Raw genomic sequence first — 288,358 nt, 5'->3', positions numbered from 1 at the left:
CTTTGCTACTGCGGGCGACAAAACATTACTTCCCACCGGCTAACACTGAAATTACCAGTGGTGAAACACTGCACACATTTCCCTACCGGTGATTCAATGTTAGCTGGTGGGAAAGTATTTGCAGGAGATTAGTCTCCCTTGGTAGAAAAGGTTTAATGCGGGCAACTAATCTCCTAGTGTACTATGAGCCTAAAGGCTGTGTTACACCTAGGCAGCACTTAATATTGTGTGACATAGCACTTAAGGCAGAGATAATGTCTCTTTCATACATACATACATACATACATACATACATACATACATCAGATCATAAAGGACACTGATCCTCTAACAGCTGGAGGCCAAGATCCTGGATAGTGTGCTCTAAAAGCCCATTATGCCTACAGCCTGTTCAAGGTTTATACATTTTCTCTACCTTTTAAAAAGAACATTTAAATGTATTTTGCTTTTTATGGTTTCCATACATTTCTGTTAAAATTAGGATTTTTACATTTTATTTATGAATCATAGTTATTTATATAAGCTTCACTCCTTTCATTGTACAGTTGGTAGTGCTGTCCCATTTCACATCAAGGAACATACAAACAGAAATGTGTTCACTAAGGCCCAGGCTGTGATGGGTTCACCCAACCCTCTGGATTCCACTGCTCCTCGAGTCAAAAGGGGAAAAGAAAAGGAGGTCCCAAAATTAAAACGGCCCACAGCACTTAAAAAGGTAAAGTATTAAAATGGGTAATGGATTTTAACTGGCCAGAACATGTTCAGCCAGAAGTTTGCACATTCGCTTTTTGCAGACAATATACTTTAAAAGTGGTTCCCAGCAATTTTTATTGTAAAACAGATATCTATTTATTTATTAATTGTGTACAGCTATTTGTGGTAGACTTGCCAGTCACCAATGTATTGTCGGATCTTGTAATTTAATAGTATGAATTAAAGAGGGATTTCATTCCACATTTATTATTTTTATCGTACCCTCAGGGGAATGTTTGTGCTGACTGATCCACCAGCAGTTGAGATTTTTTTTTATCAGTAACCGAATGTGTTTAGCTACCGGCGATTCACTTCATGCTGGTGGGAAGGAAACTAGGGATGTTTTGATGCTTGCGGTAGTGCATATTTACTGCGGGTGATAAAACATCCCTTGTACCATTACCTTAAAGGTGGGTTTTTAAAAAAATTATTTATGTTAGTAGTTAGTGCCAGGAATATTATAAATAGTAAGAAAATGAAAAGTAACTTGATGTGCCTGACTGACCTGATTCAGAAGGCTAAATTATTCATTATTCTGTAGATCATTCTTAAAGAAAGAGAAGAAAAGAAAGGCCGATTACCTGTGGATCCAAGTGTCTTGGGATCAGAGGAACAAAAAGATGCTCTAAGTTTTGCAGATGATCAGTCAGAGGAGCTAGCATCACAAGAAGGTAAAACTCAAATATTGATATTTTTTTTCTTTCTTAAATGTGTATCTTACACCTTGTAACAAACAAGTTTGCCTATGTTGTGCAATGGTGAATTCTTCCCTCAAGTTTTTATAATACTGGTTATATTTCTTTTTAGAAGCAGGCCTGAGTGCTCCAAGTGATACCTCCCTATCTCCAGCAAGTCAAAACTCCCCCTACTGTATGACTCCGGTATCTCAAGGCTCACCAGCCAGTTCAGGCATAGGCAGCCCAATGGCAACTTCAACCTTAACCAAAATTCACAGCAAAAGATTCAGAGAGTAAGTATAGAACATGCCATATTTAAAAATAAATAAATAATTAACATTATTTCTTTTAATTTGTTTCATTCCAAAAGAAACATTTTTTTTCAGCTGGTATTCACTAGTTGCCAATGGCAAATATTAAAATATAAATGGGAATTGGCAATAATGCACTGTATGAATATGAACTCATCTTGAATATGTTCGCTGACTAGTTAATAAATAAAGATCAAGAAACTGGAGAACACATATTGAAAATAAATTAAAACATGGATGATATTGCTGATAAAGAAATGCTGTTCACAAAATAAAATGAAAACAAATCCTATTGAACTACATAGTTTTGAACTGATTTGATGCAACAGTGGGAAGGATAACCTATTTACATACAAATGTATGCTATTTCCTGCCCAGTTTTTATAATTAACCTTGATACCATGTATGACCTAAACCAGTGCTGTCCAACTTCTGCGGTGCCAAGGGCCGGAATTTCTCTCGCATACATGGTGGAGGGCCGCTAATGAAAGCCAGTTTTGGCCACTCCCCCATTTTAAACCACACCCACTTCAAACCACACCCAATTTATCACAATGGTCGCTGCAGGGATATCAACCATCGTTCATATGTTAAAGAATTATATTATGTCATATTAAGACACACCCTTAAATCCATATGCCTCCTCCCCTGTGGATAGCACAGCAACCCCCAGCATATAATTTCACACTTTAGGGACCATTTAATGGCTATTTCCAACTGCTAACAAACTCCCAGAACAAACCCCTGCCAGGTTCACCTCCCACAGGCAGCATAGGGCAGGCAGAGTATGGCACACACAGGCAGAACTCTGCCTGTCCTATGCTGCCTGTGTGTGCCATACTCTGCCTGTGTGTGCCAAAGTCTGCCTGTGTGTGCCATACTCTGCCTGCCATATTCTGCCTGTGTGTGCCATACACTGCCTGTCCTATGCTGCCCGTGTGTGCCATACTCTGCCTGCCCTACCCTGCCTGTGTGTGCCATACTCTGCCTGTCCTATTCTGCCTGTGTGTGCATACACTGCCTGCCCTATGCTGTCTGTGTGTGCCATACTCTGCCTGCCCTAGGCAGCATAGGCCAGGCAGTACATACAATGTCTGAGGTGTGAAGATGTGAACAATGTGGGTGATTACAGCCTGAGCCTGAGGTGTGAACACTGCAGGGGGTGAACAATGCAGAGATTAAAAGGTGTGAACAACACAGGGGATTACATTTTTAAACAATACAAAGGGATTATATCTTGAATCTGAGGTGAGAACCATTCAGGGGGCCAGTTAATCTCAGTACTGATACCATTTAAAGCTAACAAAAAGTTAAGTCATCAAAGCAGCCAGACAGGTGGGGGGCCACACAGAGGGGGGTCGAGGGCCGCATGCGGCCCGCGGGCCGCCAGTTGGACAGCACTGACCTAAACTATAGTTCAAGTACCGTGATTTAAATAGTGTAACCTTTATAATCTGAAAGAATACAACTGTTTGTAATTGAATAATATTGCTACGTTGTCTAGTGATGTATAAAGTATCTCTTCAGTTTTCACTTAATAGAGATTGGGGCATTCTGTTGTGTTTTAATCTTATTTCCATATTTACATTGTAATATGATTATTTAATATTAAAATATAAATTGTGAAATTCCTTATTGTTCATAGACTGAATGTATTTTATGCCCCCATTATCCATAAACACCTTCAGATTTACCACTTATCACTTAACCCACCTATCACTTACCACTTATCACTTTGGGAGGTTGAACCTTTTGTTTACTATTATATCTTATGGACCAAAGAAGTGCAAACCTGCTCCAAATTCACATAATTCAAAAAGATGTGATTGCATTGCTGGGATGTGAAAATCCAAGCTATTCCTTAATGCATTTTAAAATACAAACTATGTATATTTACAGATGTTATTATTTGTTAAATTTATTTCAGGTATTGCAATCAAGTTTTGAGTAAAGAAATAGATGAATGCGTGACAGTGTTATTGCAAGAACTTGTCAGCTTTCAAGAGCGTGTTTACCAAAAAGATCCTGTGAAAGCAAAGTCAAAGAGGCGACTTGTTATGGGTTTACGAGAGGTTACCAAACACATGAAGTTAAATAAGATAAAATGTGTGATTATTTCACCAAACTGTGAGAAAATTCAGTCTAAAGGTGAGTTTCTTCACTGAAATTACAGTCAAGCTATTAAAAGGCTATGATCTGACCAATACACCAATAGTCTAAAATAGGAGGAGCCAGGGCATTATTTAAAAATCAAAGAAATAAGCTTGGTTTCTTCCTTATTTCAGTTTTATGTTCCAACATGGGAGGCTAAAATTGGAGCCTTTGGTTCTTATTTTTCTTTTCCTTATTTTTAAGAGAGTAGCTGTGGAAAAGGAAGCAATTATAACCTTCTGATCTGTTACTGTCTTTTCAATTGCCTGAGCAACTGCTGAGGTTTCATTAACATTTTTTGAGGGTATATTGTATTGTGACTACTATAATGCTATTTTGAGAACTGCACTCAAAATCTCTAATCCTTCATGTAGCCACTTTGCATTTAAGTGACAGCAATGGTTCTCCTTTAGATAAACTTTAAAATGTATGTATGTATGTATATCTTTATTTATAAAGCGCTACTTATGTACGCAGCGCTGTACAGTAGAATTCATTAATACAGACAGGGGGTTAAAGATAATGGATAAATACAAAAGATAATGGATAAATACAAAGTACAACAATAAATACAAGGTGCAGTTGCAATAAGAGTCAGAAACACAAGATGAAGGAGGTCCCTGTCCCGTAGAGCTTACAATCTATATGGGAGGGGTAACTAACAGACACAAATGGGCAAATGTAAGTGCTATAGGTCACAGTGGGTGACATTACAGTATAAGTGCCAGTTTCCAGATCAGGTGCTGGGTGAGTGCTCCAAAAGGCAGTCTTTAAGTTTAGTTTTAAAAAGACTAAGGGAGGATTCTCTCCGGAGGACATCAGGGAGGGAATTCCAAATGTAAGGGGCAGCAAGGCAGAAGGGTTTAAGCGGGAAACAGCAATAGTAGTGGGGGGCACAACCAAACGGTTGCTCTGCGAGGAACGAAGGAGTCGGCCAGGAACGTACGGAGACACCAGGGAAGAGATGTAGTGAGGAGCAGAGGAATGGGGGGCTTTGAAGGTTAAGGAGTTTGTAAACTATTCTTTGTTTAATAGGAAGCCACGATAAGGCCTTTAGCAGGGGAAGGGCCTGAACTCTCCTGGATGAGAGGAGGAGAATTCTGGCAGCGGTGTTTAATATAGACCGTAGGGGGGAAAGATGGGAGTTAGGGAGGCCACATATGCCATTGTTTACTCAGTCTCTCTAGCATCTCTTACCAGTAAATTCTTTGTAGAGAGGCAGCTTCTCTTAAATTACATACCCTGCACTCCAACATGCTGTGAAAGGTGGAATCTACCTTACAAGCATGAACATTACTCTGGGTCCTATGTTTTGTTTGGAGGTCCTGGTAAATTGTCTAAATTTAGCAAAGTGGAATCTGTTGTGTGCTATCAGGATTGCCATACAGAATTGTCTCTCTGCACAGGTACACACAAAGCAGTCATAGAGGTATTTGCCCATAGATATTTCCAAGTGTTCAAATGTCATCTGGCAGCTGTTACCAATATGAGCAGAGAAGTGTGAATGTGTCTTCATTCAGATGTTAATGATTATATGTTTTTCATTTCAGGTGGACTGGACGAAGCACTGTATAATGTTATCGCTATGGCCAGGGAACAAGAAATTCCTTTTGTTTTTGCTCTTGGTAGAAAAGCATTAGGGCGCTGTGTAAACAAATTGGTTCCTGTTAGTGTTGTTGGAATCTTCAGTTATTCTGGTGCAGAGGTAAGATTTGTTAAAACAACAGGCCTACTAAATTCCAAAATGTAAATTCTGTGAGAAGGCATACCTGCCAATATTAGGAAGACCCTCCTTGATCAGTCTTTACCATGTCCCACTCTGCTCTAATCTCACCTATTTTATAAACCTTTTTCCACAGCAGATTCTATCGGGTGACACAGAGTTAGATAGTCCCATACAGGGACAAATAATATCCACCAAACTGCTCTCTAAGAAAGAAACCTAATATTTCTTTTTAGCTTATAGTTTTCTAAATGCCATAATGTGCTAGAATTTATTGGATACAGTCATGTAAAAGACTTTTGTAGATTTTGAATGAGCCTGGCCGAACTGAACCCTTAAAACCGCGTGACTTTTTGTCACATAAACACAAAAGTTAAACATTTTTGCTGCACGTTTGCAAATTAGGATTCGGTTTGATATTCGGGCGAATCATTTACAAAGGATTTGGGGTTCGGCCTAATCGGAAAATAATGGATTCAGTGCATCCCTACTCAATTTATCTCTAATTGGTTTTTTTTCTACACCTTTAACCTTTTTGATTCAAACACATTTTCCCATAATAGCATTTAACATGTAAGTGGTATTGTCTTGTTTCCATTGCAGAGCTTGTTTCATAATTTAGTGTCGCTGACGGAGGAAGCCAGGAAAGCATACAAGGATATGGTTTCTTCAATGGAACAAGAACAAGCAGAAGAAGCTTTGAAGAACATTAAAAAGGTTCCTCACATGGGTCATTCTCGTAATCCATCTGCAGCAAGTGCAATTTCCTTCTGCAGTGTGATCTCTGAGCCCATTTCAGAGGTGAACGAGAAGGATTATGGTAAGTTCATTCTTCAAAACTACTTGGGATAGGATATAAAGTGTGTTTTTTACAGCCCCCAGTGGCCTGATGACAGAAAACATATGAGAGATTATTGCATTTATAAATAGTAGCTTGTCATTTCTATCAGCTATTGTCCAACTGCCAGTACCCAACGCCCCTTAACAGCAATATTCAGTTATGTGTGCTGGAAATTGTTATTTTTTTATTATTTTATGCATATTTTTTATGAAAATGTTTGGAATTATGATACACTAGTGAAGGAAATGTTTCATGGCTATTTCTGCAGCTTTGATCAGTGTTTACAATCAGTACAGGTGTTGGGAGCATTAACACACATATTTTTTTTTGGTCACAGAAACAAACTGGCGAAATATGGTAGAAACATCCGATGGGCTTGAAACGTCCGAAAATGAAGAATGTTCAGTCACAACTACAGGGTCAGAACAAGCAGCCAGCGCACCATTGGTGCGAAACAACACACAAAAGCAAGAACCGAAAACTGCAAGCAGTACTACCTCATCAGCTACCCTTGAGAAACCAACTCCTGCTGACAAGGAAGAGGTAAAACAAGATGACAATCTTGAATGGGCCTCGCAGCAGAGCACTGAAACTGGATCATGGGATGGGAGTGGCAGAGATGTTCTCAATTCATCCATGACTAGCACAGCAAGTACATTGGTACCAGAAATGCTTGAGGAAGATGATGATGAAGAAGAGGATGATGATGAGTATCCCCAAGAACCTATTTCAGTGAGCAGAATAGAATCTTGGGTCTCGGAAACCCAGAGAACTATGGAATCCCTCCAGCTTGTAAACTCTAACAGCCCTGAGGAGGATAATATTGAACACAGTGAAGAGGATGAGGTAGGGCAATGTGAACAGTCAGAAGCTGCTGACTGCAAAGAAAGGACAGCAGAAATGCATGTCAGAAATGGATCACACACTCAGACTGGTCGAAAGTCTTCACTAAAAGAAAAAGTTAACTCCACTTTTATGTAGAGCAAAAAAAAAAAAAAAAAACTCAGGAACTTCTCCACTTGCAAAAAAAGCAAGCTGTTCTAGTGGGAAAGTTGCAGCCATTCCCATATAAGTTTCATCTCAATGTTTTGCACAGTTTAATATATATGTAATTCCAAGCAAACTACATCCGTTTTTCTATTAAATACTTGTTGACTCATTTATATACAAGCACTAAGGATTGTTTCAAATAACACCTGCTATTTAGCAAAACTGAGAGAACCTTTTTTTAACCTTCCATTGAGCCTTCAGTTTACTGTAGTTACTGTAGGTAATTGGTTTATTGGTAAATTGTGATTCTATCTCTCTCCTGCTTTGTTGTATTCATTTGACAAATAGACTTTTTCCAATTCCCAGTCTTAAAACAGACAATATGTTTACATTGAAACTTGATTCTGCATTCTAAAGAGTTTTTTTGTGAAGTATGATTTATGGTAGATTTTACATATTTCTAAGTATTTATTTAAAAAAAAAATCTGTTCATAAATCTGAAATCAAAAGCATAGGCAATAATGGGATTTATTGTCCATTTGTATATTCTTTACAATGCACAGTGTGTATGCTTGCTTAGATAGAGTAGTAAAAGCCTCTGTTTCTGTGTGAGGAGTGATTAATTTTTATGGGCCTCACATATGGCGTCATCATTTTTATAGAATCCAGTCTGGGAACATGTCGTTATAGTAATGGTTCCAATGCAACAACTCTGGTTTCAAATATAAATTAAGCTTTGCTGGAGTTGAGCTTATGACTTCCAAGTATTAATTATAGTAGAGAGACAATATTTTATGGATGCTAACATTTCAGAATTTCATTTCATGTTTTAATTCATCTATTTTTAGTAAATGTTAAACACAGATATATGGAAAGTGTTAAAAAACTTGGGCGCTTTTTGATAATCTTTCTTAACTCACTTTACTTGTGTATAGGATCAACACAACTCATTGACGTTGATGTCTGATTATTTGCCGGCCACATGATAACTTTGTCTTTGTTCTCTACAGCAGGTATGCTAAGGTTTGGGGAGAATCTATTTAAATGACGTGTAAATATTATAAAGCATTTAGTCCAGCAAGGCTTTTGGATACTGAATGATTAACCACATGTAATACTCAGTCTGAAAGGATGTCAAATAGAAGCCTTTTAGTGTAAAACAACTTAAATATAGGATAGTGTTAGAATATGACTGTTCCCTAGCTTATTCTAGGTACAGATTCATTTGCTTTCAGGTGCATGGGAGTATATTAACTGACATACAGCTCTGAATGCTACTGGTCTTCAAAGCGTATAAACCTAACCATTGTATTCATCAAAGAGAATCACATTAAGTAATGCACTCTGAAGGTTGGCTTTGTGCTACACTTTGTGTGTGTTGTACTCCCACTCTTTGTAAGATGTGTTGCCTCACACAGTATATGTTAAACAGTACAGAAATATATAACTAGCATTGTCTATATGCAATGATTTGCATTTTGTATATATATCTACTGATCCACCATAATCGGGAATGTAAAAGAGCTATTTCTAAATAGCTTCAGCATTGATTTTGGATGAATTTGTAAATATTGTTTGAAATTGTAGCAGTATGTAATTAAAAGGACTATTAAAGGTACATATCCATGGCAGTTTTGGTACCATTTGCACCTGTGGCTTCTGTGAGGGTAAATATATAGTTTACTGATCATTATGGCTGTGTACGCTTACGGGAGCACCCAAAACTACTTGTGTTTTCTATGTGCAACCTTCATTTGTCAAGAATACACAAATGCACAGCCATAGAAAGAGATCTCTATTTCCCATTGTGCTATCATCCATTGGGGTGGTTTACTTACCTCACTGCAGCTGTAGGAATACAAATGGCTACCAAATACAGTTATGTATGTGTCCAGAGAATGTAATATTTAACATGCTAGATAAGAGCAGTAAATGGAGAGCTGTAAAGCAATATTGGCATGTGATTACCTCTTAAGTTGGCCTTTAGTTTTTTTGTTTTTTTATGCTCACAGTATGCAGTGGTAAGGGCTAGTACCATCTCTGATATATAGAAGGTATAACTATGTGAACACAGTAATACTTTCTGTTGGTTAGATTTGAGCACTGCTGACAGGAAGCAAATAAGCCCCACCCCCTACTATATTGACATGTTAGAGAAGACAGAGCTGCAATTTGAAACATATGGACTACATAACCAAAGTGTATTTCTGTCCCCTGAGTTTAGTCCTCCTATTAACAAGTCTGTTTCATTATAAGTTTGTCTTTCTCACTATATACATATATATAGGAAAAATCAACATGAGGAATGTCGGCACTCACGACATGTGTGTCATTACTTCTGTAAGTGAATTCATATAGGATCACAAGTGATTGTAATTTCAAGTACACATCTCAAGGCTAAAAGGTGAAATAAACCTACTGCTTTAGGGCATCTCTCATATATTATGTTAAGATGGCCACACACATGGTGATTTTCAGGAATCGGTCTGAACAGAGCTGTTTTTAAACTTTGCTATAAATTTAAAACTTTCCATGTATTTAAAAAATAGTTTTACCTGGGTTAGGTTATAGATTGGCCAATGCATGGGGTAAGGAATGAAGTCTTACAATGATGAGAGTGCAGCGACAGACCTTACCCTTTGTATTTTGAGTGTTGTTGAGCAAAGAGATGTGACGGAATACTGAACCTATATAAGACCAACATTAAATTAAAAGGAAAAGGTCTCTGTTCTCTTTCTGTGGTTCAAATATTTCTTGATCTTGAAACAGGCAATATTTACCTAATTCATTCTGTATACATTTTTAACCTTTTTGACGTTAAGTGTTAAAAACCATTACAGTTAATGGGCTCTACTATGGAATCGGTAAAAGTCATCTTTTCTGGAAAAAGGACCCCTGCACCATTTGTAAAAACATTAAAGCCTGTTATGGTATTTGAAAACTTCAGATTGGTTACAAGTACATAACTTTACTACTGTTGTAATCTAACTTTGCCTGGAGCACAAATACAGCCAGTTTGTAGTATTTACCTTTATTTAATTTTTTTTTCATTGGGCCAGTGGCCTTTGAAAGTTCTTGCTAGCTGGTGGTTCTGAGATGGAAGACTATAAGATAGACCAGTCAGAACAGGAGATACTTGAGGCAGACTGTGTCCTGTGGGGTAAGCAACGTTTCCTCTGTACACAGGACTTCTAGGCAAGTCCTATTGTCAGACTGTTTGTACATATCAGAAAGCAGCTGATCAAAGATGAGTGAAAAATAGCAACAGCTTGCACTCTAATGACATCTGCTTGATATTCATAATGAGCGCAAAAATGTTCAATTTGGGCAGCTGGACTTTAGCTCTAGTGTGATTTTATACAAGTAATTGATACAGGTCTTTGAATGTTTCAAATATAATTTTTGAAATAGCAGCTTAAATTGGCTATTTTCTGATAACAGGAAATATCAGTATTAAGTACAGTGGGTAAGGCCAGTGCCATACAGGGCGGATTCTTGGCCTACAGTTTCTGCTGTGTGTGCCTGCACCTGGGCTGACACAGTGGCTCTAAGTACAGGCACAACTACAGTATTTAGGGACCATGTATGGTGTGTTTACTGCACATGGGATCAGAGCCATAGCCTGCTGCAGGGAATCTGTGCAAAATATTGCCCACCTTGTGATTTTGGCTATATGTGCTGGGGTCTGAACTAACTGAAAGCCAGATAGTCTTATAAAAATAATAGCACAGATCTAATAACCTTAAGTCAAGTGTATAAAACTCCACTCACCTTCTAATCTCTCCTGTTTTTGGCTGTGGGTCAGTCATTCAGATACTGATTTGTTTGTAGCTGCTGTTTGGGGCATCTTCAGACTGGAACCAAAGGTAAATGAGCATATGTTTATACAGATGCGGGGAAGGTTTACAAGGACCCCTATCATCGTGGAAGGCAGGCCCCCTGTAGATGCAGTGACATTTTTTCACCCAGCCGAAAACCTCAAGTATTGTCTGTTGTGGTTTTGTGAAGCTTAGAAAAATTGAGTGTTTCTTCTTAAGCAGTTATGTTTGGGGGGGGTATTCACAGTGCAGCTAAAATGACCAAATGAAGCATGGAATATTTTATAGTACATTTTGCCTTGCTTTGCATTACAGTTATGGGATTATGTGGAAAGCTCCAAATTATGTGAAGGTCATCTCCCATAGACTCCATTTTAATCAAATATTTCAAAATTTTCCCTTTTTTTAAAAAAAAACAAAACCACTACCATGTACTTGACCCTTCCTTAGATATAATTAATCTTTATTAGAGGGGAAACAATCCTATGTGGTTTATTTAATGTTTAAGTCATTTCTTGGATTTAATGGATTTGAAGTATGGAGATCCAAATTACAGAGAGACCCCTTATCTGAAACCCCAGGTCCCAAGCATTCTGGGTAACAGGTCCCATACCTGTATCATTATAGCCCATTTTTATCCTGCCTTTTTGACTTCCCCAAGTTCTTTTGATTAAAAATACTGAGCCAGTAATGTTTTATTGAATGCCCTTTCCCTTCTAATCCAAGGTCCCTTGGTGCTAATTGATCTTTACTGAGAAGACCTTTATTACAGTAAATAGTACTGTACCAGGATTGGAGGGGTCTCTGCTTTTTTTAGAGATTTGTAACACAGGGCAGATGAACGGAAGGAGCTAAACAAGCAAAGATATGAGATGCAAGCAGCTTACTGACACAGGCTATGTAGAATTGTTACATAATCTATCCCTTTAATGGCAAGCATATGGACCCACACTAATACTATGTTTACTGCAAAGGACCAGTAACACAAAAACAGTGAAACCTTTACACTTAAACAACTTATCAACATTTGTGAAATATCCTCATCTTTTACTTAAATAAACAGCAGTTTTATAAAGTTGTTAGGCCTGTTTGAACCAGGTCACAAATATATAGATATAGTTTCATTTTTGTTGTTACTGACCCTTTATTTGAATTTGTAAAAAGCAATTTCCATGGTTAATGTCTGATTTCTAGTGTTCTGTTAGCAGAATGAAACAACCATAATCCGTATGTGTAAATATTTAAATATTAAACGCTGTGTTTGGTCTTCCAGTTCTACCTTTTCATAAATAAAACTTATTTATGATGAGTAAAGTTTTACACAAATTTGTGTACCTTTTAGGGACCTTGCTTATAATGAAAAAGCATCTGTACAGTAAGGCTAAATGAGATGTGTGTAAATATGTATTTAACCTGCAGCACGTGCTGAGTGACATTTTGCAGAATGTAGACTAGACCAAGTCAGGCATTTTTCTGTTGTCCATTGAGCGTTACAACCCAGAGAATATTTGACATATTGCTAAGTATTCATACCCTTTTAAATCTTTGATGTTTACCCTCTCATTTATTCTACAGCGTATATAACTCATATCCACTCATGGCAGAAATGGGGAAATGTATCGTTACCTTCTCCATTTTAATGGTATTGGAACCTTTATTCCTTTGGAACATCTCCTTCCAGCATCAGTGTAGTTAATGTTTAATCCAAATGACACACTGCGTACACAAATGTTGTGAACTTGTGCTTGTTTCCTAATACCATGCTCATAATGAAGTTACCCTTGGTTGTTATTACGTTGTTGTGATTTATTCATAGGAACCAAATATTTAATGCCTAATACGACATGAAGGGTTTTTCTTGTATGAAGGATAATTCTATTTTTACTGTTCATTTTGGAGTAATAACTGCTTTTTGCACTATGTAAATACTAGTGAAATTTCTTTCTTCTCTAATAAATGAATGATTGTAGGTATGTTGTCTTTTCATTTTTTGTTAATTTTATTGCTATTCGTAATTGCTGTCTGACCAATCCCCTTTTGTTGGTGCATAGAGAAGTTCTTTCCTTCTTGCCCCCGCCCCCCCGCCCCCCCCCCCCCATTTTGCCTTTCATGGCTTCCTTTGCCTTCAATAGCTACAATGCAGAAGTGCATTGCCATTGAAACCACTGGAAGAGTAGTTCATAAGTACCATGGAATGGTGCAGTGCCATTGAAGGGGCAGGGCTGTGAATTTAGGGTTAAACTGATCCCACATTAAAGGAGAAAGTCATTTTGGCATTTTACTGCCAATAGATGAGCCACATTAGTGCCACCTAGAACACTATATTTATTCTGCAGGAAGCTTTACCATACCTGAGTAAAGAGCCCTAGATGCTCCCTCCATTTGTTTAAGATTGCAGCAGCCATTTCAGCTTGGTCTTCCTAGCTTCCTGCTGTAGTTTTAGCCCTTGGTAGCTCAGATCATATACTCCTAAGGGAGGGGGGGGGGGTGAATTTTTACAAATCTGCTTGTGCATGCGGAGTTGGAGGTAGCAGGAAATCAGCTTCAACTGCACATGCACAAGAAGGGTCCGTGTCGGCAGTGAGACCTAAAGAGTCTTCAGTTGGTAAGAAGATGTCAGCGAGGTACACTGCTGCACTACTCTGCATTTTTAGCTAGGTGTTAGTGATGGGGACAGTGTTTAAACTTAAAAACTATGCGATAAGGGAGAGGTGAGTGGGGTCTAGGCAGTAATAGTTAAGGGGGCTTTTAGCGCCTAGAGGTATAGTTCTCCTCTAAGGGAGTGGGAGCAGGAGAGAGCTGCACAGACTCCTGCCCCTGGAATGAAGAATTTTTCTGAGAGTGGAAGTCTGATACTGAAGAGCATGTTTACAAAAAAGGAGACAAGAAATCCTGTGTTTCTTTTGATAGAGGACTCAATGCAGCTTTAGGGCTCTGGCACACGGGGAGATTAGTTGCCCGCGGCGATTTACATTTTCGCCGGTGGGATGGCATATCAGGGAGATGTGCCAGAGCCCTTACTGTAAGTGCTGTGTTTACATAGACCTCTCTGATAAGCTTCTCATTTAAAGCTGAGATTCCCTAAGTACATGTTTGTTCTGTGCCACAATACCTGCTAAGTAGATCTACAAAACAATGGAATGGCAGAACCTGATTGGTCAGATTGAGGTAGGAGTATTACAGACAGCTATCACTTACTAGCTGTATTCCATAGACTGCTTTCAGTGTTGACATGACAGAAGGACTAAAACTACTACTTTGCACTATGTTGTTATAGCTAGTTGTAGCTGCAATAACCAGGCAGTTTTAGCTACTAACATCACATAAGGGTAAATGCTTCTCTCATTGTCATGTCATCCTTCATAATTTGTACAAAAAAAACCTAGAGCTCCCATAATGCAATGTGAGGCTTCAGCTAGAGGAGTTAGCTTTCAGGTTTTTACCTCAACATATGTTAAAATCAATTCCCAAAGTAATACCACACCATTTACAGAAGAGGGCACCCAGCTGCTTCAGCACCACAGTTAATCCTCAATTAACGCTTCATCTCACTAAGCCGTCCAACAAGAAAATCTAAGCACATTTATAACATTGGTTATAAGCTTCTATGAATAAAATACATTGCAGGCACAGACTTGGAAGAGCTGCGAAATGTGTTACTTGAAGCCTTCATACCCACTATACAAGGGAAGGGCAGGGTAGATTCCCTAGGGCGTGGAGAGTGGATTGGACATTTATACAGCACTTTACACAGGAATTTCACTAATATTTAAGTCCTTACAGTTGTGCATATTCTGTAGCCATTTAGCAGTGTAACAACTTACATCTCAAGAGACAACTCAAAGTTAATGTTTGTGTTTTTAGAAAATGATATGCCCAATGCAATTTCACACCATACCATAACGTACACACAGCTGCTTCACTGCAACTGCCAATAATCCAAACGCCTAATCAAATACTGAGCAATTAGCCCAAATATGATACAAGCTGAGTCTTTGTGTGATCTGTACCTATGTACCTGGGCTATTGGCCCAGTCTGCAGCTCCCATGGGTTTGGGGCCTAAATGTACTTGTATTTGCCAAAAATGAAACGATATTATACCAGGAAATGGATTGCAGAGAGAATAAGTGATAACAATGTTACAAATTATTTGTTTCAGCAACTGATTTGCACATTATATTACACATTGTTCTCTGTCTTCAGCTTCTGATACTAGAATCCCTGTACATGTACTGAAAGTACTCTCAATACAAATGTATTTTCAAGTATGAAGTTCCTCTACTTAATCCTCCCTATACTGTTTGTGAGTGGTGTAACTAGTGGGAGGAGAACCTGTTCCCCTTGACTCCCCCATGTATTCTGCAATTGCCTAAGGTGGCCAGGGCTGCCTGCCTGCAAATCTGGATGGCATGGATCCCATTGACCCATCACAGCTCTCTAAGGCCACCTCTCAGTGGGGGACATTTATCAAAGTGGGGCAAATTTGCACCTGGGCAGAAAACATTGGCAGCCAATCAAATTATTGCTTTAATTGTACTAGCTGCATCTGGCTAAAAAAAAAGAAAAGAAAATCTAACGACTTAAGGTTGCCATACACGTAGCAATTGATCGCAGGAAAGATTGTTTGCCCCCACAGACGTTCAGGGCTGAATTGTCAGATTTGGAGGTAGAAACAATAGGAATTCTACCTCTACCTGCCGATTCAGCTCTGAACACAGATTTTGTTTGGGCGCCTTCAATAGCTCCTGATGAAAATCTTTTAACCTGGCTGATCGACAAGACAGCCAATATTCACAGCCTTTGCGATATTGGTTGCCTCATCGATCCTCCATACGCGCACCGAATATCGTATGAAACAAGGTTTTGTAAGATATCATTGGTGCGTGTATGGCCAGCTTTACGGGTTGTCATATGTTACTGCAGGTTCAAATTTTCCCTGTGTTGTTGAATAAACCCCACTGAGTATAAAGTTGGCCATCTATGGGTAGAATTCAGCTGCTGATATGAGCCCTTTAGAACCGATTCAGCAGATTATCTGCCCATGTGTAGGGAGCCCGACAGCCCCCTACCCAAACAATATCTAGCCAGAAATCAGCCAGATGTTTGATTCTTTTTTTTAGTTGGATCAGGGAGCACATTGGCTCACGGATGCAGTCCTACCTCCGTCCTAGGGCCAAAGATTTACTAGATTGGTGACCTCCCCAAATGAGCGAATCCTACCTACCTTAATGTGCAAACACTTTTAGAAAAATCCCAAAGTTAGTGAATAACAATAGCTTTACAGTCGTCTCCCCAACAGAAAGGAAAGACAGGGAGCTACTGGGGGCACAAATATTCTAAAGGGTTATTGTGGCTTTGGGGGGGTGTATGCCCAGGTGTAGCATTTCTAGCTGCCACCAACATGGGCCACAATGTGTAAAAACAAAGGGAAAGAAAAACAGCTCTGTGCTTTTAAATTAAAAAAAACAAAACATTCCAAAGGAACAAATGACATTAGAGTTGTGCTGATGAAAACTGGTTTGCTTATCGCATTGTTTCTGTTTTGCAAGGGACTCAGGTAGGTAAGTGCAGCTCTGAAACCCTTTTTCCACAGGCCGGTGCAGGTCTCTTCTAACAGGAGCAGTGGAAACTTGCTCACTGGAATAAAGAATTGCACCTCTTCATCTGGCAGTTTGACCTGCGAGTCTGGGTTTGGCGGATGCCAGGACAACACAACCTGCCTGAATGTGTATAAAAACCACACACTCCTACCGACTACACTTGTCCTGATGTTGCTTCCAGACAGTTTGGAACTCAGTGCTGAGGATGTTATTTATACAGGGGAAGGCTCTTTCCTGTTTGTGCATAATAATTTCCCTCTGCATAAAGTGAGGTCTGTACAGAATATGTTTGAAGGCATCAGAGTGCAAGAACTAGACCTGCTTGCCAGACTTGACTCCAACCCAACACCTGTGGGATGAGCTGGAACTGTGAGCCAGGCCTGATTCCCAACCTCACTAATGCTCTGGTGGCTGAATAAAAGCAAATGCCACCAACAGTGTTCTACCATCTATCGGAAAGCCTGGATACCTTTGATCTTATACTGCATCTAACTAAATCTAATACCTAAAACACCATATAATACTATTTGTTTTTCCCTAGTTAGGAAATATTGCTGCTGCAGCATTGGGGGTTCTTTTCCCCACTTAATTAGCCCCAAAGAGACATAAAAAATCTATATAATACTAAGTAACAATGATCTATAATGTATCTGTAAATAAAATGTACCTATATCTAGTATTTCAGTTACACTTTCTGGCATTAATTTATCAAATACAAAATCCAACATATCTCAAAATTTGTTCAATAATTAACCTTTACGTTCACTAATATTTTTAGGGTGAATCTGACGGAAATGTAAAGACACATATGTGGTAATGAAAAGAACTATGTTTGCCCAGGAGCAGTAACCCATAGCAACCAATTAGCAGGGAGCATCATCTTATTGGTTGCTATAGGTTACTGCTCCTGGGCAAATTTTGTACCTTTTATTACTTATAGGGGCAAGCATTTTTTAACACATTGTTTGATGTTCTATCAATTTTGCTTTTTAGACTGACTATTACGCTCTGTGTATATTGGATATAACAAGTAAACCTGTCCTTTATGTTGTGTTGGCAGGGAATATACCCCTTCTATGAATTATTACCAAAGGGCAATACTTATTTACTTTGGATATTATTTGTAACTTTATGCTTTGTGCAACTGGGAATTGCAGAATATAGAACTGTCAAGCTTTAGTACTAGCAGCACCATAGCTATAAGTATAGCATGGGGTATTCACCTGTACTGTAACAGTTAGGAGACAAAATCCTTTTAACGCTCATATCAATTCATTCTCAGCTGGGAAAGCTAGAGTAGCATAACTGAAAGGAAGCAGAAAGGCAGATGAATTTCAAATATATTCTCCCATGTAACATTAAAAGTGACTGGGATATTTTCAAATTCAACTGCTTTAATAGTAGTAATAAATCTACACTGTCATCTGTCAAGGACCTGACCTCCGCCATATATTTTACATTTCTGGGTTACTCTTTGATTTAGGCAATGCTTCTTGTTGTCCGGCTTCACCCACAAGATCAAAGGCACCAGAAAGAAGAAGGCTAAACGGAACAAAAAGGAGTCTATTGATAAAGCTGTGGAGAAACGGCAAAAAGTGGTGTGAAATACAAGGCTCATATATTGTATAAAGCTGTGTTTTCTCCTTATGGGTGATTTTGCACTGTGCATTGTCCTTAACTCAGAACTAAAAGTGGTATTTATGAAGGATTTGTTAGAACTCTGTTTGGTTAATGATGTGGCTGTGATTATATAAAAGGGGTAGTTCTCCTTTAAGTTAACTATTTGTATGATATCAACAACACTTTTGATCAACAACGCTTTGTAATTGGTCTTCAGATTTATTTATTTATTTTTTGTTACTGTATATACTCGAGTATAAGCCGATCCGAATATAAGCCAAGGTACCTAATTTTACCTAAGGAAACTGGAAAAACATATTGACTCAAGTATAAGCCTAGTGTCAGGTGCAACCACAGGTGAGTGGCTGGCAGGTAGGAGCCTATGTGCTGATAACCCAGAACTCCCTTAAAAGGCCAGACAGCCAAGTTAGAAGAACAAAGGAGTTTTAATGAATATAAACAGAATGGAAATAAAAGTACAGTACAGGCCTGTGATAAATACAGAGTCCAGTAACAGGTGAATCCAAAGGCAGGCAGGGGTCAGTCCAGGCAGTGTTCTAGCAAGTCCATTAATCAGGCAAGGGTCGATTCAGGCAGAGTTCTAGCAAGATCCGTTAGTCAGGCAGGGGTCAGTCCAGGCAGAGTTCAAGCAATTCAGAAAGTCAGGCAGAAGTCAATATCGCAAAATCAAACAGGAACAAGGCAGGGAACACAGGAATCAGGAATCGGAGGTGGCAAGACCAGGCTCAGCGGGAACGATGATCGAGCCCTGTGTCTAGCCCGGAGAGGGTTTAAATAGTCTGGTGATTAACAAAGCAGCCACACATGTGATGACCAATATAGACAGTGAAACTGGTGGAAAGGCAGAAAGGACATTAGAGCAACTGATCGCATGTAGGTCAAAGAGCCCCCTGTGGCTCAGTAAGCATGTGCAGCCGGAGTTCTGCACAAAGTCCAGGGTTCGAATCTCAATAGTTCCTAACACCTAGGGGCTGATTTACTTACCCACGAACGGGTCGAATGGAGTCCGATTGCGTTTTTTTCGTAATGATCGGTACTTTGCGATTTTTTCGTATGTTTTGCGATTTTTTCGGATTCTTTACGAATTTTTCGGATCCAATACGATTTTTGCGTAAAAACGCGAGTTTTCCTATCCATTACGAAAGTTGCGTAAAAAGTTGCGCATTTTGCGTAGCGTTAAAACTTACGCGAAAAATCGCAAAACATACGAAAAAGTCGCAAAATATTCGTTTTCAAGTCGGAACTTTTCCAATTCGGGTCGGATTCGTGGGTTAGTAAATCAGCCCCTTAGGGTGGGAAATGCAGCAGCTACCGCTAAGTTTCAATAATCAAAATAAATACAAATAAATATATACCTAATACATATATAAATAAATATAAATAATAAATACCAATAAAATGACATTATTTGAGGCTCAGTACATGTCACCATAACTTTAAGCCTATATAGTAATAATAATTAAGCTGTCTTATTGTCAAACACACAAAAGGTCACTGATTAATTATTTTCATGCTAGCCATATGTCCCTTTATGTTTACTTTACTTTTTATATGCAGGTAATGGATAACATGATGGTTGCAGACAGAGTGCTTTGTTGGCTGCAGTTTCCCAAAAATACTTGTATCTGTACCTTGAAACTGCAGGGGCATAACTCCTGCCCTGGGGCACAAAAGAAGGCACTGTTAGTGGGGCTCGTGGGGCTGGTAAGGCTGGTGGGTTGGCAGGAATTGCTGGCCAGGTGGTCCCAGAAGATAAGCGGGCAAGAAGGGGGCGTGTGACGTCACTTCCGCCCAGGCGTGCAGAAGAGTGCACTATTAGGTAGCCTGGAGGGCCTGGCAGTGCTGGGGCTGCAATCGCTGGAAGGGGCTTGCGCAGGTCAGGCTGTTTTTAAAAAAAAATGGGTTAATTTTTCAGCACATTTCTGGTGCTGAAAAACTCGGCTTATACTATTTAGCTTTTTGTTCCGCAACTTTCCAGTATTTCATATCTGGCTGCTAGGGTCCTAAGCAGGTGCAAGTTTTTGAGGCAGGTGTAGCTTCACCCATTAAAAGTCTGCACCTACCTGTTCTACCCTGTAGCACATCTCTGCACCAATAATCTGGTTGTGTCAACCATTTCCCAAAAGACAAAAGTTGCAGCTTGCTAAGGAGCAATGAAAGCCCTGCACTTACCACTTTTCATAATTTGGATCACCATACCCTCATTCTATTCAAAAACATTTCAATACACCCAACAGGAGTCTTTTGCCACCAATGTGGGTTCATGCAGCTTAGTTACCATCAAGTACAAGCTGCTGTTTTATTATTGCAAAGAAAATTATTTATAAAAATGAGTATTTATGGGAGACGGCCATCCCAAAATTCTGAGGTTTCTGAATATTGGGTTCACAAATAAGAGGTCCCTTACCTGTATTATGTGTTTGTGCAAAGATACGTGGTGGATTCTGAATAAAGGTGTGATGCAGGTAACAATGGCAGTTAGTCATGGTAGGGCCACTGTGGGCTTTAGGTAAAGGCAATGCGTAAAGTCCTGAATGCTGACCTATTTCATCCTCTGTGTAGCTCACTCCCTATTCCGGAGAAAGCTGCTGTGTCTCCTCTCTTGTGGGTATAAATATAGATGTGAGTACGTAAGGTATAAACTCATGCATATATGTATATTGCTTACCAGCTGGGTGTCCTGAATCCTATTATAGATGTAGAATGTATCTGCCTTAGGAACGCTGACAATAATAGATTATCCTATTAATGTAAAGATTACAAATAGTGAGTTTTAGGGAACAAGGCCTGGGCTAGAAGGCTTACAATCAAACAGACACACAGTATATGAACCCACACTGTGCTGTTACAAGAAGCAAGCTGTAGCTAGCAGCTTAGTGTTATTGTGATGCATGAGTCACTCTGCTTCTCTCCTATTGGACGGCTGCAGAACACCCTGGGGATTGCGAGTCGATTACATCCATTCTCAGCTTCATTCACAGAATTTACAGCATGCAGACATAGGCAGCGATTCATTCAGAAGAGTTCATTCATGGAAAATTTGCAACGCCCCCAAAATCCTCAAGTACAGAATGCCCCCACTGTGCCCTGGCTCATTCAGAAGATGAAGGATGGCAGCCAGAGAGAGGATTCAGCTGTGGATTTTTGGATTCCTATGCTATATTTGAAGGAATACCCTGATACTTCTGCTGCTTTATATCTTTACTCATCAATCAAGCCTGGAATTTAAAGGGGGTTTCTCCCATTCATACAGCTGAATTTTCTGCAAGAAATATCGGAAGCTTTAAGGAATAAATGAAAACTTGCACATGACTAATAGCAACCAAAATACAGAGCTTTTTATCCTGCTATTACTATGCCATTGGATAAATATTAGTTAATGACTTGGTGTCAGCAATGATTGATTTTCAACAATACAAAGATTTTTTGGTAACATTATTTTAAAACAATAATTATATGCTTGCTATTATGGATGTCTTTCCTGGCAGTGCCATTAATCTTGTGTTCAACTATTTAACTTTTCAACTAGCCAGACCCACAGTGAAGGAGAACTGAACAAGGCCCTGGTTTTATATAGGCTATGAGAGAACATAGCAGACAGAAGGAACACAGTTTGCATGGAAAGCTTCTACGACACCCAGTAATGCTTCAGCGAACAAAATACAGTCGCTTCAGGGATGAGTCCTTAAGCACCACAGAAGAAAGTGCCCAGAGTGGGCATTTAAATGGCAAAGGCTCTACCAACTCCCCTGCAATGGCTACACCTTCCTTATCCATTGAAAATATTACCCTTGTGACACAAAACACTTCAAACACATTATGCTCTTTGATACCAAAAATGTCCCATTTCAAGCTATCTGGTGCAGGAAGCCTGCTTGGCTTAAAGCATTTCTCCCTGGGGACTAAAGAGGTGCCAAGAGTGAAACTGACAGAAAGCCACGTTGCTCCGAGCAGCCCACCTTCTGCAGAACTTACTTTCAACAGCTACTTATGTGCATCTCATCTAAAGCAGGATGCGGATGTGACTGCAAAGCCCCAAGATGAGTGCATTCAGTTAGACACCGAAAAGTCAGTGCTCAGTTCCTCTCCGCACATAAGTCCCAGCAGTGTGAGAATGGGCCCTTCTTACTGTGTCCGAGTGAGTACTCTCTATCATATACACTTTGCACCTCTCTTTCTATATTTGGCATTTATCAGTGTCTACTGCACTGACCTTATGTGAATTTGTGCACTAAAAATGTTCAGAGAGAAGTTGCCCTGTTTGTCCGTCTATGAGGTTAATCTTTCAGTTTCTTTCCTTTAGATAGACAATGCAGTGCTAGCTTATTAATGCACAGAATAGTCTGCCCATGCACAGTTTAACTTATATGTATAAATCAGCTATTACCTGACCCCTGATGCATTCCGTACAAAAAGAAGAGAACCTTTATAAAATTCTAGAAATGCCTCAGCTCAGCAGAAAGCAGTATGGTATCTTCCATACACTTGCTTACAGGCAGATTAGCAGAGAAGCACCTTATGGTCTCATTCTCTATTTTGATAGGACATAAATGAGGTACCATTTACATTTAAATTACACATTGTTTTCTGTAGCAACTGTATTTATACGAGTAAATAGCTCATAAATTGCTAAAGCAATGCCCTAAGTAAAATGGGCAATGGTACAGCCGGTACAGACTGACTTGATCTGCGATGTGTTGTGTACGTTCACATTATCTATCTATATAGCTATATATGCTGGCTGGTACCCTTGACCTAGAATTCCATATGATAGGAAATGCCCTAACAAGTGATGCTGATGCTGTAAATTGCTAAACACTCCGTGCATTGTGCCTTGAGCAGCTGCTTCTAAATGACCTTGAATGTTCCTTTGTGTTTATATTTCATTTACAGTATATACAGTGTGTATAATCTGTTTGCCTGTTTGCGCTACAAAGCATTAACTGACTTACGTAGAGGGCTGCAGTGAAATCAGGATTCAGTTCAAGGTTTGTCCAAATCTCATCACTTTCTCAGTGCCTGGCCAAACCTTATCTGAACCCCTAGTTTTATGTGACTTGGACAACTGAAGAATTTAGAGAATTGGACAACTGATTGTGAAAATATGATTTTTTGGGGGAATTTTGTACAAAGTTTAATATAAAAATAAAGATTTGGTTGTCAGCATTTGATATTCATCTGAATCCTAAAATTATGGAATTGGTCAGGGTGCATCCCTACTTATATATGGAGGAAAGTATTATTTTTATCTGAATATCTGAACCATCATTTCTGAGAAAAAAAAGGCCATAACATGCTTTATTATTATTATTATTAGGGATGCACCGAACCCAGGATTCGTCCTTTTTTGGCAGGGTTCGGATTTGGCCGAATCACTGGTCCTGGCTGAACCAAAACCCGAATCCTAATTATGATTTGGAAGGGCTAAATGTCACCGCATGAACACAGTGCGTGGCGACATTTGACCCTTCCTCCCTTAACCGAAAAAACTGGGTTTGTTGCATCCCTAATTATTATTATTATTATAAACAAGCCAACATATTTCACTGAGATTTATAATGGAAAGGTTTATACAAATACTGACTAAAAAAGCTGACATTTTTAACTCTATAGCCAACTGATGAATATTCAGTTCTACAATCCCAAGTCTTCCAACAGCTTCAGGATCCTGCTGTAAGTTGTAGTTAAACAGCACCTGGATCCCCTGCTTTTAGAGGCATTTCTGCCAGTTCTGCAATTAAAACGCTCTAAGGTTTTCCCTTCTATACTAGGCTTAGTTATGTCATTATTTTCACTATAAAATACAAATAAGGGGAAATAGCATTATATATTTCTAAGAGTCTTGAACTAACGGCTCCTGTTTTCTATAAATAAGCCCCACAGAAGGTTTATTTGGCATGTGCATGTTTTCTTGCCATAGATTTGCCAGGTTACTCAGTAATAATACATTTATAACTAACTACTTCTAATTTTAGAACGACCCACTTTATTGTACATGGCCTGTTCAGCTGAAAAAAAGGAAGCTCTTTAATGAAGTGTATTTCAGCAACACAGAAGCTTTCATGTAGCTATTACCCAGGAGTAGGGTTCCGTACATAAGGAAAATCAATATCAGTCCCTGTCTAATCCAATGCCTGTGCTAACAGTTATTAATAAGCACTACTGAGGGCTTTGTTATCTTAAAGGCCCAGGGGAAAGGTCAATTTTATAGGCAACTTTTGTTTTAAAAAAAAAAATGATTTATATAATACCCAGATGTCAACCTCAGTATTCAAGCACCACTGCCTTCCTTGCTCATAGTGGCCCCCATGTTTCAGTACAGGGCAGTCAGTTGCTTAATTGCTTTTATAATGATCTATGATAATATATAATAGGACAAAACCCTCAAACAGGCTTGTTAATTTTACTACATGAGTAACAATGGATCCCCATTTTGTTGTATATTCTGCTAATACTAAACAATATGACACATATAACCTGACATTCCCAGGACCCTCTGCAAAAAATATTTGGGTCCTGCCTTCTCTTGTTCTTAGGAGGCAGGATGTTGGTGGGATACAGGTTGTTACCCGGCCCCCTGTACCTGGCTCACAGAGTCTGCTGATAGGTAGTTAAGCCACTGCCATGGAATTTTTGCAGTAACGTCGGCAAAATGATGTCCATCTACAAACCTATAGCAACCAAACTTTTGCTGCTATTCCCTCATTACCTCCCGAGATTACGAGATATGGCTCCTTTTGGGTTTTTCATATATACAATATCAAGTAACTGCAGTCGATTGTTTAACTGCAATGAACATGTTTATCCTCACAAGGCGTTAAATAACAATAACTGCCTTTGGACCTGCACTTATGCTATATAAATATAATACCTGTTGTGCTTACATTGGTGTGGGTTATATCAGCTGGAAGGCCTTAGACATGGGTGGGACATTTTTTATTTACGTACAGTAATTGTTTTCTCTAGTTGGGACCAAAGCCTTTAGCCAATGGCCAAGAGACCCCTTTTCTTTGAATATTTCAGCTTTCAGCCAGCAGCAGGCCAGTGTACCTGATATGAAAGGAAAGACTGGGCTTAAAAATAGCCCTTATAAGAAGTGAGCAACAGCCCATGGCAAGGACATGCAGGCACAATTGTATGGTTTGATATTATAGAGGCTCACTAGCTTGCCAGTCAATTCATTTTCATAGAATGAACCTCTCAAAACAGAATCAAGCTAGAGTGACCTGTTTCTCAATCAATGACAAAGTGAATAAGGGTGTATAAATTATATATGATTGCAATACATGTACCTGTTTAGTCAAGTACAGTAGGTCTGCCATAGTTACATCTAGGGCCAACAAATGAGAGCACTCATTTACTATCATATGCTACAAAACACCGGTGCAGCTGCCAAGAAGAATCATGATCAGTCTAATACAAATTAGAAAATGAAAGCAGAGATCTGAATGGTTGCTACTTGTACATTTTTGTTAAGGGATAAAGTTTTGCAAGCAAAGCATAGTTTGTTTTCGGACGCATTTGCAGATAAGATGTTGTTTGAGCGGAAACAGTTACCTTTTGCCCTCGTAAATGATGCCCTTCCAGAGTAATATCCTGCTGTCTTCATAACAGCCATATCATAGGAGACAACAGCACAACTTCGTGTTCTGCAGATGCCTGCTTCTCAAAAACATTTCTTTCTCCTAAGGCTAGGGTTACACAGAGAAAATTTTATATGGTGAATATAAATGGCAAGAAAACTCATTGAAGTGTGACAAAATTCCTGGTCTGTATAAAGGCACTGGATGTCAGTTGTGATGGTCCCATATGAATCCTATAGAAATCTGACTGGATCTTGTTGAAGCCAGCGCAGTATGGATTTTAATTGTACCTTGCAAGTTACAGTAGTTAGGCACTCACCTAACAGTACACAGCGAGCAACAAATCTAGCTGTTTGTTTTTACTACAGCATTTTAGAATATTGGAAGCAAACTAATTACTTGCTGTTACATCTAGAAATCTGTGCAAATGATCACCAGATACAATACAGATACAATTCTTATATTTTGTCACTGAAATCATTGATATTTTACATATTACCTCTAACTACACAGATCCTATTTTCTACTGTACACAATTTACATTATGAGAAAATGATACTGACTAAATAATAAACCATTTGGGCACAGAATTGCAGCCAGAAGCAGTCATGGTGTAAGAGAGGGGAAAAGCCGGCTGAAACATTATAAACCAGAACAAAACTAGAGGTTAGCACTTTGCATAACCCATTATATCTAATATCTTGCGCTGTGTATTGCTATTGCTGACGGCCTGCAGGAAGGACGTTACAGTATTGACAAACAGTATATTCTGGAAATTGCCAGAGGGGCTGCTGTAAGATGCTATAGACAGTTGCTATTTAGTGGGCTGGTGGGAGATGTTTGAGACCTCTAAGTACAAACATGTATGTAGCAATGCCAGGGTCTATTTTGAATCCCTGTCACTCAAGACTGGAAGAGTCCTACCTCATTAAAGGCTGGATGAAGAATGGCACATTCTGCTTCAGAGCAGGATTCCAAGAAGACCCCAGATCACTCTAATGCAGATTTTCATCTGCTGATCTTGCCCTGACCACAGCTACATAGGTGCTACTGGTCATTACTTGACTTTTAGAGAGAATAAAATATCAGATTTTTTTACCATACAAATCTGGAAGGATGAACAAAAAGAAGAGGGGAACATACTGTATTATAAAAGTATAGGCATCATCCCCACATACATTCTATGATGGACTAATTACTTGTCCTAAATAATAAAATCATTTTAGGGTTCAATACATGTCTGTTATGTGTGATATCAATTTCCATGGAGGTCGGACCAAACATGAGTCATGAGGGAGTTGTGTGAATACAGATTTTTCTAGCGCTTAATCTATACCGCTGGCATAAAAAAAACAGACTCGTCTCAGAGGAAATGGATTTAACTTCAGTGAGTCATGTGTGGCCCAATCTCATCAGTGATTCAGACTTCCTGAAGTGCTTTGCCTTCAATAGGCGCAGAGGCGCTCCATGCAGTCCTTGCACTCCACAAATGTGATAAGTGAGTTAAATTGTTTAATCCATTTCCAAAACATATGATTAGAGGAACCATATAATGTAAGGTCGCTTGATGAAACTGCAGTGAATTTTTAAGGTACCAAGGAATACTAACTGGCAAGTGGGATGTACATTAGTGAGCCCGGAAGATCTTCACAAAGTAGAAGGGTCAGAAACATAAAAATAAAAAGGTTCCATGTGCATTTAGGTCAGTTTTGACAGCCTCTAACCCTTACTTTATCCTGGAAAATCTGTGGCATGCCTCCTTTACCCGAACCTATATCTCATTAATGTCCATCTACACCAGTATATAAAATCCAAACAATCGTGTTAAACTTTGGCTATTTCTGTACTTAAATTGTATAAATTTAAATTGGGTTTGACTTTAATGCAAGTCTATAGGGATGTATAAGGGTATAGCTTAGTAGCATCACTTAAGAACTGTAGTATTAGATTATTATTGGAGGATTTACTCAATTTATTGGGTGCAATGTAACATTTCAGGGTGGTCTACAGCCAATGATGAAGGCAACAGTCCACTATAAATGCATTGCACCCATCTGCTTATCCCAATAAACTGGGTAAACCCCCCACACAATACAGATATATTTACATGTCTTTGGTTTTATAGGAATTCAGGGCATGAACTGGAAGCCTAGTAAATTGAAGCTCCTGAATTGAATTGTGCTTAGGTACATTTATGTTGCTCTGTAATTCTTACTGAGGTTTTCTCAATAGATTGCAACAGGAAAGGCCCATTGTATATAACAATGATCTTTTTCTGTAAAGGTGACCATACACAGGCCTATTCTAGCTGCCAATACCAGTCCTTTGTATGGGCATGAACAACGGGCCTCCCCTACTGACATCTAGCCTGAAATCGGCAGGTTTGATTTTTCCATTGGATCAGGGACCTCATCTACTCAGCCAAATGACTGAATCAGACCGATATCGCCCTCCCATAGGTGAGGATATTGAATCTTACTGCGTATGGCCACCTTAAGCTGTACATGACCACTAGGGACAGTGTTTAACCTGAAAGCTCAGACTCAATGCACTGAGATGGCTGCCTACACACCAATATTACAACTTAAAAAATACATTTGTTGGTTGAAGAATAAAGTTTTTAATGGTAGAGTGAATTATTTGCTATGTAAACAGTATCATTTAGAAATAAAAAGTACACCATAAAAATCATGACAGAATCTCTTTAAGTTGATCTGTAACTGTCTGACAGTGGATAATGACTTAGTAATAACAATGGTGGGGGGAGGGGCATTGATTGCTTCCATTGCCTTGGGTAACAAAGCTCCCTGACCCAGCTCTGGATACCACCCTCTCTAGAAATGCAAATATGTGGAAAATAAATTGTTCTCAGAATAAATCAACCTACTTTACTATCTATTTTAACAGAGATGTAAACATAATGTAGCCATGCCATAATGGCTTCAAAACACTAATAAAAAGATGACATTTCAAGTTCAGCCTTAATGCGTATATATAACGCTAGTTGATCCAGAGGAAGGCAAAAAACCCCATCTGATCCCTCTCTAATTTGCCGCAGAGGGGAATATTTTTTTCCTGGCTCCAAGATGGCAATCCCACCAGTCCCTGGGGAGGACGTTGGGTGGGGGATGTGGCTGGGGGGGCACCTGCAGGGCCCCTGGGGTGGGAGTCCCGGTGGGCCCTGCACCCCCCAGTCTGACCCTGCATTTAGCTTCTCTACCTACTGTACTTCCCTCTTGTCACCACCCATCTTGTTAACTACAGATGGTAATGATCAGGCAATTAAGAGGCTTTATAAACTGGCTCCTTACAACACAGAGTGCTTGATCATTGTTGTTCCTGAGCCTGTTATCTGTGATTCCTGACCCCTGATTTCTGAGTGCCCTGCCTGGTTCTTTGCTCCATTTTTCAGTCCCCACCTGGTACCTGTATTCTGTAGATTCCCTGGTTTGACCTCTGGCCTGTTTATTCAACCTTTTTTGCCTGCTGCCTGCCACTGACCTCAGCCTGCCTTTCGGACCCTGCCAGTCTTCTGCCAGCACTGACCACCTTGCCTGTTTACGGACTCTGTTTACCTTTGCCTCATCACAGGCCTGTATCTTGACTCTTATTTTGTTCTGCTTTTAATCGGTTTTGTTACTTCCATCAAATCTGTTTGCTTCACCTCACTTTTCCTTCGCTTACTATCCAGCCATTAAAGGGTGTTTCTGGGGTTACTCGGCACAGGCTCCAACCTGCTGGTCACTCACCAGTGGCCAGTCCTGTCATTATATCTCAGGAAATCATGGAGCTGTTTGCTTCCTACACAAAGCTGCCTGAGTAAGATCACCCTGCTTCCCTGTTTGCTATGAGTGTGGCACAGCAACAGTTAAAAGGCGATGCAGTCAGGCCTGTCTTCACAAAAGGCTTGCGCTGTAAATAAAAGATAACTGCAACCCTATTCTCTTCTGGGTAATTCTGATATTGATTTTTTTTTTCATCTGGGTTGAGAGTAGCATCCCACGCACAGGCCAAAGATGCAAGTGAGCACTTAGTCATCATCATATGATTTCAGAGCATGACTCACCTACTCTTCTGAATATATCATTTTATCAATGACAGACCAGAGATCCTGGCTAAGAGCGGCTCTGCAGCTTACGTGCTGGGAATCCATAATGAACTGTAGTGCCGGCTGTGCTTCTCCTGCTTCCCCACACATTAGCACAGAATCGTAGATAAACCCCTTGGAATTTGTGGGACTTGCATGCAGCAGCAGCCTAACTAGGCCCAAAACAAAACCTTTCTACCTACCTGCACTAATGCAAATCTTAGTAAAGGTTATTTGGTATGAACACAGATTTTGAAAGTGAGCATCAATCAAAAACCACACAGGGGTCCACTAGGGCCCCCAAGCAAGCACCTACTGGGTTGTTTCCGTCACCCATTCCTGCACATAGAAATCTCAAGCAACACCAACCAGAACTGCCAGAAACCACTCTTGTTATTCTAAGAATATTACACCTCGGTGATTTAGGCATAATTCCCAAGTACTGCTTGTCAGAAAAAGTACTTTTTCACAAAAAATAACACTTAATATACATAAAGCAGTGGAAAGATATGTCTTTTAACACAATGGACATAAAGAAAAATCTTCAGCACACCACTTACATACATGTTCTCAAAGGGTGCTTAACTTCCACAGCCGCTCCCAAGCCTTTTTTCCATATATCTTTGCAAAGGGGAAGAAGCACTCCAGTGTGTCGGCAATTCCTTTAAATCATTTATTTGCAGAAATGAACAAACAGCACAAGCTTTCAGGGGGTGTCCCCTTCTTCAGGTGCAATACTATATCTTTTAACACAATGGGCCAGATTTAACTCAATGAGAAACATGTATCCCATGGTTTATCACATGAAAACTCTACGGACATTTATGGGAACATATGGAGATGAATAAGAAGAGACATTAAAGGAGAAGGAAAGGCTAATAAAGAGTTAATCTCAAGCTGCAGGCATACCTTCAGTTATCTCAATAGTGCCCTTAGGTCTCCCCATATTTCTCCTGTGATCAGAAGCCTCATAGGAAGTAAAAACACTGAGCTGTGTAAAGAAAGTTCCCATAATGCCTCGCTCCTGCACCAAGAGCAAGACCGTTGTACATGCTCAGTTTGTAAGACTTTGAGGAAGATTCCTGCTGATTGGCTCTGATCCACACTCCTAAGGAGGGAGAGTGAGTTCTTAGCATTCTTGAGGGAGGGGGGAGCAGGAAAGAGCAGAGAACAGAAAGCTGCGTGTCTCTGGCACAGGAATTACAGACACAAGAAATCTTTTGACAGAGAAGTCAGTGCAGCATTTCTGTGAGTGCTTATGGCTTATTTACATAGACCTTTCTGATAAAGCTTACTTAGTTTTTACCTTTCTTTCTCCTTTAATGAAAAAAAATGTGTTACATATATTTTAAATTGAAATGCAATAATGGTTTGAGCTCTGCATATTCTAATGATAATACTAGTGCATGCAGGGTAATCCACACTCACAGACCTATTGATAAAGGGCTGGAGTGAAGCCCAAAACGTTGCCTTTGGCACTTAGTAAAGATTCACATTTTTCAAAACAACCGGAGTGCTGCTGTTTTCTTCATTTTTCATTTTCCACACTCACAGACCTGTAACCCATAGCAGCCAATGAGCAGTCTTGTACAGAGCAGTGACATGGGCCAACAATCAGATCGGCCCAAACTGACCCCATGAGTGGCTAAATTGTGTGAATATCTGCTCGTTTGGTGAATTTGCCAAACAAGTGGATCAAGTATGACCTTTCTCAACATGTCTTTAGTAATGTAAATACATTGTACTTGAGAAGTGCTGTATAATGAGAGAACTTATTGTGGCTCATTTATCAACACTGGGCAAATTTGCCCATGAGCAATAACCCATAAGCAGGTATAACAATGAATGCAACAATTTGATTGGTTGCCATTGGTTACTGCCTACAGGAAAATTTGCCCAGTGTTGATAAGTGACCCCCATTGTCTTTGTGTGTATGCTTTTGCTGCTAAATGTACGGTATATTGTCTCTTTAAATGTCTTTCCCATAACTGTCCTTAAAAACACAACTAGAAAATGATTGTACATCTGTTAATTATAAAAAGAAGCTTGGCAGAAAAAAACATTTTCTGTTACTTCAAAACTTAACTTTTTGTGCAGTTCCATTAATATGTACAAATATCTGGAGAGGTTGTGGGGTTGTTGGCTTGTTTGGCACATACTGTAGCTGAGGTTGAAACCAGAGCACACAATAAAATGAGTTAATCTAATGGGAAGAGGAAGAGTCGCATGTTTGATCCTTTTGTACAATACATTGCTTTGTATACAGCATAAACACTTTTAGCTGACAGATAAAAGCACAGTTTGTAGTAACAGCTACAAACAGCTTGATTTGCTCCAACAGGTAGGTGCCTTTATTAGTATTTTTGTGACTTTTTACTTTCTCCATTACACAGTGGTGTTGCACAGCCCTTGCACCAATATCTAAACTGTATTTTATACACATACTCTAATGTTGACTCTGCACTGCTGATTAGTAGCATTCCCTGAACTGCTGTGCAGCATTTAATATTCTCTGCAAACAATAAGAAAACAATATGGCCGAGTTTTATGAATAAAATATCAGGGTATGGAATGTTTCTGTGCTAAATAACCTCTGTCCATTGGTTGTACACAGACTATAAAATGAAAACTAGAAGAGGAGTTTTTATTTTAATTTGCTGGTCTGTTAATATGAATTTGTAGGGCAAGGGCAGCGTCGGACTGGCTTGCCAGGATACCAGGATAACTCTGGCCCCTGACCATTTGGCCTGCTTCATGGTCATTGCCTATTTCTGAATGGGAACAAAGAGGAGAAATAGATGAAAGAATAGATGCTAGCATGTAATTAAACAGACTAGGAGAATAAAGAGGTTGGGTAAGGAAAGGAGGAAAAATAGTTTGGAGAGTGGGACTATGGTCTAAAGTTTTTGTGGTGGGCCCCTAGGGTCCCAGCCTGACCCTGGGCAAGGGCACTCTGACCCAATTCCCTTGTTATTTCTATTTGTCGCATTGCTTGTGTATGGAAGGGCTCTGGGTAAAACACTGTAACATAATAAACTATGATGCACCAAACAAGCCTTTGCTTCCCCTCTGCAGAATTGCAGATCTGTGGGGTCCCATAAAGAGTTGGACCGTAGGCAGCACCCATGCTTACACCACCCTAATGCCAGCCCTGTGACAGATGTATTGTAGTTCGGTATTAAAGGAGTCAAACGTGATAAAGATCAATCCTACTTATAAGTAGATATGTTTTAAAACTTTTATAATTTTTTAACCATTTAATAGGAAGGCATTAACAACTAAGCAATTTCATAATGAATATTGAAACCACATATCTGAACCCTTTATTGTTGTTTAGTGTTTGTGTGTGCAAGGCTGACCTACACACTGTACAGTAAGCATTAAGTATTTATCTGTAAATGTTCAGTACATAAGGGCAGAGGTTATTCTGCTCAGTGAAAATTCTGCATCATTTTGCTTGTTAAAGTGATACTGACACATCCCACATTTTTACAGGAATGAGTCAGTAACACAGTATGGCATTGAACAGCTTCCTGGCACTAATTGAATGTGTCTAAACTAACAGCTAGTCTGCCTTTAGTGCCACTATAAACTGTATATGCCAGTGACACTGCAATGGCAGGAGCACTTTAATAAAAAACCTGGGGTTCTTTAACTAATCCTCTGCCATCCTTGCCCCACAATACAACCAGCACACTTCACTCTGCCAATGATATTTTGTTGTATTTAGCAAAGCCACGCCAGGCCTTAGACAGTCTCCTAAAAGTGGTCTTCAAATCTGGTCAGTGCTCTGGACTAGGAACTTTACTAGTAAAATTTTCAACTTCCGTGTTTATGTGACAAAGTCACATGCTTTTTAGGAATCAGATTTGGTTGGCCAGGAGGGTGGATCCAGCTGAATCCAAATCCTGCCGAAAATGTTAGAATCTTGACTGAATCCTGGATTCGGTGCATTCCTACTCTGGACTTAACATTAATCATTCTAAATTGATTATTTTCCCTATTGACCCCCTCCCCCTGAGTACCGTCTGTCCCCCGGACTGTATATCATGACTACAGGTCATGTCTTCATTGGCATACCTTGGCATAACGGTCTATATGGATCCAGATAGATACTAACAAGCAAACTTTAACCCTGTGGTGCAGGCACTGACTAGTAAAATCTGTATATGGCGAGACCTATCCCTCCCTGGCAGAATTAATATTTTTAAAATGATTTTCCTTTCCAAGTTTCTATGTTTTACATAATTCTCCTATAATCCCCCAGGCTCAATGGTTCAGCGGGGTGGATAAAATAGTCAGGGGATTTTTGTGGGTGGGAGAGGCACCCACACCTGAACATTAAGATACTGCAAGCCCCTTTGTCCAGAGAGGGCCTAGCCCTACCCAAAATTAAACTTTACTTTTATGCTGCCCAGCTAGCATACGCTCACTGATAGCTGGTCTCTAATTCAGATCCCAGATAACAGAACCCAGCAGCAGTCCTAAAAGTTGCTACAGTGGGCTCCTTCAAAGCCCTGTCTAAACCTCCCTTCGAAGGAATCTCTTCTTGCTATCCTACCACACCTGCTATGGTCACAGTTGTACAGGCCTCCCATGTACAAACCTTTCAGAAGTCTCAGAGGTTGGCTTGTGGCCCCTCTTATGCAAAATAAAATCTTATAAAAAAAACAATGATGTTGGGGCATGTGTGGGGCAAAGACCCAACAGACAGGAAGACTAATATAAGCTACATGTGCAACAGAGACTGTTCTACTGAGCAAAGGATAACGCCACCTCTGCAGCTTAAACAGTTCAAATTCAGAGCTGTAGAGCTACAGTCAAAAGCAATTTTTGGTACCTGGAGTCAGAGTCAGCAAAAATGTACCAACACCAATTCAGAATCCTAATAAATTAAGTAATGTAAAAATTGTAATGTAAAAAAATACAATATATTACAATGTTACAGTTAATAGTAATAATAAAGTACTTCTTGTTGTAAGAGTAAAGCCCAGTGTGTATTGTTTCACTAGGGTGAAGTCTAACTGAGCTAGTTTCCATTCATATTGATCTTTATCCCAGCAGTTAGTTTATAGTGATGCACCAATCCCACTATTTTATGATCCAGCCCAATCCCGAATCCTTTGCAAAAGATTCAGCTGAATACCGAACCAAATCCGAATCCTAATTTGCATACACAGCGGCAAAGCGCACGGTGGAGGATTTTCAACTTCTGTGTTCTGTGATTTTCCTGCTGAAACAGTGCCGGACTGGCCCACCAGGATACCAGGAAAACTCCTGGTGGGCCCAGGTGTCAGTGGGCCCTCCTTCTGATCATTTGGCCTGTTTCATGGTCATTCCCTATTTCTGAATGGGAACAAAGAGGAGAAATTTATGAAAGAATAGATGCTAGCATGTAAACAAAAGAGACTAGGAGAATAAAGAGGTTGGGTGGGGAAAGGAGGAAAAATAGTTTGGAGAGTGGGACTATGATCTAAGGTTTTCTGGTGGGCCCCTGAGGGCACAGTCCGACACTGTGCTGAAAAAGGTAAAATCTTACCTGAATCCTGTAACCGAATCCTGGATTCATTTAGAGAGAGCCTCACGTTTTTTTTACACCAATAAGAGGGAGAGTTTCTTTCTATAGACTATGTTCAATAATATTCTCACATCACTAGACAAACTAACACAATACAAAGGCTTATTCTTTTATGTGTTTGTATGCAGTTTTGCAGATGTATTCCTGTGCATGGTTCTCAGTGATAGATCATTGTTTGTTAAGCATTCCTCTATGTCCAAAGCTGAAGCAAGTAGAGTGTTAAATGTGTTCAAACAAATCCAAAGCTTAAGTTGTCTGTAAATAATGATGCTATGAAGAAATGCTTCCTAATAAGTGTTGCACAAAAAATGGCATGCTACTTGGTATAGTGGCATCACCCCTGACCATGATACCACAATACCAAGATACCCACTAAAAATGTGCATTTTTTCCCCTTGAGCACTAGATTATTTAAGAAAAAACATGGACATAATAACCACAGCCATGATTTTTCATAGAAAACCCAGCACACACAAACCTATACTGACCTATCTATACACTCACATACATAAACCATATATACCAACTTCAATACAAAATGTAGATATTAGTATCACAATAGCCTTGGATACAATGCTTGTTCAAGAACTCATCCAGGCCCCACTTATCGGCATTAACAGAATCTGCCATTATAACATTGCTAGGAAGGGCATTCCCCAACCTCACTGCCCTCACCGTGAAAAACCACCTACGCTGCTTCAAATGGAAGCTCCGTTCTTCTAATCCAGGGATCCCCAACCTTTCTCACTAGTGAGCGACAGTCAAATGTAAAAAGACTTGGAAAGCAACACAAGCATCATTAAAGTTCATGGTGGCGCCAAATAAGGGCTAAGATTGGCTATTAGGCAGCCTCTATGCACCCTATCAGCTTACAGGGGACTTTATTTGGAGTAAATTTTGTTATTATTCAACCAAAACTTGCCCCCAAGTCAGGAATTCAAAAATAACTACCTGGTTTGGGGGCACTGAGAGCAACATCCAAGGGGTTGGTGAGCAACATGTTGCCCCTGAGCCACTGGTTGGGGATCACTGCTCTAAAATAAAGGGGTGGAAAAAAGAACATCCCCAGTTACGAATACATTAGTGGGCATAACAGACAGCTTATTTTTTTACACAGAATAGAAAGGACAAGTGTCCATCTGTTTAAGGAAGGGAATTTTTACCTAAAAATGACAGAGTGCTCTTTACTGGGAAAGTAACGAGGCTGTGAGATGCCCTGCCAGAAATAGTCAATCCCCATAATGACTTTAAAAGGGGATTGGATGTCTTCTAGACAAAACAAAATATCCAGGACTAATAATAATACAGCGGCTTATTTTTCCAACCCAAATTAACTTTATAACTATTAACCCCTTAGATTCTCCATGAAGCTGACAAAAAAATCGGTCGGTATCGTCCACCATTTGTATAAAAGAGAGACACAGAAACATGTTATTTGACAGCAGAAAAGGACCAGATGACCCATGACGTCTTTTCAGAATAATGCTCAGTTGTTTTCTGTAAAATTTTTTGAAGGGTGATTAAGGCAAGGAAATGTAATTGCCTTTGATGCTTTTACACACACCATTAGTTTAGTCAGCACTTTCAAAACATATTTAATAATGTCTTGAGCACAGCATATTTTCTTTAAAATATCTGAAAATGTGATATCTACATTTTCTGATTGGGCCTTTGGGTCAGGTCATGAATATGTATTTTTCATGGGTATAATAAACACAGCAGACGGGGGGGGGGGGGGGGGGGGGGGGTTGATTGAGCGATAGTTCTGAACACAGTACAGCTTAAAGCAAATTACAATATAAACAAAATTTCTTCTTCCAAAAATTTCTCAAAAACACACTTTATGTCTGTAGGATTAAAATAGTTGGGATTTTAAGAAAAATAAAGAATATTAATGTGCCAGTGCTATTGGCCCTTTAAAACAGTTTTTTGTATTTTGAGTCCTATTCATTTCTTACAATAGCAGTTCCCACCACGTACATTAGAATGTGTTTCTTCATCTCACCCTTTGGTGTCCCCTGGTTCTAGTCATTTTCCTGAAATATGCTTTGCACCTGAAGTAAATTGATTCCCATGAGCCGCATGTCATTTCACATATCTTCTTCATCTTTTTAAACAAATAATGTTTTGAGAAAACTTAATTATGCTTTCAGGCTATTTCGTCTTCAATTTTTCCCTCTCATATTAATAATAAAGGTTCATTCCATCATGGATTAAATAAGTAGCATATTGACTATGTTTTTATGGGTGTTGTTGGCTGAATGTCCTGCTTAGAGATGCACTAACATCATGTATATTCATTTGACAGTAGGAAGTGGCACAGATGGGCGGGACTAGTGGGGTTTTTGTAGAGATTTTTAATAAATCAACCCACAACACTACTATTTAAAGCACATTCCTTCTTTATTTAGCTGAGTACAATTCATTGACACAATATTGTTTCTCCTTTAAAGCAGTGAGTGAAGGCTTGATCTGAAGGACCAATAGGGGTGATTGTTTAATTTCTGCCATGGATACTTAGTGTAACACCTATTTGGCTATAATATGGCCAACCCAGGCTAGTAGCGTGCTGTAGAGCATGTGTTACATGCGACCTTAATGCACAGGAGTGGGCCTCCGCTACGTGGGAGGTATATAATGGAGCTGAGGGGTTGTTGAACTACAACTAGTTGAAGTAGTGTGGTGCAATAGAGATAAATGGACGCCAGAGGATTCTTATGAATGAACTGGATAATACTTTATTTGTCCAAGACAAAGGTAATCAGGGTATTTCAGTATACTCACTTAATAGATGTTATGCAGTATGCAGTTATACAGTTGATGTAAAATGGATTAATAGCAGAAGTATGATGCTCCCCTGTGTATCCCTTCTCATCAAGAGGTTGGGCAGGTAGAACAACAACAGCGTGATAGGTAGGAAAGCTCACCGGCATAGTCCCATGCTCTTTTGGAGGTTAGGGCAAGGCATATTTGCTAACCTATTTCCCTAGCACTTCTGTGTCCCTAATCTAAGGCCAGTAATGCCTGTTAGGAAGACTACTCCTTTGCTATTATCCTGGATGGAGCAAATGGCTGCTCTTTCTGTATAATTCTGTCTGAACTCACCACTTCTAGAGGGTGCTATAAAATATGCTGCTATACTGTCTTTTCCTCATTCACGGGGCCCTGAATGAGGATAGTGGCTTACTGGGCCGGATCTGAACCCAGGCTCGATGGAGCTCTGCTTCAGGTAGCAGATCAGCAGCCAAAGAGGAAAACACTTCCTTGTGCAAGACACTATATAGCCTGCCAAGGGGAGTGGTTAAATGAGCTAAACCTGTAAGGGATAGCTTACGAAACTGTAACCTGAGTATAGAGGGGTCTGCCCTATAACAGTACAGATAAGGAAAAGTAGGGAAGTAAAGCCATAGGGAGCTTAACCCTATGGGTCCCTACATTAGTAAAACTATTATAGGGAGACTGTTGCAATAATGTTTAGATAGTTGTGGATATTTTGCAACCATATTACATTGTATAACCTAAGGGCAGACTTAACAAATTGTAGACGACAAAAGGAGGGCTTTAACCCAAGGAGTTTGAGAAACCTCTGGTGATTAACTATTGGTTGCAGGGCCAGAGCTAGGAGTAGGCAAAAGAGGCACCTGCCTAGGATGCCACGGTGGGGAGGCGCTAGGCGCATACCTCTTCTTCTGCCTACCCTTAATCTGGGTTCTTGTCCTTCCACCAGTTCTTGTCAACAACACCCTCCATGTGATGCCAGGTGGCCGACTGGGTTGCCTAGGGCGCCCTCCTGGCTTGGCCTCTAGCCAAGTAGTTAAGCTGTCTGACCCTAGGTGAGGCATGTCTGAGAAAAATCTCTTCAAATAAATGCAATTATTTAAAAAGGAAAAAATAGCAAAAGGTATATAACTTCTATCAAGGCACTCAAAATTATGTAAAAATCCATCCTTCAAACTTGAAAAAAAAAAGATTTAATTGTAAACAAGTTAATGGAAAATATGCACTGACTATTAGATGCTGACGTAGTCATGAGAACATCATTTGATTTCTGTGTGTGCCAGAAATGGATTCAGTGCAGCACAACACAATCTTTTGCAAAGTTCTCCAACACTCTTAAAGTTAATGGCAGAATTTCTCGTGATCCAACTAGATTAAACTACTGTTTAACTCAATTTAAAGAAGGGAAATAAAATCACAGGATCATTTATTTTGGTACAATAATGGTGAAGGTATATAATAAATGAAATGGCTAATTTATTACTAAAGGAAAGTTGCAAAGTTTAACAAGCTTTGGTAACAAAGACAAATGTTGGCACCTAAAAGTTTGAGCAAGAATAAACCTGGCCCCTAGTGTAGTAAGCTGTACCCTCATGCAAAATATTAAATAATATATATTGGCATAAAGTTCATTTTAGTGATCATTACATACTATGTGTTTTATTAATGCTTAGTACAATTAAATACTGACAATAAAATGAACAAAATATAGTATTTATAGTGCAGTTGACTTTTTATTGTTCTACTTACATGTTTTGGAACCATCTCCCTTATCCAAGTGATTATGAATATAAATTACTCACAGCTTTAAATACACAACAGCCCTCAGGTGACCACTCTCTCCTTAGACCCCTGGTGTATAAATAAATGCATAATGTTTTGTGCCCATAAATATCCAGAAAGCGTATTTGCAATTTATATTATATTATATCCACAATGAAAATACCTTGTTAACGAAATTACAAATATTACAGTGAACAAATTATGAATATCTGCCTTACTTATGTGCTATTTCCATTTTATTATTATTATTATTATTAACAACCCATATTTTAAAGCGCTGTACAATAAGGGATATATTTATCATGCTGTGTAAAAAGTGGAGTGAACTGGTTCAGCAATTTCAATAGTTAGAAAATCAAAGCAAAGCATCTGATTGGCTGGTATAAACAATATCACCCGTGATGTTTTGCTCCACTTTTTACACAGCATGATAAATATACCCCTTCATGTATGTATACTGTGCATGAAAGGAGTTGTTCACCTTCAAATTAACTTTTAGTAGCTCTCTAGTTTGGAATTTCAGCAGCTGGGGTCTTGTTTACCTTAGCAACCAGGGATTAAGGGCCATGACACGGGGAGATTAGTCACGCTGCGACAAATCTCCCTTGTCACAGGCAACTAATCTCCCCAAAACGCCATATGCGGCACCGAAATCGCCAACGTTTCCTCTAAAGGCAACTTGGACGATTTCGGCAAATTGCCATGCCGTGTATGCCATCCCACCGACGATTTACATTCTAGCCGGAGGGATGGCATTTCGGGGAGATTAGTCGCCCGCCCGTCTGCCACGGCCCTAATGGGAGACTGGAATAGTAGGGGGACAGAAAAAAAAGAAAGATAATGAATTAACAATAATAATAAAATCATAAGCTCACAGAGCAAAAGTTTTTTGGCTGCTGGGAAAAGTGACCCCCATTTAAAAACTGGAAAACAAAGACCAATAGGATATTCTATAACATACTAAAAGTTAATCTAAAGGTGAATCACCCCTTAAAGAATAAGTAAACCTTTTTTCTCTTTTTCTCTAAATTACTCTAAATAGTCCCAGAATAACATACCTTTCTCCCTCCATTAAGTCTCATGCAGACTCTGTATCACAAACAGACATGTGCAGTAGGCACCTCTTCACCCATCTTTCCAGTCAGAGAGAGAAGGAGAGCTCAGCAAAGAAAAGGGGGTGGAGGTTCAGGCTAGATTAGCTGAAGTTGAATTGCTTGTGATACAGAATCTACATGAGGCTAAGTGCAGAAAGAAAGGTATGTTATTCTGGGGGCAAAACATAACTTATACAGGAGGCAGAGTGTTACCTTCCCAAAATATCTAAAGTGATTAAAGATAAAGATTTAAAGTGCACTGTGAATAGAAAGTGTATAAAACAGCAGCCAAAGCATACATATGCTATCACTACAAAATAGGACTGTACTAACTCACTCTGCTTCATGTTTTGCAGTATATGGGCTGTATTGAAGTGCTGCAGTCAATGAGATCCCTAGACTTTGGCACAAGAACACAAGTAACAAGGTAACATTTTCAAATGCATTGGGTTGAATTAAATGACCACCACTGCTTTTTGGTGCAATAAGATAAAATCAGTTACTTACTACTGATACATCTAAGTTGCAGTGAGAGCTGCACGCTGTATCACAGTGAACAATGAATATACTGTATGTTAGAAACTTGAGATGCGCAGTTAAAAAACTGGATAGAGAGTAGCCATTTGAATGCTATATTACTAGGGGTCATTTCATCAATATAATACTATGAGTTATGCCATGGCACCAACGACTGAAGTGAACTACTGTATATCGCCATGGGCAAAGGCAAATCGATTAGAACAATTGTGTTAATTATGTTTCAGTCCTGCCATGAAGATGGTTGTTTAAAGGCTAATTTTTTCATCCACCGATATTAATGCTATCCTTAAGCAGCCAATCAGATATTTTCTTTTAATATTCTATCTGCAGCAGAATGATTAACCAAGATAACTGCTGATAACTGCAAGATAACTGCTGTTTGGTTGCTATGGAAGCTTTAACTGTGTAGCTAATTTTGTTTCCACATTTAAAGTCATTTATTATTAATTATTAACATGTATTTATATCGCACCAACAGCACTGTACAATAAATAGGTTTATAAATTAAAGATGTTGCACTCAAAGTTCTATTTCAGGAAACTCATTTGTGACATAACTGTGTATATATATATAGGATACGGTAATCATTATTATACTTTATATATATAGTGACTAACGATTCTGCAGCACTTTACAGAGTTTATTCATCATTCACAACAGTGTTTACAGATACTGGTGATAAATATCCCCTGTGATGTTGCCCATAGCAACCAATCAGATCTTTGCTTTTGTTTTCTAAATTGTTAGTGACTGTTTGAATCTAATTTCTGATTGGTTGCTATGGGCAACAACACCAGTTATATCCAATGTCCCCTAAGGTCCCTATGATATTCATACACACTATCAGGGGCCTATTAACCCACCTGCACTTATGTTGGTAACAATGTTATTGACGGCAAGAAGAGAAAAAGTTACACACACACAAAGGGGCAGATTAATTATAGGAGCTGTTCACTTTTATTATACTACAGAATGTTGTATTCTTAGCAACTTTTTTGTATTTTTTCCACAGCTATAATATTGTGTTGTGTAGTTGCATTAAAAATGTTTTTAAGGTTTTAGGTGCCAAATAATTTTATATTTTGAAAAAAAATGCAGTTGCTGCATAAAATGCAATTGAAAAATTGCATATAATGATTCAAATGTTAACAACTCAGCCCTATATATACACACATAGGGACAAGCAGAGTATGGCACACACAGGCAGCATAGGGCAGGCAGAGTATGGCACACACAGGCAGCATAGGGCAGGTTGAGTATGGCACACACAGGCAGCACAGGGTAGCCTGGGTATGGCACACACAGGCAGAAAAGGGTAGGCAGAGTATGGCACACACAGGCAGGGTAGGGCAGGAAGAGTATGGCACACACAGGCAGCATAGGGCAGGCAGAGTATGGCACACACAGGCAGCATAGGACAGGCAGAGTATGGCACACACAGGCAGTATAGGGCAGGCAGAGTATGGCACACACAGGCAGCACAGGGTAGCCAGGGTATGGCACACACAGGCAGCATAGGGTAGGCAGAGTATGGCACACACTGGGGGTGCCTATTATTAGCCCCCACCCCCCAGTTATTTTAAATTGTTCTTTAATGGAGAAGGAAAGGTCTAATCACTGGGGGGTGCCAAAATGTAAGAAACGCCCAGTGATTGTAATCACTTACCTGATATCCTAGGCTGGTGCCTGGGGTACCTGTGACCAAGTGATCCTCTTCCTTCTTTTGACTTTGCGCCACTTGCACATGTGAAGTAGAGTGAAAAATCGAACATAAACAAGAAAGTCAGCTTTTCCACTCTACTGCGCATGCCCTCGGTTGCATAAACCCAGGGCTGGTGCAGTTTTCTGCTAACAACAGCACTGGCCCGGATTATAAGGTAAGTGATTACAATCACTAAGGAGTGCCTAACATTTGTTACCCTTATAAAAACAATCAGTGCAAAAGTCCAGTGGCATAACTAGGTCTTACAGCAAATTCAATTTAGGGCCCCAAAACTTTGGTAAGTTGACCTATTCTACCAAAATATCTTAAAATTGCTTATTAATTACCCCTGCAAAAGTCGATTACTCATATTAAGATTTCAGGAAATGAAATATCAGATTATTCAAAAATATACCCAAACATTTCATAAATCACATTTTGCATACTGACTTTTTGTAACAGCACACCTGCAAACACTGAGTTAAAAAGGAAACCATGTTTTATACATGACTGATCACACGTGCTATGGCTGAGAAATTGACACTTATTTTCTGGAGTGCACACTGTGTAAAAAGATCATTTCACTATACACATGGTTGTATTGAAAGGGACAGCGTGCTCTATATAACTGGGGTATATTATTATAGAATTATTATTATAGTTACTATAATAATATAAGGTGGCTTCTTTAAATAGCCAAACTTATCCCACTTGTTTAGGGATAAGAAACCGTTACCACCAAATAAACCTTCTTGCACCCCTGTCAGCTGATATACTGTGGCAATGTTGTGAGATGCAGTGACCTATGGGGGGGCGGGGACTCATTCTGCAACTGAGGATTTCACTGCAACTGTTTAACAATTTAAAAACAAAAACAAATTTGACCACTGTAAACCTATTTAGATGCCTTAGAAGTTAAAAGGAAATGTACTTTAAGCATTTAAACAACTTGTTTATCAAGTTTTTTATTTGAAATGTTTTTGTATGCTATTTCTTAACCCATTCAAGATTTTTCATAACTATAACAAGCACAAGAAAATCTCAGGAAATATGAAGTAACTGCATTATTTTCTTAAGATGTGTCATTAACATACCCCATGGAGTGTCAATTGCTGCTTAACCCTGTGCTGTGTTATAAAGTTTGTAACAGGAACTCAAACACAATGATAAAACATTCACTTTAACTTTTTTTACATTCTGTACCTGTGTTTTCTCAACTTAAGGATATATTGAGGGGTAACATGGTCTTTCTGGCTCTTCTGCACCACACTTGGGTCCACAATACCCCTACATTGGCATCACAGGTGCAGGAATCACAAGTAGTAAGTTAACTGATTTCTCAATCGGGTAGGCTGATTTCTCAATCGGCTACAGGCTCTTTGCCAGGGATGGGCTGCACCTCAATGATGATGGGGCAGCTGCTTTGGGGGAAAAGATGGCTAGAGGGTTGGAGGAGATTTTAAACTAGGAGTGGGGGGGGAGGGTGCAGCGGGAAATTCTGTGGTAGACAGGATAGATGAGGTAGTGGGCATAGTAAGGAAAATTGGGGGAGGAGACTTGCTTCGGGATACTGATAATGGCAGGGAGGCCCATAAGTTGTTTACACGTCATTCTCACGCCGGAACCAGTATTAAATGTATGTTTACCAATGCAAGGAGTCTGACTGGTAAAATGGGAGAGCTGGAGGTACTGGCGTTGGAGCGGAAATATGATGTGATTGGTGTTGCTGAAACTTGGTTGAATGAGTCTCATGACTGGGCTGTTAATATTGGGGGGTATACATTGTTTCGGAGGGACAGGGGCAATAGAAAAGGAGGAGGAGTGTGTCTGTTCATTAAGCACGACTTAAAAGCAAATATTAAGGAGGAAGTGATGGGGTTAACAGAGGGAGCTGAATCCTTATGGGTTGAGCTTCTCACAGATAGTAAAGAATCTACCAAGCTAATTGTAGGGGTATGCTATAGACCCCCTAATGTAAGCGAAGAGGAGGAGGCCCAGCTCCTGTTGCAAATAGAAAAGGCTGCTAGTTTGGGGCAAGTGATAATAATGGGGGATTTTAATTACCCTGATATTGACTGGGGCAATAGTACTGCCAGGACAGTAAATGGGAACAAGTTTATAAACTTGCTGCACGACAACTTTATGTCACAGGTTGTTGAGGAGCCAACCAGGAACAATGCTATACTAGATCTAGTGATCTCTAATGACCCAGAACGTATAGCAAATGTGCAAGTGGTTGAACCCCTGGGTAATAGTGACCATAATGTTATTTCATTTGATGTTTGGTGCAGGAAACAAATTTACACGGGGGCAACAAAGACACTGAATTTTAGGAAGGCAAATTTTAGCTCCTTAAGGGCAGCGCTTCAGGGCATAGATTGGGGCATTATGTTTTCTGATAAAAATACAGAGCAGAAATGGTTGTCATTTAAAATGATATTAAATCATTACTGTTCTCAATTCATTCCATTAATAAGAAAAAGTAGAAGTGTTAAGAATCACCCCATGTGGCTTAACTCTGAGGTAAAGAAGTTAATAGGGAAAAAAAGGAAAGCTTTTAAGAAATATAAGTCAGAGGGGACAGTAGCTGCGTTTAATGAATATAAACACTATAACAAGTGTTGTAAAACAGCAATCCGGAAGGCAAAGATAGAAAATGAGGAGCGCATCGCGGCCGAGGCCAAGACTAACCCCAAAAAGTTTTTTAAGTATATTAATAGTAAAAAGATGCAGGTTGAGGGTGTGGCCCCATTGAGTTATAATAACAATATGGTTACAGCGGATACAGAAAAGGCAGATGTGCTTAACCAGTTCTTTTCTTCTGTGTATACAGTAGAGGAGCCAGTGGGCCAAGTCTCACCCAATAGCTTCACTGTTGCCTCAGCTCCAACTACACAGTGGTTGGCACAGGATATGGTGCTTAAAGGGTTACACACGATAAATGTAAACAAGGCACCTGGGCCAGATGGAATACACCCTCGGGTACTGAGAGAGCTAGGGGCAGAATTGCAGTGGCCCTTGTTTCTGATATTCTCAGACTCTCTTTCATCAGGTATGGTACCTAGTGATTGGAAGAAGGCGAATGTCACTCCCATATTTAAAAAGGGAATAAGATCTCAGCCTGGCAATTATAGGCCTGTAAGTTTGACATCCGTGGTGGGCAAGTTATTTGAAGGCTTGTTAAGGGATCACATTCAAAATTATGTAGTGGAGAATGGCATTATGAGCAGTAATCAGCATGGCTTTATGAAGGACAGGTCATGTCAGACCAATTTAATTGCTTTTTATGATGAGGTAAGTAAGAAGCTGGACAGTGGGGATGCAGTAGATATAATCTATTTGGATTTTGCCAAAGCATTTGATACCGTTCCCCACAAACGACTGCTTTCTAAGCTAAGGTCTATTGGTCTTAGTGAAGTCGTTTGCACATGGATAGAAAACTGGCTACAGGATCGGGTACAGAGGGTGGTTGTTAATGGCACATTCTCTACTTGGAGTAAGGTTCTCAGTGGGGTCCCTCAGGGTTCTGTACTGGGTCCACTTTTGTTTAATTTGTTCATAAATGACTTAGGGGAGGGTATTATGAGTAATGTATCAGTGTTTGCAGATGACACAAAACTCTGCAGACCAGTCAATTCTATCCAGGATGTGACATCCCTGCAGCAGGATCTTGACCAACTGGCAATCTGGGCAGCTAAGTGGCAGATGAGATTTAATGTGGATAAATGTAAGGTCATGCACCTGGGATGTAAAAATATGCAAGCCCCGTATAACCTTAATGGGACTGCACTAGGCAAATCCATAATGGAGAAGGATCTTGGAGTCCTTGTAGATAATAAACTTGGCTGTAGCAAGCAATGCCAGGCAGCAGCTGCAAGGGCAAACAAGGTTCTGAGCTGTATTAAAAGGGGTATAGATTCACGGGAGGAGGGGGTTATTCTTCCCCTTTACAGAGCACTGGTAAGGCCCCATCTAGAATATGCTGTTCAGTTTTGGTCTCCAGTGCTCAAACGGGACATTATTGAGCTAGAGAGGGTCCAGAGAAGGGCAACTAAGCTGGTAAAGGGTATGGAAAGTCTCGGTTATGAAGAAAGACTGGCCCAGTTGGGTCTGTTTACACTGGAGAAGAGGCGCTTAAGAGGTGACATGATAACTATGTATAAATATATAAGGGGATCATATAATAACCTCTCTAATGTTTTATTTACCAGTAGGTCCTTCCAACGGACACGAGGGCACCCACTCCGTTTAGAAGAAGGGAGGTTCCATTTAAATATTCGGAAAGGATTTTTTACAGTGAGAGCTGTGAAGTTGTGGAATTCCCTCCCCGAATCAGTCGTACTGGCTGATACATTATATAGCTTTAAGAAGGGGCTGGATGGATTCTTAGCAAGTGAGGGAATACACGGTTATGGGAGATAGCTCTTAGTACAAGTTGATACAGGGACTGGTCCGATTGCCATCTTGGAGTCAGGAAGGAATTTTTTCCCCTCTGAGGCAAATTAGAGAGGCTTCAGATGGGGTTTTTTGCCTTCCTCTGGATCAACTTGTAGTTAGGCAGGTTAGGTATAGGCATTATGGTTGAACTTGATGGACGTATGTCTTTTTTCAACCCAACTTACTATGTTACTATGTTACTATGTAACTGGCAACTCCACTGAATGAAAGCAATTGTGTCTTCTGTGTGGGCAAACTGCACTAAAATCGAATCAACTATCACATGGGTTGACCCTCAAATGTTAATAAACTTCGTACTAGTTTGAGCAGCATGTCTATTATTTGCATACAAGGACAAGGGAAATGATTGGCAGTACTGTTTTAGCCAAAATATGTAAGCTGACATGCCGTATCCAAGTCCCTCATTATATATGTATCCCACAATGCCTTTTATTAATTAATAATTAAACGAAATGTGCTGTGAGATTATAATCAACTAACTTTAATATTTCTAAATATTTTTAGCTGAATAATAATTGTAAGGTCCTCCTTAGCCACAGCAGACATTATCGATCACTGCAGGGCTGAAGGCAAAGGTGTTCATTCCAAATGCAGAAGGATGTCTGCAATCAGAAACCACCCTACAATAGGGTGTTCGCTCTAGCTCTCTAATTATGAGACGCTCTGAAGGGACAGACCAATGTTGCCCAGGAGCAGAAACCCATAGCAACCAATAAACAGGTAGAATTTACTGGTCACCTGTTTCAAAGCAACATCTTATTGGTTTCTATGGTTTACTGCTCCTGGGCAAACGTAGTGCCTTTTTTACATACAGGGGTAGTCTCCCTCCTGCTACAGTATGTCCTTGTCATGTGTGTGTTTGTGATCTACTTCAAAGCAGCATTACAGTCTGGAAAGTTACTAGTAGTTTGGTGAATATTATAAACCCTTAAATACAGGTTCCCACTATAATAACTGTAAAGTGTTTCAATAATATATCAAAAGGAATGATTCGTCCAACATTCAGCAGATTGTTTAGAGTTTTGGTTTAAGACCTGCCCTTGCACGAAATGACCGGCAAAACCCATAAAGAAATGGGGCAATGTTCACACAGATACGTTTTACCCCATGCTCTTGCTCTCACACTAAACAATAACGTCTCTTTATACTGTATGCTGAATTTGATGTTGAATAGATATTTTTTGAATAAGTATCCTTGTTCAGAGCTGTTTCCAGTGTGTTCAGACAATGCTGCTTTCTGTTCCTTGGTGATGCAGAGCTTTTTTGTGCTTAAGAGCAATTTTCGATAACATTCTTTACTTCTTATATCATCTTTCTTTCCTCCAAAAGTTACAATGGACAAAGAGTGGGCTATTATCCTTATTGAGTGGGTAAAGAAGAGGACACAACATGGATTTAAAAAAAAAAACCCAGGAATATAAAGTTACACAATAAAATCTGAAATGAAGCCATTCAGCATCTTCCCATTATTAGAGAACAAGTGCTCTCTTAGTCATCCTTAAATTGCTTGGTCACCATTGAATTCTATCACTGGCATGTAGGAGAATGTAATACATAATAAATTAGCAACACTGTTTACCCTTGGGTAACTTGGATATGTTGTCAAGTAGTCTGAGACTGAAATTACCGAATATGAATGAAAACTATTTAAAAGACTGGAAGATATACAGTAAAATAAATGTTATTTAGGTTCATGCTGTAAATCCATTGTAGTTTTTTGTGTGTTAGATTGTTGTGGGCTCCAGAGAGAAAACATCACTTTCACTGTGCAAGAGAAAAGAAACTTCAAAAAAGCTAATGTGCCACTGTCTGATCTTATATTTATAAATGTGAATATATATATACATACATATAGATAGATGATAGACAGACAGACAGACAGACAGAAAGACAGACAGACAGATAGATAGATACATACATATAAAATCCACTGGAAAGGGCACTCAATTCAAAAATAAATAAATCGCCTGGGTGCAAATAACAGGAAACATAAAAATACAAGGTATGGCACTCAACAGGACTTGATATCAAATCAAAAAGCTTTTATTTTAAAGGACAAGGAAAGGCAAAGTCACTTGGGGGTGCCAAAATGTTAGGCACCCCCAAGTGACTTAAATCGCTTACCTTGTACCCCGGGCTGGTGCCCCTGTTAGGAGAAAACAGCACCAGCCCGGGGTACCTGGGGCAATGTGCTTCCTCCTTCCTGCTTCGTTAAGCTGTGACTGTGAGTCAGGCGCATGCGCAGTAGAGTGAAACGCCGACTTCTCTGTTAAAGTTCGGCTTTTCACTCTACTGCGCATGTGCGCGCGAGCGATAAAGGAAGGAGGAAGCGCTCGCTGCTACCCCAGGCTGGTGCTGTTCTCTCCGAACAGGGGCACCAGCCTGGGGTAAAAGGTAGGCGATTAAACATTTTGGCACCCCCAAGTGACTTTGCCTTTCCATTCCCTTCAAGCCCAACATTTTGGTCACTCAATGTGTCTTTTTCAAGGGGATTAAACAATGAAATGAAATGTTTCATTGTTTCCCTCAAAAAGGGCACACTGAGTGACTGAAACAAAAAAGGAACAGTTCAGTGTAAAAATTAAAATGAGCAAAATAAAAAATCTTTTCAATATAGTTAGCTGGGCAAAAATGTAATCTATAAAGGCTGGAGTGAGCAGTTGTTTAACATAATAGCCAGAACTCTACTTCCTCCTTTGTAGCTCTCTAAGCTGTTAGCAGTCCAGTAACCAATCAGAGACTTGAGGGGGGCCATATGGGACATAACTGTTCAGTTTGTTTGCATTTGAATCTGATCTGCGTGCTCACAAACTAACTGAACAGTTAAGTCCCATGTGGCCCCCCTAAAGTCACTGACTAACTAAGAGGTTAGAGAGCTAAAAGCAAGAAGTAGTGTTCTGGCTATTATGTTAGATATCTGCTCACTCCAGCCTTTATAGTTTACACTCCAGCATAACTATATTACAAATATTATCTATTTTGCGCAGTTTATCCATTTTACCCAGTTTTATTTTTACTCTGAACAGTTCCTTTAAATAAAAGTGTTTTAAAACTTTAAATCATTTTTTTTTATTTGATAGCAAGTCCTGTTGAGTGCAATACCTTATATCTTTACATCTGTATATATGTATATATATATATATGAACAGCTGCCAGAAGCACCCTTGTGCCAGCGCTCAGTCTAACCCACATTCTGGAGCTGACCAGCTGCTAGGAACAATAAAAAGCCAATATTAGTACACAAGAAAAATTGACAGCACTCAGTTTGCCTTTAAAAACTATTTTTTATTTTTTTTTTTACAAAAAATTAGATGTTAGTACCAAACTTTGGCCACTTTTGCAGAAATTAAAGTTCATTTCCATTGCTACTTTTTCTGTGGTTTTATAAATTTTATGAAAAATCTTAAATAGGTTAATCAATATCATGTAAGGCAGTAATCCCCAACCAGTGGCTCGTGAGTAACATGTTGCTCGTCAACCCCTTGGATGTTGCTCTCAGTGCCCCCAAACCAGGTAGTTATTTGTGAATTCCTGACTTGGTGGTAAGTTTTGGTTGAATAAAAACAAGATTTACTACCAAATAAAGCCTCCTGTAAGCTGATAGGGTGCATAGAGGCTGCCTAATAGCCAATCTTAGCCCTTATTTGGCTCCTCCATGAACTTGTATGATGCTTGTGTTGCTCTCCAAGTCTTTTTACATTTGACTGTGGCTCTTGAGTAGAAAGGTTGGGGATCCCTAATGTAGGTCACAGAAAAAACTGCACGAAAGGTTGTGAATTGCAGTTTTGATAGATATTGGCTATCGCATTATTGCACACTCCTATGGCATCTCGGCAGGTTTAAGCTGGTATAAGTTTATTTTTTTTTTAGCAGTTGTTGACATCTCATGCAAAATTACTGTATAATGGTTGCTAATTGAACAATTTCTGCAATTTTTCAATGTGAGCTCCTGTAAATTTTATAAAACATTTCATAATTGTTAAGTCATTGTTAAAAGTATTAATGCATGTGACATTGTTGCAAAGATTTATCATAGTTCGAAACAACGTGGACATCAATTAAAATGTTCTATTAATTCTGTTCCATCAGCACTGATCACAATCATTGTTTATCATTGTCCATAGACTACAGGGATTTGCTATTACAGATAACTTGTCTGATCCTATAGTAGGTATAGTAGCTTATTTATTCATTCAAAATTAATCTAATTCAAACAGATTAAAGTAGACCTCTGGCTTCCGGATCAAAATGTGTTAAAGAGCCCCACAAACACACAGAAACCCCTAATATACCTATCACTGTAATCTGTCCCTTCAAAAAGTATAAATACAAACAATTGTATATGCTGATATCCAACAGTTCTTCTCTTTCTGCATCATTTGAAATCCTGGCAGGGGAAGAGGGACTAAAACATCAATGTTACAAATGGTAACAACTTCTTCACAGCTTACAGACAGCATGCAGGAACTACATAACCCACAGCGCATTGCACTGTTCTCCTTTAACTCAGTTGTTGATAAATCCAAAAAATCTTTATGGATAGAATTGTTTAAATTGGATTTTTCTGGGTACAGGTCATGCAGACAAACAGTGAAGATGTGGGTAAGGGAGTGAATTTTATGGCTATATTAACCATTTCACCCTTTTTGTTTAAATTGCCTTATAAAACACCCTACAACTTCAGCATAAAGTCACTCTTTCTGTAAACCATTTTTTTTAACCCTGACAGAATTATTTAATAGGGCACATGTTTGTCCTCAAGTGCAGTTAGCAAACTGCAATATTGAGCACAATGGCATGTTTTTTTCTACAATGCAGCTTTTTTCCCAGAATTCTGCAATGGGCCAATGTTCTTGATGCAATTGTGCAGCGTCTACCAAAATCATATCCAGTTCAGCAAAATCACTGCAACTGCGTGCATTTTAAAGCAAATCAGAAATTCGTAATTTCACGGACATCTGCCTGGTGTCTTTTCCAGTTTTCACCTTGCAAGTGCTGCCTCTGTCCTATTTCTTGGGCGCAAGTGTGCTGCACTATTAATATTGGGTGTAAGGTCAATCCTGGAGCTACTGCCTGGTCAGGCAGTGGTGGTAACTCAAAGGTTATTGTGCATCAGTAGACACAGCATCGCAAGATCCAGAAAAAAAGTCTGGAAGGATGGAGGCACCCAGCAAAACTAGACGGAAGTGCAAGGAGCACATTTTGACTGTGGGGAAATTGCAGGCACTGCAACTGCACTTGTACATGAACCCTTATATGTAAAAAATAATTATATTTACTAGGTTGTTTGAATATACATATATGTATATTGTCCAAATAAAGAACCTTTTGTTCCACTGATTCCTGTGCCATGTGTGCTCTCTTTGGAGTTGATGCATTTTTTTGGGGGATCAGCACCTGGCCATTATTCATATGAGTGGTGAGTGCCGATATATGGAGGACCCTATGTATATGCCCATTTAAAAAAAAAATGGGCTATAGGCTATTGTGCCAGCTACCTAGTAAATATATTCAGCAAATAATGTCCCTGTTAGCAATGCTAAATCAATGTCACCATAAAGATAACTATCCAGGCTTAGTGACCTTTCTCTAGCGACAACGAATATTAACCTAATTTAATTAGCAGGCTGCATTTGATTTGGTGACAATAAATCCTCTGTCTTATGTTTTCAGAGAAGCATACAGTGTTCTTCTGTTTTTATTTTCTGCAGGGAAGCAATAAGTCGCCTTTGTGAAGCAGTGCCGGGTGCAAAAGGAGCCACAAAGAAAAGAAAGGTAACTGTCAAGATTTAAATGGTAACTAAAATAAAAATCTTTTTATGCTGTTTTCTTTTCAGAACAAGGATTTATCATTTATTAAGTATTGTTATTTTTATTCTTCCTTAAAATAAAATGTTTTGCCCTGCTGCAAACAACTCAGCAATGCTGTTTTTCAGCACAGAATTGCAAATTACTAACTCATGCTGGTATCAGCAGAGAGTAGGCGGCTCAAAGCATTTGTGCTTGCATTTGAAAAAATAAAAGCTTGTTTAAAGAACACACAGATAAACTATTAACTAGATAAACAACCACAATAAAAATAAATAGCAATAAACTAATACAGGTATGGGATCCATTATCCAGAATCCTGTGAAAGGTCTAAGGTCATTTCCAAGGAATGACAGAGCAGGAGATTTTAAAATGCTCACTCAGAAAAGGAAATTTATTGATGCGGTGCACCAAGCATAGAATAGCAGTACAACATTCATCAGCTTCTTACAAATTTGTGTGTCACCTACCCTGTGACATCATTTTTTATACCTTTGAATAAACATCATTAGCATAAGTAATTACGTATTATTACCTTTGTAATTTCATTGGTTAACACATTAATATACAGGATAAGACAATTATTTTATTGGATAAAGTAATTAAGCGTCACCTGTGAAACAGGACTATATCTTGGCCATTCTCACTTCCCTACCTACTGTACCTAAAGCCGTTGGACCACATCCTGACCATCAGGCATGATTTCCTGATGAGCAGAACATTTGCAGAACCATGTTCCAGACATGGAAGTCTGCCAGGCATATTATGTAGGTAAAAGGTTATCTGAGCCAATCTTCTGAGCAATGCAAGCTCAGGTCTAAGAAACGAAGCAAAAATCAGATCTAACACCTCTTATCCAGAAAGTTCCGAATTGGAAAGGCCATCTCCCATAGACTCAATTATAAGCAAATCATTATAATTTTTGAAAATAATTTCCTTTTTCTCTTTAATTATAAAACAGTACCCTGTACGATCCTAAGATAGAATTAATCCTTATTGGAGGCAAAACAATCCTATTGGGTTTATTCAATATTTAAATGATTTTTAGCAGACTTGAGAAATGGAGATCCAAATTACGGAAAGATTTCTTATTCAGAAAATCCCAGGTCCTGAGCATTCTGGATAAGAGGTTCCATAACCGTACAGAATAAAATAGTGCAATTGTGCTTAGATACAAAAAACCGTGCATACTAAAAAAATTAAAAAATAGTACTGTATTTTTTTTTACAAAAGAAATCTCTGTTGCTGAGGCAATAAATAAAAATACATTTGTGCCTTGTGCATACAATGTAAAAATACATATTAAATTTCCCACTGTGAAAACAAAAATTAACCACCACACAAAAAAACAATTCCACTGTACATGAATTTAAGTACCTGGTGCATATAATATACACAATGCTAAAGTGCAAAGTGCCATTATTAACAAAAACACAGCAACCAAAGGGTAGCATCAGAGATATAAATATTCATAGATTCATCAATATCCAGATATTTTAAAACTATTAAACATGCTAATAAAAAAGCTGTAGTAACATATCATGATTAAGAAACCCGTTGGTTAAAACTTCTCCTAAACCTCTCTGTTCTAGCCTTATGACTCCTAAAACGTTTTTCTGATTTCAATAAATCAAACAAGTAATTACAAGGATGAGTTCCATCTTTAATTATTCTAGATGCTTTAATGCTACATCTACTTATAAAAATATCTTGTAATGATAGAATTATCCCAGTGCAGTGTTCTGCCACAAGTATCACCCTATGTAGTTTATTAAGATAATGGGTATGCAGTGCCGGATTTGTAATCTGGGTGCCCCCCTACCCCCCCCCCGCGTAAGCGTGAATGTGCATGCGCAAACGTTTAAACTCCCATACAGAGAAGTGGGGAGAGGTCCCCATTGCTTCGTATGGAAACAAAATTTCTAAATTTTGCTGTGGCGGGGCGGCCACAGCTGCCCTAGGCCCAGGCCTATGTGGCCTCGCCACAAATCTGGGCCTTTGGGTATGGCAATTCCCAACCCATACGATAATATTATGTGTCAAAACACTCTCCACCTCGAAATACTTTAAACTACTTACCCTCTCTAATACAGCCCCACTGATAGTAAGGGTAGAGTAGGACCTCTGCTGTTTCCTAAGTTTACCACCAACTCCTTTATAACTGGCAAAAAACACATACCTCCTAATGTAATTTATAAGAATATTAGATGTCACCAAGGAGCTTCATAACCATATAAAATCATAAGGCCTCAATTACTTTTATAAAGGTCATAGATATTATTTTAATAATATCAGCACTGTTGCTTAGGTATATGGTGAGGGGGGGCGCTAGGTACCTCTTTTGTCACCTACCCCTAGTCCAGGCTCTTGTGACAGCTCTTGTTTGCGCTCTTGTTCTTTGGCGCACTGAACAAATGAGTGCAGCAGTGGCGCAGTTATTGGCTAGGTTTCCTAGGGCGCCTGGCACTGCTTTCACTTAAATATACTTTTGGAAGTAATACTTATTAGTAAGTTACTGCTATTTTTGCTGTTACAAGTATTGTACGTTTGTAGACTTTTCAGATAATTGTTGAATGATATTTACAGTAAAGACAAACTTTTTTTATTAATATAAGTAGCATCATTTTAAAAATATAAAAAAACAAAATGTTATTTTAATCCAAAATCTACAGCCATTTTGATTTATTCCAACAAAAGCCTGAAATGTACAAGTTTTGTTTTGGGGTATGGGGTAGTATCATTTTCCTTCTGGAGTTACATTCTCACAAAACATCAGTATATAAAAACCTACTTTTATTGCAGTTCCATAACAAAGAAGGGGGACGACAGAGGTCAATTCGCTCATATTTTCAGTTTCCAGAAAAATTAAACTTGATATTCTGTACATGTGATCTGTCAGCACTTTTGACAGGCTTCTTTGTTTTCTCTGATTAGACTGGAATTATCCTCCTAATGACAAAAATGAGGGAGGAAACATGACAGAAAACTACGCAGTCTTCTAATTGACAAATTGGCATATAAGCCATCATTCAAGCATGATGTCTGGTTCTCTAATCACACCAGCCACTGACTATTGTACATTTAGCAAATAAGAAATATGAAGTAAGCTAGAAGTGAAATATGCAAACCCAGAAGAATAACTGAAGGGGAGATTTGGTGGGAAATGTAACACTATGTTATAATATATAATAAATAAGCTTAGCAGGACACCTTTATCAAAAAGTCCTTTTATATTTATAGGCAACTTAAACCCTAATTATCAGTAGGTATGATCTGAAAATGACTGCATTGAAACAGAATGGGATTATATATATATATGAATATCACAAAAATAATAAATAGTTATTTTTGCTGTTACCGGTCCATGAAATGAATATGTATTTGCCCATTTTATTCATGTGTACAGAGGACTCTGTTTGCTGGGTTGAATATGGGGGGTAACAACTGACATGCCCTACTTCATATTTGGAGACAGATTTATTAATTTTCACGTTTAAGGAGAAAAACAGGATTGCCGGAAAAAACCCAGAGTCTTTTACTGTGTTTTTTTATTCTCAAGCACTAGCATATTTAAGAGAAAACAAAAAATCTCATGCAAACAAAAATGACATTGTTCCATTAATTCTTAATGAGGCTAAAAACCTTGACTATTTTAATAAACTGGGTAAAAAATAAATACAGGTATAGGACCCGTTATCCAGAATGCTCGGGACCAAGGTTATTCCGGATAAGGGGTCTTTCCATAATTTGGATCTCCATACCTTAAAGGAGAAGGAAAGGCAAAGTCACTTGGGGGTGCCAAAATGTTAGGCACCCCCAAGTGACTTGAATAGCCTACCTTTTACCCCGGGCTGGTGCCCCTCTTCAGAGAGAACAGCACCAGCCCGGGGTACCTGTAGCGAACGCTTCCTCCTTCCATCTTCACATGCGCGCGCGCATGCGCAGTAGAGTGGAAAGCGGAACTTTAACAGAGAAGTCGGCTTTTCACTCTACTGCGCATGCGCCTATTGTGTAGTCGCAGCGAAACGAAGCCGGAAGGAGGAAGCGCATCGCTCCAGGTACCCCGGGCTGTTGCTGTTTTCTCCTAACAGGGGCACCAGCCCGGGGTACAAGGTAAGCGATTCAAGTCACTTGGGGGTGCCTAACATTTTGGCACCCCCAAGTGACTTAGCCTTTCCTTCTCCTTTAAGTCTACTAAAAAAATCATTAACATAATGATTATTTATATCTTAGTTGGAATCAATTACAAGGAACTGTTTTATTATTACAGAGAAAAAGGAAATCAATTTTAAAAGTCTGAATTATTTAATTAAAATGGTGTCTATGGGAGGCGGGCTTTCCGTAATTTGGAGCTTTCTGGATAACGGGTTTCCGGATAAGGGATCCCATACCTGTACATTTAGTTGAAATCTGCAGAGACAGTTCCCATTGACTTCTAGAGAAACTAGCCAGATTTAACTTGCTGAGCTTGTTTTAATTGTCACAGTTTATTTCTTTAATAAATCAAGTATTTGAAATTTCAAACAAAATATTCCATTATATTGTTTTTTTCAAAAAAAGAAACAAAAAAAAACCCAGAGTTTCTGATACATCTGCCCCTGAATCACTGTTGTTTAACTGATAGCAGCAAGGCAGCAGCTCCCTAACACCTGTGGTAAATATCAGAATAGCACTCAATATTAAGAAATCCAAGTCTGGCTTGGGACTCCTACAGTTATATGGGTGTAGGAGAAACAATAGGTTATCTGAAAGCAATTCTAATGTGTAGCGCAGGCTCTTTCTAAAGCTCAGACTTAGGCACAATGCACTGCGATGGCACCTACATAACATTTTAAATAGTAGAGTGAATTATTTGCTATGTAAACAGTGTAATTTAGAAGTAAACCATAAAAATCATGACAGAATCCCTTTAACATAAGCAACACCCTCCATAGGTTGAATTAGTAGGAAGCCAAGGTAATCTCATAGGAAAAAAGGAAATGTCTTTTTTATTCATAAATGGCAATAGTACTGTGGTCCACACAATGATTCTCAGCAATCGGTTGCAGTCAGTATAATGAACACATTGCTAATGGCCCAGCACATGTGCACCTGGGCCCTCCAATTACTCTGGCAAGTTTCTAAACTTAAAATGATATACAGGATTTTTTTTGTGTAATTGCAAACATTAGTCCTCATCAAAATGCAATGGCAGCAAAAGGGATCACAGCCTAGTGTGCTACAGCTAATTATCTGTGGAATGAACTAGAGAAGACTTATTCTAGCAGCCTTTTTATATGACAAAAAGAAAAAATGCCTATTGACTTTAATGTATATGGAATAAGAAAGGTCCAGTTGCAGAAGTTACAACACAGAGGTAATTACTACTACAGGTCTAGGATCTCGTATGATGAAACCTGAAGCTCCGATTATGGGAAGGCCCAGGTCCCAAGCATTTTGAATAATAGGTCCCATACCTGTACATCTATCTCATACTCAAACTCATTATCAAACTACCAAACTGCACAGAAACCTCTTGCCTTAAAAGAATATCCCATTTCTGCGTAATTCTAAACAACTTTCTGTTATACACTAATTTAACATTTTCAGAGGTTTTAAAGTTATTTGTAAAAGTATCACTATTAAAAGTAGTATCTGTCTGACTGTTAGTTTTATAATGTGTAAAAGAAGTTTTTAGGTTGAGGGCATCTTTAATATCTGTCGTGGCTAATTGCTTTCTGTGGGATTGCACCTTCCTTCAGCTTTGGCTAGGCTTAGGATAACTAAAGAGGTATGTTGGTTCCACAATAGAGAGAAGCAGATACAGACTGGCTATCTGCACTTTGTAGTTCCCAATAGAAACAGATTATCTCAGTCTGATCCACTACCCTGAGTTGCATATTTCCCATTATACTCACTCAATATAGTGGATAGGGTGTGTGCTCATTCCAGCTATAGGTCTAGGGATGAAGCATCACACGTCAGATTTTGTGAGTGCATCCTGTATGAGTTCATAAAACTTATTTTTAAATACAGTTTAGAAAACTCATAGAAATGTTGTTTTTTTTCCAGCCTCCAGTTAAATTCTTGTCTTCCATTTTGGGGAAGAGCAACCTACAGTTTTCTGGCATGAATGTTCAGTTGTCCATATCAACAAACAGCCTCATTCTGACAAACAGTGATACCCAACAGGTAAGCACAATAAGTAAAGCTACAGCACTCATTCTGCAAGCGCAGTTGCTGTCCCCGCAATTTCCCTGCAGTCAGTTGCAAGTAAAACCACTTTCATTAACTCACATCAGAATGCAGTCCTTGCTCCGCTCTATAGTTGCACTTGGTGCCACTCAGTCCTTCCTGCCTTTTGTTCCAAATAAAAACCACTTTTATTAACTCATGTTAAGTTTGCTTCTTGCCCCTCTCCCTATAGTTGCACTTGACACCACTCTGCCCTTCCAGCCTTCAGTTCCAAATTGGGCACTGCTGTCCCACCTGACCAGGGAGTAGCTCCAGGGCACTTTCAGCGTCCTGCATCATTTACTGCAGTTGAGCTGCTCCAAAAGTAATGGGGACACGCGTTACTCGCATGCCAAACACTGAAAATTATACCAGCGAACACTGGAAATAACACCAGACAGACTTTGAAAATATGGCAATTTTTAAATTTCTTCCATTTGAGAAATCTCAGAAAGAAGTCTACTTTGATTTTTAGCAGCAATTTTTTTGCAAAAAACAAACTCATTTGTCATTTCATAATATTGTAGTAATCTGAAACTGCTACATTTTTACCAGCTGTGATGTTACCGCTCAAAGACATAACTAAGATTACTGCTTTTTGAGCAAGGTGTGAAATAAAATGCATTTTAAAAATGATTATTTTTGCCTATATTAGATTTGGCTGCGTAAAACTATTACACAGGAACATAAAGAGATGTACATGTATATCATATTTAAAAAAAAAACTGGATTTTCCCTGGATTTAGGGAAAAACTGGGGGTATGGTCAGGATTTAATGGGGTGTGGTTGGGGCATAATAGCGTGGTTTGGGCCTTCTGGGATGTGCGGCCAAAAACCACCCTGAAATTTTTTCTATGGGGCATGTTTGCATCTTTCACCCTGCGAAAAAATATGTTGTTATGGACATTTATTTGTTGCTAAATAATTATATATTTATACAGGTAGTTGCAAATCATCATATGCAGTCAATTTCATTTGCGTCTGGTGGAGATCCAGTAAGTAAATTGTTATAAATCGTTTTTAGTTTGTAATTTTGTATGTTGTAAATGGTCTTACTGTTGAGCATCGCAGTTTAACTGCTTGAATCCAAAACCATATTTAGATATTTGTGCCATGCTAAGGACAAAGAATGTGGTATTCACTGTCCAGGGGGTGCCAATTTGTTAGATACCCACCAGTTAATACTACCACTAACCGTGAACCCTCCTCTCACACTGGTCTGGGATAATTTTCTTGTAAGCATTTAATTCACTTCCCAGCAGTCCCATGCAGCAGTCCGGACTATGAGCATGCACATTATAGCTACATATACAAATTTACTATATTGAGTATACACCAAATTCCAGTAAAGCATTTCTGGACAGCCACAAAAGGGAGCACTGTGGAATGAATAGATAAGGCAGGGCAGAGTCACAGGACCAATACCCTGGGCTGATGATTTTGTGGTGAAGAGAATACTGGTGCTCCAAATTTAGCAATATTTATTCAATGTGTGGCACCTGACAGCAAATTTTACTTTCCCTGTTGTATAACACACATAATGCAATGTAGTAACATTGGCAATATGACTATAAAAACAAATTGCTTATAGTTACTATGGATTAGTGAAGTGGACTGAGCATGTACATAATTTAAAAGTGTAATATTACATTTTTATTAATTATTTATTTAATTGATTGTATTCTTATAGTAATGAGGGCCAAATGGTTTTTATTTCTTTTACTTCCATATCTCTAATAACTTCTTTTTATTCTCTTCAATATTTTCGGAAACTGCGCCCAGAATATCACAATATAAACAGCTATTTAATTTAATGTCCAACTAACAGAGCATCAATCTACTTAATGCACACATATGTCATTCAGTGCGCAACTCTGACGTGACACTAATTTACAAAAATCCTTTTTGTGTACAATTCTTACTGTTATGCGTAAACTCACTTTCATACTCTACATTCTTTTTTGATATTTTATCCAAGCACCTCTTGTGTTTATTATCTTAGCTCACACAATAAAAAAATCTCAATTCTTTCATATAACACTGGGTACCATATCTATATATTTTCTTTAAATTTTGCAAAGGTCAAATATATCATTCATTCTTATTGTTTACACAGAAACACATGCAATTCATCAAACCATTATTAAAACAGTCATTTACTTTGGTTAATAGTGTAAATATGTATATGTATATTTTATAAATTTCTGTTAAGTATTTTGCTTTATTTTTTTCTTAGGATACAACAGACTATGTTGCATATGTAGCCAAGGACCCAGTTAACCAAAGAGGTATGTTAGAATGAATAGTATGGGGCCCCATGATTTCTGATGGCAGCCCTTGCATCACTAGCTCTTTCATGTCTGAGTGGTGAAGTTTAAATGTATGGGATAATCAATAAATCTTACTGGCAATATAGCACATTTTAACACTGTTGTGGAATTTCTGGACCCTTTAAAATTAATTATATTTATTTATCAAGCCTTTACATTTAGTTTCAGTGATATATATCATCTTTGGTAACACTGTCCTAGCAAAACTGAACACATATTGCCATCTAATGGTGGGAGATGGATGAACTCACTTTATTATAGAAGTACAGGATATATTAATTGCTTTGCTGAAAGCTCTAAATACAGAAAGGCCATTTCCCATTTAAACAAAATGTTTTTCTTAAATATTTTTGTTTTGCAAAACACAAGATCATGCTTGCTGTCAGACATTTCCTAATCAGTTTAAAGCAGAAAATATATAATGGACTGTTTGAATAAATAAAAACTCTCCAGTCTATCAAATAAATAGTATTCTAATTCAAGTTGACTCCTTGTCTGTGAAAAATTCAGGTCTTAAGGGCCTTTACACATCACCAACCTGCTTCTTCCTACCAGTCTCATATTAAAAAAAGTGCTGCCAAATGCAGATGACTGCCAGACAGACATGACCAAATATGGGGGAGCAGGGGAGACCCTTGGACTTTTAGACACAGTCCAGAATGCGGCTGAGGGGGACTATTGGTTAAAAAGAGATGGTAGTGGGGGTTGTTGACCTTAAGGTAAATTATATATAAGAGGAGAAAATTATTGTGTATATGCTAGTAATCATAACCCTTTTCACCACTTTTTACCTGCGTAACAAATTTTTTTTGACGTGCGTCATTTTCGGTGTTTCACAATTTTTTTTGGCATTTCGCAAATGTTTGAAAATAATTTTTCAGTAAAACACAATGGGGCAGATTCACTCATCATTAAAAACGAATACAACAATTTAATTTTCGGCAGCATGGAATTTTTTTCTGAGAATGCACGCAGGAATGTTCTGTTATGTTTTTTTCTTTGCACAAGTTTTGTTGCAGTTATTTATTTTACATACCCTTTTTTTGTTATTTCTGCCCTGCTTTAGCATGTCACATAATGGAATGCACAAACAACTTGGCTCAAGATGTGATAAATGCTATTGGACAAGCTTTTGAACTACGTTTTAAGCAGTTTTTGAAAAGTCCATCTTTGATAGACACCAACGACAGGTAAGATGAGTTTAAAAGAAATCAAGTTAAAGGAACAGTAACACTAAAAAATGAAAGAGCTTTAAAGTAATAAAAATATAATGCACTGTTGCCCTGCACTGGTAAAACTGGTTTGCTACAGTAACACTACTATAATTTATATAATAAGCTGCTGTGTAGCCACGGGGGCAGCCATTCAAGCTGGAAAAAAGGAGAAAAGGCACAGGTTACATAGCAGATAACAGATAAGTTCTGTAGAATACAATAGTGTTTTATCTGTTATCTGCTATGTGCCTGTGCCTTTTCTCCTTTGAATGGCTGCCTCCATGGACACATAGCAGCTTATTTATATAAATTATAGTAGACTTTCTGAAGTAAACACACAACTTTTACCAGTGCAGGGCAGCAGCACATTATATTTTAGTTACTTTTATACACTTTCATTTTTTGGTGTTACTGTTCCTTAAATAGTCTGAAGGGACACCAAGGTGTGATTCCCACATAAACAATTGCATGGGCATTATTTGTGCTATCTGTATATCTAATATGAGTTGATGTGAGATGCTCGAGACTAGCTTCTGTGATTATAATTGCAACTTAATTCAGCATAAGAATAAATGTTTTCTTAAGTCCTAACATGCAATGATAAGGTGACAGATACTGTATATCAGCTGTGCCAAACACTTGGCCATTCAGTTGTTTTGAGTCACAATTCCAGGGACCCATTGATAACAATTAGATAACTAAGGATACTAATAACTGTAAGGCTTCTCAGTCTGTGGATGAATGCAGGCCTAGAATCCACCTCTACACTTCAATCAGTGCTCTTCTGTGTTTGCACCCAGAGCTGCTATGATGGCCTGGGTTTAGGTACATGGAGCGGATTTAGGCCACCAAAAACTGCAGACACAGAAGAGCACTGATTCAAGCAGAGGGGTGGATTCTGACACGTGTCACATAAACCTAATTTACAGCAGCATGAGGTTTGTGAGTTCTCATTTTGTTTAGCCAGCAGGAGCAGCACCTACCTGGGGGAACTTATAAATAACTTTAAAGTTAAAGCATTGGCTACTAAAACTTTGCAGTGCTCATTTTGATAATCTCCCCATATTAGTTGGCAGGTACACAGCCTTTCAGTTTGCATAATCTATAAAGCAGATAATACATCCAATATGTAATATATTTTGTCATGGAATATGGCTTTACCATGCGATGGTAAATCATCTGGTGTTCTGCAATTTTGTTGTCTCCTTTTTTTTCTTTTAAAAGAATAAAAGACAAATTATTCCACAAACCTTCTAAAAGCTATAAATGCAATTAATCATACATGGAATATCAGCGTATTTACAAATGTAAAACATCCACAAGTCAACAGAAAGGAAATATTTTTCTTCCATCGAAGTTATTGCAAATAAAATGCAGACTTTTCCAGGGGGTAATTCTTTAACAGAGTCAGTGTATTTGCCAATTAAAATAAACCACGTTTGTTTTATTGCTCAAAGAAAGACTTTATCTTGAAAGGATTCTAACAGACAAATGCAGAAATCCTAAGAGGACATGGATTGTTATAATTAAGAAAGATAAGAATTTTTACATGAAAACTTCCAGATGTGCAAGTTTCCACACACAAACAGCTTATGCACATACAATGACACTGACATTAACCAAGGAAGACACTGACAGATAAACCATGCAATCAAATGCTAAAATGGTAATTTCATCAATCTTGTACCTAATGCACAGTTGTACTGAAGCATCCGGGCCAAATATTTTACATAAATTAAATATCTATTTGTCACATATTTGCTTGAGGTAGCAGAATGCAGTTTCTGCGATTAACATGGTCAGGTAAACCAGGTAAACCTGAGATGTTTATATAAGTTTGGTAAAGTACACACAACATGGGGTAGATTTATCAAAATGTTAGAATGAGGGTGGTTTCAACACATAGGGGCAGATTTATCAAACAGTGAGATTAGCGCTCACTAAACAAATAAAATCACCCACTTTCTACTTATTCCCATGGGATTTTTTAATATATTTATCAAATTGTGAACTCCAGGGCCAGAACTAGGGGTGCAACAATGGTGGGGGGGCACCAGGCAGGTACCTCTCCTGCCTACCCCTAGTAAGTGCTCTCTCCCCAAGAGAGCAAACCTGCCCTCTTCCCCCGCACAACATCCCTGCACATGTGTGCGCTACTTCACGCGAGCACATGCATGTGGCATAGGGTGCAAGGGCAAGGTAGCTGACCAGGTTGCCTAGGTTGCCAGTCAGCTTGGCCTGCCCCATGCTAACTTTCACCTAAAATTACACTTCTAAAAATCCCATAGGAATTAACAGAAAGTGGGTGTACATGCAGAACTACAGAAATGATACAACTTACTGGTAGTAACATTTTTAACAACAACAACAACAACAACCAAAACTTGCTAATTTCTTTCTTTCTATTATATAGTGCAGAACTAGACATTAATATTTTAGCCCAGAAAAATGAAGACAAGGACTCCCACGAGTACTACAATGAGATACCTGGAAAAGGGCCTTCAGCTGATGAAGTGTTGGCCAATAGGATGAAAACAGAGCCCATGGAGTCAATATCTACTTATGATAAACATCATGCAATTGTAAGCAAATATTATCTACACTAACAAAGCAATTGTAAGCAAATATTATCTACACTAACGAAAATGTTACTTTTACTTAAACACAATTTACATATTTAAACACCACAAATATATTTAAGAGCAGGGCCCCGTAATTGTTAGACTGCATATAAGTGCTTATATGCAGGCTGGCGATCTGCCTCGTGGGCCCTTACGACACACATATTGATTTGCAGCATTTTGTCTTTGCTACCTGGTTAAAGAGTGGTTTTGAAATGCCACATCCCATCACCCATCGATTGAAGTTAAAGAACAAGAAAGGGTTAATCATTGGAGGCTGCCAATTTGTTAGGCATCTGCTAAGGATAATAATCCCTTACATCAGACACCTTGCCAGTGTTCCTGTACGATGAAAAACATGCCAGTAGTATTCCAGTGAGTGCCGCCATCTTCTTTCTTGTCTCTTGTCTTCTTGTTTTGCTGCAGCCAGACCAACCATAAGGAATCTATGAGAAATGCAAGAAGATGTCATATAATCAATCCCTTAAGTGATTAAACTGTTCCTTCTCCTTAAAGCATGTTTTTTAGATGAGAAAGGAGTAAAAACAATTTATCTCATTGACAACAGTGTATGCCATTTAGGTTGGATGTCTCCACATAAAATCCACATCCTGAAAGTAAGGCTTTAAACGGGTGCACATAGAGGTACTTTTCCACATGTTTGTTAACAAGCAGTGTCAGTGACCATCAGTGGTCAACAAACCAAAATAACATAAAGGAAGATTCCATGTACTTGGCACTACAGAAGACAAAAAGCTGCCTTTGGCAATTCTGGAAGGGTCATATTTATGTTGTTTTGCCACCGTTTATTGAGAGATCCATTTTATCCAACTACAAAGCCCCTTCCTTTGCCGCATTCTGTTTGGCAGGGACCAAGAAGCTATGAGCCTGGTTAATTGTCAGCTCTATTGAAAATGATGTCTTATCATTAAGATGGCTTCTCTTTAGGATTACGACTCCTGCCTAAGGGCACAGAGTCTTGATCTGCGGGTAAACACTTCAAAAACCTTATTGATGTGCCTACACTTGGAGCCATTCTGTCGGCCTGGGTGCAGGCAAATGAAGCTCATTTCAGCACGTAACTACATACTCAAGCAGTTACGTGCCAAAATCTGCTCCACGTGCCTGCACCCAGGCCAACGCAATGGCTCCTGGTGAAGGAACAACAACAAGATTTTTGTAGCACAGAGGCAGAATACACTTCAATGAGTTGAAATAAGGATGGCTACTTCTCTTCTAATGTCTACAATTTATCTAAAATTAGTTATATTTTTAACTTCTTCTTTGTAGATGGATTACCCAGAATGTTCCAACATTTATGAAAACTGTTTAGAGGATCACAAAACAATGGGTAAGATCTGTTTTTGTTGAGTTTCTATGTATATGTGGCTAAATATGTAAAAAGTATTTTCCTTTTTTAAAACTGGGGCAAGCTCCAGTTACAATGCTTAAAGTGTTAAGGTAAAGTTGTACTGACACATTCTTTATGCAAAATTATAGCACTATGTCAGTATTACTAAGAATGGATGACCACAAGATTCTCTTTCTAAAACAGGGACCCCCAAGGTGCACCTAAAGCTGGCCATACACGCACCGATGATATCGTACAAAACCTCGTTTTGTACGATATTCGATGCGTGTATGGCGACTTGGCGAGGCAACCGATACCGCAAAAGGCTGCGGATATCGGTTAACTCACCGATCAGGCAGGTTACAAGATTTTGATTGGGCACCATTAAAGGCACCTGAGCAAAATCTACCTTCATGGCTGAATCAGCAGAAGGATGTAGAAATCCTATTGTTTCTACCTCCATATCTGACGATTCAGCCCTGAATGTCTGTGGAGGGTGGGAACGATCGCCACGTATGTGGCCACCTTTAGTGTTACTAACAGTCACAGTTCTGATAGGGACAGAGATGTTTTATTAGGATTAATGCATTGTGATCTTTCCAAAAGTTCTCCAGCCTAAGAAGGATCACACTGACCCTAGCCCATTGCAATTGATAAGAATGGTTTACTCCCTTGAAATATAGCTATGTCACGGTGAAAGACTGTAGGAACTGCTAAGCTGGAGGTACTTAGGGAACCTTTGGAGGAAAAGAACCTTGTGACCATACATTCCTTGAGATACTGTCACATTCCTACTGATTTTGAGACCAACATATCAGTAACATTTTTATACTATTTTAATGCAAATGATTGTGACAACATGCAACAGTTTGAGTTTAGCAGGTGTAAGAAAAATGCAGTATATTAAGTTATCATGACAGCACCAGTGTAGCACACTCTCAAAAGAAAATGCCAGCAACAGAATAAGCGTGTACTATGCAGTACTGTAAAATACCCAATACACATAGCACACAGGACAACAGCCATACAATATAGCGTGGCAGACAATAAATTGGTTACTTCTTACCCTTTTCCTCCTGTATTTGTGTACATTGTTCTAGGCATGTTTCACTACCATATAATGCTTCTAGGACACTGTTCTGTGCCTAGTATCATGATAATAACTATATATTGTACGTTCAAATTATCCAAACTGTAATACAGTGCTTGCACAGTAAATGGAATTATAGGTTATAATAACTCGTCCTCAACTTTCCCTCCTATCCTAAAGTTTTTACAATACAAGATCCTCTACCCATTGCATTATATTGTCGGTGTAAATGAGTCAAGTTAAATGTAAAGATGAGCATAGCTGTGTGTCAAATTTTTAAAAAATAATGAAACACCAGCATGGAGGTCTAATTATATAGGTAGTGAAAATACTTCATCACTAATGATTACAAATATCAGTGTAATTTATGGGGTAAAGGCTCAGGGCAGGTGGGAGAGAGCAGGAGACAGAAGACTAACATAATGTTGGAGTCTCTTGCCTTGTTAACTGCTAAATTTAAAAGGATTAAAAGGATGTCTAATAAACACCTATCATTCTCTACAGATCACTCAGCTTCCAAAGTACTGAAACCACAAGTTGGCGGAATGTTTGATGACCCATGTTATATAAACACAGTGCCAAAACAAGACAACCCTAGCAAAAGTCAGATATCTGGAAAAAACAAAGAAAGTATGTTACAGATTTTCTACAAAGGCATTTAGTAATTTAATAAGGTTTTGGAAGCAGAAAAAAACTCTTTGCAAATGCTGAAGCCGGTTTAGAAATTTTTTTATCAGGTTCCTTTGTATCTTGGGATTGTGGGAATGAACAAATCTTTAGCGGTTTTAATATTTAAAGGGAAAGTTCTTTTTTAAATCAACTTTTAGTATGTTATCAAGCTACCTATTCTAAGATTATTTTCAACTGTTTTTTTTTCTATCATTATTTATGTTGCAGCCTTCTCCTTTAATTTTTATTAATCTGTGACTTGCTTGCCAGTAAAAAAATAAATAAAAAAGATTGGCTGTGAGACTTTAATTTTATTGCAATTTGTATGTGCTATAGCTTGTATTTCTATTCAAGCCATATAGGATAATTAATCTTTTGCAAACAGATACCAGTCTCTGCCCCTAAATTGAGAGCTGCAGGGAAAAAAAAATATAAACACGGGTATATATATATATATATATATAAATTTAAGACTGACTTCAAATTGTCTAAGAATACCATGGTTTACACTACTAGGTAATTTAAAGATGAACTACCAATTGCAATTGTGGCAATCCCCAAATAGTCACCTCTTCTACTGTAATGACATGGATTATGAGCCAATATTTAACTGTATCTTTCTGTTGTTCTGGTTATACATTTTTGGGGTAAAATATGTTTAGAAATAAATGTTGGGCTACTACATTGATATTTGCTATTTTAATTTGAGTAAATAAGGTTTCATTGTTCTAATAACCCATTAAAAATGTTTTCTGCACTTTTATTCTACCACAGAAATTCAAGAGCCCAAATTGCCTCTGTACAGCTCATTGCAGCATGAGGAGTGGTATCATGGTAAAATGAACAGAAAGGTTGCGGAAAGTCTCCTAGTTAATGATGGAGATTTCTTAATTCGGGAGAGCACAACATCTGCTTGTCAGTACGTATTAAGTGGACTTCAAGGTGGGCATCCAAAGCATCTGTTGCTTGTGGACCCAGACGGCAAGGTAATATGCAAACTGCTCAGGTCAATATATGTTTGTGACACTCACTCATTCTAGGTATTTACTGAAGCATGTCGCTATCACTTTAATATTACTACCTAGCATTTTAAGACATTTTCATTGCTGTACAAAAGTTATTCCACTTTATCTACTTCAGTCGAAACGCTAAAGGAAAGATTTTCTATATTAGAGGTAGCCTAAAAACCCTAATAAAATAAACTTATATGGGTGGGGCACTAGAAGCTAAAGAAAGGAATGGAATACGGATTTGGAAAAATGTAATTTGCATACAATTAATTTCTAGAAAGTATAACTTACTTGCATTCAGTTTGTGTTTACAAAGCAATCCATAATATTTGTACTTCCTTCTGCCACTGTTACTTATCTGCATTACTCTTTGACATCCCTTCAACCATCGCTGCTGAAGCTGTGACATTATTCTTATGGGTTGGGGCAAAGAATATGCAATAAGCTAAAGGGAAAATAAATCATTAAATATAGATGCTTGAGACAATTCCCACTTCAATAGAAACTTGCCAGTTTTTACTTGACAAGGTTTTTCTGGTGACTTTTCACAGTTTTTCTCTTTCATAAATCCTGACTATTTACAGTTTCAGAAAATACTCGTGTGTATATTCAAAATTTTTCACGTGTTTCCTTGAATCGAGAAAAACACCAACTCCATTTTTAATATGTCCCATAGTGTCTAGAGCAAGTATTTGCTATAGCATTACATGCCTCTTAAAGTAGAAGGAATTTGAAAGCATTTAAAAGTAGCTTTTATTTTTAAATACATATTTTCCCAAAATCATGCTAGCATAAGCCAGCCATTCCACTTCTATTTGGTTTTCTGCAGCTGCAGTTGTAAGAACTTTAGACTCTAGGATGCCAGTCAATAACCACCTGACTGAAACCAGGAGAAGATGTTGCTTTTGAACTACCCTGTGCAACTCTAGTTTTAAGCCACACACAGGAAAACTTTTGAATGGAATAGATGTAGGACAGTCCCTCTTTTGACAGCTCAACCCACAGTCCCAGATTCTTACTGAAAAGTCCCTCATTTCTCTTTGATCTCCAGTACTGAAGTTTAAAAGATACAAGTTTAATCAAAAAGTAGCTTTTGGCAGAGAGCCCAGAAAGTTAACAAGCTTCACCTGCACTGAGATACAATTGTAACTAATAAGCTAAACAGGTCTCTTGGGGGAACTGAGACTCGCAGCTTAAAGGGCAATTTCAGCTTTTTTGACAAAACTGTAAAATTTGTTAAAACAAATAAAAAAGACCCAAAAACCCCTCAGAAATGTGTTCAAACTTTAAATAACCTGCCAAATTTAGTCAAATGGTAGTGGTATTTAGGGTGTCTGGTTGCAAAAATGGGTGTGGTCAAAAACTTTACACATTTCTTTTTGTCACTCTTTCCATTTTCAAAATGTTGGGAGGTATACATTCTTTATTACTCAATAAGTACATATTATGGGGCATATTTATTAACATTGGAGACAAACATCACTGGTGATGTTGTACATACAGTAGATCTTTACTTTTGATTTCTAACTTGTAGGTTACTGTTCAAATCTAATTGCTGATTGGTTGCTATGGGTAACATGGGTGATGTTTGTCTTCAGTGTTAATAAATACTTGCTGGGGGGTGGCTGCCTGCAACATTCACTATTACATTTATTTTGTATCTGAAACATGTCAATATTGGTGCGTGGCATAAGTTACAGTGCGCCCTGTTTAGCATTTATGTAGACTTTCTTGTGACCTGGCTTAAAAACACATGATGAAAGGACGCACAAAAGCAAATTATAAGAAATAAGTGATATTTATTGTGTTATAGTGGAGCTGTCAGATTTGTAGGTATGTTTACATATGTGACTGGCCCAAAACCACTAGGAATTGGCACAAGAGGTGGTCCCAGAAAAAGGTCTGATCCATCTTTACATACTTCAATATTGCTTAATTATCTTTCAAGATTTCTTATTTAGAGAGGGTCTAGAAATGGAGACTTTGCAGGGTTAGGATGTATGTGCAAAAATACTTGGACAGCACACTACCCATGGGTTAGGGAGGTACACTGTATTTCAGCCCAGAATAACACAAGATATAAGTATACCCCTGTGGAGCACACCCACATTTTAGATCCAAGAAACAATTTATAAGGTTTATTGTTTCATTACTGAAACATTGGTTCACTGTACATTCAAAAAGATAAATATTTTTAAAATAATTATTTAATCTAAAACATGTGTGCTCCATGGGGGTTTATTTATAGCTTGTCACCCAGGCTTTTGGGTGGAGTTGCATTTTAAGAATGCTGGGTGGATGCCAGTAACTTAAGGTGTTGTCTTAGTTAAGTCGAGCAGTGTGCCACATACCACACAAATATATAAATGCAAATATGGAAACAGAGAATGTTCATTGCACACATTAAGCTATACATGTTCAAGTATGGCCCATTTTAAACATAATGATGCATTGTAGCAACAAAAACCTCTCAAACCATGTCGCTCTCGTAGATTTTTTGGGATAAAATATTACTCATAAGTGGGAGCTTTACATGCCACACATTTCATACCTGTACTTTCAACAAACGTTTTCTAACTTAGCATCTCTATTTTAAAAGTAATAATGAGTTAAGGTCCCCATACACGTTGAGATTCGCTCGCTTTGCGAGATTGGCAAGCGAGCGGATCTTCACCCGATATCCCCACCTACAGGTGGGCGATATCGGGGAGCGTGTAGGTAAAAAAAAAATGCCAAACGATCAAAATGCCAAACGATCAAATTATATTGGCGGCAATGGGGCAGTTGGTTCGGGGACCGCATCAACGAGCCAATGCGGTCCCCGATCCAACTGAATTTTCTAACCTGGCCAATTTTTAGGCCAGATATCGGTCGGGCAGGCCCCTCATTTCTGCCCCTACACAGGCCAATAAGCTGCCGAATCGGTCCAAGGGACCGATATCGGCAGCTACTACCGGCCCCTGTATGGGGACCTTTACCCAATTCTAGGATCAAAGTGGGCATTCCAATGCATCCTTCTACTAATTTAGTACTATTACTATTTATCTTATCTACTCAAATATTCCACAACTAAAACATTTGTATTTTGGCTCTATTAGGTGACATTTTGTCCAGTTATGTGTAAATAAACTATTTATACTCTTTTATTAGGTAAGGACTAAAGACCATGTTTTTGAAAGTGTGATCCATCTGATCAGTTATCACATGGAAAATGAATTGCCAATCATCTCTTCTGGAAGTGAACTGTATCTCAGGAAGCCAGTAAGAAAACAGCATTTTCCTGGAATCAGGGGTTAGACTGCAGGCTTTGCTTTCTCTATATGCTGAACAATTGCACCTATCCCAGATGTATTATTAACAAGCCTGATGGCATGACTGAAACATGGAGCTGCAAAAAGGAAAAGAGACATTTTTGATTATCAGTCCAGAACAAATATAAGCCACGCAGTAAATGTATAATCTAAAATCTTTGCATTTAGGAAATCTCAACAATATTTTTCTTCACCAGTGACACTATTAACATTCATACAAGAAAATAATACAAACACATTATACTTGAAAGCACAACCAACAACTTGTTACATAAATCACCTTGAATGAAAGCTACGTGCCTTGAATTCACCTCTCTTAGGAGTTAAATTATTGGGTTTAAGCTTGGTGTGTAATGGTACTATACATCACTGCTTCCTACATGAAACTTTACTAGACTTGCATGTTAAAGTATACACGGATATAAACTACTCTGAAATGCATTTAAAAGAGTGTGCTTAATTTCTGATGTTGTTTCTCTGTAACATTTACACAGAGGAATATTCCAAACTTGGGCAAAGTAATTCCAAAAAAAAGTTCTTCCTAATCTACAGAACCAAATCATGTAAGTGCAATAAAAATAGAAAGATAGACTACATAATTGTGTGTATTTAGCAAAAAGTTTAGTAGCTGAAATGTTTAACATTTTCATTATTCTTGGATACCCGAATACCTTTTGAGCCAATACTAATCCAAAAGGGCTGTAACAATGCAGGCAATTGCTGGACAGGAGAACTGTGTGTGTATCTATATATATAAAGGGCAATAATCCTTGTATAATAAAGCATAGTGCAAAAAGCAATTCCATGTTTTTCACCCACAATATAGTGTTTCTTCCCAGGATTCTAGCATAAAAGTGGGCACTGCCAACAAAGTAGCAACTATTGATGCAGCACCACTTCTGGGGCTGCTGCCACCTAAGGCACAAGTTGTGATACCTCTTTACCTGCTCTGTGCTTACCTCTTTGGTGACAAAGTGGGTCAAGGGCGGCCTAAATCACTAGTGCAGAGAGCACAATAGTGCTGTCTGCAATAGAAGAGCTAAATTTTCCTTTTAAAAATGGAAATTCAGCTCTAAAATTTACAAGGGGCGTTTGCTCCCCTGGTATTTGGCTCCTTATTACCCTGAGGCATGGTTTTCACCTTGCCTCATGGCAGGAGCGGCCCTTTATTGATATGTAACCCACTAGTGGAACCCTGGAATTCCAGAGTACCCCTAATTCAACAAGTGCACTTGCACATAATTACTCAGACCTAGCTGGGTGGGTGCATGTATGCTGGCATTCACTGTGCTATTCATTGGTGGCCATGACCTGAAGTTTGCTTGCCTTCCATACTTCATTCTATCATTAACTCCAGGTAGTGACTGGATACAGAAGTGAAGAGGGGCTGAGCATAAGAACTGTCCACCAGTAAAGGTTGTAGAGGAAGGATATATCTTATGTATACTATATATATATATATATATATATATATATATACACACACACACATGAACACAAAAGTATACATATTTGCACACAAACTTGTTGCCATAGCCTGAATCTGTTTTTTAAACCCATATTTTCTTTACTATCACAGCACTTTAAATGTACTGTACATTTTTAGACAGTATCAGATATTTTTTTTTTGTCAAAATGATAAACAGGATTCTTTAAAACATTCTGCTGATATCTTCATTAATTCACAATTCATGTCTTCATTTAGACTATAGTTAAATATATGCATGTGTAAAATGTTCTATTTTTTGCAAGGTTCATAAAGGGCAACTATTTTTAAATGTTTAGAGTATTTTTCATCTATCCCATTTGGTATGTTTATAAAATAACGGAAAATTAGAAAGATTATATATTTATGTCGTAGTCATCTATTATGTGCTTTGTCTGGAATGTACCGTCATTATTTTAAATAAATGTTGAATTTATATGTGTGAATGTACATGCTTATTATTGAGAAAAAAAGATTTTTATACCATAATTCACAAATGTTGTCATGGTGTTGAATTAAACATTTACAATAGAATTACCAGTGTGCTTAAAATCAAGAATCTATTTTTTGACAGGTTATTCATGATAAATCATGTAAATTATAAGGTACAATAAGGGGTAGCTTTGAATAAAGCAAGTTATATTTGACTATTTATTTTTGGAGTCCTATAATCAACAAGGGTCTCCTGATTCTTGCCTAATACTAGAAGATCTGGTATGAGTATCTTAAGTAGCACTCTTTAAAAGTATATTGCGTAAAGAAGCTCATAATTTAAAAAAAAAAAAAAAATATATATATATATATTTTCACAAAAAAATACCTTTTAGTACAGGTATCAGGCCCCTTATCCGCAAACCCATTATCCAGAAAGTTCCGAATTACGGAAAGGCCATCTCCCTTAGACTCCATTTTAATAAAATAATTTGCATTTCTAAAAATCATTTCCTTTTACTCTGTAATAATAATACAGTACCTTGTACTTGATCCCAACTAAGGTATAATTAATCCTTATTGGAGGCAAAACAATCCTATTGGGTTTAAGTAATGTTCTTAGCCGATTTAAGGTAGGAGATCTGAATTACGTAAAGACCCCTCATCCGGAAAACCCCAGGTCCCGAGCATTCTGGATAATGGGTCCCATACTTGTAGTTTGTACCATTGGGTAATCCTAAACTGAAATTTTAAGTACTGTAGTAAGGGCCAGACCCTGGGATCATAGGATTCACAGTGCACACAAACAAGCCAAGGCTCACATATACGTTAGGTCACATCAGCCAATTAATAGACAAAGTCCTATCTTTTACTCCCACACTTCTTCCTGTTACAGTTAGAATTCAATTACATCCTGTCAGTTCATCCCTGAGGGAGCACACAGACCACCACAAAATGATGGCTCAATGTAAAATATGAAAAAGGGCAATATATACTGATATTTATATATAAATATGCTAAGATTTATTAGTAGGCCACCTAATATGATATAAACTCTCTGCTGGTTCAGTATTCAGTATCGTTTTCCTTTAACTCACTGACAAGCACTACACTTATAAAAGGTTACTATTGTCCAAGTTTTTTTTTTTTTTAAGGTGTCACACAAACAGTCAGGGTACAAGCTGCACCTCTCTAATAAATACATCACTGTCTGCAATGGGCAACCTTGTATTCACAAGGAGTAGTAAATGCTTGTCATTTATTTTCATATATTGAATAGTTTCTTAGAACTGAGGCAAGATTTTTTGATGGAGTGTTTACAATGTCTTTAAAGGAGAAGGAAAGTCATTTTGGCATTTTACTGCCAACAAATTCACCACATTAGTGCCACCTAGAACGCTATATTTATTCTGCAGAAAGCATTACCATACCTGAGTAAAGAGCCCTTGAAGCGTTCTTTGTTTGCTTAAGACAGCAGCTACCATTTTAAATAGCTTCCAGTTTGCAGTCTAGCAGTTATAGCTCAGATCACGCATTTCTATGGGAGGGGGGAGGGAGTTCTTAGCATTCTTATGGGAGGGGGGAGCAGGAGAGAGGAGAGAACTGTGCAGACTCTAGCCACCGAAATGAAGGATTTTTCTGAGAGAGGAAGTCAGACACCAGAACAACATGTTTACAAAAAAAAAAATCCTGTTTCTTTTGATAGAGGACTCAGTGCAGTGTTTCTGTGAGAGCTTATGGCTGTATTTACATAGACCTTTCTGATAAAGCTTACTTAGGTTTTACCTTTCCTTCTCCTTTAATTATACCCCCTTTATTCTCCCATATCCAAATACCTGAAAGCTTAATTTTCTTGAAGGTCTGATTACTTATGCCCATGCGGCTCATTAAAATTCTACAATTTTGGACAGTCATGACTCACGACCATACACCCCGGCAGTTAATCTCACCTACAGCTGGCTAAGTGCCAAAAAAATTTCCTCTTTTGTTTTATGTAATTCTGTAATCCTCTAACATACTTAAAATGCTCCTGCCTTTTTTGGGCTTAAGCTACAAAATGACAACCACAGAAGTAGGGACATAGTAGATGCAGCCTGTGGAGCAATTATTTTCCACAGACTGCATCTACTATATCCCTACTTGTGTGGTTGTCATTTTGTAGCTTAGGCCCAAAAAGGAGGGAAAATTTTAGGTATTTGTTTCGAAGGAATCCCTCCGCCTTTCACAATCTCACTTATGCTGGAAATCAGCTAATAAAGGATTCTTTGATGCAAAACATGCTGTGTGCACAGTAAAAGTCAGCGAACCCCCGAATCCTCCGTAAAGGATTCAGCCTAATACCGAACCAAATCCTAATTAGCATAAATATAGTATAAATAGTTTATGTATGTGAGTGTATAGATAGGTAAGTATAGGTTTGCGGGTGCTGGGTTTACTTGGAAGGGTTAAACTTGATGGACTCAGGTCTTTTTTCAACCCTATGTAACTATGATCTACCACTCAGCGGCAAGTCAATGTATTCCAATAAATCTATTTCTGATGAAGTGTTGCCTCACAGGGCAGACGTATTTTCTTTAATCATGTAAAGATTATGGTTTAAAGATTAGATTATAGACCAGCAAATTTTACTGCCAGTCTTTGATCTTTATATTACATGGGGAGACCTATTTAACAAAATTAGAATTTGTGAATTTTAGAGATTTTTTAATTCTAATAAACTAGAAATGTTACCAAACTCAAATGTTTACTTATTTATTTAAAAATTTGATTAAAAAAACCTTGATTGAATAAACTCAGGAAAAATTTAAAATGCAGAGAATTTACATTCTACTCATCATTTACAACAGGTCTACAAACTCTCTTAAAAAACTCAAAGCAAACATTTATAAAAATCGCTTGCATTTTGCTGGGACAACTCCCATTGACTTCTTCATGAACTTGCATAGTTTTAGATGCCAAAGTTTTACATTAGAAGTTTTCAAAATGTTCGCACTTAATAAACTTTGAACATTTATGTTTTGGAAACTCTAATTTGAATGAGTAGGTTAGTGCAGAAAAAAATTTGCAGTAAAAATTTCAACTTTGATAAATCAGCCCCCAAGTATTAAAGTAGCAGTAGTACAAAAATTAGCATAGACTGCCATATTTCTTGTTTACATGTTCACAAACTTTTTGAGGATCCCATAGCATGCTAGCCAGATGGGATTCCATAAGCTGAGTGATTATTCCATTCATTTGTCTTGCACATAGCAAACTGGGAGTTTCAGACTCCCAATTTCAGGCATTCGTTCATGAGCAGGAGCTTGCTCATCCTAGATTCTAGTGCTCCTGGTGGGATATCTCTGCCCTGAAGCCTGGGCTGGATATGGAATCCCATAACACTGCTACACTACTATACATATTCAAGAGGTACAGGGGAATGGAACAGCCCTCTAGCTCTCAAGTATGAAAATGATGTATCTTAGAAGTTAAAACAGGGTAGTAGGGGGTGGGTTTATTCTTCTTTAAAGAGATACTGACATCAGAAAGTAAGCTTTTTTTTTTACATCTATCATAACATAGTCTTTACATGCTATTTATAATTTTGCCTTAAAAGTACTTTCCTAATGCTTTTACATTCCCTATCTGACCCCCCATGTTCCTCTATGAGGGGGCTGCCATATTTGTGCAGCAGGAGGCCGTTAGCATTAGAAGCTATACCTTACAGGCTGAGAAGGGACAGTCAGGTTGGCAAAACAGTCAGGTTTAGGAACTTCAAGTAACAATTACTCACAAAAGCAGCCCTATCTGTGAAAAGTTATAAACATGACCTATAGGTAACTTTTTATGTACATTCATATTTTGAAGAGTAGTTTTTTAGTGCCAGTATCACTTTAAGATCACCAGTGTTAATAAAATAAAAATGATAGGATCTTAACCTTTTAGGGCTCTGGCACACGGGGAGATTAGTCGCCCGCGACAAATCTCCCTGTTCGCGGGCGACTAATCTCCCAGAATTGCCATCCCACGGGCGAAAAAGTAAGTTGTCGGTGGGATGGCACACGCTGCGCAGGCGATTTCGGCAAATCGCCGAAGTTGCCTCGCGAGGCATTTTCGGTGATTTGCTGAAATCGCGCCGCCACGTGTGCCATCCCACCGGCGACTTACAGTTTCGCCGGTGGGATGGCAACTGATGGCAACTCGGGGAGATTAGTCGACCACAAACAGGGAGATTTGTCGTGGGCATTTCTAAAACTATATTTACAATGCCCCATTCTTGCAAATTGCAAAAAAAGGCTGCACTTTGAGGCATTGTGCAAATATCCGCAGGCCTTTACAGTCTGTTTCACAGCACAAAGACCTGCAGAGCTCCATTCTATAGGGGCAGGAGGGGGGCGATATGTGTTCCTCCTCCCAGTCCCGTACCTTGCACGTCATTCAGAGGTGTCCTAATGCTGCTCTCAGTACAGGGTGCAGGGCTCACGTGCTCACAGAATGAGCACTAGGGGGGTGTGCACTTGCTTTTTTGTATATTTGCCACCTGGTTGACAATTTAGGGGTGGTTCAACTTTATTTTAACTTTTAGCATGTTATTGAATGTCCTATGCCAAGCAACTTTGCAATTAATTTTCATTATTATCATTTTTGAATTATTTGCCTCTTCTACATCTGTCAAGCTTTCAAATGGGGGATCACTGACACCAGCAGCCAAAAAACATTTGCTCTGTTAGGCTACAATTTTATTCCTACTTTTTATGCTTATCTTTCTATTCAGTCCCTTCCCTGTTTATATTCGATTCAAACCATTGCCTAGTTTCTAAGGTAAGCAATCAGATATCTTCTGAAATTCCAAACAAAAGAGTTGTGGAACAAAAAGTTATATAATTGAAAAACTACAAAAAATTAAAAAAGATTTGTGGCAACCCTCGTTACACCACTTAGAAGCTTATTCATACATACCAGGCTAGCAGTGATGTGCGGGTCAGCCTGATACCCACGAGTCGTGTGGGTTCGGCCTGACGATGGCATCTCACTTGCAGGTGGTCTCGGGTTGAGCTCTTCCGCTCACCCTCCCCTGCCACCTCTGACGGCTTTCTTAGCAGGGGGCGGGGATGACGTCATGGGGTTTTCCTAATTTGGGAGACCGGGCAGGAGGTTTTGACACGGACAGCCCTTTCCGTAAACTGGGCTGTCTGGGTCAAAACCGGACAGGTGGCAACCCGAGACCTAACACTGCCAGCTACCTCTTCCAGCTTGTGAATTTATAGCGTGTGCCAGAAACGCCCCGCCCCTTTTGTGACATCATTGCAGGGCAGGCGGGTCTATAGAGAGGAGAAGCGGGGCAGGTTAGGGTTGAGAATTTCTCAACCCGCACATCGCTACAGGCTAGATTCTGACTGCCTATTCCCACTAGAATCTACTTTATTCTGTGTATATTGACTACATACTAAACTCTGAAGGTACACTGCCTTTAAAGTCACTTGGAACTAGGCCACAACCATGGGGGAAAAGGAAGTCCAGAGTTCTCGCAGCCAAGTCACTTTCATTTTAATCAATGCATCAATGCATCTGTCTGACAAAATTTGAGAGTTTCTGTGCATCTATATTCACATGATGTAGAATACAAACGTTGCAACGAAGCTGATATATTAAAGTCCGTTAGAAATTATTATTGCCAGTGTCACCAATAAGTAAGAGAGTTATTGGAATGCTTGCTTTACCTAGAAAAGGTAGCAACCATACACACAGTGGATATAAAAAGTGTACACACCCCTGGTAAAATGTCAGGTTCCTGTGATGTACAAAAATGAGACAAAGATAAATCATTTGAGAACTTTTTCCACCTTTAATGTTACCTATACACTGTACCACTCAATTGAAAAACAAACTGAAATCTTTTAGGTGGAGGGAAGAAAACCAAAAAAACTAAAATAATGTGGTTGCATAAGTGTGCACACCCTCTTCTAACTGGGGATTGTAGCTGTGTTCAGAATTAAGCAATCACATTCAAAATCATGTTAAATAGGAATCATCATACACCTGCCATCATTTAAAGTGCCTCTAATTAACCCCAAATAAAGTTCAGCTGCTCTAGTTGGTCTTTATTGACATTTTTTTAGTTGCATCCCACAGCAAAAGTCTTGGTCCCCAGAGAGCTTTCAAAGCATCAGAGGGATCTCATTGTTAAAAGATATCAGTCAGGAGAAGGGTACAAAAGAATTTCCAAGGCATTAGATATACCATGGAACACAGTGAAGACAGTCATCATCAAGTGGAGAAAATATGGCACAACAGTGACATTACCAAGAACTGGACGTCCCTCCAAAATTGATGAAAAGACGAGAAGAAAACTGGTCAGGGAGGCTACCAAGAGGCCTACAGCAACATTAAAGGAGCTGCAGGAATATCTGGCAAGTACTGGCTGTGTGGTACATGTGACAACAATCTCCCATATTCTTCATATGTCTGGGCTATGGGGTAGAGTGGCAAGAAGAAAGCCTTTTCTTACGAAGAAAAACATCCAAGCCAGGCTACATTTTGCAAAAACACATCTGAAGTCTCCCAAAAGCATGTGGGAAAAGGTGTTATGGTCTGATGAAACCAAGGTTGAACTTTTTGGCCATAATTCCAAAAAATATGTTTGGCACAAAAACAATACTGCACAGCACCAAAAGAACACCATACCCACAGTGAAGCATGGTGGTGGCAGCACCATGCTTTGGGGCTGTTTTTCTTCAGCTGGAACTGGGGCCTTAGTTAAGATAGAGGGAATTATGACCAGTTCCAAATACCAGTCAATATTGGCACAAAACCTTCAGGCTTCTGCTAGAAAGCTGAACATGAGGTGGAACTTCATCTTTCAGCATGACAATGACCCAAAGCATACATCCGAATGGCTTCACCGGAAGAAGATTATAGTTTTGGAATGGCACAGCCAGAGCCCAGACCTAAATCCGATTGAAATCTGTGGGGTGATCTGAAGAGGGCTGTGCACAGGAGATGCCCTCGCAATCTGACAGACTTGGAGTGTTTCTGCAAAGAAGAGTGGGCAAATCTTGCCAAGTCAAAATGTGCCATGCTGATAGACTCATACCCAAAAAGACTGAGTGCTGTAATAAAATCAAAAGGTGCTTCAACAAAGTATTAGTTTAAGGGTGTGCACACTTATGCACCCACATTATTTTAGTTTTTTTGTTTTTCTTCCCTCCACCTAAAAGATTTCAGTTTGTTTTTCAATTGAGTGGTACAGTTTATAGGTCACATTAAAGGTGGAAAAATGTCAATAAAGACCAACTAGAGCAGCTGAACTTTATTTGGGGTTAATCAAAGGCACTTTAAATGATGGCAGGTGTATGATGATTCCTATTTAACATGATTTTGAATGTGATTGCTTAATTCTGAACACAGCTACAATCCCCAGTTAGAAGAGGGTGTGCACACTTATGCAACCACATTATTTGTTTTTTTGGTTTTCTTCCCTCCACCTAAAAGATTTCAGTTTGTTTTTCAATTGAGTGGTACAGTGTATAGGTAACATTAAAGGTGGAAAAAGTTCTCAAATGATTTATCTTTGTCTCATTTTTGTACAGCACAGGAACCTGACATTTTACCCGGGGTGTGTAGACTTTTTATATCCACTGTATATAGTTACTGTTAGCAGGGAGTGCGTATGGCTAGTCAGAAGGCCAAAGAAAACAGGATAAAGCCCTTAGGACCAAAGAGCAAACTTAAAACTAGAACAATCGAGTCTTCATAAAAAAATTAAAAAGAGCTATTCAAAATATTAAATATATATATATACACACAGACTTCAACTTACACATTTTATACTCTCTGGGACTTATTCCTAGGCATGTATTTATACGTTGTTCCCCTTTATGAAATGGTACTGGAGAGAATGCATAATGTAGGGTACCATAGAATATGTATGTATCTATATTTCTTAATAACATGTTTTAAATAAACGTTTTCAGTTTTTTACGAAGAATTTCTGACTTACAGACTATGATGGTTCCAACCATAAACACAGTTTACTAACTAGATACACGCATATTCCCACACACCCTGCCCCGTAAGAATCTGTTGGTCCTACGTTTCCTGAACACCTGTATGGACAATCCGTGTTTTTTTTTTTTTTTTACCGTCTAACCGTATAAAACACTGTGGTTTTAGGGGAATCGCCGTTGCCATGGCTACCCAGCCGCGGCGTGCCCCATTAGCACACGTTCATATCGCTTTTTTTTTTTTTTTTTTTTTTTTTTTTTTTTAAAGACGGCAGCTACGTAAAAACAAAACTCCCGGTATGTACCCCTTGGTCCAACCATTATGATTCATTATGACCAATTAAACGAGTCTCTCCTTATGCCAACAGTTACTAGGAGTGCGGTAATCCCGCCTCATATTGCTTCTCAGCCAATGGAACTCGCACGCAGGATTCCCGCTACCTCTCGCGCCACTAGCTCGCTTTCGCTGTTACTGGGATTGGTCAATTGGCAGCACGGCGCAGCCTATCAGGTTCATTTGTACGGGGTAGTCATTCATGCCGGGGCGGGTCTTGAACATACCACCAACCAGAAAGGCCTAACGACAAAGAGCTAGGAATTTCGCGTATGTGATTGGATAAAGATAATATCAATCTATTGCTCAGGGGCGAATTGGGTTTTCTGTGTCCCATTTTGACTGTTGAGAGGGAAGTCTGTTTATGTCCGGGATTTTGTGAAGTTGTAGAGTTGCTGATACGGAATTGTTGTTCCTGGAGCTGATGAAGAAGCTGGTGGCTTTAGCTGCCGGGGTGTAGGTGACTTGTTCTGGTAAGTTTTCACGTATTTACCAAGATGGAAGTTAGCACAACTGGATAGTAAGATAGGCTTTCTGCGTACACAGCACCCAAGATTCCCTTTCACATTCACAGGGACAGGTAGCAGCTTTCCATCAGACGAATTGGGTGTAGCCTTCCTCATTTATAGCCGATGTGAACCTGAAAATAAAAATGAATTTGTAATTCTAAGCAATTTTCCAATATACATTCATTACACCTTTTCAGTGATTTCAAAATTGTGTGCAAATACAATCGCTGAATGCAGCATTCATCACTTTCTGCCCTAATGGTTATGACTTCTGAAACTATGTAGCACATAGGACTGACTTCTGCTACATTGTTTCAAGGGACAACCCATATTACAGAAAGGTATAGAAACAATTATGCTCGTTATTAAGCATACATCTGCCTGCCTTGCATCTCATCCCCACGCCAAGGGTATTAATATGAAGTTGTTCCTTCCTGTTCTACTATTACAAGCTTTGCATTTCTTGGAAGGACTTCATTGTATTACGACATTGTTCTTGGGATGTGCTTCTATTAAGTCACAAGCATTAGAGAACTTGCACGGTCAGTCTCTGCTTTTAATTTGTGTTCTCATTTGTCCACAGTTGTCTGTTTTGTTTGTTCAGGGCACTATGTTAAGCTGGCCATACCCTGTAAGATCCGCTTGTTTGGCGAGGCAGCCAAATGAGCAGATCTTCCGATATGCCCACCTAAAGTGGGCGATATCTGGCTAATTCTCGTTTGGCCCTAGATCATTGTTTGGTCAAACGATTATATTAAACCGGCAGGCTCAGACGCCGCCGGACTGAGGACAGCATCAATGATCCAATGTGGTCCCCGTTCTGACAGAAAATCCAACCTTCCAGATCGAGATCTGGACAATTTTAGGCCAGATCTCATTCGGGTAGGCCCGTTGGGGGTGCCTATACACAGGAAGATAAGCTGCTGAATCGGTCTAAAGGACCCAAGTTGGCAGCTAAAATCTGCCTGTGTATGGCCACCTTAAGTTAGTCAGGTTCTTCCACTCCTATTTGAAAAACTGAAAATCATATACTGAGATTTTAAATTCCTAGACTGAAACATGGCAGTTGGCACAGGTTTCATTAGTGTCCACTGCCATATGCAAGGCTTGCTATTTAATTAATGTATTCACTTTTTTTTTTTATAGATATTTTATACCCTGTAAGGGTTTTGTGCATGCTTGATAATGTCTATCGATTTTGATAGTGGAGCACTGCAGATTCAGCAAGAGGATGAAGAGTATGATAAAGAGGATTATGCCCGGGAGCAAGAGGTGAGAAAGTGGTTCAGAATTAATTATAGTGTCTGGTGCAAAAGTGTGGTAAAGGACAAGCCACCTGTTGCTAGCTTTTCATTATTCTTTGTCTCCACTGCTCTCACCTTTTGTGTAAAAGCCACAGCAGAGATTAATTTACTATAACCATCTGTTTTGAATATTCCCTTGTGTACTTTGAAGGTCTTGTCTGTATATAGTAAAACTAAAGTCTGTCTTGTGATGTAAGCAGTAGAATCTTACTTGTTTAAACTATTTTACATTCTTTGTTTAAAGGGATCTATTATATGTTGATTGTGTGCAAATATTTTTTCACCACACTTTATATCAAACTACATTTATTTTAGTAGAAATACATGAATCGGTTTATTGCTGTATGACTTAAAGAAGTAGTTCACCATAAAATTAACTTCTAGTATGGTATCTATAAAGAAGCATATAAGGCATTTTGGGAATCCGCTTCTTAGGGTTCCATTTGTTTTCATTGTGGGGAAAAAAGTTTTGTTTGTTTGAGACATTATACATGTCATTAATTAACCCCTTCTTCTTCATTATCATTAAAAAAACCAGTGTTAAAAATCCACGCTATGCAGTAGTATATAAATAGTAGTGTGCAGCTAAAGCAAAATTCCAGTCTGGTTCTTTGTCTCCCCATTTGTGCAAAGTCAATAATGCCATTGTCTGTTTTGATTTAAAGCTGCAACAGTTGTTAACAGATCTTCCCCATGACATGCTTGATGACAGCCTTTCCTCATCACCAGAACCAAGCTATAGTGATTGCAGCGGCCATGAAGTTTCAGAACAGTAAGTGACAGGAATCCTTACAGTTAGATGACCCTTTAGTTGCCTTATTGGACATTGATGTCAATGCTGCCATTTTTTTTATATGCATTGGGTCAGTTATTCTTGTACGACATGGAAGGAAAGAAATTATATCAAATTATATCAAATGATGTCTTGTGAAGGAGCCATAGAAATCCCTTGCAGGCAGGCAACAGTTTGACAGCCCTTATGTAGGACATACTTTTAAAGGAGACCTATAACATAAGTAATACCCCCTAATCTTGTAGGCAGTAAATAATAATAATAATATGGGCTAAAATTATCATTTTCTCTAAAAATGACCCCTTTTATTGAAGCCCTCTTATACTTCCCCCTGGTCCCTGTCCAAATTTAAATAAAGGGTGGGTGTGTTCTAACAGCCCCTGCCAGAAGTGCAGTAGGAGTTGGATAACCAATCACAGCCCTACAGTCCCACAAGCAAAGACAGGCTTCAGTTCCCTATCAGGTCAACTCACTGCTGATTGGTTCCTATTCTTCTGTGAGTTTGCTGAGTGCTACTGACACATGCACAGCCAGGAAAAGGAGGCAGGGGGAAGTGGAATAGGTGGGTGCTAGCAGGGAACTAGCAGGGTTTTTGGAGAAATTTTCAAAAAATCAGGTTTTAAGCAAATTCCTTTTATGTTCAAGTGTATTATGTACAGGCACATTCTTGTATTTTACACAATGTCTCCTTTAAGATACTTTTCAGTGGCATTAAATATACTGGGTCAAAATGTTTTGTAAAAGCAAGTCATTGGGATGAGTGTCTTCTGCCTTGTGCATGCTCTGTTTGCCACGTGATGTTTATCCTTCCTTTTTTAATTTTTGTCTTATCATTAATCTATTTATTTCACTATCTGTTCTCCATACTCAATCAGAATGCAACAGTGGGAACATGGAGCAAATTGGAATGACGATGAATTGCCAAACCATCAACAGGTGAGTCTGCTGGCTGGTAAACAGTTCTTTATCTCACAGTTCTCTTGAAGTTAAGATATTTTACCTTTTTTTTTTTTTATTCAGCCCTATAAAAATGGGTTTACAGAGAACCAGTATTGCATGGAATTTGTGGATAAACAAGATGAGAATCTTAGAAATCAAATGGGTGGTGATAAGATGTCCAATGGATGGAATGTGCTGCATGCTGATAATAAAGATAATATGTTTAATGGCAAATACCGCTACTCCAAAGATCATGCTTACAATAATGAATCAAATGGGGAAGCCTTTCACAGAGGAGATCATTACGATGTACCTGGTCATTGTTCTAGCAGTGAGTTGTATCATCTCCCAGATGACTTTCAACCCTATACAAACAGCCACCAACAGGTTGAAAATTTTCCAGATGCTAAACAAGAGCATTTTCAGGTTTGCAAAATTATATATTTATATTGCTATTTAATAATATATATATATATATATATATGTTTTATAGTGGGATTTTGGGATGTTAATGCTTTTGCATTATTTTGCAGGGTTTTGCTGTACAAGAAGAAACAAGTAAACAGTCTACAGAGCCTTATCAAGTAAAATACAATCCTTACCAAATAAATACTACACAAAAGGATGAGATGAACCAAGAAGTTGGAAGAAGAGATGGCAATTTTGATGACTTGCAGAGAGAGTTCTTAGATACTGGGGAAAGTATGTAATGCATATTTAGGAAAAAGCTTCCTAAAAAAATATGCACCAAAGTCTATGCAAAATTTCAAATGCACAAGAGCAAACATACACACATCTGATGAAGTCTGATGTACATGTGTAATGACTGAAACAAGTGGTTTTTCAGCCATAAAATAATTTGCTTGTAAGTTTTGGAACCAATAGTGTACCAAGAACTTGCGTCAACACTTAACTGCAAATGCATTTAAAGGAGAAGGAAAGGTCAATACTAAGTAAGCTTTATCAGAAGGATCTATGTACGTACAGCCATAAACAGTTACAGAACTGCTGCTCTGAGTCCTCAGTGAAAAGAAACGCCACATTTCATTCCTTTTATTATGTATACACAATCTTCCTGCACTCAGAATAATCCTTCAGGGCATGCTATGAGTTTGCTCAGTTTGTTCCTCTCTCCCCTCCCCTTTCTGCTGTAATCTGAGCTGCAGCACGGAAGTTACCAAGACCATGCTAAAATGGCAGTTGCTATCGTAAACAGAGGGAGCTTCAATTTACTCAGGTATGGTAGAACATCCTGCAGAATATAAATATAGCATTGTACCTTGCACTATTGTGACTAATCTGTCGGCAATAAAATGCCAAAATGCCTTTCCTTCTCCTTTAATAACCAATGTAATTTACCATCTAATACTATGCCTAACATGGAAAAATTTGTTCATTAGATTCTGCAGGCAACATGCAGTTTGTGCAGCTTCAGGTTTTGTACAAAGCAAGAGGAAGGCAGCTTGAAGAGCAAAACAACAACTTAGAAGAGTGTGAAAGGCAAATAAGATATCTTAACCACCAACTTGCAATAGTTAAAGGTAAAGAATTTTTATTCTTTCTGCATGGTCTTAAAGTGTATATGAACTTATTTTTCTATTTTAGTCATAAAAAAGCAGAGGATCTACTCAACAACAAAATAATAAAAGGACAAAAATTAAAATACTGTTCTGTTCATTACTCCATACAGTAGCCAATTCAATTCAATAAATTTAATCAAGAAAAATCTCCCAATTTTGTACAACGATCCAAAGTTGCGGCATGTTTTTGGGAGACGGATGTTAATTTATAAGTAGGCGAGCTCCCACTTTGGGCAATATTTTATCACCAAGTGAATTTAAAAGGGATAAATCAGACCGTAACTGGCTAAAAAAGAATGTATCAGTGCGGATCATCAAGATGTATCACTTGCTCGAGAGTATATGTATCAAAATATCAAGCACAGGGAAGAGTTACAAAATAAATAGTTAAATTTATTGTAACACAACAACTTCAGTATACTTATTAACTTATGTGAGCTGTAACATCCAATATGTGGGATGTACAGCTCGACCTTTAAAAAATCGTATACAAGAACATATAAATCAGGTTAATTCCCGAAGTGAGGCAACAACAGTTGCACAAAACTTTGCATGCTGTAATGGGGGAACTGTATCGATGCTACAAGTTCAGGGCATCCATAAGGTGATTATACAGAATAGAGGAGGCGATAAACTAAAAAAAACTTTTAAAACTTGAAGCCAAATGGATTTTTATTCTTAATACATGGGAACCACAAGGACTTAATGTCAGATGGGACCTGAGTTGTCATGTATAGCAACGACAGTGTCTTAACTTGCATTTGTCAAGTAGGAATCATCTGAGCTTCATTATCATCAAGTACAAAGTACTGTCTTATTACAAAGAAAAAGTGTAAGACCGTTAATAAATACTATAGCAATTCTATATTATTTCCATGTCTGTTTCATTGCATCATGTGAAAATTTGCCAATTCATTATTTTTAAGATCAAAAAGATGGCTTGACTATCAGCCTACAAGAATCTCAAAAACTACTTCAAAATTCCAGAGAAATGGAGATTCAGTTAAAGGGGCAATTGACTGCTCTGCAAAAGACAGTTGAGAGTGTAACCACAAATGAAGAACATGTAAGTGGACGTCTGTGTTATCCACGTTACAGTGTACGTACGTATGTATTATGCCACAATCTTTTCATTTTTTATTTATTGTAGCTCAGAAAAGAATTGAACGTTGCTAAAGTAGCAATGGAGAGTATGCAGCAACAGCTTCTAGACTTGCGACGCTCTGAATCCATACAACGAGCTAGAGAGCAACATGAAACTGTTGTGTCAATGCTGAAAAAGAAGAATGAGGAACAAGTGTTGGTATTACAGCAGAAGCTTGACGATATAAATGCAGCACTTAATGAAGAAGTAAGTGAGATTAAAATGTAATATAGTATAAACTGTAAATTAATTTGATGTGAACAGTTATTCAAAATGTGATGTATTGTTTGAGGACTGCTGTCATTTCTATTAAATGAAAATCCAAGAACCCTATCAACTCCCAGGCTACAAGCATCTTGTTCCTGCAATGCAATGACCTAAATTAAGTTCTTATTTATGATGGATCTTGTACTGCTTTATTACTTATTCATTAAATTGATTATATGTTATACAGCACAGTGATGAACTTGAAACTGTTAAATCGTGGTGCATAAATGTAAACAAAGCCAAGAAAATCCCGTGTAGTTCTGCAGTTTGTGCTTAGCCTTTAGACTGGAAGTATTCTTGTTGTCTTCAAAGACAACTTTCTTAGAAAACACATTAAAGGGGACAAGTCACTCTAAAAAACAATTCCAAATCCTACCATCTAAATTATTTTAGTTTGTTTCCTTCACTCTTTTGGGATCCACACTTAGAACATACAGACATGTGCTGTTTGTGGAGACTGTAATCAAGGCAAGCTTTGCATCATTCCAAAATATAATGTATATGCCAGAATGGGGACTTGATGCATTTGCCTGTGAACAGGCTACACAGTCATAAATGGTGAGGAGCGTAGTAGCATCCATGTGAAGAAATTAAAGTAATTGCTCTACCTCAGGCATAGAAGCAGAAAATGCAATATATGACTGACAGCTTAGTTGAGCTTTGTTTATTTACAACACCCTCCATAATCATCATCTGCCGCTTCTATTGGTGCAAAGAAACATTTTTTTTATTATTGTATTTATTATTCAAATGTTCTTGTCCCTGAAATGTTACTGACAATGTGTTTTACAATTGTGTTTTCTTTTAAAGAAAGAATTGTGTAGACGTTTGGAGGACCGATTAAAACTATCTGAAAGAAACCAAGAAGAAAGCAAACTTGAAAAAACAGATATAATTAACAGGCTCAGTAAGAGTCTAGAAGAAAGTCAGAAGCAGTGTGCTAACCTTCTGCAGAGTGGTATGTGAAAATGTTATTTCCTCATAATTAAATGGCTTGAATTGAAGAAATCTAACCACACCACCACTGCACAGCATTTATTATTTTTATCATGTAGATAATTTTGTAAAGAGAACTTTTGCATAATAATTCTCAGTTGTATACCTTTTTGTAGCAAATTAGTTCGCAGTGTCGGCTTCCTGCATGTATGTTTTTTTAAAAAGCATATTCTGTCATACGTTAAGGGCCAGATTCATTAAAGTACAAATCCGAATCACAAAATCCGCAGCTCCAACCTGGCCCAAGGAAAGTCCTGATACCTAAGCTTGAATGAATCCGAAACTGTCGTTCTCGATGCGACAAATATGATTTTGTCGCGCAAAGTACTAAAAAGTTGCGCAAATTAACGAAAATATCGCAGAAAATATGCAAAACGTGTAAACTTCAGAGCCTGACTTAAGTAAAGGATTAGTCCAGAATTTGAAAAGCATGTAAAATATTTTGTTAACTTAGAGCCTTTTGGATAGGAAAAATAACATGAACTGCAGTATGATATAGAAATGTGTTTGTATATATCTATATATATATATACAGGTCCTTTTCAAAAAATTAGCATATTGTGATAAAGTTCATTATTTTCTGTAATGTACTGATAAACATTAGACTTTCATATATTTTAGATTCATTACACACAACTGAAGTAGTTCAAGCCTTTTCTTGTTTTAATATTGATGATTGTGGCATACAGCTCATGAAAACCCAAAATTCCTATCTCAAAAAATTAGCATATTTCATCCGCCCAATAAAAAAAAAAGTGTTTTTAATACAAAAAAAGTCAACCTTCAAATAATTATGTTCAGTTATGCACTCAATACTTGGTCGGGAATCCTTTTGCAGAAATGACTGCTTCAATGTGGCGTGGCATGGAGGCAATCAGCCTGTGGCACTGCTCAGGTGTTATGGAGGCCCAGGATGCTTCAATAGCGGCCTTAAGCTCATCCAGAGTGTTGGGTCTTGTGTCTCTCAACTTTCTCTTCACAATATCCCACAGATTCTCTATGGGGTTCAGGTCAGGAGAGTTGGCAGGCCAATTGAGCACAGTAATACCATGGTCAGTAAACCATTTACCAGTGGTTTTGGCACTGTGAGCAGGTGCCAGGTTGTGCTGAAAAATGAAATCTTCATCTCCATAAAGCTTTTCAGCAGATGGAAGCATGAAGTGCTCCAAAATCTCCTGATAGCTAGCTGCATTGACCCTGCCCTTGATAAAACACAGTGGACCAACACCAGCAGCTGACATGGCACCCCAGACCATCACTGACTGTGGGTACTTGACACTGGACTTCAGGCATTTTGGTATTTCCCTCTCCCCAGTCTTCCTCCAGACTCTGGCACCTTGATTTCCGAATGACATACTTTGGACCACTGAGCAACAGTCCAGTGCTGCTTCTCTGTAGCCCAGGTCAGGCGCTTCTGCCGCTGTTTCTGGTTCAAAAGTGGCTTGACCTGGGGAATGCAGCACCTGTAGCCCATTTCCTGCACGCGCCTGTACACGGTGGCTCTGGATGTTTCTACTCCAGACTCAGTCCACTGCTTTCGCAGGTCCCCCAAGGTCAGGAATCGGTCCTTCTCCACAATCTTCCTCAGGACCCAGTCACCTCTTCTCGTTGTGCAGCGTTTTCTGCCACACTTTTTCCTTCCCACAGACTTCCCACTGAGGTGCCTTGATACAGCACTCTGGGAACAGCCTATTTGTTCAGAAATTTCTTTCTGTGTCTTACCCTCTTGCTTGAGGGTGTCAATGATGGCCTTCTGGACAGCAGTCAGGTTGGCAGTCTTACCCATGATTGCGGTTTTGAGTAATGAACCAGGCTGGGAGTTTCTAAAAGCCTCAGGAATCTTTTTAAGGTTTTTAGAGTTAATTAGTTGATTCAGATGATTAGGTTAATAGCTTGTTTAGAGAACCTTTTCATGATATGCTAATTTTTTGAGATAGGAATTTTGGGTTTTCATGAGCTGTCTGCCACAATCATCAATATTAAAACAAGAAAAGGCTTGGACTACTTCAGTTGTGTGTAATGAATCTAAAATATATGAAAGTCTAATGTTTATCAGTACATTACAGAAAATAATGAACTTTATCACAATATGCTAATTTTTTGAAAAGGACCTGTATATATATATATATATATATATATATATATATATCCATCGAAACGCGTAGATGGTATGCTGAAATAAATCACTGACCTGATTGATGCTGTAGCTGTGAGTGCTTTCTACTGTTGAGTTTGATGCATTATTTTTGTCAGCACCCAGCCTGTGCCCGATACTGGTGAGTGCCGATTCTTTACAAGACTATATAATATATATATATATATATCTTTTTTTTTTTTTTGTACAATGTATATAATATGTGAAAATAATACTTTGCCTATCTCCTACATAATATAGGCTCAATACAAGAAGCCTCTCATCTAAGGTTGCAGCTACAGCAAGTACAATCTTCAAAAATCATAACTGATGGCATGAACAAAGCCTTACAGGTCAGTTTTCTAATTGTAAATATTAAGAGTAGTGTAATGAACACTTGGTTTCTTTGTACTTCAGTTCCAATATAAAATTCCCCCTACCAAAAAATGATTTATCAAGTCATTAATACATTTGCTCAGAGGCCCACAACAATTGTAAGGTATTTTGAAAACCACATTTTGCCTAACGTATTAGATTTTAGTTTTATTATGTGATTTGTTTTAATCTGCCTTGTGTAAGGGGTCTGGTCACACATGATTAGCGATTAAGAAAAGCATATGAAAGTGGTTACTCTAGCATATGAGGGGTACTAGATACTAAAAGAATTACTTACTAACCTTCTCAAAAATTTGGTAAGTATGCAATGACTATGGATCCTTGCTTGATGTTTAGGACTCGTTAGTATTAGGCTGCTGATACCTTTTGGGTTTCCTAAAAAATATTGATCCTTTTATGCTAATATTTCATTTTAATGATTAGGCAGAATGCTTTGGAAAGGTACGGTAATTTAGCTGCAGGCTACAATCAATGCTTTGGAGTCAACAGCAAAGAAGTACAGACTTCTTCCAATTGATCTGGAGTCCTGAGAAGTGACCACAATTGTCAACCAGTTGAAGAATTGCAGTTAATGATCTCTATGGAAACCATAGAGATTAAGAAATCTGCATAAAGCAAGATTTCTCATGTATTGTCCTATATGTTAGACCTTTGCTAAGTGTCGGTTAGTATGGCAAGAGGATCAGTTACTAGGACAAATAGGAATGGGGACAACTGGCAGCCTGCCTTATTCCTTTTATATAAGAGAGTGAGGGAGATATTACTCATCAGAATTAAGGAAGGGGTTACAAAGGCACAGGCTATTCTGATGCTAGGATTATTTTCAGACTTACATGTGTAGGGGATAGTTGAATTATTCTGTGGGCTGCATTCCTTTTTTATTTTATTTTTTTACCTAAATTATATCCATGGTTTTGCATAAAGTTTTTGGTGTGATAAGAAAAGATAATTTACATGTATCCTAATTCATATTGTATTTGTATAAAAATGGAATCCCATGACATACCATCTGTCCTTACTTTAGGAAGAGGTGCGTGAACTGCAGGAGCAAATTACAATGTATGAATCTGCTGCAAGATTGGGAGTTTTTGTCAATGGTGGTGAAGAGCAACAACTCTCCGATTCATATGTGGAATTGGGAATTAAAAAGGTTAACTGGCAAAAATCACAACTTGGCAGGTATTTCTTTCAGTGTTGTAGAAATTTTTGTGGTTTTGTTACAAATGGGTGATCCTTGTATATTTAAAAGCCAAAGAATTCTGTACAAAATGGATACATGAGCTATAAAGCCTTAATGTGGTTAGTAAAGAGCAGAAAGAAGGATAATAGGGCCATTATTTTTCTAGCTGTTAACTTGGTATAATAAACCTTACCTCATTTGTTACATAAAGCAAAAGATGATATTGCAAAGATGATGTAAGGTACTTACTAAAGTGAGAAAGTAAATAGTAAGGCACGAAAGTTAAAACGCACATAACCCTGCATCGCTGTCGCCATAAAAGTGTTCAAAAAAGCAGAATGCATAATAAATTCATGACAGGGCAAAAAAATCCAGTAATGCATAACAAAATAAAAAAACTAAGTAGTGAAAACAAAACATACAATGGCTTATACATATTCATATACGGTAAAACAAATCTGCACATATTGCTTTTTTCCAGTTATTACACAGTGTGCCATAGATATGGAACAGCATAGTAAAGAACATTGATGCAGGATGCTACAGTTATAACTCAAAGTGCGCAGTACATATAAAAAGCATAGTAAGGCAAAGCATTCTCTCATTTGTATTTCCTTTCTCATTTAGTCGCCATTTAAAAAATATGGTCACTATTATTTAATTCCAAATTTAATTCCAAATAGCCATTTATCTTGGGATTTAGTGATTTTTTTTTTAGATTGGTAGGGGGATACTGATACCCTAGTAAGGATTGTATTTTGGTAAACATTCAAGAACAAATTCAGAAAATGCTCCATTTTTTAATAAAGGAAAAAGATGTGCTGTTTTCACCGTTTATTCCCCTAAGAGGAAGATTTACTTAAAATGGAGAATTGCTTAATCTGTGGGAGTTGTTTGTTGCAATGACCTGGACTGCAGAACTATTCAGACTGATAAAATGGGGTGATTTAGAGGCCTGTGAGCAGTTAGAGTACCTTGGAGTATCAGCTGGCTCTTGTAGCTGATGATATTAGACTATAAGGGTGAAATAGTTGCTGTGTTCCTTGTCTTCTATTTTTATTCATTCCTTTTCCCCCCACTTACATGGAATAGTATTAGACCAAATTTCAGTTTTCCTTAATGAACTGGTGAGAAAATAATGTATAAGACACTCGTATGTTATAAAGTGGATCTACTTATTTTCTTTCCATTCAGGGTTGTGTCACATAATGGCGTGAAGAATGACCTTTCCTCAGAGGAGATCATCTTAGAACTTAAAAGTGAGCTTGAACGTTGCTTGAACAGCAATAAAACAAAAAGAAAGCAGATTGTTACTCTGCAGGCCGATCTAAAAGGACACGTGTCAAAAAATGAAGAATTAAAGAAGTCATTGGAAGAGGCAGAAAGGACAGCCAGAGACAATCAAGTAAGCATTTTCATATATGGCAGTGCATATCATGAATGTTTATAGATATCATTGTTTCTCTCAATACATTCTTTATAAAGTAAGTGAAGATATAGTTAAAATAAATAGGAAATATGGTGTCCAGTTCTGTCTTAAAGGAGACATGACATATATAAAAATTGAGAATGTACTAGTGAATTATACTCCTCTAAATATAGAAGGATTGTGCTCAATAAAAAAAGTTGTTTCAGACTGATTTATTGAGAAATTCCACCACAAACCCAGTAGTCCCGCCCATCTGTTCCACTTCCTCTGGCTGAATTCTCTGGATGTTCAGGGGAGCCGGCGGCTCTTAGTACATGGCACTGCAGGATAAGAACCAATCAGCAGCTAGGCTGACCTGATAGGGAACTGAAGCCTGTCTTTGCTTATGTGAGAACAAGGCTGTGATTGGCTATCCCCCTCCTGCTGTGCTTCTGGCAGGGACCGTTAGGACACACCCACCCCTCATTTGAAACAGGGACAGAGAACTGATAGGATCTACTTGTTGCTCCCAGTGGCCTCAAAGCAGGTGCTTATTTTTTGAATTTCTGGTAACTTAGTAACATAGTAAGTTGGGTTGAAAAAAGACATATGTCCATCAAGTTCAACCATAATGCCTATATATAACCTGCCTAACTACTAGTTGATCCAGAGGAAGGCAAAAAACCCCATCTGAAGCCTCTCTAATTTGCCGCAGAGGGGAAAAAATTCCTTCCTGACTCCAAGATGGCAATCGGACCAGTCCCTGGATCAACTTGTACTAAGAGCTATCTCCCATAACCCTGTATTCCCTCACTTGCTAAGAATCCATCCAGCCCCTTCTTAAAGCTATATAATATATCAGCCAGCACGACTGATTCGGGGAGGGAATTCCACAACTTCACAGCTCTCACAGTAAAAAAACCTTTCCGAATATTTAAACGGAACCTCCCTTCTTCTAAACGGAGTGGGTGCCCTTGTGTCCGTTTGAAGGACCTACTGGTAAATAAAACATTAGATGATTATATGATCCCCTTATATATTTATACATAGTTATCATGTCACCTCTTAAGTGCCTCTTCTCCAGTGTAAACAAACCCAACTTGGCCAGTCTTTCTTCATAACTGAGACTTTCCATACCCTTTACCAGCTTAGTTGCCCATATTCTAGATGGGGCCTTACCAGCGCTCTGTAAAGTGGAAGAATAACCCCTTCCTCCCATGAATCTAATACAGCTCAAAACCTTGTTTGCCGTTGCAGCTGCTGCCTGGTATTGCTTGCTACAGCCAAGTTTATTATCTACTCCAAGGTCCTTCTCCATTATGGTTAAATCTCATCTGCCACTTAGCCGCCCAGATTGCCAGTTGGTCAAGATCCTGCTGCAAGGATGCCACATCCTAGATAGAATTGACTGGCCTGCAGAGTTTTGTGTCATCTGCAAACACTGATACATTGCTTGTAATACCCACCCCTAAGTCATTTATGAACAAGTTAAACAAAAGTGGACCCAGTACAGAACCCTGAGGGACCCCACTGAGAACCTTACTCCAAGTAGAGAATGTACTAACAACCACCCTCTGTACCTGATCCTGTAGCCAGTTTTCTATCCATGTGCAAACGACTTCACTAAGACCAATAGACCTTAGTTTAGAAAGCAGTCGTTTGTGGGGAACGGTATCAAATTCTTTGGCAAAATCCAAATATATTATATCTACTGCATCCCCACTGTCCAGCTTCTTACTTACCTCATCATAAAAAGCAATTAAATTGGTCTGACCAGACCTGTCCTTCATAAAGCCATGCTGATTACTGCTCATAATGCCATTCTCCAGTACATAATTTTGTATGTGATCCCTTAACAAGCTTTCAAATAACTTGCCCACCACGGATGTCAAACTTACAGGCCTATAATTGCCAGGCTGAGATCTTATTCCCTTTTTAAATATAGGAATGACATTCGCCTTCTTCCAATCCCTAGGTACCATACCTGATGAAAGCGAGTCTGAGAATATCAGAAACAAGGGCCACTGTAAATCTGACCCTAGCTCTCTCAGTACCCGTGGGTGTATTCCATCTGGCCCAGGTGCCTTGTTAGGAGGCAAGCTTTGGTTGCATAAAAACCAAGGATAATGCCAAACAGAGCCTTCTGCAGGCTGCCAGTCCACATAGGGGCTATTAAGTAGCTGATTAAAGCACATATTTCTACTCCATGCTTGTGTTGCTCCCCAACACTTTTTCAATTAAAATGTGGCTCACAGGTATAAAAGGTTGGGGATCCCTGATCTACAGGGAGCTCCAATAAAGGGACCATTTTTACAGATAGGATTAATGTTTAGCCCAAGGTGAATCCAGCACCAAATATTATTCATAATTGGCTACAATTTTTTTTTTCCATTTAGTAACATAGACATAAATCCATCACGAAAAAAGACATATGTCCATCATATCCAATATGTCTCCTTTAAGAATTTTAGAATGCACCAAGGAACTGAGACAAGTCTCTAAACTTCTAGAATTCTTTTTACATGTATTCGGAGAGTTATTTTTTAATATATATGTTTAGTTTTAAGGGCTTACCAATGAACAAGGTGAACAAATATACATTTTGTAACTGATGGATAGGAGCATGGCTATTCTATGAAATATGTTTTATTTATTTATATATATATATATATATAACAAGAACAAACGGAGCACACCCTATTGAAATTCAAATGCCCAGGGTGCTAGCTAAAAAATATAAAGCAAGAAAATGAGCTGCACTCACCAGGACTTGGCAAAAATATAATAAATATAATAAAAATATAAAAAATAAACTTATTATATTTTTGCCAAGTCCTGGTGAGTGCAGCTCATTTTCTTGCTTATATATATATATATATATATATATATATATATATATATTTGTCACTTAAAAGATATTTCTGTATGAAAAAGCATTTGCTAACCATTTTAAAGGAACAGTAACACCAAAAAATGAAAGAGCTTTAAAGTAATAAAAATATAATGCAATGTTGCCCTGCACTGGTAAAACTGGTGTGTTTGCTACAGTAACACTACTATAATTTATATAATAAGCTGCTGTGTAGCCATGGGGGCAGCCATTCAAGCTGGAAAAAAGGAGAAAAGGCACAGGTTACACAGCAGGTAACAGATAAGTTCTGTAGAATACAATAGTGTTTTATCTGTTATCTGCTATGTGCCTGTGCCTTTTCTCCTTTTGAATGGCTGCCTCCATGGCTACATAGCAGCTTATTTATATAAATTATAGTAGACTTTCTGAAGTAAACACACAACTTTTACCAGCGCAGGGCAGCAGCACATTATATTTTAGTTACTTTTATACACTTTCATTTTTTGGTGTTACTGTTCCTTTAAACCTTCTATGTAGATTGTTCAACAGCTGTGTAGAGGTGTACAGTAGCTTTTGCATTGCTTACCTTCTGAATCCCTGTCAGGGCATAGTATGCCTTGAGGTACCTGAATATATTTTTGAAGGTTTTGACCATCGCATGTATTGGTTTTTGTCATCTTCTTAAATCAGATTTTTATAATTACAGATTCGGGCAGAAAACCTAGCAAACAAAGTGGATAAGTCTCCGTTTCAGTATTTATCAAGTGATGAATTTAGGGAAGAGCTTCAAAAACTCCAAAGTGAAAAACAGATACTTCAGCAAGAAAATGAGGTAACAATGTTTGGAAATGGAAGTGCAGTAGAAAATTAGATAAAGTAATGTGTGCATTTTCTACAGCTTGGCTATATAGTTGTTTCAAAGTGAGCCATAAGTGTGCCATAAGTGCTGGGGGTAATAAACGCATCACAATCACACTGCTGATATGGTAAGAACTGCTAGACTGTTTCAAAATCTGAAGGACCTTAGATGTACAGTTTCTTTGCATCAGGGGCTAGTGCCCTGATCATTATCTATAGTGGGAGGGATTTCTGTCACAAAAGATTATACAGTGAGAAAAGCGGCTACACCCCTCCGTGCTTACACGCATTATACAATTTTAGGTCATTACCCAAGGTAGGAAAATGTAAACTCCAGACCTGTATATAGATGAACTACTGTAAAATCACTCCCAGACAGCTGGTGACTGTCAAAAACATTTGACGATAGCAGATAATTTCCAAGCTACCTAAAGGAAAATAGAGGGGAGTCTGGGACAGTCATTATGCACTTGTCTGCCTAGTTACTGTTATTGCTTGTGGGACTTCTATCTTCACTCCAAGGCATTTCAACTAAGCACCAGGTCCTAAACATTAGGCACCAGCCCTGTGTAATTTGTAGCAAGCATCATGGAGTGATTTTTCCAGTGGTTATCCAGTGGCCTTGGCCGATGCATACACAGTATGGCTTTTCCCTTTGGTCAGCGCGAAGAAGAAAGTACCAGGTAGAAGATCATTCTGTGGTGCTTACTGAAAAGTACCCCTGGCCGGTGCAGTTTTCTGCTAGTTTTTTTTGCACCACAAAGCTGATTCCTGGACCCCAATGTAATAACCTGAGAAAAATTTTGACAAAATGTGATAGGGCTTGTTTGTAAAGTACTTCTGCCTACTTTTTAGGTGAAATTATATATTATCTGGGTGATCTGTCAGCTTTAACATTTTTCTGTGTGCGGCAAGGCTCAACCAGTTCTAATTTTTTGTCTTAAGTATCCGATAACCGCCAGAACTATTCTGTTTCTGTTCTGAGATCTTAAAGGTTTTTGCTTTATATTGTAGAAATATTTGCTACACATTAAAGAGCTTACAGCAAATGAGGAGAAACTGAAGGTTGCTAACCAAGAACTCTGCAATGAAATGAGAGGGATGATACAGGACTTTGATCGAGATAAAAAGGAAGCTATTGAAAGGTTATCACTTCTTTTATTGTGTCATCTGCCTTTCTGACCCTAGCATACGCAATATTTCAGATTTTGTTTTCTACAAAAGCACTTGCCAGCCTTAAAATATATACCATGATCTTGTGATATATGTACCTTTCAGGCCAATTTGTCCGAAAAGGGTGCCTATATTCTTATTGTAATTTTTTAGTTTGTGTTTTTTCTTCTCCTTTTGTTGGTATCTAAAATATTGTCAGAGAAATGCATATGTCAGAAAATAGTTTAGCTGATTACCACTACAGAGCTGACAAAGATGAATGAATAAATGAAGTTCTTTAACGTTTTCAGACCTGCTGTCTGTTATGCGCTCCCTCTTCAAAATGTTGTTTTGTTACAGATGTGAGAGGACATATGAGCAACATAATGAAGATATAAAGGTCCATTTACTAAAAGAGCTGTATGAAAAGTTTGAATCTGAAAAGGAACAACTTTCCCAGGATTATGAGGAAAAAATGACTCGGCTACAGTAAGCACTAGATTATATCTGTAAATTCAATTACTGATTCATCTACTGTCTTTCTTGAAACTGATCAGTGCAATACTTGGGTGACAGCACTGGTTGTCTCTCGCACACTTGTGTGCTTCACACTCACTCAAACATAGAGTAAACGATTACAAGCAATAAACTCATATAAAGCACTTCTGTTATGTTTTAGGAACTTAAATCAGAAGTAGCTTATCTTTATGTTCATGTTTAGAACATTATAGAATGGCTTTCATGTTTTTATTTTTTATTGTTTATTTGTCTTACTATTCAGCCTCTTTCAAGCTTACACATGGTGTTTATTGACCACAGCAGCCAAAAACCCATTGCTCTGTGAGGCTGCAACTTATTGTACATTTTCATTGCTTATATTTTTATTCAGGCCCTCTTCAGTATATTTCCCAATCTCCCCTTTAAAGGTTTTGCTCATTTGCACTGAGCAAACTTCCAGAGCTGCCACCAGCATCCACCCTAACTCCATCATTTCATATTGAGCTATGGAATTTTAATATGTGTTTTTGTAAGAGTTGTCTGTCATGTGGCCTTTGCCGCTCTGGCCATACTATCATTATTTTAGATTAACTTTAGATTCTTTAGACTTTTTTTTTTTTTTTTGTTTAAGAACACAGATGAATGAAATGCACAATGAAATGACCGCAGTGCAAGAGTGTTACATAACACTCTGTAAAGAGAAAGATGCATTGGAAGATAACACGAAAGAACACCTTAAAAAACAGCTTCAAAAGAGTGAAGAAGAGGTATTGTTGTTTATTAGAGTATTGTGTGAATATAAACCATTGTAGGGCTCTCATTACAAAAAGTAAAACATCAGCTTAGGGTTAACATGCACAAATGAACAGGGTAGTATTCACTGAGATCTTTATTAAAACTCGTGGGGGGGGGGCAAGATGTATGCATGCTCATGGAAAAATTAAACTGGGGAAAAAATGGAACTATATAAAATATCTACTATTGGTTATTTATTGTGTGATTGTAGTTCAGCGAAAAGTCTGCAAAAGAAACACAAAAGTCTTTGCAGATGCTTAAAGATGAATTGGAAGAAAACCACAAATCTGCCATGTTAGAAGCAAAGGCTCAGTGGCAGAGAGAAAAAGAACTGGAGTTCCAGAAGCAAAGTGAGGTTCAGATTGCACTGTTAAAGGAAAACTGCAGAAAAGAGCAGCTACAGGTAACTAAAAATATTATGGGTGCGGCCAGTTCACTAGCATGGAAACTATCTCAAAATCCACAGTAAGATTGAAATAATGGGCAAGTCACTGGTTTTTAGAAGAAAATCCTAAAATTGCTTATGTGACAAAAACTCAATGTTTTTAAAGGAACAGTAACACTAAAAAATGAAAGAGCTTTAAAGTAATAAAAATATAATGCACTGTTGCCCTACACTGGTAAAACTGGTGTGTTTGCTACAGTAACACTACTATAATTGATATAATAAGCTGCTGTGTAGCCACGGGGGCAGCCATTCAAGCTGGAAAAAGGAGAAAAGGCACAGGTTACATAACAGATAACAGATAAATTCTGTAGAATACAATAGTGTTTTATCTGTTATCTGCTATGTGCCTGTGCCTTTTCTCCTTTGAATGGCGGCCCCCATGGCTACATAGCAGCTTATTTATATAAATTAAAGTAAACACACAACTTTTACCAGTGCAGGGCAGCAGCACATTATATTTTAGTTACTTTTATACACTTTCATTTTTTGGTGTTACTGTTCCTTTAACCATCTGAATTGACATAAGGATGTGGTGTGACAAAGCATGCGTAACTTCAGCAGTGCCGAGGGTTGGATATGCCTTGCTGTGTGCAAATTCAAGCCCTGCCTTAATACCACACACTTGCTTTGTGGCTTTGCTACCTTGTCTACCACCATTTCAGTGTTGCATTCTGTACAGGAAAGCAAGTGGAGAGAATGTTAACATGGGCTACAAATCTGCATGTAGGTGGTATTTACACCTTATTCATTCACTAGGGACATCTTTTGCAAGATTTTGCTATATTTTTTATTTTTTTTTTTAACACTAGGCAAGCTTATAATTATCTAAGTCAGTGCTGTCCAACTGGCGGCCCGCGACCCCCCTCTGTGTGGCCCCCCACCTGTCTGGCTGCTTTGATGGCTTACCTTTGAGTAAGCTTTAAATGGTATCAGTACTGAGATTAACTGGCCCCCTGCATGGTTCTCACCTCAGATTCAGGCTGTAATCCCTCTGTGTTGTTTAAAAATGTAATCCCCTGTGTTTTTCACACCTTTTAATACCTGCATTGTTCACCCCCTGCAGTGTTCACACCTCAGGCTCAGACTGTAATCACCCCCATTGTTCACTTCTTCACACCTCAGACATAGGTACTGTAGGCACATACAGCCAGCATAGGGCAGGTAGAGTATGGCACACACAGGCAGCATAGGTCAGGGAGGGTATGGCACACACAGGAAGGGTAGGGCAGGCAGAGTATGGCACACACAGGCAGGGTAGGGCAGGCAGAGTATGGCACACACAGACAGCATAGGACAGGCAGAGTGCTGCCTGTGTGTGCCATACTCTGCTTGCCCTATGCTGCTTGTGGGAGGTGAACCTGGCAGGGGTTTGTTGTGGGAGTTTGTTAGCAGTTGGAAATAGCCATTAAATGGTCCCTAAGGTGTGTAATTATGTACTGGGGGTTGCTCTGCTATCCACAGGGGAGGAGGAGGCATATGGAATTTAAGGGTATATCTTCATATGACATAATTCTTTAACATATGAATGATGGTTGATATCCCCACAGTAAGGACCAAGCATTTGGGATTTTGCTGTGCTACCACCATTGTGATAAAATATTTGTGGTTTGAAGTGGGTGTGGTTTCAAAATGGGGAGTGGTCAAAACTGGCTTCCATTAGCGGCCCTCCACTATGTATGCTAGAGAAATTCCGGCCCTCGGCACCGTAGAAGTTGGACAGCACTGATCTAAGTAGATGTGTTCTATTCTTTAATCACCATTACAAATATAGTTAAGAAATTACAAAGTAACACATTTACAAATGAAGTGTTTCTAAAATTACTATTTTGTTACATTCTTTTTCCTGGAAGAAAAGCTGCTGTGTCTTTGCACATTCTTATGCTCCTTGTCAGCAATTTTTTTTTTTTTTATTGTTTAAAACAACATACACAAAAACAAAAACACCAAGAGAAAAAAAAAAATAGAGAAAAAGAAATAAAAAGGGAGGGAGGTTATATATAACTGGTTACAGTATTGCGGTAACATATTAAACGTTTCAGTTGTGTTATGGCAAAAGTAATATAATAAAATAGGTTGGTTGGTATGACAAAGATCTCAATTGTACAGCGCCGGTCCATTTAATTATATTATACTAGGTCTTGCATGTAGTGCAGACGTTTTTAAGTAAGTGACTGTTGCATGAAGGGTCTAGTTAGGAAATTAAGGTAATCTGTATGTGCAGATTGGGGTGTTGCATTTTATGTCAAGGAGCCTTGTCCACCTAGGCCTGCCTAACACCATGGGCTCCAAATTTTCTCAAATTTCTTTTTGGAACCTCTGGCTAGCAAAGTAAGTTTAATGAGGGGCAAAACTTGATTTATCAGGGTAATCCAGTTTTGAACTGTAGGAGGTTCAGGTCCCATCCAAGCCATTGCAATAATTTTCCTTGCGTAGTATAGGAGTGTTCTATATCTGGTTCTAGCGTGGTTGGTAGTTATTAATTCATCCAGGATTCCCAGTATACACACCTGGGGTGTCAGAATTTTGGGGAATTCTAGTTTGTCTGCTAGGACACATATAACCTCAAACCAAAAGTTGGCTACATGCGGGCACGACCAGGCCATGTGTAAGAAATTTCCTCCTCCATTCCACATCTATGGCATCGTGCATCGGGTTGCGTCCCATGGACCTCAGTCATATAGGCGTGAGATAAAATTGGTGCAGCCATTTAAATTGGACATGTTTATCTATTACTGAAAATAAGTAATAATACCCTCTATCTGTTGCTTTATCCCAGTCTTCCTCTGTAAGATCTGGGACGTTGGACAACCATTTACGGTGTGCTGTTTTGAATGGGGAGGGAGTTATTTATAGTAGAGTTTTATACAGTGTCGATGTAGGTTTGGTTAAAGTGGGGGACCAGAGTGCAGTTTCAAACTGTGTTTGGGAGGTTTGTATGTCAACTCCACCAAACTGCGCTTTAAATACCTGCCTAAATTGGAAGTATCGGAATTGGGAGAGAGTGGGTTCTGCAAGTTTCTCTTTAAAGATCTCATGTTCCCAGTGTAGAGCCATTAAGTGTGTCCTGCAGACGCCTGATCTGTTTGCGTGGCCAGTACAAAAAATCAGGGAACTTATAGAAGTGGGGGAGTCGAGAGTTTGCCCATAAGTGTATATTGGGCGTTAAAGTTGGCGAGTGTTGTGGATACATTTTGAGTGCTAGGTTCCAGGCTGTCCTCGGAGTTGTCATTACCAATGGGAGGTTTTTGTGGTCTGTAGTTGCTCTATATGGGAGATGTCTAAGGCCCTCCACTGACCCTACTGTTACTGCTTGCAGAGTCATATTTGGATTGTATGGGTCGGGGTCAAACCACTATTTAATATAGTGCAACTGGCTAGCTAGGTAGTAAAGGTATAAGTCTGGTAATCCCAGTCCCCCTTCTTTGGTGGGGGGGGGGGGTTAGTTTCTTCCAAGCAATTCTAGGGGTTTTGCCTCCCCATGTAAAATGTATTAGGGTCTGGTTAACGGCTTTGAAAAAGCTTTTGGGGATGTGAATAGGAGAGTTGTGGAATGTATATAGAAAGCGTGGCAGGTAAACCATCTTAAAAATGTTAACTTAGGGGAAGTTTGGACCACATGGGTAGGATATTATTTAAGAAGGATATGATTGGATCAAGGTTTCTTGTCATATAGGTGTTTAGGTCTGGGTGGATTTGGTTTCCCAAGTACTTAAATGAATCTACTGTCATTAAGGGGATTTCTCACACAATAGCTTGGGGGACACAGGGACAACGGGTATAGCTCCACCTGCAGGAGGCAGGACACTAGGTAGGAAGTAATAATAATAAAAGGAATGCTCCTCCCCTTCAGCTATACCCCACAGCGCAGCCAACAGAGACTCAGTTTTTTCTCCTAGTGTTAGGAGGTAGGACCAGGCTCAGAGCCTGCACCTAGGTCAGAAAATCCAGGATTAGCCTGGACACTCGGGGGCTGATCTAAGGCTTCACGATGAGGTATTTTCAGATCCCCCCCAACGCTGGATTCCCTTGGGGCCAATAAGCCGCTTCGGCGCGGGCCACCTGGCAGCTTCCCTACCCTCGCTGAGGGTTAGACGGCCAGCCAAGGGAGCGCTCAGTCTCAGGGTATCGGTACCGATCGGTGCATCGGTAAGTCAGCGCCCCCCCTCCTACTAACCGGAGCGGCGCCAGCGGGACTCTGGGCGCGCACAGACTCCCCTCTATCGACCAACCGGGTTCTTCTAACCCGAAGCGCCGGGGGCCCCATTCCTGCATTTGAAATTGGGCGCGCACAGTCCTGCGCTCCCATTGGCCAATATCTCCTGCTTCTCTGCTCGCGCCCTCCGTCATTTCCGCCCGCCTTCCAGCGCTCTCTCTCTTCGCGCCATTCCTACTCCGTGGCGCAGCTCCTGGGGAGAACGCACCCTACCATTGCGGCTACTCCACTAACAGGCCTTGGCACAGCAGGTATCGCTCTACCTGTAGGTAGGTGGACTCTCTTCCCCCTTGCTATAGCCTGCAGCGCAGTCAGTTCTGGGGCACTTCTGAGGCAAATATGGCGGAGGGCAGCAAACAGCAGCTATTCCCCCGGGGCTCAGCCTCTTTGGCTAGTGTTAAGTTCTTGGCCTGTGCCCAATGCAAAAAACGTCTGCCCACTGGGCACAAATAACCCATCTGTGAGGTATGCAGGCCCTCTGACACTGCCTCTGCAGCTACTCAGCCCAAAGCCCTGATTTCTGCCGAGCCCTCAGGTTCTGGTACTCCTCAGCCACCAGACCAGGTTCCTCCAGGCCCCCCTGCCACTAACCAGCTTGCCCCTGACTGGGCCCTTCAACTTTCTAGCGGTATTCCCAGACTGGCGGATTCCCTTAACAAGTTATTGGCAAAGTTAGACGCCCCTAGATCCACTTCACACAAGCGTCATGCACCTCCTTCATCTGATGAGGAGAGCGACACTCCATTCACGGCAGATTCCCCCGTCCAACCAGATGCATCCTTAAGTGAGGGTGAACTCTCTGGAGATTCAGATATGTTAGGCGAAGACCTACCCAAATCATCTTCTGAGGAAATTGAGGCTCTTATTTCCTCAGTTTTAGAAACTCTCAATCTAGGGGATTCCTCCAATCCCACTGATGCCTCCAAACTCCTTTTCAAGAGGCACAAGAAACAGTCCGTATGCTTTCCCTCTCACGCGCAATTAGATAATATTGTGCAATCTGAATGGGATAACCCTGAAAGGCGATCCCAGTCCAACAAACGTTTCCAACGTCTCTATCCCTTCCCGCAGGAAACCATGGACACCTGGTCTTCCCCTCCGGTTGTAGATGCTCCGGTGTCGCGCCTTTCCAAAAACACGGCCCTTCCAGTCCCTGATGCGTCCTCCTTTAAGGATGCAATGGACAAAAAAATGGAGGGGTTCTTGCGCTCGGCCTTCTCGGCTTCTGGGACAGCCTTGCGCCCCACCTTCGCCGCTGCTTGGGTCAGCAGGGCAATCCAGTCCTGGTCCCAAACACTTCTGGACAGCATCCTCTCGGGAGTCCCTAGACAGGAACTAGTCCCCATGGTGTCCCAGATCAAAGAGGCTAACTCCTTCATCTGCGAAGCAACCCTTGATGCTGCCCAACTTACCTGTAGGTCCTCGGCCCTCACGGTGGCCGCTCGCAGATCACTTTGGCTCAAACTTTGGTCCGCGGATCTTTCTTCCAAAAAATCTCTGACTTCCCTTCCCTTTAAGGGCAAGCTACTTTTCGGTCCAGAATTGGACAAAATCATAAGCCAGGCCACAGGTGGGAAAAGTACCTTCCTTCCACAGAACAAGTCCCGGCCTTCCTTTCGCAGGGGAAGATTTTTTCGTGGCTCCGGATACAGATCCTCCAAACTATCCGATTCCTCACAATCTTCATCCTCCCGCGGCAAATTCAACAATAAGCCCCGCTCCGCCTGGCAACCCCGGAAACCGATACACAAACAGACTGACAAGTCTACCTCTGCCTGACTATCCGTCCGTCCCCTCGCTGCAAGCTCCAGCGGGTGGAAGGTTGCAGCTTTTCCGTGCACAGTGGCAGACCCACGCCCAAGACTCTTGGGTCTGCGACGTCATAACACGAGGTTACCACCTCGAGTTCACAGCCCCCCCTCCTCACCGCTTTTTCATGTCCCGAACTCCCGGGGACCCACGCCTACTCCAGGCATTTCAGACGGCAATCCAAGACCTACGGACTGCCGCAGTGATATCTCCAGTGCCTCAGGCCGAGAGATTCCAGGGATATTATTCCAACCTGTTCCTCGTTCCCAAGAAGGACGGGTCCTTCCGACCGATCCTCGATCTCAAGGGTATAAAAAAATTTATCCGCTACACCAAATTCAAGATGGAATCTCTGCGATCGGTCATTGCGGCCATGGGACCACAGGAGTTCTTCACCGCGCTGGACGTAAAAGATGCCTATCTTCACGTCCCCATTTCCCCTCGCCACCAGAGATTCTTGCGCTTTGCCTACCGCAACCTCCACTTCCAATTTACGGCTCTGCCGTTCGGCCTCTCTTCCGCCCCTCGCGTCTTCACCAAGATCATGGCAGTCACTGCAGCAGTTATCAGGTCCAAGGGGGTCTCAATCACCCCCTACTTGGACGACCTACTCATAAAAGCTCCGTCCTTCCAGACAGCGCAGGAGCACTTCCAACTGTCCATGGGCATCCTACAGGACTTCGGCTGGAAGATAAATCTTGCCAAATCATCTCTTCGTCCGAACCAGGTGATGACATTCCTAGGACTGACATTCGATACCAGGGCTCAGAGACTCTTCCTTCCCCAAGAGAAGGTGCTTCGCATCCAGGCCCTGGTTCGGCTGCTTCTCTCATTACCTCGACCAACTCTCCGGTTTTGCATGAAGGTACTCGGATCGATGGTGTCCTCCATCGAGGCCGTGCCGTTCGCTCAATTTCACCTCCGGCTCCTACAATGGAACATTCTCTCAGTGTGGCACAGGAACAGGAGCCTCTCCCAACAGACTCTGCTCTCCACAAAGACCAGGGCATCCCTGCGGTGGTGGCTCAACACCACCAATCTCACACGCGGCCGCTCCCTCGCAGATCCTACCTGGCGCATCCTCACGACCGATGCCAGCCTATCCGGCTGGGGAGCAGTCCTGGAGGGACGGATAGCCCAGGGCTCCTGGTCCCATACGCAATCTCTGCTTCCCATCAATATTCTCGAGCTTCGGGCCATCCGCCTCGCCCTGGTCCACTGGCAGACTCTCCTCAAGGGCCAGTCGATCCGCATTCAAACGGACAATGCCACCGCAGTGGCCTATATCAACCACCAGGGCGGGACATGGAGCCATCAAGCCTTCACGGAGACCAGTCACATCCTCAGATGGGCGGAACTTCATCACACCCTTCTCTCGGCCATCTACATTCCCGGCGTAGACAACTGGGAGGCCGACTACCTCAGCCGGCAAACGATGGACCCGGGGGAATGGTCACTCAAGACCAGCGTCTTCCAGACACTCACTCAAAGGTGGGGCACACCAGAGGTGGACCTGATGGCCTCTCGAATAAACCACAAACTACCTCGATACCTGGCGCGATCGAGGGATCCTCGGGCAGAGGCAACGGATGCCATGACAACTCCATGGTCCTTCAGCCTTGCTTACATTTTTCCCCCATTGCCCATGCTTCCTCGAGTCATCAAAAAGATCAAACGGGAAAGGGTGAGGACCATCCTCGTCGCCCCCTTCTGGCCGCGCCGGACCTGGTTCTCAGACCTCCTGTCTCTGTCTCAAGAAGAACCGTGGCATCTACCTCAGGATCCGGACATTCTTTCCCAGGGTCCCTTCCTCCACCCAAACCCAAGGTCTCTGCATTTGACGGCGTGGCTACTGAATCCCTGATTCTTCGGAGAAAAGGGTTCTCAGAACCCGTTATCAAAACACTTCTAGCGGCGCGGAAGCCTGTATCCGCCCTAGCCTACCACAGAGTCTGGAGAATCTACCGGGACTGGTGCTCCCAGGAACACGTCCCCTACCAGACCCTTTCCATTCCAGCCATCCTGAGCTTCCTCCAAGCCGGCCTTGACAAGGGCCTAGCCCTAGGTTCCCTCAAGGCCCAAATATCAGCACTTTCGGTTCTCTTTCAGGAGCGCCTTGCCCTCCTGCCGGACATCAAGACCTTCATGCAGGGCGCCACGCACATCAGAACCCCCTTTCGGCATCCCTGTCCCCCCTGGGACCTTAACCTAGTCCTAACGGCTCTACAAGAGCCCCCCTTTGAGCCCCTCGCCTCCATTCCCCTTGTCTGGCTCACCCGAAAGGTGGTCTTCCTTCTGGCCATCTCATCTGCCCGACGCGTGTCCGAGCTGAGCGCGCTCTCCTGCAAGTCCCCCTTTCTCATCTTCCACCTGGACAAGGCGGTACTGCGTACCGTACCGTCCTTCCTCCCCAAGGTGGTGACCAAGTTTCACATCAACCAGGAACTGACCATTCCTTCCTTCTGCCCCAATCCTAAATCGCCGAAGGAAGTCGCTCTCCACTCATTGGATGCAGTACGTGCTCTCAAATACTACGTCCACCGCACAGCGGAGATCCGCAAGTCTGATGCCCTCCTGGTCATTCCCACGGGCACCCGTCTCGGGCAACCTGCCTCTAAGTCCACCATCTCCCAGTGGCTCAGAGAAACTAGTCGGAGAGCATACATATCCAAGGGAAAACAGGCCCCTCAATTGATCAAGGCCCATTCCACCAGATCTGTCAGTACCTCTTGGGCGTTCAGAAACCAGGCCTCACCTGAGCAGCTGTGCAAAGCTGCCACGTGGACCTCCATACACTCCTTCATTAAGTTCTACAAATTCGACGCCTTTGCTGCATCGGACGCACGCTTTGGACGCAAGGTGCTGCAAGCAGCGGTAGTCTAACTCCGACTCCGCTTCCTGCCCACCTCTTATTCTGTTCAGGGGACTGCTTTGGTATGTCCCCATTGTCCCTGTGTCCCCCAAGCTATTGTGTGAGAAAAGGAGATTTTGTGATACTCACCGTTAAATCTCTTTCTCCTCAATGGCTTGGGGGACACAGGGCTTCCCTCCCCCGGAAGCGGAGTCCTCTTTGCGCCTTCTGCCATGTTATTATGTTACTTTGTTTTAACGGTTATATATGGTTACTCTGGTTACCTCTTTGTTAGACAAAACTGAGTCTCTGTTGGCTGCGCTGTGGGGTATAGCTGAAGGGGAGGAGCATTCCTTTTATTATTATTACTTCCTACCTAGTGTCCTGCCTCCTGCAGGTGGAGCTATACCCGTTGTCCCTGTGTCCCCCAAGCCATTGAGGAGAAAGAGATTTAACGGTGAGTATCACAAAATCTCCTTTTCTTGTGGTAGAGCAGGGAGGGGGGTCGGATCTACACAAATCAAGGCAGATTTATCCCAATTAACTTGCAATCCAGAGAGTTTCCCAAAATGTGTTATGATATTGGCCAGTGTAGTTAATCCTTGTCAGCAATTTTGAGTATTTTGCTTAGTTAGGGATCTGCATACTGACTGTTATTTAATGTTAAGATTTATTTACTGTAAAATAGGAAAAATATATATTATGGCAAGCTTTGCTGTTTGCTTGATGCTTGTCTTGAACTCTCATGAGTCCCATATTATCAGTTCTATACTATTTTGTTTATTGTATCAATGTTTGCTTGTCATTTATTTGACTTGACCTTGTTACCTGAATTGTGAATTTATTCTAATGAAATACTTACTTTAATAAATATGAGTGAACACTTTTTAGAATGTTATTTTACAGGCAGCTAGATTTAATGACCTTTAGGGATCAGAACTGCTATTGGGCTCTGAGTATATGTTGGAGGAACTTAAATGGATACTGTCATGATTTTTATAGTATAATTTTTTATTTCTAAATTACACTGTTTACATAGTAAATAATTCACTCTACCATTTAAAATTTTATTCTTGAACCAATAAATGTATTTTTTTAGTTGTAATATTGGTGTATAGGCAGCCATTGGTGCATTGTGCCTGAGTCTGAGCTTTCAGAAGGAGCCAGCGCTACACAATAGAACTGCTTTCAGGTAACCTGTTGTTTCTCCTGCTCCCATGTAACTGGAAGAGTCCCAAGCCAGACTTGGATTCTTACTGTTGAGTGCTATTCTGATATCTACTGAAAGTTGCTATCTTGCTACCTTCCCATTGTTCTGCTGATCAGCTGCTGCGAGGGGGGGATGCAGGATTCTGCTGGAGAAGCTCTGATGCGTTTTGAAATTTTTTTTTTTTTAGTGACACTATTCGTTTAAAATTCCCGACACTTAGAGGTAATATAAAGCACAAAATGTGGTTGGCCAGTTCAGACCTTCCAGTGCATGTTATGATTATTCCAGAACGTTCCAGAAAAGCTGTACCTTGTAACTGGGTTATTTTATATGTAGACCATGGCATCTTCCTACATTCATTGTGTTCTCTTCAGACTTTTTTATGAATTGTAAATAGGTAGCTTCACATTCCTTTTTAATATATCCACTTTTGTTTTACAAAAGATCACTGCAAAAGCAATTCAAGATGTTGAAAGGGAATGGGAACAAAAACTAAACCGGGCTTTGCAAGATGCCAAGACTAAAAGTCTCCAGAATTTTGAAACTCAGACTACACAGACAGATAAAAGCTTCCTGGCCAAATCTGCCTTAATTGCAGACTGCGTTGATGAGCTAAAGGATAAACTGCAGAATGCTGTGCAAGATAAGGAAAGAGCTGTACGTCAGGCTCAGCTGGAATTGGAAGAGCGCCACCGCGAGGAGATTTCCAAGCAGGTAATTAGGGGGCACTCTTCTAAATCACTGCCTTTGTTTGATTTGAATGACTAATGCCTAACTAACTCCTGATTTTTCATTCAAGTCAACGAGAATTGGGAGCTGCTAGAACATGGGTTTCTTTCCATCAGCCTTAAAGTACTTGTTAGTTTACCTAATTGTGCACATTTAGTAAAGACGCACTTTCAGAATCTGGCTTGCTTAGTTTAATAATAATGGATTCAACAAAACATTTTAAAATTCCCTTTAAAGGTGGAAGTGACTTTAACCAGGGCTTATGGACGATGGCTGCAAGAATTTACCACTTTACCTGAATACAAAGCCCAGCTGAAACTAGAGCAGGAAAAATGGGAGAAAATGAATGAACTTAATGTGGAGAGACAGGTATTTGTTTCTGTTAATATGTGTGTGTTTATATAACACACACATGCAAACAATGGTTAAATATTTTAGCCAACATAAACATTATTAAATAATTTAGGTTATTTATATAAAACTATTAAACATGGATTAAAGAATGTTGTATAGTTAAACATGCTTAAAGTAGGCATGTTCAAGTAAGTTCTAGATAATAAGCAGTCAGTGTTTAAAGCAAAGCTACAAAATCATCATCCCCAGCAGCGCTTTACAGAGGCATACAAAAAAAGAGTAAAGTTGTGCCAAATAATGCCCTATAATAAGGTTGTTTAAATCTATACTGGCAAGCTAATATCTACTGTTAGTATTAGTAGTTGTATATATAGTTTATGTATGTCAGTGTATAGATTGGTAAGTATTGGTTGTGTGTGCTGGGTTTACTTGGAAGGGTTGAACTTGATGGACTCAGGTCTTTTTTCAACCCTATGTAACCATGCAAGTCACTATTCTGCTTTACTGTAAATTTAGAAGAGCTTCTTAGGCCTAGATTTTTAGTTTTAGAGTAGGTGGCTGCTGTGTTGCCAGTTGTATATCCGCCTACCACAAGCAAAATAACAGCACTAATCTCCTTACCCATATACTGGTTGCCAGGTTTTGTTTTGTGAAAGATTGAAGGCATAACTGTTTTCTGAATTGAGCAGCTAGTCTTTGAAACTGGTTCCGGTTGTGCCCTGCAGCAGATCAGCTGTCTTCAGCGTAGAATGGGTATTGGGGTGGTAGAAGAGAGAAGAGAAGAAGGGCATTTAAATAGTTGTGTTATGGGTAAAGCTGTTGTAAAGCCAGTAAGTCATAAGCGCTCACACCTAAGCAGATGCCCTTTGCCCTAACTTCAGGGTATGTCAACACAATTTGAATATTTCAGCAGTGCCAACCCTGGGACCTGATTTACTTGGAGGTGCCATTTTTTCCCTTTAAATATCTCTATTTTCAGGCCAACAGCAGCATAAAAATGCTAGTCTGTAGGTAAGTAGGATGCTGCAGATTTCTAAGAGAAGGGGCAGCAACCCAATTGCAGTACTCCTAGACAGCATAAAAGCAGCTTGCTGGTTTGGGGAATTGTAGCCTAAGAAATAAATAAGGAGCGCTATTCAATTAATAAAAATACCAGTATCTTTTTATTTGTGATCTGTTGCTGTTTCAACTTTGCATAAATGAAGCTAGTATCCACTAAAGCCCAGTGCAGCCTTCATGGGTCATGGTGGCAAGCTGTTGGCATGGGGGTCCCGTGGATGGTCCTGGTGTGACTTTTACTTTTAGGTTTGTAAGACTTTAGTTATGCTACTAAATAAAGATGCATAGTGACTTTTTTGTTATCTTTCTTAGGTGTCTGATGCTCTTAATGCAGCAGAAATAAAATGGAAAATGATGTCTGACAAAGTTGATTTTACTGTCAGCCAAAAAGAGTTTGAAGAAAAGATTGCATCAATGAAAAGAGAGCTTGAGCTGAAAGAAGAGGAGTTTCAGGCTTTACTGAAGGCTGAAATAGCAAAGGCTCGAGCACAGTGGAACAAAGAGAAACATGATGAAATCCAGAGGCTGCAGGAAGACAATGAAAAGGATTACCGTGTGTTTTTAGATGAGCATCGGAATAAACTCACTGATGTCCTCTCAACTACCAAAGTAGAATTTGAAAAACAAAAAAATGAATTGATTGCACAAAAAGATGGTGAAATGGCAGAGAGACTAGATCAGAGCCTGAAACAATGGGCCTTAGATGAATCACGACGTATGCTTGATCATGAAAATGAGATTCTATCAGAAACTGAACAGTGTCTGTGTGAAATACATGATCAGTTGTTAACTAAATCCATAGTTAAAGACCCATTACCAAGCATGAAAAGTACTTTAAATGCTTCCTTTCTGGAGAAGTTAAAAGCTTGCTTACAGAGATCTGTGAAGGGCATTGTCTGCAAAGTGCTGGCAACTGCAAAACAAGACTGGAAAAAGGTAATTCTTCTATGGATAAAATTGGATAAAATCTACATAAGAAATATGCAAAGTAAACCAGAAAATCTATTTTGTTTTTACTAAATTTTTATTAAAAATGTTATTAGGGTTGCATCAATTCTAATACAGGAAAAAAACAAGTTTGGTTAATGACTACAGCATCACCAGGGATAGTAAGCTCTTCATAGTAAATTAAGTTGAAAAAAAGACAGATGTCCATCAAGTTCAACCTTACATGCCTATATATAACCTGCCTAACTGCTAGTGTTGATCCAGAGGAAGGTCTTGCCAATATCCAATAACATGCTCCAAGCACTTGTGGGTTTTGTATGTATACATATAAGTTCTGCAGATCATTTATATGTATATATCTTATATGTAAGTGTGCTTTTAAAACCAACAGTGTATACCAATGGAAAGCCCTGTTTCCTGAAGGGCAGCGGGGCAAGGCAACAGCTTTTAAAGGACAAGTCAACCCAAAATATAATTTTTTTTTTACATAGTAAAAGAAAACCTAATTCCAAGCAACTTTCCAATGTGAATTTATTGAAAATGTGTAGTGCTTTAAAAGTTATTTCTATATGTAATTGCTATTGAAAGCAGCATTTACTGAACTCCTGGTTGTTACTTTTTAAACAATGTTTCAACAAGATCAGTCTCCTCTGGTAAGACAGGTTTGTCAATCTGCTTCCTTATGTTACAATGTTTCAAATGCCAGAGCCACCAGGGCAGAGAATAGAAAAGGACAGGGAGACACTACTTCTAATTGCAATTATATATACAAATAATAATAATAATAATAAAAAAGCCATTGCACATTTGTATTCATTGTATATTGCCAAGTTGCTTAGAATTATGTTTTTTTTTTTTTTTATTAGGCAAAAAAATTATATTTTTTATTTATGATTTGTTTTGCATTATGTGTAAAGCACACATAAGGAATTCAGACAAACTCCTGAACAAAATACACTCCAGTGTCTTTGTTTTGTTCCCCTACAAAATTATTGATGTACCTTAGAATGTAATTTACTTCAGATTTTTTTTTTATTTTCCAATCCCTTTCCCGTTTATCTAGGTAATTGGCAATACTGCATTGCAGCAAATCATTTTTTGATATTTTCCAAGTAAAGTTCAAGGTGTGTTAATTATTGTTTTCCAGAAGTATGACGCTGAATCAAATCATGCGACTGGTATAACAGGAGGGCAGCTAGAAAGATCAGAAGAAAGAAAAACAGCAAAGATTGGTCATTTTGACAGAGATTTCACTGGTATGTAGCTCTTACATTTTACAATGAAGTGAAACAATAAGCATCTAAAGCAAATTAATAATTATAGTAAGCCATTAAGTTTTATGTTTCAGAAAATTGTTTCCTGGAGATATATCTAACCTCCTGCACCCCTTATAAAAATTGCTAGTTGTAAACGTGTGTATGTTACTGTAAGAGTCAGCAGCATTTGATGGTTTTTTTTTCCAACAACTCTCTCCAATAAAGATCTAGGTAAAAATGAAAAACAGTCTTGCTGTGATCATTGGATCCAACAACTTGACAAATCAAAAAAGGATTGTCACGAGTTCAAAAGCAAGCTGGAAAAAGCATGCAGACATCTTCAACAACTTGTAAAGGACCAAAAACTCAAAGCTGAAAAATATAGAGGTTTGTATTTTCCTGCAGTGCATAAAAAATGACACTTCATGCATTCAACAAAGCATATATCAAATATATGCATACTTATATACATACATATAGCAATTAGGCTGTATCGTCATATAGGAGCGTTCTGCACTCTTTTCTTTCTGCATTCAGCACATTCTGAGTATAATTTTAGTAGATCAACAGTAACATCCATTGCTTTCTTTTTACCTTTTTTTTTAAATCAATTGGATGTCAGCATATTCTATGATTTTACTAAAGTAGAGATGGGTGATTCCTGTTTGTTTTCAAGATGCCTAAATTGCCAGTAATGCCCTTAGTTCAAAATGGATCTCCTTTATCAAAACTGGGGAAAAATTTCACATAGGTAGTAACCTATGGTATCCAATCAAATGTTTGCTTTCATTGTTCTACCTACAAATGGTTAAGACAAAAAAAAAAAAGGCTAAATCAAAGACTGCGCAGCAGCCCAGGTACAAGTTTGCCCAGTGTCGATAGATGGGCCCCAGTGTTCCCATTAACAAATAGCTTCAGTAGGTTTATGAACCCCTTGGGTTTTAAAGTCGAGGGAAGAAAAAGGCAAGGACCACATGCATGTATTAGGGAGTGCTCCAGCTGATTTTTCTCCACTATATATCTAGGCTTTCATAATATCATTAATATAGTGCACACATATTTTCTCAGTGCTTTACAGAGATCATTCATTACCATCATTCACAACAGTCCCTGCCCTAGTGGAGCTTACGATCAAAGGTCCTTATCAGATTCAGCCGCAGTAGGACCAATTTTATAAGGAGTCAGTAACCTGCCTATATGTTGTTGAAGTGTGGGAGGAAACCCACACACACATCGGGAGAACATACAAACTCCTTAAAATTATATATAATGATGGCACTGGTTGGTGTCAGTAAAAAAAAAAAAATGTAATCTATGCAAGCATGTTTAAACGTGAATATATTATATTTCACTGCATTTACCTGTCTTCTTTTACAGAAAACACTATACTTACAGAGGAACTGAGAAAGCAAAATACGGAGTTACAGAAAAAACTTGAACTGACCGTTGCACAGTCTCCTGCATGGTAATGTGTGATCTCTTCAACTTACTGAGCTATGCCTCTGCACCACTGCTGCTGTTCTCTTTTTAATCAGAAGGACTATTAGTATACATGTTTTTGGTTCTCTCTGTCTCTTAAAAACCTGAAACACTTTTTTCATGTTGCTGTAATTGTAGCTTGGAACCAGTAGAGGGTGTCAGTAATGGTTGCGTGAAGTGTAATGGCAATGCTTTAGAAGAAATACGTGCTCAGTACATCAAAGCTGTGGACAAAATCAAAAGTAAGTTGTGAACTGTTATTAAAAGAAAAATGCATATACTAATGGGCAGATTTATCAAAATTCGAGTAAAGAGCTTAATGCATAAAACACACCCATGTTCTGTCTATGAAGATTTTCATTCATCCATACCAGTCAGTTGAACTGAAGAAGCTGCTCGGATGAGTAGTGAAACGTCTTCAATGATTACTAAACAAGTCCAGTTGCTTCAAATTTATTTATACTAGATACACCCATGTTCTCTTCATTTCTATGGTATTCCTAGAATTGTATTTATCAATTGGTGAAAGTTAGTAATAGCTGGTAAGTCTTGCCTTAGCAAGAATAGCCTCTTAGTTCCCACACACAATTTTGTAATTAATGAGGCCATTTTTCAGTGGAGATGTGGATATAAAAGTTTACAGTTTAAATGTCTAAAACAGGGCAGTCAAACTGGTGGCCCACTGACTGGATGTTGTCCTTCAGAATTTTTTTTCTGCTCCTACTCTATTTAAAGGCTTTATTGACTTCTTATGGTCACAGGATCATTTTAATATAATATGGCCACTAAACCATTCTCTATGACAAAAGATTGACCCACTCCATGTAAAAAGTTTAACAGCACTGCTCTAGAACATTTTCCTATACTTGGTATAAAAAAATGTATTAAGTGTCATTTTATCTTTATCCTAATTCTGCAGATGATATGCTGCGTTACATACATGAAAGCAAAGGTAGAGCTGCTGAAATGCTGAAATCTGAAGTTTTAAGAGAACGACAAGAAACTGCTCGTAAGATGCGGAAGTACTACTTGACATGCCTGCAGCAACTGTTAGAAGATAATGGGAAGAATGAAGGGTAAGGTTTTCTTCCAGCAATGTGGGCAATGGGTGTATGAGTACAGATGGAGCAAGGGTTATTCCAGGATACACTGCACTTGAAATTCATGTATGCTGCACACCCATTGCAGAGAGTAAAACCTTGCTTCCATGGTTACACTCACTGGATACTTTGTGGCGTTAGTTTAGTTGCGGTGCCTCATACTCCATTTTTCTGTTTGTATTAAGATCAACATCGGTACAGCAGAATTATAACTGTGCTGTATTCCAAGTAGGGATGCACCGAACCCTGTTTTTTGGGTTCGAGCGAACCCCCGAATCCATCCCAAGGGATTTGGCCGAATACAGAACAGGATCCGAATTAGCATGTGCCAATTAGGATCCAGAAGAGGTAAAAATTGGCGCGCGCATCGGCTGGCGAAAATGTATTGTAACATTTAACCCTTCCAAATCCTAATTAGCATATGCTAATTTATGCTGATTCGGTTCGCCAGGACCGTGGATTCGGGCGAATCCAAACCCTGCCCGAATATCGGACCGAATCCTGGATTTGGTGCATCCCTAATTCCAAGTAGAGTACAATTTTATTAATGGCTTCAGTCACTACAAAATAATACAATTTTAGGGCAATTTAATTATTGATAAAACATCATGGCTATGTTAATCTATTGCTGAATAAGAAATGCAGAATGAAATTTAATATTGTATTTTAAAACAGCAAAGAAGAAATATCAATGTTTATGGCTAAGTATGGATTGTGGAGTTAATTTTTATAACTGTGTTTTTAAACAGAGCTGAGAAAAAAATCATTAATGCTGCAAGTAAACTTGCAACTATGGCCAAGGTGTTGGAAACTCCTGTTTCTCAAAAGTACCAGAGCAAAAGCCTACAATCAGGTATGGATTAACTGCACACACTGAAAACTGAGTTTGTAATATATGGATTAATGCATTAATATTGCTGATTCTGATTGACATAAAGTGTAATTCTACTTATGCATAAACTACTGGTACAGGTTGCAGTTTTAGACACCCATCAACAAAAAAGAGAAGACCAAAGAACTAAAAATTTAAATGTTCTTACTTATTTGGGTTTGACAAATTGTGGGGATTTTACTCAAGGCAGCTCTTCCTGTCAGTGCAGATGCCCGTGTGTCCAGCCTCTGGAGCAGGTCATTAGAAGAATGTGTAGTTTTCAAAACTACAGTATATACCTTCAGTCATCTTATACTGGTGACTAAAGGTTTTGTGTGCAGGGCCATTACCTATGGACATAATAATTGACCCTCAGAGGTTCCTTTTCAGTTCAGTGTTCAGTGTTTATTGCAGTCACTAGACACACAGTTGCATACCTTGAAGTGACTACTTTGATTCAGGTGACCACCTTCAGTGACAAGTACACTGATCCTCAAGCAAAGGAGCATTGGGTTTAGAATTGTTTAGCCGACCCAGCTCATCCAGCCTGGCCTGGTCTTTTGCACATGTTCAATACCTGGGATACTCTGGATACAACTGGCCCATTCTAAGGATTTAAGAGTTCAGGACAAGAAGCCCAAGTGTTTTCTATTGCTAGCTAAAACTGTAGAGATGGAAAAGCCCCCAACAAGGCAGAAAATTCCTGCTGAGACTCTTTAAAGTAATAGACAAATGTTAGGATGGCACGCTAACGCTAAGTTTAGAGATTCCGGGTGCTCTGTATAGGAGACTACCTAAAAGCCTCCATGCTTATTGCAGATGAATGCATAAAAACAAAAATAAAAAAAATCATAACGTATTAATGGCACACACAGGCCTGCACCTTTTGCACGTTTTTATATGAGTGCCATTTATAAATTATGAAAGATTTTTTTAGGAGACTCTTTTCAAAGTGACTGATGTAGAGGCCTGTGGTCCAGGGCAGAAGAAGAACTCATGTTGGTAATTGGGGGATTCAAGAGGGTATATATTGTTTTTCTACTATAGCCTTGAGTCATTAAGAAGCTTAAGAAGGGAGTCTGATAGAGCATGAGCAGCCATGTCAATCCTGATTTACAGACCATGTGCACCTGTCAGTCTCCCCTCTTTGGAGCCTTTTGGCAGGCCTAGTGTTATTGCCTTAGGGAAGCTGGGCACTATAACATAAGAATGTTAAATGTAGTGTAAATGAGCCTTGTAGGCCAGCTCCAATGAAGGAGTCCTACCTGAGAACAAAAACATTGGAGTTTGATAAGACAAGTCCATTCAATCAAATAAAAATGATGGCCAATTGAAAACTTGATTAGAATACGGCAAGCTTAAAGTTCCACTCCTTTAACTTTGTCCTCAGGTCTCCCCAAAATCCTCAATATGAGCCAATATTGCCTTGTGATTTTTTAGCATGGGAAGTAAACTTTCTCCTCATTTCAGCTTGGTAATGACGGTGTTATAACTAACTTTACTGACCTTCAACAATGGTTTTCTGCAAGGAAAAGGTTTTCCCTGTGTCCTTCTTTCTCCCAGTAGTGCCTGCTTTCTGTAGTAGTACAGGTATAGGACTCGTTATCCAGAATGCTCGGGACCAAGGGTATTCTGGATTAGGAATCATTCCACAATTTGGATCTCCATACCTTAAATCTACTAAAAAATCAATAAAACATTAATTAAACCCAATAGGATTGTTTTGCATCCAATAAGGATTTTTTTTTTATATCTTAGTTGGGATCAAGTACAAGGTACTGTTTTATTTCTAGAGAAAAAGGGAATAATTTTTAAAAATTAGATTTGCTTATAATGGAGTCTACGGGAGATAGCCTCTCCGTAATTCAGAGCTTTCTGGATAACGGGTTTCCGGATAAGGGATCCCATACCTGTACCTTCTTTCTGCCCAGATCTTTAGAATAACAAAGAGAAGTGCCCACACATACTGCAGGAATTTAGCTGATTACTGTTCTGCTTAATACTCTGCTCTGCTTATGATCCAGAAAAGGCCTTTATACAAGTAACTATATGTAGTTGGACTTCTGTAAAGGCTTCTTCATTCAGATCCAGTTAAATCTTCTGACCCCAAAAGGATGTTATATATCTGGATCCCTTTTATTTCCACTTAAAATTTTACAAATATTACGAAACGCTCTTCCTGCTAGAATGTCATCCAAACCATGATTTTCCTCTTCACCACCTTCCCTCTGTAATTATTTCCATAACTAACTCAAGTACAAAACTCTTCCTTTGCTGGGACTGAAACGTAATTGCCTCAACATCTGTCTTGTTTTGCCTTCCCCAGGGATGAAAAGTTTTATTGCACAAATCTTGCATATTGACCTTGTTTATGTTTGTACTTGTTGAGTGTGTCCCTTCTAACATGTTCCATTTCTAAAGGAATTCCAACTTGTCAAGTAAATTTTTTTGCATTGCTTTACACATCAACTCCCTTTTCCACTTCCATGTGCTCCATACCCAATAACTGGGTATAAAGTAATAAGGGGATATTAAGACACATACTCCTTTTTGACCGTATTCAAATATGTAGGATTAACCAGACAGGCTCAAATAATGTGAGCCCGTCTGGTTAATCCTACATATTTGAATACGGTCAAAAAGGAGTATGTGTCTTAATATCTACTTTTATTTATGACCTATGTTTTGCATGAATTTTTACTTTTATATTTTATATGTCATGTTTCTGCACTGTGTTTCACCGTTTACTTATGACATCATTCCAGGGTGTATTAGGCTTGTGTTTGAGGTCGTTTAATCACTTTGAGAAAGGCCCTGGTGGTGCCATATATATATATATATATATATAATATATATAAAATATATACCAAACCTATAGCACAGGTGACCTGGGTGCTACCGCTTTGTATCAGATTATCCAAAAGTCCAAAAATATTGGGTGCACACCAGGATCTTTTAAGAATAAAAAAATATTTTTATTTGTTCATACTGATAAAACAGGCCAATGTTTCGGTCTCCACCTAAGACCTTTAACAAGACCCTTAATATACACAACAATATTGACATTTCAAGGTGCATCCCCCTTAATTAAATTGTACCATCCATGTAACTGGCATAGGTTAGAACACCCTATATCACAAAACTTAACACACTTTCCTTTTCTCTCTCTGTTTTCCAATTTCTCTCTTTTATACTCACTCATATATTCTCACTGCTCACACAGATACACAATGTAAAATTAGTTTGCGATACTGAATTATAGGATCGAATGTCTTTCATGGCTGTTCATATGCATTATACTCAACAAGATTGCCTTTGCCATTTTGTATGCAAATATTGATCAGAATGTGTATAGGGCATATCCGTTTTGTAGATTCTGACACAATTACATTAACATTTATTTATAAAGCGCCAACATATTCCGCAACACTGTACAATAAGTGGGTTTCATACATTGGACATACAGAGTAACATATAAAGCAATCGGTAATCGATACAAGAGGTGAAGAGAGCCCTGCCCAAAAGAGCTTACAATCTACAAGGAGAAAGGGTTGAGACACAAGGTGTGGGAATGGCAATCAGCTTAAAGAGGTTGTTTTAAATTTTAAGATGATGTAGAGCGTAATATTCTGAGACAATTTGCAATTGGTCTTCATTTTTATTAGTTGTTTTTTAAATTATTTTACTATTTTTGTTCAGCAACTCTCCAGTTTGAAATGTCAGCCGCTATATGGTTGCTAGGGTTAAAGTTATCTTAGCAATCTGGGAGTTGTTTAAATGAGAGAATAGAATATTAATAGGATATTTCTAAATAGAAAAATTTGTATTACAAAGTAACAATAACAATAAAATTGTAGCCTTACAGAGCAATAGTTTTTGGCTGCTGGGGTCAGTGACCCCCATTTTAAAGCTGGAGAGAGTCAGAAGAAGAAAACAAATAATTTAAAAACTACACCATATAATTAAATAATAAAGACCGAATGAAAAGTTGTTTAGAAAAAATGAAACTGGGTAAAATAGACTGTGCAAAATAAAAAATATTTGTTATATATTTAGTTAGGAAAAAGTGTAATCTATAAAGGCTGGAATGGGCATAAGTATTAACATAATAGCCGGAACACTACTTCCTGCTTTCAGCTCTCTAACCTCTTAGTTAGTCAGTGTCTTTATGAAGGGGGGGGGGGGCAACATGGGACATAACTGTTCAGTTTGTGAGCAAGCAGGTCAGATTTAAATTAACTGAACAGTTATGTCCAATATGGGCCCCCCCTAAAGTCACTGATTGGCTACTGACTGCTTACCGCTTAGAGAGCTGTAAAGAAGAAAGTAGTGTTATGGCCATTATGTTAGACATCTGGTCACTCCAGCCCTTATAGATTATATTTTGCCTAACTATATTGAAAACATTTTTTATTTTGCACAGTCTGTTTTACCCAGTTTCATTTTTACACTGGACTGTTTCTTTAAAGGTGAACCACCAGTTTAATTGCAACCACAGAAATAATTCAGTAAGTAAAGCCTTTTACAGCATTGTCCTCTAAAGTTAATTGTTGTTTTATTCTCTGCAGATACGCTACAGGATGAAAATAAGTTGGCTAAATCTAAACAAGTCCAGAGAACCTTACAAAAGTCAGCCCAAAGCCATCAGAATATTGACCAGCATACTATAGAGGAGCTCATCAAAAGGCATGTTAGGGAAAAGTCTGATGGGAACCAAATAACAGCTACAAATGAGAATTCTTCTTTTCCAACACTTAGAAAAGACTTTTTAGATAATGCAAATTCCCACTTTAACACCACAGTGCCATTGCAAAAAGTAAAAGCATTTAGCTGTACTGATTCAGTTGCTGAGTGTGTCCTTGTTAAACATTCGGAGCAAAATGAACAACCCACTTTGAAAGGTGCTAGATTATATCCCAACCCTGAACAGCCAAATAAGAAATCAGGCCTGCAAAGGTTTGATCTGCAAGAAACCCCTGTGCGGGATGAAAATGGAAGCAATGACTGGAGCTGTATTAGCAGCAAAAGCCTCTTTCAGTCACACTCTGCAAAGGGTCCTTTGGCACAACTGAAAATGGAGCCACAGATTTGTGATGGTCAGGAGAATTCTTCAGCTGCAGCTTCATGTGCTCTTGCTGAGGAAAGCCATGACACATTTAGCAGTGATGGTAGAAGTCAGCATTATTTCGCTCATATTGCAAAGAGAAAAGATGTCAATCCAGGCAGAAAGTGTTCTAATAAGATCCAAGAACATTCTTCTTCAGCTGCAGGAGTTCATCCAGAATCCAAAATATATTCAGATGTAGGCCAAGGCAGCAAGCTTACATCAAGAAAATTGTTAATTGATTTTACATTATCTCCTCAGCAAGACAGTGGTTTTGACAGCCCATTCCTTAACTTAAATAGTTTCAACTGAAATTGCACATGCTATAAACAATATACTTTTATATGGGAACTCCTAAAGATTTATGGAGACGTTGTTTCCTTGTATGTTATCTACACTGTGTGTATACAGACTGGAGGTTTTTATGTGTTCTCTGCAAACAAGTTGTGTGTGTGTGTGTGTTTTGTTTCTTTTGTGTGCAAAGATCTATTTTTTTATACTTTGTGTTTGTGTTTTATTGCATTATTTATAATAAAGCTAATTTTCATTTACCGTATTGTCTTGAGTGGAATTATATACAGTCTGTGGTTTAAAGTTTACTAATGCTTTAGTGTGTAATATCTGTTTCCAGGGAATTTAAAAGGGATCTGTAATGGAAATAGTCTGGTTTGTTTTTTTTTTAACCTCACGACAGAGCAAAAACAGCAACAGTTGGCTTTGCCCAGATTGTTACATGGAAAATACATTCTGTTTAAAATGGATGACAGTAGGGCTGGTACATTTCTGGTAATGGGATTATTACAACAAAAGGAGACCCTGAAATGTTGAGCAGCTGAAATCAGGCAAGAATGGAAAACATTTTACTTTCATAATGACAGCTATTGGTCTCCTCAGTTCCCAAACAACTTACAAAGTGTTGTTAAAATAAGAGTTGTTTCAATGTGGGAAACATACCCCTGTCCCAATTTTCTTGAAATGTGTTGCTGGCATCAAATTCAAGATGAGCAAATATTTTTTAGAAAACAATAACATTTCTCATTTGATATGTTGTCTTTGTACTTTCTGCAATTAAATATAGTGGTTAAATAATTTGCAAGTCATCCCATGCTCTTTATATTTACATTTTGCACAATGACCTTTTTGAAAACAGGGTTGTAGGATGATACCATGCTGTGGAGCATCATGGGCAAATGTTCATTTATTTAATAGGACAATTATTCCAACAAGGTCAAAGTAACACTGGATTTACTTGAGAAAAAGATGAATGTCCTACAGAGTCAAAACCATGATTTCAAACCATTTAATAATCTTTGCTACTATTTGAAACTGAGATGCACAAGCATTATCCAAAAACCTGTAGCAAATATGTAATTTGAGAATTCAGAAGGATGAGTCAAAATCATATCCTAAAATTGGTACATATTGAGCCCCAAAAGTGCTTTCCTGCACAAGCTGGATCTGCAAAATATTAAATTGTTTGGCTAAATGTTGGGTCTTAGGGTGAAGACACACTGAGCTACTTAGTAGCAGCTACTTGTCACAGCTACTAAACACCAGAAAATTCCCTGCCATTGACAATACTGAGAATTGCCTTGGCCAAAACACACACAGACAGTTTTCAGTAAATGATCAGCATTGTCTATTTCTGTAGCTGCTACTAGTAGCTCCATGTGATCTATAATTGCTCATTAGCTCTCCATATGCAGTGCCCTCCATAATGTTTGGGACAAATATGTTGGCAGTGGTCTTAATGATGATCACACAGGGAATACCCAGCACAGCAACTTGTGAGAAACTTTACTAGTAAATCACACAGAACACATTTCACAGTGCAGACAAGAACAAAATGGAGGAAGGAAGAGGAAACTGAAAAACAATTAATACAACAGCATGAAATCACTGAAAAACACACATAACAAAATGCACAGTGCCACCTTGTTACAGTTTCATATAACGCACAAAGTTCAAGTGCATATATTCCAACATATTCCAACTCTACCACCATTTGGAGTCTGTAGTTGCCAATGATGAGAAAAGCTGTGCCAACAAAAGTCAAGGAAGCTATTATGAGACTGAAAAACAAAAATAAAACCATTAGACATTGGTCAAACCTTAGAATGACCAAAATCAACTCTGGAATATAACAGAAGAAAAAAATGCACCGGTGAGCTCTGTAATCACAAAGGGACAGGTAGGCCAAGGAAGACCTCCACTGCTGATGACAGACGACTCCTCACTATGGTAAAGAAAAATCTTCAAACACCTGTCTGACAGATCAGCAACATCAGCAGGCGTATCTTTGTCAGAGACCACTATCCGCACACACTGCAAGATGCAAACCACTAGTTAGCTACAAAAATAGCCCAATTACAGTTTGCAGAAACGTACTTAAAAGAGCCTGCTGAATTCTGGAAAATGGTGTTATGGACAGACAAGACCAAGATTAGCCTGTGATGGCAAGAGGAAAGTGTGGAGACAAAAAGTGTGGGAGTGCTATGGCTTGGGCATGTATGTCTGCCACAGGTACCGGCACACTTACCTTCATTGATAATGTAACTGCTCATGACAGTTGCACAATGAACTCTGAAGTGTATAGAAACATCTTCTGCTCACATTCCAGTAAATGCCTCCAAACTCATTGGATGGCGCTTCATCCTGCAACAACATAATGACCCCAAACATACTGCTAAGGCAACATTTCCCAAAGCTAAAAAATGGAAAACTATTGATAAAATTTAAATCAAATTGAGCATGCCTTCCATATACTGAAGAGGATACCAAGGAGAAGGAAAGGTAAAAACTAAGTAAGCTTTATCAGAAAGAAAGGTAAATACAACCATAAGAAATGCTGCATGAGTCCATTAATGAGTCCACTATCAAAAAAAACACAGGATTTGTCCTTTTGTGTAAACATGTTCTTTGGTATCAAACTTCCTGCTTGAATCCCCTTTACAAAGGACTGTGTTCCGAAACGTCAGGGTTTCCTCAATCCACACGTGTCTGCTTTTTCTGTATATTACATTTTGTCCAACTGGTGTATGTATATAATGCATTGTAATTGTATTTACTGTTCTGTGAATATTTACCATATAAAGAGCATTATATGTTATGCCTTTTTGTGGCTAGTAGGTGTGCATTAAGTAATTGATTTGTATTGGGCTTGGGGAACAGATTCTCATTTGCACCCTTTTTCTTCTCTTTGTTGTCTTTGTTTTAAAGCCAGCTATTTCTGCTTTAGCAATTGTGGTGTGCCCTCCAAAACTATATATTTTAATCAAACTTCCTGCTCTCAGAAACATCCTTCAGGGCACAGCACGAGTCTGCTCCGTTTGCACCTCTCTCTCCCTCCCAACTGTGCTGTCTAATCTAAGCTACCAACAGCCAGAGCTGCAGCACAAAAGTTACTGAGACCAAGCTAAAAGTGGCAGCTGCTATCTTAAACAAACAGAGAGAGCTTCTAGGTCTGTTTACTCAGGTATGGTATGGTAAGGCTAAGGACCTCCATTTCTCTGAAATGGCTATCCACCGGCAACTTCAGTTTTCCAAAATAGCGTGAAGTTTCCTGCAGGAGGAAACTTTTTGTGACTTCGGAATACCAAATGATTTGATGGCCTTTTCACCGGCGACTCCTGTTGTTGCCGGTGGAAAGGTATTTCAGATAGCGCAGATCTGTCGCAGGTGACTAAACCACTCTCTGGGTCCTTAGCCTAAAGTTTCTGCAGAATAAATATAGCGTTCTAGCTTGCACTTTTGTGGCTGATCTTTTTAAAAGGGACAAGCACCTGGAACAAGCAGGAGTTGAATGTGGCTGCAGTAGAGGCTTGGCAGAGCATCGCCAGAGAAGATACTCAGCACCTGGTGATTTTGCATGCAAGGGATATGCAACAAAGTGTACTAAACATGACTGCTTTAAAGGGGTGGTTCACGTTTAAGTTTTAGTATGTTATTAAACATAGTAACCAATCCACTCCCAACCTTAGCTGACCTGCCCATCTCTGAAGTCAGTGAAGGGAGAGGGGACTGCCACAGGAGGAAGTAGAGTTATGGTAAAGTAGCAGGCAGGGTGGTCAGAGGGTAGAGTTCTTCCCAAACCTGCCTGTGACCTTGTGGATGAAGGCCTGACCCACAGGTCTTGTAGTTTCAGGACGGCCCACACATGACAAGTGTCCACAATGAGTTTACATTTTGGGGTAACAAGCTTCCTAATGTTGGTTCTTCACATTTGTATAAACTGTTTTGTTTCTTTAGACCTATGGACACTAGTGTGCAAAAGAACTCATTTAAACACTCTTCCTGCATGGAGTCATTGAATGTGAAACTGAGTTTTTAGTTGAAGGTAAAGCAGGCTGTCTTGGAGCAATCCCCAAAAAGAGGTTAAAACAAAGAAACTGCCAAAGGCAGAACATTGTTGAGCAGCCAGAACATTGAAATCCTAATTTTCCAGGAAACCTTCTCTCCCTCCAGGCTCTTCTTTGCTGTGTAATGTCTTCATATCCAGACACTTCGATTTCTTTGCTAAAATTCTCTTATATAAAGGGAAGCATTCTGCAAAGCTGCAAAAAATGTGAAAGATTTGTGGATCAAAAAAGCTGCTTTTATCTGTGCATTCCTCGTCACTCCAATATGCATGTGTGCTTATTAAAGAAAACCTGAAATATTTATTGCATACTTTCTCATAATCATTGGCACAGGGGTATGAGCTGGACTGTAGAAAAAAATACTTTACAGCATGAATCATAACTAACAACTTTTCTCCCTACAGACCAACACTTAAAGTGTACATTTAAATATGTTGGCCTGCATAACTTCCCAACTGCTACAAAAGAAATTCATATTTTTGCACATTTTCTGTAATTGTTTCCTAGACCTATTGATTTGTAAACAAGCCAGGCATGTGACTTAGACAACCAGGTTAACAGTTGGGGCATTACAAAAACTCCAACACACATGGAATGTGTTGGCATCTATATATTGCACTTTTGCAATTTCTATATTGATTTTCTAACTATAGATTCATGCATTTCGAGAGTGCTAGCACCTCTCACTGAGCAAGCTGTGGACTTCCTGTATACAGTTAACCCAAGAGAGTCATTGAGTCCAATGGTAGCAGTCTAAAACTGCTAATACCTCGGAATTCATTTTTTGCTTTTAGATCCCCTTTAAACCTAGATATAATGACAGTTATATTGTAACATAACAAATAATAACACTAGTAGTAATGTGTGGGCTGGCTTGAAATCTGTGGGTCAGCTGGATCCGGCAGCCTCTATTTATTGGCGTGTGCCTGCCCTGCCCCCTTTGTGATGTCAGGGATGGGCTGGGGCAGGGGGATGGGTGCAGGTCTACTTCTTGTCGACCCACATGTCACTAAACACTACGTTGATTTAGCAGTAGGATATTCAGTTACTATGACAATGTTCCTTTAACATTAGATTACAATGAACAGAAGAGTTCAATAAAAGGAATATAATGATTCAAAACAGCCTGCATACATTACAGGCCCATGCTCTTCAATGATTGTAAATTCAAAAGAAATAAGGAATATTTGGGACTCCAGTTTTATGCTAGTGGATTGAATAAATATATTTTAATAGCCGATGCAGCTGGAAAAGTTGATATAACTTGTGGAGTAAGTCTAAGAAAGTTAAACTTGCAATTCTTCCCAAGCAGTTGTATAGTCTGAAACTGTAACACACTCTAAACACTCTTAGCATCAGCATATGGGTATTCTATGAACTAACAAATAGCATTCATGCAGATATATTATCAAACTGGGACTCGGGGTGGGTTAATGTTTTTTAGTTTTCCAAAATTGTGTGTTTTTTACAACCTTAAACTGATAAAAGACAAATACTTACATCCCTAACCTAAGTAGCAGGCATATATGTTCCTTGATATACAGTAAGGACAATCAAAATCTGACCATTTTCAACATTTTACTAATAGGTTTTATTGATTCATACATGTATAATCTGCTTTAGGGATTTCACTAAAAACATCTGCTTATATGTTTAGTTATATGTTTATGATTTAAATAATGATGAGAGTACAAGTATGGAATCTGTTATCCAGAAGCCTATTATCCAGAAAGCTCTAAATTACAGGAAGGCCATTTTCCAGAGACTCCATTTTAATGATTTCACTTTTCTCTGTAATACTAATCAGTACTTTGTACTTGATCCCAACTAAAATATATTCCTGTTGGGTTTATTTAATGTTTAGATGATTTTCAAGGTATGGAGATCCAAATTACAGAAAGACCCCTTATCTGGAAAACCCCAGGTCCCAAGCATACATATTCAATGAATGGTACAAAAAATGATAATTACTAAATGACTATTAAATATACAGATAATGGATATGTGGGGCCTTCATCAAGTCGATTACAATGGTGGCCAGAGACAACAGAAGAGTACCCTAATGTTGTTTTTTGGGTAGACAAACCAGATGCCATGACAATTTCATGGAAGTTTTTTCCCCCAATTTCCAATGGTAAGATGAGCTTTAGGGTGAAGACACACGGACCTAGCAGCTAGTTGTCACGACTACTAAACGCCAGAAAATACTCTGCCATAAACAATACTGAGAATTGCCTCTGCTAAAACACACGTAGAGACAATTATCATTAAATGATCAGCATTGTCTATTTCTGCAGCCACGACCAGTATCTGCTACTTACTAGTAGCTTCATGTGTCTTCACCCTTAAGGAACTAAGACAATATCAAGCTTCTTTAATACTGATAGCTCTATTCTAGCTATTTTCATATTTAAAGGGGTATTTTGGAAACTTCTTCAGAGGCCAAAACTTCTAAACAGGTTGAGAGGGAAAGACATTTTGAAGGATCAGGGCTTTTCTTCTGATCAAGTGGTTCAAACACACTTACACTGTTGAAGCCATTTATTTCCAAGGTGTACAGTAAAGTTTGAAATGTTTTCTAACAATGGTGTGCGGACCTCCTTCCAAAAGACTGTCCAATCGCCGGAAGTATAATGGTCTTAATCTAACCACGGTAAAAGTTCACACAACGGTGCTGTCTGTGAGTTCAGCTAGAGACTTTGCCAATGATCCTTTGATAAAATGTTTTATTAAAACAATAGTGGGATTGAAGCCCACAGCAAGAACTCCTGCCTCTCCAGGCGATCTTAATCTTATGCAAAAGTCCTGGGAGGGACTACAAGAGATTAGCCTAAAACACCTGGCCTGGAAAACAGTCTTTTTAGTTGCAATAACATCAGCAAGACGTGTTAGAGGGTTGTAAGCATTAGCGCCAAATCCCCCTTACACACTTTTCTATCCAGAAAAATGTATTTCTGGACTCAAACTTTTTTCCAGACCAAGAGTTTCTTTCAGCCAAAAACAATAACTCATAAATTGTCCTTCCATACTCTTCCCTTCTTTGTCTAATAAGAAAGGAGGCAGAGCTGCATAGCCTGGGTATCAGAAGATCTCTGTCAGCTTATATAAAAAAAATGACTTTATAATTATCTTTTGAGTTGTGTGCAGCAAAACCAAAATGGAACAAAGCATCCAAATCTACTGTTGTGGCTTGGGTTAGAAATGCTGTGTCCTTCCAATATCATCTTCTCCCTAGCCAGTTAAAGTGGACCTGTCACCCTAAGAAGTAATTCTAATGTATTTTCTATTGTGTTTGTTAAGCAAAATTAACTTAACATACTATATAAATTATATAAATCTTGCTTCCTTGAGTCTTGGGAGTATACAATTTGTATCACCCCAAAATCTTGTGTATGTGCCAGAAGGGGGGACTTGATGCCCATACCCATGCACTTGTTACACAATTAGATGGTGAGAAGGTAGGGGGAATTTGAGTGCTGCATGGAAACAAGTTATTGTTTGCCCCACCTCTATGCCTAAGGCATAGAGGTGGGGCAGGCAGTATATGATTGACAGCTGAGATTTTTAAATGCATCTATAATGGGTTTGGATGTGTTAATATAAAAATGAATTTTGGTTTCATGTTTAATTTAAAAAGGACTTTTATTATACAGCTTTTCATGTCTGGGTGACAAGTCCTCTTTAATTGTTCATTCAACCAGTCGTATCCCTTTTATAAGTGGAGCCAGCAACACTTATAGAAGTTAGGGATAGCGTGCAACAAGAACATGGTAAATATTTCCATTAGGAAACTTTAAGGTTAATGGGACACAGGTTAGTTTCTGTACCCAGTGAAGACAAGCTGTTCTAAATAAGGGTGAGGTCCTATTGAACTTCTTTGAAAAAGAATCAGTTTGTGCATGTTTGAAACACCCATCTGAAGGGTACTGTAATCCAACTAGGGAGATGATTTAGTAGATATGTTTTTCCTTCCTTCAAGGGATTTGTTTATTATAGTATGTGTTATCCCTGTCTTTTCCTATGAACAGCCAATTTATATCACTTATACTTATAGGCTGAGGGGTATGATGCATAAGAAGAATCTGAGTGTTGTGGCACCTGTGTGATTTCCAGTTCATCAGACTGACTGCAACGTGCACAAATTTGCCTTGTGTGCTATAGCCCTTAGATGTTTTATTATTTTCTGAAAATTAAATTTGCCTTTATTATATGTAATTGCCTAGTAAAGGAATCTGTTTATCAGCTAAACTACAGTGCAAAGCTCTGTGCTGTACATGCCTTTCTCCTATCAAAACAAGAAGTGAAGGAAGCCCGATGACCTACTCCCAAACAGCTGCATTAAGAGGTCATAAAGCGACCTTTGCAGCTGTTTAAGTGAACCTACACAATGACATTACTGCAAGTATCTGGCTTCATCTGGTGCACTGTTGTGTTTTGTGACTTCAGTAAATCTCAATTGAGTTCACTCTAACTGAAACACCCAGGTCCCTATTTATAAACCATACAAACAAATATCAAATGCCTATTGACTTAGAATGCAGCTGTCTACACCATAGTAAAATGTATATTTTATTTAGTATATGCAGCTGACTTGTACCTTGTGTAACACTGTTCTTCAAACCACACACTGGAAGTGCTTGCATTGGAACATATACTAGTTGGTGCAAGGATACATGCTTTGTGGTATTTGATGGTCTTCTGTACCATCTATCTCCTTGCTTCTTTGTGATACTCATAGTAGGGTTCTTCTCTTACACACTTCCCTTCCTCTATAAAGTTAAGTAGCTTTTGTGTTTTTTGTAAACATGCACAGAAATAGAGAAAGTTCTTTGGAGTTACAGTAAGCTATTATTAAAGGGATGCTATCATGATTTAGTGGTGTAGTTTGAATTACTAAATGTAATTGTGTACATTGCATATAATTAATTCTACCATTTCTACTTTTATTTTTAAACTAATAAATGTATTTTTAGCTGTAATATTGGTGTGTAGGTGCCATCCCAATGCATTGTGCTGAGCTTTCAGAAGGAGCCAGCACTACACATTAGAACTGCTTTCAGGTAACCAATTGTTTCTCCTACTCCTATATATACCTCTAGGTGGGGCATGGGAGCATTTCTATCAATGCAGGTGTCAGAGAGCTGTTATTTTATTTCACTGCCCATTGTTCTGCTGATGGAGAAAAGGGACAGGGGTAACATTAATCCAACTTGCAGTGCAGCAGTAAACATGGATAAGGGAACCTGGGAAGCTAAGAACATCTCTAGCCTCATGTCAAATTTCAAAGAAAAATATTTAAAAAATCTGTTTGCTCTTTTGAAAAATGGATTTCAAAGCAGAATAGATTTCAATGGAGAAGTGCTACTAACATGTTTTCCTGTTACAGAATTCTTTGGAGTCATCGGCAAACAGACTGATTTTGTGGTGAGAATATTCAACTTTAAAGGACAATGAAAGGTTAATATAAATTAAAAGTAAGTCTAAAGGCATTCTTTTTAAGTACTTACTGCATATCTAAATTCCCAGATCCCTGCTTGCTTCTCTGAGATATGGTGCTGGCAGCCTACAGCAGTGTGAAGACTACAGTGACATCACTGAAATCTCTCTTCCCTTCCTGTAGGTGCCAGCGGCAGCCTTCCTATTCTCTGAGCATGTGTGTAACTTGATCCTGTCTCCTGTTCTGAGCTACACATGCCCACCAGCCAATCAGAAGCGGATCTGGCAGAGGGGAGGGGGGGAGGGAATGAAACACATGTGCAGTATGAAGCAAGGAGGGAAAGGAAGGGAGAATACCTTTTTAGAGATGGCTGCCTGTTCTAGAAAATGTGAAGTAAGTGTGACTGAGTAAATATTTGATTAGGTGAGCCAAAAGTGTGGTGTTTTTACTAAACAATAGGAGGACTATTGGGCAGTATGCTTTTTAAATTGACTTGCATTCTCCTTTAATGCTTTATATGTCTCATCTGCCTGGAATATTGTGCTGGTGGTTTTATGATCATGTATGTATGTATGTATAACTTTATTTATAAAGCGCCACAAGGGTACGCAGCGCTGTACAGTCTTACAGAATACAAAATTACACACAGGGAGGACGAGTGATATAATAAATAAATACAATAAATACATATATGTATATATATATAAGTGCCATGTGGTATGAGACACAGTAGGAAGGAGGTCCCTGCCCCGTAGAGCTTGGGTAACATACAGGCACAAACTGGAAGGTAAGAGTGCACTAGGTATGGGCATTTGCCCTTAAGCGCAGGACTGGGCAAAATAATGTTTTAGTTTTAGTAACAGCTGAGCTTTTTCTTAAAGAGAGTGGGTGAGTTTTCCCTACGGAGGGATTCAGGGATAGAGTTCCAGAGGTAAGGAGCAGCGAGATAGAAAGGTTTAAGACAAGAGAGCACAGTGGGTGTGGATGGTGTAAAAAGACGGAGGCTCTGAGAGGAGCGGAGGAGACGACCAGGAACATGCAGAGAGACCAGTGAAGAAATGTAGTGAGGAGCAGAGGAGTGAAGGGCTTTGAATGTTAGTAGAATGATTTTGTAAGCTATCCTTTGCTTAACAGGCAGCCATGCTAGTGAGCTTAATTGAGGCTGAGCAGGATCCCTCTTAGGAGAGAGCAGGAGGATCCTGGCAGCAGAGTTTAAAATTGATTGCAGGGGAGAGAGTCTGGGAGGCCGGTTAACAGGAGAGGGACTGGTCAAAGATAACCCCAAGGCAGCGTGCAGAATTTACAGGGTTGATGGTCATGCCATCAATAGTAATGGTGAAAGGAGGAGGAGGGCCAGGTTTGGGCGGGAAGACCATGAGCTCTGTTTTAGCTAGGTTAAGTTTGAGCTGGCGTCGGTTCATCCAGGAGGAGATAGCCAGGAGGCAGTTACCAATCTGGGTTTGAACATCAGCAGTTAGTGCAGGGGTGTCTAAATATATCTGGATGTCATCTGCATATAAGTGGTATTTAAGACCAAAAGAAGAAATAAGGTCTCCTAGAGAGAGTGTACAGGGAGAACAGCAGGGGACCAAGCACAGAGCCCTGAGGCACCCCCACACTAAGCGGAACCGGGGTAGAGGATTTGTTAATAAGAGCGACAGAGAAGGAGCGGTTAGAGAGATAGGAACAGAACCAGGATGCAGCCTGATCCCGGATACCCAGAGAATAGAGAATTTGCATAAGGACAGAATGGTCAACAGTATCAAAAGCAGAGGAAAGGTCTAGGAGAATGAGGACCGAGTAGCATCCTTTGGCCTTGGCAGTCTGGAGATCATTTGCCACTCTACATAAGGCTGTCTCAGTGGAGTGCGCAGGCCGAAAACCAGACTGCATAGGGTCCAGCAGATTATAGGTGCAGAGGAAGTTAGTGACACGAGAAAAGACAAGACGTTCCAGGAGTTTAGAGGCTAGGGGCAGGAGAGAGACAGGACGGTAGTTAGAAAGGCAGGATGGGTCCAGTGTAGCCTTTTTAAGAATGGGTTTGACACATGCTTGTTTGAAGAGAGAGGGAAAAGTACCAGAAGCCAGAGAGGAATTGAATATGTGGGTAAGAGCTGGAGTAAGGGCAGGGGCACACTGTTTTAGTAGGGATGAGGGCATAGGATCTAGTGAGCAGGTAGTAGATGGAGAGGATCGGAGAAGCTGAGAAACTTCAGACTCTGTTACGAGATTGAAGGAATTGAATACGGAGAGAGGAGATTTAGGAAGGTTGAGATTACTGGTATCTGAGGGTTGGGAAAATTGTTTGCGGATAGAATCGACTTTGCTTTTAAAGAAGTCAGCAAAGTCCTGGAGAATAGAGGGAGGGGGCAGCCTTGTCGTGTTCCTTTGTTATTGGGAAAGGCTTTTACAAATCCTTGTATATTGATTTTAGCTCATGAATTAGAGTAGGAGGCTTTGATGGCTGATCTAAGAAATGGAGGAATGCCAAAGTTCTCTAGGGTGAGCTGGAGATATTTCCATTGTACCTTATCAAACGCCTTCCCTAAATCCAACTATGACAGCAGAGAGGTTTGATTTGTGTCTCTAGCAATTTGGATTGGATCTAATATAAATCCATCTGTGTGTGCCATCTGGGGCTTGTTTGATGTTACATTTTAAGTGTATTAAGTAGGCAACTTTCCATTGAGGCAGAATACAATTTTGCCACATTATAAAGTATGGTCCCATGTGTTAGCCATAATGTGTCCAGTCATATTAGTATGCAGCTTCAGCTTGCATCTTCTGACACTCCACCCCCCAAAATGAATAGTGATTTCTTCCGAGGATCCAATTAGATTACCAATATACAACCCCCTTCCCTTTACCCTTTCTTGTAGCTGTTTTGTTAGTAGGAGTCCATTATGCAGGGTATTATCTAAGCACCAAAGATGGAGTTGCTTCAATTTCCCTGTTTGGTGATTAAAATAATAGGGGAAAAGTATATTCAGCACAAGCCCTATTTATTGAACAAATGTTGAACAAGGGGTATACTGCCCCTTTAAGGTTGGCCTGGGCTTTAGACAGAATTTAATAATTGTGTTAGTAATGTTATATTTTTTTAATGTTTAGGGGAACTCCCATAAGCATGCTGAGGTACATAGCAAAAAAAAAAAAAATTAAAGCATTTAAAATTCCCACCCAGCTCTGAGCTGATCTGTAATATTGAACTATGTTTTGTATTCCCAAAGCGCATTGGAGCAACAGTTTGTTGTATCCCACCCTATACTTAATTACCTGCAATTTAGTCCTAACTGGAAGAATAATCTTTCATTTCAGACATTTGAATTTGGTATATTCCAGATCTATTATCCTAAATAGTGATGATCGAATTTTTTCACCAGCAAGGATTCACAGCAAAATTGCGCATATCACAATTGGCGAATTGTTTTGCAAAACTCCCACAAAGTTTTTGCGGTGGTGTAAAAAAAGGCGTGGTCACATAAAAAAGGCGCGGTCACACAAAAAAGGTGTGGTCACGTAAAAAAAAGCCGTGCTCGCTTCAAACGCGTGTCAAACAAGTCATGCAGTATCCGGTTTTCACCTGTCATAATTTTTTCCTCAGTTTCAAAACATTTTTGGTGTATCGAAACAGGACAGATTCTCTCATCACTGATCCCAAACACTGATGGTGGGAGTAGTAGTAGTCTACAACAACAGAGTGGTGCAGGTTGTCTCACTTTACTGGGATCATTTATGTGCTGAAACTTCTGAACACACCCATGTCAAAGCAAGAGCAGGAAAATAAGCCGTAACTACGGGGGTTAAAAATATTCCATCTATTTAAAACATCTTTGTAAACCGTGCAAATTTACAGAATAAGAGATTGTATCTCAAAAATGTATCTCAAAAATAGCTGAAATGAACCCTTTCTATTTTACAATTCTTTTTTTCCTTTACAATCTTGATTATCTGAATTGTCTAAGACTAACCATATCCATATGTGCTTTCTTACACTTTAGATAGGATTGTTTATTTCACAGATTCACAATCATCATTAAGTCAAGCTGTATTTTCTCATTGCAAAGAAATTTCCCACGCCTTAGCATCTGCATCACTGGCTAACCTTGTGCTTGGCAATCCATGAGCTATATCATAAAGGGCAACACTCTGTTCAGATGTATGGGCTTAATATTTACTTGGAGAGGTATTTGCAGATGAAACTGGGAGAGGTCTTCACTTGATTTCCACCATGGGATATATTACATTATTTTTTTGTTTTGTTATTGCACAACTTGCTTTAGTGGTTGGAATCACATTCGTTGTAGAGCAACTTAACATTTTACAGATTCCTAAAGCAGTAAAAGAGTTAATTCCTTTATAAATATTTAGTTTCCTTGATTCTTTTCAAACATCTGCCCATTTTGCTTCTGCACAGCTACAGCCCATCATATTTGTCATCTCAGCTAGAAACTGGGAGAACATCAACATCAGGAAACCTTAGATAATAAAGCAGCCACTGCTAAGGTTCTATCATTAAGGACAATGTTAATCAAACTCTAGGATTTTGGACATGGTAGCTAAATAGGTAGCATACATCATCTTCAGCAAGCACTTATTATAAAGGATTGTGTTGGGTGTGTATTCTGCTTGTTGTAAATTAAAAAACAGAAATTGATCTTAATTGTCGCACTATAGAAATTAAAAGTACTTTTAGTGGCTATGCCTGCCTGTTTGTTCAGAGGAATTGTTAGCAGAGGATATGGTAGTTATAGTAATCGCTCCTCCCTATTAAACAATCTGTATAGCTAATGCCTCCTTATCTGTAAGCTTGAGACCCAGACAGCAGCTGGAGGACGGGAGGGGCTAGTGAGGAAAGCTCACTGTCTGATTTCAGAGGGAGGTAGTAAGGGTAAAAACAAACAATGATCTGTTTTAAATGTATAATGGAAAAATTTGAAATATTTATTTTTATTAAATAAAAGAATAGGCAGAACAAATGTTGAACAGTGGTGTTATTATTTAACAGTCTGCTCCCCCCTATCATGGAAAAATGTTCGGTGGCATCACACAGTAAAGCTTAAAGCACTGAAGGTGCTGTGTGCTTCAGAAAACTCTCTGCTTGCCATACAAATCAAAAACATGCCACTCTTAAGGTCCCCATACATGGTAAGATCCGCTCGCTTGGTGAGCTTGAAGTTAAAAAAAAAAAATCTGACCGGATTATGTAGGAGGCAATGGGGCAGTCGGTTCGGGAACCGCACCAATGAGCCGATGCGGCCCCCGATCCGACTGAATCTTTTAACCTGGCCAATTTCAGGCCAGATATCGGTCGGCCAGCCCGCTCGTTTCCGCCCCTACACGGGTAGATAAGCTGCCGAGTCGGTGCAAGGGACCGATATCGGCAGCTTCTATCGGCCCGTGTATGGGGGCCTTTAATCTTTGGAAATGGGCTCCCACAGACTTAGTGGAGGAAGGGTGTTGCTGAACTAAAACCCTTATATTGATTAAATTAATTGGGTGCCAGAGGTTCTAAAACAAATGATAATTCTTTATTCACAGGTACATAGAACAATGACTTTGAAAACAGTAACAGTTAGATGCAGTGTAGTTATTCAGCATTTACTCATGTACAAAGCTTCCAGAACCTTTCTCCCATCAGGGGTCAATAATCAGTTTGTGGATTGAGTCAACTGAGAAGGGTCAAATCCCAAGTAAAGGGACTCAAAGTAAGACCTAGGTGAGCTTCAGTAGTCCCTAAGTCTGTACATTTGAATACTAATTCTTCTTGGCAGAGCTTCAGACTGCTCACTAGCTAACTTGATCCTAACTCCTAGCGATAACTATTACAAAAAATATCTTGACACCTACTGGGCCTACCTCCACCCAGGCTCTAAGTACCATCCACCCCCTCCAACAGGTGGGATCCAAAGAGAAAGGCCAAGCACACATTGGCTTCCCCTTTTATAGAACTGAAAAATGACATTTCCTGACCAGTATTGGACAGGATAAGGAAACCTCCCAACTGTAAATCAGTAATGATTAGCTTACCAAAATATTGGGGACTGCCTAAATAAAGGGTAAATACCTTCAGTCCAATACACTTAGAACTGGGTAATTTAGGTAATAATTTCCAAAACATTTTGATAAATTAGCCCTTAAGTGCCATCCCCAAGATATTAGGTCCAGGGTGGGGCCATTCCACATTAGCTACAAAACTGTGACCTTTGCTGTTAATATTCATTTCAAATAAACTAATGTTGAATCTGCTCTTTGAGCTGTGGTAGTATTATAGTAATTTTGTTCACAGCTTCAGCCTTAATCTCCAGTTAAGGCAGGGGTCCCCAGCCTTTTTTACTCGTAAGCAACATGTAAATATAAAAAATGTTAGGGAGCAACACAAACATGAAAAAAATTCCTAGGGGGTGCCCGAAAAGGGCTGTGATTGGTTATTTGGTAGCCCAATGTGGGCTGGCAGACTATAGGAGGCTCTTTTTGGCTGTACACATGGTTGTATGCCTTCAAAATGTGCCTTCAAGCCAGAAATCCAATAATGAGCACCTGCTTTGAGGCCACTGGGAGCAATATCCAAGGTGTTGATGAGCAACATGTTGCTAGCAAACTACTGGTTGGGGATCATGTAGCTTCTTGCAATAGATATGGGAAAAATCTTACACAATCCAGTTCAGCTGCTTTCAGAAACATACTTACTAACCGGGTCAATAACATTGAAATAATATTAAGACAAAACTATCTAAATGAGCTCTGCCACAACCCATTTCTTCTAAATTAAATTCTTCTAAACCAGCTTCTGAATTATTTGTACACCACATCATCAAATGCAAAGGAACATAGTGATTTAAATGTTTTGCATGGCATCTAACCCCATCAATACAAAAAGCCAAAAATGCTTGCTTTGGTTCCATAGTATGTCCATTGCAGCAAGCCAGTTTAGCACCACCATGTGGTATGCTGCTATATACAAAGTGTGGTTTGATCTCACTCAACTCACTAAACTCTTTAGTATTTTGATTCCCCTTGCACAAAATGGATATTTCTGTGTATTGCAAATATGGTTTCTTATTCACATTTATTTCACACCACCTTTTTGCTTAGTACTGCTTCTTGTGTGGTATTGTTCGCTATAAAGAACTGCTGGTTCATAATTATGATGCCATTCAAGAATGATGCCATACAACCATCTTTTGATCAACTAAGGTTGGGAAAAAGAACAAGAACTGACTTGTTAATGGTAAAAGGCCAGTGTGTAAGTTTTAGGAGATAAAGAAGTGGACATGCAGATTTATCTGTAAATAAAAACTTTGCATTATATACGCTTAAGTTTTAGGCAGGGTAAAGAAAGAGTTAAAGAGAATACAGGCTACTGCTACTAGCAACTACACGATTATGTCTAGATAACTGTCTACTTGCAATAAAATCTGTTTGAAAGTGAAGTGACCTTAAATGCTCCATAGCTTGACAGTGTTTGGATAATGACATTTTTTCCAGTGACATGGTACATACCAAACATTTGCACATCACCATCTTTATTGTGCTCAAAAAAAAAGTTACAGCTTAGATTTAACTCATAGAAGGTATAGTGCCTTTAGCCAAATGATGTTGTAATATTTCCCATGGTGAATATATGTTGGAGGAAATGACTGAAATTCCTGAGACATTGGAAAGGTGTTGGTGTCATCTCAGAAAGCATGTGTTTATTGCTCATGGACATGGTACTGTGCTGCCTTAAAACCAGAATTAGGGCATATAAGTTTCCCTGTAGCTTTTTGTTTTAAAGGCACATTGTGTGTGTAAAAGTGAGCTTTACATTGTCTTCTTCTGCCTTGAAATTTTTTTTGACTGTGATTGTATTTCATAAGAAGACCCAGTTTACTGCAGGATTGTGAAATCCATTGCAACAGGATAGACAGATAGATTGATAGATAGATAGATAGATAGATAGATTGATAGATTGATTGATAGATAGATAGATAGATAGATCCTTTTCATTGCAAAGATATTAGGAAAGGGGATCAAACCTTTATATAGTCATGGAACTAATACTAATATATACTAATATCCTTATATATACAGTAGGTTGTACATGATTCATACCTATATAAAAAAAAATATTTTTTTTGTTTGTTTGTTTGTTTTTGGGGGGGGGGGAATTAGCTTTAGAAATAGTTACTAAGCAGGTTTCTTGTGATGAGAAGAGACATGGACAAAAAAATGCAACAAAAATAAGACTTTGCCTTTAATTCACTAAAAACTCATCAACTCGGGTCCTTATCTTTATATGATATCTCACACAGATAAGAATGCAGTCTTCCTGACTACCCTGGGGCCTCTTAAAGACTCATAAGAAGACCCAGTTTACTGCAGGATTGTGAAATCCATTGCAACAGGATAGATAGATAGATAGATAGATAGATAGATTGATAGATAGATAGATAGATCCTTTTCATTACAAAGATATTAGCAAAGGGGATCAAACCTTTATATAGTCATGGAACTAATACTAATATATACTAATATCCTTATATATACAGTAGGTTGTAGATGATTCATACCTATATAAAAAAAATATTTTTTTTGTTTGTTTGTTTTTTTTGGGGGGGGGGATTAGCTTTAGAAATAGTTACTAAGCAGGTTTCTTGTGATGAGAAGAGACATGGACAAAAAAATGCAACAAAAATAAGACTTTGCCTTTAATTCACTAAAAACTCATCAACTCAGGTCCTTATCTTTATATGACATCTCACACAGATAAGAATGCAGTCTTCCTGACTACCCTGGGGCCTCTTAAAGACTCTAGTCCGGCACCCTGTTACTCACAATTCAGAGATAGCTTCTCTTTGTCATCCAAGCTACACAGCCTACTTCCAAGTTTCTTTGCTACTGCACTTTCTACAAACACTGCCTTTCTACAAGCACAAGCCCCTTTGCACTCACTCTCAAGCTCAGGCCCTTTTGTTCTCTGTCTCTTAGTCTTAGACACTGTCTACGTCTTAGGCTCCTCAGGCCCCATGGTCCTCTCACAGGCTTCCTTTCACTCATTAGGAACAACCAGGGCCGTATCTCCGCTCTGGACACACAGGACAGACCCATCTCCTCCAGACATCCAAAGAAGAGCCCATAGGTATGGGAGCGCACCCCTTTTACCTACAGTAGGATCTCTGCTCTCAACTGCCACCTAATTACCTGACTGGGAGTATATATTAACAATCCTATCTGTGCTAGGTATTTGCCTTCAGTCCGTCAGATGTGTTTTCTAAACACACGGTCACAATATACCGTGCTGTGAAAAAATATTGAAACATTAAATATGGTTAGATTTAGCATATTAATGGGGAGTGAAAATATGACACCCGTATTTTTGTTATGGTATTTCTGTAGTGTGAAAGGCAGGTCAGGACACAGACCTACTACAGACCTGCTTGGATTTTGGGACAAGTTTTCTGTATTCTTTTGTGTTTTTCTTCATTCAAATAAAGAGGCTTTCCTTCTGTGGATGAGCTGTTACAGCACTAGGGTGCACTGACTAACTCCTTACTCCATAGCAAAGATTCAACGCCTTCCCATTGGATTCCTCAACTGATTTCCCATACAGTGCTTGAGGAAGATAACAGAAAAGGTTTTCATGTTGACAAACTGAGTTTCCCTAAAATCAAATCCTGTGTATTTAGTACAAAACTTCAGCACTCTTCATTATACTGAGCCTCCTTTTACCACTGCGCAAGAGAATAAAGTTGCCTGATCCACTTATTATGTCTTTGTGGGTAAGACATTTGCTCCCATAATAAATACAATCCCAGGGGGCAGTGGTGTGACAACAGAGGCATGTTTCATGGGGGTCACCTGCAGCATGTAAGTCTTGGGGACTTGCAAATCCAACCCTCCCAGGCCCCTTGTATAGAAGAGAGGAAGCAGATCTATAGTTAAGCCACTTTTTTGCACCTTGTGATACTTATGAAAAAAGGCATTTATATAATTTATATCTAGTCATGAGTGCTCCCTCCCCTCCCCTGCAAAATAATTTACAAAATCACAGACAGTTTTGTGCAAGTTGCTGGGATGTACTGATTGTTAGCAGCCTTTTCTGCCAGATCTGCCAGAACTTTCACCGATTTTTTTTACATGATCTGATAACCTTATTATAGTTATACCACTGCCTGTAAAGTTCATTGTACAGTATACTGTAGGTCTCCTGAGCATACTGTATCACACTCAAAATCGCTTTATGTATTGACTGTTTTCAGCACCAGATTTCGCATCCGGGTGCCCCGAGGCCGCCCCCATTCGTCCCTTCCCCCCCCCCCCCGTGCCGGCGTGCATGCGCATTCTCGACTGAGTAATTTAAACTCACATATGAAGCAGTGGGCAGAGGTCCCCATTGCTCTGTATGTGAGAAAAATATCAATGCCGCCCCTAAATTTTTGCTGTCTAGGCCTTTGTGGCCTCACCACAATTCAGGCCTGACTGTTTTCCCCTTGGGTATTTTGCTAATGAGTACCCTATATTTTAATTTATTTAGTTATTTTAATTATTCCAGAACCCAGTATTATGCCCTGGGACATGTTGGCATTGGTTTCATTAAACAGTTATTTACAGAGTACCCTACTGTCTTGTATAATTATGAAATGAATAGCTCCCTCAGAGCATTGCTCTTGATACTGAGGATTAAGAGGAACAAAAAAAAGTCTGTATTCTAGCTGTAAGGCAGTAGAATGAGTAATAACTATAAGTCCTCACACCCAAATGAGTTTTATCCAAGTAGAACATCCATCCTGGCTCTGTGTCACCATCAGAATGCATTGCTATCCACCCCTGCCTTCTATTTCATTCTATCTTGCACACCCTTATAACTGTTCTGTCTCATACAATATTATACAGCTGTATGCGTCGTTTTGGGGTTGTCTCTTACTGGTATTAAAGATTAAAACTTTACTGTAATGAGCAGCACCAGAAAAATATGATATTATTTCATATTCATCTTATGTTAAATATTTTTACTGAATTTCCCCTTGCACATAAAAAATCCTTTCCCTTTCTTTACCGGGAGGCTTCCCCTTTGGCTTAAATTTCATAAAAAATATGCCATTTAGTTTGGGACAATATGGATTGGCATGTCAATTACCAGTAGGTTATATAGCTACATGTATATAATATATATTACACATAGCTTTGTTGCACTTATTTACTGACAGGTTCTTAGTTTTACTATTGTTGTTACCCAGTCAAACTGGTCATATCTTTGCTTTCAATTCTTAACTTAAGCAGGCTGATTGCAACATTTGAAATCAGTCCCATAGATGGAGGGTCATTTTTTTGTCTGAGGAGGCTAGCTAAAGACATTTTCTACATAGATTACATTATAGTATCCCAGGGTCACTTCCATAATATTATTATTATTAACATTTATTTATAAAGCGCCAACATATTCCGCAGCGCTGTACAATAAGTGGGTTTCATACATTGGACATACAGAGTAACATATAAAGCAATCAATAACCGATACAAGAGGTGAAGAGGGCCCTGCCCAAAAGAGCTTACAATAATACCCTAGAATACACAGCAAGATGAATGCAATGGCAATGACATGCTAAATGCTTCCCAGAACAACTTGCAGGATAAATGTAGTACTAGTTTCTTATATTTCCAGAACACTTTGTAGAACAAAAACAATGTAAATGATATCTATTATTGGCCCAGACACATGCATAATAAAAGCAGTGACAATATTATGTTTAATGCCTCCATTTAATGATGTTGTTTAAGGGAGGCACAGCCACCCCAAGCCTTCATTTAAATCTTCCTGTGATCAGCCACATACTTGTACAGGTATAGGATCTGTTTTCTTGACACCTGTTATGCAGAAAGATCTGAATTAGAGGCAGGTCATCTCCCATAGACTCCATTTGAATCAAATAATTCAAATGATTAACTTTTTATTTTCAATAATAAAACAGTACTTGATCTCAACTAAGATACAATTCATTTTTGCTAGAGGCAAAACTATCCTTTTGGTTTTAATTCATGTCCAAATGATTTTTTAGTAGACTTGAGGTATGGATAAGACCCCTTATCCGGAAAATGCCAGGTCCCGAGCGTTCTGGATAACAGGTCCCATACCTGTAATTAATGTAAATAATACAGGTAAAGATTTATATATTATCATGCATAAAGAGTCTGTCATCTACAAAGGAGCCAGTGAGGCACATTTATCATTTGGTGCAGTAGCCTATAGCAACCAATAAGCTATTTGTATTTATTAAAATGACCAAAGTATGTAAAATATAATGAGACATCTTATAAGAGAAATTGTCACACCAGAGAACTTAGTGGGATTACTGTATCTAACATAAAACTGTGGAATGTGCTTTTGCATTGCTTCCAAATGAGTAACAATTGTTGGCAAAACAAAGCTCTCCATCTGCTTAGCAGCCCATTTTAACTTGTTCAGAACTTAAAAATATTATACATTCACTGCATACATTGCAGGTCTGGTGCACAGAGCTCCCACTGTATTTGCTTCAGCTTTACAGTACTTGGAATACATTGTTATATGACATAGCACCTTTCTACCCATATCTTATCTTATATACAGTATTTTATATTTCATTTGTATCAAATAGTAAACATATTGTTAGTAGTAGTATTATTATAAACCTCTAAGTGAAAAAAATGTACATTGGGGGTTTGCAGAATAATAAATATAGAAAGTTTTTAAGAGACAATTCCTTTTAAATAAAAAACATTTTCTAGAAAAGACTCTTTTTTGCTATGTACCATCCTTAAGGCCAGTACATAGATGTTGTGGGCCCTCCCTCTAATGAGCATCTGGTTACTGCAGGCAATGTTCATTTTCCAGGGGAATTGATTTTATCTGGGGAGGCAATTCCTCCCTTACTAATTGGGACTACAGCATTTTTTTAAAAATGGTATATTCTGATCTATAGAAAGACACACCCTTCTAACTAATTCTGTTTCAAAGTGGGTTTTAATGATGCAATTCTATAAACAAGGGTGGAATAAAGGATAAAAGTTTAATAAAATGTTCCAATAGTAGAAGTCATTTAAGGACAGCATCATTAATGTGATGGATTTAGTGCTTGCTCTTGCTACATTATTCATATGAAAATCTGAATTGTCGAGGTAAATACTTCTTATTATACATGGACAATACGGATTCTAGCAGAGGTCCCATATATAATACAGATACTGGGGAGCCAATGTTGGGGAAAAAGCATGTAATTCAGGGATGTCTACCTTTCAACCCCCCAGCTGCTGTCTCACTATAACTGCCAGTACTTCCAGTGGGTTATATTCCTCCAGCAGCTGGAGGAATCTCTGTCTGGATACTTAAGCAACAATGTCTTCATAGTTGCCTGTAGATAGGATATTCACACAAAAAAAGAATGAATTCACAATTTGCCCTGCCTATAATGTTAGCTTTTGACATCCTCTTTGGCCTATAGATACCCAAGGCAAGTGCCTTGCTGTAATTCACCCCTACCCGCCCCTCCCTTCTCATCATTTAATGACCGCCACAGCATCCCCCGATCCTCAAAAACTTGCACACGTGCACTATTGTACCCTAGGAACATGTATCTTCTGCCTACCCCTAGTTATGGCCCTGCACCCAAGCTATGCCATGAAAAGGAATGATTAGCAACATACATGAAAGAAAAACTTTATATTTATTTTTGAATGCATTTGTTGCTGGAAAAACAAAGAGGACTCATTTGCTGTACCATTGTACCAATTGTGTATAGCACCTTGGGGGTAAGCGGCATCCAGTTTAGGCACACTGTGCACTGTGATTATAACGCAGTTGATCTTGCACCTAATGGATTGGTTGCAGCTGAGGTGAATCCAAGTGTACAGCCATGTTTGGTCCATGTACCTCCCCTTATAATAGTTAATTGTGGTTAAAAACTATTTGCACCAGTTTTTTTTGCATGTTAGCAAAGGCCATGATTTTTAGAATGCCATCTCCTTCCTTTGCTCAATAGGAGGAAATCAATAAAGCTTGGCTGTTCTGTTCTATCAATTCATTAGCAATAAAAGACCAAAGAATGATGAATGGTAAATTAGTCATCCTCCATACATAGGACTAAATGAATTTATGCAAACCGAATGCCATAGGATTTATTAAATCCTTCCTTTCCTGACAGCTGCAGGCCATTATTACAAGAATGTGAGGTACATGTACAAATATCTCGCTGACCTGGAAAGATTGCCCTTCATTTTTATTTATTATAGTATATCACAGTATCCATCTTAACATGTGGAGATTTTTTCAACTGTTAAAAGGGACTTAACCTGTACTACAATATAGGTTGATAATCTGACACAACATGCAACTGGTATTTTTTATCTCCGTATTATGCTTTTAAAGGTTTCTTTTTTACCTGCCAATCAGTGAACAAGTGTTTTAAAGGAACAAACATACAATATATCATACAGGCAGGGAATTTAACCTCAGTGTTTCAGGGTGACCAACCTTCCCTTGATCAGGAAAGTTGCCCCCCATCAGGGACATTAAGGCACAGGTTTAGGACATGTGCCTACCATCAACAGGGGTCTGCACCACCACTAAGGGGCTGATTTATTAAAGTACGACAGGTACGAAATACGACTTTTCTGCGACTTTTTCGTACTTTGCGACAAAATTTGTGCGACAAGTTCGTATTGTCGCGCGAGTACGAAAGTTTCGGATTCATTCAAGCTTCGGTATTGTGACTTTCCTTGGGCCAGGTTGGAGCTGCAGAGTGCCATTGAGTCCTATGGGAGGCTTCCAAAATCATGCACAGAAGGATCAAAGTCAGAAAGGTTCTCCCACCGTTTACGATCGTTTGGATATGAAAATTTTGTGACTTTCGGATCGCCAATACGATATTATCATGACTAATACGATTTTTTCATAAGCATTTTTGTGATATTTGCGATCATCAGAAATTATTGTATTTAATCCGAATTTTTCCCATTTCAGGATTCGAACTCAAACTTTGATGAATCAGCCCCTAAGTGTGTAATAACGGGTGGAGGTACAGCTAAATTACAAACTAGAACATAAACAGGATAGGGCCCAAGCAGAAAGTTTAGAATAAAAAAACTCACAAATGAATCTGGTTTTTAGTTACTAGAGTCACTGAACTTAACAAGCAGATAGCACTTATATATACAGATTTGAGACAGCAATTTCAAATAAAGAGTGATTAAAGTTTAAAAAAAAATGTTGCTAATTTGATTACTACAGGAATGTTATTTTCTAGGCAAGCTCAGCCTTTATATGGGTACAGTGCATATAGGAAACTCAATAAGCGCTCAATAAGCTGAAAAGCTAAAGGTGGTACATTTCTTTTAGTTGTTTGTAATTCTTATGTCGGGCGCCCTATTCTGAAATCCAGCCCTGTTTATGGGTCACACTGTAGAAAGTGGGTGTGATGTAGGTCTTCTTTATACACTGACTAGAAAGTCACCCTACCTAGATTCTAGATTTAAAAAAACTATTTTTTTTCAGCCCACCTCAAGGTCTATTAATCAGCTTCTTCTGCTACACTGTTTCAGGAGTCAGTGCCAGGAGTGCAGAGAGTACAAACAATCAGACAAACACTGCTTTCGACAGCGAAATCCTAAAAACTTGGACGTTTCTAATACATATATATTGAAAAAGTTGCTTAGAATTACATTTTCTTTCATTATCCAAAACACATTTTTGGGTGGAGGCCCCCTTTAAGTACCATATGATGCAGTGTTTCGAAGGAAGGTCAAGATCAGTTTGGACTGGAAATAAATACAAAGGTTTGTCTAAACTTGACATTCTACACTATGACAAATTGTTCTTTTCTGGCCATTCCGCGTGTGAAATTCCATGTAAGGCAGATCTAGTTTCTCAGGCTATAATTCACTTAGGCAAACGCAGCATTTAGAGATACTCCTTATGTATCTGATTTCATATTCTGGGTGTTGAAATATTAAAGTCCTAGAAGGGTGGGTAAATTAGAAGTTGAGGAAACACCCATAACGAATGAGAAATGTAACTGCAATTGTTTGTTTCCACTCCTTTTTCTATATATTGATACATATTATACCTAGATGAATGTCTGTGTCATTTATTTTTAGAAACAAATAAATATTTGGAAAAAAAAAATAAAATAGCTGCTAATACACATACTAAATGGAATATAATTTGTAATATTCTGTACATTTAAGCTTATTGGTCTGTGTATTTACTGTATGGCTGAAAGCCAGAGTGGGGCCAAGTATTATTTGTGCCCAAGGCAGCACTACTTAACCTGGCACTCACATCCCCATCTTTTTAAGCCTCTACATAGGTGACAGTTATAAAGATGTGGTAATAAATCTATTAGTGATTGCAGATAATTAGTAACCCCTTGAGCTTTTGAGGTGGACATTTGCAAGCCACACTGCAAATTGTAAAGATTGAAATCTTGGGTATCCACCATATGAATATATCTTCTTCTATGGCTGACAAATAGTTGCTTCAATAACATGAGGCTATATACTATTGAAGGCAATATTATTCTTTATATACATGCTTGGTGCAAGCTCAAATTGCACTGCTAATTAATTCTCTAATTGTGGAATGCAATGAGATGTACAGAGCATTGGGTAGGAATATATTATTTGCTACAATCTGCTGTTGAGTAGTTGGTCGAAAAAATATATATTGTGGCTATCATTTTTAGGGACTTCCACCATAGAAATCTGGCAAAGCCATGCATACAAACACACGATGGGTGTGCCAAGGTCCCTCAGAGCTTTTGTCTATTACATTAGGCTTCTTGCAAAGCCTGGGACTAAGAGCAGCTGCCTTGTTTTTGTGAAATATTAACCAAGACTTTACCTACCATAAGGTGGAATGTATGTATTTGTCCAATTCCCCAATAAATGTAGAATCTGTGGCACTGCCATTATAGCGATTGTTATAAAGCCTATGTCCCTCAGCACTAAAATGCTTTATTCCCATTGGAAAGTCATGTACCACCAAAATGCTAAATATTAAATTGTGCATGACAGGATTATTTAGCAAGGAATTTCATTTTCTCATACCTAAGTGACTGCATTCCTTGCACTGGGGTCCTCAATGTACAATGCATTTAATTTACACGTATGGGACCTGTTATCCAGAATGCTCGGGATCCAGGGCTTTCCAGATAAGGGATCTTTCCGTAATTTGGATCTCCATACCTTAAGTCTACTAAAAAATAATTTAAACATCATTTAAACCCAATAGGATTGTTTAACCTCCAATAAGGATTAATTATATCTTAGCTGGGATCAAGTACAAGGTACAAGGTATTATTACAGAGAAAAAGTAAATTGTTTTTTAAAAATTAGAATTATTTTCTTACAATGAATGGGTTTTCAGATAACTGATCCCATACCTGTACTATCTTTTAGACATTTCTGATATTCTGATATGAGTAGATGACAGCAATTATAGGCCTGTAAGTTTGATATCCGTGGTGGGCAAGTTATTTGAAGGCTTGTTAAGGGATCACATTCAAAATTATGTACTGGAGAATGGCATTATGAGCAGTAATCAGCATGGCTTTATGAAGGACAGGTCATGTCAGACCAATTTAATTGCTTTTTATGATGAGGTAAGTAAGAAGCTGGACAGTGGGGATGCAGTAGATATAATCTATTTGGATTTTGCCAAAGCATTTGATACCGTTCCCCACAAACGACTGCTTTCTAAGCTAAGGTCTATTGGTCTTAGTGAAGTCATTTGCACATGGATAGAAAACTGGCTACAGGATCGGGTACAGAGGGTGGTTGTTAATGGTACATTCTCTACTTGGAATAAGGTCCTCAGTGGGGTCCCTCAGAGTTCTGTACTTCACAGCTCTCACTGTAAAAAATCCTTTCCGAATGTTTAAATGGGTCCACTTTTGTTTAATTTGTTCATAAATGACTTAGGGGAGGGTATTATGAGTAATGTATCAGTGTTTGCAGATGACACAAAACTCTGCAGACCAGTCAATTCTATCCAGGATGTGACATCCCTGCAGCAGGATCTTGACCAACTGGCAATCTGGGCAGCTAAGTGGCAGATGAGATTTAATGTGGATAAATGTAAGGTCATGCACCTGGGATGTAAAAATATGCAAGCCACTTATACCCTTAATGGGACTGCACTAGGCAAATCCATAATGGAGAAGGACCTTGGAGTCCTTGTAGATAATAAACTTGGCTGTAGCAAGCAATGCCAGGCAGCAGCTGCAAGGGCAAACAAGGTTTTGAGCTGTATTAAAAGGGGTATAGATTCACGGGAGGAGGGGGTTATTCTTCCCCTTTACAGAGCGCTGGTAAGGCCCCATCTAGAATATGCTGTTCAGTTTTGATCTCCAGTGCTCAAACGGGACATTATTGAGTTAGAGAGGGTCCAGAGAAGGGCAACTAAGCTGGTAAAGGGTATGGAAAGTCTCAGTTATGAAGAAAGACTGGCCAAGTTAGGTCTGTTTACACTGGAGAAGAGGCGCTTAAGAGGTGACATGATAACTATGTATAAATATATAAAGGGATCATATAATAACCTTTCTAATGTTTTATTTACCAGTTGGTCCTTCCAACAGACACGAGGGCACCCACTCCGTTTAGAAGAAGGGAGGTTCCATTTAAACATTCGGAAAGGATTTTTTACAGTGAGAGCTGTGAAGTTCTGGAATTCCCTCCCCGAATCAGTTGTGCTGGCTGATACATTATATAACTTTAAGAAGGGGCTGGATGGATTCTTAGCAAGTGAGGGAATACAGGGTTATGGGAGATAGCTCTTAGTACTAGTTGATCCAGGGACTGGTCCGATTGCCATCTTGGAGTCAGGAAGGAATTTTTTCCCCTCTGCGGCAAATTAGAGAGGCTTCAGATGGGGTTTTTTGCCTTCCTCTGGATCAACTAGTAGTTAGGCAGGTTATATATAGGCATTATGGTTGAACTTGATGGACGTATGTCTTTTTTCAACCCACCTTACTATGTTACTATGTTACTATGACAGAATGAGCCTTGTGAGATTATCTGGTTTAATCTGCATAGATACTAGATGATGGTGCTGTCAGATGGGGGGCATTTGGGAAAGACAGTTCCATGTTCCCATGCCTGCACTGGGATTCAAAAGTGGCCCTGGCATTTCAACTATACAGTGGCCCAGCCAGCACCCCCACCCCCCCGCTCCAGCCCAACAAATAGTGATTGTCTATGGCAGGGGTCGGGAACCTTGGCCTGCGCTCGGCGGATAGAAGACGTATCCGCTGAGCGCAGGCCACGCCCTCCTTAGAACACGTCTTCTATCCACCAAGCGCAGGCCACGCCCTCCTTTGTATCGCATCCGGCATCCTTGGGACCCACCCTACCTTGCCTCTGCGCTCGGCGGATAGAAGACGTGTTCTAAGGCTTAGAACACGTCTTCTATCCGCCGAGCGCAGGTCACGCCCCCCGTTATTTTTTTTATTAAAGATTTGGCAGCGAGCCAGATGCAGCCATCAAAAGAGCCACATCTGGCTCGCGAGCCATAGGTTCCCTACCCCTGGTCTATGGCATCTAACAACAGCCCCTCTGGCATTTGGCTAAATCTGTATGTTCCAATACAACACTGGCAGTGCAAGTAACATTCTTATAGTTTAATGTGGCTAAAGGTAGACAAGAGGAAAAAGCTCGCCAAAATGCTGTGTGTGATATAAATCTAACAGGTTTATTTAATCATATCCATTAAATAAGTCCAAATACTGGAAGTTGCAATTTATCAAAATTTTAAAAAAAGAAAAACTACACAATAATACTATGTCCCCCAAGGAGCCTTTGTGATGCAAACCCAGCTCTTATATCTATAGTAATGCATAAATTACCTCTTTCATTTTCCACATGTGTAAAATGTTAATTTCTATACTAATTTTAGCCAAAGCAAGCCAGCTGTTTTCGGCAAGGCTGAACATTTCCAAGGGCCAACAACTGTAGTATCTCATTGGTCTCTGCTTCATCCTTTTGTTTGCTCTTTTAATAAATGGTAACACACAAGTCCAAAGTAAAAAAAACTCAGCTGCTACCTGGGACAATTGTATTTGTGTTCTACTCAGCAACTGGGCTTCTTTTTATATTTATCTGGGAGGTGAAGGGTCTATACTCAATAATGTGCACATAGACAGAAAATACAAATGTCACTTTTTGAAACAAGGCTGTGGAGACATCTGGCAGTACATTTACTACAGGAATTCAAATTTGTTTAGAAAACGTTTAAAGTGTGTTTCATATGAGAGAGCCAATAATCTAAAGTAAAATACTTTTGGAAAACTATTTTAAGGTTAAACTATGTCAAATGTATACAGTTTAGTCACTTTAACCAACATCATTTGTTTTATCTTATATAGCTCTGATCAGGGATATACTACATAGAAAAGTTTTCTTATCCCAAATTAACAGCTTCATCAATATGAAACTCAATTAGGAAATATACTCGGAAGTGCTTCAGTGTAATGATGATGGTTGACTGCCAAAGCCAATTAGCTTTATTTTATTGCTAAGACAATACAGGTATGGGATCCATTATCCGGAAAGCCATTATCCAGAACACTTTGAATTACGGGAAGGCCATCTCCCATAGACTCAGTTGTAATGAAATACATTTAAAAACATATATTTTCTTCTTGCATAATACTAAAACTTTTATTGTTTTTTTTGTTTAAAAGATCTTTTAGTAGACTTAAAGTATTACATACAAATATAATGCATACTTTTAATATTTAATATATTTTTTGCATGTATACTACACTCCAAAGCCTGATACACAGGGGCATAGTATAGTTATGGCATTTGCTATCCAGAAACCCATTACCCAGAAAGCTCTGAATTACAGGAAGGCCATCTTCCATAGAATCAATTTTAATCAAATAATTCAAATAATTATAATTTTAATAAATTAAAAAAAGATTTCCCTTTTTTCTTTAATAATAAAACAGTGCCCTGTACTTTATCACAACTAAATAAATTATTTTTTTAGCATAGTTAAAGGAAAAGTAACACAAAAAATCTATTCTACCCTGTCCTAATAATTGCCCTATCCTGCAAACCATTTATTATTTTGAATGCTGTAGTACAAAATACCTGTTAAAAGTTGGCTTCCGGTCATTTGAAGAAAGGCGATATGGCGATGCAGGTGAAGTATCAGGGGAAGCGTCCACTATGCGGCGATCGATTGATCAAGCCTAGCCTGGCTCCTTCCTATATAGAAGGAAGGCTAGGCTGGATCAATTGATTGCCGCATAGTGGACGCTTCCCCTACTTTATATAAACTATTGTAGGGTTTCCATAGCAAACACACAACTTTTACCAGAGAAGGGCAATAGTACATAATATATCTTAATTATTTAAAACATTTACATTTTTTGATGTTACTGTTCATAAGGCATGGTGATCCAAATTACAGAAAACACCTTATCCGGAATACCCCAAAGTCCCCAGTATTCTAGATAACAGATCCCATATCTGTATGTGAAAAATGTAACATAATAATAATTTCATCACCAATAAAGTATAATAAAATGCACTAGGTATGCTGAGTGGTTAATGGTTATCCAACCAACAAAAGATATACTAAGTTATCAGACCTGCAGATTCATAAGCCATAAATTTAAATCGGACACAATTAGATATAGATTGTGCCTAACAGTATAGGTTTTTTATAGGCCCACAGTTGAAATAAGGATTGGCAGATGGGAATTCTTTAGACTGGAGTAAGATGTTCTGGTACTCTGGTACCCAGTTTGAACCTAAGGATTAAGGATTTTTCAGGATTTTTGAGCATCATGCCTTATTGCTACTCGTAGGACCTTATAGAAATGGCAGTATTTTGGAGCTTTCTGAATAATGAATAGAGATAATAGAGCCCATACCTATACTAGCTGTGGATTCTAGCTTCCACATCCTGTCAAACACTTTCTTAGCCCTTTAATGGGATTATATCATGATTTTTATGGTGTAATTTTTATTTCCAAATTACATTTTGAGTTTATTATTACTTTTAATCTCAATCTCACATCAAGTTTCAAGGTCCAATTCTGACCCAGGTCTCTGCCTTTGTAATCACCCTTGTTGTAACTCAATGCCACAGCAATGACCATACTGGAAGTCTCCACTCCAGAGTTACTGATGCATTGTGCCAGAGTAGCTGCTCTCACTGGCAGTGCTCAATAGGCTGAGGCAATAGTGCTATGATTCCTGGGTATCTTTGTGCCATTAGTGAGCCAGAAGACATTCTCCCACCTTAGGTAGTATGTGTTTCATGGAAAATAACTGAAAGGTATAATTTTGTACCTTGTACCTTATATTTTTCATGTCCATATCCATCATACTTGTTTAGAGTTAATTTTACAGGTAACGAACATACATCATATTATTAAAAAGACATTTTTTTGGTCAAAACTATTTTGAATACTTGCTCATTTAAATAGCAATATCAGAAAAAGCTGATAGAATTGGACTATGACAAATAAAATGTCTATGACTTGTCTTTTATTTATACCCACATAATTGCTCCAAGATTTTGAAATTCTGCAAATAACATTGCTCTTGATCTGGTAAACTCATTAAAAAGACAATCCAGTTCATATGCTAATTTGCCCAAGGAACATTGGTAGAGATTCAGTAATATTTCTGCTCTCCTTGGCATGAATGATTTATGCTCTTTGTTTGCTGCTGAAAACCCTGCTTATTCTGATAAGCTATTGCAAGGGCTGTGACAGAATATCCTGAGTGAATTCTATGTCAGCAAGTCATCTCCATGACCGAAATGTTATCCAGGCATTAAGGTACAAATGAAAAATACATCGGTTTTACCAGTACAATACTTTTTTGGGGAGGGGGTAAAGAATGTAATGTAGTTGGTCACCTTGGGCATTCAATGCACCCACTATGCGAAATGGCATTAGGGGTCTCCCTCACCTTAGAACTTAGTTGATTAGAAGGTCTTCTGCAGGATTTACAAGCCAGTGCCAAAGTGTAAAACCAATGAACAATGTTGACTGAATGTATGTATGTATAACTTTATTTATAAAGCACAACAAGGGTACGCAGCGCTGTACAATCTTACAAAATATAAAATTACACACAGGGAGGACAAGTGTTATAATAAATAAATACAATAAATATATATAAATGCCATGTGGTATGAGACACAGTAGGAAGGAGGTCCCTGCCCCATAGAGCTTAAGGTCCCCATACACGGGCCGATTCTAGCTGCCGATATCGGTCCCTTAGACCATTTCGGCAGCTAATCGGCCCGTGTATGGCCATTACCGACGGGACTGCCCGACCGATATCTGGCCTTAAATCTAGGTTTAAAAATCTAGTCAGATCGGGGACCACATCGGCTCGTTGAAGTGGTCCCTGAACCGACTGCCCCATTGCCACCAATATAATTCGATTGTTTGGCCCCGGGGCCAATTCAAATTAGCCTACACGTTCCCCGATATCGCCCACCCAGTAGGTGGGGATACCGGATGAAGATCCATTTTCTTGGCTATCTTTCCAAGCGAGCGAATCTTCACGTGTATGGGGACCTTTACAATCTAAGTGGTTGGGTAACCTCCGCAATAAAACTTTTAAAAGGGTTTTACCCTTGTTTGTAGTCCTGAGTGCCATTTGCTTTTTTTGTTGCTACTGTGTATTTGGAGGGTGCCGATCCCTCTAGCAGTGTGCACCGGACAAAAGAATTTTTTGGAGTGTTAGGGTGTGCGGATAAGGTCTCTGTGGTCCAGTAAATGTGTTTGTTTATGCCATTGATGTAAGATATTATCTGAGTTGAGCTGATAAGTGATCTTAATAAAAAAAAAAATGCAGTTGATTATATAATGTTCACAGTTAAATAAATAAAAATAACCATCAATGAACATAATAAACAACACTATTTTCCTAAATATTAATGAATTCCCCAGCAAAAAATATTTGTGGGCTTTACCTCTACAACACGCGTGCACAGTGATCACTTCATCCCTCTTACCCACACATCTAGTGGTGTGAGTACAGGCTGGGGCGATCAACAGTCCTTACTAGGCCTTCCTTGGCAAAGAGGTCTGCCTACCTATTGTTATGGCACCGTAAATGGCATACCTTTAGCTCTAACTACAGAAGTACTAGAAGTAAGGAAGAGTAAATGGATGAAGATGAGTGAACTGACTGGAAAAAGAAGCAGAAAGTAGAAAAAGAGAGTGAAGAGAAAGAAGTGGAAAGATGACAAGGAGGCATGGCATGGAATAATAGAAAATTCTGTAAATGGAGACATAAGAGTAAAATGAGAAGCAACAGAAGAGCTTGGAGAACAGAGGAAAGCATTCAATATGAAGATTAAAGGGTATAACACTGTAAAAGAGAAATACAAGAGAGAAAAGTGTAGGAAATCTGTCACATAATTCTCATTCAAAAATTGTACATGGCCATGTATTTTCAGATCAGAACCATGCTACCTGTGCTGGATTGTAAATGCAGTTATAATGGGGGACAAATGAAAAGGATTTCAGAAGTTTTGATGCCACATTATCAGCATGGAAAAAACAGGCAAAACACCTAAAAAACTCTGCGTATAATTGCTGACTGATACTGACACCAGAAATGAAACCTTTTTTTTACATCTATCATAACATTGTCTTTGCATGGTATTTATACTTTTGCCATTAAAGTATATGCCCGATGCTTTTGCCTTATCTATCTGATACTCTATGTTCCTCTATGAGGGGGTGCCATATTTGTGCAGCAGGGACCGTTAGCATTAGAAGCTATAACTGACAGGCTGAGGAGGGACAGTCAGGTTGGCAAAACACGTTTAGGGACTTAAATTAACAGTTACTTACAAAAGCAGCACCATCAGTGAAAAGTGATCAACAAGACCTATGGGTAACTCTTAGGGGCATATTTATTATGCTGTGTAAAAAACAGCGAGAACATTTGCCACACATCGCCAGGCTTCGCCGTGTAAAAACAGCGTAAAATCGGCGTAATTTTTTTGAACGTTTTTTCTTCCACCGGAATTTATGGAAAATAACGGCGTAATATCTGGCGTTCAGACGGCGTTCTTTTCCATTTATTTGACACAGCTTTTTACTCCGAATTAGTTTGACACAGCATAATAAATACGCCCCTAAATGTACATTAATATTTTGAAGAGTAGTTTTTTAGTGTCAGTATCACTTTTAAATTCTGACACTAAATATACAGCAATGCTGGACTATATAAGAACAGAACCAGAGAGAATTTAACAATAGAGAGACTGTCTCAGATGAACACAGGTTCCATGGCAACTTCCTTACCGACAGATCTTCTCAGGGGTAGTGGTAAATAAAAAGGGGGTTTTATCTTCATTTGCAGAAATTACAGTATGTGAGGTTATGCAGTGTGCCTGCTCCCTGAAAAGGTTGCACTGACAGGTACAGTTGATTTAACATAGTGTTGGAATTCTCATGGGCGATTCAGAAAATGAATGGTTGCTGGTACTGAGAAAAGAATACAGTTATTTAGGTCCAAGTCAGGAATCATATTTTAACTCCAGTAAGGCAGACTGGGAACCTTCTTAGATAATTGTTTGATCAATGTCAAAATGCATGTCATAGAAATAATAAGAGTAAAGACTAGAATTTGTAGATAGATTCATAAAACACTTCAACCTTAGTAACTGTAACTGTGATAAAGATAACTGTGATTAAGGCTAGGCAAGCAAAGCGAGCTGCTGCCTGCTTACACTAAGGTTTTAGCTAGGAATATAATTGTGTTACAGGCCTTGTATAACGTTTAGGGTAAGTACCCATAGGTGTCTGTAAGATTAGTTTATTAGAAGGACAATACAAAAAAGTTGCAAAAAATGTTGCAAAAAACTATACAGAGAATGTTTTTGCAACATATATCTTTTGCAACATGTATCCATTTGCTTACTAGCTACATGATTTTAAAACGTAACCTTGTTTTCTAGCACTGCACTCCCATTCTATTTGCCTGTATATGTTGACATTTGAATTTATCTTGCTCTGGTGGGTGTGGGGCTTGTTTACACTGGTTGCCATGGTAACTATGGCCGTTTTTTGGCGCCATTTTATGTGGTGGTGGTATTTACTGTGGGTGTTGGGATATGGTCTGTTGGTTTGACCCTGAGGAAGAGCACTGGTTGTGCTCGAAACGTTGGAATTTTTTCAATAAAAACACTTTTTCTTTTGTATCAAGTCTGTGAGTGCAGCACTCTTTCTATTATATTTTTGTCTTTGACCTGCACCAAGGGAATTTGGACTTGTATAGGGTGTGCGCCTCCTTGTGCACTATATATATATATATATATATATATATATATATACAGTATATAGTTATATATATATAGTTATCATAAGAAACTAATTGTTTAAATATGTAGTATTTGCTGTAAGAGATGGGCTGTACAAGATGATTGTTATGTGTATTTTCACCAGTATTAATGGTGGTTACAGCTGCCCAGCTATAGGGGCTAAACTCCATTAGAAATTTTGATTAGATTTTGTGGGTCAGAACACCATGCAATGCCACAAAATTTTGTAGGATCCTACAAAATCTGATCTCCATAGGCTGTAATGTAAAGTCAGATCAGATAAAGTGTTTTGTTCCTGTGTCTAGATTCAACAGTAAATGTATTTTAATGAGAAAAAAAGTCTGTCAGACACCATCAGATTTTATCTTGCTGGATGCAGATACTGCATTCCCTTCCGACAGGTGTGTCATTTCAGATGGCAAGACTTTTATGTAGTTTACACATCAGTTCCATTATATTTTGACCCATTCGACCATGTGTCTATTCTCCAGATTGTACACTAACCTGCCTACCATAGGTAGTGTTCCCTGAAAACTGCGGGTAGAGGCATTCAGCTTGTCAAAGTGCAAAGCAAGCAGCACTAACCGGTCTGCTGTTTGGAAACATGTGATTGGTTGATATGACTTACCAGGAGCAAAAGTTATTAAATTGTGCCCTTATCATTTCCCACAATGCATGTATTCATTAAAAATCACACCACTCATCTAAAAATATAGCTACCATCTATATTGCTGCATTGCTGTCCTGCAAGTAGGGGCACAGGCATCCATGGCCCCAATCTGTGCAAAGGAGATACAGATGCCAGACACTAGAGACATTGCACAATATGATGTTTCATATGGGGTCCTCTTCACAACATGAGAATCAGTTGTGATTCCAGCCCCTTTTGCATTATTCTCAGTAACACCCAGGGGCTCCTTATACCAACCAGTACCACAGTAGTGATTGGTGACTGGCTGGGGAAGGTGATTGGGCATGACCACAGTAGACACTATCAGGTACCATAATTTAACAAATTCATTATGTAAACAGCACTTACCTAAAAAGCAGCCAATGGGTCTTTTACTGGACTGCCAATCTGTGGATTCTGGCAAATGCCAAAAGGGCTGCTGTAAAATGCCAAAGACAGTGACTATTTAGTGGGCTGGTAGGGGTTGTTTGGGCCTCTGTGTTCTTGAAAAGCCTGTGCCTCTTTAGAATTCCACTCTGGACCTGGTGTTTTAAACACCTGGGGCATACTTATCCAAGGGCAAAACTAGAGAGCTTCACCATTTTTCCATAGCTCTATATGCATTACTATGGGATTTTTAAGGCTTATTTACCTAGAAGTGAGCGCTCACCTTCACCTCTTGATAAATATAATTCCAAATATACCATAGAAATGAATAGAGATCAGGGTAATTTTACTACTACAAGTGCTTGTTTCTTTGATAAACATGACCAAAACTGCAAGCCTCAGGGCAGAGTGAAACCTGTTTGTGATCACTGATCAGTGCCTCCTAACCTATCCAGTCTCAGGCAAAGCTAAGCCAGGACACAGTCATGTTATACATGAGAAAGCATGCACATTTCTTGCACAGTGACACTCTATACATTTATCTGGCCAGTCAACTATAGACAACTTTTACCTCATGGCAAAAAGTCGTGTATTTTATACGATATGTAGTAGCGGATGCTGGCCCTTACAGCCAGCAATGGGACAGGTGGACAGATGAGAGCCTGAGGGGTCGGGCCAGTGTGGGGTGGCCGCGGTGTGTGAGAGGCCAATGTGAGCACGCACACTCCCAGTCCGGCCAAGAAAGGCTGAGCCTGTGCCTGGGAACGAGCAGCCGCAGCTCCTTGCCTGTCTCCCTCTGTGTATGTGAATGGGCGGGTCCACTGGTCCACTCAGCTTTGGATCTTGTGTATTGTCCCTAACGGCCATTTGTTCTATAAATTCTAAATAGCATCTGTGTGGGCAGCACAAGGGCCACATGCCATGCTTGGGTGGCTGCTGAAGGCAGACGCGGAGCTCGCTGCATAGTCACCTCAAGCTGCTGCTGCTGCTGCTGCTGGGGGAGCTGCACAATCTGGGGGTAGGGCAGTTCAACCTTCTCACAGCCCAGGTCTGTACTTTGTAGCCTTGGAAGCTTCTATTTCGGGGGAAGTGTGGGGGAAATTGCTGCCCCACTTGCAGTCTCTCAGTTGCTGCCCCTCTTTCTGTTTTTGGACAGGACTTGTCGGAGGCTGCACATCTGAAGCAGTGGGAGTGAGAGTGGATCAGAGGGAGAGCTCCTGCCAGTGAGCTGCGTGAGGAGGATGAGGCTGCTGGGGAGCCTGCGGGGCTGCTGGGCACTTACACTGCTCCTGTGTGTCAGCTCCACTCACACCGCCGCCGAGAAAGATGCGCCGCCCGCAGATAGCGCCAAGGAGCCCAGAGCCAGCAGAGCCAAGAGGAGAGGCGGAGGCACAGGCGCACCGCACGATGTACTCAAAGGGTAAATCACTGGCATTATCTGTACTTGGGAGCTGAGGCGCTGGGCACAGCATGTACTGGCATGGGCTTGCCATGAGTTGTCAGTTCAGCGGCAGCTCCATACCATTATTCTTACCCTCATTGCAATAGATCCATGTTTTATTGGGCACAGTTGCAGTTATCCATTGTAACTAAGCATAACTTTCCTTAATCCAGTGCAAGTCTGATTAATATCTGGTTACTATGGGCAACTGTTCTTTTGCCTACATTGGATGCTATAGTTTTGGAAGGGCTAGAGGACTAGGCAGTGTGGGAAACTGCTAATGATAAAACCTGTTAAAGGATTCTACCTGATAATTATACCAGCTTTTATATTTCTATTATCTCTCCTCCCTATTAGTAACATTGCCATGAAGTATCATTTTTACTGGCTAAGTTATTCCAGCAAGGTGGCCATCCTAGCACTGTGGCCATCCTAGCACTGTGGCCATTATAGCACTTTGACCATCCTAGCACTGTGGCCATCCCCTTGTCCTTCCCAAACCCATGGATTTATTTGCTAGAACTAAAGCAGGGGCAGTGGATTTTTTCCGGTTCCCACTGTATACAACTGGTCCTCTGTGGGACCCAGAAAAAATATCCCTGCTTGTACCCCTAAAGAAGCTTCACAATAGGCTAAGAACCTTTCATATTTAGAAAATACTTTATCCATTTACAGCAGACACCAGCATTCAGAATGTTTAAACAACTGGCAGGGTTTCTGCTATCTGGGGTTTCCACAGCTTCAATAACTGGGTTGCTTCCCCTTGTGTTATGCAAACAGAAGGGTTGTAATGGTAAATTATATACATGATAGACTGTAAAGATCCTGAAGGCAGGGTAAGTCCCTTACATCAGTTTTATTGCCAGTTCTCACAGATTTCCAAACAGATAGTACATAGTCTAGACTCTAGAAAGATAATGTTCTTCTCCATAAATGGAAATAAAACTGGAATTACTTCATTGCAGAATGTAACTGTCACACAGCTTGTAGCATTGTCTATATCTTTTTCCCTTTAGTGTAAGTCACTCTGTTGTAGAATTCTGATGCCTTTACAGGGACAAATCCTTTAATGTAAAGGAGTTACATACTACATTTTCTCCAAAACTAAATACAGTTTATGATTGTGATACCTTACTATGAAATTGTTAATTAGTTTAACTGCACATACTTAAGGAGTTAACAAGCATGCTGGAAATTTATCAGTTTTACATAAGTGGAAACATTTAATTATCACATAATTTGTCCCATACAACCCATACAAATCCATATTTTCATATTCTAGATTATCTAGTGCAGGGATTTACAATAAGGGGTAATTGGATGCAGTAACTCTTTAATACACCAAAGCTGAAAGGCTCGGGCAATGTGAAAAGCAGAGGCAGAGATGCATTTTTGGTATCCGAACAATCCAAGTCTCAATGATATAAAAATGCAACTATAATGCTCATTAAAATTGCTGGATAAAGCTATATATTAAAAGTGCACTTGAGTGCCAAACTGTTTTGTATTCATTTGCATTCACATTAGTATACATTTTTCTCTGTGTATTAATGATTAGTATTTTATGATGCAACAGAGAAATAATTTTAAAGTAATTAAAGTATTTCGATTGATCAGCATTTAAAATAAGTACATATGTGAGGAGAAATATGCAATTTTTATTTTCCATGTATTTTCGCTTTTGTTTATTCTAAGAAGAAATATTATTTCTGCACATTTAAATGTTATTGCAGAAGCTCCATCCTGCTTGTTTCAGCTCATTTGAGACATAAGGGCTCATTTATGGCCATAAGCGCAGTAAAGGTATTCGTGTCCAAAGTCACTCCTTGAACTTCCGCATAGTTGCGCTTGGTGCTGCTGTGTATGTCAGCCTCCTGTTGGGAATTGTGTGCAAGTATGCCTATTGCCACTTCAGCAGTGACAATAGCTCTAGAATTCCCACAGGGACTTGCTTCTATAACGATGTATAGTTGCACCTAAAGAATCACGCCCAGAAGTCATTATGACACCGAGTACTGGAAATTATGTGGTTCTGACGCCAAAACAAATTGCGTTTGACTTGCCTAATAGCAACTCAGGCTCAACTGTCAGATGAATCTCCCCCTCCCAGCCACAATTACAATTGAATTATGGGACAGAATGCTCCATTGTGAGTAAAAACATAGCAAGTTGTGTTTGTAATAGCACTTTGCATACTGCATTGGCAGTCGTAAGTGACCATTTATGTCTGCATAAGCAAGAAATATAGAAGCTTCCATATATATTTTTCAATGTAAGCAAAGAAGAATGTTCTGTGTCTGTTTAACCCATGTCTTCATAATATGCTGCCTTTTTAGGAGAACAAAGGGGGAGGTAATCCCCTGCATATACATTGCTTTCACTTTCCCTTAAACTGTTCATTGAGATGAAACCATACCTTTAAAACGTTTTGCTAGTTTCAATGTATGTGTGTAAAAAAAAAAGTTCCAGAGTTTTTGGAATTAAAGCATGTGTTGCATCAGTAAAGTCATTTTTTTACTTTCAAGATAGAGTCAGTCTAGGTTAAAGGGGTGGTTCACCTATAAGTTAAGTATGTTATATAACTGCCTATTCTAAGCAACTTTTCAATTGGTCTTCATTATTTATTTCTTGTAGTTTTTGATCTATTTGCCTTTTTCTTCTACCACTTTGCCGCCTGCAAATGGGGGTCACTGACTCCAGCAGCCAAACTATTGCTCAGTGAGGCTAGAGTTTTATTTTTATTGTTACTTTTTATAACTAAAAAAATGTTTTTCTATTCAGGTCCTCTACTATTCATTTACCTCTCATTCCCTGGTCGCTAAGGTAATTTTGAACCGAGCAACCAGACAGCTTCTTAAACTCCAAACTGCAAATAATAAAAAAATTAAGAACAATTGTAAAATGTATCAGAATTTTACTCTCTACGTCATACTTGAAGTTAACTCAAAGGTCAACAACTCCTATACTAAGCACTTTGCTTTAGGTATAGTATTTCCCTAATCATATGGAGCTGCATTCACTTATGCTTTGTCATATGTGGTGCAATAGTAACTGTTATCACTCAAACCTCATATGTAGTGGGCTAGTCACTGTATTTTCCTGTCACTGATGTTCTGCGATGTTTGGTGGAATATTCATAGTATTCTCCTGTCTCATTCCCTGTCATATGTTGTTGGATAGTTGCTGTATCTTCTTATACCCTGTCATATAACATATTGTAAGTGGTGGGTATTTGCTGTATCTCCCTGTCAGTCACGTTTTGAAATAAGTTGTGGAAATCCTGTCACTTGTAGTACTTTCATATGTATTAGGATAATCATTATATAGTACTGTCACTCATATTTCTCTTATGCAACATGCTGTCACTTATGCCCTGTGTTACCTAATAGAAAAGTCACTCATTTATTGTCATATATATAGAGAGATTACACCATAATCTCATTTGTTCCCTGTTGTAAGAAGTGAAATAGTCACTGTTACCTGTTGACCCACCTGCTCTGTCATATGTGGTGGTTTAGCCACTTAATTTTCCTGTCCCATTATCCCTGTCATTTGTGGTGGATAGTCCCTGTCACCTTTGCTTTTATGTGGTGGGATAGTTGCTGTATCCTTGTATTATTTTTAACTGTCTGCTCATCCTTGCAACTGAGCCAATGCAGATTATGTGACTGAGCATTTTATGTATAGACACAGACACTGGAAATTACTCTTAATCATATGTAAAAAAAAGTAGACTGTTGTACCAGAATGCTGTGAACTGGGACAAAATAGTCTCCATTCATCCTATATACCTAATAAATAACCCCATTACCACCTAATAATGCCACTGACATCTTACCACCTAACAAATGCTCCTGGCCAATTCTAATGGATGCTTATGAACACACATGGCTTTTACGATATTGTGATGCCCTGTGCATTCTGTGACCCAATGGCTGATTTAATGGAAATTGCATTTAACATTGTAGCAGGGAACACACCGAGAATGCTTGTCCTAATGACAGAATATGGTTAATAAATAGCAGGACTCGGGTTCATGCCAAAATATGTTAGCTATGTGCAAATCTTTGGTAACAGATAATAAACGTCTTGTAAATTATTTTAAGAAGGGAACATATTTCAGGATGATTTTCAGAAGCAAAATCCTGATGTACTGTAAAGTATTTAAATGTTGAGAGTTATAATGTTCTTTGACATATACTACATCCTATGGGTAATGCATTTTGGATGAATTTTGCTATTTTAGTGTGTGATCAAAGCAACTCTCAAACATTGACTTTACCTTCTTGGGTGCCCATGAGCTCAATTATGCTATGCTATGTGCCCTGTAAACCTGAAGTTAAATACAGGCATTACAATAAAACCTTATGGCTATTTTTGCCTTGATATGGTTGGGAGCAGGACAAATTTAAATAAAGGCCCATGTTTGCTAAGTTATGCAATGCCATAATACTTTTTATTAGAACAGTGGTTCTCATGTAACATTTACCTTATACTGGCAAGCACCGATGGTCACAAAGTAAATTTTAAAGATACTACTACTGCCATAAAAAGTGGTGGATTAAGGTTGGGGAACTGCAAGTTTTACCACTCATCTCAAGAAGAAATAAGCCAAGTAGATAAGTGAGAAGTACACATTTGCAGCATTGTCATTTTCTGCCAGTAGACAGTATTATATAAGCTTATCAATTTGATAAACTTTTAGATCTGACCTACTGAAGCTTGATTTTTGGTGGGATGCAGACCATTGCAGATAATCATTCATTACATCATATACTAATAAAATAATAAATAACATTTGTGATTTTGTTAAAGAAAACTGGTCGCTCTCTGAGTCTGGATACCCTCTCTTAAACACTCAATGTGCTTGTGCTGACATCTCATTAATGTAATGTGTGCTTTTGCGCCCCCTTGTGTTTCATACATATCAATCTGATTCACTTTGAGTGAAAGAAGGACTTTTCAAGTGAGCTAGCTTAGCTCATCAGCTTTCCCTTGGATAAATAGCAGTTTAATATGCGTCCAAACCATTCAAAAACCTGTTTCCTGTGGGAAGTATTTCTTTGTGAGTTTGGTTTCAGAATCTCATTGTTTTTATCCCTACAAGCAAGCCATTAACTCAAATCCCTGTACCTGTTCCAAGACTTTGCTGAGTGGCCTTTCTAACTGAGGATTTATATTATAAAATACTATACATTCGTAGTTTATTTAAAGCTGCTAACTGACATGATTTTCCTTGTCAAATTTAGAAAAACAATAAAAATTAAAATGCACATGTATACAGAATAAATTATTCAGTAGCAGTAGTCACATATTTAGTTTTTCTATTTTTCTGGTCACAGAAGCTGCCTAAATATTTGCCACTATTTTAGTTGCAATGCATTGTCATAACCAGTAGATGGAACCCATGCACAGGGGTGCCCCCACTACCTACTCTAGCTAAGAGGTTTTAAAATAGGTCTATTACTAAACTAGAAAAAGTACTTTGCTGGGCAGTTTTGCAACTTACACTAATTTTCTATTTTTAGTGGTTTCTAAGATATTTGTTTTAGACACATTTATACTGCTAAACAGCCCTTTGAAGCTCTTTGAAGGCCTAAAAAGTCAGTAACCCGAACTGTCTATGCACTTTTTATGTATATCCTTGATTCACTTAGCTCTAGGATTGCTGATTCTCAATTGAGCTAAAAGGCAAGTATTAGAAGTTTAAAGATATCACAGAAACCATTAAGTATAGAAAATGACTGTAAATTGCAGACATGCTCAACAAAACAATTTACACCAGTTTATTTTTTTGCCAACATATTTCACTGTGCTGTACAGTAAAATAGAAAGAATTAGGAAACGTTGGAACTTGAAAGGGAATTCCAGAGAAGTCAAAAAACCAAGTGATGGCTTAAATGTGAATGTCTATGTGAAGTGGTAATGAGTGAGGTGTTGATGAGTAGATACCGTATTTTTCGCCCTATAAGACACTCCGGAATATAAGACGCATCCAATTTTAAAGGAGGAAAATCTAGAAAAAAAAAGATTCTTAACCAAATACTGTACTAAAATATTTTATAACTGTATAAAGTTAATTGTCTCTGGGCTCGCACATAATGAGGCTTCCCCCAGGCCCCCCCCCAAGCATCCTTCAGCTTCCCCCAGGGCCCCCCCAAGTATCCTTCAGCTTCCCCCAGGCCCCCCCCAAGTATCCTTCAGCTTCCCCCAGGGCCCCCCCCCAAGTATCCTTCAGCGTCCCCCAGGGCCTCCAAGCATCCTCCAGCTCCCCCACGGCACCCCCAGCATTCTTCAGCTTCCCCCAGGGCCCCCAAGCACCTTCCATTTCACCCCTAACCTCCCCCCAGCGGCCTCCGGCTTCTGTGATGTCTTCCTCTCTGTGCCGCGGCTCCCAGCTGCTTCTGTGCTTTTATAAGGTTGCGCCCTGTGCGTGTGACGTCAGTACACACGGGCGCAACCTTATAAAAGCGAGAATGTAGCAGAGAGCCGCGGCACATAGAGGAAGATGCAGTTCGTCGTATAAGACGCACCAACTTCCCCCCCCAGTTTTGGGGAAGAAAAAGTGCGTCTTATACGGCAAAAAATACGGTATTTACTGTAATGAGTGGTTTGGTGGGTACTTAAAGATAAGTTCTGAAATGTAGAGTGGGGCAGAACTGTGAACTGCTTTAAAATTAAAGGTCAATACCTTGAATTATATCCATAAAGTTAGTGGAAGCTGCCGTATTCAGTACAGTAAATGAGTAAAAAATATATGGTGCATTTTTTGTTTAGAATTTTTTTTAGGTAAAAGGGACATTATTTAGTTATTCCTTAGACAGGAATGAAGGAGAGTGCAAAATCAAGGGTAACCCCAAGGCACTGGGCCTGGGGAGAGGGATTCATTAATGGTAATAAAAATTTCTGGGATGCTATGGGTGTTGGATGACATAAAGAGGACAGTTTCTGTTTTTGGTTTAATTTAAGGTAGCGCTTAAAAACTCAAATAGCAATAGCTGACAGACAAGAAGCAACCTGAGTTAAAAGTTAGTATTAATGTTAGTATTATTTAACCAGAAGTCAGTTAAAGGTCATACTTCCCATACATGTGTCTATAAACCTCTTGAGACACAGTTTTAACTCCATGTGTTTGTCAGTGGTACATTGCATGCTTATGTGTTATGCATATATCAAAGTACCAGTCACAGAGAAGTTTAACGCAACATTCAATGGTCTTACTAGCTAGGGGGAAATGGGGGCCTGGTCCACTGGGACTGCTTCCTCTGCAGTTGTACAGAAATCCCTCCTCCCCAGCCGCTCTACCTGAGAGTGAGCTTTTAAATTATAAGCAAATCCATAATATATATCATGTATATGCAGGTACAGAAGGGTCAACACAATATGGTCGGCACCAGCTTTCCACTCCAAATGGATAGACAGATTTCAGAAAAAAGTCTGAGAACAGCACTGCAGTCATGCATAAGATTTTATTGATTAGTAAGTACTGTATATTAGATAATTTATTTTTAGTATTTGGTAACATTTTTCTCATAGTTGCAAATTTTTAATTATTTAGAATTGCAGCTGGAATTAATATAATAAGTCATTTTTGTTTGCTAGCTTAGGGATCCATAAATCATTTTCTTATTGAAGGAGGAAACATCTTAGTTCCTTACAGTTGTTGTTGGAAGAAGTAGCTGGTTTACTGACTGATTCATGTAGCCATTCACATTTGCTTATATATCATATGGTTTCCATGCTTTATTGGGCAGTTGTTGTGTTTTCAGTGGGAGACAAACAGCTCTAAATTTACCACTGTGGCTTGATATATTCTTTGTACAGATTTGAAATGTGGTTTCCTTCACTGTCAGAGACTTAGCGGACATTCTTTGGGCAGAGACGCCAGTTGGACATTGTTCTCACGAGAGGGCCCATTGTGCTCACTGTTCTTAGTGATAGTTGCTAGAATGACTCATTTCGTGTGTATGATATGTTTTTGGCTTTGCAAGCAGGGATGTTGGCACTCGCTAATAATTTGCGTTTTGTAATAAATGTATTTGATGAAATTAGGTTTTAGTACAAAGGGGGCATTAACATATGTGGGATCAGAAGGTATAAAGGCCTTTATAAAAACAAGTTTATTTAATCTTTTTTTTAAACCACAGAATAAACAAATTACTTTTCATCTGGATGTCTATGGGCTAGCTGTGGCCCTCCAAGATATGTTTATAGCCCACAGCTTACCCAAGGACAACACAGATTTTTTTGTATGATATCATTTCATCATAAACTTGTCCACATATGTGTTTTGTTTTGGATAATAGGTCTTGTGCTTTGAAAGAGGTGCAACAGCACTGGCAAGAATGCTGGTGACCTCAGACTTTTTTCTGTGGTATGATCTCACATTGAGTGGGATCTGTGTTTTACTTATATATTGGAGTGACACAAGGAATGCCATGTACATATGTGCTGAGGATTTACCATTTACCATATATGCCACTGCTGGCCAATAAGTTTCTTATTTTTCTCTATCAATCTATCTATCTATCTTTTTTTTTCTTGCATCTATTTATCGATCCATCTATCTGTCTTATATAAAAATGATCAATTAACCCCTCGATACATAAGTCCTCTGTATTAACAGTTTTAAACAAGGTACAGTATTAGAATATTGTACAACTGTTTAGTTTTTTGAAAAGTTAGACCAGTGTGCTACCCCCATAAATATCTGCTACCTGGGCTCGGAACTATGTGCCTTTCTACTAATGTGGACCTTTATGTGCAGTGGCCACAAATGAGTTATTGTATCTGTGATCACATGGAACTTGTACTTTGTGATATGTCACTTATTATATTATTATGTTATCTTCTGTATCATAGTAAATAATATTCCCCTTCTGGTAAAACATGACAGTATTATAATGTTATAATTCAGTGCTGTCCAACTTCTGTGGTACCGAGGGCCGGAATTTCTCTAGCAAACATATTGGAGGGCCGCTAATGAAAGCCGGTTTTAACCACTCCCCCTTTTAAACCACACCCACTTCAAACCACACCCATGTTATCACAAGAGCTTTGAAGGCCATGCCCACATTAATGGTGGTAGCGCAGCAAAAACCCAAATGGTTGGTGCTCACTGCAGGGATATCAGCCTTCATTCAAATGTGAAAGAATTATATAATGTCATACTAAGACATACCTCTTCCTCCCCTGTGGGTAGCACAGCAACCCCCAGCACATAATTACACACCTTAGGGACCATTTAATGGCTATATCCAACTGCTAACAAACTCCCAGAATAAACCCCTGCCAGGTTCACCTCCCACAGGCAGCATAGGGCTGGTAGAGTATGGCACACACAGACAGCATAGGGCAGGCAGAGTATGGCACACACAGGCAGCATAGGGCAGGCAGAGTATGGCACACACAGGCAGTGTAGGGCAGGCAGATTATGGCACACACAGGCAGCATAGGGCAGGTAGATTATGGCACACACAGGCAGGGTAGGGCAGGCAAATTATGGCACACACAGGCAGGGTAGGGCAGGCAGAGTACGGCACACACAGGCAGGGCAGGCAGAGTATGGCACACACAGGCAGCATAGAGCAGGCAGAGTATGGCACACACAGGCAGCATAGGGCAAGTAGACTATGGCACACACAGGCAGGGTAGGGCAGGCAGAGTATGGCACACACAGACAGCATAGGGCAGCCACAGTTTGGCGCACACAGGCAGCATAGGGCAACCAGAGTATGGCACACAAAGGCAACATAGGGCAGGAAGAGTATTGCACACACAGGCAGTACTCTGCCTGTCCTATGCTGCCTGTGTGTGCCATACTCTGCCTGCCCTATGCTGCCTGTGTGTGCCATACTCTGCCTGCACTACCCTGCCTGTGTGTGCCATACTCTGCCTGCCCTACCCTGCTTGTGTGCCATACTCTGCCTGCCCTACCCTGCCTGTGTGCCATACTCTGCCTGGCCTACCCTGCCTGTGTGTGCCATAATCTACCTGCCCTATCCTGCCTGTGTGTGCCATACTCTGCCTGTACCATCATACATTTATTTATTATTTTTGCTTAAGAATGGATATTGAAGGACTTTCCCTCTAACCTTGTATAACCTACATACAGCCATTTTTAGGTTAGTAGAATTGGGAGGTCTCTATAACTTCACACAGAGCATCTGACTTGGCAATGTTTTGTTTTCAGTCTTATTCCCCTGGTGCAAAGAAATTATGTGAAACATTGTATTATTTTTATTAGGGTTGAGAGTTCAACACAATAGTTGAGAAGGGAGAAGTTGAAGATGTACGAGAGTGCAGGTTATGTTATGAAAACAAAGATGCTTACTTCTATTAATTAAATTTAATTTACTTTTAATTGCATTTTTCTCCGTAAATGTATAATTTTTCTGTGATAAGTTATAGTAATGAAAGCATGTCTCATATGCAGCCTTGTAATAACGAAGGTAATATAAATACTGATTATTTTTCACCCTCTAGACACCCAAGTTCCTATGTTAGTTTCTATGTTAACTATCACTTTTCAGAAGAAAAACATTTCCATGCTGAAAGCTATAATGCTTCTTCCATAGTGTCTCTTTCTCACTATCACTATTTGGATAATCAGGAGCCAGTTGTGCAGTTACCCTACCTACTGAGGAAGTGCACCAAAATATTTCAAAATCTGGATAATAAAACCCACCTTTATCCCTCCACGTTAATTTGTATAAACTAAAACGTTACCATTTATTCAATTTTGAAGCCCTTGCCCCCAAGATTACAGGTTAGTTTTGGCATTCTCAGTACAATTTAGGGGTTTATTACATACTATAGGATGATTTATTGTGTCATACAGAATAACTACATTATCATATACTCTCTAGTACCAGGACTTATTTATTCTGAAATCCTATTTATTTTAGCAACCCCTCTCTAATGATTAAATTGTGTGTGTTGGAGATAAAACAACTTGGGCTACCTGTGAGCAGGTGTTTGAAAATCCAAGATGGCAGCTGTGATAGACTACACATACAGTGGCGTTAAAAGGAAATTTTGGGGAAAAGTTAGTATTGTTTTAAAAAATAAAGTTGGCGATTTGCTACAGGAAAGGGGGCTCTACAACATATTAGGTAAAATAGTAGAAGCCTTTTCTTGCTCTTTAAAAACCTGCCCAAAGTGGCTAATGTGGGGATCAATGATTCCCCATTGTTTTAGCAGAGCAAATTGTTTGTGAAATCTGAAGGGATATTTTTTTACCAAGCAGTAACAATGGTAAAAAAATACAGAATTCTGATGTTCTTTCACAACAGAGTCAATGAACTTTTGTAATCTGACTTTTTATGCTTTAGAAATAGAAATGTCATGTTATAGATTAATGCTTCATAAATCCTCCCTTCTGAAGGGAAAACTATTTCTTGCCTGAGATGAATGCCACAGGCTGCCAGTGGCCAATCGCACAATGCATATGTATAGCTGTTCACTTTTGTACAAAATTCACAAATCTAACAGTTCAAATTAATAGAACAATCTTTGCCATATAGATAGTAACCAAAAATTGTGCAGCTAAAGATATATTTACCTCAGAATCATCCCTCTGCTGATCCTTCACTTCTGCACAGACCGTGTGCTGGGGGGATCAGTGACCCCTATAAATACTACGGAGAAATTAGCCAGTGTCCTTTCAATTGGTCCAGTATGAAAAAAGTAAGGGAAAAGCCTGGATGTGAGTGTGTGTCAGTGTATCAGGTTTAAAATAGACTATTCTCATCCCTTCAGAAAACTGACCAGAGAGACAGAAGAAGGACTGATTTGACAGGTATAAAACGTAGTTTTTACAGAGGCCTTTTTATTTTTTTTTTATGGAAAATGGATTTTCTGACAAGCTGGTGGTATAATAAGATTTAGACATTGAAGGTGAACCATCCCTTTAATTAATTGGTTTCATTGCCCCGCTATCATGTTCTCAGTGGCACTTCAGAAAGCCAGGTCAGCAGTTTTCTGTTACAATTTGATACATTTATTGATAAACTTCTTATTAGCATAACAGAAATTTCAAGGATTTGTTTTGTTGGCTTGCACCTGGGCCAGTGCAGTGGCTCCAGCACATCTGAAACACATTCTTAGCCTGCACAGACTCATCAGACTCAATCAGCCCATGTGGCTTAGGCCTTAAACCTGATGTATTAAAGGAAAACTATACCTCCAAACAATTTTTACATATAAAAATTTATTGCATAAACAAGCTCATATATAAAACCTTGCTTCATCTAAATAAATCATTTTTTAGTAGTATGGGCTATTGGGTTATCCTAAATAGAAAACTGACATTTTAAGAATTAAGGGCTGCCTCCTGAGGTCATAGGATTCACAGTGCACACAAACAAGCCAAGGCACACATACATAGTAAGCCACATCAGCCAATTATTGGACAGAGTTCTGTCTTTTGCGCCCACACTACTTTCTGTTACAGTTAGAGCTGCATTATTTCTGGTCATGTGATCTCTGAGGGAGCACTCAGCCCATCACTAAATGGTGGTTCAAGGGAAAGGATGTAAAAGGGCAATATTTACTGATATATACATTCCAGTTTGGCGAGATTCTTTAATAGGTCACTTAACATAATATAAACTATCTGTTGCTTAGGTATTTATTCTGGGGGTATAGTTTTCCATTAAATTACTCTGATAAGTTTAAAAGGACTGTTCCCTTATGTTGAAAAAATTAAAGATGTAAAATAAAATCTTTAAAAAAAGGACTTTACTAAAGCTGTAGGTACATGCTCAGTGGTGGCTGAAGCTGTTACTGCTGAGAAATGTATCAACTAATGTATCAGAGTAAAATGTTGTGTAGAAAGTCAAAAAAGTAATCTGGTTTACTTGTCTTCTACTGGTAAACGTGGGGTGGAGAAATCTATTACATATCCATGGCGAATGCCCCATCCAAGCTAAGCAAACTGACAGCTGTAGAGAGAAAGGCTCTATTGACCCATAGTATAGTTTTCTCTTTATTGAGATTTAGTACTGTAGATTGATTGATCAGTAGTTTAAGTTCAAGTTAAAAGTGAGGTAGAGTTTTAACCCTTTTTAAGGGTAAGTCCTTGCTGTTGAACTCACGCCTGATATTTTATATAGTTTTTATAGCTAAATTAAATGTTATCATTAGCTGTGCATGCCATTATTTCCCCTTTCGAAGCAATGTTTAACAATATTCTCAGTAATAACTATGGCAATTGGCAACAGCTGGCCATACAGTCAACTCTTCTGCTATGTGTTGACGTACTTGGAGTGTTTATTTGATACAGTAGATTTAGGAATCTCAAGAGATTCCATGGAGTGATTAGACAATCTGTATTAACTGTTTATAGTGTTAAAGAAGACTGCAAACTATTTCAGTCTGTTCTCCAGTAGGGCTTTCAGAATCTGGGCGTTGCTAAGTACCAGGTTAAAGTATTTTTTATTAGTCTATAATTTGTATATAAAGAACATAAACAGAGTTGTAATTTTTACACAACAGTCAACATTGGAAAAATGACAAGCAGCTCTAAAATGTAAAGCATGCATGCTCAGTAATCTTATGTTAACAATGGGTGTTAACAATGTTTGATTAATGATGAATGCTATCTCACTGGCAAGAAGCAGACATTCTTCTAATGCTATCTAGCAACATGTTGGAAAGGGGTCAATATACAACTTTCATCTAATAAAAAGCTGTTGAACATTTACTAGATGAAAATGGTTGGCACTGGATATCAACAAAGTTCAGCCTAATACATTGGTGCTTCTTGTACTAGAAGAAGTCTTGTACTTGGTGGTGCATTTGAATGGGCAAACCATTGATATACTTCTTTTTTTGTAGCAAAAAAACTTTAAAGAACGACAGACTCTTGAGGTATCTATGGCAGATGTTTTGAGATTGATTTTTCCTCAATGTCAAAATGAACATTTTAAAGCAGAGTATTATTTGATAAGCATAGTAATATTTGAGAAGCAGAGTATATGGTGCACAGTGTAAAGTTCTTAAAGAGATGCATATTGTTATTTATATTACGCTACTTGTATATGAAGCACTGTACATTAAAATAGTACATTCATAGCAAAGATGGGAAACAATACAATAAGAGAATATAAATAAATACAAAATTCAAAATGAAGTGCTAAGCAATTAGACACAAACTGTAGATAGTCACAATACTGTGGAGCCTACAATCTAGATAATAACTTTTCATTTGTGTTTCAAAAGCTTTAAGACGCTTCCCTCTTTGCAGATAAATGTCCTTGAAGAGTAGGATGATCTTAAAACATGATATCCTGTTAACTATGGAATTTTAGGGGGTTTCCAAGTATAATACGATACCTGAAGCCAAGCACTTTTATGTTTATAGGTCGCATGAACCATTTTGGTAGGCAAAGAACTATGAGGTCTAGTAAGCAATTCAATTTCTACCCTAACACACCACTCCTAAAACTGATAGACTATTAGACCTACTTTTTACTCCTCTAATTATTGACACACACACATTTTAAGTCCTGTAGTTATGTACAATATCTATCTATAATCTATATGGTCTAATAATACATGGCATTTCATTCATTTAGCTTGGCATTCTACATGCAGAAGCCCATGTTTTATCAACCCCACCTAAAAGTAGGTGCTATGGCAGCTGATGCAGGGACACATTTTATCTTTCTGCCCCAACATAAAAACATACGCTTAAAGATTATGTTGTGGTTGAACTTAAACATTAAGCCTTTTCTTTGAAATAATATTAACTTAAAGTAGTGGGTAACTTGCTGACAATAAGAATAAATATAATATAAATATATTATAATAATATAATTATAATAATTATAATAAAAGATGATGATGAAAAGGGTGGCACATTTGACCTCCTACAGGACAGGAATCATGGGTTCATTTGTAGAAAGGACACTGTCTGTTTGGACGTTTCTCTGTCTGTGTTTGTATAGGGCAAGGAATGATGTAAATGATATGGTGGCTCTGTATAAGTGATAATAATAAACTGAAAAACCATACTAACCAAATCACACCATTGTTTAAGATACCAATTACATTAAAAAGTGCAAATGTCAGTGTGATGACATAATCATAATAATATAATGCATATTGCTGTAAACATTAGAACCCCCTACCCCATAAGGTCACCAGTCTCCTATCTTAATGTAGGCCATTAATCATACAAATATGGTAGTTAGTGCCTTAATTACTTGTTAAAACTTCTCATAGGAATTCATGGAAAATCAGCATATGGCTGACACTAGCAGGTGCCCACAATAGCTAGAGCATTTCTATGGTATAAGAAATGTATGTATATTTGTATATTTTTATTTATAAAGCGCTACTTATGTACGCAGTGACCGCAAGGACATTCTGACAACTTCAGTTCTCTTTGAGAGCACTGTGGTGATCAAAAATCCTTGTGTGCCATACTCCTTATAGTGCAGAGATTTCATTTTTTTGCTAAAAGCCGTTGAGCTTCGCTGGTTTTGCAAATACTGTACAGTATTTTGGCATACCTGCCATGTTTCTTCTATTGTTTGTCTACAGCACTTCACAGTACTGGACAGTCCTATTAAAAAGCTTGAGACAATGTTTGGGTTTTCAATTCCCTTGTATTACTGATATAAAAAAATACAAAAAGGAACTTGTTCACTAATTTAGGGGCTAAATTGCCCAAGGAATTGTTTTTTTTTTTTTACCACCCTGTTAAAAGTAAGAAAATAAAAGCAAAAAGCTTAGTGGTTCCTACTGCATCTATTAAAATATGGCATGATGACCATAAATACTTTGTAATTATTTTTATAGACCAGTGTGAACTGTAATGACAATAGTTCCTGTATCAACCAAACAACACGTCAGTCATGTAACACTGAAATTATTGTGATTAAAGAATTTATTATCTATAAATCTGTAAATACAGCAATGCCTTTTCCATAGTTTTTTTAAATGAGCACTTAACTGATTTGTTATGCCTCTGGAGTAATAAGACAGTATCTTGTACTTACAAGCTAAAATAAATCCCTGATGATAGGAGGTTTCTAAAGGTTTAAACACATTTTTATTAACCTTAAGACACATTGCTCTACATTACATTGTTTAGCCTTGTTAGAGTAAAGTAAATTCTTTTAATTGAAAGATTTAATTGAAATAACAAATACGGACCCACCCAAAGGAAGCAAGAAATAACAAAGGCAGAATAGCGATAGCCAAGAAAAGGAGAAAAGGAAAGGGAAGCCATAGGAAAAATAGGAACTGACTTTCTGTTTCTGAAGTCAAAAGTAAACAAAGAGGTGTTACCTGTGAGAGGGACGCAGAGCAGAACTGGTTGCTTGAGTCATTGGTTGCCAGACTTTTTGGTTCAAGCCCTTCTTTTCTCAGGGCTAACCTTAGCTCATATGGTTACAGATATAGAAAATAATTGGTGTTTCAACCAGTCAGCCAGAGTCCCAAGAATATCTCTGACAGTGTGTAAGTGCTCACAGGCTAACAACCAAAATCTCACACTAACTGGCCTTTAGTCTGGGGGGCCTTTAGTCACGGGGGCAGCAGCCCAAATCTGGGAATATTTGTTTTTGTTTTTTGGTTTAAGAGAAATGCTAGAATAGGCATGTATGATTTCAGTGTCACATCATTTGTGTAGCTTTCAGGCACTATGTTGTGCAATGAGGAAGATGCATTTTATCGTTCATGAAAAAGGGAACATCCGACCAAAACAGTTTAATAAGGGGACAGTTGCAAAAAACATGGACATTAATAACATTCCTGCACTACATTTGAGGCACGTTTCAGGGGAACCTGGATGTAAAGAAAAATTATTTATGCTTTTTCTATAGCTTTCAGTCAGATCAATGTGCAGGTTTTCTCTTTTAGGCCCAATGTTTGTGGATCGCGGTACAATGCTTACTGTTGTCCTGGATGGAAAACGCTTCCTGGAGGGAACCAATGTATTGTCCGTAAGTTTTTTTCATTTTTACTGTACCATTTGTTAGCCTGGCAATTAAACTCAGATCTATACCAATGGTAACAATAAAGAAAATGACTTTGATTATATTAATATAACTGCTCATTAATTTATTTGAATATGAGCCTAATTGTTACTAATACAGTTTCTTACAATGCGTTTGTTAAATATTCTTGTGCTATTTATGTACACAAAAATAATTATGATTTTTAAAATGTTGTCATTCTTCAGCTTGTTGACATTGCATCACAACTGGAACTGAGAATTAAAGGGGAACTGTGCTAATTATAAAAATGCATTAAACTGAAGTGGTTGTTACATAAATCTGGTTTTACAATTTTTTAAAATATTTTTTCTTATAGTTTTTTCTTATAGTTGTTTATTTGTGCACAGTTTATCACTAGTGTGATAATGTTTTGTATAAGTGAAAAGATGGAAAAAAAATAAATAAAAAAGCATAAAAAACACAAAATCAATACACAAATTGACTTTGAAATGTGTTCTGGGAAAATTATGCTTCTCAGTAAAATATGTTTCATTAGGTAGAAAAAACTAAATAATAATAATAAATATGAAAAAATTTCCAGACAATTATTATATTTACTGGTCATAAATGTCAAAAGAAAGGAATTTTCCCCAACAGATGATAAATCTCATTGTGTGTCATTGCCCTTAGGGCCCTATAACATGCATGTTTTGCCACTCCCGCTTAATCTCATCTTGGCCAGACAACAAAAAACATCCTCTATCCTTAAACTAGAGATTCTATACCTGTGGCTTACCATGCTGGTAGGTGTTAGTCATCGTAACTCAGTGGTTCAAAATGAATGTAACAGCAATAGTAATCTATTGTTCTATTTATAAACCATTGACGTAGCAAACCAAATAGAAATTGGACAGATTGTTAGATTTCTACTTTATTTGGAAAAAAAAAAAAAATTGATTCAAATATTTCATTGTAAATGCATTTTTATTTAAGCTTTTCCTTCTTATTTATAAAGACTTTCAGTATTTAATATTTTAAGGAAACAGGCAGCATCATTTTCTCCATCTGTGGCATGTTGAAATCTATTATTTCTAATTGGGAGGCAAATTAAAAGTAAAAAATGGAAATTATTCTGCCTGTTGACAAAGTCATTAAAGAAGAAGAAAAAGTAAAAACTAAGATTTTTTTTTACAGGATTTCTTGTCTTCTTTTGTGTATACATGTTCTTCTCTGTCAGGCTTCTTGCTCTCCTTGAAAAATCCTTCAGGGCACTTCACAAGTCTAGTAAGTTTGCTCCTCTCTCCCTCTCCCCCTCCCATCTGTGCTGTGTAATCTGAGCTACCAGCAGCTAGAGCTGCAGCACGGAAACTACTGAGACCAAGCTAAAATTGCAGCTGCTATCAAACAAACAGAGGGAGCTTCTAGGACTGTTTACTCAGGAATGGTAAAACATTCTACAGATTAAATATAGCATTCTGGCTTGCTCTAAAATGCCAGAATGCCTTTCCTTCTCCTTTAAAGTGCCTTACAGTTTATGAAATCTAAGTCAGATTTTACTATTGCTGTAAAATCTATGATATAAAATCTATTTCACTTTCTTATTTTCAAGTCTTTATAAATAGGCAGTGCCTACTAGGAATAACATTAAAATGAATGAAAGCTGGAACATTTATAAATATGGCGCTATGTAGCAAAATATTTTTTTTTTTTTTAATTTCTCCACAGCTATTTGTCGGCATTCTTGTGGGGATGGTTTTTGCTCTCGGCCAAATATGTGCACTTGTCCCACTGGACAGATAGCTCCATCATGCGGATCCAAGTCTAGTGAGTATGAGCATGTTTAAATGCTTTCCACTTTTTCTATAAATTTGTTTGCGTCAAATATAAATTTAAGAGCACATGAAACTGGTAAAATAGTTTCATAATTTGATCAAATGCTAATTTACAGTTTGCAAATAATCTTGAGGAACTCTTACATATTACTGTTATAATGTGATCAAGCTGCCCTCTTACCATATGCAAACATGCAGACTATATATGTAAATTTGTATTTATGTAGCACTACTGTGTGCTCAGCACTGTACATATTGACGGTACGTTAATAATACAAACAGGATGACAAACATTCTAGTTATTAACAATAATATTTAATACTTTATTTGTGAGCCTACACTTTTTCCTACTGCAAATGATAATCTGTAAGCACCAGACTGATAAAATAAGCAATGGCTTATACAAGGTAAACTTGTTAGGCTGAGGGGACATGTTTCAGTGATTTGGTCTAAGAAATTTGATTTTAGAACAAAGCAGCAATTTGGAATTCCCAACTGCCAAACATTTTGATTGGAAGTGTATGTCATAGTTCAGCTGGCAAAGAAAAGCACCTAATCCCTCTGTGCCACCTATCATAACCATGAGTGATGAATAGAAAACCACACAGATTTGTGTTTTGAAACAGAAAACCTGGGATGTGCATTTTTGCCCAAAGCCTGTCTGTTCCATAAATATGAATGACAGACCACATGCAGAGTATTGGGCATTTCTTTGCCGGCTGAGGAAGAGGAGAAATGCTATGGGGCACATTTACTAACCCACGAACGAATGCGTCCAATTGCGTTTTTTTCGTAATGATCGGTATTTTGCGATTTTTTCGGAAAATTGTCGCGACTTTTTCGTTACTAATACGATTTGTGCGAAAAAACGCAAGTTTTTCGTAGCCATTTCGAAAGTTGCGTTAAAACTTGCGCAAAAAGTTGCGATTTTTTCGTAGCGTTAAAACTTGCGCGAAACGTCGCACCTTTTAAGTTTTAACGCTACGAAAAAGGCGCAACTTTTCACACAAGTTTTAACGCTACGAAAAAATCACCAGATTTTGCGCAACTTTCGGAATGGCTACGAAAAACTCGCGTTTTTTCGCGCAAATCGTATTGGTAACGAAAAAGTCGCGACAATTTCCGAAAAGTCGTAAAGATGCCGAAAAAATCGCAAAAAATACGAAAAAGTCGCAAAATGTTCGTTTTCAAATTGGAATTTTTCCAATTCGGTTCAGATTCGTGTCTTAGTAAATGTGCCCCTATGTGTGCCACTGACCTAATTATCTTTTTAAATACACTTCCTTCACTACGTAAATGTATTACATGTTTTATTACAGTTGTTACAGTTCTTAAAAAATTGTCACACTGCAGAAAATATTTAGTTTGTTTTTCTTCTGAAAAAATAAAGTTATCCTTATACAGAACAGTAAACCCACTAAACACTTAGATATTTATTATACCCTTTTGGGTGAAGACACACAGGGTAATTAGTCGCAGTGGTTTTTAAAACTCATTTGCGGCGACAATTCATGCATCATTTGCAGCGTGCTGATTTGTTGCTGTGACTTTTAAAAAATGTTGGGGCAACTAATCAGCCTGTGTGTCTTGCCCCTTTAATATGATTTAAACACTGATATTTTAAGACAGTTTGCACTTGGTCTTCATTTTTTTTTTGTGGTTTTGGCATTATTGAGCTTTATGTTCAGCAGCTGTCATGTTTCGAATTTTGGCAGCTACCTAGTTGCTAAGGGCCTAAATAAAAGATAAATAATAAAATCTAACAATAAAATTGTAGGCTAACATAGCAATAGTTTTTTTTGGCAGGGTCAGTGACTCCCATTTGAAAGCTATAAAAGGGCAGAATAAGAAGGTAAATAATTTATAAAAAAAAAAAAATATGAAGAAGTATTGAAGAATTTCTAGGAATGGGGCATTTCATAAAAGTTACCCTTAACAGTACATCAAGTTCATCTTAACAGCGAATTACCCCTTTAAGGTTATTGGATTAACACAATAAAGTTGGCTACCCCACAAGTAAGGAAGGAAACAAACCCCCAAAATAAATATATCAATCCAGTGGAAACTGGATTGATAGCTGACACTTGCCTGCTTACTGGATTACTTATCATCATATTAAAAAAGTGTGGCAGAACCAAGTTCTTGTACTTATCAGGTCCAGACAGGGATTCAAAATAGGCCCTTCACTTATAAGTACACAGAGGCCCAAACAGCCTCCCAACATCCCACTAAATAGTATTTGGAATTTGCCAGAAGCCACAGATTGTCAGTCTGGGCTTGGTACTTATCAGAAGAACGTCCAAGAAGGCTAAGGGCCCCATTTGGGGCCATATTACATGAATCAGGGATGTCTTTCCTGCAGACAAATTTAGGCACATTGTACATGAATAAGAGCAATTTCATATAACTAATGAAAACAAAATTACCATTAGCTTCTCAAGTTCCAGTAATTACATTTTATTATACACTTGGCCCAGATTGTACTCTGGAAATATTAATATAAGATTTAGTACAACAAATGTAGGAAATATTGTATTTTGGATGCAACAGAGAGAGAGTTTCTGAAATATCAATTATATTTTGCTAGCAGATTGAAAAATAATTGCCAGCCGTCCTTAAGATTCGACTTTCCCCCCTATAAAACTGTGAATTAACTATTGCTGTGAGAAGAGAATAAGTCATGATTTTCCTGAAAATAACAATTAGGGGCAGACTTATCATAATTGGAGTTTGTGAAAAAAAAAAAAATGGATGTGAAAAAAATATGTGTGACAAAACTTTTTTTCTTGAATGTAGCTTGAGAAAGAAACGTGACAGAATATTGTTGCACGCTGGCGAGAATGACATTTTTCCATTCATTTTCAATGAGACTAAAAATGTTTTAATAACCTGTCAAAATAAATAAATAAATCTGTTTAAGACAATTCCCATTGACTTTTGTTGAACCTCATACAGCTTTTACTTGCTGAGTTTTTTTCTGGTTATTGTTTTGCAGATTTTTACCCTAATAAATACTGGCTGTTTGTGGTTCTTAAGAATATTCTCAAGTATTTTCATGTTTTTTCCCCTGCGTAATTTCTCAAATTGCGAAAAACAGCGCAAACTCGAATTTTGATAAATCGGCCCTTAATCTTTTTTTTAATGATGCATTCTTTTTTAGCCTTGGAGTCCCAGCTGGACTTGGATATTATATATATATATACCCCTAAGAGCCATGGCCTAGTGATTAGTCATCCACAGTTAATCTCAGCTACCATGGGCAACTAACCTACCTGAAATACCTTCCCACCGGCAAAAGTGAATCGCTGGTGGGAAGGCATATGTGTCGCTTTGTTTTCTAAAGTTGCACAAAGTTTCAGCAAGAGAATAGTTCGGAAAACAAAGCAACACTTATGGCTTCCCATCAGCAATACAGTGATTAGTTGTCCATGGTACCCAAAATTCACTGTGGGAGACAGATCTCCCCCCTGGGCCATAGCCCTAACAGATCACTCTTATTAGGCATTACCCACATTTTAATGATTACCCAAGTTTTAGACAGTACTTTTAGTTTTGAGAATAGTTTATTAAAACATGATTATTCATTTAGTTGTGTAAAGTCTATTTAGCAAGATGTTCAAGCTCTCTGTTATTCTGTGACATTGGTTGGCAGCTGGTGGAAATGCTATAAAATTATTTCAAAAGCATGCTCCTTGGTACTCATTCAGAGAGCACTTCTGTCTGGGGTCTGACTAGCAGCCCTGCAGAGGGTCAGTGGATGCTTTAAAGTAGGTGCAAGAACTATGTATAGTGTTTAATTGGTGCTGCTCCAAGTATGTTGTGGAGCTCCTTGAACTGTGTAAATGAGATTACAAGTACTGCTTTAGCATGTTTATACTACTCATTCAGCCTCTGAAGGGGGTTTAATTATTTAATAGAATTATTTAAAGAAACCTGCAGCCTTCAAAATATATTACATGGCGTGCCATAATTGGGTTAAAATAATCTACACCTGTAATAATAATCTAATAATAATCTACACTGTTATAGTTAAATACCACACACAAACCTACACTACTTTATTAGGATTTTTAATTAAATTCCTCAAGGTGTAAAGTAATCACATTTTGTGGTTAATGAGATAAATATGAAAATAAATAAAACATGCTCGGTCAAAGGAAAAACCTTTCTGGTTTGATATTTGAGTTATAAAATGTTTTGTTAATTAGATTAAATTATAAAGAAATGTTAATATCTTTTAAACATTTTTATTTTGGGCTGAGACTGCAGTGGGCTTTTTTGCTGTACAAAACAGGTAGCAATAAAAATAAGTCAAATAAGCCTTAACTTTTGTGTTTAACATTCTCAAGCATCCTTAGGAGAAGTAAAGTTATAATCACTGGGGGGTGCCAAAATGTTAGGCACCCCCCAGTGATTGTAATAATTTTCCTGATACCCCGGGTCGGTGCTCCCGATATATATATATATTTGACAGCATTCCTTATTCAGAAATTTCAGATATCAGTATCTGTATTTTTTAAGCAGTGCCCCAGATCTGTCATGTTCACATGCACTATGGCCAGTTTACTCTGATCTCCCCCCATTTCAATGCTTTATTTTATTATAGAAGCTTTTAGTAGCTTGTCTGTTATCAGACAAATGATCTTTGCAGCTGCTTGGTGGAGAGCAAACTGTCAGCATGTGGCTGGCAGTGCAATAGACATTCCCACTGTGTAATTTGCTAGAGCAGAGTTTTCTTCAACTCAGCTAAGCTTTGCAGTGCATTGACTCCCAACGTAGAATGAACTCAAAGCCTTCTTATCATAGGGACCAGTCACTGGACTGTGTTCTTTCCCTTTTCCAGAGAACACATTGCATTCAGGCAGAACTGTGATAAATAACAGCTGGGCAATATCAAACCAGCAGTTTGGCAAAACAAAATTCACATATGATCATTATTTAAGAAAACACCTGTAATGTAAAGAGACAAAATACAGAAAGAGCACCCTAATGGTATTTTGTGTAAACAAAATGAACAAAAACCTGTTGAACATGAAAAAAAAGAAAACATATAATGCTGTCATTGAGGTGAGGGAAACTTTTTACCACATAATTGCAGTGCAAACTCTTCCTCGACTACACGCAATCACACAAATTACAGCACTTGCACTACACACATAATTATAAACCAAACTGTGTTTTGGCTGCAACCAGGAATTCGGTGTAATGAGCTGGCTTGCCATATAATCACAATGTACTTTGCTTCCACTGCTGCCATTGAGTCTGTAAGGGTCCATTTGCTAAACACTTTTCCTCATTTAAGGTGCATGGAAGTTGGACAGAAAAAGTAAAAACAATGCACATGGGCAGTCTGGTTTTGTGCTGTACCATACTGCATTCCATTTTCATTTAAAGGACCAGTAACATCGAAATGGAAAAATATTAAAATAGTTTCCAAAATATATATTTGCTGCCCTGAGATATATATATATTTGTGCTCGTTTGCTTATTTGCTGGGTTATTTCAGACATTGTTGTTCAGGTGAATACACAAATATAAAATGTTCAGTTTCAGTGAACTTAAGAAACCTTTCATTGTGTAATCTTGAGCTTGGAGGTCCAGTCTTTGGCTGAACTTTGATTATGGTTGCTGAGAATTGTACTACCTTTATATTATATAACCATTAACTAAAATATTGCAATGCCTGATGAAAAGTCATGTTAAAAACTGGTCTTTTCCTGCTCACATGATGATTTGTCAGCTACACACATAAACACCCGTCATTCAGTGATTCCATTATAGCCAGGATTTTATGCAAGAACTTGCATTATCACTTAATCAAACAGCAAAATGTCATTGACAGTAGCCAGGAATTCTCTGTAAGGACCTGCACTTTGCTTTTACACAATATTGATTTTCTGCATAGGGTTCACAGTACATGGTTCTTCCAATACAGCAGGAAATGCTTGACTTGCCAAATAATAACACAGATTAAACCTCTTGTACTGCAGCCAAATATTATGGTTAACAAGTTAATCATATCATAGGCCATGTCTATATTTATATCAAATTGATTGCTATCATTAATACATTAATGGCTCTCTGAGTGTCAGAATAATGACTCTCAGTTTCTCATTGAAGCCAGTGATTGTGCCTAGTTAATAAACTGGGCACAACTTTTTCACCAGGGATTGATACATCAAGTTCTTATGATTTGCAATTATGCTGGAATTATGTGAAATATTGCAATTTGTCATCTCTGAACCCATATATAAAAGATGACAAGCAACAACGATTGCACCATACTTGTGTACATCAGACTAGATCTGTATTTTGGTCTGTTGCTGCCTTAGGCACTGGTCCTCAGCACACCTACTTCCCATCAACGATCATGAAAATAGGGGTAGCTCACCCCTCAGCTCTGCCACCGCATTTAGTCAAAGGGATCCGATGGCAGACTGGTGGAAATGTTTTTTTCAAAGCAATATTTTCTAGTTAAGCAGAAATGTTCCTAAATGTTAAGTATGGGCCTTCTCAAACAACTACCTTCTGTAAAGCTTGGCATGTACTGTACTCGGAGGCAGATTTATCGTCATTCAGATTTAAGTTGTTTTAGAGTTTTTTTTCAAACACGAGTTCCAAATCCACAAGTTGAATAAAGATTGTTACAATTTGCCTAGGACAGCTCCCATTGACTTCTATATGACCTAGACAGCTTTTAGATGGCATATTTTTACATTTGCTTTTTTCATGCTTTTGACACATAATAAATGGCAAAAAATGTATTTTTTTTAAATTAAAAAATGGGTTTTAACTTGAAACATGAAAAAAAGAATGTTAGTAAATGGCCCCCATAATGTTCCACTCATTTGGTAAAATTGCCAAAGAGCTAATCTTAGCCTAATTTGGTGACCCACGTGCTGGGTCCAATTGGACAAATCTCACCTTTATTTTTGTCTTCTTCCGTCTGCCATTAGTAACTAATAGCTGCAGTTTAAAATCAGCACCTTTTTTGAGCATTGTACACAAGTAGTTTTGTAATATTTTACTGTTCACTTTTATTTTAAAATTCACCTTTAATGGGGCCCTATATTTGCATTTTCAGTCCAGCAGTGTAACATCAGATGTATGAACGGAGGAACCTGCAGTGATGAACAGTGTCATTGCCAGAAGGGATATGCAGGGGCACACTGTGGCCATCGTAAGTACTTTGAGGGTTCAACAGAAAATAGTGAACCACAAGACAACTCTATTTATCAGTGATATTACGAACATGGTGAAAATAGCACTACTGATAAAAATGGCACTACATGGCGTTACATCCACACTTATTATTAAAGTTACTGTGAAAAAGTGATCAGTGCTGTAACAGATTATTCTAAAAAGCTGGTCCATCTGTACTATTGATGTGTGGGACAGAAAAAACTCAACATGCACCTAACCCTACCCCACAAAACCTTAAAGGAGAATGCAAGTCAAAATTTAAAAAGCATACTGCCCAATAGTCCTCCTATTGTTTAGTAAAAACGCCAAACTTTTGGCTCACCTAATCAAATATTTACTCAGTCACACTTACTTCACATTTTCTAGAACAGGCAGCCATCTTTAAAAAGGTATTCTCCCTTCCTTTCCCTCCTTGCTTCATACTGCACATGTGTTTCATTCCCTCCCCCCACGCTCCCCTCTGCCAGATCCGCTTCTGATTGGCTGGTGGGTATGTGTAGCTCAGAACAGGAGACAGGATCAAGTTACACACATGCTCAGAGAATAGGAAGGCTGCCGCTGGCACCTACAGGAAGGGGAGAGAGATTTCAGTGATGTCACTGTAGTCTTCACACTGCTGTAGGCTGCCAGCACCATATCTCAGAGAAGCAAGCAGGGATCTGGGAATTTAGATATGCAGTACTTAAAAAGAATGCCTTTAGACTTACTTTTAATTTATATTAAGCTTTCATTGTCCTTTAAGCCTCACCTGACCCCAACCTGCAAAATGTTGTTATTGTAGCACCCGCACCCAACCTTTACCTGTGTCTTCCTGCTCTGAACGCTAGTTCTGCATGTGCTTTAGGTTCCAAATCAGAGAAATTCCAAAGCAGAGGAAGAAGTGTATCCCCAGTCTGACCCATACCCAAATCAAACCCGCAGTGGTTGCCTAAATTTTAACCCTAACCCACTTTACTCAAGAGTAAACCCGCGGGTCCCACATGTCAATCCGCACTAATCTGTAAATCCCATACTTTATGCTAATGAATGAAAGTTAATTAGCATCAGTGTCTCATGCTTCCCATCATCCTGCACTGGCTTATTTAGATCAGTCTGAAGATTAATGCTGAAATGTTTCCTGACGCTGTCCTTTTTATCTTTACTTTTTCCTTGCAACCTGTAGCCCTCCAGCCCCTCTCTGTGTTACCCACAATGGGTTAAAATGTAAATGGACTAAAGGTGGTATGTAATGCTAACCATTTCCATTGAACCATTACATTTTTGGTTTTTTAATTTACAGCTGTCTGTGAACAAGGATGCCTTAATGGTGGAAGATGTGTTGCACCAAATCGCTGTGCCTGCACTTATGGCTTTACAGGACCACAGTGTGAAAGAGGTGAGTACTTAAAAAGCAACCCTACAGTGATTCTCTTAAGACTTATGGACTTGTTTATCAATTTTTGATTTTGTGAATTTGAGTTTGTTTTTCTAAATCAAATAGCCTTGAAATTTTGAATGCTTGCTTTTTTATTATTAAGGTAAACTTGTTTGAATATAAAAAAACTTGAATACCTCGAATTTTCGAGTTTACAAACTCCAGAAAAACTGGAATTGAAAATATGGCTTGACTTTGCCTAGGACAACTCCCATTGACTTTTATAGAAACTCGCAAGCTTTTAGAGGACACATTTTTACATTTGAATTTTCTGTTTTTTTGTGCTTAATAAATACCGGACGTTTGATTTTTAAAATTATTTTTTAGCGCAAAAAAGCTTGAATTGTGAAAAAAAATCAACCTCATTAATAAAACATTAATAAATCACCCCCTTAGTGTACAGGATAAAACAATTTATGTTTTTTAAAAACTTTCTTTTCTTGCTACTTTATAAGGTTAATAAGTAGTTTTAAATGCTCTGTCATCTCATGAGGTTTGTTAAGCTAAGGGGCTATTATACACATATTTCTCGCCCAAATTGTGTTCATTTATGCATTACAGCTATGAACAAATGAATGAGGGCAGGTCCTGCTAAAGCTGATTGACCAGATGCCTAATAGGTCATGTCACCTGATGAATTTTTGATTATAAAACAATAGGTAGTTATGCGCGGGGCATAAAGGCAGGTTGCTCCTGCACAAACTGGAACATCTGGAGCTTAGGTATGGCTAAAACCGCAAACCAAGTCAGTAGTACTTCAAAGAAATTAGTAAAATTATGAGGGCATAATTATATGCCCTGCTCTCAACAGTTTAATTAGATAAATACAAATACAGGTATAATGAATACAGACAATGGTATAAGTTTTGTTAAGCCAAACACAGGGGTAAAGTTGCACCCTAGTAACAACCCACAGATATTTGCTTTTATTATGTTACACTAGAGCAGATTAAGATAAATGCAGATAAGTCATTACAGGGCATCTGTGTTATATTTGTGCTTTGTTTTTTTATGTGCATATTGTAACGGAAACTCCACTGTATAAATTCACTTTACTTTCATTTTACTCTGTTGTTTTCTTTTTTCTCAATTCCATGGTCTTGCATGCTGTTTCTCAATGCCTCGTCCTCCTTACACCTTGTCTATGCTTGCTGGTGTCTCCTGCAACTCTTGCTTTCCAGTCACAGCTAAGAATGGCACTGGAGATTAATTCTTCCTTCCTTCCAAAGTAAAAAGGTATCAGCTTCTTTCTTACCTTTGGTTTGTGCCTATATTTCTTCTCTTGTATTTGGGTAAAAGGTTTCACATTTTATTCAGCTGAACACTTCTGATGGGATTCAGCCAGATCCAAATCCTGATCCCAAATGTTGTGCATCCCTAGTTTAAAAATATTCCTTTTTTTTGTAATAATAAAACAGTACCTTGTATTTGATCCTAACTATGCTGCGGAATCCTTATTGGTCAAAAACAAAATAATCCTGTTGGGTTAAAACTGTAATTCCTCAATTTTTTTGAGTTTACAAACTTGAAAAGATCAAAACTTTGAGTTTGCAAATATGGCTTGACTTTGCCTAGGACAATCCCATTGACATCTATAGAAACAGGTTTTGGAAGGGGAATTTTTACAATTAAGTTTTTGCACTTTTTTACCATAACTTGAATTTTAGTTTTTTTAGAACAAAAAACTTGAATTATGGAAAAAAAACAAACTTGAGTGTTGATAAATCATACCCTTAAAGTATGGAGATTCAAATTGCGGAAAGACTCCTTATCTGGAAAATCTCAGGTGCTGAGCATTCTGGATAAAGGTGGCCACACACGTGGCGATTTTCGATCTTTCGCACGAAAGATCGTTCCAACCCTCCTTCTGTCGATTCAGCCCTGAAGGCAGATTTTGCTCAGGCGCCTTCAATGGCGCCCAATCAAAATCTTTTGTACGTTATTATCGGTGCTTGTATGGCCAGCTTAACAGGTCCCATACCTGTACAACTAATCTTTGGAAGGCTTAATGGACTCATTGGAGCATTTGGTCTGCTGCCACCTGAGGCGCTGTGTTACATTATTGTTTACGTTTTAAGAGTGGGATGTGAAATACAGAAACTTTTTTGCTGTTGTAACATGCTACTCACAGAAAACTGAATTAGCCACTACATGTTGGCTGTTGTAGTTCAAAGCAGAGGGTCTTTGTTTTGCTTGGCTATTTAAAAGCTCTCTACAGAAATAGCTGTAACCTGCTTACCCAATAATTCTGCTGCCTTCCAAAAAAACAAAACAAAAAAAAAACAACACAAAATGCAATTCTTCGGCTATAAGCACACTGTCTATGCAATATTTTATAGTTTTGGAGGGATGTACCAGCAATGAATGGCTGAAGCCCTCACATTGCACAGGATTTATGAGCTGCATACATCAGATTCATGTGTCTCCTAAATACCAGGGAATGTTCAGCTGTGGAAGATGCAGCTTCTTCCCCGAGCAAAGGAAGCCTCCTGGGCACATGGCCAGAAATATTGAGATTAATGATAAGTGAAAAAAGGGAACCGTATGCTTGTTACATTCCATATGCAGTAGAAAAAAAGTAGAAATAAATATATATATATTTAACCTCCCTTGTGCAAAATAAGAAAGTGATCTGAAAATGGCATTGCTTCTGAATACAGCGTAGTACATTACTGGAAGAATACACCTTAACAAATTGCCGGAAATTATCTAGAAGAGTCTGGCATCTTAAGTTCTTTGGAGTGGAACACAAACAGAAGGCCAAAATGAGGGATGGGAATTTATATGGTTGTGTGTAAATGTATCAATGCATGGAATCTGGGATGGAAATTCCGGACTACAGCCTCGGGGCATTGCCTCGTTGTCTTGAAATTACTCTTTGGTAAAGTTTAACCTATATTTTACACTGCTTGTGCACACTCCTGATCAAAGGGGGGACCTATCAGTCTTTATACACCTAACCGTTACCCTTTTGATTATGTCACAGCAAACAGAGAGACTCCTTATTTTCACTGTTCAGTAAGTGTTGGACTAGTTCAGTGGCACAGACTATTGCTACGTTAGTTGGTTGGTTTACTGTTACCTTTTTTTTTATACCAACAACAGCACCAACATGTCTGTGCACCACTATACAGAGATCATACATCCCATTTTCTGTCCAGCATACAAACTAAGGTCCCTATCACATTTAAATAACTTAATGTTTTTTGGAGTGTGGGAGGAAACTGGAGGAAAGCCAAACAGATACAGGGGATAAATAAAACTACTTCTGTGTTGGAACTGAACTTATAACTCATAACCCAGCACTGCAAGTTCTTACCATTAAGACACCATGGGCCTGATTCACTAAAGTGCAATAAAATGTGCGTTATTTTTAGTGTGCGCTATAAATTTTACCGCGTCTTAATTTTAATTTAGTCACCGCATATGAATGGTAGCATAGAAATAGTGTATAAAAATTGTCGCCGCATATAAATGGTGTATATAAATATTAGCCACATATAAATGGTAGCATATAAATGGTATCATATAAATAGTAGATGCTTATAAATAGTAGCCACTAGTGATGAGCAAATGTGTTCTGGTTACCTTTAGTGAAAAATTAGCAAATCTTTCGAAAGATCCACGAAATGGCAAAAATGTTGTGCGGGCAAAAAAATTGTTGCCCCTGACTATTATTTTTTGACGCTTGTATAAATTTTTGGATGTGCGTTGAAGTTTTGTGTGGCGAATTTTTTCATGCGTTTTGCCATTGGCGGATTGTTTTGTGAAACGCATGAAAAAATCCGCCGCGAAAAAATTCAACGCACGTCCAAAAATTCGCTGTGAATCCATGCCTGGCGAAACATTTCATCACTTGTAGCCAAATATAAATAGTCACGCAAATGAACGCACGCCATGTTAGCCATACACGCCAATACTTGCGGAAAATTTTAAAAATGAACATTTCGCTGCAAACTGGCGGCTGCGTCACTCTAGGGGAAACACAGACTTCAATAAATAACACTGCAAAGTCCATATTTTATTGCCAAAAGCTCATTTACTGTACTTTTCTATAATTATCGGCTGCCTGTAGTAGGTGTTAATTTTCGCATAGCCGAATGCGATATTTACCGCGCCTAAGTTATAGAGAATCATGCGATCGTATTCTTTTCATCGCGGAAATTAACGCATGCGGTAAAACTAGCGCGAGAAATACCGCATGCGAAAATGGCGATTTATCGCACGCGATAATACTATAGTGAATCGCGCGAATTATTGCGTCTTTTTACCGCAAAAAAGCGTGCAATCATTTTTATCGCACTTTAGTGAATCAGGCCCCATGTGTTGGTGCAGGAATTTTGTGATTTGCTGTTGCCTATAAGGCTAATGCCTGATGAGACGTAGGGCAGATATTTTCGGCAACTGGAAAAACGCTTGCTGAAAATACTACCCTGTGCCTTCTACTTGTGCCTGCACCCGAATGAATGGAATACGCTTGGGTGCAGACCATTCTCTCGCGTTTTTATGCGTATTTTGGCTACATGTGCCTGCACCCGAGCGTATTCCATTCATTCGGGTGCAGGTAGGAGGCGTAGTGCTGTATTTTTCGACAAGCGCTTTTCCACTTGCCGAAAATATCCTCTCTACACCTCGTCTGGCATAAGCCTAAAGCCCCATGGTAGACATGGTTACTAATTGAAAATCAAGATTAAATAAAGCACAAATGGTTTAGGTCATTGATTGTCTTCATAACTTATTATTCAGGATATCCATTATCCTGGGTACTGTTGAACTGCAACTCCCATCATCCCTTAGCACCCAAGGCAGCTAGCATGAGGTGCAATTTGTAGTACAACAGTTCTGCAGCAAGAGGCCTAGGAGGCTCTAGGAGGTGTTGTCCAGCAACGGAAGCTTGGATTTGTAGGTTTTATTTCATAAGGACACATTTTACCTCTGTATTGGCTAGAACAAGGGGAGAAGGGTCTGCTATTCCTATTGCTTTGCCCATGTGTACAAGTAATGAGCAAAAGCGTTTGTTATCTGTGCCTTCACACTGCATGCAAGGAGCTCCTTACGCCTGGCAGAAATAGGCAAGTCTCATGGTGAACTATTTGCTACACACATTAATGTCAGGGCCAATATGATAAAACAAAGAAAAAATCCTCTGGAGAGATATCTTGAATAATCTTGGTTTGTGTTTCTTTCAGGAGAAAATATTTGCAAATATTTGGGAATTGTTGCTATAGTTTTGCAATGACGTGTTTGATGCAAGCGTAAAGGCTATTAAGTTAGATGTTAACAACAGCTGAATAACATTTACAGTGTTTATGGAATGATTTATATCAAGCTTCTTATTGTGGCTGTATGTGGATTGCAACTGCCTGCATAGAACTGTTAGTATTGCTGGATAACAACGTTTTATTTGCCACCTATTTCAGTGCAGCATCTGGTTTTCCCTAATTACTTAATCTGCAGTACATCATGACTTGGATCCTTAGCTCTTTGGAAAGAGATATTCATTCTTGGACTAGAACCCTGAGCACAGATGTGGCTCTTTGGCTGCAGATCATGCAGGGCACTTAGTAATTATTGTTTTTTTTTACATATAAAGCATAATAGCATGGGACATTTCCCCTTGATAGTATAAAGGTTTGATTATCTGAAGCAATTGAGCATGTTTGGTTGCCCTTAAAAGTTCTATGCAATGTATTTTCAGGGCATGCACAAGTGGCTATCAATAAGCCAATGGAGTAACTGGGACCCAATATCCACACCCCAAACTAAGGGCAATATATATTTTTCAGCTAATTATTGTTGACGTTGTGCACCAGCCCCATTATACTCATTGGCCTCAGGCAGCTGCAGGGACTGCTTCTTTTTTGTTATCCCCCCTGCAAGTGTCCTCTTAATAAAGCTAACATACTCATTCTTGCTCCTTTTTGGCAGGTCTCACAAATTCACCTTTTAAATTATGCCTGGCCATTTTGCAATGGTGAATTTCTATTTACCAGTATCTTATTACCACTTGTCATCTCATTTCTCATGCTGAAGTTTTTATGGCCTGAGTATTGCGTCCTGGAAACACGTTGAAATGTTAAGTTATACTAACAGAAGAAGTGCAGCTCACAGAGGTGTTAGTATCATAGTGTTTATCCAACTTGTCATTAACTAACTGGATTGTTTAAAGAGGGAGACCAATTAAAAACGCTAGCGCACGTTACTATTTACATTAGCTGTGCGTTAGTAACTTTGTTTCTACAAACAGTTTTTCTCTTGTACAACGTTTCAAAATGTTGAGACAAAGGAATCTAAATGTCTGTTGGCAAGGACCTGTGCGGCTAAGGCACATGCCACCGCTATGTGAGGCCCTTGCACAAGGCAGTGAGTGCTTTTGAGAGGGTGGAGGTGTTTGGTTAGTATCCAAAGAAAGTGAGTAATAATTGACCTAATGTACAGAGCACATGAATAACATATTCTTTTTTGTTAGACATTTATGTTTTACAGGGTGTGCTAGAGTTCACATCCTTTTTTCACATATTCCAAAAGACTGTAAAATGCTCAGCTGCTCAATTAAATGTCTAGTTCAACAAAGCCTTAAAAGCAAAAAAATATTGAATTGGATAAATGTGGTTCATCTCTTGGTAGAACCCATCACCCCCACCCGAAAGATCCCTATTCCAACCTTGTACTAACTGTAATATAGATCCCTGTTTACTGAAAGGGCAAGTACAGAATAATATATTTCAACTGATGGAAGTAGTGAATATATACATCTCTTCTAACTATTTCTAACCTGTAACCTTTCCTTGAATACATAGATATTAGTCATGGGAGAATTATATCAACATTATATCAGCATTGTGTACTTATCATGTGCACAAAATATTTGTTTTGCTTTGTTTCCTTAACACATATGACATGGAAAGAGAATAAGGAAGCATGAGTCCTACTAGAAGGAAATAAGAGGTTATCCCACAGGTTTAAAATCCCTGATATAGAGTGATTAGCAATAAATCAAACCTTGATTAAGATTGATCAAACCTTGGTTAAACCTTGATTTTACATTCATAAGTTTGATATGATCCCAAGGACCCAAATTTATTTTCGCATCATTTACACTTTCCTGCCGTTTATATCAGATTTAATTTTGTCTTCTGAGAAATGTCAAATTGAGGTTCTTCTGTATATAAAACCAGCATCTGCAATACACTGTGCTGCAGTAAGAACTTCTAGCAAGATTTAAGATCATGCCTTGCTGTGTATTGTGGTTACATTAAAAAAATCAGTAAAAATGATTTGGAACAAGGGGAGTTTATTTTGCAGCCCTCCAGCTGTTTGTTGAACTGTGAGTATTAGCTGTGCTGACAGAGGGCCGCAGCTAGCAAGCCAAATAAATCAAATATGGAATAAAATGCTGAATTCTATCCAGTGCTCCAAGTTTTCTTTTTCTAAGCAGTTCACAGGTAGGCTAACAAACATGCTCTTTCAAGTTGACTAGCCAGCTAAATGCAGGGCCTGATTGCAATGCAGTTGTGAGCAGCGGGAGCATGGATGGAAAACGCTATATGAGCATTAAAGAAACACGATGATTTTTCCATGAATGGTGCCGTTCATTAGCTGCGGAAAGAAGCTGGCTTGTTTTTAAAATAGTATGTTAAATATTGGTGCTGTGAAAGTGCCAAGCATGAGCTCCAGTCCACGTACAGTCCACGTATGTAATCTTTACTATTATTAAAGGAATCCAGATCAGAAATCTAAAAGCCATTAGGCTAAATTTTATGTAGCTGTAGATATAGATCCCAAAATCTTAAAATCTAACATATTCTAGTAATATTAGTGGTTCTAGTGGTTGCTTTAGTTATATGCAAAATAGTTTGTTGAAAGTTTAAATTCTCCCATGATGTCACTTGATTGATACGACAGTGGTTATATATAGCAATTGCCATGTTTACCATGCATATAAAGGGGCAGTAATGATTCAGACCAGCTATTTTTCCACACTGTCATCAAACGGAAAGCATTTTTGCTGATCAGTAAAAAAAAAAAATGAACAGTATAAATCTGCCCCTTATTACTTAATATCTGTTTCAGGAATTTTTTAATTAGAACTTTGTGATCAGCTGCTCTTTTCTGGCGGCCAGGCAGTGCACTCTCACTATCACTAATAAGAGAGAGTTATAATAGAAAGATTAGCAATTAATATAAAAAACAATATAGATTCTAAATAAATCTGCTTGCTGGTTGCAAGGTAGAACTGCAAATTTCTGTGTATATATAATGCTAAACAAAAGCATGAAGATCCCTTTTAAAAACGTATAATTCCTCATTGATTTCTCCTTTGCATACATTTAAAGGACATGTCAACCCCAAAAATAGTTTTAATTTTAAACTAAAATTTGAATGCTTTAAAAGATATTGTAAATGTAAAAAATAAAGAAAACATAATTCCAAGCAACTTTCCAATGGGAATTTATTGAAAATTTTAATGCTTTAAAAGTTATTTGTAAATATAACTGTCATTGAAAGCAGCATTTGCTGAACAATGTTGCAAAGGTAAGTCTCCTCCAGCAAGACAGGTCTGTTAAAGGAACAGTAACATCAAAAAATTAAAGTGTTTTAAAGTAATTAAAATATAATGTGCTGTTGTCTGCAAAAAACTGGTGTTTTTGCTACAGAAAAGCTACTATATAAATAAGCTGCTGTGTAGCCATGGGGGCAGCCATTCAAGCTGGAAAAAAAAAGAAAAGGCACAGGTTACATAGCAGATAACTAGTAGATAAGCCCCATATAATGGGGGTTTATCTGTTATCTGCTAAGTAACCTGTTTCTTTTCTCCTTTGAATGGCTGCCCCCATGGCTACACAGCAGCTTACTTATATAAACTATATTAGTCTTTCTGAGGCAAACACACCAGTTGTAGCAATGCAGGGCAACAGTACATTATATTGTTATTACTTTTATACACTTTTTTGGTGTTACTGTTCCTTTAATCAGCTGGCTTGTGTTACATTGTCTCAAATGCCAGAGCCACCAGGGCAGTGAATAGAAAAGGACAGACAATTAACAATTATATATACAAATAAGTAAAACCATTGCAAATTTAATATGAATGTATTTTGCAAAGTAGCTTACAATTATGTTTTCTTTTATTAGGCAAAAAATTATATTTTGGGTTGACTTGTCTATTAAGGTAACAAAGATGTTAAATGCATGGGCCAAATGTGTAAATGAAAATATAAGTGTAGGAGAAGTGCCCCAGTAATTAAAGTTAGAACTCAACTCATCATGGTTCTAAGCAATTTTCAGCCATGTTGCTTAAAGATTTTGGATTGGATGAAAAGACCCTAGATGGAAATGACCATGGTGACAAATAAACATATGATTCTGGGTCCTACTGTTTATACTAGTCCTAAGTTCCAGTATACTGCAAGAATACAGCAATGCATGAAACCATAAGAGTTATTGATAGTGCTATAATCACACTAATTTATCCTGCACCAAATTGAGGCCAACATTTTTAAAAGCCTCTGACTTGTATTTTATAAAAGATTAACTTTGTTTGGGGACATTGGGAGTATTACTATAACTTTGGGTTCTATAGAGAGCATAGTGGCAGTTTATTAAGTTAATCAGTTTGCAGCTCTGCTTATTCAGGAAAAGTCACTACAGCATCTCAGCTATTCCTGATATCTACTCTCATCAACCCCAAGCAGCTAGCCTCAGTTCTGAATTATGTGTGGTCAGATCATGTTTTTCTGACTATAACACGATTATGACCTTTGGTTAGGATCACATTTCAGCTATATTTTTCTTACTGACAAGGAAAAACACAAATATATTATAAATTGAGCATTGTCAAAATGTTAGGTGCAGTTGAATATGACATATTTTTCCTTTGTGGATTCCTGTGTTGTAGTCATAGAGATTCTTATATTCACCCAGAATAACCTTTTGGTTAGGTTTCACCATTCATAACTACCATCTGTGTTTCTGGGAATGGAGTTCTAATGTCCAGATGGAATATTACTAAGGCTGAAATGCTTCTTCATACCTCTGGTAGGGTGGTCACTTTTTTAAGCATAATGTTGCTTGTGAAAAGTATCCAGAATCACCACTTTTTCTAAACAAATCAGTTCTGTGTTGGACTTTTATAGTGTTGGAAAAACTGGCAGATAAGATGGTGTATGCTTAAGGCAAGGGAAATTGTTGTTCTATAAATGTGGTTGATAAGCTAGCATTGGACTGATTTGTGTGTTACAAGATTATGAAACTAGGTCTTCATATTCCACACTATGTATCCTTCAGAATACTAGTTTTAAGTTCCTGTTGTGAGGGCAGTATTACATAGGAGGGCTATGGGCAGTGATACATGAAGATTTAGTCATTATACATCATAGCCTTATTCAAATCTAATATTTATAAGAATGGGTTGCTTTCCATTTTTTCGTATAAGTACATGGAAACATCTGCAAAGTGAGGCTTGTTTAAAATTTGTGTATAAATGTAAACCATCATAATAGGTGCTCTAATATAAAAATGAAAAATATTTCTTTTACGTTATAGATAAACCAACTGATAAATGAATTTTAAGACAGGACTACAATTTATTTACTCAGAATAAAAGCCTTAAGGTTGCCCTACACGTTAGAATTACGAACTTTCCTGAGATCAATCGTTCATACCCTCCACCAATGTTCAGGGCTGAATAGTCAGATATGGAGGTAGAAAGAATAGGAATTCTACCTCTATCTAACGATTCAGCCAAAAATGCATGCTTTTGCTCAGGCGCCTTCAATGGTGCCTGAACAAAATCTTCTGTTGCACCAGATTGACGAGACGACCAAAATCGAAGGCTTTTGCGATATCGGTCGCCTCGTCAATCCACCAATGATAATATCGGTGCGTGTATGGCCAGCTTTACACAACCTTTTTTGTTTTCTAAACTCTTAGTTGGCCAGTAGGATATCCTTTTAGTATATTACCTTACGTTAGGGCTATGGCACAACCAGTATATTCTCCCCTGGGGTATTTCAGCTAGCAGAGAAATATCTAAATCCACCCCTTCCTACCCACATTCCCTTGAATGGGAGACACATGACAACACTGGTACTGGTGTTGAATCATACTAGTGGAGGATATCTCCTTTGTGCCCTAATATTAAAAGGCATCATGATTAAATCTTACTGCAGATTTACTATTCCAGGCAATTTCTTATGGCTTCAGTAAGCTAACTGTAGCACTACCAGTTGAGTCAGTGAAGGATTCTGATCACTGGGCTGCTCTTGCAAGTGACTGGTGAGTGTTTTGAGATGGCGAGGTGTACCGTACCTCCTGCCTTTTTGTGACAACCAAGCAATGCACTGTTTTGACACAACACAAAACAACTCAGCTCATTAATCAGATTTCAGCACATTCTAGTGCTCAGTTGTCCTCAACTAAAAGTCATATCTTTGCCCAGCTTATTCCCTTTCCAGCCATATGGAGCTCATTTTCTCAATATTTGAAACAAATACAACAGTTTGTACTTTTGCTTAGGATATTACTTATCCATCCAAAAATATCTCCACAGTGTTGAACATCATGTTTCTCTCTACTTAAAGAGATCTTCGTTCAGGAGGAAATCTATGGTGTTTGTAAATGGGAGGGTTTATCCTGTAGATAAAGTGACTATTGTTTGTTTCCCTTTATTTAGCATAGACTGTAAATCAGTCATAAAATATCTGTGTTCAAAATAACTACAGTTTGGTATTTGGTATTTTGCTTGCTTTAGTTACTAATTTCTCCTTGGTCCTTTGTAGAAGGACACTACACAGGGACAAAAGATAACATAATTAGAATGGATTTGGAAGTACAGCTTAAAAAGCTTTTTAGGAAGTATTGGCCAGATTGTTAAAGTATTTGCCTGGCTGGCGTGTTTGAACCGAGTTGGCATTTTTGCTGTGACTATATACAGATACTGCAATATACAGTGAGCGTATGCCAAAACATTTGTGCCAGTGTTAGTTACTGTTTGTTTCCTTTATTTCCAAGTTTCCACCTTTGAAGAAGGACATGTTCAGTCATCCAGATGTTTGCAATACCATGGAAACATTGGTGTTTTCTCCTTTCATGTTGCTACTTTAACGATAATACATAACATTTGTTTGCCACAACAGAATATTTTGTCATTTAAATACAGACTATTTGTATGAAGCGTAATTAAAACAAACAGGAAGTGTTGCAGAACAGAGTAAACATGTTCCAATTGGGTAACTCAGCAGTTATGTTTTGTAATGCAAAAATTAACAATTGTAAACAGATTCCACTTTAATCATGTGCTAGGTATATTATGCAAAATCAAATTTGCTTTGAGACATATCTTCTGAATCCTCCATCTCCTTTTTCGCTGACAGTACAAATATTAAATTACCTTGTTACATACACAGTCTACAGAGTTATGATGGGCTTGTGCAGTAATATTTTGCAGGTACCTATAGCATCAATTAAATATTCATTCTTAATATTCTAACTACATCAGTTTTATAAGAGTTGATTATTGTTGGTTGGTATGAATATCTGGACAGGAGAAAGTTAGGACCATATTGCTTTTCCTAAAAGACATTCTGTTTGTTTTTGCAGATTACAGGACAGGACCATGTTTCACAGTTGTAAGCAACCAAATGTGCCAAGGGCAGCTGAGTGGGATAGTGTGCACAAAGACGCTATGTTGTGCAACTGTTGGGAGAGCTTGGGGCCACCCTTGTGAAATGTGCCCTGCCCAGCCACATCCATGCCGGCGTGGCTTCATACCAAACATCCGAACAGGAGCATGTCAAGGTAGGCAATCCTGAGCGGCCGGTGTCAACATCTTTGAGCTACATTACTTTGGGTAGCATGTTTGAGTTAGTCCTCCAGCATACGTGGAAAGAATGGGGAAAAAAACCGAATCAGCTGCATTACTTCATGATTGACTGTGTGTATGATGTAAAGTAAGTGAATCGGATGGAGCTGCCAAACTCTTAATGAATTTCTTTCTGCCAAGACGTTCCATCAAACCAAAAGATCCTTTTACGTAGTGGATCCTCCCTTACCTCTCTTGTATAATAAACGCTGTTAAATATTGTAGTAACTTATCACATACAACACACAATAGTTGCTGTTTATTAGTATCACAGACTATCATTTTGTGTTAAATGAATGTGTGATAAAATGCAGTTGGCATCTGTTAATAATTTAACATCCCATTTTATTGTACTTGAGTCTGCAGTTGGTTCAGATCACTGTATCCACCCAGATGTTGCTCGCTCATTTCTAAGCTTGCCTCCTGATAGAAAGCACTGACACAGTGTTTGGCTTCTCCTCCTATAATTCCAGCTGTATAAATTCTTTTATTGTCTGGATGTCTGGCAGGAAGCAGAAGAAAGTTAACAGAGGCAGCCATATACTAAACTGTTGAGTAATCTAACTTTCCAGCACTGTGGGGGAATTTTGCAAAATTCTATCATTTTTTTCTTACTTTTTTTTCAATTCTCACCAGGGCACAAAAAGACCAGATTAAGTATTAAGAAATAACATAACTTATATATATATTACATTACATTAACATTTATTTATAAAGCGCCAACATATTCCGCAGCGCTGTATATATATATATATATATATATATATAAAGAAAGATTGTCAGGAACAGTTTTTTACAGTTTTTTACTATATTGAATTATATGATATTTATAAAATGTTTTGGGATTGTAAAGGAAATATTTTGGTACCTTTCAAATGATGCACTTGTCTCAGAATTTCATAAAAATATGGAATATGGAATGAAAACATTTGATTTTTATGTGGCAGATGTGGATGAATGTCAAGCAATCCCAGGAATGTGCCAAGGTGGAACTTGCATTAATACAGTTGGATCTTTTGAATGCAAATGTGCAGCTGGACACCGGTTTAATGATATAACACAAAAGTGTGAAGGTATGCCTTGCTTAAATCTGTTTGAATATTATCTAGCATTGTCATTGTAAATATTTAAGAACCACTATATTCAATTTTTGCTAAGCTTATGCTGCCTTAGTTATGGTATCTCACCATATAGGCTTTGAGGCACTGAGTGGTTTAACCACTGATTATTATGATGCTGGTTCAGCAGTCTCCCCCACCCAGAGAGTTAGTTAGCATCTGCAGCAGCTATGGTGGGGGAAACAGTTCTGAAAGTGATAGGTTAACTTTAACTTTTCTAATATGATCCTCAGAAAAAGAGTTATGCAAAATTCTGATGCAAAGTCTGTGATTGTGAATGTTACTAGGAGGCTCTTCACTACTCTGGTAAAAGATATAACATATAGCAAAGAAAAACAATTGCCCATGGCATTGGTTTCCTTGGCACTAGGACCATGTTTAAAATCTACAGACAGGGCTCAGTGGCATATTTATAAAGAAAGTTTAATTAGAGATTGTCACAGTTCATCAGACTGAAATTGCTCCACTCTATATTCTTTTCTATGGGAATTTTAGGGACATATTTTTAAATAGGTGAAAGTCAGGTTTTCTCTTTGGTAAATACGCATCTAAAAATCAATAGGGAGCAGCACAATTTTACACTGGTGAACTGATAAATATGCCACTGTGTATTCCTTTGCTAGAAGGGCACTTATATGTGTGACATGGCTAAAACCCCTTGTCTTTTATATCTCCACGTCATTTTGCAGGGATTATGCTGGTGCCAGGGCCAATTGCGCCTGCTGTGGCCAGTGCTATTTTCTTGTAATGGCATTTGCACTACACCATATAGTGCCAAGACCAAAGCCCACAACAGTGTTGGTTTGCTGCAGTACTCTGTCCCTTACAGCTATTCTTGGGACATACACCAGAATACCTTCTATTAGTATGTGCTACCATAAGGGTACAGACTAAATATCCTTAGTGGGTACCCTTTGGGCATATTATTTATAGTGTGCCAACATCACTGGTGATGTTGTCCATAGCAACAAGTTAGATAACAAAAGCAGATATCTGATTCGTTGCTATGGGCAACATCACCATTGATGTTGGCTTACACACTAAACCAGCACACCAAGCCTATTTAGCCTTTGCATCTGCTGCTGGTGGTTTCTATGTATAGCTTCCTGTATTGGCTCTTTGGTTTCCTGTTTGATTGCACAGCCCTCTGGGTTGTCTTATGATTAAGACAGTAGTGGTGGCATTATTAGAGTACCAGTGTTTCTTCTTTATGCTGTTTATGAATTGGAGATAAGCAGGACACAATTTGGATTAAGGTAAGGTTGAAACATAGAATTATTATCCAGAAAGCTCCAAATTATGGGAAGGTCATATCCCACAGACTCCATTTTTATCAAATTAAACATTTTAATACGTTTCCTTTTTCTCTGTGGATAGGACAGTATTTTGTATGTGATCCGAGTTAAGATTTTTAGCAAAAAAAGGATCAGATTCAGTTTGATGGGAAAAGCAATTTAGTGAGAAAACCTATCACACTATTGATTGCATAAAAACCCTGGAATTACCATAAGCCTGGAGCTGCTGATAATTCCAGGGTACCTTTTGTGGGTTGTCTCAATATCCTCAACTAACTTTCGGCAAATGAATTGGACACTAATGCTGCTATTGATGCCTTGCAACGGGAGTGACACCACACAGCACACGCCACAACTTTCACACAGTTACAGATGCTCGCTTAGCTCTGTGTATCACATGCAAGTTGTGGTGGATACAACTTACTATGATCCTAGAGTTCTGGGGTAAACTGTTCATTTTTCGTAAAAAAACCACTGTATTTCGCTTTGAAAATTGCACTTGTGCTTGCATTCATAAAAAAGCCTTGTACTGTGGTTCACAGCCATCTGCATGCCAACCTTTGCATGAGTAGGGTACAATGTGGCGCCATGTACAGTGGTTTATTGTAAGCAAAATTATGACATTTTCCTTGAGTTTTCACTCTATAACTAGTGTCCTTTGGTAAATGAGGCCCTTATATGCTCTACTTAAATTTAGTACAAGATGGTCTAGTTATGTAAAGTAGCAGTTTCTTTTATTTTTTGGGTGTGTTTATTGAAAGCAGATGAGAGGTTTTTGTGGGAATGAGTTTTAGGGAACCACAGAAGGAGGTTAGGACTTGTGGGAGGGAGATTAACTGGGGTGGGATTGGGAGAAGCAGCTGCTTGGAGATTGCCATCTCTGATGCAGTAGATCACTCTGCTGACGGATTACTAACTAGAGGCCCAAAGTCCCTGTTTGCACTCAGTTCCTAGGAGACATTCTTGGCTATTAGGCTTTCAGCAAAGGAGCTGGCTCATTCTGACCGGAAAATTGTATTCTGGCTTTAATCACTCACCAGACATTTCTCCAGCTTACTTCTTTAATGTACATGTCCTACATTGTTAATACTTGTACAGCGTGAACTGAAAGCTTGGAGGATTTGCTATATCAACTCTATGTTGCTACCACTGTGTCCTGTATAATATACAAAGCCTAAAAATATGCAACCTGTGGCTGCAGATTCTAGCAAAACCACAAGTTGGGCATCCATGCTCATGAATATTAGGATTATTTGCAAGGCTTTCAATTGAGCCAAACTGAGACGGAAACCCTTGTTGTCACGTGATGATTCTCTGGACCACCAAGACTTAAAACCTTAGCCCATAGAATCTAAAATCTTTTTTTTTGTTTTATAAAGACAGTGTTTATGTGATAGTTTGTGTGATTTAGCTAGTTAGTTATATGACGCAGTCTTTGATATGATAGTCGGCCTCATCCAGAAATGCCAGACTGAGCGCATATCTGTGAATACTAAATGCCTTCATTTATTTGCTTTCATGTTTTCATTAAAATGTAAGCGCAAAGCCTGACAATAAAACTTGGGAAAATACATTTGGGAATTGTGATTCTGTTCTCTGTTTTGTTTACTGTGAAAAGAATGTCTGAAACAGCATGATTTGTTGGTTTGTGCTGCACACACAAAAGCTCATTGCCTTTTGTTATTTAGAAACTGGCAAGCAACAGGGTTAGAATACTTGTATCCCTAGCATAAAAAGAATAACAGCCTATTATCAAACAGTTTGCGTGTCACTCTTTGGCATTTACATGCAGTCTATAAAAACTAATTGAAATCATGTGTTGCTGTTTCTGCAATCGTTGTAGTTTGCCTGGAAAGACAGAGCTACATTACATTATCCACTTGGTGCTAGCAAATGCAGACAAATAGCAACTTTGCTCCATGTATTAACATATTTGTAGCATCTTCTCGATTATGTAGCAGTGTAGAGATAACATGTAAATCTTTATGAGCTGTGTGCCTCATGTTCTTTTTATAGGACAAGGTAATTGACTTAGTAGGAGATACAGGAACTGATTTACTAGTCATCTTTCAATCATCTCTGCCTACCAAACCTACCAGTAGCCTATTATCACCCTGAGGTGATAATATGAATACAATGAATAAAAGTACATTGAAATGAAATTAAAATTGAGTGCCACAAAAAAAAAAAACATTCCCTAAAAAATACAAGGAATCTCAAGCTTAGGGATCCTTTCCTTTTTCTTACCACACAGTTGTATACTAAATATATACTAAATGTCAGTTAATGTGATTGAAACTGCATATAATGTACATATGTACTCCTATTGTTGACCAACAGTTAATCAGTTATACTTTAGTAACATTAGAAGACCCATATGCAATAAGGCTAATTTACTGAATGCAGAGAAGGGTGCAAAGTGCAAAAACGTAGCACAAACTGCCATGTTCCTGTCCTCATCTGCACTTCTCTGAATGGCCACTGGCCACATTGCTCCAAATTGGATTGCAGAGACCTACATCTATCCCATAAATACAGAACTGGTGGGTGCATCACACCACAGAATCTTGTCCTTATCAGCTACCCTGTGGCAGGCAGTAAGGATAGGACTTTGTTGAGCCCAGCCTCATTTTACTCTGCACCTTGTGCCCATTTTAATCCTGTGTGAGGTGTAGAGAGTGCAGATATGCTCTGCCTCAAGTATTTTGAGAATAAGCATTAAGATAATGTACCCATTAGTGCTCCTGCACTTGTGGCAAGGAGCATAACAGGAAAGCAACAAAGCATGTGGTGAGTGGGTTGCAGGCAAGGTGGGAGGGGAGTCATGATTTGCTGGGGATAGGGTTACCAGGTCAGAGTAATGTGTTTAGTTACTTCTAAAACAATGCCATATTTGGCAGTTTTTTAAAATTCTGAATTCTAAATTTTCAATTTCTAATTCCAAATTCTAATTTCTGAATTCTTAAACCTGAATTTAAAAAAATCTGAATTCCAACCCTAAACAATGTATCCCATAAATGTTTGTTACATGTGCAGTCAAATAGTATTCAAAGAGAAATGCCATCTATTGAGTGAGACAAACCAACTGACTTCATTTCTAGGGTGATTTTTGAATAAAGCTTCTTTGCTGAAAGCTACATTTTAAGCTATTTTCATGTGCACTACCACTTTAATAAGAAATCTGTACTATTCTGAATGCTTGCAAATATAAATGCCCTTTTATATTTTGTGCTATTCAGGCATTCCTTGTTCTATATTAGGCTGTCCCTTAAAGAAGGAACTCTGACTTGCAGGCACAACACTGTTCCTTTCATTTGGAATGTTATAATCCACAAAATGTATATATAGCTGAGTAATATTTAGCTCACCTTAAACCATGGTGTGAACACTGAATTCTGCACAAAACTGCAACAGCAGCCACATTGCTGAGTGTTATGTAAACAGCAGTGCGCATGAGTCAGAAACATTCAAAATGAATACATATGCTGCTTTATTTTATGTCCGTACACAAGCCAAACACAAACCATAGATGTGTTTTCTTAAACCACAGACGTTCCCCAAGGTCTATTTTAGAGCTTGTTGCTAATATAGGGGGGAAAAAGTCATACAGACATACACTTCTGTAAAAAGCTTGGAATTAAGACCGTGCCTTTCCCAGATTACATAAAACTTAACACCTTTTACAGGGAATTCTAGGAACTGCTCTGGGCATCATAGGGGATTTACCTTAATTTGGCGACTACAGCTATAATATTGATTTATGGTGCAGCCGGTAGTGCTTGGAACCTTCTGTTGGCTTCGAGTAGAAAAGTCTGAAATTATTTATTCAAATATAATGCTTATTGTCATTACGAAGAATGCCATTGTATTAGAACTAGGAGTTAGGAAATTCATTTTTAATGTGCCATGCATATTTAACTTGTGCATATTTTATCTTGTAATACAGAGGGATATGTTTTACCCATAAAATGCATAGTTACACTGATGGATAATTTGTGACATCCCAATGCCTATAGCAAACTATATTTTGGGCACAAACGTGACTTATGATCATCCCAGCGCATACACAGTATTACTGTTCTTGGCAATAATACAAGTGCAGATCATTAGCAATACAGTAGAATGTGTATCAAGAATAACAGTACAGTTAGGATCGATAATCAGTTCTCCTTACAATAAATGTAGTGCCTGTCACTTTAGAGCTCCAGGGACATTTCAGAGGAATACTTATGCTCTAGTCAGTTGAATCCCAACACTTTTCTCCACTGTATTTTTGTTTTTATTTATAGATCGCCAAAATATTCCTTGGCCTGCACTAGCTGGCATGTTCAGATCTGCTGTTTTAGCAAGTATGCATTAGAAGGCAGCGGATAAGCCTCTTATCTGCTGCCATTTTTTACACCTTGGAGATTTATGGTGGAGAAACTGCTGAGATGTCATTATGTTATTGACTATAAATATGGAGACAAAAGATATGTTTGAAATTCAAGATAAAGGCTTTTATATTGTGACACTGAAAGACTTTTGTTAAGGAACTGATAGGAGTTAAGAGTTTTGCATGTCACACTTGGCAGAAGCAAGGTTGAAACACTTGTACCTCATCCCTTTAATACTGGCCACATATTGAATCCACATCCTGCATGGCTAATTATCAATTCATTTAGAAGTATGCTGCACAGCAATACATCTAAATTAATTGCTAATTACCCATAGAGGATGTGGCTTCAATGTGTGGCATGTATTAAAGGAACAGTAACACCAAAAAATGAAAGTGTATAAAAGTAACTAAAATATAATGTACTGCTGCCCTGCACTGGTAAAAGTTGTGTGTTTACTTCAGAAAGTCTACTATAATTTATATAAACAAGCTGCTATGTAGCCATGGAGGCAGCCATTCAAAGGAGAAAAGGCACAGGCACATAGCAGATAACAGATAAAACACTATTGTATTCTACAGAACTTATCTGTTATCTGCTATGTAACCTGTGCCTTTTCTCCTTTTTTCCAGCTTGAATGGCTGCCCCCGTGGCTACACAACAGCTTATTATATAAATTATAGTAGTGTTACTGTAGCAAACACACCAGTTTTACCAGTTCAGGGCAACAGTGCATTATATTTTTATTACTTTAAAGCTCTTTCATTTTTTGGTGTTACTGTTCCTTTAAAGGGGTGAGGTGGCAACCATAGTGCCTGTAGGTGCATGTCTTTTTTCGTCTTGGATGCAGTACCACCTGCGCATCTTCAGACCTTATGGCAGATGTTAAAAACAGGGCTTGTGGGTACACATGGAAACTGGAAATAAATTGTGTTGGTTTTAGAAAGCAAGATGGAATCCAGAAAGTAGAGCGACAATTTTTACATTTTACATATGATCAGAGCTCTAAATAAAGGTGGCACAGGAAAGCAAAAGAATTGAGAAAAACTGAATTGAGTGTATAGGGAGAAGAGTAGAGGTCCAAGGGTGTTGAAAGAAACCTCTAGAGTATTTGATATTGTCCCTTTAAGTCTTCATTTAAATTATTAAAATACTGTTAAGATTGTGTGTGTGAAATCTGTAGCCCTTCAGCAACATGGAAATGTAAGAGTTATAGTTTAATATAGCTACAAGCCTACACATTTGCTTTCCCTGGCTTGCCTCCTGAGAAGATGACTTTTACTGCTGATTAAGTGATGTACATTCATGTCCCCATTCCTTCTGTATTTGATACTGATTCACATTTTCCGAATGTATGGCCCATTATGTTTGCTTTCTTTACAGATATTGATGAATGCAGCATTATACCAGGAATCTGTGAATCGGGTGAATGTGCAAATACGGTTGGCAGTTACTTTTGCAAGTGCCCTCCAGGATTTTACACTTCAGCTGATGGTTCAAGATGTGTAGGTAAGAAATCATGTGAGGGAGAGAGGGGCAGGGCTGTAATTTCAGCAATGTGAATTTCATTGCCTTTATGGTTGACCTTTTTTTTAACAGAGCCATATCACTGTTGTGCCCAGTTTTAGAAATAAATCCCAACAACATGTTTGTTGCTGTAAAAATGTCTAAAAATACAGGTAGCCACAGACATATAGGAAAATGACTTTTTTTAACTAGTGACATTAATCTGAATCCTTTTCTTATCTCTTCTTTATTAGATATCCGTCCTGGGTATTGTTTCACTTCTTTAGCAAATGGAAGGTGCATCAACCAGCAACCACAAACAGTAACGAAAACGCAGTGTTGTTGTGATTCAGGAAGATGTTGGTCTCCAGGGCCGACAACTCCACCAGACATGTGTCCAATTCGTGGAACTGGTAAGAATTTTAGTCTTATATTGGTTTTATGTTTATGGGTATAATGATAGTTTAAGACAAGGCTGTACATGGTATTATCCAGGTGCTGGTATTCCCTGTCACATAGAGCTTACAGTCTAAGCCTGGTGCCTGATGAAATTAAAAGAGACATATTGGATAAATGGAAAGCACCCTAATTTTGTAGGCAATTATGAATAATAAAGGTGCTGGTTTCACCTTGGGCTAAAAATGAATCCTATCTGTAAAAATTGGCCCTTTTATTGGAGCTCCCTATAAATCCTAATAGTTCTTTGTCCTGGTTTTAAATGAAGGGTGGGCGTGTCCTAACAGCCCCTGCCAGAAGAACAGTAGGAGGGGGATAGCCAATCACAGCCCTGCACTCACACAAGCAAAGACAGGCTTCAGTTCCCTATCAGGTCAGCCTAGCTGCTGATTGGTTCCTATCCTACAATGCAGTGTGCCGGGGGCTCCCCTGCACATCCAGAGAATTCAACCAGCAGGAAGTGGAGCAGATGGGCAATAGTGCAAATTAAAATCACACTGGTTGTCACAACCAGAAGGAAAGGGGGCATGAGACACAAGAAGTAGGGGTATGGCATAGTCAGTAGTTAGTGAGATATACATTTCTACAAGCTGAGACAGAAATTAGGTCAAACATCTCTTAGATGCACCTTCTTTTCTTTGCTGATTTTATATGTGGAAAATATAAATGTAGGTACATGTTATTATGTTTTATTATAACTGATAAATAAGTGGCAATGTAGTTCTTGTATTAACTTGCATGAGTATACACCTTCTGAGGTATGTTTATTCATGGGGTAATACCTGACATGTTGTTTATATCTGGATAGGTGAGGGTAGGGCTCATGTACAGATGTAGTATAAGTTAAATTATTGATATGCACTATATTCCTAAGGTGTAAGCTTACCCACTGGGAACCTTCCATTCAAGACTGGAATTCTGGGAAGGAATGTTCTGTGGGTAAAATTTTTTCAATCTATGCTGATTTGTTTGCACTCCTTTAGTAGATGTATGGTTCAGTCACATGCGCATGGAGCCCTATAATTAGTACTGAGAGAATGATGATACAGAAAGACCAGCTGGTTTATCTTCCCCAAAGGGGCTTCATTGTATTTATGCTTTAAGTCTTTATAATGGTTTTGTATCTATTCTAGCCATGTTTTAATTCTTTTATTGAGTTAATCTCTATCCTTTTTGCAGGAAGGTTTTCTGGAAAGATGTGTTTGCTTCACATTTCTCTGCCAGCAAATGCTTTCTGTTAAAACCTGTTTATTCCCTTGATGTATTTGGAGGTTTCTATCATATCATCTATTTGCCTTCACCCTTCTAAGGAATTCCAAAATGAATATGTAAAGGGATTTCTTTTTTTAATTTCAGATGAATATCGCAAACTGTGTATAGTACCAGGTGTCCCTCCGATTGGTCCAGAGTATCCCCCCCTGGGTCCAATTGATGGCATTCGACCATTCCAACCCATCTATCCACCTCCAGTTTACCCAGGATACCCAACCCGTGGCCCGTCTGGTAAATACTGTGTTTATGTTTTTGGGTGTTTCTCAGATAACGACTTAATTTAAATAGCAAAATAAGTCTATACATTAGATAGATAGATGAATAGACTTTCAGATTTCTGCTTAAAGGGGTTGTTCAACTTGGAGTTAAAGTTTAATATGATGTAGAGACCAATATTCTGAGACAAATTGCAATTGGTCCTTATTTTTTATTTATTTCACTTTTTATTTAGCTGCTCTCCAGTTTGGAATTTCAACAGCTATCTGGTTGCTATGATCCAAATTACCTTAGCAACCAGGGAGTGGTTATAATGAAAATAACACTAACAATAAAATTGTTGACTTAAAGAGCAACAGTTTTTGGCTGCATTTGAAAGCTGTGAAAAGGCCAATAATTAAAAAACTATAAAAAATAAATAATGAAGACCAATTGGAAAGTTGCTAGGAATGACCACTCTATAACATACTAAAAGTACATTTAAAGGTGAACCACCCCTTTAATACAACTCTTTTGTCTATCTGCAATATCATTCTTGTTCTACATAATATCTTTTTCCTTTATGGGATCCAGCAAACAAGGTTTCTCTTATTTAAAGATCATTACATTTAATATTAGTTTATCATTTTGTAGAAAGTTATGGATTATCAAGTGAAAATGAGTGTTATATGGTGTTTCTATGCTATATTTGTTGAGGCACCTTAAAGTGAGTTGTGCATTGCTTTTGAAATTTGAGTTGCTTACATCTGCTTCTTTTCAGTGGTTGTTGGAGTTAACGTGAGCCAGCAGCAGCAAATAACAGATTACTGTGCTCTGTTCCGTAACCTCTGTTTACACGGCCGCTGTATTCCAACCCCTGGAAGTTACCGTTGTGAGTGTAACAAAGGCTTCACCTTGGATGGTAGAGGAGAATGCATTGGTAAGAACTTTTTCTCTTGTGACTTCTCTTAGCTGTTATAATTAAGGGCTGTTTATTTTAATATACTGTAGGTATTTTAGCCTCTTAAAAATCATTCACTCCATATGACTCTGCATAATATTGGCAAAATTGCCAATGTGAACAAATTCTCATTTATGCAACATATCTTCATTTATGAACTTTTAGGAAATTTTGAGATTTATTGGCTAAAATCATAGCGCTAAAAGACATATTGGTGCTTTATAACTATTAGTACCAGTTATCCAAAGCTCCAAATTACAGGATGGCCGTCTCCTATATTTAATCAAATACTTAAAATTTTCCCTTTTCTCTGTAATAATAAAATAGTACCTTGTTTTTGATCCCAGCTAAGATATAATTAATCCTTATTAGAGACAAAACAGTCCTATTGGGTTTATTTAATGATTTATGATTAGATGATTTTTTAGGAAAACACCAGGTACCAACATACTTGTAATAATAATAGTTTTAGATTGATGTTGTAAGATTAGATCCTACAAGGGAAATTCTTGCACATCAGTGAAACATATAAACTGCAAGGCTGTGGGCAAAGTAATTTATGATGTAGCTGTCCCAGTTTTAATACTGACCAGAGAGCATGATGAAGAAATTGTACATCATCAAATGTGGGTGAGGTCTAAATTGACTTGTAAATTGCACTCAGTGGGTGACCAAGGGTGACCCCATAGTGGCAGCAGTACTTGAGGGGAGCTTCTTGCTTCTGTTTTTGCTAGTGACTGATTTTAGTTTGCCATTACTTTCTATTAATACAATTTGGCTAAATCCTAGCACTTTTCACAGGATTTGGATTGTTCCTATTTTTGTGTTCAACTGAGCAACTGATTTTCTTTGTGTACAGTTTATGCAATTTTTTATTTTTCCCAAATTTAAATATATAAATAGAATTTGGAATAGGGACAGGATTTGATTTTCAACTGAATCCAAAAATTATTGATTCAGTGCATTCCTATTATTTCTAGTGATATATATATTATCTTTAGTGATATAATTGTTTTGATTGGTAGGCTGCACAGTTAATTTTTATGTTATGACTTTATTATAATACATTGTTTATATGTTTTATACATTTTTTGGTGAAGGAGTAAAAAAATGAGTTATTCTCCCATTTAAAAATGCAAAAGTTAAAAGTAAAGTTTAGAATTAAATGTCATCCTAAACAAAAATCGGAGTCAGATGGAATGCTAGCAATCCTTCTATTAGAATAGTTCAAGGTTGCCAACAATGGAATATGTTATGGATTCTCAACAAACGGAAAAAGGGAATCTGCCAAGAAATCTCCAAGTTTCCCAAACAATATAGACTGTTAAACTGTAATGAAGCTCTAACTCAGTGAGATATTTGTGTAGTACATCTTGAAGTGCGTGGATATGTTGAGAAACTGAGCTGGGAAACCTTATTGGTATGTCCTGAGCCTTTGTGGTGAGTCATGCTCTGAAATTTAGGAAGCAAACTCATAAAATGTTTCCTATGAAACCTCAACTTGGAAAGTAGAAGTCTGCTTTTTATGCAATACCTGTACTCGGTAAAATTAGAATAGTAAAAGGCTACTCATATGCTTACAATTAAACATACTTATTTGTATAAAATGTAGCTTGGAGCTTTGAACAAAATTGCTACCCTAGTCACTCAAGACATTGCAATGCTTTAATATTCACTTTGCCCACATTAATGGGTGACACTTATTGACTGGCTCTATGTGGCATTAGTTTGGAACTTTTATACCATACTATCAACATTACTAATGACTCCATATACTAATGGTAAGATGCTGTATTTGTTATGATTCCAAATACTCTTTCAAACCCCATGCACTAGCCTGAGTTTACCTGGGTTATGTGCATGTCATAATATGGCCATAATTATTAAGAAACAGTATTTAGTATAAAGATGATATATCTTTTATGATGCACCAGCTCTTCCTCTACAGAATACTAGTCAATAAAGCAGGAATTATACAATTGTATCAGTTAGTCAGAGGAGTTTGTGCTAAATATGACACAAAGGGTTCTGAAGTGTACTTTGTGCACTGTACAATTCTATATGAACAACACAGAATCAAATTAGCCAGTAGAATGAAGAGTAAACTTACCACAAAAATAGGTAGGTTTAGGTGTGCATGCCCCAGACCTTTTTTTTTTATTCCTTATAGGGTATTACATCTTGTATAGGAAAAGCCTATCCATGGACATCACATAGAGGCATAGCCCAATAAGTAACAGAAGAGCTCTGAAAGGTCATTCTTAATTATGTGTCCTCCACCTTTCTGCTAGCTCACACCAACCAACTAAATAATGAAATTTTAGATTTAATTTGCTCTTGTATTGGTATTATGCAACAAATGCCCCCTCCCCTACTGCCTTTATATAACAAGTACAGAAGTTTATTATATTTCTTACAATCTACTTAGATTTCAGACTTGACCCAATTGCTTCATCTTACATAAGAAGCGCTGGACAATTATGAAAAATGTCAGGGTTATAAGTCTGAGGCTGGTGGTTGTCACTGCTTGATGCAGACTATAAGTACATTAAATAGACATGTAACATTCTAAGCAGCATTAAAAGGCACCTTTGGTTAGGTGAAGGGTTTTTGACGTTGGTGCTGAAGAGCATAGTAAAATTTAAAATGCAGAAACAGAGTTGTCAAGCCGCCCTGCATGGTTGAAAATGCAGCAAACGTTTAGCTCAACCATGGACTGAAAGCAGACATTGGAATATTATTTCCTTTTTAATAATAGTAGCAGCTGCCAAACATTCCTGACCAGTAGAGGAGTAATTCAGTGCTGCTGTAGCTAGGCTTGTTTGCTCACCAAGCACTGCTCTGGCTCCACTGCATTACATAGCGCAGAACAGAACATATTTAGGAAGGATGTTTAACTAGAAAGGGGTGTTTACACGTGGGCTAGAATTATGAATGCGCAACTTTCTTCACTGCCTCATGATCTTTTTTCCAGGTTGCAGGCGAAATTACCTTATAAAAAAACGTAATACATTCTTGATAGCTTTCCTTAGGAAAAAAATCATATGGTATAGATCCAATGTGTTTTTTACTGAGAAATTATGAGCTCTGTATTTTTAACCTTAATTTCACTTACATTTTTAACCATGTCCTTTGTTAAATATATGTGATTAGAGACTATATATATTACTAAAGTTCAGTAAGTTACCACCACATTGTGAAAGCTGTTTTAAATTGTGTTATTATCTGTAGTTTAGTTTTTATAGTCAATTTATTACTAAATGTAATTAATATATTAAAAAAAACCATAATAGCTTTAGAAACACAGTAAAACAGAGTTGCAAAAAATCATTTTTGTAATGCAGAGTATATCATTATATACCAAAACTCTCCTGAGAAAAGCAGAGGAAGAGATTCTATTGTTGATGTAATGGTACTGGGACAAAAACATTTGAGTTTGACTTGGTGACAAATTCCAAATAGTTACCTACCCAGCCCTGCCATGTACTTCCTGTAATGATGAGTTTTTCTGTGTCCACTGGTTGACCTGCTGGAAGCAGAGAAAGATGTTACCACAAAAATAAATAAAATGTAGTAACCCACTGACCCACTAGACAATGTGTGAGACATGTGGCTTCTAGAACTAACAGTGCACTTGATAAGCTCCTCCAAGGCACAAGAACTTAGATGAAAATTTAGTCAAACAGCAAAATAACTTACAGCAGTTGTAGTGCTCTGCTGATACACTGTGCCATTTCTAAAACTGCATCAGCTTCAAAGGCCACTCGTGTAAAAGCAAAAGATTTGCTAGTAATAGCAGCTTACAGTGCAATTGCATCTTACAGCCCCAAAGTTACTTGGCTGTGCATGGCAACAACACTCTGCTGGATGCTCATTAATATGTGATCAGAGGCTATAGTGAGACAGAGAGGCTGAGAACTCCACTGGGTAAACAGGGAACCAATCCAGCAAAGCCCCAACTAGGGAAAGAGAATAGCACATATGTACAGAGCTCATTATATCTGTTTGGAACATACTGCATTTTCTCTGCTGATGTAAAAGCACCACGATCAGGCCCCCTTCTGCACCATTTGTATTAAAACTGACAAAACAGTAATCTGCCTATCACTACACACATGGAGCAGCTTTTTTTTACGCCAGAGGAGAAACTGCAATGAGTGCCAGTACCCTAACTCTCCTGATTCCAGTAGGAGGTAGTAAGAGTAAAGACTAAAGAATAAGCTATGTGTGGCTGCATATAGGTGTTATAGGGCAGAGAAACCAGATATTAACCTGCAGTTCATGGTAACAGGTATTTTTGCATGCAAACTCAGTTTTAAAGCCCAGGTTAGAATTTCATATTGCATGAGGAGTGTGGAGATGGATTCTTCTTATGTAATTCTTTATTCTTTGTACTGACGTTTCATATACTGTGTTTTCTCTTCTCTATCTTGTAGATGTCGATGAGTGTGAAAATAATCCATGTCTCCATGCTGATTGTGTTAACACACCAGGATCCTATATTTGCAAGTGCTATCCTGGATTTCAGAGTACATCGACCCGGACAGAGTGCAGAGGTAAGAGGGATAGCATGCCTGTAGATGAAACAAAGGAAAGTGAATACTTTCTGTATATTAGGATTTTAAGGGGGATCTATCTGAAAGTTTATAAATATTTAAACCCATTAGTATAAATATCTAGTTAAATATTTTTCAGTATCAAAATAAATTTTGGTTTAGCATAGCATCTTTGTATTTCTTTTATGAGGGAAAACAGAAATAATTTCTTAAATAAACCTTACTAACCTAAAGAAATTACGTTTACTATATTTTAGTTGATACTGTAGGGGTCATTTATAGAGACCCCAGACACACAAGTGCACTTAGGGGCACAAAACTGTACCCCATAGTGCACATTCTAATGGTGTCCAGGGTTTGGCTGCCCTATGCACCAAACACTGGACTGGAAATTCACTCAGTCAGGGAAGGACATCCACTTGCCCCCATGACTACAACTGCGGGTGGTGCTGTATCCCTCAAGCTAATATAGGAGCATTTTTAGACTATTTCTTTTAAACACTCAATTTTAAACATTTACTAATTTATCTTTTTTAATCATCGGATTACATTTATAATACTTACTTTCAATGTATTTCTGTTTATATGAACATCTGCCCTTTACTGATGACTTTTACTAAATATGTATTGTGGACATTTATTATGGGCATTAGTCATGTAGGGTTCATTTCAGCTGTTATGGGGTCAGTGTAAAAAACTGTTGTTTTCAGAGTAGGGGTTTGGCCACGGTTTTATAGTAAATGTTGGTTTAACTATTTAATTAAATCTATAATGGGGTTATAGATTTATTTATTAAGCCACTATTTCACATTTTTTTTAATCACTGCCCATATGTTATAGGAAAGCCTGGGGATCAGCAATTTTAAACAAAGACAAGTTTTTATTTTTTTGGATATTGCTCAAATTTGAATATGCAAATTAGGACCCAGAAGTACTTTGGTATTCATCTTATTCCAAAATTTATGGATTTCTTGCGTCGCTATTGAAGTTTGTGGTGTTTTACCACAATAATTGTAATGCCTTTGGTAAGGTCTGTTGTACTCAGATTCAGATCACCAGTGTGGCTAGAGAATGTCTTATTTTGATTAGGTGTGGAAACTATCTAGTGAAGTAGATATGTATATAATGTAAATAATGGGTATGGATTTTGCATTATTGATACCCCTATTGTTTTGAAATCGAAACATCATCTTAAGCGGACTATACTCTATATTAAATCATCATACCATTTGCTTGTGTTAGCACTAACATTACCCTGCAGATCTAGAGGTATTTGTGATTTTCATTCAAAAGAGTTCATTATGGTTCCAGCCAAGCAATTGATGAAATGTCTCCATCAGGTAATGGAAAGGTCCTCTGTTCAGCCATGACTTTGTTTTTCAGTGTTGCTTTGCTAACTCTCGATTGGCAGGCGTGCTTTGTAAATTGCGATCATACTGTAAGGTGGGGCTTCCAACATACAATGTCAGATGACCATGTCAATGTGTACAGCAACGAGTTCTCATCTGTTTTCTTACAGACATTGATGAGTGCTTACAAAATGGAAGAATCTGTAATAACGGGCGATGTGTGAACACAGATGGAAGTTTTCACTGCGTGTGTAATGCAGGCTTTCAAGTTTCAGCTGATGGAAAAAATTGTGAAGGTAATTGTTTCCAGTGGAGTCAGCTGTCTGGATTAAAGAAGTCCCGTCATCACCCTTCTTAAATTCTCATTCGTTTCATTGTCCAAATTCATGTGAAACCTTATGAATCTCTCTCTTGTCCTTTTTACTCCCAACAATTTCCTCATCACTTAGTCTAAATATTAGTATCTTCATCTCAGTGTGTGCTTCCTTTGGTTTCCAGGCTCGCTCCATTGCCATGCTGTGTTCAGTTAACCACTGCAAGAGTAGCAGATGCACAAATGCTTTGTAATGTAATAACTATGTATCAGTCCCTACAGCACTGAAAGTTTCTGCATCGGCTTTTTTCAAGTTTACAAATCTTTATTGCCGTCAATCTGCAAATATCCACCTGTTTCACACAAGCTGAAAAATGTTCTCCATCTGTTTTTGGTTATCTTGGAATATGCCATTTTTCACACTACCTGGGAAAAAATCTCAGGACTGCAGTCAGTTAAAACTGAAAGCACGTTTACCAAAGCCTCTGTAATTTATCAAAGACTGTAAACCTAGAAAGTTGAAAGCACTCCAACATTTTGTTTTTCAAATCAGTGGATGCTAGGGTCGTTTCAAAGCTGTGCAGCTTTGTGCTCTGTTTCTGAAACCAGGAATAGTTTATCTTTATTTTTCTGTTTTACAAAATTCATATCAAGAACTATAGGTACCTGCACCTAAAAATATGGTTGCCAGAGGCAAAATAATTGAGATATATGTAGTTATCAAACTCCATTTCTTCAGAAGAGGAATGTTATTACCATATGTCCTTATAAACCAGTCCTTTATTTAGGTCCTGTAAAATGTCCTAAAATCCAGATTTCTGGAAGACATTACACTTGATTAATTCTTATCTAAAATATCCAATAAGCATAAATCATATTAACCCCATAATGGTTAGGTTGACTTGAGTGTTGTCTCCTTAAAGGTATTTATGTAGGAGCTAGATTAAGGAGAAAGTCAGATTGAGAAGATGCCTAAAGGAAAGCATTTTTTAGGGTCTTTGAATATTTACATATATTATCTTACTAAAATATGAGGTGTATTTTGCAGATATGGATGAATGCAGTGTGCGGAACATGTGCCTAAATGGCATGTGCATTAATGAAGATGGAAGTTTCAAATGTATCTGCAAACCCGGCTTCCAACTTGCTCCAAATGGGCGCTTCTGCACAGGTATGTATCACAGTTATAGTTTTATGGATTAATAATGAAATCTAATGAACTTAGCCACCATGTTTGGATTTTTTTTTCGAAAATGGATCCTATCAGGGCAGATATCATAAATATAAGGGTTACACTACCCCTAAATGGAAAGTATAAAATGTTAAATGTCATAAGGGCAGATCCCATAAATATAAGGGCTACTGTACCACTTACTTGAATTCAATAGTTTGCCTTGGCACACAGTAGAGAATATCACTTGTATGTGCCAGGTGCATTTAATGAATCTGATTTTTATTAATATCAAAAAGTATTGAAATTATTATTTTTACATTACTTTTTCATTTACGAGAGGTACTTTAATAGCCTTACATAGGGCTTTCAGATTTTTGAAATATGAAAAGCTACTGGGGGGAAGGGATACTATGGGGAAGGTAAAAAGTTATAAGCCACACCCATGTCTAAAAGCATTGGGAGATAAAAACAAAATAGCAAAGAGGTTGTCATCATAGATTTTGATGCACTGAAGAAAACTGGGATATCTAGCAGGCCTTAAAGGGAGAATGGTACTGGAAGTGATCATGAGAATGGTTCTTGGAGTGATCCTGGGAAAATAGATATAATAGGGTTAAATGGCAGAATTAGATCATTTTTAGTTATATGTATTTAACAAAAAAAGTTAGAATTAGTTTATTTGGAAACACTGTTTTGTGAAAACTGCTTTGTGTTTAACAAGAATCTTCCCCATCTTCAAAAAAGCAAAACAGATGTGGATGAATAAGTGGTTGATCAAATGTATCTTTTTTTTATCTATTTTTCCCATCTCATAGAGTTTTGATACAGTGACTACAAAGTCAGTAAAAGAAAACAGCTGTTCAAAATCAAGGCTATGCCTTTCTAAAATGTAGATGTCTGCATTGGTGACTGATAAATTGTCAAGGCCTAAAGTTCAAGTACAAAACATCAAACCACGTAATAGCTGTTCTTTTAACAGGATTACATTTTAGTGGCTGTCAGAGTGTTTTCACAGCAGTTGGCCCAGCATATCTGATGTTTTAAGGATCACTGAAAAATTGGTCTTTCAGCCATCCAAGAAGAACTCTAAATTTTCCAAGCGGTCTCTTGCAATAAGTAGCTCTCCGACATCAACCACCCCCAGCTATTATACGTGGTGCTTGCTTATATAGCAAAGCACCCCCAGGATTACTCCAGGCTTGAAGCACGTAGGGTGAATTTCATGAATTTAAATGGTCCTTTCAGGTGTTACACATAAAACTCAGCATGAGGCAGAGGACAAAGTTGGACTAGTCCGCTACGCACATAAGCCTAAGTAAAGCCTAGTAAAGTGAAAAAATGTCTTAATCTTACATTAATAATTTTAATGAAACCCTGTGCAGCTGAATAAGCTGCTGACTTACTAAAAAAGTTGGAATTACAGGGTTGATTTATTTTTAATTGGATTTAAGCAGTACCACTCAAAAAAGAATTCTGGCTTTGATTTTCTGATTATTTCCTGCATTACTTCTTATTTGTAGTAACATGGAAGATAATTTTTTCAATAGGGTGTTAAAGGGGTTGTTCGCCTTGGAATTACATTTTATTATAATGTTGATGATACTATTCTATTATTTGCAATTGTCCTTCATTTTTTATTATTTGTAGTTTTTTTTTTAATTATTTCACTTTTTATTTAGCAGCTTTCCAATTTGGAGTTTCATCAGCTCTTTAGTTGCTAGGTTCCAAATTACCTTAGCAGCCAGGGAGTTTTATTGAGAGTCTGGAATATGAATAGAAGAGAACCCGAGTACATAAATAAGTAATAAAAAATTGTTCCTCACAGAGCAATAGTTTTGGCCTGCTGGGGCCAATGACCCCCATTTGAAATCTAGAAAGAGGCAGAAGAGGAAGGCAAATAATTCAAAAACTATAAATTTAAACCAGTTAAAAAGTTGCTTGTTTAAATACGTTCCTAACATTCATGAAATATTACTGAAATGTTAAAGACTGTAAAACTTCAGACAGTCCATCACCAACCACCAGTGTGAATTTTAATAAATCTGCCCTTTCTTCAGCCTAACTTACTATTAGGATATGACTATTGTAAAATAATGTCATTTTGAATGGTACATTTTGGGATAGGGAAGCAACTGTAGCCTGCTGCACCTGGCTGAATGGATATGCTCCAGGAAGTTATAAGCACAGGGGAACCTTCTGTACTAAAGAAATAAAATGATGGGTAAATCATAAATGGACACTCACACATGCGTCACCAACCTTCTACCGATAAGTGAATTTGTTAGCATTAAAATTCTTCTTTTACTGTTGTAATATGTGTGGCTGATTAAGCCAGTTGGTGTCTGAATCATGTGCTAGGGCCAAAAGCCGCTGACTGAAGAAAACACTGAGGTGTTTCTTTTTCAGTTTGTCCTTTTAAGGCCAAGAGAGTTGCACATTCAGCTTTGTGCTGTGTTTAATGTTAGTATGCCCTACCAGAAAGGAAAGCAAATGTGATCTCCGCTGGCAGAGGATTTATTAAAGGGTCTTATTAACAGGAATTATTAACAGGAACACACTGTAAAGCCACGGGATCCTGGACCCATTCTCACATTTTAACTGTGAACTGACAAAATATTACTACGCACACAGGCTTTATTATGTCTGTTTAGAACTGCTTGTCTTTATGTTTAAGTTATTCTTATAAATAAATACATATTATAAAATATATAATATTCAAAAAAGAGTGAAGTTCCTTTAAATGATTTGATCATGAGGAAAATGGTATTTTACTGATACTGTCGTTTTGCTTTGTCTGTCAGTAAAATCTCTAGGATTTGATTTAAACTTGGATATTGCATTTGGAAATATGTGTTTAGGTCTCAGTATTTGTAGGGGTCAGATATTTTATTGAGACTCCAAGAATCACTTATTTTTATGTGTTAGTGCTGTGTAGAAGCTGATTATATTCCACTCTGTTGCATTACAGATATTGATGAGTGCGAGACGGCCGGCATCTGTATGAATGGACACTGTGTTAATACCGAGGGTTCCTTTAGGTGCGAGTGCTTCCCTGGTCTTGCAGTTGGACTTGATGGACGAGTATGTGTTGGTAAGTAAAAATGGATCTATATACCTTCTTAGAGTTTCTATGAAGAGACCGGGAAGATTCTATATAGAGGGATTCGGGGATGGAATTTAATAATATTAAATGTAGGCCTGGTCTTATCTGTTGCTGTGGGTTGTACATGTTCTTTTAACATTTCATATTTTCACCTCTTCTTTTTTTAGAAGCCCTCCTTCCTACTGAAGGAGTAATAATGAACATCTGAATATCTTTTACACATTTATCATATAGGTTTGACAGGTCTTTCATCCATTCTGCCCAAAAAAGTCATCGACAGCTGCTATGACATCAGAATTGGCTGTGCAAGGGGACACTAGCCAACTCCTAACAACTAATTCCCTAAGGAGGGCATGACATACTAAAAGCTCTCCAGGTGCTATGAGCTACTGCTTCTAGAATTTTCATTCATACTGACTGCATCTTGCTAAAGACTCTGGAAGTTCTAGTTAGAACAACTGTATGGATAAGTTTTCAACCAAAGCCTTATATGTGTCTCATAGTCAATACCTAGACCACACACATTTGAAACATCTGTTCTGAAAATACATTTAGGGTTACAGATCGCTTTAAACTTTATTGATATACTGATTACCTCAAAAAAGTAAACCTAGAACAGCTAGACTGTCTCATCCATGGAGGCATGCATATAAAACCAAGATTTTCTTCTCTTTCATGTGAAGACACGCACATGAGAAGCACGTGCTATGGAGGCTACAAGCGGGGTCAATGCGTCCGACCATTGTTGGGAGCAGTCACAAAGTCCGAGTGTTGCTGTGCCAGTACTGATTTTGCCTTTGGAGAGCCATGCCAGCCTTGCCCTGCAAAGATGTCAGGTGAAAAGTGGGAAACTGACTGTACTTCTGTATCAGAATTAGAAAAAAATCAAGCTGTATGAAATTTAACTTTGAAGACAATTTGTGAGGCTTTTGCTTCAGTAGAGCTCACTTACTAAACTTGCAAAAATGTAGTTACCATTAGTAACCAATCAGAACTTTGGTTAGTTGATTGTTCCATGCCATGTTGATTGGCTGCTATTGACAACTGCATTTGTGCAACATTTAGTATTGTTTCCTGAATTCTTGTACTACTTAATGACATAAAACTTTAATTGCATTAAAAAGGCTGTAAATATGTACTAACTACTATTAATCTACAGCATTCAGCAGGCACCAATTGTCACAGCTTGGGGTGGAGGGGAAGGTCTTCTCTAAAAATGATGCATTCTGCCTTTTCTTTAAATTAGCCTAGAGCACTTTTGTAGTGGAAAAGACACAACAAGCGCAATGCCAAAAGAAGATGCACAATACTGTGTCAGTATGGGGAATTACCACATCCAAGTGGTTTGTTCTTCCCTTCCTTAGAACAGTTTAAAAGTACTTTATATGGTTTGTAATCAACAGACAACGATTTGTACTAATAACCAGTTATATTTTTTTGTGTCTGCAGAAGAGTATCAAGCTCTGTGTAGCAGTGGACCTGGCATGACATCTGTAGGAACTGGTATGTATGACTAGACATATGTCTGTATAAAATAAGTGAATCTATTCCCTGTCAAATAATTAATATGAAAAGCCAAGTCAAGACAATTGAGAAACCTATGAACAGCAAACAACTTTAAAAGTACAAAAAATGTTTTTTTTGTTTCTGTTTGTTACAAATTCATGATAAAAAATAGGTGAACCAGTAGAAAAACATTTGCGCTTTTTATTACATTGTCAATATTAAATCAAAATTTAATGTGCCTCATTGTAACTTTACTATATTATGTACAAAGTATGTGCTTAGTTGATTTGAAGCCTGCCTGTCTAAAACTGCTGCTCTCAACTCTTGTAATGGAAGATCTACATGCAGTGCATTACTGTGTAGATGACATAGGTGAGAACAGCATGGCAATAATTTTGCAGCCCTATATGCAATCTGCATGAATAATGCAGCGCTTACAAATTGTTGGAAATCCAGATAAAACCATAAATTCACAAAATCTAACAAGAACCAAGTAGTATTCTTGCATTTACATGGTTACTAAATTACAAAGGGGCACCTGCTAGTCATAACATGGTAAACATATAACAATATATTGTGCCCTGAGCAGTATGACAGGGTGGCTTCAGAATGCCATGACACTGTCACTGTCACCTTCACTGCCTTAAAAGTTTGGCCACTGGATTAAAAAAAGACACTTTAATTAAGCTAGTCCTGAGGTGTAAATTGACACAGTACTGCTCATCATGACATTATATAAATAGGACTCAGATAGCTCTTTTTGCATATTTTAATAGGAAAATGCACCTGCAATAAAAATGTAAGAATTGCTGTTCATGACTTACATTTATAGTTAATCAGAATGTTCAGGAGTATGGCAAATATGTTTGGTTATTGGTTGAAAATGGGGTGCTGATCAGATGACAATGACACAACTACTACTTTTGCCAATTGATTCTTGTAGATCTTCCATAACACATAAAAATAATTAAAAAGAGTTAATTAAAAAATAAATTCAGGAAAAATTGTGTAATTATATACCCAGTACAAACAGCTTCCTTAGAAGTAGGGTGATTGCCAAAAGTGATAACATTGTGAAAAATCGACATAATTGAAATGGAAAAGTGTAACACAATAGAGATTCTCAACTTATTTGTACGAACCTTATCCAATGTGGGAGATGTTATTTAAAGCATGGCAACTTCATGTGCTGCTGGACTTAATAAATCAAAGACATATATTTTCCATACCATTTAACAAAAATATGCCCAAATGAAGGTGATAGGATAAAGAAAAATAAACATGGCAGCTTTTGTTTGTAGGTTAGAAATAAAGAAAAAAACTGTTTTCTCTGTAAAATATGTACATTCCTCACAGCCATTTACAAAATCGCTACAGTGATGAAGTAACTAGTTTTTCAAGAAAATATTCACAACTCTCTAAAAAAATCTGCAAATGAAAAGGTACATGGCTATAAGGGATACTCAGTGCAAAGACTTTAAGTCCACAGATGGTTGTGCCCAAAGTGTTTGCCCCTGCTGTGCAGTGATACAAATAGGGGATTCCAAAAAATGATTCTTTCTTCCAAAGAATGACCTTTTATATCCACGTATTTGTGCATGTATATAATAATAAATCTGCTAGGAGCAGAGTACATTCTGTAAAAGCCTTGTAACATGAGGAAATTGCTATTAGAATAAATAAATTTTAGCGTATTAATCATAAATATTTTTGATAATTCCCATGAACTACAATATTTTATTCATACATGATTTACAAAAAGCAAATGTTAATATTGCCTGTTTATTTCCCTCTTATTATCAGGCAGACAATTGAGTTCTGCAGGCACTTTAGCGTAAAAAATGCTTTAAAAAGAGTTTCTGAGCAACATTTTCTACTTTCTATAGATATCAATGAATGTGCATTGGACTCTGAAATCTGTCCAAATGGAATTTGTGAAAATCTTCGTGGAACCTACAAATGCATCTGTAATGCAGGATATGACGTGGCTATAACTGGGAAAAGTTGTGTTGGTAGGCATCATTTGTCCTACTAGGTTTGAGAAGGTTGTGTGTTAATGTATTGGGCCCCCTTCATATTTTCACTCCACCTACTTTTTCACAATTTCTTTAAGTGCTTCTTACTTTATTACTCCATTTATTTCTTTGGTATTCTATCTTAATCCATAATTTCTACCCCATTCTACATTTTTCTGAATTTTTTCTTCTTACGTTCTTCTGTATCTTCTGTTTTATGCTGACCCCCCACTTAATTAAATTTCCACCTTAAACTTCTTAGTTTTATCATACATCCATTTTTCCTTCTAATTCTCACTCCTTCTCCATTTTCCCCTTCCCCCATATCATACCTATCATAGTACTAGAGTATCTGATTGATAGTGTCCCTACCAAGAACTGCTCCAATTTCCTTTTTAGTTCCATTTCACTGTTTATCATTTCCTTTTCCATTACATTTTTATGCCCTACATATGCAATCATGGCTTATGTAAGGCAGCCAAACAATTGTCATTGTTTCTGTAGTACTCTATTTAATATTCTGTTTTGACAGTATGCTATTTATATAGTGTGTGTTTTATTGTTCTGCAAATACACATTTGTTTAGGTGAGTAGAAACCAATTTATTGACAGTAACTGCAAGTATGAGGCTTAAGAAAATAGGTTTGTCAGGTTTTGTTTACTTACTGCCAAAAAATAGAGTTTTACCCAGTTTACTGGGTACTGTAGCCCATTGTGCTTAAATATAAGGAACTCTGGGATGGAAGCCCAGAATTGCTCCTAAAAGTTCCATTTACATGGAATACCCTTGTGAGCCTCACCCATTGGGTTTTTAAACATAACCAGTGTAGTATTCTCAAATGCAGACTGGTTTCACCCTTACTGGGGCATATCGGTGCAATTCAGGGTTTTCCAATTGGCATATGTAGAGCCAGGGAAAGCTTCTCTCCTAAAATTTCCAGTTAAATATAAACAGAATAAATATTAACAGAATAAAATATTGACAGAATACCTCTAGGTCATGTATAAATTATGAGGTTTTTTTTTTGCAGATATTGACGAATGTGCCTTGAACACGCTGCTCTGTGATAATGGACAGTGTCGGAATACCCCAGGAAGTTTCTCCTGCACCTGCCCAAGTGGATTTGTCTATAAACCTGACCTTAAAACGTGTGAAGGTAAGAGATTCCTAACTAAATATTCCCTGGAAAAGTACTAAAAGACAAACAATGCCATTAAGTGATAAATATAATAAAGTATATGCTGAGTAGTGCAGCAGTTTTAGCCTCATGTTCATTCATGTAAGAAATTTAAGGGGCAATCTTAATTTAACAAGAACATTGGTTCCTCTGTGTATCTGTGTTTATAATACCAGGAGTGCTTAGCTCCAGCTCTCAAAGATGGCAAGGAGCCCAAATTACAAGAGTGTCCGGATTTAATCATTTAGTTTTGGCACCAGAGACACACTGGAGAATACAGTTTTGTGAGTCATGCATTAAAGATCATGTAACGATTCCCTCAAGTAGAATCTCCCAAGTTCAGTCCTCAAGAGCAAACAAAAGACTAGGGAGGATATTCTGAAAGAAGGGGTGGAGTACCTCTGGTGCAAAGGGATTGCTCCATATTTATAAAAGAAAATACTGTTCAAATAGATTAGTATGTCTCTGTTTAAAAATGAAGAGTAATTTCCTTCAACCAGATTTACCGTCTCCTCTGTACATGCACTGGATTTCTAATTCAGGCTAAATGTAGGTAACGTTTCTCAGTAATAAGCCTACCTGACTGATTAAAGGGATACTTTCACCATTTATTTCCTACTTTTTAACCACACCCATTAGTTACCAATGTCACAAATAAGTGTTTCATTTCTTATTAACAGATACATTATTTAAATAGGATTTGAATAGAAACTAGTGGAGTCTAGTCTAAGCAGCTTAGTAAGATTTCAATCTAGCCAAAATAATTTAGCACCATTTAAGACGATATTTGTTTGTGCTGTTTTTTGTGGATTCTTTCTCTGGGATTCTCAGGGTTATCTTGCCTCCTTTCTCCATATTTAAAGTAATTGTGGGTAGATCATACTTCATTACAATTTACTGATACAGGTGAGGAATCTCTTATTCAGAATGTTTAGAATTTTTAATAATAAGCCTTAATGGCCTTAAGGGCCACAAGTTTGTGCCCTATAATGCACATTTAACTAGCATATTTTGCCCAGGGTATGCTGCACTTTGTTCTTAGTGCCATATTAAAATAAAGCACTGCGTGCAGAGAACAGTGGCAGGGGATGCTGGTCAGCCCTATCCTTGCAGTCTGTCATAGGGCAGGCAATTAAGACACTGCCCCATTGCAGTTTGCTTTTTACATGGAGGAAGTGGTGGTGTGCAATGTGGAGAAACATGACTGATTCTTTGCAATTTACACACTGTGTTTTATTTTGTAAATGGCTCTAATACCTTGTATTTAATGGTAACTATGCTGCATAAACCCATATTAGTGAAAAAAACAATTCAGTTGGGTTTATTTAATGCTTAAATGTTTTTAAGTAACTTAAGGTATGGAGATCCAAATTACAGAAAAAAAACCTTATTCAGAAAACTCCAGGTCCCAAGCATTCCAGTTAAAAGATCAAAGATCTATACTTGTGTACTTAACTAGCCTTCCAGTGCTTCCATTAACCCCTTTGTATCATCAACAATCAAATATTTACTTTCAAGCATGTACCTGCTGGCTGCATTGGAACTGGAGCATATTCTGCACCTGTTAGTACATTACCGCTGTGTTATGTCATTGTAAACTTTAAGTTCAGTTCTCATCCTTTCTAGCATCCTTTCTAGCAGCTGTTTCACATAGCAGTCAGACATCCTGCTAGACAGGGCAATCACTTGTTCTCTTTCTTGTGCATAACCAGAATTTCTTCTGTTTTCATTCTGTTGCACCATGTGTTTCCTTATTTATAATGTATCGTTATGTTGGGAGACACTGTAAATCATTAGCCTATTGTGTTAGCCTTTTCCATGCGGCAGACAGTAGCAAGACATATATAATTTTTACCATATGTGGTTTGTGGCGCTTCTTAGTTGAAGTGGCCTCTATCAGGCTGGATTCCTTCCTCTGCTTGTCAGCTCTGTATAAGTAAAGAATAAAAAGCAATAATTCCACTATTTCAGTGACATATGTGACATCAAGAGGCAACAGATGGAGAAAAGTTCAACCATGCATACACACAGAGATGCTGGTGTTGGCAACTTAATATTAATTATTTTAGGAGCATTGTCAAAAGAATGGGGGAGGGAGCGGTTCAAAAGAAGGTGAAGGAGTAGAGTCAATGGTGCCAGTTAGTGAGAAAGAAGAAATTAACAGGAACCCAACGTATATAAAGGGTAGAGCCGAGTACTGTAAAAGTTAAAATAGAACAGAGTGGGAAGTGGGGGCATATGCAACAGCTTTTCTTAGCCAATCAATTACAGCTTTCTTTAACTTACCCATATGGGGCAAACTCTAGACTCAAGGTATGAGATCTCAGATATTGCAGCTGACTTTATACCAGAGCTGAAATATCTTGAAAACCATCTTCTATGAACATTATAGGATTCATTTGCAAACCCAACGCAGCATACGAAGTGCAAAAAAAATGCTGCAATAGGCCATATTTTTCACATTTTGCGTACTGCATTCAAGTGTGTGCAAATAACCACAGGCCTCTGCGCTCTGTTTTGGTGCATAGAGACCTGCAGCTTCCTTCACTAATTCAGCGCTGGCTTCATTAGTTATATTCAGTTTTTCATCAAGTGCTTAGTGCAGAGCGCAGCATCCAGGGGTTGCAAGTGCTTAGGTAATGAGCGCTAAGGGGCGAGATATTGCTCCCCTGAGTACTCTTGCACTTGCACCGCCCCTTGACCCCTTTTATATAGAACTTCTTCTGTGTACAGAATAAAATAAAAGTTGTTGTTGGAACTATTAGCCACTAAAACCAAATCTTCCTTTACAATATGCCATTCAATTACGTCATTTCAGATATTGATGAATGCGAGTCCAATCCCTGCATTAATGGGGTATGCCGCAATATCCCAGGCTCCTTTGTGTGTGAATGTCCCACTGGAAGTACCCTGGATAAAACAAAGACAATTTGCATTGGTAAGAAAACAAGTGTGCATACACATTCACTATATTATACCCACAGGACCAAAATGCAAAATCATAATGCCGTCTGGTTTGTGAGTTCCTGAATAGCATTATAATAAAAATACAGCATTATAATACAATAGCATTAAACAGCTTAAAGGACAAGGAAAGGCTAAGTCACTTGGGGTGCCAAAATGTTAGGCACCCCCAAGTGACTTTAATCGCTTACCTCGTACCCTGGGCTGGTGCCCTTGTTAAGAGAAAACAGCACCAGCCTGGGGTATCTGTAGCGGGTGCTCCTTCCTGCTTCATTTTGCTGGGACCCCACAACCGGCGCATGCGCATTAGAGTGAAAAACCGACTTCTCTGTTAAAGTTCGTCTTTTTCACTCTACTGAGCATGTGCGCGTGAGCGAAGCAGGAAGGAGGAAGGAGGAAGCGCTGCAGCTACCCCGGGCTGGTGCTGTTCTCTCCGAACAGGGGCACCAGCCTGGGGTACAAGGTAGCCTATTTAAGTCACTTGGGGGTGCCTAACATTTTGGCACCCCCAAGTGACTTTGCCTTTCCTTCTCCTTTAACATGTAAATGTCCCAGTTAGTGTAATCATTGTAAGAGTATTGGGTGTATGTTTACTACAACATATTTATCTTTCTCTGCATTAGTGTAAATCCTCTTTGTATTTAACAATATCTCTTCCTATGTAATTTACAGAAACCATAAAAGGCACCTGTTGGCAGAACATTGTGAATGGAAGGTGTGAGATCAACATTAATGGGGGGACTCTGAGATCCCAGTGTTGTTCCACTCTAGGAGCAGCTTGGGGAAGTCCCTGCATGCCCTGTGAAGCAGGTAATATTAACTGAGTGGTCAAGTTAAAAGGCATATGTATGGGTGTTTAATTAGTGTTTGGACATACAAACTGCATCTGGGTGTTGTCTTTTATGGTCGATATAAGAGCTGGGAATAAAACACTTACTGATCTAGATGAAAACCATGCAATTGCCAAATTATAATTTAAAAATTAACAGTTTGAAATCATTTTCACAGCAAATTTTGCAAACCACTATTAGATAAAAGGGTGGTGTAGATACAAGTGCTTGTAGTTAACAGGACACGATTGCCATCCCAATGTCAGACTTCTGCAGAGTCAGAAAGAGGAAACAGCATTCCAGAAAGCTCCAAAATAAACACAAATATGGGATTTCTCTAACAATATCTAATGGTTCCTGTGCCTTCAGCACAGCAGCTCTTTTTAAAGAGTAAAGTAATTAAAATATAATGTGCTGTTGCTCTGCAAAAAACTGGTGTTTTTGCTACAGAAAAGCTACTATATAAACAAGCTGCTGTGTGGCCATGGGGGCAGCCATTCAAGCTGGAAAAGAGGAGAAAAGGCACAGGTTACATAGCAGATAACTAGTAGATAAGCCCCATATAATGGGGATTTATCTGTTATCTGCTAAGTAACCTGTGCCGTTTCTCCTTTGAATGGCTGCTCCCATGGCTACACAGCAGCTAACTTATACTATAAACTATAGTAGTCTTTCTAAGGCAAACACACCAGTTGTAGCAATGCAGGACAACAGTACATTATATTGTTATTACTTTTATACACTTTCATTTTTTGGTGTTACTGTTCCTTTAATGCCTCTTTTTACACTAAATCTACTTATTAGGGTCGCCACCTTTTCTGTTTTCACACAAACAGTTTGGTTTTTCTTATAGCTGTTCGGGTCTCAACTGTCTGTTCAGGTTTCAGCCTTGTGAAACCAGAACAATAAGCTGGCCAATAGCCACCTCTGATGTGATGGCCTTATCCTGTCACACAAACATGTTCCTAAATGTCAAATCCCCAGCCCCATATGTCACTGCTCTGCCCCCAATGTCATCATCCCACCCTCTTGTCCAGTTTTTGCAGAGATTAAAGGTGGCAAGTAAGATAAGGCAACCATAGCAAGATCATGCTTTTTTGAATTTGTTCTAACTAAAATTATTTGATTTTGCCTATTTGTTAGTCTTTGCATTTTTGATATTGTTTGTATGTTTCCAATATAGATCCTGTCTGTGCAAAAGGCTTTGCCCGGTCCAGAGGCACAACATGTGAAGGTAGTGTGACTCAAAGCAAGATATATGTATGTCATGTTTGTAGCTAGTGATGAGCAAATCTGTCCATTTTGCTTCGGCAAAAAATCGACAAAACTGCTGAAAAATCTGAGAAACTCTGAAAAATTTGGGAAATGTTTCCACAGCGTGACTTTTTGGATGCAAGCGTGACTTTTCTGACGCGACTGTGATGTTTTTGCCGCAACCACAACTTTTTTCTCATACCAAATACATTTAAGTCAATGACCATTTTTCTTGCCGCAGCAAAAGATTCACCATTGTCAAAATGCTGAATATCGCAGTGAATCCATGCCTGGCGAAACAATTTGCTAATCACTATTTCTAGCTAAGCCTCATAAAACACTTTTAGTTGGTTACAGCCTACAAATACAAGTAATAAGGCTTAACAGAACAGGCTTCCTGTAGTATGTAGTCTGACCACTATGAAACACTTTTAGTCTGATAAAACTTAACAGCTACAAGATGCCTTATCTGGCTTAATTAATAAGAGATAAACACACAAAGCTCTACAAATATATGTAATTTGGATATTTAAGTTAAAGGTATGGTATCCTGACAATACTTGATTGAACACAAGCAGTGGTATGTGTGACCTTAGTGAGTAAAAGCCTGTCTTAAATATTGCTTAGTGTATCCAAGCAAGAATTCTGTAATAGTTGTGCTAATTTGTCCACTGTATAAAAAGATATGTTAAGCACCCTAATGCCCATATGTTTTACATAACTTTCATGGAAACATAAAGGGAAACCAAATTGTAACCTATGTTATACTATACTCCACCAAACCATACACAACATTCTGTCAAAGCAGAAAGAAACATTCTGAAAGGAACACTTTTTTACCTTGTAATATATTGGACAAGGCTGGTGCCTTGGTGAAATAAGAGAAAAAGGAAATGTTGAAATATCTTACAGCAGAAGTAATTACTTTACTAGTGGGTTTTCCTACAGCTGGGGAATGGGTGTATGTCCCTCAGTCCAAGAACTAGTGCCCAAAACCTGGAAGACCCAGCTCAATGGCCAGCATTCTCTTCCACTGACATACTTAGGAGAATGCTCTTCCCACATGTCAAGTCTCCAGTGGAACTTGTTTTGTACATTAGAGTCTCCCTCCCAATGACCCAACACTTTGGCATATATCTTTGTCCTATGTTCCCAATGACTAACCTGCACACGCCTTGGAGCAAGCTTTCCAACATCAACACTAATAAAAAAGGGTGGTCCTGTCCATTTTATATTTCTAATTAACACTATGCAGGAAGAAATGATCTCTGTGACAATGTCCCTATCCAGATGAGAATTATTTTATCATAATGAAGAATTCCTGAACAGCAATAGATATGCTAATAAGTGTCAAGAACAATTACCCACCTTTTGACTTCTGCCTATCTTATGATGTTTTGGTTTCTTTATTCAGATATTTACCCATTAACTACAATAAGTAATATTTTCAAATGCATCTTATACTTTAATTGGAAGCGGGCAGTATTTGGCCTACAGCTTGATATGTTAAGAATTTTGCATACTATCTGAGTCAAGTCTTATTCGTATCCTGGGAATCAAAGGGATTTAAGTTAACATGATAAATTGAATTTGTTTTGCTTTCTCTGTGCTAAGATTGTGTTTGCTTTGGATGCAGATGTTAATGAGTGTGATGTATTTCCTGGATTGTGCACTAATGGCCAGTGTGTTAACACAATGGGATCCTTTGTCTGTCAATGCCCAAGTGGAATGACGCTGGATGCTTCAAAACGCACATGTCTTGGTAAGGTTTCATTTGACCACGTCCACATAAGGAATATCTATTGCAACATTTTACAAAATATTATCTCCTGGGTAACAGAATTTGGTTCCAGTTGTTTCACATAAAATCTGTAAAATGTACATGTTTGAAATATTGGGATTACTTAGCAAGCAAGCCTACTAAACCATATTGGTTCCATCCACTCTGTTTTATTTTTAATATAACGCAGTAAATGGAAGTTTGGTGCCCCTGGCAAAGTAGGCAAACCATGAAAATAGTCACGAAAATGAATGGCTCCGTCTTTATGCAATGGCTTTTAGATGTCATAATTTTACTGCAAAGTAAGGCTAATGCCAGATAGGGATGATAATCAGCCTGAATTGTTTTAACAAATCTCTATTTGTGAAAAGCGAGTTATATTTTGTATATGTGTGCATTCTTCTAGACCAGGGAGCCACCATGATGCAATGTGTTTTGATTAACAGGAAGTTAGTTGGCTTTGTTTTGGTAAAAGAATCTATATAATTTCCATTAGACATCCGCCTTGAGATCTGCTACCTAAAACATGAAGATGAAGAATGCAGTGCTCAAATTGCTGGTCGGCACAGGATGGATGCATGTTGCTGTTCTGTGGGTGCTGCCTGGGGCCCTGACTGTGATGAGTGCCCTGAGAAAGGAACAACTGAGTTTGAAACTCTATGCCCCAGGGGGCCAGGCTTTGCTTCTAAGGAGATAGCACCTGGAAAAACATTCTCTAAAGGTAAAGTATTGTGTAGGGTGGTTCTTATTTTATCAAGTAAGCGTAATTTGGGTTTACTCTGATATTTATAAAAACATTAGAAGAAGTCCATGAATAAATTAAAGTAGCTCACAATGGACTGGAAAAGGCCTAGGTGAAGCACCCTGAGCCTTCAACTAAGGGAGCTGCTCCAAACCATATAGATGCAGAGCAGGCACTCAATGAGCAGTCTTCCAAAGCAGGTGTGTAAAAACTAAGTAGACTTTTATTTATGTACAAGCAGAGGTATTGGGACCTTTACTTTAACACTGGCCATTAGAAGAGTGGTGTGAATTCTTATTTATTATGAACTGCTCAGAACAGATGAAAAACAAGTTAAGCATTTCAATCGCTGTATAATTAAAATGAGCTTTGCAATTTGGTATTAAATGAAAGAAAAGGAGTGGTGGATATATGTTTTTGGCATATGGCACTGCTGTGAAATCCTAGTATGACAAAGCATCACTTTGGTACTACCCTTGCTTTCTTGCAGATATCAATGAATGCAGAATGATCCCGAGTCTGTGCAAGTATGGGAAGTGCAAAAACACTATAGGCAGTTTCAAGTGTAGGTGTGACAATGGATTTGCTCTTGATGCTGAGGAAAGAAACTGCACAGGTACTGTAAGGTCCCATTTATACAGCGCTTTTTAAGATGGCACATTAATTTTTTAGTATTACAGATGATATGAACACTGCTGGGTACTTGTAGATATTGATGAATGCCGAATATCTCCTGATGTCTGTGGACAAGGCAACTGCGTTAACACTCCAGGAGATTTTGAGTGTGACTGCTTTGAAGGATACGAGAGCGGCTTTATGATGATGAAGAACTGTATGGGTAAGTACTACTGTGCAGAATGGCAATGCTACTGGGGTGTGGCAGACTGCTTCCTCGTGCTCTCCTTTGCTACGTTGTTAAAGATACAATAAATGGATTTCAATGGAAAGAAATATGCAGTAATGATAGGAGTTCATGCTCTCCTGTTTAAGTCAGTGACCCGCCTCCTATGGCAAGAAGAGCTGTCTCTCTGCCGTCACTGGGAACATAGTGTGCTGCTGGATTGCTCTGGCAGATGCATAGGGAGATTTTACGACCTGCTGGCGAAACATGGTCGTTCTCACAAGTGTGATTTCTTACTGTACTTTATTCAGATTTCCTTTCTGCTGCATGCTTAACCCACTTTAAAATGAATATTTTGAATGTAATTATATCACATTTACTGATGCAATAAGTATCACTTTTGTAATCTAACAATTATATTTTGTCTTTATTTTAGATATTGATGAATGTGAGAGAAACCCCCTGTTGTGCCGTGGTGGTATCTGCCTGAATACTGAAGGAAGCTTTAAATGTGAATGCCCTCCTGGGCATGAAGTGGCCCCAGATAATTCTGCATGTATAGGTAGGTTTATTGCGAGAGGTACAGTAAAATTACCTATGGTACTTGTATAGCCTGACTTTAGTTAGTAAATGAAGCATTTAAAGAGTACATGTCATTACTGCATATAGTGTACTAACAGATGTAGTCTTAACCCTTAGTAAATTTATTCCCACATATAGCCTGATCTAATGCCCTCTTGTTTCTTGTAGATATCAATGAATGTGAGCTCAGTACTGATCTCTGCAGACATGGCAGATGTATAAACCTCATTGGCAGATACCAGTGTGCCTGTGAGCCTGGATATCAGTTAACACCAGATAAACTGTCTTGTGTTGGTAAGTGTGCTTCCGGAAGGTTGCTATATTTGCATGCTTAAACGGCCAATAAATGATATGTTTAGGTGTAACTGTATGGATTAAGTTGTATCCATTGTATTTTAGTACCTTGAAACAGATCCATTTGCGCCAGATTCTCACAGGACACATAGCACCATTAGGCATGATTTGTGGCTCTTTGTCAGTATCCACAAATGCCATATGTTGGTCTTAGTGGTACTACAGTTTTCATTGCCTATTTAACACATTCTGAACATTATTTCCTACAACTCCCAGGATTCCCTTATGTGGGATCATGAGTATATACTGTATCTGTTCCTTATATTGAAAGTGTGATTTCTCTTAAAATTATTCCAGACAGAACCTAGTCATGCACCATTTCAACCAAACTGCTTTTTGTATTGCGGATATGGGTTTGTTTCTTCCTCTATATCAGAGTATGTCATACTCTGAGATTCCGGTCCCAGCATCCTTACTTTGTCATAAACTGGATAACCTACCACGTGGTGCTCTCTGTCTGCGGGAGAACTAATTGACTCATGTGGTTTCACTCATATTACACGCAGGTGATAAAATTCACATTTCTGTCTATATAAGCCATATGTACCCAGCACCTAATTACATTATAGGTCTGATTGCTGTTGCTTATTTTCAGTCTGAATTTTATCCTTGCTCTACTATGCGATCTGCATTGTAATTTAGTACATGCGTCATAACTAAAGATTAACATCTGTGATCTATGTCTGCATTTTCATAACTGGCCTCAGTGTAGCTATCCATAGCAACCAATCAGAATCCTGCTTCAGGCAGGCACAGACCCTCACAGAGCAAGTTCAGTCCACAGTCTCAGCTCCAGCCCCTCACTCTCTGACTGCAGGTATATCGGTATATCTAGCCTGCTAATTATTCCCCAGGTGTGACTCCCTTGGGGAATTAACCCACTCAGCACCGCTATACATGAGGGAGTAGGAGATGAACCTAGGGGAAATATATCTCCCTTCCACCTGTTTACCTGTTACCGGTTCACAATATATATACCCTTGAGATTATATGGGGTTAAGCAGCATAGTGATGGATCTAACAAATACATGGATCTGTATAGTTAGTCATTTCTATAAACATTTAAAATGTAAAGTTAATCAAGCATAATTACTATTACAGTTATTTGTCTTTAATTAGTAATTCTATACTTCTGTCACTACTTCCACTGTCAATGCAATGATAGCAGATGCTTTAGTGTAATAGGTGCTAACAATATTCATTAATGCTTTTCAGACACTAATGAGTGTGATTTCTTCAATGGGGGCTGTGACACCTTCTGTACCAACTCTGAAGGAAGCTATGAGTGCCACTGCAGAGACGGCTTTGCTCTAATGCCTGACCACCGATCATGTACTGGTAAGTTTCTTATTGGACCCTTGTAATATAGCAATGTTAAAGTATCTGTCCTCAACCCTGTGCAAATTCCAAATCTTGATGTGCCAGATGATGCAAATGGTGCCTAAGCTTCCACATGCTTCTGAGCTTTTCCCTGAAGTTGTGTTTCACTTTTTTGTGTGACTGCAACAATAGTTAGTATACTGTATGTGTATGGTAAATATACAGTATTGTATAAGGTTGAGGGCAAACCATACTTGTAATGACATAAAAACCTCAACATGCTTAAATCAGCAAGCCTACAGCATGGATCACACTTTTATTTATTTTAACATTATTCCTTGCTTGGGTGTCTGATCAGTGATACATGAAGTATAATGTGTGTGGTGATGTATTTTTTGGAATATCTACTGATGTGACATAAATAGCGGCATAACCATGTTGTATATGGCACATATGTGTTGGAGGCCCCAGTAAATGTACATTTTAAAGGTGCAGAATTAACAGTCATCTTCAGTTTACATAATCACATCAAATTTCCTCCCCTCCATAGTGCATGTCTTGGAAGACAACCCTAGTGGCACCCTTATTGATGCATATGTTGGATCATGAAACAGGCCAATGCAGGTCTAAGCCAAAAAAAAAGATTATACTTGCACAGAGTTCCAAAACTTCATTGAATATGGCCTGCTCTGTTTAAAGTTTCATTTTATTAGCCTACTATCATTTTACAGCCAATGAAATAATAATCATAGTAATTACATAACCCCATTATCTGTTAGCATTGAAATGGAATCTTTTTGAGACATTTCCTTAAAAAACCACTCAGTGAACAATATTAGTGTAAGATGCAGCAGCCAAGCTCTTTGCCAGAATCAAGCTGTTCACATAATAGAATGTTTATCAAAGTCTAGTTTTATTGTGGTAATAAATAGAGCCTTTTTCTCACTTTGGGATGGAATGCTGAAACTAGAGCAAAATGAGTCTCGAGTGGGCTCTCCACAATATCGGATGAATGACAACCCCTAATTTATTTCAGGGATTTGCTTTAATGGAACAACTTTATAGGATAGAATTAAAAACATTCTTGCACGTCTTTGTATAAACACATTCCTCTCCCATGCAACTATGCCTATTATTATCATTATCAGATATTTATAAAGCACTAAGTATTCAGCTTTACAACATGAACTGATCATATACCCGTTAATGAGACATATAAAGATATTATATGTCACAAGGGATTTCCCTTTCTAAATATGTATTTTATAGGAAAGAGTGTATATATGTATTCATGTTACACAAATAAAAAAATGGTAAATATATGAATTATCATCAATGGTTGTAATTTAAATGAAGCAGTATAATTCCTATAAGTTATCTCTTAGACATTTTTATTTATTAATACTCTCTGTTTTTTAAATTTAGTTTTATGAACTTTATTTTTTTGTTTTATATTTTGTTTTGTAGTCTGCCTGACCAGTGTTGTTTGGAACATGCTTATTGTAGTTAGGCTTGCAGTTAGTTGAGGGTTATGAGGATTTTGTGTGCTGTTATGAAGTGTTCTTAATTGCAGGTAATTATAGCAGCTGGCTTTTCACTGAGAAGCATGATTTGGGGTCTATCTTTGTTAGGAAGTGTTTAAAAGGAAGACTTTTCAGGGAAATGATTTGGTTTGGTGAGGAGGCTTTTAGCAAGATGGCACCTTGGGGTTGGCTAATTGTTTAATGTGTAGCTAGGGTGAAAGTTGTGTATAAGGAAGATTTTGGGGAGAATTCATTGGGGGAGAAGACATGCAGTTATGACAGATATAAGAATATATTTCACTTATATAAAGTAAAAACTAGGGATGCACCGAATCCCGGCTTTTTTTAAGGATTCGGTTTCAGACGGATCTGTGGTCCTGGGCCAACCAAATCATAATTAGCATAAATTAGCATGTGCTAATTGGACTTCGGAAAGGGTTAAATGGGCAGTGAAATTTTTTTTAACCCCTTCCGATCCTAATCAGCATATGCCAATTAGGACTCAGATTCGGTTTGGGATTCGGCTGAATCCTGCTGGGTGGGTTCGGAGGTTCGGCCGAAGTGTGTTCGGTGCATCCCTAGCAAAAACTAAAAAACTGTGGTGCTCAGGTGCATATTGATAGAGACTAAATAAATAAAAGTAGAGATTGACCAACTGGTCCCGTTAACAGTAAATTATGTTTTTTGTAGTGTAACGTCTATGCCTTGTGTTGGCTCATACCATTCTTGGGACCCTGAGCTGTTAACCACTGCAAGTCGTAGATGTTATATTGCAGTAAACACTTTGTATTCACTTCAAGAAAAGTTAGTGCATTCATTTTACTTTTTTATATCTACACAGACATATACACCTTTTCTTTTCTGAATATGTAATTAAGAAGTGTTCCATTTTCTATATATTTACATTATTTTCTCAGTTTTCTATATTTTTACATTTTTTCTCCATAGATATTGATGAGTGTGAGACAAATCCAAATATCTGTGATGGGGGTCAGTGTACCAACATTCCCGGAGAATACAGGTGTTTGTGCTTCGAAGGATACATGGCATCAGATGATATGAAAACTTGCTTGGGTAAGCTTGTACACTCTGAATTAATATCACATTTACTTGGCCGTGGTGCGACAGAATGCATGTGGGCCAGTTAGCACCCATGTCTGAAAGTAATATAGCGTGCACTGGATTTAGTCATATATGTAAAATGTTTACTGGGCTCTAAGAGAAATATGTAATGTATCCTGGAATTTGCTCATAATTGAATCAATTGAATGTCTGTTTTTCATTCCCAGGTCATTAATTTGGGAATTTTAGGCTTACTGGCTTTGAAACTGACGCATTGCCAGAAAATTCCCCCCTATCCTTTACTTTCTCCTGGGATACGTGTTATGCAATAGGCTGATAACAACACAAGCTCACAATAGATGGTGGGCAGAATACTAGTACAGAAGTAGATCTGTTTTCTTTCTAAGAATATGTGCACCATTCAGAATTATTGCATGCCTTCCGTAGAGTGGACTGTATATTTTTTTAAATTAAAAAGAATTTATGAAGAATATTCTGCAGCACTGTACAGTATAAGGTGGAAATAACTGAAATATACAGAAAATATACATATGCAGTTGTAGCTTGTATCCAGCTAACTGTATATATAGTTATGTTACAGTATATGAATATAGCTCTATAGCAAGCTATGAATATTTATTTTTTTTGTCACTTGTTTTTGATAAATATGAAATGTCACTAGCAAAGAACAGACTGATTCCAGTTCTTATTCTTGTATCTCAAGCTTTTGTTAGTCTCAACATAGAGTTTTTCTTGCAGGGCTTTCTGGAATTGAATTAAATGTTCATACTTGCCCCTTAACGATATAGATTGTTTCCTTGATTTTCTTCTTCATTCTTCCTCCTCATCTCACCAGTCACTGTAAATGTTTTATGTCTCCTGCTTTTTCTCTTTGTTCACTGTCTGTCCTCTGTGGGCAAATACATGATTGCTTTATAATTCCAACTTGGGTTTTTTTCAGATGTTGATGAGTGTGAACTCCACTTGAACATCTGTCTTAGCGGAAGTTGTGAAAACACTAAAGGTTCCTTCATCTGCCATTGTGATCCTGGTTATTCTGGCAAAAAAGGACAAACTGGATGCACAGGTAACCTAAGGAATATTCTTTGTACCAGGAACACATCTATCAAACTATTTTATCATCCAGCAATGTTACATCTTATTCTGTGTAATCAGCAGGTGCTTTTGTGGGGATTGTTTTTATAAAATACAGTTGAAGGGAACCATATGCTATATGCACCCACAATGACTGGATTATTATCTCCTCGCAACATATTTAAATAGATTTTCTTTTATTCAGACCAGATTCCCATTAGAAAGTGACTTGTTGGGTCCACAAACTGGCTAACTGGCTAACATGTTTATACTAGTGTGTGTCTAATTTATGGCTATAACACACACACAGCTGAAATGTATGGGCAGTTGATTCCCATTATTATCAATAGGTAGTTGATAGCTTATGCTACGTAGAAATATTCACTGCCTCTACATATAGGTATATTGATGCACTTTTGGCCCTAACACCAAGCAATCGGCAGCAAATAAGTTGTCCGTGGGCCGTCAAGTTTTTTTTTATTTGGGGATATGGAGATTTATTTTACTTATACTACTTTAGGTAAAACTGGAATTAAATATATTTAACTGATATAAATGTTTATTAATGCTGGTTTACTTGTTTCCCATCTTGTTTCACTATATCCGTAACAATTCCATAACAAGGAACCCCATCCCATAATGTAAGATTTTAGCAATTGGAAATATTGTGAATGTGAGAACAACACTGTTAGCCCAGCATTTAAATGTGCAGTTGGGTGTCGCTGAAATGATTGTATTTAAAGATCATGTGAGCCCCATTCATATAATTCATATTTATTTTTAAGGAAATTGTGTAAAATCCAATCAGATAAAAATCTCCTTACCAAATGGTCTACTAAAATAATGTTAATTCTCCATTTTATGGTGACATAAAAAAGGTAACACAGGATTGTTTGGAGTTTCCCATATTTTCACCCATAGTAGGAAGTAGGCAGTTGTAGAAGTTACAACTGCCTAAGTCACTAATGTGTAACCTCCTGGAAATGTTACATTCTGGACTTTTAGAAAAGCCTACATTGCCCAATTTAACATATCTTTGTATTGGGTCTAATTGGGGCTGCAATAGTGCCCTGACAATATTGATGCTCCATCTCCCTACACTCAAGGCCAAGATTCTTAAATGATCCCAATGTATAACCTGTTCTATAAAATTATATTCAATAATAAAGCCCACAAAGCTTCCACCTCTCAATTTCAGATCATGTACCATTCTGCATTATGGTTTCTTCTTTTTCAAATATATTCTTATCCCTAACTTTTAAGTTCATTTACATAGTTGGAGGTTTTGACTTACATGACTGATACATGACATAATTTGTTATGGAACAATTCTAAATAACCAATGGAAACTGCATAAATATTTATTAAATGCTTATATACTTGTTTCCTGAGTCTGACAAATCCCAGCACAGAAAGCATTTCTGTATACCCAGCTGGGTTGATGGGGCTGAGATAAGTTATATGAATTGTCATTTTCAGTAGCACAAATTCTGCATTCAGTTTTCTAAAGTTATTCTGGCCTCAGTGCTAAAAAGCATACAAAAGATTTCCCATCTGGAGCAATGGTTGTTATTTATATGCAAGATGACCTGGAGCCTAAATAATATTGGATCAGCTCCCTTCTATTATAGAACTGTGCATTCAAGTTTCTTATATTTCATGCATTACCCGTTGAGAATTTTGCTCCAAACTAATTGTACAGCACACAACAGCTGCCTGCCTGATGAGCTTATATAAACCTGGGTTGCTGATGACCTTGTAAAAGCCAAATATCTAATGCATAGTAGGAAATCAAAGCTCATGCATAAAAGTAGTTTAGTCACAAACTAAAGTTCATGAAGTATGCACTACCTTATGGATAGACATTCTGCTAAAATTAACTGAATCATTTTACTGTTTGATCTTCTCCCCACTACTCCCCATCATGTAGAATGATTGCCAGGTCCGATGAGGTCACTAGGTAATGATAATATTGCTACATAGTACCTGATAGCAGAACTATAGCAGTGCATTACATGTTTAAAGGGTTATTAGAGTACATTACTGGGTGACAGATGTAAGACATTGCAAGATGATAGGGGCATTACAGTGCATTGTAATATGACAGGAACACTATCGAACATTAAAGTACAAAAAGGTATATTACATTGTGTTACAAGGTAATAGAGATATTATCAGATGTGACAAGATAATGTGGCTATTACAGTGCATTACAGGGTGACAGATATATTAAAAGACATTGCAAGTAGTTATGGACATTATGACGTGGGACATGGTTGTGAAACTATTACTGACTGGAGGTAAATTTATATAAAATGACTTATTTAATGTATAAAGTTTAACCACACGCTATGATTTCTGTTATATGGAATTCTAGAAAATGTAACATGTGTTTCCTTACACAGTGGACTTGTTTTTGTAGAGAGTACTAAACTCTATTAATTCTTTATTCAGAATTAAAAGGGAAACACGTCTAAAAAAAACATCCCCATATACATGTGTGGGGCCGTTTATCCAGAATGCTCGGGATCTTGTTTAAGGGATCTTTCTGTAATGTATACCATAGTTTAAATCATAGTTTAAATCTACTAAAAATGATTTACATCTTAAATAAACCCAATAGGATTTGTTTTGCCTCCAATAATTATATTTTAGTTAGAATTAAGTTTTTATATTACAGAAAAAAAGGAAATACTGCATATACTCGAGTATAAGCCGACCCGAATATAAGCCGAGGTACCTAATTTTACCTAAGAAAACTGGAAAAACCTATTGACTCGAGTATAAGCCTAGGGTGTCACCAGTAGGGCTGGTGCGAGCGAGCCAGAACACTAAGCACAAGAAGTACAGCAGGATAATCTTGTTACACGATATTGCTTGAGAACTGATAATAGATAACTGACATAGATCCCCCCATTCTCAGCAGAAAGCATATTGACATTAACCTATTGCTGCTGTCTATATACCCGAGTTTTCACAAAGTCCACACTTAAATAGAGATGACCCAGTTGTTACCATGTACTCAAAAGTCCAGTCCAACCCTGGAACTCATTTGCACTTTATACATACTATATATAGATATAAATCCTTATGGCAAGTACCTTGTTTGGAACATGCCGTGTGCCTGCTACTATTTACAGTTATTATCCTTAATAATAGGGCAGCTATTATTTATATTATTATTATTATGTATATTTCCATTTACAGCCCTGACTTTGGATATACAAACCCCAAAGATGCAGCCTCCTCCTGATACCATCTTGCCTCAGGATACACAAGTTATAGTTACAGCCCATCCCTCTAATACCATCTTGCCTTACTCTAAAGCCCCACACGCTGCACGGACAAAAACTCCTGCAAAAGTCGCAGTATTACTTACCGGCACCTGCGACTTAAAGTTCCCTCAGTCCCGCTCTCTGCCTATGCCAGCTTCCCAGAACCGCCATCCTGCTAACTGTGCGTTCTTCTGCTGTGCTGGGCGCACTTCTGCTCTGCTGGGCGCCGCAGTCGCGCCAGTGACGTCACGCGCCCCCTTCAGTTACTCATGGCCTTATCTTACACCTTGTGACGTCACTGGCGCGACTGCGGCACCCAGCAGAGCAGAAGCGCGCCCAGCACAGCAGAAGAGCGCACAGTTAGCAGGATGGGAAGCTGGCATAGGCAGAGAGCGGGACTGAGGGAACTTTAAGACGCAGGTGCCGGTATGTAATACTGCGACTTTTGCAGGAGTTTTTGTCCGTGCAGTGTAGGGCTTTAGAGTTGGTTGAGGGTAGGCTGTCATGTTGGCGGGGGCAGCGGGAATCACCAGCAGGGGGTCAGGAGGGTCCGTGACTCGAGTATAAGCCGAGGGTTAATTTTTCAGCACATTTTGCGTGCTGAAAAACTCGGCTTATACTCAAGTATATACGGTAATGTTTAAAAATAGTTAGAATTTGAAACTTTCTGGATAAAGGGTTCCAGATCCCATGCCTATATTCCTCACAGTAAATTAAACATTGCCAGTGTATCTTCTATTATTATATACAATTATATTCTAGAACTTTTGAATTTTGAAGATTTGTCTTGGTTTCATTTTACCTTGCAAACTGTACTAAATCAAAAGCACTAGAAGAAAATAATTAATATATATATTGAACAATCTTAGCAGGTTTACATTGGCATTCAGTATCAGAGCAGTACACACTCATATGAAATCTGTAATTATTGTCTTAATAAGGCAGTGTTTTTGTAGTGCTAAACTTTTTACATGTAGTAGGCTAAATATCTGTCATGTTCAAGGTTCGAGGGCTGGATTGTATTAATATGTTGATGTTGTAGAAAGATGAAGCCTTTTAGTAGACTTAGGGTCTGAGGGCCATGAAAACCATTGAAGGCCTCCAGTTGGACAGCAAAGTTTCAAAACAGGGCTGTCTAACTAAAGGCCCTTGGGCCAAATGTGGAAATGTGTCTCTGCAGGGAATTTATGTGGCCCCCAGTCTGCTTACGTGCTCAATAGACTTTTTTGTATGACATCATCATTTTAATAGAAACTGGCACTTTCAACATGTGATATGAAATTTGTAATTATGTGGCCCACTACATGCAAAAACCTAGACTGCACAGTTTTAGAAGATAGCTTTCCTAGAAAACCATGCCAGAAACATTGCCAACACTGATATCTATTCATTATAAATTGGTGTATAATTTGGCACTTTGTGTGTTTTTTATCATTACATCCCTTAGCTGGTAGCCACAAGCAACTAGCATTGTGTTTCTGGACCACCCCAAGGCATTTGAAGCAGAGGCTTACTGCCCATTCACTCCCAAGCCTAATGCTCATACTCATACTTGGTAAAAAAAAAAGTAAAAAAAAGGAAGTTTTACCTCAGCAGATCAGTCCTTGAGTAACTCTAAGGAAATCAAGGTTGACTAAAAAAAACACATTGGTCCTGTCTGAATAGGACATCAAAATATAAATGTATGTCTCATTGCTGCTCAAGACTGTATCTTTCCCTACTATGGGCCTGAAATCTAGAATTCTAAATATGTATATTGTTTCAAAATAGCCTCATAGCTGTGTCCTCTGTGTTCCATTAGAGCCTGTCTAAATATTTCAGTTCCCTTGTCATTATGGATTGTTTCCATTTTAACAAATAAACATGTTTTATTTCCCTAATCACTCAGTGTTCAGCATCCACCCACTATCAAGCAGAGCATTCCTGTCCCACACAGATGTTATTTTCTCCTTCTAAGTAGAATTGTGAGTAGAATACAGACAAATGCGCTGCTTCTTGACCAGATTATATTACCCCAAGAACAGATGGATTGCCTGCAGTAATCATATTGTAAAAACCCATGGGAAAAATGCAAAACACGACAATGTACTGTACATCGGAGCAACAGATTTTACATAGTAATACTCCAGTACTCTTGCAGCATAAACTACATACATGTGGATTATAAAATAGCAGGCACAACATTGCCTTGTGTTAGCCTTGCAGATGTTCAGTGATGCTCAAAATGTAAAATGTGCTTTAAAAACACTCCAGGTAACACACTGAAAAGTGCTACTAATTCATATAGTAGCTTTCATAGAAACACACAATTCTAGACCCTTATATTTAACCCTAACCCCAATATGTATTAAAAGGCACTAAGTTTGCCCAGGAGCAGTAATCCATAGCAGCCAATAAGATGTTTGCTTTTAAATGGGTGACTAGTAGATTTTACCTGCCAATTGGTTGCTATGGGTTACTGCTCCTGGGCAAACTTAGTGCCTTTTATTTCATTACACCCATGTGTATAGTCCTAAATGTATCAGTATAGGTGACTTTTGCATCAGTTATGTAGGACAGTTTTCGGTTTCTAGGTTTTGTACAAAACCCCTAGAATAGATTTATTTAATAATAAAATAACAAACTTTTGTCTATCTAAATGTGTGCCTTATTGCCCTGTTTGGCTTCAGTGGCTACACCTCTGGCTCCACAGAAATTGGTATAAATTATATTGGAGCCTCTGAAGCAAACAGACATTTTGTGCCAGTGATGGGTAACACAACATTGCATAGAAAACCCTTTCATTTTTTGGCATTTACTGGCCCTTTAATGAATCATTCTCTTAACTGTTAACCCTTTAAAGTACATTTATTATTGCCCACTTTTTAGGAGTCCCATTCTTCACCAAGAAAATCATACATTATTTTTGTCGACATGACCATGACCCAACAGATTTCCTCCAAGCACAATCTGATATATAGCAGTATCATATAGTTAACATTCTAGAGTACTTAATGGCTAAAAGACTTGAAAGATTGTAGCATTAAGGCGTTCAATGATTTGCATGTGAAAAGTATAGAAATAAGCATTAGATAATGAGTAAAAAACAAACCATGTACTGGAATACTGCTAATAGGCTAGTCTAACCTAAGGGGCAAACATTGATCTCTGAAGTCTAGTAACCCACAGCAACCAATTACATTTTTACTTTCCTGCCGCTGAAAACATGCATTGTAGTTATAATGTTTAATCTGTGCCCTTCCCAGGGAGGTTTAGCTTTTATGACTAATAGTTATGCAAGAGATCAGACTGTATTGTGCTTACAATGCCAAGGTTTGCATGGATACAGTTTTCCATGGGAAGAATTATTTTGGATCAGATTTAATAAACATGATATTCTGGTTTGGACCAAACCACAAAGAAAATGCAAAAGAGACAGAGTAACTTAGATATGAAAAACATTTTATAGTTGTAAAAGGATATAAGCATAAAGTTATTATAAGGCAGTTGCCTTTTGATAATTAGTATTCATACCAAAAGCACACCTTTCCGACTAATTATGCCAATGGCATGTTAAAGAATCTTACAAAGCTGGAATATATTTATCAGTAACTATTGCCCGTTTACATCATTTCCCTTGAGCCCCCATTTAGTGATGGGCTGTGTGCTCCCTCAGAGATCAGCTGACCAGAAATAATGCAGCTCTAACTGTAACAGGAAGTAGTGTGGGAGTAAAAAACAGAACTTATCCCATTTATTGGCTGAAGTGACCTAACGTGTAGATGTCCCCTTGGTTTGTTTGTGTGCACTGTGAATTATATTATCCCAAGGGGCAGTCCTTTGTACTTAAAATGGCACTTTTCTATTTAGTATTACCAATGTCACATACTGCTAAAAAAAAGTATATTTTTATGAAAATGACTTGTTTAGTGGATTAAACCATTTTTTTCTTTTAGCAACCGCTAATAAGCCATGTTTTCATTTTAGCAACTGTAGTATTTCATTTTTAAAATCGCATTTTTTATAATTTTACCCTATACTTTAGTATTTGCACATGTGCTGACCAAACTGTAAACCAATAACTGAGTCTGATAATTTATGAAATCCTTGCTTTTCCTTTTATATCCAAAATTGTCAGTGGCATACAGTTTGAGTGTTACTCATATGCTTACACAGCGTCTGGCCTATCCTTGCCCCTGCAATACGCACTCCATTCTGATTCATCTATATGTTCCAGTCTGCACTATTTGCGGAACCATTGCACCTGTCAGCTACAAGATGCCTTTTAGGGTCTGATAAAACTTGTAATGGTTGGCAGCTATGTTTCCCAGTGTATTCACCCAGTTTCAGTTTATACCCTTACAGAATCTTGATATTACATTTTTGCTAATATTGCTTTAAATAGTTGCCTTAGAAAGATATCTGGAGTATCTGGATGATATTCGTAATAGGCGACAGTGCCAATTACACAGCAACCCCCTTGTTCTTACATTCTGAATAAATAAGCTAATAAGTCCTTCCCAATTTACAGTTTAGATTCTCATACAGCAGGGCATTTTTCACATTCCATAATCTGAATAATGTGCCTAATATCTGTTTCTCAAGCTTTATAAAGCTGTGTGGGAAAAGGCGGACACTTGCACATGTCAGTACAAAAGATCAGAGAGGAAACGCTAATGTGCATGATTGGATTTAATTCTCATTAACCACAGTTCTGGCAGTGGGCCAAATTACATTGACTGGGGGCACATGCTGAGCAATCTGCAGACCAAATGCTTAACATATTGTAATAATTAAGTGTTGTTAACGACACAAGAAATTTGTCCATACTTGTATGGTTGCTATTTGTGTAGCAGATAATTTAGTCCCTGTGCAAAATGTATAATGCTGCAGGATAATTATTAAAGGACATGTATACTGCCACAGAAAAATGTAATCAGTGAACAGACTCTTTGAAATCTTTTGAAATCATTCAAAGGTTAATAGTAAGGCTGCAGCATCCTCTCAATTACTTGGGATTCCTTCTTTTCCTCTAACACACTCGGCCCCCTCCCTCTAGAATTTACTTTGGCTGCTGGCTATTGAGCATGCTCATTTTCAAGCTCAGATTACTAAGCATGCCCCCTCCACTCTAGGCTCCAATAAAGAGTTGACATTGCTGGTTCCCATAGAAACTCTGCTCTAGCTGTCTGCTTCTGGTTTTTCTCCTAACCTCCTCTCCTGAGCTCAGCTTAACTATTACAGTGCTCAATCCAAGCAAGACTTTTATCAAAGTAAGTTCTGCCCCTATAAGCATGCGTTCTTCATTGCTGTTTGCAAATGGAGCAAACAATGCAATTGGCACTCAGAGCTGCAGAAAAGGGAACAAGCCCTTTAAAAAACTTTATTGCGGAGGTGCAACGTTTCGGGGCAAAGGGACCCGTTTATCAAGCATGCTTGATAAAGGGGTCACTTTGCCCCAAAACGTTGTTACCACTACCCATAATAAATGTTTTGCAGCAGACCTGCTGAAGCTTTTTTCCTATTTTTTGGATTTCCACATCAAGCACCCCCTTATGACTTTTGCCTGTTGTTATGCAAAGCTATGCCTACCAATGTCTAAAACTGGATCTGAAAAAGATTGTAAATAAAAAAAACAACCTTGATTAAAAATGCAGAGCTTGTATAAAGTGCCTGCAGCTGATGGGTGTTGCAGAGATTGGTTGGATGTTGGAGAAATGGATGGAATGATCATGACTAACACCATTGTTGTGGGGTGTGTGTTTTGATAACTATTCAGCTATTTACCATGAGTCAGACAAATGAACTAACTAGAATGAACATAAACACACTAAAAATCTTTTCCCAAGTTCTAAGTAGCACAAATAAATCATGTGCTACTTGGTCTAACATGCAAGCTTCCATTTGGTGTTAACTAGCAGCTCCGGAGGGGCTGGCACACATTTTTGGCAGACACTAGTTGTTTTGTATATTTTTTGTTGTTCTCCAAAGGTCATTATGAAACATATGACAATATTTTACTATCCCGTATAATCAAACACAGATGACCCTGTTTATTCCATAGAGATGGGCGGGTTATATTAACTAGCAGCGTACACGGGCAAGCACCCCTGTTCTCTGGATTCTGCAAAGAGATTTGGCACTGCACCCTCCCTGGATACTAAAGCCTGAAGCCCCCAGGAATACAAAACAGATCTGCACTTTTCTCTTATGCGTTCCACCACGCAGAGTCAAATTTGCAATGCAGATTATTATTGAGGGCAAACAATTTGTCATTGTACAGTTGACCTCTTTCAATGTTTCTAACCTTTCCCTGCACTCGGTGCCAAAATTAACTGTTTTGACGTTTCCTTAAATACTGGTTTCCTGCTTTGGGTGATTGTTATCATGCTGGCGTGAAACGATTATTGTGTCTTTTCGCCCCTCCAGACAATTTTTCATAACTGTAATCGTATAGTGTATCAAATGTGTTTTATATTAACAAATTAAAGGATAAAAATACGCTTTTCATCATGATAGCAGTAAGACGGAGCCAATAACATTTGCAAAATAGCAGCAGCAAAATAGTAACAGCTGAATTTCAACTTTGCAAGATGCAGGTGAAGAGCACATTCTGAACTCCATGGTCACTCAGCACTTCCTACTATACTGCCATTTTGCCCCATTCCTTTTTACCAGTCAAATGTTAAAAATGCTCTTATTTAGCAGTGACTTCACTTATGAAGGGAAAAATGTACATATTTCCTATTTTGCATATCCTGTATTTCACTACCGGAATAGTAAATCTGTAGACAGAAGATTGCTGGAAAATATGTGCCTCTCTTGATCACCTACCATTTATAGTACAGTATTAAGCATCTCTCATGCTCACTTGTCTATGACCTCCTTTATAACCCCTTAGATATCAATGAGTGTGAGATTGGAGCCCATAACTGTGACCGTCACGCCACCTGTACAAATACTCCAGGGAGCTTCAAATGCAGCTGCAGTCCAGGATGGGTAGGAAATGGAATCAAATGCTCGGGTATGATTGACAAAGTCCATTTTTCTTTTCACTTATAAGTGTATCTCTGTAAAAAATAACCTTAAAAACTAAATAAAAATTATTGAAACATTTGCATAGATTAGGGATGTTGGCCATAGGCATTTCCACAAAGATGTGGTTCCTGAACCAATTACATTGCAGTTATGGGGGAGCCTATGGAACAATTTATTACTGTGTAAATTAAAGGTATCTGTAATATGGTTATCACAACAGCACTCTTCAGAAAATGTAAAATATTTAAAAAAGAAAAGTGATTAGAAGCCAGTTAAAGTGATATTATTGCTTGTTTTGTCCCTTTTGACATTATAGTCCAGAGCTAAGAATGCTGGGAGTTGAGGTCTGCAGGCTGTTACATTCATTGCCTCCTGATTCTTTTGTTCAATTCTTAGATAAGCTTTTCTCTCACATTACAGATCTTGATGAATGCTCAAATGGAACACATCTGTGTAGCCCAAATGCTGACTGCAAAAACACAATGGGATCATACAGATGTTTGTGCAAAGAAGGATATGTCGGGGATGGATTTACTTGCACAGGTGAGTTATTACTGATTTATCTGGAAGATGTCTTTATTGGTGATATTTGTTTGCACAATAAAGCCAGTGCTTCCAAATAAAGATACCGGAGATATTAAGGATCTATATACAACATCAAACCAGTAAATATCAATGTACCTGCCAGTGAGTGATGTAGAAAAGCTCACATTTAACACATGCACAATAATACTTTCTATCAAGCTGTTGTGTTTCAGTGGCTTGAGAACACCTCAAGCTTCATATGCTATATAATCCATTTAGCCCCCATATTCCTGTACGTAATCATTGGTTAATATCAGTTTGTAAACACACAGGCTGCTGTAACAGTTCTTAGCCTTGCTCCAGTGCTGGTCAGTCTAGAAGAGGACATTCCCTGAGAGATATTTATTTGTTCAGTTTCTCTACTTTTGTAGCTCACTTTTGGGTGCCCCAGTTTCTTTCCACACTCCAGCAACAGTCTGGTGAGGTAGTTAGCTCCTGATTAAATGACCCAAGTACATTGTGTCTTATTCTTATATTTGTATGTAGTACTAACACAGCACTTCATATAAAAAGAGCTCCATATGGGCATACCGTATTTTGTTTCCTCTTCCTCTTCCTTTGCTCCGGTAAGTTGTTTGCACCTTGATCCATATTTTTTGAGTGCAGTCTGCACTCTCTGCAGGGAGGAGTGCAAGTGCTTTGTGTATGGCCTCTAACTTCCCCACTTTATGCTCTAAAACCTGCTTGTAGCAAATGAACTCTGTAGTGCCTGAAGTTTCCCTGTGTAGCTAAAGAAACTTAAATCAATATTTAAAACATTTTATATCCTCACTAAGCTGAAGTGCTTATCTTTAACTGCAATAAGATAATAACAATTACAATTATGACCATATTTATGGTTGTCAATGCAGTGAGCACTTTGTAGTTTTTATTGCATCATGCACCTAGTTACATCCAAACATTACCAATGGGTGCAAGCCATATTATTGTAGGAGCTATGAGGATGACAATTACAATCCAGCCTGAAATGTGAGGCTAACATTAATGTTGTCTTGTGCCCCGTATAGTCATTAAATTCCCTCATTTTTTATTAGTGGAAGCCCATGTAATCCAAGTGTATAGTTATTGTAGTTTGCTAACTATACTTCAACTTGCACCTCATTCCCTTTTCCCTTATGTGGCTAAATTTTGTTGTACAGCCTCTCTTGGAAAAAATATTCTTTTTACAGCTAAATTAACATTTATGCCTTTTCCTCCAGATGTTGATGAGTGCTCAGAAAATCTGAATCTGTGTGGAAATGGCCAGTGCCTAAACACCCCAGGAGGATACCGCTGTGACTGTGACATGGGATTCTTACCAAGTGTGGATGGGAAGGCATGTGAAGGTAGGAACCCTTGAAGTCCATGGTATTAGTATAAAACTACAAATCTGCTGCCTTTTTAATTAAAGCTGTTGTATGTCCAGTAGTAAAATATTATATTACATCAGTTAATATCATGTTCTGAATTTGAGCAAAACCAAGCATATATCTTTGATATTCCTACAATATATAATATTTATATAATATTAATATAATATTTATATAATATAAATCTTCTATTTTTTTCACATCAAATCACATGCAGTCATTTCCTGCACAACCCTTGTTCTTTCTAGATCTTTGTACTATGACAATGCTTGGGGCCTTCATTTACTCTTGTTATATTTAACACTAATCCTTTGTGGCCCTCACTGCCCCCTATCTGTGCTCTATAAATAAAGTGCAGTAACAATGCTGGTGCCTGGTTGAACAGAGACGTTACAGAAATAAAGTTATTATCTTTAATCTTGACGTCATATATTTTGTTATGTATTTTTTTTAATGAAAAGTCATGTAGGGTTATGTATAAAGTACAGAAATGTTGAGAAGAAATATAAACCGTAACAAATCTGTTGCAGAAACATTTATGGGCGTTTAATAAAGGTAAACATTAAAATAACATCCTTGTATGCACACAACTAAGATGTTTGTGTCTGTTTGTAGATATTGATGAATGCACTTTACCCAACATCTGTGTGTTTGGAACATGCCGAAACCTTCCTGGCCTGTTCCGCTGTGACTGCGACACAGGCTACGAGCTGGACAGAACTGGGGGTAACTGCACAGGTACGATTTATTTGAAAAAAAATCCTGGCTGTAAACACTTATAGAACTCATACAGATATCATTTTTATGAAATAGTGATTCCCACCAGAAATACAGTAGAAGGTTACTGCCATAAGCAATTTTTCCATTTAGGCAGGTCATATAAAAGCTCAGAGATCACCAAACACAACTGTGTTATAGATCAAACCACTTGCACTTTTGCAGGTTATTGAGTGGGTGTTTGTGATGCCAGCAAATGATTTATGTGTCTTATAGAATGATATGCCTGAGAAAAATCTCTGAAAGTGAAAGCCCTGGGTTAAGCCAGTGGAAATACTTCATGTAGTAGCAATAGACAGTCGAAAGAGTTGACGTTCTTCATTGAGAGAGCTTCTGTGCTCCGAATACCCGTGCTATGGGAAATGGGTAGACTGTCTGCATGAAAACAAATACCAGATGTCTTAAATTGTGCACAGCAAAGTCTGCAATATCTTTTTATAGCTTTTGCATTTTTACAGCAATATTAGCAGGACCATATAAACTGTAACATATGCAGTCAGTGCAAGAAAGAATATATACGGCATGTCATGTAGTGGGCAGATAATACCTTTATAATATGTTAAATTATATCTGTGCCAAAGTATTTTTCCCAGGAATTTTCTGTCCAAGTGGAACTTTAATTCATTACGTAGCACAGCATAATAAGATTATGATTATTGTCCAAATAATTTATCATTTTTTAACAGAAACAAAAATTGGATCAAGAGAACTTTCTTTGTCTTCTTTTTAGAAGCTATGGGCTGTAAAATAAATAAAAGAAAACTGCTTGGGCCTAAAAAGAGTATTAAAATAGAGAGACATAAAGTGCAATCACTCACATCATATGAGTTAATTACCAAATACTTATGAAAAGCAGTTCACTTTGATAAAGGAGCAATTTTTTATTCTGAAAGCTCAACAACGCAGCAATATTATCACCTCAAACGCAATAGAGTGTCATAATTTTCTTTTGTAATCACTTATAGTATAGTGTATAGTGTTTACTTGTTTTTTTATACATCATTGCTGCAAATAGAGTGCCCCGCTATATCCCTTATTCTGTACGGAATAGAAATGGTGAAAATGGTGCCAAAGCCTAGTAACCTAGAGCAAACAGTGAGCAGTTGTTGGGTGGTGTATTAAAAACAACAAGGGATATTTTAAAGCCCTCTCTGGTGCACTTCATAGGAATTAGGTAGGGTTGATCATGAGGGACAGAGTTCTTTCTAACCTTAGCTACTATGAAACAATAACTGTCATGGCTTCTTTGAAATGTAATACTTCAACTGATTACATTTTAAGGGATTAAAATCACTTTGTTACACCAAAATTTGTGATTACTTACTTTTTTTTTCAGATGTGGATGAATGTTCTGAACCAACAATGTGTATCAGTGGTACTTGTCAGAATACTCCTGGCAGTTACACCTGTGAATGCCCTCCAGATTTTGAGCTGAACCCAACAAGGGTTGGATGTGTTGGTATGGATTTTTACCAATGTATTTTATTAATAAAACACATTTTTATTTAAATTACTAGTTTAGTTGTATTATTCGACTTGCATAGAGTTAGAGATGTGGCTTGTTTCCTGTTATTCCTTTGTATAACAGTCCAATTATTTAAAATAATTTCTCTCTCAGCTTTTGAGTTTGGCTGTTTGTGCTTGTCTTTCTTGGACCAGTAAGATTATTACTTAAAAAGCTAATCAGTGTAATTTAGCAGATAATCAGTGTAATTTAGCAGATCATTCTCCTTTACGATGGTTTAGATGATAGGTACATTTTGTAACTGTTCTGTTTTAATTTAACAACTTAAAATGTCCACCTTTAAAGATACCAGGTCCGGAACTTGTTATTTGGATGTGAAACCACGGGGAGATAATGGAGATGTGTCCTGCAGTAATGAAATTGGAGTTAGTGTTCCAAAGGCTTCTTGCTGTTGCTCTCTTGGAAAAGCCTGGGGGACACCATGTGAACTGTGTCCAGCTGTAAACTCAAGTGAGTAAAGTTGTATATCAATGTTAGAACTAAAATCCTTATTGTATACAGCATATGTCTGTCTGTTTGTTTGTGTGTGTGTGTGTGTGTGTGTGGGGGGGGGGGGTAGTAAAGCCAATCTGTAGCCAAAGTGGTCTTTTCCATTTTCTTGGCCTTCCCACAGTTTTCAGGAACAAAACTGTGTCTATTAAGACATATTTCATATTATGAGAACCACAGTCTGGATATTCTTGGCAGACATTTTGATATTTGTACTGTTTAAGTGAAATCTATGAACTTGCCAATAAATATAACACATGTGTTTGTTTGCAGGTGAATATAAAGTCCTTTGTCCTGGTGGTGAAGGATTTAGACCAAATCCTATTACAGTTATCTTGGAAGGTATGTTTTACATGTGGGGTTGTTACAGTAGAACTTCCGGTATGATCATACATTGCATTGTGTTTTCAATTAACTTTCTTGTATCTTGTAGATATTGATGAATGCCTGGAGTTGCCTGGTCTCTGTCAGGGTGGAAAGTGTATCAACACGTTTGGTAGCTTCCAATGTCGCTGTCCACCTGGCTACTACCTTAATGAAGAGACCCGTGTTTGTGATGGTAGGTATGGTACCCTAATTGCAGCTCACAGATTTTTAAACACATGTGCTAATTTGCACCAGATGCAGTTATCTGCAGCAACCCATCAGACCGTTGCTTACTATTTCTAAATTGAAGTAGACTGTTCAAAGCCAATTTTTACCTGGTATAACAATATTTACACTTATGTTTAGGCTTTATTCTCTCAGCCTTAGTACATTATTAAAAATAATGTATAATAATGTAACATAACACAGAATAGTCCCATTTGAACATCACATTGGCTTCTCAGAATATCTGTGTCCTGATGTGGGTGGGTAGTAGGAAACTGACCATGGTGATCACTATAACATTTACCATAGGGAGATTTTGCTTGCTTTTAGCCAAACTATAATGCAGCTCATTCTTTTAACCCCACCTTGGTGCTTTAGAATAGATAAGACTACTTAACCTTAGAAACTGGCTAAGACTACTTAACCCTAGAAACTGGCCTTTCTCTGGAAACTAGGGGTCCTTTTTTGAACTAGTGTTTCCTTACAGCAGGGATCCCCAACCTTTTTTACTTGTGAGCTGTATTTAGACTGTGATTGGCTATTTGGTAGCTCCATATGGACTGCTAAACTGCAGGAGGCTCTGCTTGGAATAAAACTGTATCTTAATGGTTTTAAAACTTGTCTCCAAGCCTACTTTGAGGCAACTAGGAGCAACAACAAAGGGAGTGGTAAGCAACATGTTACTCAACAGCCACTGGTTGGGGCTAGGTTATTCCATAGTAACAGGTTCTGACTCCCAATATTGTAACATTTTTGTAGAATGCTTACAGATGAAAAGAGCAAATCATCTGAGAGAATGTTTTTGACTGATGCGTTTTTCATTTCAGATGTCAATGAATGTGATCAGCCTGGCATTTGTGGACCTGGAACATGCTTTAACACTGTTGGAAACTATACCTGCATCTGTCCTCCTGATTACATGCAAGTAAATGGAGGAAATAATTGCATGGGTAAGTACTGAAAAGCTTTATACACATGAGAACACTATCTGTCTATACAGGGGATGGTAGGGGTAGTGGAAGATGGTGGCTGCATTTTGTAGTCATGCACACGTGAAAATTAAGGAAGGAAAGGGACAATTCATTATTGGGTCATTTTGAGCTTTAAAATGAAAAACAGGAAATTTATACCGAATTGCTTTTTGCATGCTTTATTTAAGCTTTATTTCATTTATTTTTGTTTACAATGGTTGTATACTACAATACTTAACACTCATCTAGGTTAGAGACAGACAACCTGCAGCTCTCCAATAGTAAAATGTACAGATGAAAGAATGCCCAGTTACTAAGATGGCTTTCTTCTCTATAATTACATAAAGGAAATGCATGAAAAACTGGGAGAACATCACTGTTTTGCATTCTTAAAGTTTTTTCCCCCCGCTTGTATATGAATGGACTTTTGATGTAGCAAATACTATACCTCAGTCTTGCCACTTTCTCTGTATCTGCAGAGCATTCAAGAGCAGATTACATTGTTCAGAATTGTGGGATGTCCTTATTATTTTATTTGTATATACAGATATGAGAAGGAGTTTATGCTTCAGAAACTATTATGCTGAAAACCAGACTTGTGATGGAGAACTGCTTTACAACATGACGAAAAAAATGTGCTGCTGTTCCTATAATATTGGCCGAGCATGGCACAGACCTTGTGAGGAATGTCCTTTGCCAAGTACAGGTGAGTATTTTTGCCTCTCTGGGTATCAACCTTTAGAGCAGGGCCACCAAAATGGCGCCAGAGGGCTGGCCTGTTCCAGGGTTTTACAGACTTGTATGTATGACAACATCATTTAATGTACACTGGCCCTCAATCATATTATATATGAAATGACATTTGCACTACATGGAAGTTATCGGGTAATGTTATAAGGTAATGCTTTAGGATAACTCTCCAATCCTCTTCTACTGTTTAATTTTAGATGAATTTGCAAGTCTCTGTGGAAGTGCAAGACCTGGATTTTTGATTGATATTTACACAGGGCTGCCTGTTGGTGAGTATGGCCATCAGTCTGCTTGGAGTGGGCAGTCAAACTGTACACTGCATACTGTGCATTTATTGCTGACTTTTTGGTTCCAGACATTGATGAATGCAGAGAAATTCCTGGTGTGTGTGAAAATGGAGTTTGTATAAACATGGTGGGCAGTTTCAGGTGCGAATGTCCCATGGGATTCTTCTACAATGACAAGCTACTGATATGTGAAGGTAAGGAACTTTATTATGTGTATTACATGATGTAGAGCATTCAACAGAAAATACTGTATTTACATAGCAGCATAATACTTTCAGGACTGATATAGATGATTATTAAAAGAATGCTCTTTGTAGAACGCTTTTTCTAAAAGCACTGAAAAGGTACCAAAAAGCAGCATATGTACAAAGGATTATGATTAAGAATATTTACTGGCACTTTCAGTAATAAAGCAGTACTTATATGTATATATCATTATCTTTAGGAGATGTATCTGCTATTGTAGCCAATATGCATCGCTAAAGGCATTGGTTAATGACCAATATCACTTTGCAGTTATTCTTTTAAGCTAAGGTCAGATGTGATTTTATTGCTATATAAGGAGATGTACCCTGCCACATAAAGAAATGTAAAGTCCTCTGACAAATACAAGAATAGTCCATAATTCATACTTTCTGATGAATGTTTCAGTCATACATTAAGGCTTGCTTTGAAAGAAAGCATAGAACATTAGACCAAAGGCCTTGCCCTATCTATTTCTAAAAGAGCAACAACTGTGTGACTGTGCAAACCTGAAACTTAAAACTAGCAAGTTCTGTGATGTAAATAAGCTGTTAGAATGCTTGCCAAACTGTAAACACAGTACCGGCTTACAGGGGGTGACCGTGCCATTCATAAAAGCCTCTGTACAGACAGAGATGTAGTCAGAGGAATTAGGGGGGGAAATGCCCAAACTGTGAAAGCAAATATAACTCCAAAGAAGGATAAACAGGGTACTTATCCAGTTTGCTGCTATAGAGTACTGTAAGTATCAAGACATTACTGTAGTGTGGAGGCAAGATATTGATGATTGATATCAAGTCTAGTTATACATCTCCCAGAAACAACTGAGTTTTTTTTTTAAAACTTTCCTGAGAGATCTCTACAACCCATAAATATGTGATCAAGTCCTTAAAATCTAGTTAACAAGTACAGTGTTTCTGGATAACTTTTAGAATAAGTGATGAAATGGAAAAAGGGAAAGGACCATTCCACAAGTTCTCCTTATAAAAGGAATGAAAACCCAATAACACAGTAACTCCTCATGATTACACAGCACAGCCTTAATACCACACTTCGCACTATTAAATAGGCTAAAGCCGAATAACTTAAACCATACTTCCATACTATCAGTATGGGGGCATTTTTTGCTAACCATGTTACAATACTTTTGGACCACAGAAAATTTGTCAGGTTTGAAAATTTCATCTGCTGATAAACCATGTTGGCAAGTGCATGGTATATTGGTAGATACACCATGCCTGTTATTCTATATTTTGTTGGAGTTGCACTTTGCAGTTAAACTGGACACTGCTGACTACTGAAATAATGGATCACGCTGCAGTTCCAACAGTTCAGGATGTCAGCCCAAAGAAATGGCACAATGGAAGGATACTATATATGTGTATGTCTTGGTACTATATCCTTCCATTCAGCCTGACAAGTTTTGGACACTGTAGAAGATTGTCCACTCTGTGCCTACCTTACAGACAGTGCTGTCTCCTTATATGACCTCGGCATAGACAGCCAGGCACAACAAAGAGCAGGTGGTGAGAGCCCTCTTTATTTTAATATCAATATTTTGGGGTTTTCCCTTTTCCTGGGGCTCATTTTTCAACAGGGGGCTAATTTGCACCTGGGCAGTAACCCATGGCAACCAAAAAGATGTAAACATCTGATTGGTTGCCATGGGTTACTGCCCAGTGTTTATAAATGACACCAACTGACAGTTCATATGCTTAGGTCCTATGACCTCGCATAATATGAAGCCATTATTATTTAATTGTGTCTGTGCTGAGTGCACAGAACATTGTTCTTCTTTGCTTTTTAATGTTAAATAGAAAATAGCTAGGAATTTATTCATTCCTGTGACCAATACTTTTCCCTTAGATATTGATGAATGTCAGAATGGACCTGTATGTCAAAGAAATGCAGACTGTGTGAACACCCCAGGAAGTTACCGCTGTGACTGCAAACCTGGTTACAAGTTTACATCCACAGGCCAATGTGTTGGTAAGTATGCCACAGACTGTGGTTTGATTTTTTGGGTATGGTTTTGATAATGTTTACAGCAGTTTAAAATGAATTTAACAAAGTTAGCGTTTCACTTTATACGTGGAAGTTGGTTGTTTAAGAGGGTCCACATAATAAGCTGAATTTTACCATGAGATGTATATAATCAACAGAACCTACAAAAAATATGAACTGTACATATAATTATGGTCAATATATATTTATCCAGCCAAGGAGTGATTTGCCATAATAACAAGTGCACACCCTGAAATCATACAAAAATATATACCGATGTCTCCATGAACAAAATACCTCTTCAGTATTATCAAATTCAGTTTAGCATTTCGCTTGTTAATTTCTTAGTATAAATCTTTACCTTTAAGAAAGTTCACTGTGCACAAACATTCCTCTGTCCTCTCCTGAAGCCCACTGATTAGGAGTTTGTTGATATAAAGGCTCTGAATTATTCTTGTGCTGTGCCCCAGCATCAGGTTGTTTATCCTCTTTTTAAGAAATGGCATTGTAGCCTTCTCTGTTAAACAACAGAACAGGAAAGCTGATGAAAATATCAGATGGATGAAACAATAACTGGAAAAGTTATCAATTTTCCTGTAATTCTTCACATACTCATTTGTTGAGTGCAAAGTGAACGGAACCTGGTTGAATTTTGCCAGTTTAAAAAGCTCCGGAAATACCAGTCATAGAAGGTCATCCAGAGAGTATGAAGTTCACACCAGCTTTTTATTGAGAAACCCCTACAGTTAGGATATTATGCTTATGTTTCTAAATGATGTAAAACTTTTTTTAGTTTAAACTATTTTAGCTCCCTTGATTATCTTGCACCATAAAAATAAAACACAAACTCATGGCCTTTCATACATAGAAAACAATAAGTCCCACTATACTCAACAAGTGCCCCTTTGGAGGACTATTACTTCCTGCCTTTCCTGATTTTGTAGTTCTAGTGAAGGCAGGCCAAACTGTTCTGTAGCTACTTTGTGTTATTTGTGGACATGCCTTCCCCAGGCCAGACTGGCCATTCTTCATCTCCTATGAGCATAGTGTGCTTACTGTGCTTGGTGTAAGTGAGGATATCTTCTCTTACTCTGCTAGTGCTTGGTGTAAGGGAAGATATCTTCTGTGACTTCTGCCTGTACTTGGTGTTTAAGGGAAGGGACAATATGTTCTTTTACTCTACAATTGCTTGGTGTAAGAGTGGATATCTTCTCAGGATATCTTCCACAGGAGTCTAGAGAAATGCTACTTTTACACACCTGTGCCAACTGTCCTCTACCCCAGCCATCATTCCTATGTTCTCCATAGAAAATTGGGAAATGTTTCTTTTTGCAATAAATAATTTTGGTATGAACATGATTGAGGATATCCTAACCCACATTATCTACATTATCACATTTTCTACATCTGTGTGAATATATGTTTTTTAAATGGAGAAAATAATTTTACTTTGCTTTTGGGTGGGTCTCAGTTTCATTATTTATACTGAGCTGTTTATGTTTTTTTTTTTATTCGCTTTGAATCATTTTTACCATCTATAAAGATCGAAATGAATGCCAAGAAATTCCAAACATATGCAGTCATGGAGAATGCACAGACACAACAGGAGGGTATTATTGTGTTTGTCACAATGGATTTAAAACAAATGAAGATCAGACGATGTGCCTGGGTAAGACTCTGTTATTCTTCTGCTTATGGATACCGCCATTGGCTGTTGATCAGGAATCACTTAAACTCATCAGAATCACACTAAGCACCATAAACATCAGATCATTTTTACACCGCACCTATTTAATTAAGTAGATCCAGCCCTTGTTTGGAACCTGAAGCGCCTATGTGGCTCTCTTCACAGTCCATTAAAAGTAAACGGTATTCTAAACTTTTAGCTTCATTCTAAAAATGCCCTGAATGATCTCAGTTGGCTTTTATTTCCTGATTTTATGAAAGTATTTGAAAGATGTTATGAATTTAAAGGACCTTTTTTAAAGCTCTAATTTAATTTCTTTTATTTAATATAAATAAAAGAATTAAGTTAAAAAGGCAACAAGGCTTTGCCAGTACCTGTTACTTTGAGCAGGATCAAGAGAGAGTGCTATTTTGAGACAGTTAGCAATTGGTCTTCATTTTTTATTATTTGCCGTTTTTATTTAGCTTTTTGTACATCAGATCGGAATTTCATAAGCCTTCTGGTCACTAGGGTCCAATTTAACTTAGCAATCAGGCAGTGGTTTGAAAGAGAGACAGGAAGGGCTATATAGAAAGATAAGTAATAAAAGTTAACAATAGTAAAATTGAAGCCTCACACAGCAAATTATTTTTTACTGCCAGGCTCAGTGACCTCATATTCAAAAGCTGGAAGTAGCCAGAAGAGAAAGGCAAATAATTCAAAAACTATAACAAATAAAAATGAAGACCAATTAAAAAGTTGCCCACTAGCCAGCAAAACAGCAATGAGATACCATGTATTTCACTTGAAAATGGTTCAGAACCATTAATTGCATTCAAACAACAAAATGGCACAAAAAAATTAAAAATGTAAAAAAATGTATATTACCTAAACCCATTTTTCCCATTACAGATATTAACGAGTGTGAACGAGATCCTTGTGGAAACGGAACATGTAAAAATACTATTGGTTCTTACAACTGTCGCTGCTTTGATGGGTTTATATTGTCCCACAATAATGACTGCATCGGTAAGAGATTCAGCCATCGTGGCTTTTTTCCTTCAGCTGCTCCAGAGTCAGCTCCAAACCCTTGGTAGGAAATATTAAATTCCATCTCAGATTTAGGCAATTTAGAAAACCTAACATTATAATGTAATAAACAGCCCGGTGCCATATACTGAGCCTACCCATGCAAACTGCATTAAGATTTTAAAAAAAATGAACAAATAGCTGTATGTATTTTTCTAGGTTTATATGGGGGTCATAGAAATGCCAGAGCTTAATTGAAGCCCCCCTTAATTAATCTAGAAATGATCCTAAATCCAGTTAAAAGTGAGTGCTATTGCACTTTAGCATTTATTGCTAAACTAGAATGTGCCATTTTTATAACATTCTTAATGTACTATAGGAGATAGGCTCCATGATTTGTGCTAGAAAAGCCCCCTTTCACTGAACTCTCTAACAAATATTTGTGTTCGCCTACACAGACACTACCAGAGTTTTCTCTTTGATAATAGTCCAAATACGAACTCCAGGGAAATGACCCATTATATTGTGGTTGGATAATGCAATGACCTTAATGAAATTATAATGACTAATATGTTTGGGTTTTTTTAACTGCTTGTGGTTCCAATGTTATTACCCTCTTTATTGGTATCTAACAATATATTTGTGCTACTATTACCTACTTTTTCCCTTTCAAATTGTAGAAAATACATCTCTAGCTCTATCCACCTTGTAAGTTAGATGCTAAAAAGTCTGGGGGGTGTTATTTAGTGAGTGTTCAGGCTGCTCAGATGATGAAGCTAAAAACAAGCAGCCATCCCATATAGGATGGGTTACAAATGAACATATTTTGCACCACTTGAAAACACCCGATAACAGGTATAAATAGAGTAAGTTGGAGATTGAAAGCATGGGATGTGGGAAAAATTGTATTAAATCATAACTTTTATTAGCAATCCTTATTAGCTGAAAGTGTTGAACCTCCCTATAGGCTGAAAGCGCAGAACTCTCGTTACCTCTACAATCGATATATGTACAATATTTCCTTGCATAGACTGGCTTCTAACATGCAACCTGGCTGCTTGTTTTTAGTCCCTTTGAAAATGGTATGAAGTTTATGAGTTGATACTAAGATGATGGTCTTCATTTAATTTGGCTTAGTATGAAAGCATAATTCACTGGTCACATGTTCATTTGTAATTAGATTTTAACCCATACAGTATCTAGTTATAATCCAGGTCTAAAATGTTGCTCTGTTCTACTTATAGATATTGATGAATGTACCACACTTAATGGTCAGCTGTGCAGGAATGGACAGTGCAATAATACCGTTGGATCTTTTGTGTGCCTGTGCAATGAGGGGTATGAAAAGGCTTCTGATGAAAGAACATGTCTTGGTAATTGTTGTATTTTGTGTACAGTTCAACTTGTGTTGTGTTACAAAGGCATCTATCATTTTTAAATATGAAAAATAGATCACTCATTATCTTTTTCATTTTAGTAAGTCAGAATAATATCTGCTCTCCATCCAGATCCTACAGGTTGCCATACATGGGCCGACCTGTATTGTACCCTAAATGGATGACTTCATGCTTTACATGGGACCATATACATGTTTGGTTACCTTTGTATTATTCGGTTGGATTTGGCTGCGGTTCCTTTTCACTTCTTTTTAATGACCACTGTATTTTCTGTGTCCTTGACAAAGACCCCCAGTTTTTTAGAGGGGTTTAGGGCCGATGTGTCGTGGGCGACTAATCTCCCTGTCTACCACAGCCCTTAAAAACATTGTTTATTATGTTAATAAATATTTGCAATTGATTTTCTATTTGACTACCCCACTGTTCTCTTATTTATCTGTTAGTTTAGGGATTGGACAGGAGACAACTGCAGGGAGCAAAAATCTATTTTATTATAGATTTTTGTTTGAACAGATAATACTCGATCCACTAGGAATCCAGAACTATCTGGATGAATGCCCCATGACTGGCCATAAATGGTTGAAATCAGCCTAAACTGCCCAACCAGATCTGTGCATGTATAGCTGATTACGGTTTGTAATCTTCAATTATTCCAGACACTTATTGGCCATAGAGTGATGGCTGTAGTGATCATTTAACTTGGTACTGTTGATCTAAGCAGAAGTTCCACTGATTTCTCTTTGATTACCTTTAACATGATTCAGACATGAGTCAGAGCTGCCTTGTATCATCTTGTTCTTTTCAGATATCAATGAGTGTGCCCTTGACCCTGGCAAATGTGCACCAGGAACTTGTCAGAATCTGGATGGCGCCTACCGGTGCATCTGTCCTCCTGGATATGTGTTGGAGGGTGACACATGTAAAGGTAAATGAAACAGAAACATTTTAAGACTTCTGAAATAAAAAATGACTCTTCTTTAAATTGTGCTTGTTGAACACTTTCTTCATAGCAATAATTTCATTGCTTCTTGTAGACATCGATGAATGTGTAGAGGAGCCTGAAATCTGCGCTTTGGGTACCTGCAGCAATGTGCCTGGGAGCTTCACGTGTCTCTGCCCAGAAGGCTTTGTGCTGTCATCTACAGGAAAAAGATGTCAAGGTAGAGTTTATTTTAAAAGGAAAAAAAACAGCAATAGGATACTGAAAATACACATATAAGTAAATATATTTTGTTATATAAATGTAATATTATCTAAGCGATAGCTATGGTATCTAAACTTCTTCAACATGGGAATGGAACAAGGCAATAAAGGCCATGTACAGTTTGCAATAAATAAATTCAGTAGCGGCATTCTTTACATTTAACATTATCTAGCAGATGTATTGCAATAACCCGGCTTTGCATCTGTACATTTATATGTAGTACTGCTAATGTGACTGAGCGATTTTTAATACTGGAAACGCACCCTTATTTAAATGATCACTTTCATTGTCACATTAATGCCTGCTCTCAATAAAGTAAATTATATGTTTCACTCTAGAAATGGCCACAAGATACTCAATCTTGCCAACTATGTCAAGGAAATCTCAGTATTTCAAGCCACAACCATTTATTGCTTTAGCCCAATCATAATTGCTTTTCAATTTGTAATGAAACAGAACTCTTTTTGGGAAGTAGTACTTACTGGAATGCACCCAGATTAATAACGTGAGTGCCCAAGAATACAAAGGGGCAAAAAAATATATACATATACCTTTTTAAAGCCTAGGCACTGACTTTTTGGCCACATTTGTATCCTGGTGCTAATTCATGAGATATTTCTTACCTTTCCAGATTTAAGAGTAAGTTTCTGCTTTACCAAGTTTGAGGATGGACAGTGCACTTCTCCCAAAGCTCGAAATCACTCTAAACAAGAATGTTGCTGTGCCCTTAATGGAGCAGGATGGGGCACTCCATGTGAACTGTGTCCTGTGGATGGAGATGGTATGATCTGCTGTTTCAGACTGGAATAACTTTAACCCATTTAAAATATTAGAACATGCAATTCAGTTACATTATTTCCAGGTTGTATTCTAACTGTTCTAAAATCTCTGTTTTACTGCAATCAAGCAAACACAAAAATCCCAGGCAATCCCAAGGGCAGACAATTACAGAGTAAAAAAAACAGCTTTCCGCCCACCAGAATCTGGCGAGCCCTTTGTTTCTAATACACTTTTAATCTGTGCTTGGAGAGAACATTTATAGATGTACAAGATATGATGTCCAAATGAACAGATGCCAAAGGAAATCACGAGAGACACTGTAACCAGAGAATGCTAAGGCTAAGTTAGTGCAAGAAAGGAACTATATATGTTTTATTGATATTTTATCAATCTTGGTTACAAGCTGTCTGATTAAATTTGCCACTTTAGAGTAAATCAATTTTTTGCCACTTTTTAAATCCTTTTATTTCAATGGTGTTCTGTTTGCTGATTTAAATGTGCCTGATTGAACGTGTTTATCATAAATGCAGCCGCCTTACAGCAGATTTGCCCCTTCGGAATGGGAGTAATAGTCGGACCAGATGATGAGCGAGTTGGTAAGAAGAAGCCTTAATTACTAAAACCATATCCTGTCCCACAGGGAGCATTACTAGGAGAATATAACATTTTCATGTGTTTTTTATTCCCCAACAGATATGGATGAATGTATTGATCCAGACAAATGCAAAAATGGACAGTGTATTAACACAGATGGCTCTTATCGGTGTGAATGCTCCTTTGGATATGTTCTCTCAGTAGATGAATGCATAGGTTGGTTGAGGTGTTTGCTTTTTATCTGTAGGAAAGACATATTCCAGGTCTTTTGACTTAAAAATGGCAACACAGATCACAATATAATAAATATGAATCTTTGTTATAACTGTGTCTCCACCCCCACATAAGTATAATCATGCTGGAGTCAAAAGCAAAAAAAAGTTTTTAGTAGTCTTGAAATGTTTAAAGGACAAGTCAGCCCAAAATATAATTTTTTGCTTAATAAAAGAAAACAAAATTTAAGCAGCTTTGTAATATACATTCATTACAAATTTGCAATTCTTTTTTTACTTATTTGGAGATATAATTGCTGTTAGAAGTAGTGTTTGCCTGTACTTTTCTATTCACATGGGAAGTACACTCACAGATTTATTTTAACTGTACTGTAAGAAGAAATGTACCAACAGACATCAACTTTTGTCCGTAGATTTGAGCACCCTATAGTATTTTAAAGGGGTTGTTTACCTTCAAATTAACTTTTAGGGGCACATTTACTAACCCACGAACGGGCCGAATGCGTCCGATTGCGTTTTTTTCGTAATGATCGGTATTTTGTGATTTTTTTTCGGAAAATTGTCGCGACTTTTTCGTTCCTAATACAATTTGTGCAAAAAAATGCGAGTTTTTCGTAGCCATTCCGAAAGTTGCGCAAAATCTGGCGATTTTTCGTAGCGTTAAAACTTGCGCAAAAAAGTTGCGATTTTTTCGTAGCGTTAAAACTTGCGCGAAACGTCGCACCTTTTAAGTTTTAACGCTACGAAAAAGGCGCAACTTTTCGCGCAAGTTTTAACGCTGCGAAAAAATTGCCAGATTTTGCGCAACTTTAGGAATGGCTACGAAAAACTCGCGTTTTTTCGCGCAAATCGTATTGGTAACGAAAAAGTCGCGACAATTTCCGAAAAGTCGTAAAGACGCCGAAAAAAATCGCAAAAAATACGAAAAAGTCGCAAAATGTTCGTTTTCAAATCGGAATTTATCCAATTCGGTTCAGATTCGTGTCTTAGTAAATGTGCCCCTTAGTATGACATAGACATTAATATTCTGAGACAGTTTGCAGGTGGTTTTAATTGTTTATTTTTTGCAGTTTTTCAGTTATTTAGCTTTCTTTTCAGTAGCTGGAATAAAAAGTAACAATAATAATAAAATTGTAAGCTCAAGAGCAATAGTTTTCTAACTGCCGGGGTCAGTGACCCACATTTGAAAACTGGAAAGATGTACAAAATAATTAAAAAACAATAACAAATAAATAGTGACCAAATGCAAAGTTCCTAGGAATATGACATTCTATAACATACTAAAAGTTAACTTAAAGGCGAACCACCCCTTTAATTGTATGTTTGCCTATTTGTTTTTTTAATTATATCATTGTAATTAGAAACAAATATTTTTTTTCTTAGATATCGATGAATGTTCTGTGGGAAACCCTTGTGGGAATGGGACCTGCAAGAATATTATTGGTGGATTTGAGTGCACTTGTGAGGAGGGCTTCGAGCCAGGTCCAATGATGTCCTGTGAAGGTACTATATATACTGACTTCTTACCTATCTCTTCTTACTTTATATCTCAAGGATGTAGGGGCAAGTGAACATCCTTATCAAACGGCACACTATTTACTTTGTGCTTTAGTGCTTAAGATTTGAGAAACCAAACCAATTTGTGACCAAAAAAAAAAAGATTTTCCTGTAGTCAGTCATTGTGTATAGTTGTTAATTGTAAGATACAAAGGGGCCGATACGTTTATCGCATGCTTTTTTGCGTTAAAAAGCACGCGATAAATAAGTACCGATTCATCAGTCTTTTCGCATGCGTTAAAACGCATATCGCATGCTCAAAGAAACGCATATCGCATGCGTTGTTTACCTCGCATTGCGTTGATTCTCACATAGATATAATACTAACGCATGATTCACAAACACATATGAAGCGTTAAACGTGCTAAATATCGCATTAGTCTGTGCAAAAATTAACACCTACTTGGGGCAGGCAGTACTTAAAGAAAATTGTGGTTTGTGAGCTTCTGGCAACACAACATGAACTTTACAGTGGGATTTTTTCAAGTATGTGTTGCGTAAAAATTATGACACCTGTCCTTTTAGTGAATCATGCGTTAAGTCGCAAAAAATAAGAAGCAATAACATTTTTAACGCATGCTATAAATAGCACTCATTTTAACGCACTTTAGTGAAACCCAAAGTCTTTTTTGTTTGTAGATTTAAATGTTTCTTTCTGAAAGCTGTGGTAGGCCATTGTGTCCATAACTTTACTCTTCTCTACTGAAGTTTGTAAATTGCAGTTTCAAATTTAAGTAATGGATCTATAATACTGATGTGTATTAATATAGTTCTTCTTCTGCATTACAGTTTTAGCCATGTTGTGTCCATTTCTTTTAACAGATGTTAATGAATGTGCTCAGAATCCTCTGTTATGTGCATTCCGATGTGTCAATACTTATGGATCTTATGAATGCAAGTGTCCAGCAGGATATGTTCTGCGGGAAGACAAAAGAATGTGCAAAGGTGAGTTTTGCTTATACAGTACACAAGTACACACTATATATTGAAAATAACTTGCACAGTATATCCTTATGTTTGTCTATTTACACTCAGCAGCACCAACACACCCTACTGTATAAGCTGACTGGCTAAACGGCACTCAAGCCACACAAGCTCCAAATGAAACCTGTCCTACTCATAGTCATACTGATACAGTGACAGAACTAATACAGATTGAGTGCTGCAATTATATAAATCTGTAACTTCTGGATCCACCTATAGAATGCAGAATTTCACATTTCCCTTATCTTGTCGGAAAGAAAAAGTCAGAAAAATAAATGCAATACATTTCTTTCTAATTTTGAAGTTGGCAACCCCCTTTGAAACTTTCAGAAGCAGTAAATGTGTGCTGGAGGCCTGATATGTGATTCTCTGCCAAGCCCTTTTCTATCAGCGTGGCTGTATCAGTTTCAACATTTTATTCTGGAAAAGAACCTGTTCCCTTCCTATTAAACTCTTACTGGGCAACGGGTTCCCAGCTACAATAACTGTAATCCATCATTCTAAGGTTCACATGCGCACCGGAGTAAGTTTAGCTACAGATTTCTTTGCATTATAGTCACTTGCCAACACTTATTATTTTTGGATGGTTTAAAAGGCTTTTCTAAAAAGATTTTACAGAAGAGCTGTAAAAATCCTCACTTTTTAGCCCTTAATTAGCTGCTTTTATAATGTATTAAATCTATATAATATTTTACAGATCAAGACGAGTGTGAAGATGGAACTCATGATTGTGAATCTAAACAAATGACGTGCAAAAACCTCATTGGAACATACATGTGCATATGTGGCCCTGGATATCAGCGTAGATTGGATGGGGAGGGATGCATGGGTAAGTGGATATTTTCTAGCCATACCCATGATGCTCTCTAATGCCAGGCTGCTGCGTCTTCTTAATGATTGACAGGTAATAGTTGCCTGCAAATGTGCCCAATGTGCCCAGCTCTGGCCCTTGGGAGGTGATTTAAATTCAAGTTTATGGTAAGGGGCTGATGAAGACACTTTGGTTCCTCGTTTTTACAGCCCCTTGTGCCATCACCCATAATGAACTTGACATGGGTATGATATATGATACTGTATATATAAAATCCCAAGGTAGGACTAGAATTTCTGCTACACAGCAAGATAGGAATTCTATTATTTGGGATGAAAATACCTGGAAATTATTCCTACATGCAGTCTTACAAAATGATAACTTTTTTTTAGTTTTTTTGAGCAAAAGATACTTTTTTCTGACATCAATAGCACTTTAGATAGTAAATTTTATTTTGCAAACAACTTAATATTTTGATCAAACCAATAAACACACAGTCCCACTAGCAATATACTGTAGATTATTTGGTGTATTTCTGTTTTTTCTAAGATCTGAACGAATGCCTAAAACCAGGAATTTGTGATAATGGAAAGTGTGTGAACACAATGGGAAGTTACAAATGTGACTGTCTTGAGGGTTTCAATGCGAGTGCTACTGAAACAGAGTGCATTGGTAAGTACTGCCCAAAATTATATATACACACCTATTCCTTAGCTTAAATAATAAAACAGAGCTATACTGTTTCCAAAAGAAAATTCAAATATTTAGATAAAGGCTTATTATATCCACAAGCGCAGTTGTGGTCCCCATAATTTCCTCACAATCAGTTGCACATAAAACCATTTTCGTTAAAGGTACTAGCATCTAAATGCTCCTCTTGCTTCCCTTGCTCTGTCCTTCCTGCCTTCCATTCTGAATTGAGGGAACCCTCAACCACCACCTCCTACCAGGCAGTAGCTCCAGGATTCCCTTGGTGACCTGCGTTAACTCAGTTGAGTTGCACAAAAAGAATAGGGGGCAATGGAGTGCATTTGCAAATGTAAATGATTCCTATAGTCACTGGATATTTGCTGGAATCAATGCCCGAATATAAGTTACTGAACCCCATAAAAAAGTCTTTAGATCTCTAATTTTTACCTATATATTGAAACTGTGTCAGTTAAGACCCACCATGAGCCCTCTAAATTCCTACAGGTAGTGGCTAAGTCTACCATCTCTGTTAAAACTCTTTTTGAATTCTTGCGTCAACTACTATGTTAGTTACAAGTTCTACAGGGAAAAGTTATTTGTATAGCCCTTATTATAATGAATACCACGTGGTTATAATAAAAATAATAAGAGAGGGATGCAGTTTCATCTCAACCAATAAAACACTCATCGCCCCTTCCTTGGCAGGGAATTCCATGACTGTCACAGTACAGAAAACAATCTTATCTAAACTTTCCCCATGGCAGATACACTGCACAAGTTTTAAAAGCTGAAACCAGAAGTCTGGAACCCACATTAGCACAGAGAACTGATACATCTGCTTCACATGCTAGACCACAGGAACACAGACTTCTTCAATCATTATAGTTGTTTTTATAAATGATTTATTGGTTTGAAATAAATCATTTGCACCACTGATATGTTTTCTGAGGTTTTGTTAGAGTGACAATATTTACCTTTTACAGAACCTTGTTCTTTTACTGTTCCAGTAAGAACTGCTCTTTATTTGTAGACAACAGGCTGGGCTATTGCTTCACTGAAGTATTACATACCATGTGCCAGATCGGCTCCTCCAACAGGAATTCAGTTACCAAGTCGGAATGCTGTTGTAACTCAGGGAGAGGCTGGGGTATAAACTGTGAGATTTGCCCCTTCCAAGGCACAGTTCAGTTTAAGAAGCTCTGTCCTTATGGTAAAGGGTTCACCACCGGCGGAGAAGGTATGTTTCATTTCTAAATGGAAGGGCAAAAAGAGAGGAATAACTAGACAATACACATTATTAACATAGAGTGGTTGGAATATACTTTATGCAAGTAGACGCAAATTCTATGCAAAGCCATTCATGCAGGGCTTTTAGTCTGGAGTGTGTTTGGAAAGATTGGCAGATTAAGTAAAGAAGGAGTAAATGGCATAGAGTATGAACAGAAACTCTTTCAATATTTATTCTGTAAATATTTTCACCAAAATTAGTACAAGTTCAAAAAACAAGTGTATAATGAATGAGCAGGAATCCCCCTTGCAGGTACATCACATTTACTGTATATTAGACTACGCTAATGCTGTATGTTCAGTTTACAGAGATTGGCTACCCAAATAGCACTATGATATGAAACACCCCTCTGTCCAGCAGCACACTTAGTAAATATCTTATTCACAGAGGGCATGTTCTGGAAAGGTCAGGCTGGAATCAGTTTCCACTTCTAATCCCCATTTTGGCCAAACTACACTAAAAATAAACTTCCTTGACTGAAAGTTTAATCTGTAAACCGACTCCACACATAGAACCTTTCAGTATGAAATATCTGCAATATAAATCCCTGTTTATCATAGCATAACTGATCAAGTTCTTATTTCAATTGGAAACATTCAAAGTTAAATAAGAAACACCCTCTAGAAGGAAATATGTCCTTGTGATCCAGTTACAAAGTTGCCTACTAGAGAGAATTCCAGTCCATTTCATTGCAGTATATAAGCCCTCCAGGTGGTTAGAGTTCCTGGCCTTCGGCTTCAGTATTGATTCAGCAGTACAGGTATGATATCCTTTATCTGGAAACCTGTTATCCAGAAAGCTCGAATTACAGGAAGGCCGTCTCCCATAGACTCAATTTAAATCAAATAATTACGTTGTTTACAAATGTTTTCCTTTTTCTCTGTAATAATAAAACAGTACCTTGTACTGAGATCAAATTAATCCTCATAAATCCAAACTACAAAAAGACCCCTTATCTGGGAAACCCCAGGTCCCAGGCATTCTGAATAACAGGTCCCATACCTGTATATGTTAGGTTGCCAGGTTCAGTTGCCCTGAGACATCAGCATGGGGATTCATAAAGAATATTATTTATTTCCAGGCTGTAGTTTGACACATTAGCTGTACATTGGGTCGCAAAAACAGGAGCAGGTTAAGTGTACACCTCTACATTAGAATTATCCATAGAATCAATTATTTTATTCTGTCAATGAGTCTCTTTCTGTAAGTGCCTCATATTGTACAGGGTTGCTCTAGTTTAGTACATAGTCCAACATATTAACAGACATCTCTGCCTGCAGAAAGAAATGTTAATGTTATGATTGCTCCTTACAGATATTGATGAGTGTCAAGTGCTTCATGGTATCTGCCGCAATGGACAATGCGTTAACGAGAGAGGGACATATCGGTGTGAATGCAATCCCGGTTATACACCTGATATAACTGGTACATCTTGCATAGGTACGAGTTTCCTCACTGTATGTATATTCATCCACTTCTGCATCCATAAGTAGCTAAAGAGAATATATTAGCTCCCAGCAGAGTTTCAGTGTGTATAGTGCTTGTTTTTTCTTGACTGCTCTACTATAGCTGGGCTCTTCATTGGTTATTTCATTCACCACTTTGAATTGCTTACAAACATATATATTTATACATATTTCTAACACATCTCTAAGTGGTTTGTGGATTGTCATAATCATTTCCTCATTGCTGTTTCAGATCTGGATGAGTGCAGTCAGTCACCCAAACCTTGCAACTTTATATGTAAAAACACAGACGGGAGTTTCCAGTGTTCCTGCCCAAGAGGATACATTCTGCAGGAGGATGGACGAAGCTGCAAAGGTGGCACAGAAATACAGCCATACTAAAACCAATCAGAAGGAGCTTTAATACATACAGTTTACACCAAAGATTTGTAGTCCTCTGTTATATTTGTAATTACATATTAAGTAATGGCCAGTTTATTTTCCAATTATATTTCCTAGTCTGTATTTATAGGGAATACAAGGTGCTAGGGAGCCCTGCACTTACTGCCTGCTTATTGGGCTCCCTTGCACCCATCAGTGATATGCTTTTGCACCTTGTGCTGGAATCTTTAATTCGGAGCAAGATGCAGAGTACAGAGGCCGGTGGTCTAAGGGCTAGGTGCATGTGGTGTATAGGGCTTAAAGGGTCATGATTCTGAAGCCCCTAGCACTCGCACATTTGTACTTAGCCCTTCATAAACAACCACTGTATTCTGTTCCACTGGATCACAAAAAAGTAGTAAAAGATAATATTGTATTAGTAGTTTAAATTAAGCTACTTTCCTATTTTTTCCTATATTATCTTTTCAGACCTCGATGAATGTGCAACAAAACAACATAACTGCCAGTTTATTTGTGTTAACACCATTGGAGGATTCACCTGTAAATGCCCCCCTGGTTTCACGCAGCATCACACAGCATGCATTGGTGAGTGCATTACTATATACTATATCTATATTTTCCGTATAACAACTACACAAAGACATCATTTTAGCACCATCAGATCTGGAACATTTTTTCCAATGTGAGAATTTTATCTCTACCCATTAGACCCATGTACCTTATTGAATTACCAAATTTCACTTGCTGTACTCTTTATCATTTTTCAGAAGGTAATTTAATAGGCCAATTTAATTAAGCATTCTGTACCATATTAATGTTAACTTAAAGACGAACTACAGCTTTAATAAATCAGCCCCTTAGTTTGCATCATGTACAAATAGCAAGAAGAATATTTCTATGGTGAGGGTTGAGATGATTCAGATACGACTGCATAAAATGTAAATATTTTACCTAGCTCAAGACACAGTTATTTTAAATCTCTAACATCTTAGGAGGCCACATTACTTATCTCTTGAATTCTAAATGGAATTATTTTGTGATGAGCACTTCCATTGCCTTTGTCAGACAACAACGAGTGTGCTTCAGATGTTAGTCTATGTGGAGCTAAAGGTATCTGCCAGAATACCCCGGGGAGCTATTCTTGTGATTGCCAGCGTGGATTTACTCTGGATCAGAGTGGAGCTGCTTGTGAAGGTACTGTGTGTGTGTGTACAGCAATATATTTATTTTCATTCCAGGCTTTCTGTTTAGCTCCTTGTTAGCAGTGCAGTACAGCCCCTGCTAGTAATACTTAGAGGAAAAAAGAGCTAAACCATAGTATTTTCTGTTTCAAACTAAAAAGGGTCTTTTGAATTTTCAAATGCAGAACTGCACTGTTTTTATATTAACTATATTAACTTGGTTTCCCCTTGAGGTCTGTATTAGTATTTTTTGGTCCAGCTGATTTCTTAAGCCTCTGTCTTTACGGCTTCTGATCATAAGGCTTTGAAAAATGTCAGTACTTCTTGGCAACCTGGCGCTGAGGAGGAGTTACTTTTGCCAAAGTGAAAAGACATTGCAACTATTTATTGCCAGCAAAGCATTGTTAGACTTGCCGAGGATAGGGATGATGCTTAATAAAACAAGATTAATGATGCTTAATAAAACAAGATAAACAAGATTGATTTTTCACTGTTACAGCTGCTGAGAACAATTAGGAAATTCGGTTGCCATCCCCTTGAACAAGCAGCAACCCATCTTCCGCTGCTTTTAAGTGACTTGGGTTTGAATTTCAGCTGGATGTAACACAGATAATCCTCATTATTATTATTATTATTTTTTTTTTATCCCCGGGAAATTAGGTTCTGGGAATGACATATAAATCATTTCTAAATGGTGTCAGTATCCGTTTAAGAATGACAAAATATAAGAAGCAAAATACAATATGTAATCACTGTCTATGGAACTGAAAACTTGTCCAGGGCCTATTCTTGAACAGTACTGTGTTTAGCACACTCCCCTGTATGCATATTGGAAAGAATGGCTTTATGTAGCGATTATATGATCTTCATTGTCATAGAGGCTGATAACCTTATCATTTCTACTATAGTACTAAATCTAGATCCGAAAAAAATCTCAATATTTTATTTCTAGATGTTGATGAATGTGATGGAAGCCATCGTTGTCAACACGGATGCCAAAATATAGTTGGAGGGTATAGATGTAGCTGCCCACAAGGATATCTTCAGCATTACCAGTGGAATCAGTGTGTGGGTAAGTAATATTGCACAAAAAGCATTAGAAGCTTACAGACACATTTTAAGGAATGGTGTTTCTTATAGCCGATATTTTATTCCTATTACTTTAGTTGTGCTTTAGTACCAGTATGGCTACAGACTGACCAAGACATATCCAGCCATTTGTCATGGTGTTCTAGCTTAAGTGATTTGAGCATGTCTAAGTGCAGACTGTGGGTGGAACACAGTGGAGGCAGGCTTTAATAAAGCTAAATTACGGAACATGTTGTGCTTGGACACAGTACAATCAAAAATAATATCCCTACTCCATCAGCAGTTACAGTATCTGCATTGTCTTTAGATGAAGTCTGGATATTCAGCATCGGAAAATACAGACTGGGGTTTCAAAATTACCAGATGATATAGTAACATAGTAAGTTGGGTTGAAAAAAGACATACGTCCATCAAGTTCAACCATAATGCCTATATATAACCTGCCTAACTACTAGTTGATCCAGAGGAAGGCAAAAAACCCCATCTGAAGCTTCTCTAATTTGCCGCAGAGGGGAAAAAATTCCTTCCTGACTCCAAGATGGCAATCGGACCAGTCCCTGGATCAACTAGTACTAAGAGCTATCTCCCATAACCCTGTATTCCCTCACTTGTACTGAGAGCTATCTCCCATAACCCTGTATTCCCTCACTTGTACTGAGAGCTATCTCCCATAACCCTGTATTCCCTCACTTGTACTGAGAGCTATCTCCCATAACCCTGTATTCCCTCACTTGCTAAGAATCCATCCAGCCCCTTCTTAAAGTTATATAATATATAATAATATAATTTGCATTTAAATACATTTGTTCTTAATATGGTCTGATATAAGTAAGGGGTCTTATCGCACAACACAGACCTGTTTGGTAAATGAAGATCTCTGCTATATCTCTTATTAATAAGCACATTGCGTGTTAGTTGGATCCTAGTTGCCTCGCAAAGCATAGCTTGGTGTAAGATGTCACTTGGATATAAGATGATTGTGTGTATTCTTATTTAGGTGGTTTGGCTTATAACAAACAATCCCTAACATTCATTTAATTTACTCTGATTATATAACTATGTGATAATTTAGCTGACAGTTACTTTCCATTTAAAGAGAAAAAGGACTATTTCAGCTCAACATTTTAATGAGGTATATGACATGATGGAACGCTAACACCACTTAGTGTGGTTTTGGAACTTTAGAGAATCGTTTTTGTTTCTGAATATCAGCACAAATCCCTCCTCTGCAGCCTTATTTGAACTCATTGGCAAAAAAGCTTCAGTAGAAGCAAAAAATCAATAATAAATGAAACCAGTCGTTCTACACTATCACACACTGCCAACACTATATCACACTTGATAAAGGGCTTTGCCGTGTTCACCACTACCCAATGTTGCCAATGCTGAATGCCTGAGAATTTGGAGGGGAGGAGGTCAATATGCAGCCCACACAAACCCACTCTATCTATCTACTCAATCCATTATAAAATATTATTAGTCTCACTAAATCATTAATTATGTTTCCCTGCAGATGAGAATGAATGTCTGAATGCCCATGCCTGTGGAGGAGCCTCCTGCCACAACACTCTTGGAAGCTTTAAGTGCATGTGTCCTACAGGATTTCAGTTTGAGCAGTTTGCTGGAGCGTGCCAAGATGTCAATGAATGCAGTTCTAGTCAAGCACCTTGCAGTTTTGGCTGTTCTAACACAGAAGGTGGCTACGTTTGTGGATGTCCACCTGGATATTTCCGAATAGGACAAGGGTAAGACATATTTTGATGTGTAAAGTACAGATTCTTAACTAATGCTGCATGTAGTTTATCCTTTCTGCTGCTGGTGTAATCATGCACTTCGGCAGATCTACAGAGTGTTTAATTTACACGGGGTTAAACTTACAGTCCTGTGGTTCCCCCATACCTCTTGGCATAAATAACTTGTTGCCTTGCATCCTACTGTATTTTCTGCCTGCTGTTCAAGTCACATTCTATATAATTGACCTGGATTCTCAACCTGCAATGTTTCTGCAAAATGTAGCAGGCAAATGCAGCCCATTGTTATTTGCTGCTGCTTAAATACACTAATGAAACCAATGTGTGCAGGGAATGAATTAAGGCAATTACTGATATTAAACCTTGCCTTGCCAGATTTTATCTTGCTTTCTTTACTTTTCACTAGCAATATTTGCTCAGCTTCTTCCATTATTTACAGTTTGGCTGGCTATAACCTTGCTTCTGACCTTTCATAGCCCTCCTATAAGTGTTTTATTGCATACCTTCATGTGGCTAGTATTGGAAGTCTCTAGGCAGTGCATTAGTTGGAACCTAAATTATGCTCATCTCTGATCTATATTGGATCAGCACATGGCCAGATACTAGTTGGGCCAAGTCAGAAAGTCCATAACAAAGAAAAGCATTTGGATGTGGTATTGATTCTTGGCCAAAACTCACTATCTGAAGCCTGAAGGTTTAAGAAACAATGCTTTAGTGACTTGCTTAGAACCAAGAAGGTTGTGTGGAGAGGTTAAGAACTATATGGTAATTTATCAACCCTCAATGGGTTTTACTAAGAGGTAACAATATTTACCTCTTGGTAAAACAGTTCCTTTCTGCTCTGAAATTAATAATTGAAAAAGTGCAGAAAACATTTGTCCTCAAAGAAACACATGAAGGAGCCATGACTGCGAGGGCTGAGCAGTACTGAGCACTATCTCTCAGAGGGAAACATTCTGCTGGCAGGAAGTTAAATTATGAACACACTGACACATGTATTGCCTGTAGTACCCATATGACAAACAACTCTGCAAACAAAAGAACAGCGTCCTTTATAAACTAGGATTTGGTAACTAAAGGCAAATACAGGAAAATGTGACACAAGTGGTTATTGCTTGAGGACCTTGCTACATAAAACAATATTTATTTTTCCGCAAATGTATTGACTATATCTGCTGTAATTTAATATGATGTCTGATTTACAATGACTGGCTTTCTTTGAGTGTGTGTGAAAATGTAAAATATAATATTTATTATTTTCTCTTGCTTTTCAGTCACTGTGTAACGGGAGGAGGACTAAGTAGAGCTCAGGACATGGCTGTCAGTGGGGAAATAGATGACAACTCTCTGTCACCTGAAGCTTGCTACGACTGTAAAATAAATGGCTATCCTAAGAGAGGAAGGAAAAGAAGGAGCACTAATGAGACAGCCCTAAATGGCGAAGAGGTAAAATATTTTTATCCATAATTAGTTATTATTTAGGATGATAGTTCATTTTAAATAAATATACTGTATGTAAGTATATAAATATATATATAGGCAGCTATATAGATGCTGATTTCCATAGCAGTTACATTTTCAAACTTTAGACCCGCTGATAATTACATGTTCCTTCATTATGCCAAAAACTGTTTTTGAGCTGAGCTCCCATTTAAGATGTTTTCCTTTTTCTACATTTTCAGGAACAACTGGAACCCCCAGTTAGTCTTGAAAGTTGGGATATTGAAAAACCATTAATCCTATCCTTCAACATATCTCACCTAAACAACAAAGAACGTATTTTAGAGCTCACGCCTGCTCTAAATACGTTAACGAACCACAACAGATATTTAATAGACTCTGGAAATGAAGATGGACTCTTTAGAATAAACCAAAAAGATGGTATAAGTTACTTACATCTGACAAAGAAGAAGCCAGCGCCCGGTTCCTACTCCATAGAGATCAACAGTGTTCCTCTCTACAAGGAGAAAGAGCTTTTCCAGCTTGAAGATAAACATGACAGAGACTACCTCAGCGGGGAACTGGGCGACATTCTTAAAATGAAAATTACAATCCTACTCCATTAATTTTCCAGTCAAAGAAGAACCAAATGAAAGCACAGATGGACAGGTTGACATGAATGTTACCCTCGCTGATTTGCCAAAGCCTAGGTACAAAACCTCATAAATGTTTTTTTCTATTTTTTTAAAGAGCATTTTCTTATTTTCATCTGTTGAGACATGCAAGGTACAGGATCAGATTCCCAGCTCATTACAACCACTTTCTCAGGCCTCTTGAAAAATCGGAATTTAGACCTGGGGACTTTTATTTGGAAGTTGTGCTGAAAGATTCGAGAATATCAGCACAGGGACTCAAATTGATCCTCTTGATGGACTTCTCTATTTTATAAATGAAAATTTGATATAAAACCAACAACTCAATCTGTCCAACCTTTAGAATACATTTTTTTTGGTGCTAGAAACTTTGGAAGTTTTTTTTTTTTTCCTTTTAATAAATGCACTGTAATATTTACACAACTTAAAAGCCAACAGTTACTCTGTGTAAACATCTACAATTTACAACTCAACCAAAGTTAGCTCTAGTTTATCTCAGTTATCTTTATATGTCATGTAAATGACATGTGTGTATACTGTAATCATGCCTTTATTTATCCTCAAAGCATCTGTAAAGTAGATGGTAACCCGTCAGTCAGGGTTTGTTTTTTCATTTTAACGGTGCTTGTAAACGACCAACTACTTGTTAAACGTATACACAAACCTAGTGGTGCAACTTCTGTGACTAGGTAATGCACTGAGGTCAGGTGACCATACATGATTGACAGATTATCAGTGCCGTCTTACAATATGACATTACATTGCACATCAGGAGTACCCAGAGGCGTTTGAACAAAGGGCTCAATGTCATAAAAGTTACAATAAATCAGTATTATTATTTGTAATATTGCATTTTATTACTTGACCAAGCCAAAGTAGCTTTGTTACACCCTGCTTTTTAATTGTATAACATTTTCCATTACTGTATGTTTAGTTCATCCATTGATGGATAGAGGAAAATCAAGACAATATGCTTTCTTGTGATGTCCTGTGGTACTCAGTTTTGCCTAACCGAAAACACACAAAAAAATGTCTTTCATATTTGTGAAAAAAGAAAAATGTACAAAATAAATCAGCAAGCAGTTGCTGTGACTCTTACCAATAAGAATGTATGAAGGAAAGTCTTCTTTGTGCAGAAGGTCACATAGTAATGCTGTACATGCACACTGTAAATTGTTCTGGCTTGTCATTGTATGGTATTGTAAAGACTGCACACAAATAATATTTCTGATGAGCCATACAGAGAAATGTTATTATATTGAACAAATCTATAAGCTTTGCACTAGGAAAGGTATATCCATGGAATAACATTAAATAAAAGGGTTAAGAAAAACCTCACCAGCTATACTATTTACACTTGTACAGTGTGCTCTTTTCCATATATGTGTTACGTTTCTAGAGGTATGTGCCAATGGGTAATCCTAAATAGAAAACTGACTTATTTAAGTGCTAAGGGACATCCCCCTGGCTTGTACAATTCACAAGGAATGCAAACAGACCAAGGGCACACATACATCAGCCAATGAATGGACTGAGCTCTGTCTATTACTCCCACACTACTTCCTGTCAGGTCACCTCTGAGGGAGCACACAGCCCATTACAAAATGGTGGCTCAGGGTAAACTATGCAAAATAGCAATATTTACTGATATATATAATATATACTATATTCCCATTTAGTAAGATTCTGTAATAGGTCACTTTTTAGGATTTCATTTATCCGTTGATTAAATATTCAATCTGGGGGGTATAGATTTCCCCTTAAGTGTATAAAATGTTTGTATCTGCATTTATGTGTGAGCATAGGTTTTTCTCATGGCCTAGATCACAGGGTGATGCTATATCAGATATGCTCTAGTTTAATGGCCATATGTTTGTTTTAAATTAATGTAAAGTGTGCTGCACAACTTGCTGGTGCCTTATAAATAAATGATAATAATAGATGGAGCTATTAGCTAATGGGGAGTGTATGTGTGTGTGGGGGGCATCTTAGAGAAAGGAAACCTGCCTTAGCTGTGGGGAATCTACTAATTATTTATAGACTGCAAAAGAAATAGTAACCCAGTACTAATAAATGGATTTTATGGTCATCATAGCTGTCAATGGGTATTTTCAGGTGTACCCTGTATAAGGGCTAAAAACAACTAATGCATTTATTTTCATTTAAAATATATTTGCTTTACTACAATAGATTTATAGAAGAGATATAAGAGAAAGAGGTAAACATTCTATTCCAGTAAGTGCACAGATAAACCACACAAAAAAAAGCTTTTATTGTATAGGTTTTAGTTTGTTAAAAAGGCGAAAGAGGGGGCTTATATTAAAAGGGTGCAACCTGGAAGTAAAAACTAGTGTTTTAACACCATATATGAATCTTCATCAGGAGTATAAAAGTAATGGCAACTAGGTACCACATAAAAGATATACCAGAAGGTAGGCCATATATACTGCCATATATTCCGCCATGCAGACTTGCCCAGCCTTACCGTCTCAGATGACACTTTCTTCTTGG

General features: G+C 38.2%; 4 protein-coding genes across 6 annotated transcripts in view; all 4 read left to right on the top strand.

The window, feature by feature from the left end:
* The window catches only part of secisbp2l (SECIS binding protein 2-like), a gene marked incomplete at its 3' end in the record, with an annotated part of 30,931 nt that extends 21,839 nt beyond the window's left edge, over nucleotides 1–9,092 (top strand). The window contains 7 exon segments of the mRNA NM_001170826.1: nucleotides 546–715; nucleotides 1,295–1,424; nucleotides 1,561–1,723; nucleotides 3,669–3,889; nucleotides 5,443–5,597; nucleotides 6,219–6,435; nucleotides 6,794–9,092. Coding sequence (NP_001164297.1) covers nucleotides 546–715; nucleotides 1,295–1,424; nucleotides 1,561–1,723; nucleotides 3,669–3,889; nucleotides 5,443–5,597; nucleotides 6,219–6,435; nucleotides 6,794–7,437 — 1,700 coding nt within the window.
* A 12,395-nt stretch (nucleotides 9,093–21,487) lies between these two features.
* Nucleotides 21,488–75,657, top strand: shc4 (SHC (Src homology 2 domain containing) family member 4). Its single transcript, XM_018092663.2, has 12 exons — nucleotides 21,488–22,644; nucleotides 41,765–41,835; nucleotides 53,820–53,883; nucleotides 59,968–60,087; nucleotides 61,071–61,124; nucleotides 62,366–62,417; nucleotides 63,526–63,649; nucleotides 66,087–66,255; nucleotides 67,585–67,645; nucleotides 69,240–69,365; nucleotides 70,179–70,390; nucleotides 73,565–75,657. The coding sequence occupies exons 1-12, from the start codon at nucleotides 22,087–22,089 to the stop codon at nucleotides 73,709–73,711; spliced, it is 1,758 nt and encodes a 585-aa protein (XP_017948152.2). The 5' UTR covers nucleotides 21,488–22,086; the 3' UTR covers nucleotides 73,712–75,657.
* An 8,544-nt stretch (nucleotides 75,658–84,201) lies between these two features.
* On the top strand, nucleotides 84,202–126,743 carry cep152 (centrosomal protein 152kDa). Of its 3 annotated transcripts, XM_004912602.4 has the most exons (28): nucleotides 84,202–84,432; nucleotides 85,615–85,740; nucleotides 86,438–86,544; nucleotides 87,441–87,501; nucleotides 87,586–87,930; nucleotides 88,038–88,206; nucleotides 88,905–89,045; nucleotides 90,011–90,150; nucleotides 90,235–90,435; nucleotides 91,306–91,453; nucleotides 93,887–93,978; nucleotides 95,046–95,200; nucleotides 96,396–96,606; nucleotides 100,167–100,292; nucleotides 101,333–101,463; nucleotides 101,831–101,959; nucleotides 102,600–102,735; nucleotides 102,975–103,166; nucleotides 113,739–114,008; nucleotides 114,261–114,392; nucleotides 115,749–116,372; nucleotides 117,532–117,640; nucleotides 117,866–118,027; nucleotides 119,018–119,105; nucleotides 119,258–119,361; nucleotides 120,039–120,195; nucleotides 120,969–121,072; nucleotides 125,659–126,743. In XM_004912602.4, exons 2-28 carry the CDS (start codon nucleotides 85,654–85,656, stop codon nucleotides 126,504–126,506), a joined length of 5,169 nt encoding a protein of 1,722 aa, XP_004912659.2. In that variant the 5' UTR covers nucleotides 84,202–84,432; nucleotides 85,615–85,653; the 3' UTR covers nucleotides 126,507–126,743. The 3 variants fall into 3 exon arrangements, with proteins under 3 accessions (XP_004912659.2, XP_004912660.2, XP_002936610.2); XM_004912603.4 differs by lacking the exon at nucleotides 114,261–114,392; XM_002936564.5 differs by lacking the exon at nucleotides 102,975–103,166 and having other exon boundaries at nucleotides 125,659–126,506.
* A 37,407-nt stretch (nucleotides 126,744–164,150) lies between these two features.
* fbn1 (fibrillin 1) lies at nucleotides 164,151–287,199 on the top strand. The gene is made up of 66 exons (XM_002936569.5): nucleotides 164,151–164,417; nucleotides 164,526–164,789; nucleotides 181,683–181,765; nucleotides 183,485–183,583; nucleotides 190,676–190,771; nucleotides 192,074–192,169; nucleotides 204,809–205,006; nucleotides 206,018–206,143; nucleotides 213,243–213,368; nucleotides 213,620–213,778; nucleotides 215,178–215,324; nucleotides 216,070–216,228; nucleotides 220,686–220,805; nucleotides 222,325–222,450; nucleotides 223,516–223,638; nucleotides 226,610–226,732; nucleotides 227,428–227,580; nucleotides 228,194–228,247; nucleotides 230,137–230,262; nucleotides 231,297–231,422; nucleotides 234,262–234,381; nucleotides 235,080–235,217; nucleotides 236,421–236,471; nucleotides 238,128–238,253; nucleotides 238,768–238,992; nucleotides 239,504–239,629; nucleotides 239,723–239,851; nucleotides 240,291–240,416; nucleotides 240,605–240,730; nucleotides 242,006–242,128; nucleotides 244,582–244,707; nucleotides 245,657–245,782; nucleotides 255,946–256,068; nucleotides 256,503–256,625; nucleotides 257,867–257,992; nucleotides 258,632–258,754; nucleotides 260,130–260,252; nucleotides 260,604–260,768; nucleotides 261,081–261,149; nucleotides 261,241–261,366; nucleotides 262,226–262,348; nucleotides 262,917–263,075; nucleotides 263,317–263,388; nucleotides 263,475–263,600; nucleotides 265,516–265,638; nucleotides 267,197–267,322; nucleotides 268,232–268,348; nucleotides 269,593–269,721; nucleotides 270,551–270,670; nucleotides 270,780–270,905; nucleotides 271,581–271,730; nucleotides 272,260–272,325; nucleotides 272,423–272,539; nucleotides 273,940–274,059; nucleotides 274,936–275,058; nucleotides 275,795–275,926; nucleotides 276,458–276,580; nucleotides 277,629–277,835; nucleotides 279,201–279,326; nucleotides 279,585–279,707; nucleotides 280,202–280,318; nucleotides 280,799–280,927; nucleotides 281,867–281,986; nucleotides 283,517–283,748; nucleotides 285,029–285,200; nucleotides 285,437–287,199. The coding sequence occupies exons 2-66, from the start codon at nucleotides 164,611–164,613 to the stop codon at nucleotides 285,818–285,820; spliced, it is 8,601 nt and encodes a 2,866-aa protein (XP_002936615.3). The 5' UTR covers nucleotides 164,151–164,417; nucleotides 164,526–164,610; the 3' UTR covers nucleotides 285,821–287,199.
* Nucleotides 287,200–288,358: the final 1,159 nt, after the last annotated feature.

The sequence above is a fragment of the Xenopus tropicalis genome, chromosome 3, assembly GCF_000004195.4.
Source record: "Xenopus tropicalis strain Nigerian chromosome 3, UCB_Xtro_10.0, whole genome shotgun sequence".
Lineage (NCBI taxonomy): Eukaryota > Metazoa > Chordata > Amphibia > Anura > Pipidae > Xenopus > Xenopus tropicalis.
Note: the sequence above shows the minus strand (reverse complement) of the source record. Positions and strands in the feature narration are given on the sequence as shown.

Coding starts and splice junctions, on each gene's coding strand:
- shc4 (XM_018092663.2), top strand. CDS start 22,087: ATGAGAGAACATAGCAGACAGAAGGAACACAGTTTGCATGGAAAGCTT. Junction 62,418..63,525: donor GGACCCAGTTAACCAAAGAG/GTATGTTAGAAT, acceptor GCCCTGCTTTAG/CATGTCACATAATGGAATGC. Junction 69,366..70,178: donor ATCTGGAAAAAACAAAGAAA/GTATGTTACAGA, acceptor ATTCTACCACAG/AAATTCAAGAGCCCAAATTG.
- cep152 (XM_004912602.4), top strand. CDS start 85,654: ATGTCTATCGATTTTGATAGTGGAGCACTGCAGATTCAGCAAGAGGAT. Junction 85,741..86,437: donor ATTATGCCCGGGAGCAAGAG/GTGAGAAAGTGG, acceptor TTTGATTTAAAG/CTGCAACAGTTGTTAACAGA. Junction 90,436..91,305: donor ATGCAGCACTTAATGAAGAA/GTAAGTGAGATT, acceptor TTTCTTTTAAAG/AAAGAATTGTGTAGACGTTT.
- fbn1 (XM_002936569.5), top strand. CDS start 164,611: ATGAGGCTGCTGGGGAGCCTGCGGGGCTGCTGGGCACTTACACTGCTC. Junction 230,263..231,296: donor AACTGGGAAAAGTTGTGTTG/GTAGGCATCATT, acceptor TTTTTTTTGCAG/ATATTGACGAATGTGCCTTG. Junction 238,254..238,767: donor TTCAAAACGCACATGTCTTG/GTAAGGTTTCAT, acceptor AATTTCCATTAG/ACATCCGCCTTGAGATCTGC.